The 265,435-nt window shown below is 43.8% G+C and overlaps 1 protein-coding gene across 1 annotated transcript; it reads right to left on the bottom strand.

Annotated features, from left to right (window-relative positions):
* Nucleotides 1–112,185: 112,185 nt before the first annotated feature.
* REEP3 (receptor accessory protein 3) lies at nucleotides 112,186–243,692 on the bottom strand. The gene is made up of 8 exons (XM_066600823.1): nucleotides 243,451–243,692; nucleotides 186,438–186,510; nucleotides 149,274–149,350; nucleotides 139,293–139,413; nucleotides 137,575–137,688; nucleotides 128,055–128,202; nucleotides 118,024–118,172; nucleotides 112,186–112,682 (listed from the first exon to the last, which is right to left on the bottom strand). Exons 1-8 carry the CDS (start codon nucleotides 243,480–243,482, stop codon nucleotides 112,626–112,628), a joined length of 771 nt encoding a protein of 256 aa, XP_066456920.1. The 5' UTR covers nucleotides 243,483–243,692; the 3' UTR covers nucleotides 112,186–112,625.
* Between the last annotated feature and the right edge of the window lie 21,743 nt (nucleotides 243,693–265,435).

The raw sequence follows: 265,435 nt of genomic DNA, 5'->3' as shown, positions 1-265,435 counted from the left end.
CCACAGAACCCACAGTGCCGCTGGACAGCACCAGGAGCGTCTGCGGCAGCGGCACAAGGGAACAAACTGGGCATGACGGAGCAAAGAGAAGCGGCGCAGCATGCGCATTGTTTTTTGCTGGCCCTGCAGGCTTAGGGTGAGGGTTAGTTTTCATTTTATCCTTAGATTATAAACTGTAAAGGCTGGCATGTTCCAGCTGTAACATGCCAGCATTTACAGGTCATAATCTAAGCCTAAGCGGAAAACGAACCCTCACCCTAAGCCTGGAGGGCCGGCAAAAAACAATGCACACACTGCTAGTACCTTCAAGGCTTGACCCTATCGGGAGCTAGGGGCGTGACAGGGGCATTCCTCTATCCAAGGCCTATCAAACCCCTAGCGTCCGGTGGTGTCAAGATACAATAATACCCAAACTGCCATAGAAGTCTCTAGCAGGTTCAGAAAAAGCAAGAGGCAGGGTGACACTACGCAAAATGCATGAAAAAGAAGACAGCTGGCCTTTATTAGGCCGCAGTCACTTGGCACCGAAATACGGTGGAAATCTTGCGGAATGACCACACGAAAATACTGCGAGATTTCCACGGCAGAAATGCATCTTCGTCACCTGTATTCCTCTGCAGCTATCTCTTTCCCATAGAGAGGAGGGATGGCCGCAGCAGAGACGGCGATACAATTGACAAATTCTGCTCAGGATGTCAATTTCAGCGTGGCTCGGCCGATGGACTGGCCGCAATGTGTGGATGAGATTTTCACAAATCTCGTCCACTTTGCTGGTTAATCTTAGGCTTAAAATTGCTGACAGAATTTCCGTGCTGAAAGTCTGCACAGAAATTCTGCGCCAATTCTTCCCGTGTGAACCCAGCCTTAGGCTTTAATAAGCATTCTATTTGACAGAAATGGAGTATCACGCGTGTGTGTGAACTAGCCTTGAAAGTGCAAAAATTACAGTATTATGCACTGACATGCACGCAACAGCCTGAATATTGCCCTCTCCAAACCTTGTCCATGCAAATATGCTGCATTGCGTTGATCATATATGCACATACGCTCATCTATTGAAGCCCTAAGGGCTCCTACAGATGCGCATGTAACATAATATACTTTCTCATGCGTTATTTGTTTGCACAAAGAACTAGTGTATTTTGCACTCATGCCTGTACAAATGTGCTCTGTATGAGTTCAGGCACTGCTTGTTTACAAGGCTACTTTGCCTAGTGGGGTGTCGGTGATCCTGGGTACGTGCTGCATTTATCACACACCTGTGTGTTTGCACACCTCCCATAGACCTCTGCTGAGCAGTACTGCTGTGTCTGAATTACCTCCTGTGGCTACTGGGGGAGTAGTTGTGTGACTACAGGGAAATTGGGGTGTTTACTGCTATTATTGGGTATGTTGAGAAGCGGTTGGTGCTGCTCTTCTACTGTAGAATTGCTAAGCAGAGTAAACTTTTTTTGTACAAGAAGTTATAACTATTGGAAATCCCCATTCAGACTACGACAGGGAGGGGGACATTTAGTAAAGTGTAAAGGTCCCTTTACATGAGACGACTGTTGGGCAAACGACGCCCAAAACTCGCCCCTGTGTCTACACGCTCCCACGCTACTGGTGCTGGCTCGCTCACAGAGCGGCCAGCAGGAGGGCGGGGCAGTGCAGGAGACCTCTTGCTCCCCCGCCCCTCTCCATTGAGATAACACAGCGGCTGTTCACTACTGAACGGCCGCTATTTAAACTGAAAGATGAGTGATGAAGCTCATCGCTCATCGTTTATGCTGCATCGTTCAGCTTAAACAGCAGCTGTTCAGTAGTGAACTGCCAATGTGTTATCTAAATGGAGAGGGGCGGGGGAGCGAGAGGAGAGAAATCTCCTGCACTTCCCCATTCCCCTGCTGGCCGCTCCGTGAGCGAGACAACTCTGCTAACTCCCATGCAACAGCATGGGCACACAGAGACACAGGGATGAGTGTCGGGCATTGTTTGCCGGACAGTCGTCCCGTGCAAAGGGACCTTAAGGCCAGGCAAATCTGTCATGCAGAATGCAAATATAAATTTGTTTGCATAGAACTTTTATTTTGCCTTCAGTAGTGAGAAAAAAATGAATACTATTAAAGACCAAATTTGGCCATCCATTTAGATCTCCTCCAACCCCTTCCTCTTCCCCTCTGTACACATGCACGCTCCGTTTTGTCATGTATGCATGTGTTCCGAATTGGTGGGAGGCAAATATGCTGCTGGCAGAGACCTCTGTCCACTGGCATAACTATAGGGGATGTGGTTGCACCCGGACCCAGGAGCCTTAGGGGTCCCATAAGGCCTCTCTTCTCCATATAAGGAGCCTAGTACTATGTATAAAGCATTATAGTTGGCAGCCCTGTTACAGGTTTTGCATTGGGGCCCTGAATCTTCAAGTTATGCCTCTGCGTTAGGGGGTTAAGAGAAGTTGGGGACCACAAGAACAAAAGGATAGGACATTTTGAAATCCAACGGTCCAGTCTATCTCCCCTCTGATAGCCGCCATTGGGGAAGAGCCAGAGCCTACTTACACATTAGATGGTTGGACAATCACACCAAAATCAGTGAGTTTGGCTAAAATTAATCTAATGTCTATGGTCAGCCCTACTACACATAGAAAATACTGAACAAATGAAATCACTACACATTGTTATTAGTTTTACTGTATGCTGCTATTTATTGAGCCTTTACTTGACAAGTTTTATTTGTTATGCTACTGCTAGGTTACGCTTTGCATTAATTAAATTATTAAGTAGCTATGTGACTTTTATTGATAGAAAGCAATACACGACCTAATATATTTGAAGCACTATTAGAACTACTGGACTGCTCAATGCATTCTTCACCTCCACCAAACAATTAAAGGGGTTGTCTCGCAAAAGCAAGTGGGGTTAAGCACTTCTGTATGGCCATATTAATGCACTTTGTAATATACATCATGCATTAAATATGAGCCATACAGAAGTTATTTACTTACCTTCCCTGCGCTGGCGTCCCCGTCTCCATGGCTCCATCTAACTTCAGCGTCTAATCGCCCGATTAGATGTGCTTGCGCAGAAGGGTCTTCTGCCTTTGGGTCTGTCCGGCAGCAGCTGCGTTCTGGCTCCGCCCCCTTCTACGCATCATCGCGTAGCTCCGCCCCATCATGAGAGCTGATTCCAGCCTCCTGATTGGCTGGAATCGGCACACGTGACGGGGCGGAGCTACACGATGATGCGTAGAAGGGGCGGAGCCAAAACGCTGCTGCTGCCTGACAGACCCGAAGGCAGAAGACCCTTCTGCGCAAGCGCGTCTAATCGGGCGATTAGACGCTGAAGTTAGACGGCGCCATGGAGACGGGGACGCCAGCAACGGAGTGGGTAAGTGAATAACTTCTGTATGGCTCATATTTAATGCACGATGTATATTACAAAGTGCATTAATATGGCCATACAGAAGTGCTTAACCCCACTTGCTTTCGCGAGACAACCCCTTTAACTAAGCACATGGTAGACTACAGTTTGGAAATTTTAGAAATTTCATTGGCAAAATGACCTCAGCTGAAAATCTGAAATGGTTTGAACAATGTGTCATAAATTCCTGTACAGTAAATCTAGCTCTAGTACAGTACTCGCTACTTTATTTGAGGAGCATATCAACCATATGGGAACCTTTGTTGGAGTGACACATCCACATCGTTCTATATATAATTATACATGGTGCTAATAGAAAGCAGCTAGTAGCTAAGATAAAGCACATTGATTTTAAGCAGAGTATCTTCTACATTATCCTCCGATAGAGCTTAGTTTTGGTTGTCCTCTTACTCTTCTATATTTTCTTTGGATGGTGTCTTGAACGCATTGTTTTCTTCTCTTTCAAATATTTCCCTGTTGTGTTCTCTTTCCAATAGTTCATTGTTGTCCTCTAATTTTAATAGTTTGCCTAGTTCTCCAAAGTGAAAATCTTCATAGTCTCTCTGGTGAACATCTTTTGGTTCACCATACAAACCGAAATAAAGATTATCTAAGAATTCATTGACTCCTTTCACTGCAAAACAAACCAAAAACATTTTTAAAGATTTTCTGAGAAGTAATATTAGTGAAAAAAAATTTTATGTGGTATAAAATTGGAGGCATATTAAAGAAAAAAAGGACGCCCCCTTAATAGAGTTTTATAGGTGCCATACGGCCCAGTAAAACTTGGAGGTGGTGCAGAACCATAATGGGGTTGTATGCATGAGCCCTTATAGAGGCTCTGTCACCTACTTTTAGCACTACAAGATAAGCTGATGTGCTAAACGTAGGTGACCCACAGAGTCTGGGGATGTGTTAGATTTACCTCCCCCATCGTTCCACCAGTGTTAGTGCTGAAAGTTGCTGCTTAATGCATTGAGTGGCGCTGCTAAGTAGTCAACCACTATAAAATTGGATATGGCGGACTACTTAGTGTGCCACTCAGAGTACTGCAGTGGCGGATTTCAGCGGTCACATTGGTGGAACGACGTGGAAGGGAAGTATAACAGTTACATCCCCGAACTAAGCGGGTCACCTACTTTCAGCTCATAAGCTTAGTTCACAGGGCTAAAAGTATGTGACAGATTCCCTTTGAAGTGTAATGCCAGACAAAATTCAGCATTAAGCCATGTATGTGTACCCTAGTACTGCAGTTGTTAGGGCTTGTTCATATCAGCTTCAGAGATTAGCAACTTCCATTGCTGATTTCCACTAAAAAAGCACTATTTTGTCTTGTCAAATTCAGCAAAATGCTGGATGGCCGAGTGGAAACCAAACTGACTCCATTATAGTCAATGGAGTCTGTTCAAAACCATTTGGTAACGTCATATGACGGTTTCATTAAGGCAGGGGTTGCTGTTTTCCTACTCCATAAATAGAGCAGGAAAGCAGGAACCCTAGGGCATATTTGAATGAGCCCTTAATTGCATATTTCATATGTTGACTCCTAGTGCTGCACATTTGTTGTATTGTCATGGCTAGAAAAAGCTTCAGCTACAGCTAAGTAAAGGACAGTTGGCAATCTCTGAAATAGTAGCATCCACATAACTAAAACTTTGGAAAAATATAAAGCTCTAATAAAACTGCCCAAAAGTTGATTTTTTTATTTTACTTTTTTGGCTGGAACGTCACCATAATTTTTTTAAATTTGTTATTGTAATAATGTAGCTTATTTCAAGCTTTTTGTATAAGTATAGTACCTATAGCAAGGGACTTACAGAGTGGTACTGTTTTGTCTTGTGGAGAACATACTCATCAGTAGCGACCACATTTTGAAAATTTTGGTTTGGTCCAATTCAGCTCAAGCCAAACTAGAGGTTCACCAAATCCCCCCAAAACTGGTGTATAACACTGTCTAAGAGCCACAAAGGCCTTGTATAACAATCAGAGTGTTATACGGGGCTTTTATGGCTCTTAGACAGTGTTATACACCAGTGTTCAGGACTAGTGTTGAGCGAACGAAACTAGTAGAACCCTGTTTCGAGTAGAATTTTCCTAAATGTTCAATTCAGATTTATACCAGACTTTCAGCAAAGTTCGACCTGAAAGTGCAGAGCTAAGTTCCAGTTAGCTCTGGGGAAGGCTTCTGTTTCTCCTTGGGGAGATCACAAAGTTGGGGAGTCTTATCAGCCATGCAACTCTCTCTTGTAAAAAAGCTAGGCAAATTATCTCTTCTTCTACTATTATATATCACCAGGTGACCGGGTGAGGCAGAATCAAAATAGAGTGGCTAATGGTAAAAATGGATGAGTTGATACGTCTGGTAAAATCTAAATTATAGACTGATTTAGTAGCATATTTTGTACAATTACAAGTACAGGTTAGTAAACCCTTTAAAACTACCTGGATTTCTGCATTGATTACAAAGAAAGGCTGGTCTCACACAAACGGATTTGAATTGCGGATTCCACAATCGCCGTCCGCACGTGTGATATGTGGTAGTATACGATCAATCAAAAGCATTGATGTTCGCTGTTTTGCTCATACCTGCGAGCAGCATGCTCTATTTTTCAATGGATTCTACACTTATGAGCCCCATTGATCTCTATAGATGTGTTCGATCGGCAGTGCATACACAATTACATTGCGTATGGACGCAGTTTCGTATGCATGTTGCTGGGAAATCAGATAACAAATGTTATAAAGAAAGCAAGAATTTGTGGGCAAACAATGCAGGACAGAATCTAGGGAGACTGTTGTCTGCAACCTCCGCTTACTGTTCTGGGCTCTTTCTGCAAAAGAAAGTGGTTTTTTTTGTTTTGTTTTTTTAAGTGGCTTATACTACTTTCAAAAAAGTAGTATAAAACCAGCCAAGCCTAGAAAGCAGTATCCCGTTCTGAAGGCATGGTCCTCAGAACAGATCTCACAATGACAGCACAAAAGAATGTCACCTGGGCAGTCGCCTGATCGATAGAAGGCTGTTTCCAGGGGGTTGGCCAACGTTCTGATGTCATTCCCTGCTTGCATTCATTCTTCCGCACGGACAATATGCTGTCATACCCTATACATCAACGCGGAAAACTGTACGCATACATGACCAAATGCAATTCACTTCAGCAGTGATATGCAGGTCTTCCACTGTGGATATACGCTTGCAAAATCTGACCTGTTCGTGTGACCCAGCCAAAATGGGGTCTGATTATTATCTAATGCACAATTATAAAGGAACACAATCTGATAAACTAATAACACACAATTGTATCAATTATGTCTTTTATTTTGGATATTGACTAAACATCCACAATGCAGGGAGAAAAAGTAAGCGCACCCTTGAATTTAATAACTAGAGATGAGCGAACTTACTCGTTTAGGGCGTTTTTTCATGCGAGCACCACTTTTTCTGAGTAATTGACTACTCAGACGAAAAGATTCGGGGGGCACCGGGGGGGCGGCGTGGTGGAGTGGAGGGTAGCAGTGGGGAACAGAGGGGAGCTTTCTCTCTCTCTCTCCCCCCCCCCCCCCCCCCCCAGAGCCCTCTGCAATCCCCTGCTCACCCCCGGAGCCCCCCGAATCTTTTTTGCCCAAGTAGTCGGTTACTCGGAAAAAGCGATGCTCGAGTGCAAAAACACCCTAAACGAGTAAGTTCGCTCATCTCTATTAATACCTCATAGATCCCTCTTTAGCATCAATCACCTCCAACAAACCTTTCCTGTAGCTGCAAATTGGTTGTGCACAATGTTGAAAAGGAAATTTTGACCATTCTTCCCTGCAATATGTTTCAGTTAACCAATATTTCTGGGGTGCCAAAGCGTTCACTTACTTTTTCTTGCACCTATAGAATGTGACTTTTTTTCTGTTACGTATTTTTATTTTTTATGAAGATGTCTTATTTCTAGAGAAATTAAATATAAGAGCAATGCCCTTTGTGTAAGTAGTAGAAGGACTTAATACTTACCAAACCATACATGCAAGCAAGTAATTTCTTCATTTACTCTGTTGCAAATTAGGTAATCTCTGGAGTCCCTTGTGGTGCACGATCTCATTATCTCTCTAGTGTAGTTTAACAAAGATCCACTTTTTTCAGCAAAGATTTTATCATCATCAAATATATACCCTTGTTTTAAAAACATAGGATCTTCACTTGAGTCCAGTTTTTCTTCATTTAGGAGGCCTAAATATTTCACTGGAATGACATTTTTACATTTTTGGCAGTTAGTTGTGGGGATAGTAAATGAACAGTAGAATACTATTGACCTTAGATCATATGAAGCACTACTAAGCAAGAATACATACACTACATTCACCTCAGTAGTTACTACATGTTCTGCTACATCTCCAGTTCTTATCAAAAACTAAATGCATCATTGTGAAGAGAAGGAGGAAGTCACAGCATCTCATTTCTTATTTCCAGAAATATGGGCTCTGAAATAAGTATAATCTTATATACACTGCAAGATTCAAAAGTCAGGGCCACCTAGAAAATCTTCTGAATGAAAAGACATACAGGTAGGATGGAGGAAAACCTTTGGCACTATGATGGTGCCTGTCAGACATCTTGATGGCAGCCATCTTAAATTCAGCCCAATAAATTTCAAATGCAAGGGGTTCATGGGATACATGATTTAAGGGTAGAATTTCATTAGAAATTGATCAGTGGAGTCATTGTTTTCAATATCTGTAACCTTTTCAAGTTATCGATGAAATCATGTTGAGTATTCGGAAACTTATGTTTAAAGGAGATGTCTCGAGGAAGCAGTGATTTTTTTTTTTGCCCAGTCCCCCTAATTAAACATACATTACTAATTACCCCTGTAAATTACTTTTCTAGCTGGTTCGTACTTACCGTTCCAGCGTTTCAGTAACTTATAAAAGTTTCCCCAAGATGGCCGCCGGCTCTTTCCCCGTCGCTCGCTGCAGCCCGACGTGCGCGCTCCCGAGACGCTGCCAGCTGTGTCTCCATGGCAACCGGACGCCCCGCAGCCGCCGACCAGACGCCTCGCAGCCGCCGACCAGACGCCTCGCAGCCGCCGACCAGACGCCCCGCACCGCCAGGCAGCAGGTAACCGGCGCTAGCCCCCGGCTCCCCAGCGCTACGCTCCCGGCTCCCCAGCGCTAGACCCTCAGCCCAGGTGAAGGCCCCGGAGCCCAGCGCTGGGCTCCGGGGCCTTCACCTGTCAGTGAACATCACCCCCGGCCTAGCGGCAGCCCCCCCCGGCCTAGCGGCAGCCCCCCCATCGCAGCTGCAGCCCCCCCCCGGCCTAGCGGCAGCCCCCCCATCGCAGCGGCAGCCCCCCCCCGGCGCAGCGACAGCCCCCCCGGCCCATCACTTACCTGGACAGCTGGACGGCAGGACAGCTGGGCGGCTTCTCCGGCAGCTCGGCAGCTCTGCACCTTCCTCTAACAGAGGAAGGTACAGAATGGCCGCTCCAGCGCGCTCCCGAGCAGTGACAGCTCATCTGCGCATGCGCAGAAGAGCTGTAGCGGGGAGCACACTGAAGCGGCTCGTGCTGAATGGAGAAGACCGGACTGCGCAAGCGCGTCTAAAAAAGCAAGCTGCCGGCGAATTTAGACGGAACCATGGAGACGAGGACGCTAGCAACGGAGCAGGTAAGTGAATAACTTCTGTATGGCTCATATTTAATGCACAATGTATATTACAAAGTGCATTAATATGGCCATACGGAAGTGTATACCCCCACTTTGTTTCGCGAGACCACCCCTTTAAGTATGTGGTATGGAAAATAAGAATTGTATGTACCAGAATTTGTCATTAAATGGGTTGCACCAGAATTTTAAGTTATTCCCTATCCCCGGTCTTTTTTAATTTGAGGTGCCCAGAACTGGACACAGTATTCCAGATGAGGTCTAAGAAAGGAAGAGGAGAGAGGTATAATTACCTTACGTGATCTAGACTCTGTGCTTCTCTTACTACATCTCAGAATTGTGTTTGCCTTTTTTGCAGCTGCATTACGCTGTTGATTCATGTTCAGTTTATGATCTATTAGTATACACAAGTCTTTTTCACATGTGCTGCTGCTTAGCTGAATTCCTCCCATTCTGTATGTGCTTTTCTCATTTTTCTTCCCCAGATGTAGGACCTTGCATTTCTCCTTGTTAAATACCATTATGATAGTCACTGCCCACTGTTCAAGCTTGTCTAGATCTTTTTGAATCCTTTCTCTCTCTTCCCTAGTGTTAACTATCCCTCCTAGCTTTGTGTCATCTGCAAATTTGATCAGTTTCCCCTCAATTCCCTCCTCCAGATCATTTATCAAAATGTTGAACAATGCTGGGCCCAGGACAGACCCTAGTGGTACCCCACTTGATACATTCTTCCACTTGGATATGCAGCCATTTATGACCACTTTTTGAGTTTGATCACTCAGCCAGTGATGAATCCACCTAACAGTTGCCTTGTCAATCCCATATTTAGTCATTTTTTCAAAAAGGATGGTTGGAGATACTCTGTAAACTGCTTTACTAAAGTCAAGATATACTATCTCTACTGCATTTTCCTAATTAACCCAGTCGGTGATTCTGTCATAAGGCCCATTTTCACGGAGCGATAATCGCTCAAAAATCACTAAAAAGCGATCGTTTGAGCTATCATCGTTGCGTCTAAACGCGTGGCCATCGTGCACTTTTCATGCACTGCTGGCTGACCGTTAAATTCAGGCCAACCTAAAAATTGTTGTTCGGCCTTATCAGGAGTTCTCCACAAGTAGTGCTGATAGCATTGTTTCCCATCCAAGAGCAAGGGAACTGAAAGCAGATAAGAGCCTCCGGCTGTTAACTGCTTTTAGCTAAATGCTTCATGTACACACTAAATAGCTATTAAGTAGCTGAGTAGCTACTTGATAGTTTATGCAAAATGATCGCTCAAAGCTGTCACTCAAACTATCATCATCGTTCCATGTAAATGGGCCTTTAGAAGGAAATTTAGATTCATCTGGCAGGACTTGATTGGTACAAACCCATGCTGACTCTGCCTAATTACTCCATTGTCATCCAAATACTTGCATATGCGCTGTTTAATAATTTGTTCAAAGGTCTTTTCCAGTATAGAAGTCAGGCTCACTGGCTTGTAGTTTTCTGGATCCACCTTCTTCCCTTTTTTGAAGATAGAGACAACATTTGCCCTTTTCCAATCTTCTGGGACTTCTCCTATTCTCCATGAATTTTCAATTACCTCTGTTGTTTCCTTCAGTATCCTAGGATATAATTCATATGAATTGTGCTCCAATGCCAGTCTCCTGATGTCTTTCTGTAGACTCTTTGTCAAAACAGCTAACATAGCAATCCATGTCTGGGGATCAGAAACACTGCTTGGACGATCAGTTTTTTGCTTATCCTGGACACTACCTCTCTGCAAATTCTACAGACAGAACTCATTGTGATGGTCTAGGCCCAGATAGAGAAGAAAATGGAACTAGAATCACACCACTCAGATGATTCCACCTGTTATTACTGGAGGTAACAGCACTGTATAGCTGCTTTTTAACTATTATTACATACATACTATTACTGTGAAGGGATCGCTGAACGGGTCACTAACAAGCACTGTTACTGTAAGGAAATTTGCACCAGAATTACAAGTTATAGGGGATAAATTGTTGATTAGTGGAAAGGTTTCAATGCTGAAACTCCTGTCGATTTTGAGATTGGGAGTCTTGTGTCCCCCATCTGCCCCATTGCAGGGTTACTGCAACCTCTCATAGTGAGATGGAGACTGAATGGAGCACTAGTTGCTTTATTAACTGTCAATGGGATTGCGGAGACACCTGAGCGGAACCATCTCAGGTATTTCCGTCAGCTCCATTAAAATAATTGGAGTACTGACTTGCATGTTCGGTCAGCGCTCCCTACATGCTAACATCACTGTGAACACCACAGTGACATGCAGAACAGGACACAAGGGTCTTGCTCTGGAGTTCAGTACCGGTCTCAACAATGAGAACCCTAATGATCAGCAAGTTATCTACCTATCCTACAGATAGGGGATAACTTGTAATTGTGATACAGGCCCCTTCAAACTTCTTTTTCCTCATCATGCTGACACTCTCCCTATAAAGTGTTTTTTTTGTGTGTGTGTGTGTTTTTAAATCCATGAATTGCACCCCACACTGATGATGGGTGCGTTCCATTCCTTCTTATTGTGGATTTAAAAGAAGTCTGTGAGCTCCTGTGAGCCCCATAAACTAAAACTATGGGCTTATAGGAGCTGAGGATGCACTGAGTTCTGGGATGGGAGTGTTATGCTTTACCTTCCTTGCCGTTCCTCTGCTGTGTGCTGTCCTCACATTCTCTGCACACGGCATACAGTCTGTAGGATGCATTGCAGCCACGACTTTGACAGCGCAAAGCAAGGGAACAGCTGTAAAGGTAAGTATAGGACTCGCATCCCTTAACACTGAGTGTTAGCTCCTATCAGTCCATAAATTTAGTTCATGGGGCTCTTTGGAGCTGATAAACTGTATTGACTCACCTAAGGTATTTAGTCAGGTTATATTAGGATGTGGTGGATTTGGGCTCGGAAATCTGTTAATTTACTACTGTAAATTCATGTGGATGGAAGTTTTCAAAACATGGTTGAAAAAAAGGTAAAATTTAGGGCATGGTGTGAACTTTCAAATCCACGTAATGTTGCATACTGTAACTGTTGCAGGTTTTCATAGCAGATTTACTTGACTATCCACTGTAAATTTGATGCATATGCAACGTACAGATTTTGCAGCAGACTCACTATAAATTTGTTGAAAATTTATGGGATATTACACCCTGGGAAACTTCTGCCATGTTTCAATCCATGCTAACATGTTACAAAAGCTATAGTATTTTGATATTTTTCAACATTAAAAGTAAGATTGACACCACGTAGGCCGCTTGCAGACGGCCGGGTTGGATCTCGATGCGAGAAATCTTGCAGTGGGATATGACTGGTGCCCTGGTATTGACCTTATACTCACCTGTCCGGCGTCTTCTCTCTCTGCACTGTGATGTGCCGGCTGGCGCACAGCCACACATGCACAGCGCAGAGCTGGCGCAGCGGAATTTCTGCCCATGTGCAGAAGGCCTTACAAATTTGAGAGGCTCCCCATTCAATGCACTTCAGTTTGCCAGCTTTATTCTATTCAATTATTATGGGCAACTAGAACTGTCTCTCCTCGGGAGTAAATTACAGCTCTGGTTTTGATCAAAAAATATCATTTTGGGGAAAAGAAAAGAGATATTTAGTTATTGTATTGTATTTCTTTAATTATATCTAGAACTACATTTTGCAGAGGAGGAGCATTGAGAGTAGATGATCTATAATGCAGGTGATTATCTGGGAGGTGAGGATCAACAACGCTGCTTCTATCTGATGGTTTGATAGAGTACTTATGGATTAGGTTAATATTTTACCCCTAAGAAAGTAAAACATGACATTACTTACTCAGCGTTCCAGTCAAACAAACAACGTCGTCACCCACTTTCTTGCAATACGAGAAGTAACTGCTATTTCTGCTGGCGGACTGGTTTAAAACTTTAAAAGTGTACAGAAAAAGTGAATCTACTTGTTCCATCAAAGCCTTATTTGTTTCAATGTGATATCCAGCTACAACTGTTGTGTTATGTGGCAAAGGTAAAACGTTTCCGAATTTTTCTGATAGGTAAGTTATATTGTCTGAAAAAAAACAGACATTTTTACAGAAATATTGCATTAAAACAAGATATTTCAAAAGTTTGATTTTTAATCACTACATTGCTGTGTAGACAGACATACAACAGACCCTGTAGGTAACAATTGACTTTGTCACCAGAAAGACCCCTTTAATACTGTATTCAGCATTTATAAGAAGTACATAGTATCGCAATTCAGCCCGTGCTACCGCACCCTCTGAATGGCGTCAGGCAGAGTTTATGTTCTCATTATAGATGAGCGAGTATACTCGCTAAAGGCTATTGCTTGAGCAAGCATTGCCTTTAGCGAGTATCTCCCCCGCTCGAGACTGAAGGTTCGGGTGCCAGCAGCGGGCACGGAGCTGCGGGGGAGAGCGGGGCGGAACGGAGGGGAGATCTCTCTCTCCCTCCTGCTGACAGCCGCTACTCGCCACTCCCCCGCGCCGGCACCCGAACCTTCAGTCTCGAGCGGGGGAGATACTCGCTAAAGGGAATGCTCGCTCAAGCAATTGCCTTTAGCGAGTATACTCGCTCATCTCTAGTTCAGAACTAGTAGTTCTCATGTTTCGGGAATCCACAATAGCATTTGTTTCACCAAATAATGCAGCATTTGCTGTAAACTTGGCGTAGAAATACGGCAGATTCATCGCTTATTTCACCCTCCGGTTTGAAAGTAAAATCTGCAGTATAAATTGATATTTATAGAGCTTTGTGCTACAGATTTTTCTACATTACCATGTTGCTGGTACTGTAAAATGCTGTGGATGTGAAAATCCGCAGCATAAATTGACATGCTGTGGATTTACAACCAAACTGGTTCTAAAACAGTGTGTTGTTATGCCCTGCCTCGGGACCACCACACTCCCCCTCTGGCGTGCACATGCATTTTCCTGTCCTAGGACAGGTTTCCACAGGCTGCATGGACAGCAGATATATTATGGCATTCTTGCACAACCCGTTTAAATACTTCCAGACATGGGAATCATAAAGTAAAATATTTTGGCACTTCATAAATTGCTTCCCAGAATCTTCATGACGTCTCTTCTCAAAAGTTGATAACCATAGGTAAACATTCAGTATGATACTCACCGAGCGACACATAAATACAATAGCTGTCATAATCTATTCTTTGACAATATGCGTAGAAGCGGGAGTTTTTCGTGGTGAAATTTTTCATAGCATCAGCACTGCATTTCATTACCGAATTAACTTTTTCAGCAAAGATTTTATCGTCATTGAATACATATCCAGCTTTATGCACTACTCCATCTTCTGCTGGCACTTCCTCTATTTCATTTGCTGAGTTGCCTGGAATAATAAATCATGTATTTTGTTGCAGTTACAATGATATTACATTCAAACAAGCAAAGGTGGACATAGACACCATGGGTAGAGATGAGCGAGCACCAAAATGCTCAGGTGCTCGTTACTCGAGTCGAACTTCCCGCGATGCTCGAGGGTTCGTTTCGAGTAACGAACCCCATTGAAGTCAATGGGCGACCCGAGCATTTTTGTATGGGACCTATGCTCCGCTAAGGTTTTCATTTGTGAAAATCTGGGAAATTCAAGAAAGTGATAGGAACGACACAGCAACGGATAGGGCAGGCGAGGGGCTACATGTTGGGCTGCATCTCATGTTCCCAGGTCCCACTATTAAGCCACAATAGCGGCAAGAGTGGCCCCACCCCCAACAATTTTTACTTCTGAAAAACCCTCATTAGCAAGGCATACCTTAGCTAAGCACCACACTACCTCCAACAAAGCACAATCACTGCCTGCATGACACTCCGCTGCCACTTCTCCTGGGTAACATGCTGCCCAACCGACCATTTCAGTAATAGTAGCAGTCAAGACAGGCCCCAGTAACAATTCCAAAGCAGCAGTATAGGGGGAGCACAGTATTAGTTCCATTTCAGTAGTAGTAGCAGTCTAGACAGGCCCCAGTAACATATCACTAGCAGCAGTATAGGGGGAGCACAGTATTAGCTCCATTTCAGTAATAGTAGCAGTCAAGACAGGCCCCAGTAACAATTCCAAAGCAGCAGTATAGGGGGAGCACAGTATTAGTTCCATTTCAGTAGTACTAGCAGTCTAGGGTATTAATGAGCGACTACTACCCCCAGCAGACACGCAGTAAACTGAACATGGTCACAGGCAGCCCAAAGATTTTCTTTGCCAATTTTTTTGAAAAAGCCCACTGCCTATATAGCCAGTATATCTCTTTCCCTGTACCACTGTCCCTGCCTCACCAGTACTGCCCCTATACTCAGTAAAATGACTGCAGACTGAGGACGCTATGGTCTGCATGCCCGATATACAAAAAAAAAAAAAGAATGTGCAAAACTGCTAAAAGCAGCCTCAACAGTACTGCACACGGTCAGATGTGGCCCTAAGAAGGACCGTTGGGGTTCTTGAAGACGAAGATAACAGCCTAACACTCTCCCTATAGCAGCTACAGCAGGACGGCACTTTCCCTAATGTCTCTCAGCGTGCATCTGTGGCGAGCCGCGGCCGGCCCCAGTTTATATACTCGGGTGTCACCTGATCTCCCCAGCCACTCACTGCAGGGGGGTGGGATAGGGCTGGAACTTCACAGGAGGAAGTTTTAATGCCTTCCCTGTGTTTCTATTGGCCAGAAAACGGTGCAAACTTTTCTGGGAAGAAAATGGAAGTGACTCGAACACCGCGTGGTGCTCGTCTCATGTAACGAGCATCTCGAGTACCCTAATACTCGAACGAGCATCAAGCTCGGACGAGTACGCTCGCTCATCTCTAATCATGGGATTCCATAGCAAAATTCTGAATCCCATCCTCCCCCCAAGAGTACATGCATTAGCGACAGCATATCTATAATGTGGTGGGCTTAGATACAGCAGCTTAGCTCTAGTATACCTCTAAATAAAGTAGTCACCATATAATATTCAGATACCAACTCTACACAGTGATAGCGGTTACACTGCAATTACCTCCAATATAATCACAGGTAGCATCTTCTCTGATTCTTGCCATCTATTTTCAGTTTTGCTTTTTATATGGGCCCAGACCACAATGAGGACATCCTCCAACTATGATTCATCTATCCCCATCCTACCGCTACCCCAAATGACCCTCTTACTATTCACCCAAAGTTCTGATGTCCCTTTATTGGTTCCATATAGTTCTAGTGTTCAATCGCTGGCCCCAAATAGTCCTGGCAGACCTACAAAGTCCTGGTGTCCCCTCTTTGCCCCTGAAGCTTTTGTTCCCCTGTCTGTGTCCCCCTTTCCCTGAATGTCCGTCCAGCAGCAGCTAACTCCTGTCTCACATTCTGGTTGGGATGCTGCACTCTGCATTTAGACAGCAGCATCCCGACCAGCTAAGATGTTAGTGAGGGCCCATTCCCACCTTTATTATAGCTTTCTGGCGGAATTCTGCCTCTTTGTTCTGCTTTTGGAGCAGAAAAATTGAATTAAAAACCAGTTTTTCCCCACTGCTTGCAATGGGTTTTCAAAAAAATAGGATGCTGTCCCTTTGCCTACGTACCATTATGGTTTTTTCTGATAAAAAATGAAACCATAACACGACAGAATGAAAATCCATTGAAAGCAATTGGGGAAAAAAAAAAACAATTAATTCTGTTTTTCTGCTTCAAAAATGGAACAGCAAGACAGAATTCAACCAAACGCTGGAGCATAAGTGTGAATGGGCTCTGATACAGACTTTTACTGCTGGCTGGAAATTCAGGGGACAGAGGAGGGCAGTCAGCAGTGGAATAGGGAGTGGGTCCATTTGACCCAAGGCTGCTCTGTCCCATGATCCTGCTAGCAGTGGCATGGTCTACCTACTACAACACGCCACTGCAAACTAGGTATTATATTGCACTTGCCCCTACGCTCCTGGTGATCTATATTTTCTACCATCTTCATTCTCACATACCATGTGTGCTTATTGAGAATTTGTTTTGGAAAACTGTGCCATGTGTATTTCCAAATCGATGATATTCTCAAGTAGCAAAACATTAAAAATCTATAACCCCCCCCAAAAAAAACTGATTCTGTTGCATTTTCTCTATTTCACTCAGCTTAAAGCTTTTTTAAGCTTTACAGTACATTCAATTGTACCATTTAAAATTACAACTCATCTTGAAAAAAGAAGCCCTCATATGACTATTTCGATGCAAAAATAAAAATGTTATGGCTCCTGAAAGGGGAGGATAAAAAATGAAAGCAAAACCAATAAAATGGCTGCTAGTTAAAGGGTTTTAAACCTTATTCTGGTAACCCTAGATTCATACCTGACAGTCTCCTAGATGAGACATACTTAGCTTCTTGTCACACTGGAGCTCGGAGAGTTAAGTAAACCACTAGACACTAGGTTTTTAAGCCCTTCACGCTAAACTACAAAAAATATGACCAATAACCCCCTAACCACTCTAGGCCATCAGTGATATACCTATTAAACCTTCACTGCCCTAGACCACCAGGAGTATGGTTATTACCTATTCAAAATTCTAGACATAGTCATGTATGTATTAACTTCTTTACATATTTAGCATAGCAGGGATATACCAGCTAACCACTTCACTATCCTACACCACCTGAGATAATAGTACTAATCCATTCCCTACCCTAGACCACCAGGCATGTAGGCATCAAATTCCTCAGTATCCCAGACTGGAAGAATTGTTCATATTAACCCTCTCATAGCAATACTAACATAATATAAGCATAATAACATCTTCACTACCTTTGACCACCAAGAATCTTAATATTAACCCTTTAACAACCAAAAACCCATGTCTCCTTTAATTATTTCACCCCCCCCCCCTAACGCTGCATACAGAAGTGACTACCAACTTTGTTAAAGACACCACTTTTTAAAATTAATAATAATTCTGCAAAAAATTTTGTCTTTTAAAGGAGCCACAAGTATTAAATAAATAAATTCTGAAGTGTGAATAGTCAATGTTTCGCAGTACATTATACAGATATCTCCACCCTTTATCTCAGATTTGTTTAAGGAATTGAATTTCTCAAGAAAACAATTTAATACAATGTTATAACATGCCAGCAAAACCCACAAGGCTGCAACCCACATCACAACCACCGAGTGGCCACAATAGAGATACTTTATGTAGGATAGAGCTTTCCTGACAGAGTATCATGAATTCATGGGATTTTGAAAAGCTGGTCATCTCATGATACACTGAGCATATCTAGGCATGAAAAAGGTAAGGAAGATCATGCAGTCTGTATTTGCAGCTCCTCCTAAGATTATGCATGAAGAATACATACATGATGTTTTGGTACCAACTTATACCTGTCTTTGCTGTGTTATTCAGCAGGGAAGCCTGTTGGGTAAAGGATAATATTGTATGTGTGTAGTATATTTTATATTTCAAATTACACATTTTGGAGGTTGGCTGAGTGTTTTAGTCAGACCAAATAATAAGACTGGTATTAAGCTCGAGGAAGGGATTATGTTCTGTATTAAAAGTTGACCATTTGAGCGAATTACATAAAGACTTTTGTTTGATGTTTCTCTTATGACAATGAAACGCAGTTTATACAGCATTGCTAAAAATATGAAATCAACTCATATCTTACAGAAAGTTGGGGACCTCTGTGTTAAGGGGTGTTAAGAAAAAAAACCCATAGTGCCATATTTAGAAGCTTGAAGCCCTGCTAAGTCAAAGAAAGTTATACTAATCACTTTTATGAAGTCTTACCTGCCCAAGAGACATGTATCAATGCCAGGCTAAGGAGAAAAGTTACACCTCCAGCTCTCATATTGCCAGGAAACAATGCCAGCTGATAATGCTCTACCAGTCTGCTGTGAGGCTAGTCTTATATACCATCCTAAACTCACTCAGTTACACCTCACCTTGATAAATCTGCCACTCCTCCTCATAAAAACTTCAGAACCTCGGATCATATGTATAGTCCGAGTTTACATGCTTGTATGGCTGCCAGGTAGAAAAAAAGCTAAAGTGGTTCAAGAAAAATTACTTGTATCTGTTATCCATTTGTTAGTTAGTAAGATCTTACTACAGTTACTCTTCACGGGATACATTGCAGGGAAACTAGGGAATTTTGTTTTAGGCTACCCTTTCTTAGTTTCTACAACTTCTTCTCTAGTACACTCCCCGTCAGTGAAGACATGGAAATAATGGATAAAAATTACATATTCTGAATGTGTAATTTGAACTATCAAATTATCACAGCAGTTCAAAAGGGTAGCAAATTATATTTAAAGGGGTTGTATCACAATTAGCTTTTATCACCTGTCAAAAGGTAATAAAAGTCTGATCGGTGGTGGTCTCCTCACTGAGACCCCACCGATCCCAAGAATGGGAAACCTGTGTTCCTCTCTTCTCATCACTGCAGAGATGCTTTTCCCACCTGCCGTGATGTCACATTGAATGGAGCGATGGTCAATCTGTTCATTTCAATGGGGCTGACAGATATAGCCGAGCACTTGCACTTGCACTTGGCTATCTCTAGCACTCCCATTGAAAGTGAATAGGGTCGCACCATGCATTCATGGCCATCTGTCTATTTAGTCTCCTTCTCGCTACAGTTTGCATACAATAGGGAAGATGGGGAAAACAGGATGCCCGTTCTCAGGACTAAGCGGTGAGACCCCCACCGATCAGACTTCTATCAGCTATCCTATGGATGGGTGATAATAGTTAATTCTGGTAGGACCCCTTTTAGCCTCATGCACATGGTCATATTACATATGTACAGCATATTAAGGCACTCATAGAATTCTTTGGGACCCTACTATTTTTTATGAAATCAGAGACGTATGGATTGCTTTTTTGCCAGTTTCCTTAGGAACCCTGCAGAAAAACAAAATATGGAACAGCACAGAAAATTTGGGATTTCAACATACTATAAGGTGATTTGTACAGCACTAAATCATTTTGCTATGTCCAGCAAAGATGGTTAATTTATAGACTTATAGGAGGTGACTCTAAGGTGAATTGCATCCAATGTTCTTGTACTGCGATACAGACCAGTAGAGGACATGCTGCATTCTTTTTTACAAGACCTTTTGGACTGTGTGAAAAAAATTCCATTGATAGTAGCCTAATTGGCTATAATGGGTCCGTGCACTGTCCATGAAATACATAGACATGAAAAACACCAGTATGACTGGGCCCTTATTTTATAGTGTGGCAGTAAAGGTGCAGAGAGATTTGCAGTTTTCCTGTAGGATACCCAAGTATTTGTATATTTTCAATGCAAGAATTCAGTGTAGTATGGCAAAGTGCATTTGGTGCGATGATGAGCTGTTTGGATTTAGTGAGGGAGAGAAAATGTTACGAGGGAGGAAATATTACCTTTTCATTACAATGAACAGAGCTGGATTAGTAATCAGGATGAAAAATGTATCTGCGCTCATAAGGATTTATATATGAATGTGGATAAATAAATTACATAGGAAGGAAAAGGTAAGTCCCTTAAGCAAGAGCTGGATTATTGGAAGGGCAAAACGGTCAAATGCCTTGCAGCGTCTCCCATGTACAGCCCTTTAGCACCTTCCTTAGAACAAGTAACAGCACTTATAAGTCTTTGATTGTTAGGAACCACTGACTTGAGCACTTTTATCTAAACCTTGTATAAGAGCTGTTATTTAGTGAGTGTGGGTATATTATTTGGGCACTGTATGGCATTATTATTTAAAGGATTATTACCATTTTGTGCAGTCAGATTGCAGAGAAGACAATACCTCTCTGCTCGCTAAAGCCGGGAATACGGAAACAACTAATCAGACTGCTATACTTTTCCTTACCTTGACACTCACTTCTATGGGAGTTACAGAAACTATGTAGAACAGTCCACTTGGCTGTTTTCATGCTCCCGTCCACCTTGAGACATCACATACAGCCAGGCCAAGTGTAGTCAGTTCTTGAGATAGATGCGGGATCCCCACCTATCAGACTTTTATGGACTATCCTGCGGATACTCCATAAAAGTCTGAGGTGGGAATACCCCTTTAGGCATTGTAAACTGTTATGCGGATATTGTAAAGGCTTTATTTTATGGTAGTATTATTTGGATGCTACAGAGATTGCTGTGCTTTTAAGCCTCCACAAATTTTTATTTGATTCTGGAAATGAAGTGGGAAGCCACTTTTGTAACTATATCATCAATTTTTTTTCTTATTAATTAAAACCAGCTAGAGAAACATATTCCATTTTCTAATTTGTTTTTCTTTTCTGATTTTCTATTATGTTTTATTCTCTTGTCTATACATAATTATGGGGGCTGGCATCATTCCTCAGCTGCATTTAACAGTATTTAGAGATATGATTTACAGCAGCTTCATGGGCCACTCACAGGAACTGACCCATTGACTTGTATCAGACAATGTTCTAGACATGTTCTGTGACCTGTACAGAGGTCATTTTGAAGGGAGGGGGAGTAAATAGTCATAATTTATAACCTATTGTGAATGGTGGGTCCTGCGCTATCTACATATAGGTGTTACCTCTCAGTGTAATCCTGTCTGTGATGTTAGTGAGATGAGTGCTGCAAAGCTTTCTCTACAGACCAGGAAGCATCTGCCTATTATTAGGCTTTGTGGTCAGTGTGAAAAATGCTGGATTTTAGGATCTTTTTTACAATAGATTAGGACCAGAACTTTAAAAAAATCAACAAAAAAGGTTAAATGAGATTTATATAATACTTTCACAGATTAGACAACCTTAAAAAATACCTTTTAATGAAAATAATTTAAAACTCAGGGCCTAGGATAACATTGGTATCCCCAATAGTACGACCAAAAAGTTGGATCTGAATAGTCTACCCCTTGGAAGATGTCAGGATAGTAGGACAAACACGAAAACAAAGATCATTGGGATCTCACTCAAACACTCCCCTCTGGTTTTGATATGCAAGGTAAGAAAGATTGGGTCAAAGATGGCGAGCCACGGAGGTACCATGAAAAGTCCAATTGAAATAGACTTCACCCCCAAACCATGCACTGCCTAGTGAGGAGACTACATATAATTGTAAAATGGTATCATCTCCTTAATTACAATTTTGTCAAACCTCCCGATTGACAAAAAGATGAGTGATTGAAAGCATACTAGTGTACTACCTATGATCTCACTATTACCACATAATATCGCTCATGGAGATAAGGAAAGATTACAGACTAGATGACCCCTCATTCAAGGCCATGAGAGAAGTACCAATCTACCCCAATATTCAATAACTGTTTGAGGTCGTATGGTAGAGATCATCTAACTAAATTTATGCTATTCTATATTCTTCAAAATAAACCAATAGATAACTTTGCTATTCTAATCTAAAATAGATATTTCTAAATGTGTAGGTTCTATTCAAGGTTCAACCGGGCTATTGGGGATACCAATGTTATATGTGTGTGTCAGTCCTAGGCCCTGAGTTTTAAATTATTTTCATTAAAAAGTATTTTTTAAGGTTGTCTAATTTGTGAAAGGCTTGTGCAATTACATTAGACTTCTTTTCCTCAGTGAGTTACTTTGATTTATACAATAGGTTATTTTTAGAGATGAGCGAATATACTCGTTTCGAGTAATTGCTCAATCGAGCACCGCGATTTTCGAGTACTTCCGTACTCGGGTGAAAAGATTCGGGGGGCGCCGGGGGGCGGGGGGAGGCGTGGTGGAGCGGGGGGTAGCAGCGGGGAACAGGGGGGAGCCCTCTCTCTCTCCCTCTCCCCCACCCACTCCCCGCTGCAACCCCCCACTCACCCACGGCGCCCCCCGAATCTTTTCGCCCGAGTATGGAAGTACTCGAAAATCGCGGCGCTCGGGTGAAAAAGGGGCGTGGCCGAGCAGGTTTGCTCATCTCTAGTTATTTTCCAATAGGTTATAATAGGTTATATGACTAGAGATGAGCAAACCTACTCGGCCACGCCCCTTTTTCGCCCGAGCGCCGCGATTTTTGAGTACTTCCGTACTAGGGCGAAGAGATTCGGGGGGCGCTGTGGGTAAGTGGGGGGTTGCAGTGGGGAGTGGGGGGAGAGGGAGAGAGAGAGGGCTCCCCCCTGTTCTCCACTGCTACCCCCCACTCCGCCACGCCTCCCCCCACCCCCGGCACCCCCCGAATCTTTTCACCCGAGTACTGAAGTACTCGAAAATCGCGGTGCTCGATTGAGTAATTACTCGAAACGAGTAGGTTCGCTCATCTCTATATATGACCTATTATATAAATGATGACACACTCCTTTTAAAGCCCTTACATTCACTGGAAACTAATGGCTTCAAATCTATGCCTTATTGTATTCATTTTCCATAGCCTCGGGACGTCTATTGTTCAACATCAAATTAAGGTTGGGACATCGACACAAAAATGTCGATAGTCGATAGTATCAACTGTCGCTGAACAAACTATTGATTATTGTAAAATAATGGTGGAAAACTATCGATATTTTGATATATCGATTTTTTTTAAATGCTGTATAAAAATAAAACAGGTCAGGGGTTAATAAAGCAACAATCAACAAAAAAATATAGTTTTCTTTTAAAACTTTAAACTGTTGAATTTATTGAACTTATAACTTATAACATCATGGAAATATATTAAAGTTACAAATAAAAAAAAATTACAGATGAAACATAATTAAAATTAGGTATATGAAAAGAAGTTTTCTTATCATTGGCCCCAATAATCGTTATCTAATGAGCCAAGAAATATTAATTTACTCGCATGCTGTCCCTTTTAAATGCTCCTTCGTGCAGATGGAATTTCACCAGCTTTTGAAAACCTTCTTTCTGCAGGAACTGAACTACAGAAAGATATTTTCTACCAAGCTGGTACAAATTGGATTAGGGTTGGCATATTTCCCTCCATATTTTAAAAGGATTGTCTCCTAAACGACCTGGGGATTTTATTTTAGGTACAAAGAAAGTTCTGGTGTTGTTTCGCCTAACATTTTTCAGGTTTTTTTGAGGTTCCAGGTCTCCTCTACAGCCTTCTGTTGAGAGCCCCATAAAGAAAACTCAGCATTTCAAGTTGCCACTGAGGGACCAACAGTCTTCATGGCAACTTGTAAACAATGCAGGGTCTGGTAACGCGAACGCAGTGCCCCAGAACGCAACTGTAATTGCATTAGATGGGTCTCCTATCTTTTCTATGGGCACTGTGTTCGCGTTAGACGCTGAACACACGACCTTTCATTTAGAAAGCATTGCCCACAGCCATCGCGTTAGACACAAGCGTTCAGAGCCTGCGTCTAACGCGACGAACAAACGCATGTGGAAAAGGGGCCTAAGACCCCACTTTTTCTGAGAGTTGTTTTGCTTGGAGCAAACCTTATTGAAGAGTCACCGAACACTTTCCAAAAGTTTCTAGAACTTGCTTATAAGTAGAGATGAGCGAGCGTACTCGCTAAGGCAAATTACTCAAGTGAGTATTGCCATTTTCGAGTACATGCCCGCTCGTCTCAAAAGATTCGGGGGCCGGCGGGGGTGAGCGGTGAGTTGCAGGAGTGAGCATGTGGGAGCGGGGGGGAGAGAGAGACAGATATCCCTCCCGTTCCTCCCCGCCGGCCCCTGAATCTTTTTAGACGAGCAGGCATGTACTCGAAAATGGCAATACTCGCTCGAGTAATTTTTCTTAGCGAGTATGCTCACTCATCTCTATTTATAAGTTCATTAGTGCCTCGAGCAAAACTACATCCTGTACCAACACAAAGGAAAGGGCAAAAGGTAAAGAAAGAAAATCTGGTCACTAGACCACAAGACACGTTTCTTCTTTCCAAAAATCGATATTATATCACCCTAAACTATCGATGTTACTGACATAACAATATCGATGAAAAGTAACGCCAAAGCATTAGCGATACATCGTTTTTCGATGTCCCATCCCTAGATCAAATTACAGTTTGGACACATAGATAAGCAAAAGTTAAGTTTTCATATAAGAAAATATACATGGTTTACAAATAAAGCCTTTTTATATACAGTAAATTATAAATTATGTGTCTTGCTTGCATCTTTAAATACATAGTCAATAGTGCAAGCAGAATTCTATCATGTAACGCCACATCGTTTTTTTAATCGACAAAGCTGATATTTGCCTCATAGAAACCCTAGATAACAAAAATAAGCTAAATGTCATTGATAATTCTGTATTTCATTCCATGAAATCCCATATTCTGATCAGCCTCACTTCTTGTCGGTGATATTTTCATAACATTTTTTACTGTGGTGTATTGTTCAAAGCTTCGTGTAGTTAAGCCAGCTTAGAGATGTAATGCCGGGTCTGGTTTATTGGCTTAACTTTTAGAATCTTTTATCAGATGCTGCCTTGCTATTAATGAATTACAAATCCTTTTCTCAAAGCTCATGGCAGCGTGTGCTTATAAATTTATGTATGCATTGTAAAAAATATGTCTAAATGCAGGTGTGCAGTAGAGATGTATATAGAACACATGGGGGCCCTATAGCAAAGCTCACAATTGTGCCCCCCGCCAAAAAAAATTATATTAGAGGCAGCATATCAATTATAGAGTGGGCTTAGAAATAACGGTTCTGCGCTAGTATACTCTAAATAATGCAATTACCATATTATAGGCAGAAACCAGCTCTACACAGTGACAGTGATTACAGTGCAGTTACGACCAGTGATCACAGGTAGTGGCTTAGCTGATTAGCATGATCCACTTTAGCTCTCTTCTATATCTGGGCCAGACCACCATGTAGACATCCTCCAGCCATGACTCATCTTTATACACTCTCCTCATTCTTCTCAGTAGTACTAGTGCCCCCTCTGTGATCCATGAAACATATATAGTGCCCTTCCTTTGTCGCCCTTAAGCCTATATAGTGCCTGTTATGTGATCCTTGAAACTTACATTAGTAAGTTACATTAGTATAAGTTTCAGGGGCTACAGAAAAAGTACATAGTGGTCACTCTGTGCCTTAGGCTGAATAGAGTATTGGAGAGGGTCCGGCGAGACTGTAGTACAGGGGGTAGGGTCATACAAACTGAGGGCCCTAGGTCCCATGGGCTCTGTAGTAGTCGCATGTTCAAACTACATTAGTGACACACCACTGGTGTGGGGACATATACTATGCTAACTCAGCAACAGATATCTCTGAAATCATCGCTAACAATAGAGTCACAACCTTTATAAATGGGTGCTGCTATAAAATATTAGCCACATTGAAAGAAATAGTCTTCCATGAGAGACAGATGCATTACATTTATGTTCATTTTTCTTAAATGCCTGCCATGTAATACTAAATTTCGGCTATTTGTGTTTTTTGGTAATTGGATTAAAGTTACTAAGTCAAGTTACCGCTATGGTCAATAAATAAAGTCCAAGAAGAACAAAAGACAAACCAGCAGTTGCAGAATATGGTGCGCAGGAGCAGATAGCATAGTTGTAGACAGGAACCAGAGTTCAACCAGGAAAGGAAGCCAAACTGAGGCGAGCAACCAAAGGACCACATAAGCCGGAAACCAGAGAAAAAAAGTGGAATTCAGGGAAACCAGAAAGTTGACACAGTAATTATGGCTATAAGGTGGACATCAACTAGCAAGGACACTAAGGCAACAATAAGCAGGGCAGCTAGATTTAAAGGGGTTGTCCGAGTTATAGTTGCTGCATAAAATGCATTCACCATGCTGTAACATATCAAATAGGCTTGTACTCACCTCTCCCAGCTCCCATTGTGCCCTCCACTCCTTTGTTTACACGCTGCAGTCCCACATGGATTATGAGACATCATAGGCACTGCAGTGCTATGTAGCCTAGAAAGGGTAAGGCAGAAGCTGTTAAAGACCACATCTCCCTTCTCCTCCGGGTCCTCGGCTGTTGCTGACCTTTTTATGCTGGGACCTCGACTGTTTTAATCCTGTGCCGTATTTTTACTATCGGTTGGGATTAAAGCCAAGGGATTAAAGCAATAGTACTCTAATATCGTCTGCAACACAAAATGTATTCTCATCACTCAGCATCTCTTGCTACATCTTTTGCGGCATCAAAGTGCTGCAGAATAAGTTGGCGCTATACAAATAAAGATTAAAATTATATTATTATTATCTTTGCTGACATATACATCACCAGCATATTCTTATCCTTGCACGGCAGCAAGGCACATGCCTTCTCACATAACTGTCAGCGTCTTTTGCAACTTCTTTCAACCATGGCATAACTGCTACTTGCATCATCTATGGCCCTAGGCCCCGCGGCAAATAGTCCGCAGTAGCAGCATCTTTTCATACAGCATGCTATAATACATTGTAGATGTTACTAATATTCAGAGGTCGTAACACATTACTCAAATCCATACTGTTGTCTATCACATGTGCCTTACTGAGTCACTACAAATCCTGTGTCATAGACACAACATATACTTTACACATCAGCCTAAACACTTTATATAACATCACATACATTACATCTTAACCATCTCACAAAACATTTACCCAACAAAACCTTGGATTAACCTATAGAATGGTGCCAATACTATGTAGCGCTAATATCCCTGTCCTTTTCCCCTGGCTATTGTAATCCACTTGCACTCGGTTGATACATCTTTCGTTGCTCACTTTGCTCTTTGTCCATACCATAGACATTTCAGAGCAATTTTGGCATATCTTTGGCACTGCCGTTGTGGTGTCCAGCACTTCAGGGAGGGAGGCTCCCTCTCCTGTTACACGCTGTGAGCTGCCTCTGATTGGTCCCTGCACTCAGCCAATCAGAAGCAGCACTCACCCATTCATGAATTCATATATGAATTCAAATATGTAAAGCCCTTCCCTGAAAAACAATTCAGGGGTGCCGGCAATCCATTGCCTTCAATGGAGCCGCTGCCGGCAGCGGCGGCTCCATTAAGGGCAATGCACGGACCTTCATACAGGCGTGTTTTTGCGTGTGCATAGGTCCGCACCTATGTACGCAAAAAAAACATGCTCGTGTGAAGCCACCCTTACACTAGAACTCTGACTGAGAGTCTACAAGTTCTTGTAGCATTGAGGCCGTGTAAAAGGACCTTTAGTTTGCAACAAGCCTTTAAAAACTCTGGGGTGAATAAAATCTTAACCCCTTAGTGATGAAGTCTGTTTGTGCCAAATTTTGGAAATCTAATAGTCATAGATAAATGGCAGCATCACTGGTAGATAAAAAAAATATCCAAAAACCTTTATTGTCCCATATTAAAATGTAGGCATGGCCCTAATCTTATCTTTGTATGCACAACAGGGCCCAAACTTGAAAGGAGCAGCTGGTGGCTCTCAGATCAGACATTTTGATTGAAGGTGTTTTAGGCCCTATTGCACACTTGTAGAGCCCTTGAGCGGCCAAAACGATGGAGAAGCCCCACAAATTACCCCATTTCAAAATAGGAGCCCTTAACGTATTCATCTAGGGGTGTACTGCATCTTTTGACCCCACAATTTTTGAATGACTCTAAGCAAAGCAGAAGGAAAAAAATGATGATTATAATTTTTTTCCAATAGTGTTATTTTAAAAAACATTTTTTTGTATAGCACACATACGAATGAAAACTTTCACCCCAAAATGGAAACCCCTGTTTGTGATGTGTTCAGAAACATACCCATTGTGGCCCTAATCTTATATCCGTATGCCTAATAGGGTCCAAACTGAAAGGAGTATTAAACTTCAACAATCTTTTAACTTTTATGTGATTGCCATTATCCATGGCCCTCGGTCACTGCTCCAGGCTCTTGGCTACCTTTAGTAGCTTGGAGCACGAAGATTTTAAATTTCCAGGGTTCACCCCAGCATCTGTGCTTACTTCCACCATTTTGCAGATGGGTGTATGCCAAAGTTCGGGAAAGGTGCTAAGATAATGATCCCATCAGGGTACATCGCCAGAGGCCTTAGGTAAGTAGTTTAACCTCCCCTAACGGATGAGATCCATGACAGAAGGTGAAATTTTAACTTTTCTTTACTCTTATGTGATCGCCGTTACCCATTGGATAGCTTTGATCACGTGACTGGGGACCACAGCCCCCTGTGAAATCCCCATTAGATAGCAGCGAAAATGTGACTCGGAACTGTATGCAGCAGTCTCTGGCGATATCTGGTAGCAGGGAGCCAAAGAGATTTTAAATTTAGCCCTTCTGTGTGATGTCTGGCGCAACATGCGCAGAAGGTGAAGTAAGGTCCTGTAAGAACCAGAACATCATGGAACATCGCAAAGGACAGGGATGCGTACTTTTAACTCCCTCATGGATTGAATCCATGAGGGGAGCCGAATCTTTAACTTTTATTTACTTTTCATTCACTTTTATGTGAATTTAATCTGTGAAAGTTTGTTCATAACCTTTAGTGAAGGTTCCCTTATACTGGATAATCCTTACATGATCAACTTTTCAAGAGGGTTTAACAGGCTTAAAATCCAGAATATCATTGTAGATATTGCACCATATTCTTAATGAGTTGGGTTTTGCCACATCAGCCGGTTTGCGATGGATTGTTGTGTGATAAGTATGATTGTAACTGTACACCAAGTCTGGTAAACGTCAATATTTGTAAGGTATCGCCACATTTTTGTTATTAAAGTCCAGTTAAATTGCTCCACTAAAGCCACCTTCGCCATGTTTGTAGTAAAGAAATGATGTATATTGTATGATTTACAAAGTCAGTTCATGGCATTATTGATGAATTCTCTGCTGCGGTCCGTCTGTAATTTTTGCGGTCGAATCATAGAATGGTAGAGTTGGAAGGGACCTCCAGGGTCATCGGGTTCAACCCCCTGCTCAGTGCAGGATTTACTAAATCATCCCCCACAGATATTTGTCCAGCCTTTGTTTGAACACTTTCATTGAAGGAGAACTCACCACCTCCTGTGGTAACCTGTTCCACTCATTGATCACCCTCATTGTCTAATATCTAATTTGCATCTCCTCCCTTTCAGTTTCATCCCATTGCTTCTAGTCTTTCCTTGTGCACATGAGAATAGGGGTGATCTCTCTGTGACAACCCTTCAGATATTTGTAGACAGCTATTAAGTCACCTCTCAGCCTTCTGTTTTGCAAGCTAAACATTCCCAGATCCTTTAAACGTTCATCATAGGACATGATTTGCAGACCGCTCACCATCCTGGTAGCTCTTCTCTGAACTCGCTTCAGTGTGTCTATGTCTTTTTTAAAGTAGGCTGCCCAGAACTGGACACAGTATTCCAGATGAGGTCTGATTAAGGAAGAGTACATGATGATCATCTTTAAATATCAAATGGTTTCGTAAAACAGTTTTGTCGCTCAAACCGATGCAGTATGTGTAGTTTGATAACGCATCTATTACTGTTTAAATGTATTTTATACATCCCTATACCATCATTTTCTCTTGAATACTCAATCATACTACCAAGATCCACCGGCCACTGTAAATGGATATCTGAAATAATTATTTTATTTCTTATAAATATTTTTCTGAGAGGCTTACAGAGTGTATCGGTGTTCTGATTATCGAGCCACTGCTTCACTTCTTTCATTTTTATAGCGTACCGTTTGGCACACCTCCATAACTTATCAACCACTCCGTATGATTTAGGTATTGTGGTATTAAAATATTGTCACTGTAATATATGATCAACACTTGTTGAATCCATAATGCAAATAAAGACCAGATTAAAGATTACAGGCGTTCAATACGGAATGTATCTAATATTCTTATCAAATGTTTTGTTAGACATTAGTTAGTATTTAACTGGAATGCAATGTCTCGTCAGACAGGTTAGAACTTAGCAGCAATCGTGATGCATTACTTCCCCCTATTGACAAGATTTTGAATAAGCTCTCTGTATTGAAACATAGTAGCATAGTATGTAAAGCCGAAAAAAGACATATACCCAGCCAGTTCAGCCTATTAACCCCAATTTTGATCCAGAAGAAGGCAAAAAAAAACAATGAGGTAGAAGCTAATTTTCCCCATTTAGGGCGCCCACCCACTGGCGATTTTTTTTTCCCAGCGAAATTCGCAGCATTTTTTTCTCTGCAGGGGTCTATGGGACTTGTAATGTTAAAATCGCGATCGCGCAAAATCGCAATTTACCGCGAAATCGCGATTTTAACATTACAAGTCCCATAGACCCCTGCAGAGAAAAAAATGCTGCGAATTTCGCAGGGAAAAAAAATCGCCAGTGGGTGGGCGCCCTTAAAGGGAAAAAATTCCTTCCTGACATAAACTGCTGAGACACAGGCTCTAAATGATCAATTGACTTTTCTTAAATTCTTTGTGGGCAAAGTTTGCGCAGAGACCTGATCTTCCGTGTACTAGCATTGTGAGTAATCCTGGTGAGCTCTTTGAGTTTGTGTTTCAATCCTACTATGAGATTTGAGGACTGAATCTTATTGATGATGCATCAGCCAACATCAGCTAGAAATACACAAAATAACACTACAAAAGCAAAAAAAAGCACAAACATCTTTATAACTGTCAGGTTGTGTTGCTGGGATTTGTGGTTCTACAGGAGCACAGCTTCACAGATGAGGGATAATTGAGCTGGCTGGGCATGGAGTTCCTCCTGCCAGCCAATCTTCACTGGTCTGCTGCATATATATAGACCAGCCCCTCTGCAAGCTGGTATCCCTTCACTCTAGGGTTTGTTGGTCCTGCATGCCTGTATATGTGTTATGTGTGTGAACAGTGTCTTGTCCAGTGTCTGTGCAGGTGGCCAGACATCGGGTGTAGACAGTCCTGTTCTATGTGGCATATGTATAATGTGTGTGAACAGTGTCTTGTCCAGTGTTTGTACAAGTGGCAAGACATCAGACGTGGACAGTCCTGTTCTGTGTATAATGTGTGTGAACAGTGTCTGGTCCAGTGTTTGTACAGGTGGCAAGACATCAGACGTGGACAGTCCTGTTCTGTGTATAGTGTGTGTGTGAACAGTGTCTTGTCCAGTGTTTGTGCAGGTGGCCAGACATCAGGTGTGGAAAGTCCTGTTCTGTGTATAGTGTGTGTGAACAGTGTCTTGTCCAGTGTTTGTACAGGTGGCAAGACATCAGGCGTGGACAGTCCTGTTCTGTGTATAGTGTGTGTGAACAGTGTCTTGTCCAGTGTTTGTACAGGTGGCAAGACATCAGATGTGGAAAGTCCTGTTCTGTGTATAGTGTGTGTGTGTGAACAGTGTCTTGTCCAGTGTTTGTACAGGTGGCCAGACATCAGGTGTGGACAGTCCTGTTCTGTGTATAGTGTGTGTGAACAGTGTCTTGTCCAGTGTTTGTACAGGTGGCAAGACATCAGATGTGGACAGTCCTGTTCTATGTGGTGTATGTATAATGTGTATGAACAGTGTCTTGTCCAGGTGGCCAGACATCAGATGTGGACAGTCCTGTTCTGTGTATAGTGTGTGTGAACAGTGTCTTGTCCAGTGTTTGTACAGGTGGCAAGACATCAGATGTGGAAAGTCCTGTTCTATGTGGTGTATGTATAATGTGTATGAACAGTGTCTTGTCCAGGTGGCCAGACATCAGATGTGGACAGTCCTGTTCTGTGTATAGTGTGTGTGTGAACAGTGTCTTGCCCAGTGTTTGTGCAGGTAGCCAGACATCAGATGTGGACAGTCCTGTTCTATGTGGTGTATGTATAATGTGTATGAACAGTGTCTTGTCCAGTGTTTGTGGAGGTAGCCAGACATCAAATGTGGACAGTCCTGTTCTGTGTATAGTGTGTGTGAACAGTATCTTGCCCAGTGTTTGTGCAGGTAGCCAGACATCAGGTGGGGACAGTCCTGTTCTGTGTGTGTTTTGTGTTGCATGCTAGCCCTAGTGTGTTGGTGTGTAAACTATGTCCTGCCCTGCTGGATCATGTATCATCTTTAGGCTAGTGCGGCTCTTAGGTTCAAGTGCAGGGCCGCCTTTATTAACTCAATCGGTTGCAGGCACGGTTCTGGTTCATGTTGTCTCATTAGAGTAGCGACCGCGAGACACGAAGAGGCTTGAAGTTGAGCTCATGGCTTAATTGACTTGGACAATTCACAAACGAATTCATCATATTTATTACAGCAATTCCTTCTGCTAATGCATGCGGGGATGTTTGGTGAGTGTGTTGGCCGTTTGTCAGTTCTATTTTATGTATGTCCATGAGTCCAGTTCCCAGTATACAGTTCACCATTCCTTTGGTGTTCCAGATATCACATCCTGTGGGAACGCAATACCACTGCCGTCCTTGATGTAAGAATAGCTTATTTTACAATCTCTTTCAACCAACTAGAACTCTATTATCTTCTAGAAAGACTGCAGGAGAAGTGGGCTTTATCACGACACAGATTAAGTCATTTTTGTGAATCATGAAGGTGAGTGGAATCTGATGTTAGGCGACAATCTGGGGGCATTAACCAGTGAAATATCCAATGGCATAGGCATCACAGAGTTTGTATCAGCCAGCCACCTACGGCTAAATAAGAAGTACTGGGACATTGAAACAAAACCTTTGCACAAAACGCAAAATTGTGTTTATACGAAGAGACACTTATTAGATGATTTTACAACATTGTCTTTCAGATATTAGTTCCACTATCATGAATATGTTTGATAGAGAAAGACACAATTCCTGTAATATTGTTTGACTTTATGCATGTCGGCTAAAACTATATGATGCCATGTCTGCTTCTTTTCCTAACCAGACATTGTAAGAAATAAGAAGTATTGGTACGCTGCTGCAATTCTACTACGCAAATCTACCCTGGAAAGACACGCTTCTTTTTAGAAGCTTTTGAGGATACAACATGAGAGCCTTATAGGTATTTGTAAGTAGATGAAAGAAGAAATACATCAGGGGAAACTACGATTAAGAACAGGGATCTTTCCACCAGCCTTACCGGCTGTGTATATTCCAAAGGAAATTACCTCTAAAAGGTGAGTTTATCATCACACTGTCTATTTTAAGTACTGACAAGATGTCTGAGAGATTACGCTGCAATTGGGGCCTCTTAAAAAAGCTGATGAAAGCAACATTTACAGCCAGAAAGTCTATTTTGGTCATGCGAGCAACGATTCAATTATGGCCATAGAGGAAATCACTTTAAATATCTTAAAAGTATGAATACCTCTAAAAGAGCATCAAAAAATATACTAAAGAAGTGGTGTTGCGCTATAAGAAGCTTGGGTGATAAAACTGTGGCCATAAAGAAGCGGATACTGAATCAGGTGGTTGATTCTATAGGACCACACTTGGGCTTTGTGATCCCTATAATAACGAGCCTGCTTGCTGGACGATAATGGAGCAAACAGAAAAAATGTACTTTGTGCCGAAACACGAGCTTAACAAGTTAAGACAGGCTGCTATAACCACTCCTAACATACGTGATGCTGCTATTCAGCATCTTGATGATGAAATTTGTGCGATTTTACAGCGCAGCGACCTGCCAGAAGATGTGAAATTTAAAAGATACTCTGATGTGTTGCAAAGATACTTGGTTCAATCTAAAGAGGACACACAAGAGCTAGCAACTATAAACCTTGCTACTGCAATCACTTCTGGTCATTAACAAATGTCAAATATTGAATCGGATAAAAGTAATGATGTCCGTGAAATTGTAAGACATGTCATTCCTTGTATCAAACAAAATTCCCGAGCTTTTACTAAACAGACTGTCGCAGAACAGAAATATTGCATCGTAGAATGATAAAAGTGAGTTTATTTACAAGGGAGCCATTATACCTGGATCTAACATGCTGGACTTGTTCTGTCCTACTACACAAAGCCACAGTACAGCCAAAAAGTTTTTGTTTCTCGGACACATTTATGCAGGCAATGGCATGCTTGTATCGGCGGCAGTGTCGGGAGCAGGAGAGAGAGCGTGGCGTGCGCAGGACTCATCCTCCAGCTAGGCTGATAGCTGAGGAGATGGAACCAGAGACCCGCCGCAGAATGTGGAGCTCCTCGAGGCACCTTCTGGTCGGTCGTCTGGTTCCCAAAGCTAGGGGGAGCAGAGATAGACTGGCCAGGAGGAATCCTGCACGCCGGCCGAGTATAACGGCTTTTTGCAGGTCTCACTCTCCTCAGGGGGTGGGACTTGTGGAGCCTGCATGTAGAGACTAGGGAGAAGAAACAGCTGGCTCTCTGGGTGATGCACCGGTCCAGGAGCCAGTCAGGCAGTGAGAGGGATGAGAGAGGAGATCTGGGTGTCTGTGGTCTTATTGTAGGTAACATGTGGAGGTGTTTCTAAATGGTGGTGAGTCTAGCATACCTGGGTCATGTTGTTGGAAACTCCACAACTTCACACCCTTAAAACAGACTTGAACGGTGATTCTAAACCTGATACCGCACACTGGAGAACCAGTCCTTTTACTTCTACACCTTCAGGAATAATACAATCCAGTTTACTGCCTAAAAGAAGAAGTTCCAAAGAACATGGTAAACATTGAAACTTATACTAGAAATGTAAATATTTGTGTACTTTATAGTGTCTATAAACACTCACATGTATAGCAAAGCCACCCTCCCTCTAATGTTAAGTAAAGGTGGACTGTTAAGACAGATGGGAGATTGATATCCCTTCCTTCTACTGTGACAACAATACATCATTGTACCTGAGGTCCTGTAGTGTCTGTTCCAACAGGAATGGTCAAACTGATCAGTGCATCATCACAACTAACCATTTTGGTCCCTTCCTCAAAGCAGGCTAAAACAGCACACACGTCTTTGATCTGCAGCCACTCCACTGGTGATAAATGACCAAACTCCATACAGCACCTGCTATAGCAAAACATAAAAAACTGTACAACCTCAATATTGTCAAAATCGTGCTGACCGAGAAAATAAAGGTATCACATGATTTATTTTGTGCACTGATAGCTGTAAAATTAAATCCAAAAAACAAATGGCATTAGTTCTTTTTTTTTTCTCCAACCCCCCTATAAAAAAAAACAATAAAGGTTATACAGTACGTTATATGTACTCAAAAATGATGCCATTTAAAATACAACTTGTCCCAGAAAAAACAAGCTCTCATATGGCGGTGGAAAAATTAAAACGTTATGGCTCTAGGAATGTGATGATGAAAAAAACTGAAAAATTAATTGGTCATTGAGGTGCAAATAGGCTTGGTCACTAAGGGGTTAATACACAGAGTGAGGCATTTTTAGTCTTTGTTATACTAACTTTTTTCGCTACCTCTATATAGCTCGGACATCTATACTGAATATTTGTGTTTCGCTTTCGGTGATGGGCAGCTGCGGTGTCTGCTTTTTCTGAGTATTTGTCCCTCATCTGCACCAGCTTGCCCACTTGTCTGTTTGCTTTTCAGTCCTGAACTTCTGAGAGCTTGATTAAAGGCCCTTTTACACAGCACGACCGTCAGGCTCAGATGCCCGACAGGTCTTCCCAGCAATGATCCCTCACAGAACACAGAACTGCACGATTTTGCTATGTTAAGTGATAACACCGAGGACTAATGAGGTTCCGGAGTCAGTTCATAACCGGCGCGGGTATGTCCTGCACCGATGTGAACAGGCTCAACAGCGCAAAAAAGTACAGTAAGCAGCAGAACAAGAACGGGTGATAGCACACCATTTACATCATGCTCTCGTGAGCGTATCTATAGATACACTCATGTGCAGGAGCCCTTATAGTTCTTAGCTATAACTATTTATTAGACCCTGTGGTATGCAGAAGGCCATTTGTGTATGTCCATTGCTATGGTGGCAGTAATTAGGACACATGTTAATGATGTCAGTGGGTGTATAAATGGGAGTATGTGCTTAAAAAGCCAATACCCAGCCGGAATGTCACAACTGCTTTTATGAAATAAAAATCTTTTTTTTAACATCACGTTTTGGAAGCTGCTTTCTACTTCTTATGATGATCTATATGGTTGGGAAATCAGGATTATTCCCACAGAGGAGGAGTGCATCCATGCTCTTCACATATTTGGAGTGCTGGACTTTTCTACTTGGAATTTGGTGCTACTACCCACTCCTGACACAGGATCATCTAGCACTACTAGTTTCTGATCTGACTCATTAAAGTGGAGTCAAGTCTGGTGAGCAGTACTGCTGAGTCTGAATTGCCTCCTGTGACTACAATTGGGGGTTTCTGCTGTGACTACTGGGGAAGGGCGGGGGTCTGCTGTTCTACTCTAGAATTGCTAAGCAGTGTAGAGTTAACGTTTTTTTTTTGTACAAGACATTATAACAATTGGAAATCCCAATTCAGACTACTAGAGGGATGAGAACTTTTAGTAAAGTGTGAGGCCAGGCAAATCTGCCATGCAGAATGCAAATATAAATTAGTTTGCATATAGTTTTATTTTGCCTTCAGTGATAAGAAGAAAATGGATACTATTAAAGACCAAATTTGTCCACACATTAAGATCTACCTCAACCCCTTCCTCTTCCCCTCCATACACATGCACCCTCGGTTTTGTCATGTGTTCTGGATGGGAAGAGGGGAATAAGCTGCGTCAGACACTTCTGCCAGTGGGTTATCTACCAAAGAACAAAAGGATAGGACATGTTGAAATCCAATGGTCCAGTCTATTTTCCCTCTGATAGCTGCCATTGGGGAAGAGTCAGAGCCTTCTTACAAATTAGATGGTCGGCTGATCCCACCAAAATCAGTGAGTTTGGCTGAGATTAGAGATGAGCGAGCACCAAAATGCTCGGGTGCTCGTTACTCGGGACGAAAATTTCGCGATGCTCGAGGGTTCGTTTCGAATAACGAACCCCATTGAAGTGAATGGGCGACCCGAGCATTTTTGTATATCGCCGATGCTCGCTAAGGTTTCCATTTGTGAAAATCTGGGCAATTCAAGAAAGTGATGGGAACGACACAGCAACGGATAGGACAGGCGAGGGGCTACATGTTGGGCTGCATCTCAAGTTCCCAGGTCCCACTACTAGGCCACAATAGCGGCAAGAGTGCCCCCCCCCCCCCGTCCCAACAATTTTTACATCTGAAAAGCCCTCATTAGCAATGCATACCTTAGCTAAGCACCACACTACCTCCAACAAGGAACAATCACTGCCTGCATGACACTCCGCTGCCACTTCCCCTGGGTTACATGCTGCCCAACCCCCCCCCCCCCCCCCCCCCCCGCACGACCCAGTGTCCACAGCACACACCAAAGTGTCCCTGCGCAGCCTTCAGCTGCCCTCATGCCACGCCACCCTCATGTCTATTTATCAGTGCGTCTGCCATGAGGAGGAACCGCAGGCACACACTGCAGAGGGTTGGCACGGCTAGGCAGCGACCCTCTTTAAAAGGGGCAGGACGATAGCCCACAATGCTGTACAGAAGCAGTGAGAAATATAATCATGTGCCACCGCCATCAGGAGCTGCACACGTGGGCATAGCAATGGGGAACCTATGTGCCACACACTATTCATTCTGTCAAGGTGTCTGCATGCCCCAGTCAGACCGCGGTTTTTTATAAATAGTCACAGGCAGGTACAACTCCACAATGGGAATTCCGTGTGCACCCACAGCATGGGTGGCTCCCTGGTACCCACCGGCTGTACATAAATGTATCCCATTGCAGTGCCCTGGACAGCAGAGCTAACGTCAGATTAAATGCAGGTGGGCTTCGGCCCACACTGCATGCCTCAACCTGACCGGGGTTTTTAATTCATAGACACAGGCAGGTACAACTCCCTATTGTGAAGTCCCTGTGGACCGACAGCATGGGTGGGTGCCAGGAAGCCACCGGCGGCACATAAATATATCCTATTGCATTGCCCATCACAGCTGAGGTAATGTCATGTTTAATGCAGGTTGGCTTCGGCCCACACTGCATGCCCCAGTCAGACTGGGGTTCTTTAGAAGTGGACACATGCAGTTACAACTCCGTGTGGACCGACAGCATGGGTGGCTCCCTGGAACCCACCGGCGGTACATAAATATATCCCATTGCAGTGCCCAGCACAGCTGAGGTAACGTCAGCTTTAATGCAGGTGGGCAAAAAATTGATTGGATTACACTATAGGCGAGGGCCCCAAAAAATTGGTGTACCAACAGTACTAATGTACCTCAGAAAAATTGCCCATGCCCAACCAAGAGGGCAGGTGAAACCCATTAATCGCTTTGGTTAATGTGGCTTAATTTGTAACTAGGCCTGGAGGCAGCCCAGTTAAAATTAAAATTGGTTCAGGTGCAAGTTTCAACGCTTTAATGAGCTTTGAAACGTATAAAAATTGTTTACAAAAATTATATGACTGAGCCTTGTGGGCCTAAGAAAAATTGCCCGTTCGGCATGATTACGTGAGGTTTCAGGAGGAGGAGCAGGAGGAGGAGGAGGAATATTATACACAGATTGATGAAGCTAAAATGTCCCCGTTTTTGATGGTGATAGAGAACAATGCTTCCATCTGCGGGTGCAGCCTACGTATTGCTTAGGTATCGCTGCTGTCCGCTGGTGGAGAAGAGAAGTCTGGGGAAATCCGGGCTTTGTTCATCTTGATGAGTGTAAGCCTGTCGGCACTGTCGGTTGACAGGCGGGTACGCTTATCTGTGATGATTCCCCCAGCCGCACTAAACACCCTCTCTGACAAGACGCTAGCCGCAGGACAAGCAAGCACCTCCAGGGCATACAGCGCGAGTTCAGGCCACGTGTCCAGCTTCGACACCCAGTAGTTGTAGGGGGCAGAGGCGTCACGGAAGACGATCGTGCGATCGGCTACGTACTCCCTCACCATCCTTTTACAGTGCTCCCACCGACTCAGCCTTGACTGGGGAGCGGTGACACAGTCTTGCTGGGGAGCCAGAAAGCTGTCAAACGCCTTAGAGAGTGTTCCCCTGCCTGTGCTGTACATGCTGCCTGATCTCCGCGCCTCCCCTGCTACCTGGCCCTCGGAACTGCGCCTTCTGCCACTAGCGCTGTCGGATGGGAATTTTACCATCAGCTTGTCCGCCAGGGTCCTGTGGTATAGCATCACTCTCGAACCCCTTTCCTCTTCGGGTATGAGAGTGGAAAGGTTCTCCTTATACCGTGGGTCGAGCAGTGTGTACACCCAGTAATCTGTAGTGGCCAGAATGCGTGTAACGCGAGGGTCACGAGAAAGACATCCTAACATGAAGTCAGCCATGTGTGCCAGGGTACCTGTACGCAACACATGGCTGTCCTTACTAGGAAGATCACTTTCAGGATCCTCCTCCTCCTCCTCCTCCTCCTCCTCAGGCCATACACGCTGAAAGGATGACAGGCAAGCAGCATGGGTACCCTCAGCAGTGGCCCAAGCTGTCTCTTCCCCCTCCTCCTCATCCTCCTCATGCTCCTCCTCCTCAACGCGTTGAGATATAGACAGGAGGCTGCTCTGATATCCAGCAACATACTGTCTTCCCCCGGCTCTGTTTCCGAGCGCAAAGCGTCTGCCTTTATGCTTTGCAGGGAACTGAGGAATGGTGACGCTAATGATTGCAGCATCCCCGCTCACCATCTGGGTAGACTCCTCAAAGTTTCCAAGGACCTGGCAGATGTCTGCCAACCAGGCCCACTCTTCTGTAAAGAATTGAGGAGGCTGACTCCCACTGCGCCGCCCATGTTGGAGTTGGTATTCCACTATAGCTCTACGCTGCTCATAGAGCCTGGCCAACATGTGGAGCGTAGAGTTCCACCGTGTGGGCACGTCACACAGCAGTCGGTGCACTGGCAGATTAAACCGATGTTGCAGGATGCGCAGGGTGGCAGCGTCCGTGTGGGACTTGCGGAAATGTGCGCAGAGCCGGCGCACCTTTCCGAGCAGGTCTGACAAACGTGGGTAGCTATTCAGAAAGCGCTGAACCACCAAATTAAAGACGTGGGCCAGGCATGGCACGTGCGTGAGGCTGCCGAGCTGCAGAGCCGCCACCAGGTTACGGCCGTTTTCACACACGACCATGCCCGGTTGGAGGCTCAGCGGCGCAAGCCAGCGGTCGGTCTGCTCTGTCAGACCCTGCAGCAGTTTGTGGGCCATGTGCCTCTTATCTCCTAAGCTGAGTAGTTTCAGCACGGCCTGCTGACGCTTGCCCACCGCTGTGCTGCCACGCCGCGCGACACCGACTGCTGCCGACGTGCTGCTGCTGACACATCTTGATTGCGAGACAGAGGTTGCATAGGAGGAGGAGGAGGAGGAGGGTGGTTTAGTGGAGGAAGCATACACCGCCGCAGATACCACCACCGAGCTGGGGCCCGCAATTCTGGGGGTGGGTAGGACGTGAGCGGTCCCAGGCTCTGACTCTGTCCCAGCCTCCACTAAATTCACCCAATGTGCCGTCAGGGAGATATAGTGGCCCTGCCCGCCTGTGCTTGTCCACGTGTCCGTTGTTAAGTGGACCTTGGCAGTATCCACGTTGGTGAGGGCGCGTACAATGTTGCGGGAGACGTGGTTGTGCAGGGCTGGGACGGCACATCGGGAAAAGTAGTGGCAACTGGGAACTGAGTAGCGCGGGGCCGCCGCCGCCATCATACCTTTGAAAGCCTCCATTTCCACAACCCTATACGGCAGCATCTCCAGGCTGATAAATTTGGCTATGTGCACGTTTAACGCTTGAGCGTGCGGGTGCGTGGCGGCGTACTTGCGCTTGCGCTCCAACACTTGCGCTAGCGACATCTGGACGGTGCGCTGACAGACATTGGTGGATGGGGCCGAGGACAGCGGAGGTGAGGGTGTGGGTGCAGGCCAGGAGACGGTAGTGCCTGTGTCCTGAGAGGGGGGTTGGATCTCAGTGGCAGGTTGGGGCACAGGGGGAGAGGCAGCGGTGCAAACCGGAGGCGGTGAATGGCCTTCGTCCCACCTTGTGGGGTGCTTGGCCATCATATGTCTGCGCATGCTGGTGGTGGTGAGGCTGGTGGTGGTGGCTCCCCGGCTGATCTTGGCGCGACACAGGTTGCACACCACTGTTCGTCGGTCGTTTGCACTCGCAGTGAAAAACTGCCAGACCTTTGAGCACCTCGGCCTCTGTAGGGTGGCATGGGGCGAGGGGGCGCTTTAGGAAACAGTTGGTGGATTATTCGTTCTGGCCCTGCCTCTACCCCTGGCCACCGCACTGCCTCTTCCAACCTGCCCTGCTGCTGCCCTTGCCTCCCCCTCTGAAGACCTGTCCTCAGTAGGCTTAGCAAACCAGGTGGGGTCAGTCACCTCATCGTCCTGCTGCTCTTCCTCCGAATCCTCTGTGCGCTCCTCCCTCGGACTTACTGCCCTTACTACTACCTCACTGATAGACAACTGTGTCTCATCGTCATCGTCCTCCTCACCCACTGAAAGCTCTTGAGACAGTTGCCGGAAGTCCCCAGCCTCATCCCCCGGACCCCGGGAACTTTCGAATGGTTGGGCATCGGTCACGAGAAACTCCTCCAGTGGGAGAGGATTCGGAACCATTGCTGCCCATTCTGGGCAGGGGCCCAAGAACAGTTCCTGGGAGTCTGCCTGCTCCTCAGAATGTGTCATTGTAATGGAGTGAGGAGGCTGGGAGGAAGGAGGAGCAGCAGCCAGAGGATTCAGAGTTGCAGCAGTGGACGGCGCAGAATTCTGGGTGGTCGATAGATTGCTGGATGCACTTTCTGCCATCCAGGACAGGACCTGCTCACACTGCTCATTTTCTAATAAAGGTCTACCGCGTGGACCCATTAATTGTGAGATGAATGTGGGGACGCCAGAAACGTGCCTCTCTCCTAATCCCGCAGCTCTCGGCTGCGATACACCTGGATCAGGAGCTCGGCCTGTGCCCACACCCTGACTTGGGCCTCCGCGTCCTCGGCCGCGTCCACGTCCTCTAGGCCTACACCTACCCCTCAGCATGGTGTATTACCAGTAGTGCAGAAACCGAACGCTGTAATTAAATGTGCCGCTTATTGGCCTGTGGTTGGAGGCTGACTTCGCTTACGGAACGCACAGCAGAGCCAGGAAAGAATTTTGCGCAAGCCTGCTGTAACACTTAGCTGGCTGCGTATGAATTAGGACAACTACCCCCAGCAGAGACCCAGTACACTGAGGACAGTCACAGGCAGCCCAAATAGATTTTTTTTTTCCCAAATGTTTTTGGAAAGGCCCACTGCCTATATACACTAAATATGTCTTCTGTCCCTGCCTCACCACTACTGGCCCTGGACAATGTAAAATTACTGCAGGACGCAATGCTCTGCACGGCCGATATACAAAAAAAAAAAAAATGTGCAACACTGCAAAAAGCAGCCTCCACACTACTGCACACGGTTAGATGTGGCCCTAAGAAGGACCGTTGGGGTTCTTGAAGCCTAAAATAACTCCTAACACTCTCCCTATAGCAACTCCAGCAAGACAGCACTTTCCCTGAACTATGTCAGAATGCATCTGGGGCGAGCCGCGGGAGGGGCCGATTTATATACTCGGGTGACACCTGATCTCACCAGCCACTCACTGCAGGGGGGTGGTATAGGGCTTGAACGTCGCAGGGGGAAGTTGTAATGCCTTCCCTGTCTTTCTATTGGCCAGAAAAGCGCGCTAACGTCTCAGAGATGTAAGTGAAAGTAACTCGAACATCGCGTGGTACTCGTCACGAGTAACGAGCATCTCGAACACGCTAATACTCGAACGAGTATCAAGCTCGGACGAGTACGTTCGCTCATCTCTAGCTGAGATTAATCTAATGTCTATTGCCAGACTTACTACACATAGAAAATACTGAACAAATGAAATCACAACACATTGTCATCTGAACATTTTTATTAGTTTTACTGTATGTTGCTATTTATTGAGCCTTTACTTGACAAGTTTTATTTGTTGTCCTACTTCTACGTTACGCTTTGCATTAATTAAATTCTTAGGTAGCCATGTGGTTTTTATTGATAAAACCTAATACATGACCTAATATTTAAAACACTATTGCAACTTGTTAGACTATTCAATGTATTCCTCACCTCCACCAAACCATTAACTAAGCACATGGTAGATTATAGTTTGGAAATTTTGACCTCAGTCGAAAATCCAAAATGATTTGAACAATGTGTCATAAATTCCTGTACAGTAAATCTAGCTCTAGTACAGTACTTTCTACTGTATTTGAGGAGCATATCAACCATATGGGAACCTCTGTTGTAGTGACACATCCACAAATCATCGTTCAAAATATAATTATATAGCAGCTAGCAGCTAAGATAAAGCACATTCATTTGAAGCAAGCAGAGTATCTTCTACATTATCCTCTGATAGAGCTTAGTTTTGCTCGTCCTCTTCCTCTTCCATATTTTCTCTTGATGGTGTCCTGAACTCATCAATGTTGTCCTCTCCTTCCAACAGATCATTGTTGAACTCTCCTTCAAATAGTTCATTGTTGTTCTCTCCTTCCAATAGTTCATTGTTGTCTTCTCCTTCCAATAGGTCAATGTTGTCTTCTCCATCCAATAGTTCATAGTTGTCTTCTTGTTCTCTATAGTGAAAATCTACATAGTCTCTCTGGTTAACATCTTTTGGTTCACGATACAAATCGGGATAAAACTCAGCTATGAATTCATTGACTCCCTTCACTGCAAAACCAAAACCGGAATTTAAAAAGATTTTCAAAGAAATACTAGTGACATTAAATTTACTGTTGTATGAAATTGGAAGCATGCAAAAGAGAAAAAGAAAAGTTCACCTCCTACCTCCCCCCCCCCCCCCCCCCGACTTGTATAGGTGCCATATGGCTCGGTTAAAGTTGGAGATTGTGCAGTACCATAATGTGGTTGCATGCATGAGCCCTTAAAGAGACTATTGCCTACTTTTAGTCCAAAAGCTAAGCTTATGGTCTGAAAGTAGTTGACCCGCTGTATTAGATTTACCTCCTCTATCGTCCCACCAGTGTGACCGCTGGACGTCACTGCTGAAAAAAATGCATTGAGCGGTGCTGCTAAGTAGTCCATGCACTATAAAATTAGAATGGGTGACCACTCTTAGTGTGCCACTCAGTGTACTGCAGTGGCGGCTTTCAGCGCTCACATTTGTGGAACAATAGGGAAGGAAAGTATAACACTTACATCCCCAGACTAAGCAGGTCACCTACTTTGAGCCCATAAGCTTAGATCAAAGGGCTAAAAGTATGTGACAGATTCCCTTTAAAGTGTAACGCTAGAGAAAAGCTTTAAACCTTTTCAATCCAATTTTGGATTCAGGGTTTCCTAGGGGGTGTTCTCTTTCTGCCATTATACAATGGCACTGTCTGCTAGCTAACGCCAGTACTGCAGTATGTGATATGCCGGAGAGGCCCCCGAGAACAGAGCGACCGGCAATATACAGTAAGAATACCCTGCTGGACGTCTTCCAACATCAGAGCTGCACAGGCTTCAATTAGAATGAAAGAAGACGTCAGAGAGTGGATTGGAAGAGGTTAAGCCATATATGTATACCCTAGTACTGCAGCTGTTAGGGCTTGTTCACATCAACTTTGGATGTTTGGTGTGCAATCACGTCATACTCTTCTGGGCGTATCTACACATACGCTCGTGTGCAGGAGCCCTTCTAGTTCTTAGTTATAGCTATTCATTAGATCCTGTGGTATGCAGTAGGCCATTTGTGTATGTCCATTGCTATGATGGCAGTAATGGAGGCAAATGTTGATGGTGTCAGTCGGTGTATAAATGTATAAATGATTTCTGCTGAAAAACTGGATGAAATAGCACTGCATGCAGTACTATAAATCCAGCAAAGGTTGGATGTAAACCGAACAGACCTCATTATAGTCAATGGGGTCTGTTCGGCACCATTTGCTTCCATCATATGACTGTTCCTTTCAGGCAGAGGTTGCCGTTTTCCTGCCTCTTAGTTGGAGCAGGAAAGCAGGAACCCCTAGCGCTTATATGAACGAGCCCTTGCCAAATGTTTCATGCTAGTGCCTCACATTTGTTGTATTATCATGGGTAGAAAAGGCTTCAGCTGTGGCCTAGTAAAGGACAGTTGGCAATCTCTGAAATAGTGGCATCTAGATAACTAAAACCTTGGGCAAGTATAAAGCCCTATGAGACTAGCCAAAAGCTGAATTTTTATTAACATTTTTGGCTGCAATTTCCAAATATCTTCTTTTAAATTTTTTTGCACTTTGTTATTGCAATAGTATAGCTTATTTTAAGCTATTTATTTAAGTATAGTACCTATAGCATGAGACTTAGAGAGTGGTACCCCTTCTCCTTCTAGAGAACATTCTCATTAGTATTGATGATCAGATTTTTGAAAATTCTGTTCCGCTAGTTCGACAAAATTTTGTTCCAAATTAGCTTGAACCAAACTCGAGGTTCACCAAATTCCTCTAAAATTTCTGAATAACACTGTCTAAGGGTGACTACCCACTAGCGTTTTTTTTACTGCGAAATTCGCAGCGTTTTTTTTTCTGCAGGGGTCTTTGGGCTATGGGACTTGTAAAGCTAAAATCGCCATTTCGTGGTAAATCGCGATTTTGCGCGATTGCGATTTTAACATTACAAGTCCCATAGACCCCCTGCAGAAAAAAAACGCTGCGAATTTCGCAGTGAAAAAAACGCTAGTCGGTAGTCACCCTAAGAGTCATAAAAGACCTGTATAGCACTTTCAAAGTATTATACAAGGCTATTGTGGCGCTTAGGCAGTGTTATACACCAGTGTTCAGGTCTAGTGTTGAGCGAACCAAACCAGTAGAAACTTGTTTTAGGTACAACTTTGATAAAAGTTTGGTACAGATCCAAACTAAGCATTTAGCAAAGTTGGACCTGAAACAGGGTTCTACTGGTTTGGTTCGCTCAACTCGTCGAATCCGTGCAGAGCTAGGCTTCTGTTGACTTAGTGGGTCTGGGGGGGGGGGGGTTACTGTTTCTCTTTGTGGAGATCAACAATTTGGGGATTCTTATATGCCATGCAACTCTCTATTGGAAAAAAGCTAGGCAAATTAGTTCTTCTACTAATGTATATCACCAGGTGACCGGTGATATATAGTAGTATACAGTGGCTCATGGTAAAAATGGGTCGGTTGATATGTCCGGTAGAATCTAAATCATAGATTGATTTAGTAGCATATTTTGTATTGCCAGAAAAGGTAATTAAACCCTTTGAACTACCGGGATTTCTGCATTGATTACTAAGAAAATGTGGTCTGATTACACTGTGCAACACAATTTTTGTAACAGGTAAGCAGAGAGGGGGCTTATAGTAACTTTATTGCACTGTATTGAAATATGATATCTGTTTTTTTCTGCCACATAAAGTTTTCCAATTATGGGGAATAATGTAATCCAATTGTCATTGTATTATATTTTTGGGAAATCTGCCTATACAATTAATCCAGTAGGCTCATCCTTAACTTTGCTTAATAAAAAGACTAACAAAAGTGATTGCACAACTCCTTTGCAATCACTGTTACACACTGCATGCTGACTGAACACTATAAGGGTAGGTTTATGTAACATTTAGGGTATGTTTCCATGTGGTGTAAACACTACGTATCATCCACCAGTAAGTTGTAATTAATGAGCTGTGCTTTTACAGGTCATTGATTAGACTAAATAAAAGAATCCAAATCATAAAACAAAAATATATGTTTAGCATCACTGCGTCCGTAAAAGTCTGATCTAGCATTATGTATTGCATTATTTACCCTGCACAGTGAATGTCATCCGACAAAAAAAATTAGGAACGCCAGAAGTGCGCTTTTTTTGGTCATTCTTTTTCCAAGAAAAAGTGCAATAAAAAATGATGAAAAAGTCATATGTATTCCAAAACGGTACTAATGCAAACTACAGGACGTCCTGCACAACTATGTGGATGGAAAACTAAAAAAGTTATTGCGCACAGAAGATAGCGACAGAAAATAATTTTTAAAAAATTAAATGTCCTTGAAAGAAAATAAAAGTAGTACAGCCAAAAAAAAAAACATACGTTTGGTAACCTAGTAATCATACTGACCCATTAAATAAAGTTATCATGTTATTTTTGTTGCAGTTTGTGGGCCGTAGAAACAAGACGCACCAAAAGATGGCGGAATTTCATGGGGTTTTTTTCATTTTTTAGTACATTATGTTGTAGATTAAATAGCACCATTGAAAAATACAACTCTTTCCGCAAAAAAAGAAGCCCTCATACAGCGACGTCGATGGATAAATAAAGGAGTTACGATTTTTTTGAAATGAAAGAAATACTTGGTCACTAAGGGGTTAAATAACTGCTATTCAGTTTTATCTGTGAAATCAGCAGGTTTTAATTTTACAAAAATATATCAATTACTTTCTATTCCGAACATTTTTTTAAAATTTGCTGCACAGTGTTATCATCTAATTCACAATTATAGACAAACACAATCTAACTAAACTACTAACACACATTTATACCATTTATGTATTTTATTTTGCAGATTGAGTAAATATCCACAATGCAGGGAGAAAAAGTAAGTGCACCCTTGAATTTAATAACCCGCAGATCTCGCTTTAGCAGCAATCACATCTACCAAATATTTCCCTGTAGCTGCAAATAGGATTTGCACAATGTTGAGATGAAAATTTCGATCACTACTCCCTGCAGATATATTTCAGTTCAGCAATATTTCTGGGATGTCGAAGGGTTCACTTACTTTTTCTTACAACTACACAATGTGAGTGCTTCTCTGTCACATTATTTTTTTATTAAGTTGTCTAATTTCTAGAGAAATTAAATATAAGTGCAATGCACTTTGTGTAGAAGGACTTAATACTTACCAAACCATACATGCAAGCAAGTAATGTCTTCATTCACTCTGCTGCAAATTAGGTAATCTCTGCAGTCCTCTGTGGTGCATGATCTCATTATCTCTCTAGTGTAGTTTAACAAAGATCCACTTTTTTCAGCAAAGACGTCATCGTTATCAAATATATACCCAAATTTAAAAAACGTAGGATCTTCTCTTAAGTTCAGTAGTTTTTCTTCATTTAGCAAGTCGAAAGGTTTTACTGGAACGACATTTTTATGTTTTTGTCAGTTAGTTGTCTGGATAGTAAATGAACAGTAGAATACTTCCATGTTTCCGCGAAAATAATAATACCTACCCCGATAATAAGCCCTATCTTGATTTTCAGGGGGGCAGGGGTGCAAAAGACATATAAACCCTCCCCCTAAAAAAGCCCTAGCTACACTATAGGAAAAAAAAAAAAAAATATATATATATATATATATATATATATATATTCACCTAATAGCTGGCATGCAGGCTTCCATGTAGTCCTTGGCAGTGAAAGAGCATTTCTTCCTGGTAGGGGGCATGAATACCCCGCCGTTCATCGTGCGTCGGCTCTGATTGGCTGAGCCGCGACACTTGAGAAGCAATCAGAGAAAACATTTACTGGAGGCAGGGGTTTAAAAAACCCCATTACCAGAAAATAATGCTTTGTTGGCACTGAGGACTGCAAGGAAGCCTGCTGAAGCACAGGAGAGCAGTGGGAGGGACCCAGACGGCACCTGCTAGGTGAGTACTGCTTTTTTTTCCATGTGCCATATCTAGGGCTTATTTTCTGCATAGGGCTTGTATTTTTAGCCCCCTTTGAAAATGAGAATAGGGCTTATTATCGGGGTAGGTGTTATTTTCAGGGAAACACAGTAAGATTCATATCGGCTCCCCATCCAATGCACTTCAGTTTACCAGCCTTGTTCCATTAGTTCAATATAGGCACTCTCTCACCTCGGGTGTAAATTACAACTGCGGTTTTGATCAAAAACTACCATTTTGGGGAAAAGAGGAGAGATATTTAGTTATTTAACTGTTTAGCTATTTAATTTCTTCAATTACATCTAGAACTACATTTTGCAGAGCAGGAGCCTTTGAGAGCCGTGATTATCTGGGAGGTGAGGATCAACAAGACTGCTTCTATTTGAATGTTGGAGTACTTATGGATCAGGATAATATTTTACCCCTAAAAAAAGTAAAAGATGATAATACTTACTAAGCGCTACAGTCAAGCAAACAACGTTGTCACCCACTTTCTTGCAATACGAGTAGTACCTACAACCTCTGCTGTTGCACCGCCTCAAAACTTTAATAGCGTATGAAAAGAGTGCAGATACATTTCTGTACAAAGTTCTATTCTTTTCAAATTCATATCCATCTTTAAATGCTGAGTGACGTTTAAAAGCTGCAAGTTTTCCTAATTCTTCTGGTAGGTAAGTTACATTGTCTGGAAAAAAAAGACATTTTTACAGTAATATTGCATTAAAACAAGGTATTTAAAAAGTCTGATTTTTAATTTCTACATTGCAGAGGCAGACGTACCATAGACCCCGTAGATAACAAGAGACTGTCACCAGAAAGACCCCCTTAACCCTTTGCAATCCAATTTTGGATTCAGGGTTTCCTAGGGGGTTTTCTCTTTCTGCCATTATACAATGGTGCCACCTGCTGGCTAGAGCCAGTACTGTGGTATGGGACATGCTGGAGAGGCCCCCGACAATGGAGTAATATACAGTAAGAATACCCTGATGGACGTCTTCCGATATCGGAAACTGTACAGCCTTCAATCAGAATGTCTTTAGACATCAGACAGTGGATTGGAAAGGGTAATACTGTACACAGTATCTATAAGAAGCACATAGTACTGAAGTTCAGCCTATGCTATGGCACCTTCTGAATTGCGCATCAGAGTTCAAAAGTCTGTGCAATTTATATATGGAGGTTATGTTCCCATGTTGCGGGAATCCCCAGTAGCAAAATCTTCGCCAAATAATGCAGCATTTTCTTTGAACTTGATGTGGAAATACAGCAGATTCACCGCGGATTTCACTCTTCCATTTCAAGGGGTAAAATCTGCATTATAAATTGACATGCTGCAGATTTAAAATCTGTAGCACAACTCAATTTATGCCGCAGAATTTTTTTTACAGTGTGTGAATAAGGTTACTGGTACCCTTATCCACATTGCTACGTAGTACTGCAAAGTTCTGCATTTTTTTCTGCAGCACTTTGGCACAAGATCCTCAAACAATTGTTGCCCCTCAGCTTGTAGGCTCTGTAGTTTTCCTACAGCTGGGGCATAACTATAGGGGATTCAGGAGGTAGGGTTGCACCTGGGCTCTGGAGCTTTAGGAGGCCCCTCTTCTGTTACAGGTTTTGCATCGGGCCCAGAAGCTACAAGTTACACCTCTTCTACAGCATGCGCCTTTCAAGAGATTCTCTGATGAGAATTTAGGACTAATGCAATAAAATCAGAAAAATGGACAGCGCTCCAATAATCTTAAACTCCTAGTGCAGTGCAGAAATTACAAAGGCAGGAACTCAGCTGGTGTGATGGTTCTGTCCTAGATCCAAGACAGTCCACCACACGTCAAAGTGTGCCTATATCACAATCTCTGTTGAGTAGGGGGATGCCCCTTCCATCCGGGACAGACACCAAAATGGAGGGCACCAATCTATTTGCCAGTGATTCTCAGACCCAGTGACTACTTGCGGGGGGGCGCAATGAAACAAAGTTCCTCGATGCCTCCCTTCATCCAGATCAGCCTTCAATAATGGTGTACAAGCCAAGATTTCAATTCCATTAAAACGATGTTTATCCCAATACAGCACCCAGATGTGCTTTGACACCATTATTAAAGGCTGATCTAGATGAATGAAGGCATTGGGGAATTTAGTTCGACCATGCCCCTTGCAAGTAAACCCAATTCATTTCCATTTCTGTGACTGGATTTGAAGAAGTTGCATCCCCTGAGCGCTCTCTCTCTTCTGTACTTTTTTTTTTTTTTAACATACTTCGGGGATTTAGGGCGTCTTTCAGTAGGCGCAATGCCATAAACATTTTATAGACAATGGTGACAGATCCCCTTTTAAAAATAATAGAGCTCCTTACTGCCTATTAAACAATATACAAGAGGCTAAACTAATGAGCAGACTAGTTAGCAGACTAGTGAAGATTTTCTGTGTCCGTCTCTGAGCCAGGTGATGCTCTACAAAATGTGTCAACTCATTCTTAATCATTTGGGATTCTCTATGACCAGGATTTGCTAAAGATGTCACATGGCCATATAGGAGCATGCCATAACAGAAACATAGTTTTAGAACAGAAGAGGTTCCTTTCTTAAACTGACCAGTAAATCGATCAAAGATTGGCAATTCATTCTAGAATTGACATAAATGGTCAATAATTAGATATTACAAATTACAATTTTTTTCCCGCCACTACTTGTATTTATCAACAATAAACTGCAGTTAACCCGAAGTACATTGTGCTGACATTAGCTGCACACCTTTTAAAAATTCTGACAATTGTTCCCAAGAATCTGTAATTTTGACGCAGATTTCATCCCTTCATTGCAAGAGCTAAAATCTGCTGTATAAATCTGTAGCATTGAGCTTCCTGCACACGGGCAGATTTGCATTGCATTGCATTGAGATGGGCATCCGCCTCTGGACTCCGCAACAACTACTGCCCCATAGTCTGCAATGGCAAATCGTGATTTTATGTCCACGATAGTAAACCGCTTGCGATTTTCCGCTTGCGGAGAAGAAATCGCAGCATGCTGCGATTGTGTGTGGGCTACGCACAGAGAGATTCTATTGAAGTCAATGGAAGCCGTCCGTCCCACGCCCCTTCCGCAGTGAGCACTGTGGAAGTATCGCTGGATCCGCGTCATCGCCTAGAGCCGGCAGCTACTGCGCATGCATGACAGTCAATGGAAGCCGTCCGTCCCACGGCACTTCCGCAGTGAGCACTGTGGAAATATTGTGGGATCCGCGTCATCGCCTAGAGCCGGTGGCTTCTGCGCATTCATGACAGAGCGCTGGCTGGCACATCCGCAACACTGACAGAAGACACCAGACAGGTAGGCAGGGGTAATCAGACCCCCCTGTGTGTAGGAAGCCTTAATTTGCATGCTGCAGATATACAATCAAACAGGTTCTAAACAGTGTGTTATGCTCTGCCCCGGCACCACCACACTACGCCCCTGACGTACACATGCATTCTCCTGTCCTAGGACAGATTTCCACAGCCTGCAATGACAGCAGATATATTATGGCATTCTTGCACAACCTGTTTAAATACTTCCAGATATGGGAACTATAAGGTAATGTATTGTAACACTTCTGCGTTCCAGAATCTTCATGATTTCTCTTCTCAAAAGTTGATAACTGTAGGTTAAATATTCAGTTTATCAAGAGTCCTTTGTATTGGTGTTAAAAAGAGTCGATACTCACCAAGCGATACATGAAAACAAAACTTTTCGACACCCATTTTTTGACAATACATATAGTAGCGGGATTCTTTTGTGGTGCCATCTTTCATAAACTCAGCACTGCATTTTAGTAATGCATCTGCCCCTTTGGCAAAGACTTTATCCTCATTGAATACATATCCAGCTTTATACACTACCCCATCTTCCGCTGGCACTTCTTCTATTTCATGTGTTGAGTTGCCTGGAATAGTAAATAGTTTATTTTATTGCAGTTACAATAACTTTACATTCAGACAAGCAAAGGTGGACATAGACATCAGGGAATTCCCCTCTTATTATCGAAATAATATTAACTCCCTCATTACCTATCAAAATTGGGACTATTTACTCTAGAAAAAAGAAGGTTAAGGGGCGACCAAATAACCATGTATAAGTACATGAGGGGACAATACAAGGATCTCTCCCAGGATCTGTTTATACCCAGGACTGCGACGGTAACAAGAGGGCATCCGCTACGATTAGAAGAATGCAGGTGTCATCACCAACAGAGAAAAGGTTTCTTTAGGCCTCATGTCCACGGGGAAAATCAGGCCCGCTCACTTTTATTGACCATCCGCGGGTATTTATCTACCCGCAGGTGGTCAATGCATCCCTATGGGATGCGGATCCGCATGCAGGAGAAGAGTAAGGCCTCATGTCCACGGGGAAAATCAGGCCCGCTCTGGATTCTCCATGGAGAATCTGCAGCGGGTCCCTCCTGCCCCGCGGACATGAGCGCTGAAAATAACAATAAATAAGAATAAACTTACCTCCCGCCCGCTCCGGATACTTCCTTCGCTGCGGCTCCATCTTCTCTGCGTCGCGGCCGGATCTTTTTTCTTCGGCCCGGCGGATGCGCATGATGACGTCGGTGACGTGCCCCGCGCATGCGCCTGACCGAAGAAAAAAGATCCGGCCGCGACGGAGAGAAGATGGCGCCGCGGCGAAGAGAAGAACCGGAGCGTGTGAGTAAAATCTGATTTTTGTCTCCCGCGGATCCGGACGGCTTCCATAGGCTTCAATAGAAGCCCGCGGGAGCTGTCCCCGCGGGAGACCCGCACGAAAATGGAGCATGGTCCAGATTTTTTCATGCTCCATTTTTTTTTAAATCACTTTTATGGACGATCCGCGGGTATTTATCTACCCCGCGGGTGGTCAATGCATCCCTATGGGGTGAGGATCCGCGGGCAGGAGAAGAGTTAAAATCTGCTGCGGATTTTAATTCTTCTTTTGCCCGTGGACATGAGCCCTTAAAATCCGCTGCAGATTTTAATTCTTCTTTTGCCCGTGGACATGAGGCCTTACTGTTAGAGCAGTTAGACTGTGGAAGTCTCTGCCTGAGGACGTAGTGATGGCAAAATCCATAGAGGAGTTTAAAAGGGGACTTGATGTCTTTCTGGGGAGGAAGGATATTATAGGTCATAAATCCTAGTTTAATTGTTAATCCTGGTATATAGGCAGGTAGGAACTATTAGGGGTTGATCCAGGGAACAGTCTGATTGCCATTAGGGAGTCGGGAAGGAATTTTTTCCCCGAAAGAGCTAATTGGCTTTTGCTCTTGGGGGTTTTTGCCTTCCTCTGGATCAACAAAACAGGAGGCTAAGAGGCTGGACTAGATGGACATTGTCTTCATTCAGCCTTACGAACTATGTTACTATGTTACCTTACACCACCAAGGATTTGACTATTAACACTTTAACATCAGCAGACCTCAAAGTATGTTTCTTGTAATTACTTCCTCCCACTGCATGCAGGGGTGAATTCCAACTATGTTAATGAGCCCACTTTTTTCAATTAATTATAATTCAGTAAAAATGTTGTCTTTTAAAGAAACCAAAAGGATTAAATAAATAAATTCCGAAGTGAAATACTCTGTGTTCCACTTTGTAATGAGTTATACAGATGTGTTTACCCTTACCTTATCTCTAATTTGATGAAGAAGCTCAATTTTTCAAGAAAACAATACAATACAATGTCATGCCATGCCAGCAAAGCCATTCACAGGCTGCAATGCACATTTCAACCACTGGGTGGCCACAATAGACATATTTTATATAGGATAGAGATTCCCTGACAGAGTATTGTGCATTCATGAGATTTTGAAAAGCTGGTCATCTCATGATACACATCTGAGGATATGTAGGCATGAAAAAGGTCAGGAAGATCATGCAGTCTGCGGCTGCATCTGCTCCTATGTTTATGCGTGAAGAAAATGTACATGAAGATTTGGTACTAACCTATACCTGCTTTTGTGTTATGCAGTAGGTAAGCCTGTTGGGTAAAGAATAATACTATATGTATTTAGTATATTTTACAATGCAAATTACACATTTTGGGGGTTAGGTGAGTGTTTTAGACTGCCTGCACACAAACGGATTTTTGCTGCGGAATCCACGACACGTGTCCGCACCGCGGATTTGCAAGAAATACTATCCATAGCATTCTGTGGAAAAATGCTTTTTCCTGCACACTTGTAGAAACCAATTGCGGTTTCCGCAAGTAGAGGAAAAATCGCAGCATGCTCCATTTTTGCATGGATTCCGCGCGGACGGCTTCTATTGGCCTATCCACAATTAACATTGGATTCCTAGCGATGGAGCAGGGGGAAAAAGAATTTGAAGAAAAAAATCTTTTCTCCACATGTCCGACGAGAGCTGCTGTGTCCATCTGCAGTACAGATGAAGAAGCGATAATACAGGTACGCGTGGACGCCACTGTTGTCAGGGTCGGTTTCCGCTGCGGGTGTGCAGGCAGCCTTAGTCAGTATTAAGGTAATCTTTAGTATAGAGCATTTTACATAAATACTTGTGTGTGATTTTTCTCTCTTGACAACAAAGCCCGGTTTATACAGCATTGCCCAAAAATAGGAAAGGGACTCATACCTTACAGAAGGTTGGGGCCCTTTGTGTTAAGGGGTGGTAAGACAGAAAATAGATTGTCCTAAACCTCCATATTTAGAATCCTGAAGCCCTTCTAAATCAAAAAAAGTTATAATAATCACTTTTATGAAGTCTTACCTGCCCAAGAGACATGTATCAATGCCAGGCTAAGGAGAAAAGTTACACCTCCAGCTTTCATATTGCCAGGAAACAATGCCAGCTGATAATGCTCTACCAGTCTGCTGTGAGGCCAGTCTTATATACCATCGTGAACTCACTCGGTTACACCTCACCTTGATAAATCCACCACTCCTCCTCCAAGAAACTCTAGAATGTCAGATTAAATATAGTCAGTTTACATGTTTGTATGGCTGCCAGGTAGAAAAAAAAACTAAAGTGGTTCAAAAATTATTTGTACGTGTTAGCCATTTGCTAGTCCACGCTCACACGGGCGTACATTTACTGCGTATTACACGAACTTTGTACGCCAGTGCAGGCAATCTATTACCTTGCCTTACACTGTTCCAATCACATTAGCGTATCAGAATTGCGTAATATGTGAGCGCCAAAAGAACACAGTATGTTTTATTTTGCCTCATATATATGCGTGCCCATACGCAATTACATTATTAACTAAAATATTTTTTAAAAACTGGTGTACTGCTGTAAAAATGCTGCAAAACGCTACATGACCCCCAGCTGTGTGATCTTACTACAGTTACTCTTCAGGGTATACATTGCAGGGAAACTGGGGAATTTTGCTTTAGGCTACCCTTTCTTAGTAGTGAAGACAAGGAATAATAGATCTCATTTTAAAGCCTTGTGGAAATATTGGTTGAGAGTGGGGGAGAACACTAACTTGCATAGGCATGCATACAGGGCCACATTAAGGTTGGTGGGTGTTCTCATGGTATCTCGAGGTCTCGGACCCGACTGTCACAGCTATATAAAAGAGAGGTAATCTTTCCAGTGAAATCTATAGGAGTTATGGAGACAACAAAGGTTGGGACTACCTTAAAATGACAGGATATAGAGTCACATGCATCCACCTCTTCTTAGTTTGATAAGATCATGCTCCTTCATAGATAACTGTATTCAGATGTCATAAATGTTGTAAATGCAGATTTTGTTATTTTAACATAAACCTGCACATATGAATATAGCCTTAAAGAGAATCTATCTAAAGTACTGTAATTAGAGATGAGCGAACGTGCTCGTTTCGGGCAATTACTCGAACGAGCATCGCTTTTTTCGAGTAATTGCCTACTCGGGCAAATAGATTCGGGGGGCGCCGCGGGGGCGTGAGGCGGTGGGGTGGAGCAGAGTGTAGCAGGGGGGAGCTCTCTCCCCCCCGCAACCCCACCGCTCACCCCTGGCGCCCCCCGAATCTTTTCATCCAATTAGGCATTTACTTGAAAAAAGCGATGCTCGATCAAGTAATTGCTCTAAAAAAGCACGTTCGCTCATCTCTGACTGTAATTGCTGGAGAGTTCAAAAGACACACATTCAGCAATTCTTAATGTTTGACTCACTTGCATTAGCCCGCAGTGACCCACAAAGCATCCAGGCAGTGAAACACTAAAGGCCCATTTACACGTAATGATTATCACTCAATATTAGTTCAAACGACCGCAAATGATTGATAATCATTACATGTAAACATGGTCATCGTGCACTTTTCATCTGAACGATGATTTTAAGATGAACTTAAAATCCATCCTTCAGCCATGGAGAGATAAAGCATCTCTCAACAGACTAAATGCTGTGTTCTCCGCGAGAGCCGGAGATTACATTGTATTCTGCCAGCAGCCCTAACGAGAACAATGCAACTGTGTGCAGAGCCCAGCATGTGTTTAATCACAAACTGTGCTCTGCACACATCTCCCAGAGGCCCTTTTACATGCAAATGAAGATGATAAAGTGTTAGTGGACATAAGTGGTCATTAACACATTATGTAAAAAGATTGCTAAAGCCTGCTGCAGATAAATAAGAGTGAGTGCAAAGTTAAAAATGACATACACTGAATCTGTGTCATTTAAGCAATCCAGTCATCACAGCAGTTTAAGAGGGGTTTCCATGGCAACAAATTATCCTTAAAGGGGTTATATCAGAATTAGCTTTTATCACCTGCCCATAGGTGATAAAACTCTGATTGGAAAGGGGGTCTCCTCGCTTAGACCCCACTGATCCCAAGAAAGGAGCACCTGCGTTCTGCTCTTCTCATCAATGTGGAGATGCTTCTCCCACCTGCCGCGATGTCACACTGAATAAAGCGATAGCCACTCCATTCATTTCAATGGGGCTGACACATACAGCCGAGCACTTGTACTTGGCTATCTTTGGCAGTCCCATTGAAAGTGAATGGGGCAGCACCTTGAATTTGTGGCCATTGCTCCATTCAATCTCCTTTTCCCATCTTGGCCAATTATGATATCGGAAGATGATACCCCTCTACTCGCTAAAGCCAGGAATACGGAAACAACTAATCAGACTTGTGCTATACTTTTCCATATCTTGACACTCACTTCCATGGGAGTTAAACAACAAACAATGTAGAGCAGTCCATTTGTTTTTTTCATGCTCCTGACCATCTTTGGCCAGCACATACAGCCAGGCAAAGTGCAGTCATTTCTTGGGGTAGATGCAGATTCCAGATGCAGCGCCCATAGCTATCAGACTTTTATGGCATATCCTGTGTATATACCCTAAAAGTCTGGGATGGGAATACCCCTTTAAGCATTATAAACTGTTATGCAGGTATTATAATGGCTTTATTTTATGTCTTGCATAGTAGTATTTTGGGATGCTACAGAGATTGCTTTGCTTAGAAACCTCTACAAATTTTTATTTGATACTGGAAATGTAAATATAGAGGAACATCTTCCCTTTTTTTAAATCTGTTTTTATTTTCTGATTGTAGATTTTTTTTAATTTTGCTGTCTATACATAGCTATGGTGCTGCCATGTTTCCTCAGCAACATTTAACTGCATTTAAAGCAGTTAGAGAGATGCTTTGCAGCAGCTTCGTGGGTCATTCAAATAATGGACAGGAGGAGAACCATTGACTTGTATCAGAGAGTGTTCTAGACATGTTATGTGACCTGTACAGATGTCATTTTGCAAGAAGTGGAGTAGATATTCACAGATAATCACCTATTGTGAATGATGGATACTGTGTTAAGGCCCATTTACACACAATGATTATCACTCAAAATTCATTTAAACGACTGCAAATAAGCGATAATCATTACATGTAGATACTGGAATCGTGCACTTTTTGTCTGAAGGATGATCTTAAGGTGAACTTAAAATCCATCAATCAGCTGCAGGGAGAGAAAGTATCTCTCAACAGACTGCATGCTGTGTTCTCCATGGGAGCCAAAGATTACATTGTATTCTGCCGGCAGCCCCAACGAGAACAATGCAGCTGTGTGTAGAGCCCTGCATGTGCTTAATCACATGCTGTGCTCTACAAACAGCTCCCAGAGGGCCTTTTACATGCAAATGAAGATGATAAAGTGTTAATAGACATTAGTGGCCATTAACAATTTATGGCAAAAAAATTGCTAAAACGTTAAATCTTTCAATTGTTTAAAAGATTATCTTTGCATGTAAATGGGCCTTCATATGCATTTATATGTTACCTTTCAGTGTAATCCTGCCTGTGATATTAGTGAAATTACTGCTGCAGGGTTTTATCTACAGAACAGGAAGCATCGGCCTTTTAGGCTTTGTGGTCAATGTGAAAAATGCAGGATTTTAGAATCTTGTTTTAAAATAGATTATGACTAAAAATTTAAAAAATCATCAAAATTATAAATATTTAACATAAAAATGTGATTTATAAAATAGGTCATCTTTTGAGGATACATTCCCTTTAAAGCCCCTACATTTACTGGAAAATAATGGCCTCACATCTTTTCCATATTGCATTCATTTTCCATATCTTCTGGACTTCTATTGCTCATCAGCGGTTTGGACACATAGATAAGCAAAAGTTAAATTTTCGTGTAAGAAAATATAAATGGTTTAAAAAAAAAAACCTTCTCATATACAGTAAATTTATAAAATGTGTCTTGCTTGCACTTTTAAATATTGTACATTATATAGTTAATAGTGCAAGCACAATTCTACTATGTAACGCCACGTCCGCATAAATTGTTTTTCAATTGACAAAGCTGATATTTGCCTCATAGAAAGCCTAAATAACAAAAAATATGCTAAATGTCATTGATAATTCTGTATTTCATTCCATGAAATCCCATATTCTGATCAGCCTTACTTCTTGTCTGTGATATTTTCATAACATTTTTTACTGTGGTGTATTGTTCAAAGCTTCGTGTAGTTAAGCCAGCTTAGAGATGTAATGCCGGGTCTGGTTTATTGGCTTAACTTTTAGAATCTTTTATCAGATGCTTCCTTGCTATTAATGAATTACAAATCCTTTTCTCAAAGCTCATGGCAGCGTGTGTTTATAAATTTATGTATGCATTGTAAAAAATATGTCTAAATGCAGGTGTGCAGTAGAGATGTATATAGAACTTATGGGGGCCTTATAGCAAAGCTCACAATTGGGCCCCCCATGAAAAATGTATACGAGTATTAGCGGCAGCATATCAATTATGCAGTGGGCTTAGATATAGCAGCTCAGCTCTAGTATACCTCTAAATAATGCAATTACCATATAATACTCAGAAACCAGCTCTAAATGGTGATAGGAGACTTCATCTGGTTGAAGCCTGGCTGCTCTCTACTTCCCTATCACCCTCTGGGCTGGCTCCTCGACCAAAGGGGGAAGAGCTTAACACGTGGTGCTCGGGCCACTGCCAAAGTGGCCTGACTGCTCTGAACTGTTAGGGCGAACGTGTCACCGCTATCCCTTTACAGTAAGACTCTGACTGAGAAAGTCTATAACTTCTTATAGCATTGAGGGCAGTTTATCTGCCCATCTAAAAGGATCCTTAGTTTACAATCAGCTTTGAAGTACTCTGGGATGGGTGACATCTGAAGCCATCACCTTATTCAACTTTTAACATGCAAGTTCACCTACAAAACACTGGGTCAGAGCCCTCACAACTAAAAGTAAAACCAGACCCAATGATAGTATCATTCTGAAAGCCAGCCTCTGAAAATACTAAACAAAAGTAGCCATTCAAATGGTCAGCGACAGCCTTATCTCCATTAATATAATCATCCCCATTTTTAGTTTTTGAAATTCCATTTTTTCTCCTTTGTCACTAATATACCTAAAAAAAAAAATGTATCCCCTTCCTTTATGGATTTGGCCATTTCTTCCTCCTTTTGTGCTTTAAAAGCATTAATAATTATATTTATGGAAATTTTGACACAGCTCTAATGCCCTTCAAAATTCTCAATATGATCGTCCAAGTGCATGAAGACCTGCATCGTCAAGTCAGTCAAAATTATGAACTCTCAAAGACCTTTCCAATACACAGTAGATCTGGACAATAAGGATGGTGTTTACATTGATACCGCACTGATGGTAAGTGTTTATTCTGAGGAGACTAAAGGCTCATAATAAGACAATGGGACAACTCAACTGAGAGCTACTTTTTGCTGATGAGGCTGTGCTTGTGTCCCACTTGAAGGCAGCGCTTTAGATCAGTTTGAAGAAAATAAAAGTTCTCTTTGAGTCGCACCGTTGCCTGCAGTGTATCATCTCCTCAGATGCGAAAATTGCTAAGGAGATTAACAATAGACTGGCAAACGAAAGTAGTGCATTTGCAAGACTATACAAAAGAGTATGGTGCAAAAACACTTGAATAAAAGTGCAGCGTCCGAGGAGAGGGCCCCAGCCTTGGAGACAGCGAGGTAGAGTTTGAGCTTTGTCATGGTAGCTCTACCATCTGCCACCCTGAGGGTAACCAGGGACACATCCAAGGGGCCGAGGGCAGGCTATTAAATAGAGAAACCCACTGGTGGATTACCTTAGTCCTTTTGTCACGGGTGACGCCACCGTTCCATCCTCTACGGTGAATCTAATTGTTAGCAATAAAGAGTCCACACACAGGGATTTAGCTTTCAGAGCCAAACCAGGAATGGTCGGTGAAGCTCGTTTACCTGCAGTAACTTGGTACAGTTCAGTAATAAACATTAGCAGGGAAAACAGGGTAAAACTCAAAGTGGTTTGACAGGGAGGATTTATGGGTAGACAGGAAAAACAACAATCCAATTATCAGTACGTCCTGGTCCCGGCAACCCCCTTCCTTCTCTCTCCAGCTCTTCATCAGTCATCACTCACATTTGGAAAAGGGTATGCTGCATGCCGGCTCATTTTCTCTCTTTCTCTCTCAATGTTTAAGAATAACACTTGGATCTCCTGGGTAGAGCAGGCCTAGAGCAGACTTTGGATTCCTCTCAGCCTCTTCCATTCCAAACCACACAGAGTTGAAGGCCTTTGTGTGCCTCACTGGCAGAGCTCCAAGCACTCTTCTCTCTTGCAAGCATAGACGTACTGCCAGGAGTCGCCGTGGCAACCCGGCCTACGCACTGAGTGGGCCCAGAGGCTACCCTCCGCCATATGCATATGCACATTCAGCGCATTACCGACTGGTTGCTCTGTCTGCAGCACAGCACTGATCACGTGACAGGCAGTGCGGTCAGCCTGAGAGGAAGTAGAGAAGAGTAGGGGGAAAAGGAGGGAGGCAGCCACATGGGCCATCAAGGACCTAAGCACAGTGATGATGTCATCATCGCGCTGCCCCTTCTGCTGAACGGTGGCTGCTGCATCTACCTATCCTGCTGCTATCAAGCGGGGAAGTGGTCCGGGCACCGGGGTATGTGTATATGTCTGTGTGTTTGTGTATCTATGTATCTCATATCTATCTATATATCTATCTTATGTCTCTCTATCTCATATCTATCTATCTATCTATCTATCTATCTATCTATCTATCTATCTATCTATCTATTGTCTCTATCTTCTATCTATCTATCTCATATCTCCCTATCTTCCATCTATCTCATATCTCCCTATCTTCCATCTATCTATCTATCAACAGCTTGCATAAGTTATACATTTCCTGTATTTACTGTATATAATTTCACACTTTACATACAATTAAAAAAAGCATCAGAAACACGTGCCGTTTTTAATAGTTTATGCATCTTTTTAATAACGTTTGTGGTCTTTAAATACTGCATGCAGGTTTTTTATGTGTTTTTCTTAATTGTGGTTCTAAAGTACAACAAAAACATGAACACACACTAAGGGTGGGTTCCCACGGGGCGGATTCCCGACGCAAATCCCGCTGTTCGGCCGCAGCAAAAAACGCGAAATTTCCGCTGGGAGAACCGCCACGGGTTTTTCCACTCCCATAGAGGAGAGCGCAGCCGCAGCGGAAAGAAAAAAAGAATGGACATGCTGCGGTCGGCAAATCCATGGCTGCGGTCGGCAAAGCCACGCCGCAGCGGCGGTTTCTGCCAGATTAGCCGCAGCGGATTTGCCACCCCGTGTAGACAAGATTTCTCAGAAATCTTGTCCACTTGACTGGCTAATCCCGGGATTAGCAGCCGCATGTGGATTTGCCGCGGCGAAATTCCGCACGGAATTTCCGCGGCAAATCCGCTCCGTGTGAATCCAGCCTAAGGCTGCTCTAACACGTGCGTGAAAAAAATGCAGCTTGAAATCGTAGCATATTTATCGGAATTTTGAGCAGCGTTTTTTGAATGCATGGAACAGCGTTTGACAGCGCCTTTTAATTCACCCCATCATTGTGATGGGTGAGAAGGTAGTGTTAAAAAACACAAAAACGCAAAAATAGAACAGACAGCTCTTGAAAATAGCGGCATTAGGAACACCGCGTTTGAGCGCAGGTTTGAGTAACCCCATTAAAATCAATGGGAGTGTTGTACTGCTGTTAGTACGGCGCTCGGAACGCCACACTAATACCGGTAGAAAGAGGTGTGTGTGAGAGAGTGGCACTACAAACAAATTTTCATGTAGTGCAGGAAATGCGTCATGTTTGGAAAATTACACCAAGAGGCTAGATCATGCAGCACGATCTAGGTATGGGTACGGGGGAAAGTGGGGGACCCAAGCTGAACTTTTGCACCCAGGCCCCTGAGCCTTTAGGTATGCCCCTGCTTGCAAGCCTTGGAATCGACTCTTTCATTGACAGACTAACTCACTGACTAATATCTCTTGCACACACTTTGCAATCACTTATATATGACACAATCACATGATTAACAAAAGATACATCTTCAGACATAACTCAGAGAGTAACCCATTCGATGCTGCAGAGGTGCAATACACATCATATTCATACACATAGAATACACTAACAATACAATAAGCACGAGACGAATACATTCACACTGATGGAGGGGCCCCACTAACTCTGGGTAAATACAAAAGCACAACAAAGATCAGTGTGTATAGAGTTGTCGTTTTGACTCCAAGTCATGGATATCTATTGTCACTATCTATGACTCTTTGAGCGCTTCCACTGGCGCTGCCTCCACACCATTCTAAACATTCATTGGCATGATTTCACTACCAACATTGAAGTCCTCAGATAGACAGAAATCACCAGTATTGAAGCCATGCTGTTTAAAATGCAATTTAGCTGGCAGGACATATCTCTAGGATGGAGAATCACCATCTGTCCAAGTTGAATGGCGAGCTCAGAACTGGTCATTGAAACAGACGGGTACCAAAGAAAAGGTACAAGGATTCTCTGAAAAAGTTCCTTGAAGTCTGCTATATTGATCACAACAAGTGGTCTACTCTAGCCTCTGATTGCAAAGCTTGGAGTCATATCACTTACCAAAATGCCTCCTCATTTGAGAGTGCTTGCTGGGCTGCTCTTGAGGACAAAAGGAGACAGAGAAGGACCTGGGACATTGCAGCACAAAATCCAGGACAAACTTTCTCCTGCAATCACTGTAGCCAGAACTGCTGTTCCAAAATTGGTCCTGTCAGCCACCAGTGAGACTGTGGTAGAAATGGACAGCCCCCAACCCAAATCATTGTTTATCAAGCCAGCCATACATATATACAGCCTTTCTAAAATATAATACTTTGTAGTTAAAAATACCAAATACTGATGGGGTTCACTATAATTCCTTTTTCATTCTAGTCAATTCCCCTACTGGAATTTACTGCATGTTTGGGATGATGGTAAGTAGCATGCAAGCTTGTAAACCAGATAACGGTTTGTGGAAGGTGGAGGTATTGATGGGATTTCCTGAACTAGCTGATGATTACAGATCAAGAAATGAAATCTGAGCAAAATTACAAATATAGATACAAATATAGAATCGGATATATCATTTGTACCAAATACTATGTAGGCTGGCCTGCCAGAAAGTTTAACATTCGCAGCGTTGAGCAGTTAAAGGGGTTGTCCCGCGGCAGCAAGTAGGGGTATACACTTCTGTATGGCCATATTAATGCACTTTGTAATGTACATTGTGCATTAATTATGAGCCATACAGAAGTTATCAAAAGTTTTATACTTACCTGCTCCGTTGCTGGCGTCCTCGTCTCCATGGTGCCGACTAATTTTCGGCCTCCGATGGCCAAATTAGCCGCGCTTGCGCAGTCCGGGTCGTCTTCTTTTATGAATGGGATTGCTCGTGCAGGATGCCGGCTCCGTGTAGCTCTGCCCCGTCACGTGCCGATTCCAGCCAATCAGGAGGCTGGAATCGGCAATGGACCGCACAGAAGAGCTGCGGTCCACGGAGGGAGCAGACCACGGCGGCCATCTTCAGCAGGTGAGTATGAAGACGCCGGACCGCCGGGATTCAGGTAAGCACTCTCCGGTTTGTTTTTTTAACCCCTGCATCGGGGTTGTCTCGCGCCGAACGGGGGGGGAGTTAAAAAAAAAAAAAAAACGTTTCGGCGCGGGACAACCCCTTTAAATATTATTTCTACACCAAGAAATCTCATAATTTCTAATATGTCAAAAAAAATTTCTACTTGTTGTCTTACAGTTTTTTGCAGTAGAGAATATATATAATTCTCTTTGTGAAGGTGATGCTAGGCACTGTCTCTTAGGTAGTGAGACACAGTGGTTTCACTGGATAGATTCCTAAAACGTAACTTTTATTTATATCTTTAAACTTATAGGGGTTCTGACATGGAAAAAAAAACATTTTTCTTACCTTGCCTGGCCAGGACCGATCGTCAGACATGTCCCCTCCATCGGGCCTCTTCTTCTTTTGCTTCTTGAAGCGGAGCTGGAGCTGTCAAAATGACCGCTTCCTGCTCTACTCCGTCCATCAGCCACTTCTGAGCAGAACGGATGGGGGCCACGTCACAAGCAGTGCTTGCTGTGGGCGTCCCGTCCTTCCTGGCTGAACTCCGAGTTCTGCGCGTGCGCAGTGGAGAGGCGGACCGTCCTGAGTCCTGTCAGTGGGCACCTGTCTTCTGCGCCTGCGCGCAATCCCAGAGGGGGGCGGCGCGTCCTGGCTCGTCAGAGGAAGATGAATGCCTGCTGGGAGATGACCCCGCTGCACAACAACAACACAACAAAAAGGTAAGTAAAAGGTTTTTATGCTTTAGCATGCCAAAAATCGTAGTTTCTTTGTCTCCATTAGGCAGACCAGGGAACAATGGCTATTAAAGCATAAAAACCTTATTCGTGTCAGAACCCCTTTAAAGACTCTAAAAACAGATAATTCCCTGAGTGGTAAACAGCCGGATTGGTTTAGGTGTGATAAACGCACACATCCCTGGGGGTTAGCGCTGGTCGGCATGTATTATTTCTCGTGGTTCGTGTTACCACGGTTTTCTGATGTACTAGATTGGAGTGTTCACAGGAAGCGTTAGTGATTTCATGAGACTTTCACAGGGTCACTGTATACCTGTGGTGGCTACTTTTGCGACACCTCCTGCTTCAAACCAATCTTTGGTGTTAGTATGCGCTGCTGCATTGTGCAGATGTGTAGAAGTGCTGGCACCTGAGTCCCCTTTATGGCCATGTTTGCGGCTCCTGACAATTTTGTGACGGAGGTGGCACGGGATTGGAATTATGATCGTTAGTTAAATTATCAGCTATCGCCGACACTTTCGAAGAGGGTTGCTGCCTGGCCCTGCAAACCCTCTGCAGTGTGTGTCTCTGGTTCCTCCTCATTCAAGACGCACTTATAAATCGACATAAGTGTGGTATGGCTATGAAGCGAGCGTGTGGCATAAGGGCAGCTGAACGCTGTCACGCATGTAACCCAGGAAAAGAGGCTGTGGTGTCACCCGCAGGCGGTGATTGGCCTTGGTTGCACCTAGTGTGGTGCTCAGCTGAGAGGTGCCAGCGCATGTGCCTTGCTGATTATGGTCTGTCCCAAGTAAAGTGTTAGGGGGTGACCACCAGGCTCTTGCCCCCAATTTGGCTTAATAGTGGGATCTGGGAGCCTCAGATGCAGCCATGCATGCTGCCACTGCCATTCCCTATCCATTTCTGTGGTGTTGCCATGACTTTCTAATGTTTTCAGGTGTTTCACAAGTCATCACCTATGTGGAGCATTGGTCCCATATAAAAATGCTCGAGTCCCCGACTGACTTCAAAGGGGTTCGTTACTCGAAACGAGCTCTCGAGCATTACGAAAAATTCGACTCAAGTAACAGACACCGGAGCATTTTGGTGCTCGCTCATCTCTACTCAGCAGATCACTGCGCGATTTTGGACAGGCGGAGCTTTCCGTGTGCAATTGCTCAGAGAAATAGAGCATGTCACATTTTTTTCCACCCACACTCGAAAAAAAAAACGCATGTGAAGGAATCCATTGAAGTCTATGACTGCGCATTGCAAGCACAATTGTGGCCACAAATGTATCCATGTGAGGTGGCCCTAATACAGAACAAAATAGGACATGCTGCAATTTTTTTCATGTGCATAAAATTTGCACATGTAAAATGTATATCTGAATACACTGATGGAAACCAATGGTGTGCTATACTGTCTATACTACGTCTGTAAAACATTCAGAACATAATACAGATGCAAAATTAGCACCTGGGAATTCACCCTTACACTCATGGAAAGCGTACAGGACCCTCTTGTACCAGTGACTTCACCATCACCACGTCCTTAGGCAGAGAGCTTTATAGTCTCACTGCTTTTACAGTAAAGAACCCTCTTCTATGTCGGTGTAGAAACTCTTTAGTATTCAATATTTGAGTTAAGTTCTCCCCCTAATGATCCCGCAGACCTATATGAGGGAATGATGTATTATCACAGCATTAAACAGATATAAATAAGCAAACCCAGAGTAAAATATTTTGCACCTTGATAGAAGAGAACGACTCAAAGAGTTTTTAGCATTTTTTTTATTTTCAGATAAAATCCTCTTACATTTATAACACAAGACTTTAGTTATGTTGGATGTTGTAGAATGGGCAATGCTCGTCCAAGGGACTAGGCAGATGAGCAAAGCAATATCAGGCCTCGTCCACTTGATGGGTAGCAGGTTTTTTTGTGGATGTTGAAGTAGAGATGTTTCAATCCTTGCATTGGTCCATTGTGGCAGTGCCACTACCAATCTCCAGTACTGCTGTGAACGTCTCATTAAATCGTTCCCAGCAGTACTAGCATCCGAGTCCGCTTTATGCCCACGATTGTTGAGGGTGTGGGCAGAGGCCAAGGTCCTGGCCGTGGTGCAACAGTGCCAGGTTTGGGCAGTGGTTCATCCAGTCTTTGGAGCGATGAAAGGAACCGTAACTGACGGCACATTGGGTTAATCAGGTGGAGTCTGGGACCAAGTCTGACCCTGGGCCTGCTCACGTGCTTCCCACACAGAGGATTGAGGGATAAGTACTGCCTGTGACTGTCAGTCCTACCCTGTGCTTTTGCTGCAGGCTACAATTGACTGAAAAAACTGTGCCACACCTCTGTTACACTTCCTGCTGCATTGGTTTCTTTCTCATCCACCATAAGCCTCAGAGCTGCAATCCAATGCGGATGCATTCCTGCGGAAATGGGGAAATACTCTGCTTAAGCTGCTTAACAGTCTGTCCTGAAAATATATGAGAGACTGAGATTTTGCCTGTAATCATTGTTCCAGAATACATATGAAAGACTGAGATCACACACACAGCTCCACTACATCCATCCTGACCCCCACACACATGACACACACAGCACCACTACATCCATCCTGACCCCCACACACATCACACACACAGCTCCACTACATCCATCTTTACCCCCCCCACACATCACACACACAGCTCCACTACATCCATCTTTACCCCCACACACATCACACACACACAGCTCCGCTACATCCATCTTTACCCCCACACACATCACACACAGCTCTGCTACATCCATCCTGACCCCCACACACATCACACACACAGCTCCACTACATCCATCCTGACCCTCACACACACAACTCCGCTCACTCAATCCATACATTCAGAACCCCACAGCTCCAACACACACACAAACACAGCTCCACTACATTTATCCTAACACACACACAGCTGCAGAGTCCTACATTTACTTAGCCCCCGTGGTCATGTGATACCTGACTCCTCCCACATAGGGTATCACATGACATGACATCATCAGAGGCCCTGGAAGTTGTCGGCTCTGCAGGTCTGTGTTTCCCCTACCGGAGGAGAGGTAACTGGCGCTAGGGGGCAGTGCAGGCTCTAAAAATACAGGCCTGTAATAGGGACGGTAAAAAAAAATATCGGCACTGGCCTGACAGAAAAAATACCGGCCGGCCGGTGGTTTATCGGCCGGGTGGCAACCCTAGCGGTGCAGCACAGGAAAGTTGTAGTTGGCTACAGTGACAGCGGGGGCAGCAGCACGGAAGCCTGGAAGCGTGGGAGAATGCGCTGGCAGGGCGCCGGCGGCTACAGTGGGAGCGAGGGCAGGAGGACGGACACTCACATGAGCGGAAAAGCCAGATGGCAGACGCACAATTTCATCTGAAAACAGGAGTGCTGAGGACCTGTGAGGCCGATGATGTGCAGCCAGCTCTCCAGCCAATGAGAAACAGGGGGCATCACCTGGCTGTCAAACAGCCTTAGGGCGCCCACCCACTGGCGTTTTTTTTTCCCTGCGAAATTCGCTGCATTTTTTTTCTGCAGGGGTCTATGGGACTTGTAATGTTAAAATCGCGATCGCGCAAAATCGCAATTTACCGCAAAATCGTGATTTTGCGCGATCGCGATTTTAACATTTCAAGTCCCATAGACCCCTGCAGAGAAAAAAATGCTGCGAATTTCGCAGGGAAAAAAAACGCCAGTGGGTGGGCGCCCTTAATCTGGTGAACACCCACCAGTTCCGTTGGCGTCAAGGTACAATAATACGTGCAATCACTAGGATAGGGAGCATGTTATCAGGGGGAGTACAGAGGGTTTGGTTTAGAGAATATGGTATGCCTCCCTGAAGAGGTGCGGTTTTAGAGTACTCCTGATATTTAGTGTGTCAGTAATTGCCCGGATAGTTTTGGGTAGCACGTTCCAGAGGACTGGTACTGCTCTGGTGAAGTCTTGGAGGTGGGACAGAGAGGTTCGAATTAAAGGGGCAATCTGATTTCATTAGCGGAGGGAGGCAGCGGTCTGGGGGGTGGATTGAGATGAGGAAAGCAATGTAGGGCAGCGCAGTGCTGTGGAGAGCTTTATGGATGAAGGTACTGAGTTTGAATTGAATTCTATATATTATACACATCTGGATGCAGCACTCTTGCGATCGCGATATTCCTGTGTTTTTTTTAACGCAAATGTTAATAGGACTTTCTAATGTTAAAAACCCATGCACAAAATCGCAAGTTTGTGATATGCGATTTTTGTACGATACGTCTTCAACATTAGAAAGTCCTATTGACATTCACGGTAAAACAGCGCAGCGATATCGCGATCACAAGTGTGAAGGCACCCTTACTGTTATACAGCTAGGTGAAGATGGATTTCTCCGCCCCGTCTTCACTTCACTGCATAGCAGAAGAGGGTTTTTTTGTTTTTTTTTTTTGTAAGGAAAAAAACTGTACAGAATAAGCTGGTAAAACATATTGCAAAAATCGTCAAAATCGCCTATATTCTACATTTAAAAAGTGCAGGTACTCTTTAAAGCTGTCTACTCCTTTTTTAAACTATTTTGCAGGTCAAAAAACAGGAAAATATACTTTTTGTATAAAGATGACCAATTCTGCATGTATTACTTGAGAATCCAAAATATGAAAATCCATTTAAATGTTATACAGTACTGCCATCTAGTGGTTACTTGTTTAGTAACAGTTCAATAGGCTGCTTGAAGGCAACACAATTGAATATTTAGTTACCAAGTTAGAAAATAGCATAAATATAAGCATACCATGAACAGGTGTAGCTTTCCAGCTAAGCAGTTACAGCTCTGGATTCAGTAGTGCTGGTTTCTTCACTATCAGGTGTTATCAGCAGGTGAACCGCTATGTAAAGGCTCATTGTCTCGGTTAAATGAGCCATATATACTGTAACTGCCAGTGACTGGGGTTCATGGGAACCTTACTATTACATCAATTACTACATCATATCTTAAGCAAAAATAACTTTATTTATAAGAGGATCTTTAGCCCAGACAATCCCTTTAATTAACTGTTAAAAGTAAGTCATGGTGTTATTACACTAGAGATTAGAGATGAGCGAACACACTCGTCTGAGCTTGATGCTCGTTCGAGTATTAGGGTACTCGAGATGCTCGTTACTCGAGACGAACACCACGTGGTACTCGAGTCAATTGCATTTCCCTTTCCTACGTGTTTAGCGCCATTTTCTAGCCAATAAACATGCGGGGAAGGCATTACCACTTCCTGCTGTGATGTGCCAGCCCTCTGCTCGCCAACAGCAGTGAGTGGCTGGACCGATCAGGTGACCACCGAGTACTTAAACTGGTCCCGCCCGCAGCTCGCCTCAGACGCATGCTGGCAGAGGTTAGGGAAAGTGCTGCTGCTTATACAGGGATAGTGTCTTCAAGAATCCCAACAGTCCTTCTTAGGGCAACTCCTCATCGTGTGCATTACTGTTGTGGCTGGCTGGGAGCAGTAGTGCACCAATTTCTTTTTTTAAGCATCTCGAGCTGTGCAGGCGATTTCAGCTATAGCGTTCTCAGTCTGCAGCGTATTATGCAGAGTTTAGGGACAGAACTGCCTATATAGGGAAAGTTTTACAGGATTCCTGCAAGAACACCAACGGTCCTTCTTAGGGCTACATCTCACCGTGTGCATTATAGTTGTGGCTGGCTGGGAGCAGTAGTACACCAACTTTTGCATTACGCATCTAGGCCTGTTCCCAGCCTTGCAGTTATAACGTTCTCAGCTTGCAGCGCCGTACAACCAGCTCTCACCGTGAAACTACACTCTAAAATTTTCTACTACTGCAAAGTATTTCAGTTATACTGTTCTATGTCTGCAGTGCATTAGACAGAAGTCTCACCCCTAAACAGTACTATAATATTTCCTGGGCCACTGCAAACTATTTCAGTTATATCGTTCTATGTCTGCAGTGCATTAGACAGAGGTCTCACCACTAAATAGTACTATAATAGGGGGCGTGGCCTGACTGCCGACCGAGCTGGGCGCTTTTTGCTAGGCTCCGCTGGCTGGTTCCCTTCCGAGCGACTTTTAAGCCACAAAAAGAGCTTTCTTCACCCCAAAGAAGAGCTACCTACCGGAGAGAACTCAGCGATGCCAAAGCGAGGGATTTCCAAGCCGCCCCCGCAAAAAGTCTCCGACTTCTTCTCTGCCCGGGGTGCCGGCAGAGGAGAGTCCGCAGCTGCCGACGGCCCGCCCGCGCTCCCCGAACGTTCCATAGACGGAGAAGCGCTGCTATCCTCTGCTGACTCGGAGGGGGCTTGTGCACTGCTCGTAGATGCGGTGATTCCTCCCTGTCCAGGCAACAACAAGAGCCGCTGTCATAACGCCAGAGGAGGGTGAGTGAAAAAACTACCACACACAATCTCACCAGACACATAGATAAGATGGCGCCTGCAACAGTAGATCAGCGGGAAATTGCTTCCTCCCCCACCTCTAGCCCTGAAAAGCAACGGCCAAGATCAGACTCCCCCTCCCTTTCTGATACCAGCTCACCTGCGGCTGATGATCCGTTTATAAATCTACCCTCCACAGACCAACCGGCCTCTGAATCGTTTATTAAAAACATAGTGATGGCCCTGAGAAAGTCTATGCAGAAGGACTTTAACATACTTTCTACCTCCGTTAATTCATCCATACAAGAATTAGGTGACCGCACAGACCATGTGGAGCACAAGATGGAGGAGCTGACCTCCTCACATAACAATCTAATTGACTCACACTACTCACTAGAGGGGGAGGTTGCGGCTATTAAAAACAAACTTGCGGACCTAGAAGATAGGAGTAGGCAAAATAACCTAAAACTCCGAGGAATACCAGAAAACATAAATCAATCAAACTTAAAAACCTTCCTTACAAAACTTATCACCGCCATTCTGCCAGGGACTCCAGAGTCTGAACGAATTATAGATAGAGCTTACAGGCTCCCCAAACCAAATTTTCTCCCGCCAGACACTCCAAGAGATGTGATTGTGAGAATCCATTTTTTTCCATGTAAAAGACGCCATGATGCAGGCAGCACGAAAAATGGACTCTTTGCCTGATCCTTTCTCTAAAATTCAAATATTCTCTGACCTTTCCCAAGCAACCATCCAAGCAAGGAAAGCCTTTGCTCCTGTGACGGCGGCACTACGCGCAAACAAAATCCTATACAAATGGGATTTCCCAACGAAACTGCTGATTAACAAAGACGGCACCCTCCATATCATCGCAACTCCCCAAGAGGGATGTAAGACTCTCGCGACGTGGAATATTTCTCTCCCGGAGTTCAGCCGGGGCACCTCTACAACAAGACCCAACAAATTACCCAACTCGTGGTCTCGCACAACTCACACCTGAATCTACATTTAGAAACTCCCAAACCCAGAATGGGACTCTCCAAACTTATGCTTTTTTGCTTCTTGCTCCCTGGGTGTGAAGGCTCATGCCAACCTTGAGGAAAGGTGACCAACTTCAGGCGAACGTTTGCTCTCCCCCACCAGTATGCAGGCAACAAACCCTGCCTTTCTTGATGTGTGTTTCACTTGTTTTGTTTCTTCCAGTTTTCTTCTTAGGCATCAAGAAATCTGCATGACATCCTCTACGAATGTCGAACCTGATGCACTCTCATTCGTATGTACCTGTAATTGTTTATCTGTTTGTGTGGTCTCGTCTCACTCTCGGAACTTTAATATCCACATGATTAAAAACCATGTCACTTAGGCTTACATCCCAAAACGCGAGGGGATTAAATTCACCCTTTAAGAGAGCCATGGTGTGGAAGGATGCCAGGCAGTCGGGGACTGATGTGATTTTTCTACAGGAAACACATTTTTCCTCTTTAGCATGCCCAAAATTTTCCAATAAAAATTTTCCCCAAATTTACATGGCCTGCGCCCCTAAAAAGAAAGCAGGCGTACTAATTGCTTTTAAAGCCCAAGTCAACTTTATACTTAAAGACAGCCTAATAGACCCTAAGGGAAGGTACCTTATTCTATCCGGTACTATCGATCAAACTCCTATAACGTTTGCTAACATTTATGCTCCAAATACATCTCAAATTTCCTTCCTAAATAAAACCATAAAAAAAGTTAAAAAACTACAGACAGGTAAATAGTACTATAATATTTCCGGGGCCACTGCAAAGCCTTTCAGTTATACCGTTCTATGTCTGCAGTGCATTAGACAGAGGTCTCACCGCTAAACAGTACTGTAATACTTCCTGGGCCACTGCAAACTATTTCAGTTATATTGTTCTATGTCTGCAGTGCATTAGACAAAGGTCTCACCACTAAACAGTACTCAAAAATTTCCTAGGCCACTGCAAAGTATTTCAGCTCTGCCACTGTGCAGATAGCCGCAGTTACCAGTACTATCCATTGGCTTTAGAGTCTTCTCCCACTCCATACAGCCTCTCTTATCTACAAGTCTCTGTGAGCAGTAAAGTACCCCTAGGTATCAGCGCAAGACAGCGGGGGTAAGTTTTTCAAATCACAGCATAAAGCCTCCGCTATTTACAAGTCTCTGTGTGCGGTGAATTAGCCACAGTTGTCAGTGCTGTACAGTGGGGTAATTTATTTGGGCCCTGCTCTATTCTTAATCCGCCATGTTGAGGAGTAAGGATAAGGGTCGAAGACGCGGGTGTCTAAGTGAGGGTGTGGGCACGGGCCGAGTTCCTAGGCGTGGTGGATCACAGCTGGCTGCTGAGGAATTAGGAGAGAGGCAAGTTTCTGGGTTCCCAAGCTTCATATCACAATTTGCGGGTCCGCATGGTAGACCTTTATTACAGAGTAGTGCGAGCAGGTCGTGTTGTGGATGGCAGTAAATGCATCCAGCAATGTATCGACCACCAAGTCTTCTACGCAGTCCACTAGTCCCGGCTTAGAGACTGCAACTCTGAATCCTCTGGCTGCTTCTTCTTCCTCCCAGCATCCTCACTCCATGAAAATGACATATTCTGAGCAGGCAGACTCCCAGGAACTGTTTTCGGGTCCCTGCCATGAGCGGGAAAAAACGGTTCCTCTCTCACCTGAGGAGTTTGTCGTGACCGATGCCCAACCTTTGGGAAGTTCCTGGATTCCAGATAATGAGGCTGGGGACTTCCGGCAACTGTCTCAAGAGCTTTTGTGGATGAGGATGATGAAACACAGTTGTCTGTCAGTGAGGTAGTAGTAAGGGCAGTAAGTCCAAGGGAGGACCGCACAGAGGATTCGGAGGAAGAGCTGCTGGACAATGAGGTGACTGACCCCACCTGGTTTGCTAAGCCAACTGAGGACAGGGCTTCAGAGGGGGAGGCAAGTGCAGCACCAGGACAGGTTGGAAGAGGCAGTGGAGTGGCCAGGGGTAGAGGCAGGGCCAGAGTGAAGAATCCCCCAACTATTTCCCAAAGCACCCCCTCGCGGTAAGCCTCCATGCAGAAGCCAAGGTGCTCAAAGGTGTGGCAGTTTTTCAGTGAGATCGCGGATGACCGACAAACAGTGGTGTGCAACCTGTGTGGCACCAAGATCAGCCGGTGAGCCACCACTGCCAGCCTCACCACCACCAGCATGCGCCGGCATATGATGGCCAAGCACCCCACAAAGTGGGACAAAGGCCATTCACCGCCTCCGGGTCACACTCCTGTCTCTTCCCTTGTGCCACAAACTGGCACACAGATCCAATCCCCCTCCCAGGACACAGGGACGAGCGCCTCCCGGCCAGCACCCACACCCTCACCTCCACCGTCCTCCACTCCCTCCAGCAATGTCTCTCAGCTCAGCGTTCAGCTGTCGCTAACACAAGAGTTGGAGCAAAAGCGGAAATACGCCGCCACCCACCCGCATTCACAAGCTTTAAACGTGCACATTGCCAAATTAATCAGCCTGGAGATGCTGCCATATAGGCTTGCGGAAACGGAGGCTTCCAAAAACATGATGCGGCGGCGGTCCCGAGCTACTCGGTCCCCAGTCACCACTATTTTTCCTGGTGTGCCATCCCCGCCCTACACTAGCACGTCTCCCACAACATAAATCGTGCCCTCACCAATGCGGTTACTAGGAAGGTCCACTTAACCACGGACACGTGGACAAGTACTGGTGGGCAGGGCCACTATATATCCCTGACGGCACATTGGGTGAACTTGGTGGAGGCTGGGACCGAGTCAGAGCCTGGGACCGCTCACATCCTACCCACACCCAGAATAGCGGGTCCTACCTCGGTGCTGGTATCTGCAGCGTTTTATGCCACCTCCTCCAAACCCTCCCGCACCTCCGCTATGTCTACCTCTCAATTAAGAAGTGTGAGCACGTCGCCAGCTGTCGGTAATGCGCGGCAGCACATGCGGTGGGCAAGCGCCAGCAAGCTGTGCTGAAACTAATCAGCTTAGGTGACAAGAGGCACATGGCCCAGGAGCTGTTGCAGGGTCTGACAAAGCAGACCAACCTCTGGCTTTCGCCGCTGAGCCTTCAACCGGGCATGGTAGTGTGTGACAACGGTCGTAACCTGGGGGCGGCTCTGCAGCTCAGCAGCCTCACACACGTGTCATGCCTGGCCCACGTCTTCAATCTGGTGGTTCAGTGGTTTCTGAAAAACTACCCCCACTTGTTTGACCTGCTCGGCAAGGTGCACCGCGTCTGCGCACATTTCCGCGAGTCCACATTTCCGCAAGGGAAGCATTGGCATCCACAACTGAATTTAAGCATGTGGATTTGATTTGCAGAACTGTTTGGTGTGGAAAACAAATCACAGCATGCTCCATTTCAGTGCAGATTCTGTTCGGGCTCAATAGAACTTCATGGGTGAGGATGCACTGCGGATTTGGAGATTAAAATCAATTAGGGAGGTGGGAAAAGGCTGGAAGGTGTAGTTGCAGTGCATCAGCGTACAATCGCAATCTCCCGCAAATGGTTTCCACAGGTCTCCAGCTGCAGAAATCCGCATGCGGAATTTGATCCCCTTGTGGACATGAGGCCTAAGGCCTCATGTCCACGGGGAAAATCGGGCCCGCTACGGATTCTACATGTAGAATCTGCAGCGGGTCCCTCCTGCCCCGCAGACATGAGCGCTGAAAATACAAATAAATGACAATAAACTCACCTCCCATCCGCTCCGTTTCTTCTCTTCGCCGCGGCGTCATCTTCTCTCGTCGCGGCCGGATCTTCATTCTTCGGCTCGGCGGATGTGCACGATGACGTCGGTGACGTGCCCCGCGCATGCGCCGGGCCGAAGCAAAATGATCCGGCCGCGGCTGAGAGAGGATGGCGCGGCGCCGAAGAGAAGAATCGGAGCGGGTAAGTAAAATGTGATTTTTGTGTCCCGCGGATCCGGACGGCTTCCATAGGCTTCAATAGAAGCCCGCGGGAGCCGTCCCCGCGGGAGACCCGCATGAAAATGGAGCATGGTCCAGATTTTTTCATGCTCCATTTTTTTTTAAATCACTTTTATTGACGATCCGCGGGTATTTATCTACCCGCGGGTGGTCAATGCATCCCTATGGGGTGCGGATCCGCGCGCGGGAGAAGAGTTAAAATCCGCTGCGGATTTTAATTCTTCTTTTCCCCGTGGACATGAGCCCTAAAGGTGCACTCCCAAGTAACAGAATCACTTGCAGCTTAGACTGCACACCATCATGGCAGCCAACGGAAGCTGGGCCTTATTGGCGAGATTGTGCCACTATTGGCAGACGCAGCCAGTCTCAGCAGTGTATGGTTTCTGTTATGTGGGAACGTATCATAATAGTAGCCTAAGGCTAGCTCGCACGAGATTTGTGTGTTGAGAGACGCACAAATTTCGCATTAATATGAACTTCATTCTTTTGAATCGGGTGACACACATGATCGTCATGTAGAAAGAACTGAAGTCCCCGTCCAGACGGCACCTTCGTATATCAGTAACCACTCTCCAGCACTTCACTCCCACCAATCAGCTCCTTGTTGCTAGGTCAGCACCCCTCAGGGCTCTTTCACACAGGCATAGATGTCTTCCCGTGTGCTCGCCAGCGCCGTAAAAACATGTGAACAGGAGAACAAATTTGCCGTTTGTGCATCTGTTCAGACAGCCCAGGTCTGGCGCATAAACGCTGAGCCTGAGATTCCATCGGGCGGTGGGAGACAGTTTAGCTCTGTTAAACTGCCTTCACCCTTTCCACCCCCTCGACGGCTCTCGGCAAGGGGAGAGGGCAGGATGGGGGCAGGAGCTAGTTGCTAAGCTCCCACCCTGCCCCCTGGGTACTAGCAACTAGCTCCCGCCCTGTCCTGCCCCCTCCTATTGCAAACAGCCAGCAAGAGGCGGAGAGGAGGGGAGAAGGGGGAGGGAGTTTAGCAGTCACGCTGCTAAACTCCCTCCCACCTCCCTTCTCCGACAGCTGTCATAGGCTCTGATAGGAATCTATGCAGCAGACGACGTATTCCAGCCAGAAAGATAGTTCCAGGACTATCTTTTCTGGCCAGCGTAAAAGCGCCCAGCTGAAATGCGGTATTTTGGCCGGCCAGTCGCTTTTACATGATGGAAAATCGCGCCTCTGATCTGATGCATTGGAATCCAATGCATCAGATGGTAGCATATATATCGCTCGTGTGATATACGCTCGTATGAATAAGCCCTAAGGCAGATTCTTCAGGTTTGATTCTGCCAATTTCTCGTCTCCAATCAACCATCACTAGGGCTTTCCAATCTCCCCTGCAACTTCCAGTATTTTCCAGCCTGCTCACAGCTGACCCTGAAATGAACTCAATTGACATTGATTAACCCCAGCCCTATACAAATCCCAGTCCTCCATTAGCTTAACATTAAACTGACCTTAACCCCATTCCACTCATATTCCATGAGGCCTTATTCCCTAGGCGTCCTTCGGATGCACATTAGTGCGATTGACATGTGGCAGAGAATCAGGAGTACAGGGATGAATGATCGGTAATATAATTGTTCTTCCCCAAGCATACCGGTTTTTATTATGAGATGTCAAAAGGTATAAAAGTAAACCTCCATATTTACAGATGAAAATAATGCGATTTTGTGTGTTCGTATTTATGCGAGTAAGAAGACGGCCAATAGGCAGAAAAACGCAAGGCAACAGTGTATTTCAGCCCATAATTATGCTGCATATTTACTGACTGAATTACACACACATTCCTGTGAATTCACCCTTCGTTTGCACTACTGAGCTCCGCCCCCTCATGACATCACCACAGGTTCTTCAGCTCCACCCCCTCATGACATCACCACAGGTTCTTCAGCTTTACCCTCTCATGACATCACCACAGGTTCTTCAGCTCCACTGTCCAGCACACATCCTAGTTGCACTGCTGAGCTCTGAATCACTTATCAGCTAAACATCCAGGTCTTCTCCTCTTCTTATCTCTGCCTCACTGCCCCTCCCCCCCCCCCCCTTCCTACTAGGGGGCACTGCCTGAGGCAGAAGACTCAATCTGCCTCATGGTAGGGGGGCCCATGGTGATCCTATATGGTCAGCCGTTTTAGTATGACAGCCTGATCTGGTCAATAAAGCTGTGTGCAAGAGTGTGTAATGCCATGAAGGGAAGACTGTAAAGCGGGGGTGTCAAACTTATTTTCACAGGGAGCCACATCAGCCTTATGATTGCCTTCAAAGGAGCAATTCTAATTGTATAGTAAGGGCTCGTTCACATGATCGTATTTGCACAGAGTAATACGCAATTATTAGAACCCATTGATATCAATGGGTTTGTTCACATGAGTGTATTTTTTCACGTGATGTACAATCACGTGAAAAAATATGCGGCATGAACCTATTTTGGTACATGTTACGCACCGCAATAGGCCATTGAAGTGAATGGGCGGGTGCAAATACTCAGTGAATCAGCAGAAAACCTACATATTTGTGTACCATTTCAATGAGCCTGTATGCGCACATAAAAACACAGCAAAGTGGTCAGTAAATGTGAGCGCAAAGACGCAGCCTATTTGTACTGCCAAAATGTGCTTACAACCGTCTGGCTGCAGTAGTAATAGTAACCCCGATAGTGGCCTCAGTAGTAATGCAGCGTCCCGTAGGGTGACCCCAGACACAGGGCATATGTTGAGGAGCAGGGAGGGTTAGATGCTGGCTTGTCATGGTGGCACTTAGCACGTAGCCATGGCCAGAGCAGCACTGGACCTCTTCCGGACACCCCTAGGAGAGGGATGCCCAATAAATAGAAGAACAGGGATAGTAGCTGTCACAGGTGACGCCACCTTTCCAATACACACTGGAATGACCTTTGCGGAGAATAAATGATCCGCATACAAATATAACATACCTCAGGTCTCTGGGATCGGTCAGAGCCTGGAACTACTTTACTTAGACAAACTTAAGCAGTACAAGGCAAATTAGACAATCTTCCAAGTGCAGGCATTTAGACAGACTTGATTAGGAGTACCTCCACACAGTGATCCCAGGTTTCAGGATGCCCGTGTGTAAACAACTGAAGACCTGTACCTCCACCCAGCGGTCCCAGACTTCAGGACGCTTGTGCGTGAACAATTGAAGACGCGTACCTCCACCCGGCGGTCCCAGACTTCAGGACGCTCGAGTGTGAACGATTTATGAGAGTACTTCTGCACTGGGCCTTGGGGAAAAACTTTGCTTACTTCTCACTCACGCTCTCATGCTAGAACAGGCAATCAAGGAAACCTATCCTCCCCTTCTGTTCTTCACTACATGAGGGTTAAAGGTACCCTCATTTAGCTGTCACTCTTTATCAGGAACCCAGAAGACATTGACTTCTTCCCGCTCTCAGACACTCCTATTTATCCTCAAATAAGAAAAGTTTGTGTACAGCAGCACACACTCCTACCACAATGCTGAGTGGGAAGCAGAATATATTGCACGCTCCATAAACAGATCCTAACCACGGATCCACTTAAAGATAACTTCAAAGGAATGAATATGAGCAGCAATCCGGTGCAAGAATAACTTCACATTGCCAAATGTCCAAGGATGTCTTTTAATCAGTTCCACATATCAATGACGTTTTGGCTGATCATTCAGCTTTTTTCAAACTGACTAACACTGTGCAAACAGACATATGTATATTCACCCTCCGCCAATCATATTTATTTGTTATCAAAATTAAAAGCTCACCTGGATAACAGGTGATGTGCACAAATATACGGACCAATGGTGACCACGAAGTGTCAGCATGAGGTGTCCTCCCTTGGTCATAGTAAACTGTGTCATACTGGCATCCTCAATTAGCCGGTGCGCATGCGCGGGAAACATACTATCTTGCGAGACTGCCTGAAAACCAAAATCATGAAGGAAGCCGCCATTTTGGCAGGGTTTGATACTTACTGCGCATGTGCAGAGCCTTGCAGTCACCTATACAAAGACTCTGTCAGCCTCGGGACCGCTTTATATTACATCCAACCTCCGGGATGAAACATACCCTCGCAATGTGGTATCAGCTATATACTCTGGGATATCATCACCTCTTGGAAATTTACCTCTACTGTAAACATTGTTTTCTTAAATATATAATAAATAGAATAAATTAATGAATAAATATATGGAACATCAATCTGTACTGCTTATAAAATCCTTGATTGAAGAGGAGAGGCAGCCGAAAACTACACAGGAGCAGGAAGGGACACTCCAGGCATCATGACCAGGTCAGGAGCCCGACAAAGGAACTAATGATGGATCTCTCATTAGTGGTGAATATCTCTGCCAAACCTCTTACACAAGCACAGGTTGAGGTATTGGCAAAGGAATTATCCTTCTGCCCTGTACCTAACACGGACCAGTTCAAAGTGGACACCGATTGTAGATATTTCTTTAGGAATTTACAACTTAGGACCTTTTTTTCTAAACTGGGGAATACTGTAAAAGTCGACAAGTCTCCAGATGTTCTTGGTGGGACCTTTTTGTCTCGAAGAGTTGGCCTCCGTAAGAAGAGCACATTCCAACCACTTCAGGTGGAGCCGGTGATGAATGATATTCAAAAGCTTAGACATGATAAATCTGCAATAGGGTCACATAATAATCTCAATTGTGTGGAAAGACAGACCCTTAAATCACTTAGCACTGATATGGATATCACAATCAGAGCAGCTGATAAGGGTGGTGCTGTGGTAGTTTTGGATACTCAATACTACCACAATGAGATTATTTAACAGCTAATTGTGATAGAAGTTTATGAACCCCTGCAGCAGAATCCCACGGCTCAATATCAGATATCATTAAAACTTGTGTTAGATGATGCTTTTGAGGGTGGGACCATTGATCACCACTTGAGGGATTTTTTTGTACATTGAATTTCCAGTCATGGCCGTATTATACACCCTGCCAAAAATTCACAAAGATTTGACATCACCTCCAGGCCGTCCAATTATTTCTGGCAGAGGTGCCTTGTTTAATAATGTGTCTTGTTTCCTTGACAGAGTACTAAGGCAGTTCGCAGTAAACACCAAATCGTACATCCGGGACACCACAGATTTTTTGGTCAGGATTCAGAAAATTCCATGTACAGAGAATATCATCATGGGTACGCTGGACATTGTTTCTCTCTAGACCAACATTCGGCATGAAAGGGGTATAGAAGCAGTACGGGAGCAGTTGGTAAGATCTACTTTATCTAACAGGTGCATCTAATTTGTGTTGACGCTAATATAGATAATGCTTAAATGTAACATCTTCATGTATGACGGTAAAATCTATTGTCAATGCCAGGGGACGGCGATGGGTTCGAATGGGGCGAGGACTTACGCAAATTTTTACATGGCGTTTGTCGAGGAGAATTTCGTCTATACGTCGCCAGGCTGGACACATGTCCGTTCCTGGTGACGTTACATAGACAATATTTTCTTTCTTTCTACAGGAATTTGAATATGATTTTTCCAGAATTGAAATTCACAATCATTCGAAGAAGGCGATTCAATTCTTGGATGTCTGTGTGACTAATAAGGAGGGAGTGTTCATGACGGACACTTATACCAAAGCTACAGATAAGAACAACCTGCTTCCATCCAAACAGAATGATTAAGTCTCTCCCGTGGAACCAGTTCCTATCTGTCTGTAGAATCACATGTGAAGAGTCTGTAGATGTGCGTCTACAACAGATGTGCGACAGGTTTATTAGGAGAGGTTATCCTAATGAGCTTGTTCACAATCTGTCTGTGAAGGCATGCACGGTCAAGCGGGAGAAGCTATTGGAGATCAAAAAGAGGGACAAAAAGTCCATACGGATTCCCTTTAGCTCTACATTTGGTCCCTTAAGCGGGAGAATATCGCAGATTTTAAGGAAACGCTGGCATATTATGTGAGATTGCAATTTCAAGTGCCTCCAATAATGTCATACCGCAGGGGACTGAATTTAAAGGATATGTTGGTACACACTGCTCGGGGAGTGAATCGAACAAATCCCAGACAACACACATTCCTGACCACGAAGAAAGGGAATTTCCCTTGTCTCTCATGTTCCTGCTACGGAAATCAGGCCAAGGGAGACAAGTTTTTTCATCCATTGATGGGCGAGATGTACCGCATAAAGGACAGGTTCACATGTGCCTCATCATATGTAGTTTACACATCCTGTATGTAGGCGAGACTACCATGGAGGTCTGCAACAGAATTAATAGTCACAAGAGTACCATTAGGACTAAAAAAATTGAATTGCCTGTCGCCAAACACTTTGTAGAGAGGGGACATGCGGTAAGTCAGCTTCGCTACCGTGTCACAGATCATGTGCCGTGTAGTCTGAGAGGTGGTGACAGAGAAAAACAACTAAAAATCAAAGAACTTAGATGGATCCATACTCTAGATACGCTTCAATCATGTGGTTTAAATCTAGATTACAATCCATTACCCCTAATGTAAATATGCCTATCTTTAATTCTGTATTTTTTTAACACTGGTGATTATATGTTGTTTTAGTTATAATGTTTTTAATTTGTTCTTGCAGGGTTTCGGACGGTGTTATCGGCCATGTGGTGCAGCGTGGGGTGTCCAGGCGTCAGGATGTGTACCTCTACTCAATTTATTTATGGTGGCAATCTTCAATAAAGGATTTTATATGCAGTACAGATTGATGTTACATACATTTATTTATTCATTCATTAATTTATTCTATTTATTATATATATAAGAAAACAATGTTTACAGTAGAGGTAAATTTCCAAGAGGTGATGATATCCCAGAGTATATAGCTGATACCACATTGCGAGGGTATGTTTCATCCTGGAGGTTGAATGTAATATAGAGCGGCTGACAGAGCCTCTGTATAGGTGACTGCGAGTCTCTGCACATGCGCAGTGAGTAATAGACCCTGCCAAAATGTCGGCTTCCTTCGGGATTTCGGTCTTCAGGCTTTGCTATTTCGCGACATAGTATATGTTTCCCGCGCATGCGCACCAGCTAGTTGAGGATGCCGGTATGACACAGTTTACTATGGCTGAGGGAGGACACCTCATCCTGACACTACGTGGTCACCATTGATCCGTATATTTGCGCATATCACCTGTTATCCAGGTGAGCTTTTAATTTTGATAACAAATAAATATGATTGGTGGAGGTTGAATATATGTATTTCAGTTTGCACAGTGTTAGTCAGTTTGAAAAAGCTGAATGATCAGCTGAAACATCATTGATATGTGGAACTGAATAAAAGACATCCTGGGACACCGAGGCGTAACTTGAAGCTCTCTGGCCCCAATGCAAAACTTGCAACAGGGCCCTGAACTATAATGCTTTACTTACAGTAATGGGTTCCCTATATGGAGAAGAGGAACCTTATGGGCCCCCTTAGGCTCCTGGGCCCGGGTGCAACCACATCCCCTGCATCCCCTATTGTTACGCCCCTGCTGGGACAATTGGGGATGTGAAGTTATTCTTGCACTGGTTTGCTGCTCATATTCATTCCTTTGAAGTTACTCCTTTTTATCCTCTCACTCATACCATGTGACAGGACATAAATTGATACATTCACAGGCAATCTGCAGGCTTTTGCAGGCACTTAACCCATCATATGCTGCAGCTGTGCAATACACATAACAGAATGACTAGACAGATTTGCACAACGCACCAACATGAGACATACATGTATGACCTTATGGAGGGGGCCAGGAAAGCATGTACTGGGTCACTACAGTAAGAATGACCCCCATATTGGCCTCAGTAGTAATAGTGACCCCCATTGCAGTCCCAGTAGTAATAGGAATGCCCCTATTGGCCTCTGGCTGGGCAGCATGCCCCAGACTCCAGTACAGCGGCTGAGTCTGTGAACGCTGACTTCTCACTCCGGCATCTGCGCTGCGCACAGGACAGTGTACGCAAGCGCCAGTGGGGAGATGTCAGCGGTGACAAGCTCTGTCGCTGCCAGCAGGGCGAGTAAAATGCCTGTTAGAATGCACGGCCAGTGGGCAACATAAAATGAGGCAGCGGGCCGTGTGTTTGACGCAGGTGATGTAAAGGAATGGACTTATGTCAAAAAGGACCAAGGTAACAGCTCAGTAACATGCACAGAGTGGGTTATCAAGTATAAGAGAATGGATAAGATATAAAAGCGTATATAACGGCTTAAGTCATCTGTGTTTTCGAGGACAAAGATTACGTAATATAACTACAGGGGGGTTTTACTTAAAAACTGGATCTAATAACTCTTTAGAAAAAGATCCAAGTTTCGCTCTTCCTTGCGGCGGCCAATTCCCACCCGCTGTGCTAAATATACATGACTACATCTGACTCCGAGCGCTGAACTGGAACCAAACATATGACAGGAGAGGCGTCAGCATTACTCTTGTTACATGGGAGCCTGTGTTCTGCAGTCAGTTTTATGGCTTCATTCTCAATATTTTTCTTATCATGGAACGGAATGTCAGTAAGTGTAGTAATACAGGGTGGGCCACAGAAAAGAAGCCCACCACCACACTCTTATGGAAGCTGTCTAAGAGAAAATCTGTCTTTGTTGCTCCTAGCAACCAATCAGCGCAGCTTTCATTTAACCTCAGAAGTAAGAAATAGCAACCAATCACATACTGCTGAGGTAAAATGAAAGCTGCGCTGTGATTGGTTGCTATTTTGTATACTACTGAGGTAAAATGAAAGCTGCGCTAAGATGTGCAGCTTTCATTTTACCTCAACAGTATAAGAAATAGCAACCAGAACTCACGCAAACATGAACTGCATTCTTTTAAATAAAGTTATTCATGCAGTGGCCCAGTACTTCATCCTGGTCCCCTCCATAAATGTCATACATGTTTGTCTTATGTGGGTGCACTGTGCAAACCTGTCTTGTCATTTCCAGTGTATGTGTTGCACAGCTGCAGTGCTTGAGAGGTTAACTTTAATAAAATCCAAAGCCTGCTTGTAAATGTATCTAGTCTGCCATGTCATGTGGTATGAGAGAAGGTATAAATAGGAGTGATTGAGAGCGGGAAAGGGAGAGTTCCATCTTCTGGAGTAGCAGGTCTTCCTTCTTGTCTGCTTTCTAAGCTCCATCTAACACAGAGCCACATGGAGGCACCTTCAGTCTTCTTGTGGTGAAGATGAAAGAGGAGAGATTTCCCATGCTGTTTATGAGCTGGATGTAAGTGCAGTGAGTCCTCAAGGGTGAGAGAGCATTTGTAAGTAACTACTTCATCTCAAGGCCAGTGCAGAGGTACTATCTAAACGTCTTAGTTTCCTATGTGGCTGTCTGGAGCCTGGATCTCTGCGTAGAGGTTCACCCTTTAGTTGTCACAACCACACGTCTCCAAGGCTTGGTGGAGGTACTGCAAGATACTAATTGCTGTCAGAGTGTCTGTGGAGTGACCCTACCCCTTTCCTCCTCCTGAGTGTTCCCCTTCCAGGAGAGGTTCCTGACAGATAACGTGGACTGTAGGACCGGTGTCATCCTGAGTTTCCCCTCCGACCTCAAGTCTTGCCTGCACTGTAAAGACTTTAATTAAACTACTTTGTATTACCTGTTTAAAGTTTTCCAAGTAAAGTTTATACCGGCCTCTAACCTTTCCTAGAGACCCGTGGGTCATACCGGTGTGTATAGGAATGGTGGCGTCACCCGTGACAACTACAAGCCCTGTTATACTGTTTAATGGGCATTCCCTAGCGTACAGGTGGCCCAGGTGGCCTGCAGTGTTACTCTGGCCTTGGATGCGAGTGTCCCTCCAGGAAGGAGACTGGTAAGTTTCACCGTGACACTTTAGCACTTTACCCTCCTAGCTCCCAACGTATACCAGGTGTTTGGGGTAACCCTATGAGATGCTACATTCACGTGAGCGTTTTTTTCCCCCTCACAGCAATGCTTCGATGATAAAAATCTTTTGACATGCCCTCGGAACACCTCGCCCATTGATTTAAATGGGACCTTTAAAGACATCGCATGGCCCTCGCGTTCCATGTGATGTGATGTTTCCTATTGAAATCAACGGAAAACACTTGCGATCCTCTATCTCGCGTGCAACATGCGCCTGAGGATCGTAATTTCCCAAAAGTCATGTAAGATGCTTGGATGAAAACCGCCTAGCATCAGCGTGTAAAATGTGCGTTGGCACGTGTGAATGCAGCCTAAAGATGTGTATATAAGTAAGGCTATATTCACATCTCCACTGGGGATTCCGTTTTCCTATACTGTTATAGGAGACAGAAGATGAATCCTCTGGATGAACGGATCTGTCTGATAACGTGCAGCGCTGAACGGACCCAATTGAATCTTCTGTACGTGTCTGGCATTTTTACAGAACGAAAAAGTCTTACATGTATGACTTTTCTTGTGCGACATTTCATGCCGGATCTGCGCCAGAGGCTCTGAATGACGTAGATGTGAATAGAGCCTAAAGCCACTCTCAAACATGCATTCACAAAATGCATTTACCGCGATTTCAAGTGTTTTTGAGCGCATGTTACAGTGTTTTTTTAACGTACCCCATCATTGCGATGGTTGATAAGGTGCATAAAAAAACGCACAACTATAGAACAGACCGCGTTCGATCGCAGGTCTGCGAGGCCCCAATTGAAATCAATAGGAGTGTTGTACCGTGATTAGCGTGGCACCCGGAACGCCCCTCTAATCACGATAAAAAGTGTCAAGTGTGGGAACAGCCTTAAGCTGAAATAATGCTATTGATTATACTGACAGCGGCATTTAAATCCCCCCCGTGGTTAGATCGGGGAAGCCGTGCAGGTGTCATGGCAGCCGGGGGCCTTCTGAAAGGCCCCAGGGCTGCCTTAGGGGACTGCCTATCAAGCCATCCCCATGCGGTGGCTTGATAGGCTGCCTGTCAAATTGCAGTATGACGTAATGCTAAAGCATTACGTCATACTGCAGAAGCAATCAAAGCATCTCATGTTGTAGTCCCTCAGGGGGGCTTAAAAAGAAGTGAAAAAAAGAGCAATAAAGTTTTATTAATTGTAAAAAAAAAAGAAGTAAAAGTTTAAATCACCCCCCTTTTACCATATCTATAATTTAAAAAATCTAAATAATAATAAAAAATTACATATTTGGTATCACCGCGTCTGTAAAAGTCTGAACTATCAAAGTAATGCATTATTTACCCCGTAAGTGGAACGTCTTCCAAAAAAAAAAATAAAGAACGCCAGAAATGCACTTTTTCAGCTACCCCGTCTCCCAGAAAAAAAACTAATAAAAAAGCGATCAAAAAGTCGCATGTATTCTGAATTGGTACTATATGAGAAACTACAGGACATCCCGCCAAAAATAAGCCCTCACTCAACTACGTTGACGGAAAAATAGAAAAGTTATTGCGCGCAGAAGATGGCGGCAGAAAATAACTTTAAAAAATTAAATGTCTTTGAAAAAAAAAGTAGTACAGTAAAAAAAAAACTATACAAGTTTGGTATCGTAGTAATCGTACCGACCCATAGTATAAAGTTATCATGTCGCTTTTGTTGCAGTTTCTGCGCCGTAGAAACAAGACGCACTGAAAGATGGCGGAATGTCGTTTTTTTTTTTCATTTTACTCCACTTAGAATGTTTTAAAAGTTTTTCAGTACATTATATGGTACATTAAATAGCACCATTGAAAAATACAACTCGTCCCGCAAAAAACAAGCCCTCGTACAGCAACGTCGATGGGTTAATAAAGGAGTTACGATTTTGTTAAAGGAGGCAGAATTTCTCGCCTTGTGTAAAAGGACCCTAAGGCGGGCTGCAAAAGACCGTGTCAGATTCTGCATGTGGCATCCCACAGCAGAATCTGGCTGTGACTCTGGCCGGCAACCCTACGTAACCTCAAAATCTGTAATGTGGATGACCACGGAAGCTCACCGTCGGTCATGCGCAGTACAGATATCAAATATTTGTATTTCCCGTGCCGTCACTAGGTGATGACGCAGCTGCCCATGGCCCACACGCAATGTCAATTGCGTATGGGCTGCAGGTTAGACGATCTGTATGTTACATCACCTCAGTGGCTCCATATTACTAACGATGTAAATGTTTCTGGAGTTTCACTTTAATTGTTTATATGTAATGATTTTCTATTCAATAACTTCATCCCAATGGAAAGTTTTAATGAAAGCATTCTACAAAAAAGTAACACAAATACATCACCACCATCAGCGAATGACAGTGTTTTTAATAGCAAATAAGAAAAACACAGCTGTAACACACACATGCATTCTTATTTTTGTTGGACGGTCACTATATTTGTCCATTTTAACATCTGCATCTACCACAGGCACGGGACAGCAGTGATATTTATTTACACCGAACTGTAACCTGGTTAGTTCTTTAATCTATCACTGATGGAAAGTGTCCACTCCCTAGCCATGTAATACAAGAATATGCTAAAACAGGACTTAGAATGTGGAAAAAGAAAAATAAGGACCATTTTACAAAGCGTCGATACTATAGTAACTCAGCATTTTTTCTGCACTTAAGAATGTTCTCCAAAACTCGCAGATTACTGGGGGCTACAAAGTTTCTAAAGTCTTTTCTTGCAATGTAAATAAATTCCAAAGCAGACTAAAAATGTGCAAATGTATGTTGAAAAGGTAGGTGATGGATAGATAGAGTCGGAAAGGTAAGCCATGCAAGCTGAGTGTGTAGAGTACATATGAGTCAGATTCAAACTCAGGACCCTAAGGAGTGGTACAGGCGAGGCAGATTTGCTACGGAATTTCTGCGCGGACCCTCCATCTGGGAATACCATGGCATTTACAGTGGCAGCAAAGTGGATGCACAGGCTATGGAAATAATCCATCGTGCAGAAATCGACATGTGGTGCAGAATTCAATTCCGCAGCATGTCAATTTTATTGTCCTTTCTACTGCGTAATTCAGCTCTTCTCAAAGTGGGGGTAAATTATGCACATAAATACGGGATAAAACCTGCTTTAAAATTAGCACCAAATGGTATGGCTTTGAAGGCAGGCTTTCCACTGGTGATATGTGGAAGTGATCATGGAGAAAATGGACCTAGACGAATTGGAAACCAGCGTGAGAATTAGTGGCAGAAACATCAACAATCTGCGTTATGCAGATGATACAACTCTGGTTGTAGAAACAGCAGCTGATATGCAAGATTAAAGCTAAAAGGGAAAATATGGGCCTCTAGCTGAATTTAAAGAAGACAAAAATTATGACAACTGCAAAAAATGGCCTAATTCAAATCAAAATCAAAATGAGGTCATAGAATGTGTGCAAGACTTTGTCTTCCTTGGTTCAAATATTGACAAGGATGGAGAATCTATGCGAGAGCTAAAATGTAGGCTAGCATTGGTGCGAAGTGCAATGCTAAACATGGACAAAATCTGGAAAAGCAGGGATATCGGCATAGCAACTAAATGCAGGATAGTGCCAACCACCGGTTTCCCCGTAGACATGTATGCATGTGAAAGCTGGACTGCGAAAAAAGTTGATAGGAAGATTGATGCATTCAAGTTGTGGTGCTGGCGAAAGCTGCTACTTATACCTTGGACAACAAGAGTAACAAACAGAGAAGTCTTGAATCGTATAAGACCGGATATATCACTGGAGGGGAAGATGACCCGGCTCAGGCTCATGTATTTTGGCCATGTAATGCGAGCAGAGTCGCTAGAAAAATCTATAATGCTTGGACAGATCAGTGGCAAAAGACCTGGGGGCCAAAGAACAGGATGGTTGATACTGTCAAAGCTGATACTGGCATGGATATGACACAAATGAAAGAAGCAGTGCAAAACCAAAAAAACATGGAGGGAGCTCGCCTTTAGGGTCACCGAGGATCGTGAACGACGAAACGGCTAACAACAACACTAAATTTCTTGTCAATTTCTCAGTCTGTGTTCTGCTATTGAATCCTACCACAGAAAGTGCCTAGAGGGGAATACAGACATTCCTATCAGTTATTGTTGATGATTAGAGGCTACTGTCACACTGTTATAATAGAGGAGATCACTGTATCATTCTCCTAAATATATATTTATGGTCTGTAGCTTATTTGTTGCGTCCTCTGGACGTGCAACCACAATAACATAAATCAAAGGCACAACTGTGCAAAATAAACAAAAACTAAAGGGGAATGCTCTCCCTATCGTCCCCTAACCCGCGAGGGGGCTCTGCCTACTCGGCAGACCGACTGCGCTGATAAGTGTGAGCCTGCGCTCGAACCTGGGCCACTGACCCGTCCCTCACTGGGGGCCCTAGCACAAAACAAAAGGAGAAACAAAACAAAACCAAACAATAAAGAACTTAGCTTCAAATGAAGAGCTTCCACCACTCTGTGTTGCTCCGACGCTGTCCAACATAGGACTGAAGTGAATTGACCAGCACAGGAGTGACTGTTAGCACTGCTTAAATAGGAGCAGAGCTACTTAGCACCAGGTGCTGACTGACATTAATCTTGCAACCTCCACACCTCTCAGCTCCAGGAGAGGTAGGAATGCTGCTAAACCCTGGTCTGGCCTGAAAGCAAGGTGGGAACCTCAGAACGGCTGCAACAGTACCTCCCCTTCTAGGAGGGGCCCCAGGACCCTTAAGATCAGGACGACCAGGGTTTGATCTTTCAAATTTTTTGACTCGATGGGAGTCCAAAATGTGACTTATTACCAACTGCTCCTCCCCATCCGCTAGCACAGGAGCCGGGGGTGGAGGGTCAATTCCAGGATCGATGAATCTTTTAAACAGAGATTTGTGGAAAACATTGTTAATTTTCATCGCACTGGGAATTTCTAACCGAAAAGCAACCGCATTACTCTTCTCAGTTATTTTAAATGGACCTATAAATCACGTCAAGCCAAGTTTAGCGGACGGTTGCTTGGGTTTTATAACTCTGGTAGACAACCAAACCAAGTCTCCAACACGGAATTCCGCCCCCTCTGAGCGGTGACTGTTAGCAACTTGCTTTCTCCGCTGAACTGCAGCCGTAACTCTCTCTGGACCTCGGCAATAATAGGCCCAGAAGAATCTGGCTGCCCCGGTGCCGGAGCAACACACTTCTTCAATTTCTGAACCCTCTCAGGATCCATCTTAAAACCCTCTTGGGTATAATCTTTGAGCGTCAGTCTCTCAGGAGGGGATATGCGGCTCCTGGGGAACTCGTAGTCAGGGAGGAGTTTAATTGCACAATCCCCCTGTCGCAGCAGTGGCAATCTGTCTGCTCCCTCTGGGGAATATACATCAGAGAGGTCAGCGATGACTTCCGGCAGCTCTTCTGCCTGAATAGAAGCTAGATCGACAGAAATGCAACCAGACAAACACCTAGGGCTCCATTTAACAATGCCCCCCTTCTCCCAGTCTACTACCGGGTTGTGTAGGCGTAGCCAAGGCAGCCCCAAGACTACTTGCGAAGGGAGGGACTCTATGACATATAATGTTATAATCTCCATGTGGAACAGCCCAATTTTTAAACGGACGTTAGGCACACAAAACCTCAGACTTCTCTGCGATAGTGGAGCAGCATCAATGGCAGATACTGGGATGGGAGACTCCAGAGCCTTCGTCTCTAAGCCTAAATGTCTGACCGTCTCCCGATGTATTAAATTAATACTAGCTCCACAATCCAGAAGGACTCTTATGGGGTTGCCCACACTATCAGACAGGATCTCAGCAGGAAGCACCAGCCTGGAGGGTGATATCCAGGCAATTTGATGGCCTAGAGGGGCCCCCTCAGTAATCTCCCGGTCATCAAGTCCTGGCTGGCAATTATGACTGGGACAACACTGAGCCATACGACCAATGCGGTTACAGGAAAAGCATCGACCTTTACACTGTACTTTGTTCCCATTCCTAGCCCTGGCAGCCAGAAACCCCAACTGCATGGGCTCCTCCACATCCGCTGATAAGAAGCCAGAATCTATGGAGAGTTCCTGATGTCTCTCCCTGATCCGTCTCCCAGCTTTGATAGCCAGAGACATGGCCTCATCAAGACTGCGGGGTACTGGATAACCTACCAGTACATTCTTGATTTTATTGGATAGACCCCAATGGAACTGGCTCTTTAAAGCAGGGTCATTCCACTGGGTCTCTGCTGCCCAACGTCGAAACCCAGCACAATAATCTTCGACAGAGGAGTCTCCCTGTCGTAAACATCTGATATTCCCTTCAGCCACCGATATCTTGTCTGGGTCGTCATAGATAAGACCCAATGCAGCAAAAAAGTCATCCACCGAGTCCAAGGCCTCAGACGTTGGGGGTAATGAAAAAGCCCATGCCTGTGGCGCCCCCTGCAGTCTGGACATGACAATGCCCACCTTCTGGGCGTCGTCCCCTGAAGACACCGGACGCAGTCTAAAGTAGAGCTTACAGGCATCCCGAAAGGATCCAAATTTCTGCCTATCACCAGAAAAACGGTCGGGTAGCTCAATTTTTCTTGCTGGAAACCTGCAGCGCAGTTTGTCGCTGTTTTATCTCAGCGAGCTCAGCAGCCAGCGTGCCAAGCTGGTGCGACAAAACCTCAATGGGATTCATAGTAACAGCCCAGAATCTCCCTGAGTAGGTAAGGGCTGGTCAATCTGTTGCGTCCTCTGGACGTGCAACTACAATAACATAAATCAAAGGCACAACTGTGCAAAAGGAAAAAAAAACTAAAGGGGAATGTTCTCTTTATCGTCCCCTAACCCGGGAGGGGGCCCTGCCTACTCGGCAGACCGACCGCGCTGATAAGTGCGAGCCTGCACTTGAACCTGGGCCACTGACCAGTCCCTCACTGGGGGCCCTAGCACAAAACAAAAGGAGAAACAAAACCAAACAGTAAAAAACTTAGCTTCAAATGAAGAGCTTCCACCACTCTGTGTTGCTCCGACGCTGTCCAACATAGGACTGAAGTGAATTGACCAGCACAGGAGTGACTGTTAGCACTGCTTAAATAGGAGCAGAGCTACTTAGCACCAGGTGCTGACTGACATTAATCTTGCAACCTCCACACCTCTCAGCTCCAGGAGAGGTAGGAATGCTGTTAAACCCTGGTCTGGCCTGAAAGCAAGGTGGGAACCTCAGAACGGCTGCAACATTATTTAGGTGAATGTTGTGGGCAGAGAGAAGCCAGCACGGGCTGCCTCTGTGACTCAGAGCTCAGCTCTGAGTCAAACTTTTTGAACCTGGTGACAGAATCTCTATAGGTTTTTTGTGCAAAAGGGTTGTCTGAGATAGGAAAGATTTGTTCTTTTTTCTTTTATCCTCAGCACCACTCTTGGCCATAGACTGTGTTTGGTATTACAGTTCAGTCCCTCTGGGGTTAAGCAACCATATCGCACACAATGGATGAGTGGTGCAGTTTCTTAAGAAAATGCAGACCACGTAGCCCCCTCATAGTCTGTACAGGTGAGGAAATACTGCAAGGTACTAAGTATCAAGTGTCAGGGGCATAAATATGGTGGGCAGCAGTTGCACTCACATCTAGATTCCGGTTCCATTTGGGACATAATGATACCTCTCCCATTTAAGATAGTCGTACTAAAATGAAACATGGGCAGGCCATTATAGATTTTTGCACCAGAGACTAGGAGCATCCGGTTTCTTCTGGTTAGAAGGGCTGGTAGCCAAGTCTTTTCAAATTGAGAGGTTTATTCTTGGCATTTCTAAATACTGTACATTTTAAGAAGGTTCCCCACCTGACAGAGGTGTAGAAATAAGTTCATTTTAGGATGAGGGAGAGGATTAGGCATTTGCTTTTAGATCTTGAAACATGAGGAGCTTGTGTAAATTCTGATTTGCTGCTTCAATAACCTTTTCAAGTTCAGAATGAAGTTACAAGTTAAAGAACTAAATGGTGACCTTTCTAGCCTGAGCTGTAAAACGTCTTCCTGCATCAAGTGAAAATCCCTCAATGCGAAAAGTTCTTCAGGGTGAGAGCGGAAATGACTGCGCCACACAGGAGGATTTTCTGATGGACTCCAGATGAGAGGAGAGAGCGTGGAAGGGTGGAAAGCAGCGATACTTTACTTACATAATATGGTCAAAATGACACGGATGGGAAAATCTGTCCAGCTACAAACACAACTTAAACCCTCTTTCTGCATTTCATTAACCCAGTAATAGTCAGAGAACACATCTGCAAGAAAAGGAAATCAAACAAGACACAGAAGGATTCTTCTAGATTTTTACTGTGGGAAAATACACAGTTCACTACTCAATATTTTTTTTCACACACCCAACATGATAAAAAAGTTATATTCATTTATATTGTGAGAAATGCATTAAAATATATATTTCCAAGTCACCTTAAAGGGAATGTGTCATCAGAAAATGACCTATTGTATAAATTAATTTTTTTTCTCTCAAATATATTTTTTGAGAATTTTTCATGATTTTTGTAATTCAGTGTCACAAATCTATGTTTTAATAAAAATCTAAAAATGACGCAATCCTCATGCTGACCACTAAGCCTAATAATAGTGTGATAGTCCACTATCTCTTGGCTTTTAACATTTTAGGGGCATTTTAAAAAAAAGTTTGTGGGGAAATTTTTTTTTTAACTGGATTTTTTTCTCTTTACATTAAACTTTACTGAACTTTTTCAGAGCTGTTTTAAGTCTCTAAAGGGACTTTGATATGTAATTGTTCAATTGCTAGGATAGTACACTGCATTATTTATGTAGTGCATTCTATTAGGCCTATTAGACCATGTTGGAGGCGAAGCCTAATAGGCTAAATTACATGGCAGGTCCTTATCAGGCTTCTGGCTGCCATGGGAATCCATGGGTACCTTGTGATCGCACTGTGGGGTGCTAATTGGTGACAGAAAGGGCCCTCTGTTCCTATCATCTGCTTACATGCAGCAGTTGCTATTGATTGTGGGATGTAACGGGTTAGACTTCCAAGGTCTAAGGTTTCTCTGTTCATGGCTATTAGAGCAGGAGCCTGGCTGTCAGTAGTCAAGTAAGCCACTGCCTTAAAAAGATGTATGTGCCGGTTTAAAGCCCATTAATGACCACTGTAAAAATGTGTATTGGTGGGGCTAAAGGATGATAAAGACAAATGTATACCTGCTATTGGATTAGCAAAACAGTGTTTTCTTACAAACTGCATATTAATTTTAAGTGAAACCATTTACTATTTTAGGACGCATTCAGACGACCGTATATCAGCCGCGTATTCATGCCGGCTGATATACGGCGTCCCTCTCTGCAGGTGGAGGAGGCTGGAAGAGCCAGGAGCAGTGGTCTGAGCTCCCGCCCCCTCTCCACCCCCCTGCACTATTTTCAATGAGGAGAGGCGGAATGGGGGCGGAGCTAATTCCCAAAACTTAGCCCAGCCCCATCCCACCTCCTCTCATTGCAAATAGTGCAGAGGGGCGGAGAGGGGGTGGAGAGGAGGCAGAGAGGGGGCGGGAGCTCAGAGCACTGCTCCTGGCTCTTCCAGCCTCCTCCCCCTGCAGAGAGAGACGCCATATATTGGCCGGCGTGAATACCTGGCCGATATACGGTCATCTGAATGCGCCCTTATTTTGCGCTACAGATTTTTCGTTGGCACTGTTTCTTTATTCATACTTTTTTCTTAAACAGCATTAAAGAGGTTTCATGTAAATTCTTGACATTAAAGTTTTATTGTCATAGTTTTAACATACAAGCGCATGGCTATCTTTGGTGGTCTTTTGTAGGGAATGGAGATTAGGACTAGCTCTGCCAGAACTTAGGGAGACACAGCGGCTAAAGTCTCAGAATCAGTGGGCTTCCCCCTGATCAGCAAGTTATCGCATATCTGCAATAATTTTCTGATATGGGACAATCCCTTTAAGCTGTACAGTAATTTGGGATTTTCTGCAAAATCAAAAAGCTGGGTGATTATCCTCTAATTATGGTGTTTCCATAATTTTTGCCAGCAATTATAATTGTGTAGTACCACCAGACATGAGACAGAGAGACCACCCCTCACCCAATAGGAGAACTTAGCCCCGCCCCCAATTCCGCCTCTCCCCATTGCAAATAGTGCAGAGGGGCAGAGAGGAAACAGGGAGGGGGCGGGAGCTCAGTTCCTGCTCCTGGCTCTTCCATCCCCCCCCCCCCCTGCACACGAGGACAACGTATATCGGCTCGGCGTGAAAACCGAGCCGATATACGTTCGTCTGAATGCAGCCTTATAATGTACACATTCACATGGACCAATCAGGAAACTGAATGTTTATATATCCAATTATCAGCACATGTAAAGGGGCCAGAACTCACTTTTCACAGTGCAACAAACCTAAAAAAAAAATTTTCTTGAACATGGCAAGCAGACAATGCTGCAAGCTTCCGAAAGGACGATCAGCGGAAATGAAGCATTCATTTTCTTTATTACTTTTTTTCCCCTTGAACCCAAGATTATGCTATTGTCAGCTTTGCCTTTACATGTTTTGTAATCAAATTTACTCTAATTACTTTTATCAGAATTGTTCCATTTAAAAGCTATCAAATAAGTAAGCCAATTAAACAGACCTCAGTTTGCCTTCTTAGATTTTGTAAGAATAGAGATGATCCACAGAGAAAGGGAGATATTTTCTAATTAACTGTTTTTATGACAAGTAATTAGGAAATGTTATCAGAGGCACATAAAAAAAACACAAATTGCAAAAATGTAATGTCAACATAACTGGACACATCAAAAATAAGATCAATCCTGTTCTTCATCACTACAGAACAGCAGATTACACGAGGAGTAGACTGATTAACATTGAAGATTTAATGGCTCACTTAGAGACGGACGACAGTCGTCTAAACGACAGCATAAGTGGGTGACGTCACCGCTAGGTTGTTAGCGCTCGTGAAAAGAGAATTTAGAATAGCAGATGACCGCTTGTTCCCGCTCAGGGCTTCACGACCTATGTGAAGTGCAGAGCGGGGAGCATTTACTCTCAGCGATGATTTTCATGCTGGTTGAAAGTGAGCGAAAGAATGATCTATACACGAATGGTGCACGCAACAATTAGGTAAGATTCAAAATAATGAATTTGCAGGATTGTAGTCTTGTGCAAATCTTCCTTAAAGGTACCTTTACACTGGGAGATTATTACCCGAATTATTGTTGGAAACAGCGAATTCAGCCGATAATCATCCTGCGTATACATGGCTGCCGACAAGGGACTAGGTGAGAAATCACTCTTCGAAGTCACTTGGTTTTTAGCATAGCTAAGTAACTATCGGGCCGTGTGAACAGAAGCTGCTCAAGGTTTGAGCATCTAGTGGTTATTGTTTATGGAAGCGGGCGGCCCGAACGATACCCGCTTCTCCACCTCCATGCACTTGTAAAGCACACAAAGAATCAGTCAGTGTTACGGTACCCTACCCGATGATACGCCAGCCAGGAACCCCTGTCCCTGCCTATTTGCTTCCACTCCTGGCTAACCCCAGGCAGGCAACTGGGCGGCGGTCCCTACTCTCGCTAGGGACCGACAAGGGACGCTAGCGTACCAAGATGGAACAGGGTAGAATACCGACAGGAAGGGCAGATGAACAAACCAACAGAAAATACAAGCAGACTGAGGCAGATGGATAACCTGGCAGATATAGCAAACAAGCTGATAAACTGGAGACTGACAGAGGCAGGATGCAAACACACTGACAGAAACCAATAACTGGCAGTGAATGCAGCTCACTGCCAGCCTTATAAGCAGAAGCCTCCACCTTGGGGTGGAGAGAGGGAGGCAACACCTCCCAGCAGAATCAAATGAACCAGGAGCCAGAGCTCAGAGTTGCATTCACAGGCGCGCGCGCGCACATGGCGCCGCCTGGACCCACGGGCATGTGCATTACACCGACCAGCCACCCACGCCCCCAGCAGCTGGACAACAAGCTGGGGTGGACGCGCCCTGACTGCGGGACCCCGCACACCACCGCCCCGGGAGGACCCGCAGCCGCTGCATGGTAACAGTCAGGCAATAGTCCGTGGGACAGCTGTTGGCTGCTTATGTATATGACAGTTGTCCCGTGAAAAGGCCCATTTAGGCAGGACAAATGTCGTGCAAACGATGCCCGACACTCGTCCCCGCAAGTACCTGCTCTCGTTTTTAAGCTGAATAAAATCCTGAACAATGAGCGATGAGTGTAAATAGCAGCTGTTCAGTACTGAACATCCACTATGTTAAGTGTATGGAGAGGGGCAGGGGAGAGCGAGGAGAGAAATCTCCTGCAGCGGCCTCGCTATGAAGTAATGATACCCACTCCTGTGCAAAAGCACCATTTGCCCGACATTCGTCCCATCTAAATGGCTCTTAAATTAAATATACCATCAATCATCTGATAGTATCGGTCAATTGTTGTGCTCCCCACTGGGTCCAAGAACAAGCAGCTGTGACACATAGTAAAGTATAACTGCTCAATTAATAATTTCCGAAAGCAGCGTCACTCATGATCTGGCAATTTACAACACAACAGCAGTACCTCTTTCTGCCACGTCTGCTTTACTTTACCTAACAGAACTATCATTGAAATGATGTCTTATGGCAAGAACAAGCAGGTTCACATACACGGGCTAAATATTAATAAAGTTTACTTAAAAGTAGTAAAAAGTTAATATACGTCCAAGATATCAAAAGGATTATAGATAAAAGACTTAAAGGGGTTGTCCCGTGCCGAAACGGGGTTTTGTTTTTTTTCAATAGCCCCCCCGTTCGGCACGAGACAAACCCGATGCAGGGGTTTAAAAAAGAAAACCGGATAGTGCTTACCTGAATCCCCGCGCTCCGGTGACTTCTTACTTACCTGGTGAAGATGGCCGCCGGGATCTTCACCCTCGGTGGACCGCAGGTCTTCTGTGCGGTCCATTGCCGATTCCAGCCTCCTGATTGGCTGGAATCGGCACGTGACGGGGCGGAGCTACGAGGAGCCGCTCTCCGGCACGAGCGGCCCCATTCAGAAAAGAAGAAGACCGGACTGCGCAAGCGCGTCTAATCCGGCGATTAGACGCTGAAAATTAGACGGCACCATGGGGACGAGGACGCTAGCAACGGAAAACGTAAGTGAATAACTTCTGTATGGCTCATAATTAATGCACAATGTACATTACAAAGTGCATTAATATGGCCATACAGAAGTGTATAGACCCACTTTGTTTCGCGGGACAACCCCTTTAAGATAGATATCAAAAGAGACATATAAGATCAAAGGATACAAACAAGATATACTGTACAAATATCAGCAAGATATGGAAAAACAAAAATATTATGCTTAGCACCCATGAAACATGACAACTCAATCTGAGATAGGTGGGGTAAGGGGGGGGGGGGAGTTGAGTCATGTAGAGTTTTTTATCAATCCCAGAAGTCAAGAGTAGACGACATCCTTCTTTATTTGGAAGAGCATTTACACACCATGGATAACACTACATGGTATTCCTACAAAATTATCGAGTGAGGCATTTTTACAGCTATTCTCCCATCAGGTATAAGGTAAAGCTTTCTTCTTATCTATTGGAGAGGCACTATGTAAGTCTTATTCCTATATGGGTTGTAGAAGTTTAGAGAAAGATGGCTGCTTTCTTTCAAATACAGCGCTACCCCATGTCCATGGGTTGTGTCTGGTATTGCAGCTCAGCTCCTATTCATTTCAGTGAAGCTGAGCAGCAATACCAGACACAACCCAATGGACAAGGGTGGCGCTGTGTTTGGAAGAAAGCAGCTAAGTTTTTCTGAGCCTGGACAAATCCTTTGAGAAATATTAGCAATGTTCAAATGAGTGAATGCTAAAACCAATTAATACTTTGTCTAACAGAATGCTAAAAACCTACTGACTCAGATATATTACTGTGTGAGCAGTCCTCTTCCATCAGGTTCTGAAAAAAAAAATCTCTTCATTTGATTCTGTAGCGATTTGTCCTTCTGGGAAAACCAACATGACCGCCCGTACAATTTAGACAATGTTATTGCCAATCTTTTTGTTTCTTCTAAACAGTAAGTGTTACCCTAAGGACTCTTTCACATGGGCGCATATACACTGCATTTTCACGCCCGGCTGTACATACGCTACCGATGTGAAGCATTGGTTTCCAATGCATCTGTTTACACGGACGAATGTATGGCGCGTAGAAATGTGGAACTGTGAAAAATGGAACATGCGCGACCAAAATACACGCTGTCGCACACACGTTGGGCAAAAAAATAGTTCGGGAAATATCTTTTGGCCAATATATGCCGGCCAGTCCCATAGACTCCTATGGGAGCAAGGGAAAAAAAGGAGGGTCGAGGCAATTTCTGCGAAAAGCTTACAGTTGCCTCTATGTAGGCATTAGAAGTCAATTCAGAGGGTTGGGTTTTCTGGGGTGCAACGTATTTTTTCACTAAAAACCAGGCTAACGGTCGTGTGAATGGGTGAGAAAACACTAATTACCCTGGTGGAAAAAATGTCCTTTCACATGATTTTACGACGTCGGCAAGAAATCGTAAAAACGCCTATACCCATGTGAAAGAGCTCTAATGAAGGACAGACTAGATAAACCCTCTGGACTTTTTCTGCCATCAGGCTATGTTTCTACAGCTATGTCCCTATCCCCTCTGACACTGTCCAATTAATGGTGAAATCTTTGGATGTTCAGTATATATAGCTAGCGCCGAACCATTTGCAGAACCTTATTTAGTTCAGCCATTGTACAAGATTTTCCTATTAAAGATAAATAAAGGAGGTAAACAGAAGAAAAAAAGGCAACTTGTGTAAGCTTGAAGACTATTAGGCAGAAAAGCACCATGAGATCTGAGCTTTAATGGCAAGTAGAAATAAAATATACCCTCATTAATGGGGGTTAGGTATCTAACCTTGTGCTTGAGTTTATTTCAGGGTCAGATGAGATAATTCTTAGAAGATTCCTGATTATCTGCCCCGGTAACAGCTAGCCTAACAACAGTATCCAATTGGACAGTGCAGAAATGGAGGGAAGAAGACGAGCAGAATTGCTGGCCTAGTGGAAAAAAACTGATTGGCTGGCTGTATAAAAGAGGGAGGGAACTGTTCTATAAGAATCCTAGAGATCAGTGATACAGCAGTATTTTAAAAAATCCAAGTTAAAGCTCCCCCATCGTCCCTCCCATTTGGTTTACCCCGTTGCAGTATTCGATTAACCCCTTAAGGACCAGGCTGTTTTGTACCTTAAGGACCAGACACTTTTTAGGGATTTTACCCATGTGGTGGTTTAACTTCCCTATATTTTTTCCTTCAGCTGCCAAAATTATTTTTGCTGCGGTTTTTTTTTTTCCAGGACATATAGGGCTATATTTTTAATATCTTTTTCACTGACTTTTTTCCCCGTTTTTTAGTTTCATTGGGGGTAAAAAGCTAAAAGAATGATTTTTTTAACATTTAGTTATTTTTTTAATATTAGTATATTTACACTAAAATAAAGTATGGGACTGGGTTCCTCATTTTGTTTAGGACATTTTGATATATAATAAGTATGGTTTTGGTTGGCGTCGGCTTTGGGTTATTTTCTTTTTTTAAGTATAGATTATTTTATTCTGTGATATTGTTTTACTTATGTATATAATTATTTTCTTTTTACCATCTATGTCCCTTATGACATCATATAAGACCTTTGGGGGACATTTACATGTTTTGTTTTTTTAACTTTGACACTTTCCCTCCCGTACGAGCCCCAGTTACAGGAGAAAACATCCCCTGTAGGGACAATAGCTGCTATGACCCTGCAGCTCTGCTCTAGCAGGGAATCCCGGTCATGTGACAGCCGGCTCATGTAGTTGAAGTTATGCTTCCACTTTTTAGTACATAGCGCTCATTGAGTGCTGTGTACTAAAGAAAGGAGGAGGTAGAAAGGGTTAAAAACCCCGCCTGCCTTCTCCTCCGGGTTATCAGCTGTGACTAACAGCTGACAACCCGACATGCTTCTGATTTATTGCAGAAGCAGGGGCTTTAAACCCCCCGCCGTATTTTTACTATCGCCTGGATTGAAAGCTTAGGACCAATAGCCATAAATTTACAGTTCTTGGTCCTTAATGGGTTAAGAGGGTGATTTTGGCGATATTAATTGATTGGTTGGGATAGGAACATGAGTTGGTAGGACTGAGTCCTCATTTAAGTTCTTATAAAGTTGATGGTGGTATGGGGGCTGGAGTTCGTAGGACAAGGCCCTTATAAGTTATATGGTTACTTGTGTTGTGGTGACCAAGTATTGGCTTGATTTATTACATGGCGATTGATGATATTTGTTTATGGGAGGAAAACTCCCCAACTGAACACTTTAATAAAATACTGCGGACTTTTTTCTCCAAAAATGGTGTCTTGTTTTTAATTCAATGAAGTTAGTTTAATAAGTCAATAACGCATAAGATCCCACGTGCCACTGCATGATGTACCTTAGGCTTTTTGCCAGACATGTGTGTGAACAGTGTTGTGTTCGTTGGGTCTGTGCAGGTGCCAGACAAGGTGTATGAACAGTCCTGTTCTACCTTGCGTGCAAGTCTCTGGGGTGTTGGTTTGAACAGTGACATGTTCAGTGTCTGTGTAGGTTTCCAGACATCAGGTGTGAACAGTCTTGTTCTGTGAGTTGGTGTTAGCTGCATCCAGTCCTGCCATGTATATTTTGCCATCTAGGAATAGGTATGTCCCTAGGTTCCAGCGTGTAGTCATCCTTATCAGGACGATCGTCCTGCTTGTAGGCAGGTTTCATGCATTAGTTGTCCTGTTAGAGTAGAGATATCTTATGTCTGCCCATGAGGCCAGTTCGCAATCCTACCTTGGTGTTCAGTGTGCATTTTGTGTGTGCTTATGGCATTTGTGTGAATGCCACCTTGCATCGATGCTGAGGCGTAGTGCACGGACCTAACAGGACCACAATGGCGCATGATGTGATTATTTTTTTTACTATCAGGTGCCTATTACTGTCCAAGTGAAGGTCGACACAGAATTTTTCCTTTTTTTTGATCTGCGGATAGTCTGCAGCCCTCGTTATGTAGTATTTTATTACCTCATGCTGAGAGATGACTATTGGCCAAAATGGCGGATTCAAATTATAGTCATCCAGTGTAAACATAGCCACCAACAGGGTAATCCGCAATAAGTCTCTAGTAGTTTCAGCTTACTAAAGTGTTGTTGGTTGATCTAAAGTCGTTGTAAACTTGTGAATGAATCTGCGTGGAGATCCCTGCATGAACAATATCTCAGAAAACCACTAATGAACTATCATCACTCGGTGTAAAAGCAAGCGAACAACTGTGATTTGTATACTTCAATGACTTTTCTAAGCATCTATCTGAACGATAGCTGCTCCGTGTTTAACAGTACCTTTAGGCTGGGTTCACACAGGGCAGATTTGCCGCGGATTGCCGTTGCATATAAGCACTGCGGCAAAACCGCTGTGTTTGCAGTGCAATGCAGCACAAATGAGATTTGCCAAAAAGCTGTTCTCACAGTGCGGATTTTTTTCGCACAGCCACAGTGCGTAAATGCAACTGCGGAGCGGTTTTAAAAGATGCAGCATGTCCATTTTTCTGTTTTTTCCGCAGCGCTTTTTTGTCCATAGAGCTCTATGGACTCAGCCAAATCCGCACCAAATACGCGGCAAAAAGTAAAAAAGCGCTGCGGAAAAAATGCTTGCGCAAATTAACGTTTGAAGCGGTTTTGCCACAGAAGCGGTTCTTCTGCGGAAAAACCGCAACGGAAAAACCGCGGCAAATCCGCCCTATGTGAACCCAGCCTTATGCCTCTAGTAATCTAATCTGTAATATAGTAGTAAAAAAAGACAACATGCAGATTGCATTGTAATCAGCTATCTGCAACAAAGAAGTAGATTAAATTATAGGTCTAATGCATCCAATATTCATCCAATACATTATATACTTGCAGTTATTTATATTGTTAATGTTTTTCTACTTACTTTCTAGAGAAAGTATACTTTACCAAGTCCCAATGCTGTACGACCTGTACATTCCTTTCTAATCTAGTAAAAACTGTCCTAATCTACCAGCTTGCCTTAACCATGTGAATTGGTCCAAATTACCAGCAAAATCTTCTAGTCAATGGCCGCTGCCCATGGGTGGGGTTTCTGCTGCATGCGGTTTATTGCACCATAGCACCATACCCTCAAAGTACTTAACTGTTCTTGTAATCCCCCAATCATAAAACACCTCATACTGGAAAATCGGCAAATTTCAGCTAAAGGAAGAGCAGACATCATGGGGATTTCTCGTGAACGTGTTTGTGTCATTATTATCCATGAACATTTGAACATGAGAAGCTATCTGCAAAGTGGGTCCCCAAATGTTTGACAACAGATCAGAAAAACATGCGAGTGAAAACTTCCCGGTCCATTTGTCAGTGTTTCCGGACTGATAAGAACTTCCTGGACTGACTGGTCACTATGGATGAGACCTGGATTTATTTGTATGACCCGGAAACCAAGGAGCAGTCAAAAGAGTGGAGGCACAGTGGTTCTCCTTGCCCAAAGAAGGTCAGGGTGCAAAAATCAGCCACTAAGGTGATGGCGTCTGTGTTTTGTGATAAGGAGGGCATGTTACTAGTGGACTACCTTCTAAATGGTTTCACCATCGATGCAAGGTATTACATTGAACTTTTGGACCAATTAAAGGCAGCTCTGAAGGCCAAAAGGTGCGGCAAGCTGCCCAAAGGAATCTTGTTCCTGCAAGACAACGCCTCCGCTCACACTGCACAAGCGACCACGGCAAAACTGGTGGAGCTAGGCTTCCAGCTGACCACCCACCTTATTCACCAGATCTAGCTCCCTCCGAGTATCATCTGTTTCCAAACCTGAAGAAACACCTCAAGGGCACCAAATTTCACACCATTTCTGATGCCATGGCTGCTACGGATGACTGGTTTGAGGCACAACCGAAATCCTTCTTTTTGCAAGGCTTACAGAACTTTGAATACCGATGTAAGAAGTGTGTTGACATCAGTGGAGAGTATGTGGAATAAATAAAGTAAAGTTTCATCTTCCCATCTTGTTTCTATCTGGGTAAAGCCAAAGACTTATCAGCAGCCCCTTGTATAACCATGTGTAATCCAGCAATGCACAAACATTGATTGCCCAACATTTACCATACATATACAATTTCGTAGTAGCTCTCAGTGCATTTGATTTAGTTTAAATCAAAAATTGTAACATGCATTCCCCCATGCAAAATAGAACATAAACAAGCAGAATAAGTGTAGTTAGTAGTCATCACATTTGGAAAAAAAAACACACAATTAGGCTTCTATATATAAGATTTTTTTTATTGGACTCATTTGCAAAAAGATCCAGCATTTTTGCATTTCTTGTGCCTAATAAGCAGCATCCAGGGTTATAGCCTATCACAGAAGTCAAGCAATCTGAAAAGTCTTCTTGCACAAATTACAGCATTGATTTTATATTCCCTGTCAAGCCTTACGTTTAAATACTACTACTCAGGTCTGTCAGAAGAGGCGATAGAACAGGAGATCTGGGGATGTAATTAAAGACATTTTTTATCTTTGGTAATAAAATTATGCTCCAAACTGCTGATTATAAAATAATAGAGACACCATGATAAACCTCTAAGACACGGGGTTCTACATTACTATACTTCAAACATTATAGCTGATGTTAAAGCCTATTGTTAGGAGTATTACATACATAAATACCGTGTTTCCCCGATAGTAAGACACCCCCGATTGTAAGACGTATCGGGGGTTTCAGGGGGGTCGGCCAATGTAAGCCGTACCCCGAAAGTAAGACATATGTCTTACTTTCGGGGAAACACGGGGGTATTGCCGCCTCCCTCTCATCTAGCTGCGCGCCACCTCCTGCCCACTTCCGCGCCGCCCCCCCTCCATACGTCACCGCGTCTGCCGCCTTTGGCCTCATGTCCACGGGGAAAATCAGATCCGCTGCAGATTCTCCATGGAGAATCTGCAGCGGGTCCCTCCTGCCCTGCGGACATGAGCGCTGAAAATAGGAATAAATCAGAATTAACTTACCTCTCACACGCTCCGGATACTTCCTTCGCTGCGGCGTCATCTTCTCTCGTCGCGGCCGGATCTTCTTTCTTCGGCTCGGCGGATGTGCATGATGACGTCGGTGACGTGCCCCGCGCATGTGCCGGGCCGAAGCAAAATGATCCGGCCGCGACTGAGAGAAGATGGCGCCGCGGCGAAGAGAAGAACCGGAGCGTGTGAGTACAATCTGATTTTTGTGTCCCGCGGATCCGGACGGCTTCCATAGGCTTCAATAGAAGCCCGCGGGAGCCGTCCCCGCGGGAGACCCGCACGAAAATGGAGCATGGTCCAGATTTTTTCATGCTCCATTTTCCAATATAAGACATACCCCGAAAGTAAGACATAGTGGGGCTTTTGGGGATAAAAAGAAAGTAAGACACTGTCTTACTTTCGGGGAAACACAGTAAATACATATACCCAAAAGAGAAGTTGTGTGCTTAACCTCCTTTAAGCAACTGAGTTTTTCATACAAGACGGAATTGTAGATTCTCACTATGACTTTGGTTGCTCAACTGTTGCACAAACTTAGAATTATGGGGACATCCATAAAAATAAGTTAAATGCATGTGCAACCAACGCTCCATTCAGAATGACATCACTGTGTGGGAAGAGGCGACTCCTGCAGTGACAGGAGAGCAGGAAACGGGATTCCCGTTCTCGAGATCGGCAGCAGTCTCAGTGGTGAGACCCCCACCGAGCAGCAAGTTTACCTGTTCTGCGGATAAGGGATAACTGGATATTCTGGTACAACCCCTGTAAATGTTTGGGATGCATTGAATTATGTCAAGTATCCCATACTTACGATATCTAGATGTCATAAAGTGGCAGCATGACTCTAGATATCCGAGTATTGCAAGACTGTTCAGGTAAGTCAATACCATAGAGTAGACCAAAACAGAAGCCAAGTATGAACATTGACTTCAGAATACTTGTAAAGCCTTTTATTACCTTACCACTGCAAATTACTAGTATTATTAATTGTATTGTATATGTAAATACTAAATAACACCAGGTGCAATTTTGTATGGATAAACCAGTTCATTATGATGAACTTTATATATACTGTAACAGGTACAATTAGATACTGTAACAATGTCAACCCGGAGCTACTTCTCTGTTTCACGTTCCCCAAATAGAAGTAGAACGGTTCAGAGAAGACATCATAGTCCCACATTGCAGGACTCTTAAAAAGACCTTTTTTGGGCTAGACGATTACAAAATTTGGGAAAATACATTGTTGGCCATTGTCAAAAAGTTATATAAACTGTTATGCTGTGTGGTCTATCTGAGTCAAGTTATTCAGCAGGTCCTTCACAATGTAATGGTCAATACAGTAGATGAACTGATGATTCCAGTACTATTATATGCATGGGAAGAAAGCCTCTCCCATAGAGGTGTTTATAGGCATCTTATGTAATTACTCCAAGTATTGTTCTGTCACTACATATATAATTCACATCACATACCAAAAATCACGTCATGATACAAATAGTAGTAAAAAGTGCATAAAACTTCCTGTACACCTTAAAGGCACTTTGAACCATTAAAACGTTGCAAACTAAAATGTACCTAAACCCAGATCTGTGAGAAACCATTGTATTGTGGAGAGGAGAGATAGATTGGCCCACGTGGTCCCCTGATTTATCCCCAAATAGAGCATGTCGGAAATGCCATAGTTAGAGACATCCCGTCACATGCATGTAGACACATACCCCAACAAGATACAGAACACTTACTGATTCAATGCCTGCAAGGATCCAAGACTGTATAGGTGCTCATGGTGGGCAGACGTCTTACTGAAGCCTGTACCGAACAGTAATACACTTTGTCTGATTCTTTCCAGTTTGGAATGGTTTCATTCTCATTTGCGAGGTTTTTACTCAAGCCATGCTGCGATAAAAAAAAAAAAATCTGCAATATGGCCCATTATCTTCAATGGGCAGGCGGCAGTAGCGCCAGCTCCATTGAAAGCAATGGGAGAATTCTGGGATTCCTTCAGCCCCGCAGTGATGTGAGGCTATTTCCATGTAAAAAAATAAGTTTCACATGGATTGCGAGGGCGATACCGGTCTGTGAAAGACGGCCCGATATCGCCCACGCCAGTGTGAAGCCGGCCTAAGAAGCAAAATTGCCCCCATTACTTGAAATATACTTTAGATCATCGTACATTGGTTTTAAAATCCCCATTGCCAGAGAATATTTGCACATATAACTTTAGTTTCCAGGATCATAAAGGAAAGACAAACATTTAGCAACCACAAAGTCATATACATAAAACAGGTTTTCAAATTAACGCCCCCCCCCCCCAAAAATAAATTATATTCCCGCTCCCCAAAATAAAGCGCAACTGCAATCAAATGTATTCATGTAAACTAAGCAATACATAATAGCTATGAAATAGTGAAGAGTCTCTACTCTGGACCTCAGAAACATTCTAAGCTATATATACACAAAATGAAATGCGCATTGCATTAAAATAAAGTCTAGCACTGCAATGATTAGGAAACATCCGTGGTAATAACCCACATGATAGATGAATATGTAAACCGGTACGGACAGAGAAAAAAATAATAATAATTGGTAGAATACAAAGTCATAAAAAAAATTCCAAAACTATGTAGTAAACAAATGCAAAAGAAAAGAAAAAAAAACAAAACAAAATAGCAGGAAGTAGGAATTTGCTCTGCCAAGCCTTCCACCCCGCGGCACAGTCCACCGCCAGCAGTGGTTGTACAGGCATCAAAGAACAATATTCTATTTGAAAGCAAGTTCAATAGTTGGCTATGTACAGTGGAAAAAAAGATCAAATACAAAGTACAAACAATGAAAAAGAAAAAGAAATGGAAAATTATACATAGAAGTAAAATAAGCAAAGATCACCTCTGGCTCCAGTAACCAAGAAATACATTTCATCAGTAAACAGACCATTGTTAAGTATACGGTAACATAAAAATGACTTGTAGCCCATCTAGTGTATTTTTTTTGGTGCAATATACTTTAAAAAAAAAATTAAAAAAAGAAAGCTCCTTACTTAAGACAACCCCTTTAAGATCCAGAGCTGCAGAAGCAACTTGTAAGCAAAGACTGAGAAGACAGGGGGCGCTGCACCACTGGATCGCAAGGGGGACAAACATGTGAGTACTGCTTTTATTTGTGTTAGCACATTTGCAGCCATTGTTATAAAGACGACCTCTGCGTTGTGCTTTTCCTCTGTTATTCCTCCTGGAAATACAGTACTGGGCAAAAGTTTTAGGCAGGTGTGGAAAAAGTGCTGAAAACTAATAATGATTTCAAAAGTAGAAGTGGTAATAGTTTTTTTGTCAATTAACAAAATGCAAAGTGAATGGACAAAAGTTAAACCTAAATCAAATCAGTATTTGGTGTGATCAGCCTTTGTCTTCAAAGCAGCAGCAGTTCTTCTAGTTATACTTGCACACAGTTCTTGAAGGCACTCGGCCTGGGAGGTTTTTTAAACAGCTTGGGGAAGAAACCACAGAACGTCTCTGGATGTCGGCTTGCTCAAATCCTTTTGTCTCTTCATGTAATCCCAGACAGACTGGATGATGATGAGATCAGCGCTCTGTGGGGGCTACATCATAACTTCCAGGACTCCCTGTTCTTTATGCTGATGATCATTCTTAATGACATTGGCTGTTATATTTGCGGTTGTTCTCCTGCTGCTGAATAAATCTGGAGCCAATCAGACGCCTTCCATTTTTGAAGCATTCTTACTTTGCTCATTTTTTTCCACCCCTGTGTAAAACATTTGCATAGTATTGTATCTGAATAAATTGACAACTTTGTGTTACTATTCCCCTTGTTAGCGGAGCACGCTCATACCAAATGACACTATCCAATCAGTGCTGACTGTGTAGAGACGCACACTACTGATGAAGAGAACGTAACCCCCAGTTGACAACTTATTTATACATTACACAGAATAATAACCGAGGAACGGCACAATGAGGAATGATGTACCAGGATTGTCACTTTATAAGGAAAACGGGTATTTTCTAGAAGCGACACATTTAAAGGGATTCTGTCATCAGGTTCATGGCGTTTGACTCAAAGCTGAGCTCCGAGTCATGGAGGTGGGTTGTGCCGGCCTCTGCCCGCCCACAGCACGCAGAGTGACAGCTCTCTTCCTAGATACAGTCTGCATGCTGCGGGCAGGAAAAGCCTGGCACGGCCCACCTCCATGACTCGGAGCTAAGCTTCAAGTCAAATTTCATGAAATTTCTGGTGAAAGAATCCCTCTACTGGATCATATTTAAGACAACAAAATATACTTTTAAAGACCCTTGTATAGGAGAAGATGATTGGGCACAAACGTTCGATTGCCTGATGATCAGGCTGTGTGAAGCTGCAGCCAATCAACGAACAACAGTCAATGATTATACCGTAAATTGTAAGCTCTTGGGAAAAGAAGGCAGCTTTAATGTCATAGAATGGTCAGAATTTAATAAGGCACTTTAGTGTACAGAAAACACTATTCATAAGACCATGTGTGTTGCATAGAAGTGTAATAAAATGTAATACCTAATGGTATGGCCGAGTCCGCCAGATGCAAATCCATCAAATCCCTTGACCAGGGAGACCTAGATCCGTTGCTTAAGTATTAAGAATAACTTTCTCTTGTACTAAGTGTTGTACTCAAACCCAAAAGAAGCTACAAAATTACAGATATAAAATGTCCCATAGAACATATAAAAAACAAACAGCGATCTTAGAGGTTGCCATCATCTCCTGGGGTCTAATGCCGTTTCTGAAATGTGCAATATTTTAGTCACGCGGAGCATAAAAGATGATTTCAGTACAGCAGTTCAGGGTGTTTAACTATGTGCCTTCAGAAGTAAATTTGGGGTCTTTTCTTCACTTTGTGCTTTAGTGATCCATATCGTATCTGCAAACAGGAAAGACAACTTGTTACTGTCAAACAAAAGTAGTAATGTGAGTAAATCACATGACCCATTGCCACCTTAGAGCCTATAGACATGGAGACGGCTGTTATCTAGTGATTACGTTACCAGGCCATGGGTAGGAGGGGACTTCAAAACGGAAGAGCGGAGTAAGGTATTGCCCCATCAACACGCAACACTTTATGACATGCTTGTAAAATTTTGGAATCAAGTGGCCCAACACCTTTAGGCCTCCTTCACACGGGTGACACGATATAGACGCAAGAAAATGGTAGCGATATCACATCGGTGGTCCATGCGATTTTGCTGCGGTTTCTCACGGAAATACCGCAATTGTGGAGGGCTACAAAGTCGCAAGTGGTGCTACAAAGTCACGTGACTTTGTAGCACCACTTGCGAGGATTTCTTGGGAAGGGAGGGTTAAAATATAAGCCCTACCCTAGAAATAAGCCCCTAGCTGCAGGGAAAAAAAAAAAGAAAAAGAATACATCACCTAGAAGTGCTACCTGGCTCCACTGCATTCTCTCCCCAGTACTGGTCTTCAGCATCTCTTCTGGCCGGGGATTGGAAAATCCCCACCTCCAGGAAGCAGTGCCTCTGATTGGCTGAGGGCTGTGACGCTCAGCCAATCAGAGTCAGCACTCGATGAACCAATCTCAGTCATTCATTGGCTGTGATTGAATCATCGAGCGCTAGCTCTGATTAGCTGAGCCCTGGCCCTCAGCCAATCAGAGGCAGCGCATCCTGGAAGCGGGGATTTTCTAATCCCTGGCCAGAAGCAATGCTAAGACAACTGCCAGGGACCGGGGAGAAGATGGCCCGGGGCCGACCAGCGCTTCTAGGTGATGTATGTGTTTTTTTTACATTTTTTTGCAGCTAGGGCTTAGTTTAGGATTTCCTACTGTCAAAGTTGCATCGTACCACACGAAAACCGCGTTTTTGTGCAAGGCAATGCAGCAGAGAGGTAGGCTCCATATGGAAACATTGGCTACAAAACCTTGCAAGTCGTGTGCATATCGCGAAACCCGCAAGGTTTTTAATTCCCAATGTCGCATGCTACAAAACATTGCAAATGTGAAGTAGCCCATAGAAAAGCATGGGCTTCACATACATGCAATTTGTAACATTGTCGCAACGTGAGAAAATCGCGTTACTTTGTCACCCGTGTGAACGAGGCCTTAAGAGAGGTAAAAACTGATGGATCTATCCTTAGGGACAGCAGCTCATCTGCACAGGCGGTGCAACTCAGAACTATGATTTTTCACAGGCATGAGCCACATTACAATTTCTCCTCGGTCAGGACTTCTACCTACAAAATCTCAGTTTCCTGTCTTTTTGGGGAAAGGAAGTTATTTCACACTGTGTGCTGCAAAATGTTAAAAAGTGGTGCAAAGGGACTTTAAAAAATGGTTGGAGTATAGCAAAAAACCTTACAGGGGTTCTCTGGGACTTTTACTAGTGATGACCAATCCTCAGGATAACGTCAACAGCATTTGATTGGCAGAGGTCTGCCACTTGGGATCCTCGAGCCTGCTGTCAATGTAAACAGCGCTGTCCATATTGCAGGGGTCCAGTTTGATACTGCAAGCACAGCTCTCATTGCATTCAATGGGGGCTGTGCCTATAGCATCAAACCGAGCCGATGCAACGTTGACAGCGCTATCTGCTTCCAGTGCTGTCCACACCGACAGCCGGCCCGGGGGTCAGCTGATCAGAGTGGCAGGCTCAGACTGATCAACTATTGATAGGTCATCAATTCTAAACATTTTTTGAAGAATTCCCCTTTAATCATGAATAAGTGTTGAAAAACATTTTAGATCCAGACACATTTTCTTTGGAATCCATCTGGATGTTTTCTGTTGCTAATGGCTTAATAGATTTTGTCATATAAACAGTCTAGAAAGTTGGAAAGGGAAGCACTGGAATATTCCAAGCACAACTGTACAAAATGTTGTTTGGGGGTAAAACAAACAATATTGATAATGGGCCCAAATGATTTTTAAATGAAATCACAGCAGGTTTTTATCTCAATCTCTGATCATTGCTCTCGGAATTCAGGAGTCTGTAGTTTGTGATTTAGTTACACACAATGACTTGCAGGTGTCCCGGCATTAGATGAAGTCATGGCATTCTTTAGAATGAGGTTCATGTCGATCTGGTGAGTACATTTTTTGTTCTTTTTCAAGTACTAACACCAATGCTGTAGTTTCACCCTGCTCACACAAGTCAGTGTTGGTGTAATGTTTGCATGTGTTTAAGGCCGGCTTCACACGAGCGTGACAGACTCCGCCGCGGAATATTCCGCAGTGAAGACCGTCACGGCGCCCCCCCAGAGACCCCATACTTACCAGCGGAAGATAGCGTGAAGACGCTTCCCCGCCCACCACCGTCGCGTCATGTGACACGCCCACCGCGTCACATGACGCGGCCGGCCGTGTCACGTGACGCGCCGGCTGCGTCATATGACGCGGTGGCGGTAGGCGGGAAAGCGTTTTCACGCTATCTTCCGCTGTGTTACAGCGAGAGATAGCGTGAACGGACAGCTTCCATTGACTGCAATGGAAGCCGTCAGCGCGTATACCCGCGGCAAATAGAGCATGCCGCGGGTGAGGACGGGAGATTTCACGGTGCAAAATTCCGCGGTGGAATTCCGCATCGTGAGCATTGTGCTATTAGGTTCAATAGAACCTAATAGCAGCGGGCAACGCAGCGGATTTTCGCCGCGAATTACGCGGCGTAAATCCGTTCGTGTGAAGGAGGCCTAAGGGCGCATTCACAAGAACGATGTTCTTGTGCGATTTTTCTGCAGTGCGATGAGCATAAAACTCGCACAAATATGAAATCCATTCTTTTGCATGGATTCATTCACACGCATGTTCTATCTTTGTTTTCAATGGGACCTGGAAAGGCACGTGGCAGTCGCATGCTGTGCGAAGTGCATGCGAATGCGATATGATCTTTCCCAATGGAGTCCATGCGAAATACATGTGGAACATATTTAACCCTTTCTAATCCACTGTCTGATGTCTAAAGACATTCTGATTGAAGGCTGTACAGCTCAGATGTCAGAAGACGTCCGGCAGGGTATTCTTACTGTAGATTACTGGCCGCTCTGTTGTTGGAGGCCTCTCCAGCATGTCCCATACCACAGTACTGGCTCTAGCCAGCAGATGGTGCCATTGTATAATGGCAGAAAAAGAAATCCCCCTAGGAAACCCTGAATCTAAAATTGGATTGCAAAGGGTTAATGTAAAACTCTTTGCGGTGAAAAACGCAGATTGGCAAACGCAATATTGGGCCTCAGGCTGGTTTTTACAGTGATTAGCGCGGCGTTTCAAACGCTACACTCAACGCTATAAAATGCCTCATTGGGGCTTCTCAGAGGAACGTTTGAGTGCAGCATTTCTCACCTATATGTTTTCCTCTGATAGCATTCAGCTTGACATAACTTGATTATGGCAAAAAGCCATCATATAACAATATTGTACCCATCACAGTAAGGCCTTATTCACACGAGCGTTTTTACACGGCTAATTTAGCCGCGATAAAAAAATCGTGACCATCTGAAGCATTGGATTCCAATGCATTCATTCAGATGACTGATTTTCGGCCGCGTAAAAACATAGCGCAGGAAAAGATAGAATATCGGCGACCGATATTATTGGCGGCCAGAAGAGATAGGTCTTGCCCTATCTTTTGTCTGATTTTGCTGGTGGCTCCCTTAGATTCCTATGGGAGCCGAACAAAAAGGGAGGAGGAGGAAGTTTAGCAGCGTTCAGAACTGCAAAAAACGTTACAGGTGCCTCTATTTAGGCATTAGAAGATCTGCCGAAGATTTATGCCGATCAAGGGATTTCTGCGCTGCCGCTCATGTGAACGGGCGAGAAGACGCAAATTTTGGCCGCGACTCGATCGCGGCTTTTTTCCGTGCATGCATTGCTTGTGCATAAGAGACCTCAAGGTAGAGGCTTCTACTTCTCTCCATACAAGGGGAATTGCTAACACTTGCAAGTAAATGTAACAAGTTGTGCCATAGAGTACTTTTACATGGACCAAAGAGCGATTTTGACAGATAGTTGCCCCGAGTAAATGCAAGAACTGATAGGGTGCTGAGTGAGAAATCACTCATTAGTGCCATTTGCTTCGTTTTGAATCACTGACACAAAGAAACTAGTAAGCGACTTCTCATTCAGTATGAACAGGCAGTCACTCAGCACTGAGCAACTGCCTGTTCATAGTGAATAGATGTGGGCAGCTGAAAGAGATCTCCGGCATGCTCTGCCTCCATTCACTGAACGACTATCGCTGGGACAGCTGCCGGATGCTTATTCGGCTGACAGTTGTCCCGTCTAAAAGTATCCTGAGTCTCTGCTCATTTCATGTGTGTGGCCTCCGCGTACCGTAAACGGCAAGACGTATGCATTATACAGATGCCTATGTCAGAGATACAGTGGCATCCATCACCTATTGGGTACCATTGTAAAAAAAAAAAACATGCATAGGTTTATCTCTGGATACTGTTAACCCTTTCCAATCCACTGTCTGACCTCTGAAAACATTATGATTTAAGGCTATATAGCTGCGATATTGGAAGACGACCGTCGGGGTTCTCTTACTGTATATTGCCAGCCTCTCTGCTGTTGGAGCCTATCCAATGTGTCACCCCATGCAGTACTGGCTTTAGCCAACAGATAGCGCCATTGTATTACGGCAGAAAAAGAGTAAGCCCCCTAGGAAAACCAGGATACAAATTGGATTGGAAAGGGTTAAATCTAATAGCATATCTACTGTGCTATTCTATTCCCCCCACCTTTTATCTAACAAGTATACTGACGAATTCCGGTTACAAAAAGGCCAATCTTTTGGCCTTCGTCGGGCTAATGTGACCCTATGGACACATTTACTGTGTATGTCGGGAGCTTTCCAAGCGTATACCACAAACATGATGGGAACCTATCCTAATTGAGATTTGTACTTTAAAAACTCAACAAATGGGTCAACTGAAACATTAGTTACATATGGTTACAGCAAGAGCTAGCCAGAAGGCTCCCCAGACAAGACAACACAATAGTGTTAACCTGAATCTTAACAGTATATTTTACTGTATTACTGTGAATCATCACTGCCTCTGCTATCTGGCAGGGAACGCGGTCCTCTCAGAACATATGGAGGAGGGGGGCGATGCACGGTTCATCGAGAGTTTAATAAAACACATACAAACTCTGGGGCTGCATTGTGCTGCTCGGTACTAACGGCTGCCAAAGTAAACGAGCTCTGTTTATAAAGGTACACTGTTAAGGAAAAAGAAGAAGAAGAAGCAAATACCTCTTTACGGCCTTTGATGACCTTTACAGATCTCATGCTCTGCGCTCTCCGAAGCCCCTTTTGCGCATACATTTCATCTTCTGAGTGCGCCCCTTCTGTTTCTTCATCCGATTTGTCATCTCCTGTATCTTTTCTTAAGGAGTTGAATCCTACAAAAATCAAAAAAGAGGGAAAATACGAAGCTGAATAAATGTAGCTGGAACCAAAAATGGGGATTATAAATTAAAGCCTAGCACCATTGTAGTTTAAATTTATAGATAATGCAGAGTGGAATTATAAATGCCATTTTGGAAGTGACTGGAGAAGACAACATGATGCAAGTCTAGATCGGTGCAGATTTCATATAAAACAAACTAAAGGGAGTATCATACATAACACAGTGACAGGAGAAGGGGTCATTGAAATGGCAAAACCATGTACACAGAGGCGGTATTGCAGCACAGGGAGTCTTTACGTCTTCATGCTATGGAGGCATACATGGATTGGCCAAAAGGCATAGGACAGGAACTAATATCAAGAACTAGCATCAATTCCACAAGTGGATAGAACATCTGCAGGATGTTGAGTCATGCCATTTGGATAGCTACCCACAGTTCAGTGGCTTTTTTTGGGAGCGAATGCACCTCTCCACCTCATCCCATAAATGCCCGATTGGGTTCATGTTGGGCAAACGTACAAGCCACACTGTTTTCAGGATGCTCCCCCAGTTCTGGACAACTAAAGCTCCATGGCATTATCCTGCTGGAATAGCCAATCATTCTAGGGATACATGAAGTCCATGAAGGGCTGCAAATACTCAGCAAGCAGTGAAATGGAACAGTGCCAGTCAATTACAAGCTTAGGAGGACCAGCTGACCCAACCCATGCTATGAAAATATAACCCACATTAGTATGGAGCCATCATCAGCCTGCAACAGTGACTTGAAGACAACTGTGGTCCATGGCTCCATGGAGTCTGCGCCACACAAGAACCCTACCATCAGCCCGAAACAATTAAAACCTTAGCTCATCAGCCTATGCCACATGTTGTCAGTCCTCTAGAGTCCAGTTAGAAACCTCATATGCCCAGTTGAGGCGCTGTATTTGGTAGTGGTGTGCTGTTAACAGTGGGACTCTGGTGGGTCTTCTTGCTCCCATATCCCATGCAAGGTAAAGAACGCTGCATTATTCTGCGGGATGTGTGTGTGGGGCCTCTTGTAGTAAATGTGGATGTGATTTCCACTGGTTGCTTGTCTGTATGCACAGAAAATTCCAGCCAGACACTCCTAGTCACGATGATTAAGCACCTGTGGGTGGTATTGCCCGCTATGATGTTTTCCTGGTACACATGCGACACTGGATCGAGGAATCTTAAAATGCCCACATATTCAGAAATGGAACGTCCAATACATCTGGCTCCCACTATCAAGCCTCGTTTGAACATCGATAATCCACGTCGCCTTGCCATGAGCCTGCTGGCCGTTGTTCAACCTCATTCACAACATAAAACCTCACAACTTATACAGGTGTGGACATTCTCAAGCCGCCACCTGAGGTAACCCCACTTCATAAGTAACTTACATATTGCTATCCCATGACTTTTGGCATGTCAGTGTACATACTGTACCTGATGGAACAGGTCAACTTTCTTTGTGTCAATTTTATACAAAACACAAAAAAGCTTCTTTTTGAAGTCAGAGGCATATGTAGCTAGCGTATACTCCTGCAGACATCTATGGGTGCTGTACTGTGTCTATACAACTTATGTTCACGAGGACTTTTACAATTAATCCATTCTTCCACTTCTAATAGGGTCTCTAAAGATCAAAGATCTCTCACCAACCATTAGTTTAGATAATGCATGTTCATACATATGACAGACATTAGAGCTCTTAAAAAGGTGTCCTAGAAAATCGAAAATAAATGTTTGCAGGAACCCCCATGATCACTAGAATGGAGGTCTCAAGACCATTTGTTCCTACTCATACACAAGACCATGGTGTGAAGGGGTTTGAATGCAGGGGCAGTCAAGCATTCATGCCTTCACTCCATGCAAACTTAGTGCACTTCAGAGGACTTGGACAAGCTATTACAATTTGGCCTTGGTAACAGTTGTAAGATCCTCACTCTTGCCCATTCTCCATTCTTATGACCGGTTCTGAGACCCTCCATATGTAAGTTATAGTCAATAACAAGGGTCAGATGTTTTTCTGGACTTCTTCTCATTAATTCCATTGAACACTGCTAGGGTCAGTCACTGGCCAGCTACAAATTGCTATTCACAAACTATTACTAATTTATTATTTGCCACTATGGCTTAGCACATTGCAGACTCGGGCCTTATTGTTTACTGGCGTTGCCTGTGGCACTCCCTGGAGACAGCTCAGTATTTAATGTCATGGTCTGCTAAGTCCACAACTATTTCTAGGGACAAAGTTAGAAAATTCAGCACTATGTCTGGATGTCGGGGACAATTGGCAGCTGTGTACTATACTTCACTTTAATATGGAAAGTAAAATCTGGAACTAGTCACAGCGTGAGGACAGTCAAGTTAAACAGACTCACTCGCTCCATATATGTATATACATAGCAAGGAAGCAATAGTCACAGATACATTTTATATGCGGGGCTGGTATGCTGTATTTGGATATCCTTTACAGAAGAGACTAGACAAGCTGGAACGAGAGACACACAAAGCAATGCCGGACCACTCTTTGGTCCGTCTTGGATAAACAGACTTTCACAGGCAAAAGCCTTGTTGAACTTGGAGCAGTGGAACTTTCTAAAAGGAAGATAAAACATTAGAAAAAGCCAAGACTAACAGAAGCCGTGGAACAATAAGATGAATATATGGTTTAAACACTTCTACCAGGATGATGTAAAGTGGAAATTAACCATGGGGTTTCGGCATGCTCCAGAGTCTATAAGTCACAAGAGTGGATTGCATTAGTAATATTAAGCTTTTTTGCTGCCAGGAGAATTCACATATTTTGCCAAACTCAAAATCTAAATTTCAACATAGAAAAAAAATAATCATATCACACCCCCATACCCATATTTTCTGAAAGTAGATATCTGGCATCTTACTTATGTGCATATATTTCCAAGAGGAGTATGCATGCTCTTATAAGTTTCCTCACACACCTTCTAGGTGTTCTCCTTAAGGAGAGATGATACCCTTCCCGATGAGAAAGTGGAATACTCTTACTTACTAAGATAATACTAGGTTTGCTGCCTGATCTACCCATTTCCAACAAGCTGATGGCTCTATAGCACTATATGAAGTATGGATAGACAAAACATGCTATGGATATTAGGAGCCTTTCACAGCCTTGTAGCCACCAAGTATGTACTAAAAAGTAAGTCCATGCCTCAGCTGTGGCACCCAGTACAGGTTGGTTGCGTTCCTTAAGAACTTGTGCAGAACTCCTCCCCACAAGTCTTGCAATGGTAGCAAATAAGGAGATTAGGGGTAAACAAGCACCAATGTGGTTAGGGGTTCAGTAATATTAATCTGCACTACAAGAGGGTCCATTTTTAGGTTTTTGCTCCTGGAGCTACATAGAGGTGAGGGTGCCTAATATGGAAGTTGATGTTGGCGTGGCCTGGCAAGAAGAAACTAGATAGATCTCATGACTATTCAAAGCCAAAGTACAAGAAGTTTCTCACTGGAGGCTTCTCAGGAGAACAGCGAGAACGTTCCTTCGAAGAACAAGGACTGTTCCCGCGCTAATCATTACAGTATTAATATGCATGGAACAAGCCTAGTGCTAGAATTGCAGGATTGATTACCCGGGTTCTCTTCGTGGACGAGACACATCCATGAAAGAGCCGTAAATGTATCAATCTGGTAAGAGTTTCACCATCATATTAAGGTAGGGTTTATCAACAACACTTCTATATACAGAAGGGTTTTGTCTCATTTGTACGGTGAACAACAAACGGTCACCTCCAAAAACCAACAGCTGATGCCTGTAACATGCCCAGTTGGCCAACCTGATAGGACATGCTTATGGAGGAGTTTAGGGTGGGTTGGCCATGTTGGACGGCAAACAGTTAGGTCTTATCAGCTTTGGTACTTATTACTTTGTCTCGGTAGTAGTTAATGTGCTTGTTGCCTTTGTAGGGTAATCTGAGAGAATACTACTGCTCACTACGGGTCTTTTGGGTTAATGGAATTAGCGAAGAAGTGTCGCTAGTATGAGACTTCCATCAATTAGTAGGAGAAAAGCTTCTGCTTCTCTCTGGAGGACATGAACCGATTCTTCAATGATTCCAATGGTTCGTTTACCTCCGTAGCAGCACATTATGGAAAATTATACACGGTTCCAGCAAGCGGACACCCCATTATCATATTTTTGGTGGCCCTTCTAGCAAAAAGGACTGTAAAAAGCTGATATCCCTTTAAATAACTCCCATACATCCAACAGCCTTATGTGTTCACGGTCATCATTGGGTCATTTTGAAAATCTAGTCCTTCATGTGGCTTAGTAGCCGTTAAAAAGATGCTCTGGTGAATGTAGATTAAGATCCACGTAATTTCCAGTTAGGCCGGCTTCACATGGACATATTTGCGTGCGTATTTGTGCATACGATACGCAGTGAACAGAACCCATTGATTTCAATAGGTTTATTCACATGCGCATATTTTGCGTGCGTATTTTGGCTGCACAAAAAAAACACTGAACATGCTCTAACTTTCTGCATATTGGTGCACCAAAGATCCCCATAGAAGGTAATGGAGAGGAGTACGGTAAAACACTGCGTAATTGCACTGGATAAAGATCACATCTAGAACTAATTAGCCATTGCAACTGATGCGTTTGTTTGCTAAGCGCATAATAAACATGTCCTACGGGCAAAAAAAAGATAGTAGAATACGCCGATACGCAGCAATAAAAGCCTCGTCCATAGCGCAAAAACGTTACGTTGCGCCGTAAAGGCCTGTTCAGACCTAATTATAGCCTTTGTCAAGGAGTTCTGTTTAAAATCCTGAAAACGGACGTTTTGGGGAATTTAAACGAAACCCCTGATCGGGTATCAGACAGTGGACACAAAGTCCTGGCACGAGGCACACCTATTCGTATAGGTAATGAGTAACTTCAACTGCTTGTAACTTTGCAGAATATGTAGAACTTGTGGGAGTTCTCTAAAGAATTTGTCTGTAATGGCGTATGCACACAGCTGTATTACAGCTGAATTTTGTAAGGAGCCATAATAGGGGGCCATGGAAGTCCACCAGTCCTCTAATGCACCCTCAAACTACCAATGTCTTTGTTTTCATATATGGTGACATTTTCTGGCAGATTCCCTGCATATTTGATAAGACAAAAAATATCCGGCTCCATTGATTGCTATATGCATGGAAGGGTTCACCCAAATCTCTATATTATGACAGCTCCATAAGTTATATAGGCGAATCCATTTTAGTGGGGGTCCTGAATTCATCACATTCTCAAAAATCAGTGAGGACCTCATATTTGAAGCAACCCCTTTAACCCCTTCAGTGGCAGGTTTAGCACATTTCAACACTGATTTTTAAGAGATTTTCCGGGCGTGCCACTAAAGGGGTTAAGGAGAAAAACAAAATAATTATCCTATCTGTAGAATAAAACTAGATTCTACAAAGAACCACTAGGTGGCAGAAGTGGCATTCAGTGGTGCCCTGAAATCCTCTGTAACGCAGACATCAGGGTTCCATTATTTCCTACTTCCTGTCTCTTTTCAAAACAAACCGATCTACATCACATCTATGAACACGCAGATTATTATGAAAGGTCCTAAATTATTTGGATTACAATAGCCATATGAATTGTTTTACTTGATGAAACGGCGGTCCCTACGGTGAACATGAGAATTAGTTAGGACTTTTTCCATTACTAACACATCGCTATTTATTGGTAATTCCGTCTACGGTGACTTAACTCCAAAATCAAGAAATCTGTTTTACTTTATGGAAGCCTCAGATTTCCCGTTCTGCGGGAACGAGGCGCTCGGCGTGAGACTCTGAGCGGCTCCATTAAAATTCCTGGTAGACTAGCAGCGCATTGTGTATTGCAGTCATGTCTGCACAGCGCTGAACGATTTCCAGACTGGCTTCTCTGAAATCTTTTTATCTTCCATTTTTTTCTCCACTTGCTTATGAATTCACATCTTCTACATTGTATTCTATCACCGTGAAGCCTGCTAGATAGGCTAGTCAAGTGTCTGGGGAAAATAGCAATATATCAGCCAGACATTCTGCAAATTATGTTGAGATTAACACACTGTGTGATTATATATTATAAAGGAGGACTTTGTTTTCCTGCTGCAGTAGGAGGCCGGGTGCCTGACCGGCTTCTTGGAAGGAACATGCCATCTTTGTAGGGTATTTGAACGCACGCATATCATACCGTGGAGTAACTGGAGGGGACACAAAAATGCAAGAGCAAGACCGGGGACCCACAAAGAAGAGAAGGATTACTAGTGCAGTTTATACAGCACTAGGTGATATGCCCATGTGTTGTACGGCGATTTTATGAATAGCTAAGGTGACCAGACGTCCTGAATTAGGCGGCACAGTCCCGCTTTGGGACGCTGTGTCCCGCGTTCCGCTGGGACCACAGCGGGACAACCACTTAGGGACGTCGGGTCACCATTCTAGTGATTATCAGCAGGGGTGCCGCAGCTCCTAAGCCAGTAATCACTCTGCAGCGCCGCAGGCCGGATGTACACACTAATGGCAGTGTGTGCATCAGGACTCTTCGTCCCCTCCTCCCCTGGCCATTCCTCTTTGGTTCCACAAGAGAAGAGGAGGTGGTGGAAGCGCTGTGGCAGGCGCACACACTTGCGCCCACCAGCAGCAGCGCTGAGAGGAGAGTCGGCATTGTGAAGACCAGGATGAGGTAAGTATAGGGGTTTAGGGTGAGTGCTAATACTATGAGGATACCATGGGGGTCACTACTGTTGCTGGGGCAACGGTGGGGGTCACAATTGCTAGGGGATACTGTGGGGTTTCAACACAATTGCTGGGGATACTGTGGGGGGTCACTAGTATTGCTGCGGATACTGTGGAGGGTCACTACTATTCCTGGGGATACTGTGGGGGGTCACCACTATTGCTGGGGATACTGTGGGGGGTTACTACTGCTGGGGATAGTGTAGGGGGGGTCACTACTAGTGCTGGGGATACTGTGGCGGGGTCACTACTATTGCTGGGGATACTGTAGGGGGTCACTACTATTGCTGGGGATACTGTAGGGGGTCACTACTATTGCTGGGGATACTGTAGGGGGTCACTACTATTGCTGGTGATTACCATACAAGTACCATACATATAGTATAGCCATACAATGTCACATGTCACATGTCGCCTGAGTATAGCCATACAATGTCACATGTCGCCTCAGTATAGCCATACAATGTCACATGTCGCCTGAGTATAGCCATACAATGTCACATGTCGCCTGAGTATAGCCATACAATGTCACATGTCGCCTCAGTATAGCCATACAATGTCACATGTCGCCTCAGTATAGCCATACAACGTCACATGTCGCCTCAGTATAGCCATACAACGTCACATGTCGCCTCAGTAAAGCCATACAATGTCACAGGTCGCCTCAGTATAGCCATACAATGTCACAGGTCGCCTCAGTATAGCCATACAACGTCACAGGTCGCCTCAGTATAGCCATACAACGTCACATGTCGCCTCAGTAAAGCCATACAACGTCACATGTCGCCTCAGTAAAGCCATACAACGTCACATGTCGCCTCAGTAAAGCCATACAATGTCACAGGTCGCCTCAGTATAGGCATACAATATCACAGGTCACCTGAGTATAGCCATACAATGTCACATGTCGCCTGAGTATAGCCATACGTCACATGTCGCCTGAGTATAGCCATACAATGTCACATGTCGCCTCAGTATAGCCATACAATGTCACATGTCGCCTCAGTATAGCCATACAATGTCACATGTCGCCTCAGTATAGGCATACAATATCACAGGTCACCTCAGTATAGCCATACAATATCACATGATGCCTCAGTATAGCCATACAATATCACATGATGCCTCAGTATAGCCATACAATATCACATGATGCCTCAGTATAGCCATACAATATCACATGATGCCTCAGTATAGCCATACAATATCACATGATGCCTCAGTATAGCCATACAATATCACATGATGCCTCAGTATAGCCATACAATATCACATAATGCCTCAGTATAGCCATACAATGTCACATGTCGCCTCAGTATAGGCATACAATATCAGAGGTCACCTCAGTATAGCCATACAATATCACATGATGCCTCAGTATAGCCATACAATGTCACATGATGCCTCAGTATAGCCATACAATGTCACATGATGCCTCAGTATAGCCATACAATATCACATGATGCCTCAGTATAGCCATACAATATCACATGATGCCTCAGTATAGCCATACAATATCACATGATGCCTCAGTATAGCCATACAATATCACATGATGCCTCAGTATAGCCATACAATGTCACATGTCGCCTCAGTATAGGCATACAATATCACAGGTCACCTCAGTATAGCCATACAATGTCACATGTCGCCTCAGTATAGCCATACAATGTCACATGTCGCCTCAGTATAGCCATACAATGTCACATGTCGCCTCAGTATAGCCATACAATGTCACAGGTCGCCTCAGTATAGGCATACAATATCACAGGTCACCTCAGTATAGCCATACAATGTCACATGATGCCTAAATGGCTCTATTGTAAAAACAACAGAAATTGTGTATCACACAGGATTCATTCTTCTACTGTATGCTTCTGTGTGGAATACGGTTGCAAGAAGCGGTAAAAGAAGCCTTTGGAATCTCCTGGATTTCTGCACGGATTGCTAATAAAATGTGGTCTGATTTTAACATATGACACTTAGACAAACTATCTAACTTCTAACACGCCGTTGTAACGTTCACATCTTCTATTGAGCAAACTGAGTAATTGATCCACAATGCAGAGAGAGAAAATAAAAGTGAGCCTCTGTGTTAGGCCGGGCTCACACGGCCGTTTGTTTACCGTGTATTACGTGAGCTCTATACGCCCCTGTGACACACGGTAACTCGCAGGCAATCAATCAATTACACTGCCTTACACATTAGCGTGTCAGAATTGCGTAATTCGCGAGCGCAAAAAGAACGCAACATGTTCTATTTTGCCGCATATAAATGAAAAATAGATCCCATTGTTCCCTATGGGTGTGTATATACGCTCACCTATACTCGACGACGTAGGAAATATAAACAACAAAAAACAGGCATATTGCGCAAGACAGCGGCCATGAGTAGGTGGTCATGTGCAGTAAAATTTCACCGCCATATGCGGCAGTACGCAAGGTCATGGCCGGCTCCACAACTGTAAAAGGCTGCGGGACTTCTAAGGGACTAACAGAAATAACATAGTGCAACCTGCTTGGCCATTTGCACAAGCCCTGACCACCACGACATTCAGCCAGGCTGGGGGCAGTGAGGGCCATAACTAAAAAGGGCAGATGGAGGTTCCAGAAGTAGGACCCATATCTACCAGGCTTTCATGACATATCCTGTGGATATACCATGAAAATCTTATATGGGAATACCTCTATAAAGACTTCTCCAAAAAAGAACTGGCAAAAGGGGTTTTGAGAGGAGACTGGCTTTCACAGCTACGTTGCCCATTAAATAAAGGCACACAAAGCCTGCTTATTGACAAAGTTGTTCTTTTCAATAGATTGGTTAATGTGATGCAAACAACTTTCAGAAGACGTGTTATAGGTAACATTCAGACCAGGTTTTATTAATAATCAATCCAGAAATGCAAGTAATTCGAGAGGGTTCACTTACTTGTTAATGCAACTACAGCACTCAATTCAAAGGATACTGTTTTGGCATACATCAGGTCAATGAGGTCCTATGGAAGTATTCAGAATAGGAGCCGGGTGCTTTCCCAAAGCGTACATGTTGTACAGTGTGTTCATATGACACTTGCTATATTTATCCTGTATAAATGTGAGATAGTATTTAACTTACCGGACCCTTCGTCTCCACCATTTCTAGGCTTCCTTTGTGCTTCAGGTAAGGACGGGTAGAGTCTGTTGCCAACAGGCTCATCACCTTGTATTGCTGTCAAGTCATGCATACTGAAACTTCTTAACCGTTCCGTTATAGCCCCCTGGCCCTGGGCAAGGACACAGAAAAAGTAAAAACACATTAGATAGAAAATTTGCATTCTGTCACTAGAAGTGAAGTCAAGCCAATAAAGGTTTTAAATAGAGATGAGCGAACACGTTCGGCTCCGCCCCTTTTTCGCCCGAACACCGAACTTTGCGAACACTTCAGTGTTCGGGCGAAAAAGTTCGGGGGCCGCCGTGGCAGCGCGGGGGGGTGCGGCGGGGAGTGGGGGGGAGAGGGAGAGAGAGAGGGCTCCCCCCTGTTCCCCGCTACTGCCGCCCGCGCCGCCGCGCATCTCCCCGCCCCCCGGCGGCACCCGGACACTTACGCGCGAACACTGCAGTGTTCGGCAAAGCTGGTGTCCGGGTGCGGATGTGTCCGTAACGGACACGTTCGCTCATCCCTAGTTTTAAATATTTTTCCATAGCAATGAATAATTTATGCTTGGCATGTGGAAGTAATACGGGGGGTAAACAAAAATGGGAACTGGGGTATTATAGTACCAATCTCTTGAATACAAGCAATTTATCATAGATAACCATAAATGAAGAAGACAAAAGATGCCAGGAATTAGATTTTAACATTAGGGAGTACATAATTGTACAGTAAATAAGAAAAATATAATAATATAATAAAAAATCTATCTATCTATGTATCTCTATTAGAGATGAGCGAGCATACTCGTTAAGGGACAATACTCGAGTGAGTATCGTCCTTTTCGAGTACCTGCCTGCTCGTCAGAAAAGATTCGGGTGCCAGCGGGGGTGAGCGGTGGGTTGCAGGAGTGAGCAGGGGGGAGCAGAAGAAAGGGTCCGTCATCAGGGTACTGTCCTGCATGTGTATATTACAGTATGCAGGAAAGAGGAGTAATAGGCATATGCAGAAGAGAGGTCCGATGTCGGATCTCTCTCCTGCATACTGTATATATATATATATATATATATATATATATTACAGTTTGAGTTTCAAAAAAATGCTAATAAAATTATGACGGTTCATTTTTATGTGCTTTCCCACCCAAAATAAATAAGAACTTTGGAGAGTGCGGATTCCATGGAAACTGGATTGGAAAGGGTTAAAACTGAGGTGGCAAAAATGTGATCGTCATTTAATCATGTCTAATGAGGAGAACGTCTATGTAGAGGACTGCCACAATTCGTCAGATCCAAGTAATAATTACTATGTATACATCTAACATCACATGTGGCATTTCAAAGCAAAAAACAACATTGTGGCTTATTACACCACAATAAAAGGAAATACAAACAGTACAAAGTTAAGGGAAACCGCTCAACACGCTGTAACAATATACAATACTTTCATTTACCAAAGAAGTCTGGCAGGGAAACACTAAAGTGCATCAAAGGCATGTCTAGTTTAGAAAAACCCATTTCATATATCCTAACAGGAAACTCTTAACGTCAATATAGAAGGGGGGGATTCCTTATTTGGGATTTTCAGCTCTCTCTCATTCTAGAGGACTTCTCTTACATTATCCAGACATTCATTTGAATTCAACAATGTGTAATGCTTAATTCCTCCTGTGGGAGTGCTGCAGTGAAACTAAACACTTACTGCCTGGTTTCTGAACACATGACAACTGATCACTGGGAATTCCAGCAGAGGACACTTTTGCAATCAGCTTATTGTCAAGGAACCCTTCAAACAAGTAGGGAATGGCCCAAAGCAGAAACCTCCTTTGACAAAAATGAATACATTGCCCATTGCAACCAATTAGTTTATGGCTTTAGCTACTGCTATGGAAAACAAAAACATTCACCTAAAACTCCCACTTTAGTGAAGAGACCAGAACAGTCTCCTGCTCTAGAAGACTACAGAAGTACAGTTAGTACTCTTGCTACCAACATCTGCTCTATAAAATGAAGACACTGAATATTCATGGGTCTGTGTAGACTTGAGCTACTTTCCGGTTGCTAGACAGTCAACCAAACTGATTCAAGGTGCATCTACCGTAGTTAACTCTATTCCTCACATGGCACATTTATTAAGTAGCGTGAGGTCTGAAAAACGCTCAGCTTGGTAGCACCAATACACATATTACATCGTCAATGCATCGAGATGCTAAGGACTAGATCCGCTGGCATTAGTCCTCAGCGTTCGTCATAACAGGATTAAAAATCCCCCAATAAATAGAGTTGAATACACCTGCCACTGTCCTCTACTGTAGGGGCAAAAAAAAAAAACTATAAAAAAGGTATGGTATACATACAAAAATTAAGATAAATTTAGTTATTTGTATAGCGCCAACTTATTCTGCAGCGCCACCAAGCTGGGTACTCATTCTACCGACCTCAGAAGGATGGAAGCCTGAGTCGACCTTGAGCCGGCTACCTGAACCACGCAGGGATTGAATTTGCAACCTTCAGGTCGTGAGCGAGAGCTTAGCACTCTACACCACACAAAGCGGTTTTGTTTTAATTTCTGGAAACGGAAACTGTAGTTGGCTACACTTTTCAACCCAGTAATAAAAAAAGTTATGTTGATGCATACTACCCAGACAAGTACTAAAGGGACACTCTTTGGGTAAACACCAATAGGCTGGAGATACATTTGACATATAGTCCGGGAGCATGGCCCTCATATATTCTGAACATGTACACCAAACATGGTGTCAACACAGCTTAATACGAATGGATGGCATTAGCTTTGGATACATTCAACTAAATGACAGACCTGCTGGCAACACAGCCATAAATTTCAGCATCTATGACTTTGCTTATTATCGTAGGGATGGCGATTTTCTTTTATGCGACCATAATACATGACAAAACCTGATTGCGGTGTTTACTACTTTCAAAGTCTTTTTTGCCGTAATGTTCTTAAACGAGCGAGATTATAGATAATACAGGACACAGAACACAAACAAATTAAGCTAAATTATTAATTTGCATTCAGAGCCCAGTAACATGCCACGCAATATACAGTGACAGCTGCGGATGTAGCATCACGTAGAAGTGAGGGGCTTGCAAACAACCTGTAATACAATTATGCCAAGACAGAATGCTAAGTTTTCACAAAACTGTACAATGTTTTTAAAGGCCAACAATAAAAGGGCCAATGAGGGCAAATGTTTTGTTTTCCATTTGCTTTCATGTTTACTTAAAAGAAATTTTTCTCTACCTGATTCCTGCCTGCGCATTCAGCTATGAACCCACTGGTTTAATAAGTAATACAAATTGCAGTAAATTCACCGTGTGATCGCTATTACCTTTCACAGAGCGCTGTGAGTCACTTTAGAAAGCTTTAAAAAGGTTTCAAAGCAAAAAGTCTGTATTACACAATTCTGCTGAAAACAACTAATTGATTAAAAGATTAATAATAAAAAACTCTTACCACTCTCCTGGTGAATGTACGTAATAAGAGATTTGGACTATTGTATAAATTCTAGCTACTGGAATAAAGACTAAAAAAAAAAAACCATCAGGGCCGCCTGTCTTCTGCATCCAGTTGTTCTCTGCCCGGAGCGCCCGGCTGTTATACAGCCGAGCGCTCCGAATGGGGTATGGAGAACACAGCTGGACCGCTGTGTTCTTTATACCCCGGCTGTTCATGGAGCGCTCAGCTGGTATACAGCTGTGTGCTCCATGCAAAGTATGAAGAACACAGCTGGACTGCTGTGTTCTTCATACCCGGCCTGTGTTCAGGGAGCAGGATACAGCTGAAACAATAGTATCCCGCTGTGAATTCCTGATAAGGCTGATCATTCTCTTTCAGCATGCTGAAAGACAACGATCAACGACGGCTTAACAAAAATTGCACGATGTCAATACAGTTAGGTACAACGATGATCGCTCAAAAGACAGCTTTTCAGCTATAACAATCGTTGTGTCTAAATGGGCCTTTAGTGTAGGCCGCTCGATGTATTCATTGGTCGTCAGTGGAAGTGTGATAGCCAGCTTCACACCTATTGAAATCAATAGGAGAGATGTCTCCTATTACACTTCTGGTTACTCACTGCAGTCAGGACCAGATATTCTCTTAATGACTCCAAGCTATACATCAGGACATTTTGTGGGGGTGCTTTAGTATTTGACGCTGCACATCTACCCTTGAGTACGCATAGATATAAAGACTCCCTGTCTGCAGAAGAGTCTTTTTTTTGGTCTTGAAGGGGTTTTCCAGGGAAATACTATTGATGACCTATCATCAAGATAAGTAATCAATGGTTAATCGGCCGCTGTCTGTCACTCAGAACCCCGACCGATCAGCTGAGCATGTGCATGCTGTCAACACCATAAATACACAGAGGTCAGAGTATAAGCCTCCACGCTGACCTCCTTCTAGTGGCCGGCACTTCTAACTGCAGGCACGGCTGTCTTTGAAATCAATGAGAGCGGAGCCTGCAGTTACAAATGCCGGCCACTATGTGGGAGGTCGGCGCAGAGACTTCCGCTCGAAATACAGAGGTTGGAGCGGAAGTCTCCGTGCCAACCTTCCATGTAGTGGCCGGCGCGTGTAACTGCAGGCACGGCTCCCATTATTTCATTTGATTGAATGATTTTTGGAATGATAATTGTTCCATCTAAACGCACGTTTAGCTCAATAGAGCCAAGCTGAAGAACCAGACAATGCATGCACAGGTGTGGGGCTGCTTCTCGAAGGAAGCAGCCATGTTCTTCTAATCCTGTACAACCACTTTAATTATTTCTAGATAAAGCTTTTCGCTAGAAAACAGCAAACACCATTTTTTATTTAAATTCAGCCTTGTGATTATATTCAATTAATTAAGCATCAGTGGGCGAGGTAGAAAATAACAGGCTGCCACCTGACATTTAGAGTCCAATTTCTGTAATTTGCAAACAAATGAGTCATTTCCAATTACAAGGTGTCTGTGTTCTGCATGTAATGCAATACAATACATGAGCGAAGCCGCTTCTCTTTTGGGTACTGTACTAGACTTGAAATTAAAGCAGTCGATATTCTGTTACTCTTTGCTTTATATGGCTGCATTCTTCTCAGGACGGAGTCCCAATCCTGATCCGCCACTGTTCTCTGCACCGGTGTTTCTCCTCTGTGTTCCATGCACCCACCCAACCTCCCGCTAGGGCCAGTGTTACCAGTTATCTTTACCTTGCTATGCTGCTCAGATATACTGGGTTTTATAAGAAACCCTCTTCCATTTCTATCAGCTTGAACTAGAAAAGGTACATCTGATCCCAGAACTCTGCAAAGGTACATTGTTTTTGGATTCATTTGGCATCAAATCGGGCTTGTTATTTGACCAAGTCTATTCTGCTGTCTGTTCTTAGTTTTGCCTTGCTCTCGCTTACAACAGAGCTTCACTGCCCTCACCTTTGCCAATATGACCTTCTTTTCTGCCCACTGACTTGATACCGTGAAATGGCGACTATTGTCCATCCTATGAACCACTTTTTGCCAATGGAGACTACTCCTGGGGTAGAGACCTAGGGGATTCCCAGTGGGAAAGTCCATACCTTCTTGTGGAGGTTAAAGGGGTTGTCCCACCACATGAAATTTTCCCCTACCTGATCAGGGGGACCTATTGCTGCATCCGCCAATGTTTTGTAGAACGAGGCTTCTGAAGAACCTGCAATGAATGGAGCAAGCAGCAGTCAAGCATGCGCACAGCTGAACCATTCATTTCAATGGAACTGCTGGGGATAGAAAAGTACAAGCGCTTAGCTACCACAGGCACTCCCATTGAAAGGAGTGCAACGATGATGTACATGCTCGGGACATTTTCAAGACCTTCACTTTCAGAAGCTTTGGAGGTCTTGGCGGTTGGACCCCCACTGATCAGCTAGTTATCCTTTATCCTGTGGGTAGGGTATAACTTAATTTGATGGAACAACCCCTGTAAAGGTGAATAATAATAATAATAGTTTTCCGTAGTCCTTGTGTTTGTGTAAAGCATTATACGTTATCTTCAATAAAATCCTGTTTTTTGATAACAATAAGGCCTAAAGTATAATCAGAGCCCAATTATATCTAATGTGATATATCCTCTAATGCGGCGATTCCCAAGCCAGCGCGAGACTCTACTATGTGTCGCAAATCAATTCTTTATTACGGTGTCATCCATTGTACGTCTGCAGGTTGCAATAGGCTACTAGAGTATAGTATAGAGGACACTTTTAACAGACAAACACCCTGCATTTGGGAATATATGGCAATCCCCCTAACCGGATGCCTGGGCAGTGCACCAAAAACCTTCACCAGCCTTGACGTCCAAATTAATTCTGACTCTAGACTTTAGATCCCAAAGTTCAAGCCACCTAGACACCAAAACAATTTCAAACCCAAATAGGTAGCAGCACTGAGTTGCAAAATGTGTAAAGGCAGAGTGGACACAGGTGCTCTTAAAAAGTACTGTTGGTAATGTTGCAGCCCTGTTTGCACTGTTCATGTTAAAGATTGTCACCCGTGAATGTGCAGTGCAAACTGGCTGCCATTACTGTGAATCAGTCTGCAGTACCGCGTCTTGGAAGCCAATGACTGTGTGCAAGTTACTTTGGAAAGCACTGTACTAACGACATGACATAGGCACTCACCCTATATAGAAACACAATATGTTGGGACAATGTCCATCTAGTTCAGCCTGTTTCCACCCCCGCTTGTTGATCCAGAGGAAGGCAAAAAAAAAACAATTAGGCAGAAGCCAATTAGCCTTTTGAAGGAAAAACTTCCTTCCCGACTCTATAATGGCAGTCAGAATGATCCCTGGATCGACGTTTGAAAATTCCTACCTGACTCCAAGACCCGGATCAACAACCCCGCTGGTCACCTAATGTCTATATCCTGTAATATCATAGCGCTCTAGAAAGGCATCTAGTCTCACTCAAACTCCTCTATCGATTTTCCATCATCATGTCCTCAGGCAGAGAGTTCTACAGTGTCACTGCTCTTACAGTAAAGAACCCCCTTCTATGTTGGTGATAAAACCTTCTTTACTCTAGACGTAACGGATACCCTCTTGTTACTGTCGTAGTCCTGGATATAAACAGATCATGGGAGAGATCCTTGTATTGTCCCCTAATGTATTCATACATAGTTATTTGGTCGCCCCTTAACGGTCTTTTTTCCAAGGCGAATAATCCTAATTTTGATAGCCTGTCTGGGTATTCCAGTCCTCCAATTCCATTTATCAATTTAGTTGCCCTTCTTTGGACCCCCTCAAGCACTGCAACATCTTTCCTGAGCACCGGTGTCCAGAACTGTACACAATATTCCATGTGAGGCCTGACAAGTGCCTTATATAGTGGGAGAAAAATGTTCTCAGCCCTCACCCCTATACCTCTTCTATTGCACCCCAAGACTTTATTTGCTGTTGCAGCAGCTGACTGGCATTGATTGCTTCAGTTAAGTCTAAATCTACTTGATATTGGCAATAGAATAATTGTAAATCAGCATAAATAAATATTAAGAAAAATATCATGTAGTAATGAAATTAGCAGTGATTAATGGTCTTTATAATAACCAACTTAAAATACAAGCAAAATTTTAGATTTTAATGGGAAGCAGACATCAAATATTTGCTACACAGGATGAGAACAAAAACAATCCTTGATTTCAAGTAATTATAACATCAAAATTAAGGATTGCTTTTGTGCTCACCCTGTATATTGTAAATTATTTCATGTTGCCGTGACTATAATACTGTATATATGCTGACCCATGTATGCATCACATGTACAGTAACTCGTATTTTTAGTAAGCCATCTCTAGTATGTTAAACCACATTATAGTAGACTGGTGGAAGCGGATATTCCATGCTTGGAGTTGGCAACTATTTACCTTCACTTGATTGAAGGAGAACAGTAGATAGATTGCTGAATGAATATTAGCCAAGGACAGCAAAATGAGAAGAAAAAGAGAAAGAAGTCATTTAATAAGGGACAATTCCCATATCAGCTACTGTTTTGACAAACATTTCCTCCTACAAGCTGTACAGATGACCTTTCTAGTTCACCATTTGGTAGACATCTGTTGGACTCTTCTGTGTCTTGTCTGTGTGTTCTATTAATCAACTGTCCCATCACAAACAGGAAACCAGAACTTGTGTATTTACATTTTAGTGTTCGTCCATACAGTCAAATTTACTTTTAGCATAACTCAAGATCTCATTGGTTGAAGAGCCTACACAATGTTAACTTACGGGATAATCATCAACCAATATACTAACCTCTAAAGCTGGCCATACACATTAGATGTATATTTGCCAACCATCTAATATGAATGGGGCATTCGTACTCTTCCACGATGGAAGATATAAGGGGAGATGAGGATCGGGGTTGTTGTTTTTTTGTTCTTTGGCAAATAAGCCACCACAATAATGGCCTCTAGACTTTCTTCCCCTCTCCCTATTGAACACACATTTACATATAGAGGGATTGGAAGAGACAGCCATCATATGTGATACTACACTTAAAGTAATACTACAATACTGCTGTATGTACTACCACCATGTAATACCATCGTTCTCCTGCCATGGAAATGCCTGTTAGGTGATGGTATCCACTGGCAAAATTATCTGGTTCCTGGGCAACACTCACAGCAATCATGTGGCAGTTTTCTGAATGGGGTTGTCCGGAGAAGCATACTTGCCTACATCCAATTCGGATCCACTAGTGCCACCACGTCTACTTCCGACCAGTTCTGAAACTGGATCATGTGGTATGGATCTTCCTTCTTTCTTTTAGGGTTGATGATGTACTTGCAAAGGGCCTTCTGGTTCATTTCATTAACTAAGCCAGCCCCTTCTATGTCTCTGCATCAGATGTGACAGTAAAAGAGGCTGGGGTTAGTTCCTGAAAAAAAGCGTGTCGGCTAGACCTTTGCAAGCACATCATCGACCCTGGGAGAAGGAAGAAAAATCTATACCATTGGAACCAGGCAAGAAGTGGAGCTAGTGGGCACCATTGCTCCCAACTAGATTCCAGTAAGTATCTATCTCTAAACAATCCTTTTAAGTAACGCAATACATCTGTAAAGCTACTAAGCTATGACCAATGTGATCATTTTATGTGCTTCCATCCCAAACTAAGTCAAGAATCGATACCCGACATGTATTACTGGAAATAGTTTTTGCCCAATGTCCTCCTTTTCTGTCTACTACCCATAGGGTTGATGGACATTAGCTGTGAAATGAATACTAATTGTGTAATTTGTCATACTCCTATATGAAAAAAATATGCATAAATATCTATAAACTAAAACCCATTGTGAAATCCATTGTCTTGCTGGTCTACTTCCTTAAATTGGCCAAGATTTAATAGGAAAGGAAATAATAGCTAAATAGACTAAAAGGATTTTGCAATTAGGTAATGATCTATATTGTGTTTTACAAGGAGAAATAATTATAACTGTGTGCTAACGAGTTATAAAGTGGGACTCTCACCTTCACAGCAGCCGTCACAGCAGCAGTAGCGGCAAGATTCAAGCCTTGCTTGCCAAAGTTCACCATGGTTTCATAGCCCTTCTCTTTGGCTTGAATAATATACTCATCAATCTCCTGTTCAGGAAACACAGAACATCTGTTGTAACTCGGGACTCTCAAACATATCATACATCCGATAAAGTATCAAGTAAAAGGCTGCAGGGGTCTTATTGGTCCATGTGGATTGAATAAGTAGACTGTAGTTTGGATATTCTTTAATCCTAATTCTATCTTTTCAATTACCAATTAAATGACCCTCCATATTATTACAGAGGTTATCTAAGCATTAAATATTGGTAGCAGATTGTAAGGATCTCTTAGCAGTGTCTGGATGCAGAGGCTCCCAACAATGCTAGCCCCGTTGATCGGCACTAGGAAAACCCCGTCAATTCATCATCTGACAGCTCTAGTATCAATCGGTTTAGAAGCTGCATGGTTGGACCAGCCAATGGCTAACCAGTCAAGAGCCAAAGTGGCACATCACTTTTCTTGCACGACTGCCTTTTTAAAGGGAATATGTCATCAGAAATTAACATATTATATAAATTACATTTTTGTGTTAAACATTCTTTTTTAAGAATTTTTGGGGGTTTTTTATTAGAAAAATATATATTATTTTTTTTTTTTTAAATCCTAATATTCTGCACTTCTCACACTGACCACAAAGCTTAAGGGCTCTCTCACACATGCGCTTTTTACCACGATTACCACGGCATTTTACCGCGATTACCACGGTAATCGCAGTATAACACTCCCATTGACGTGCGCTTGAAAGCCATGCGATTTTGAGCGCTGTCTGCTCTATTTTGCCACATTTAGCACGCCTCATCACAATGAGGGGTGCGCTAAAACCTGTGTCCAGGAACAAAGGTAAATTTGGTGCAAAACGCTGCAATCGAAATCCAGGCGTTTTGCCGAGCGCATGTCACACATACGTTTTTTCCAGCGTTTAATTGCTTATACCCAGGAATGTGACGGAAACAAGGGGGCATCCTCTACGGTTGGAGGAAATAAGGTTTCATCACCAACATAGAAGGGGGTTCTTTACTGTAAAAGCAGTGAGACTGTGGAACTCTCTGCCTGAGGATGTGGTGATGGAAAAAAAAAATCGAAGGAGGAGTTTCATAGGGAACTAGGTGGCTTTCTAGAGCTCTATGATATTACAGGATATAGACATTAAATAACCATAGGGGTTGTTAATTCGTGGCTTGATTTCAATAGGGCTTTTCAGACATGCGCTAAAATGCAGCGTTTTTAACGCTGCATTTTTCGAGCGCTGTCTGTTCTATTTTCATGCATTTCTGTGTTTTAAAAAGTGATGCTTTGCCCACTGAAAAGAATGGGGTGTGTTTTCAGTGCTGCTGAAAACACGGTAGAATGTGGTTACCACATTTTTTATTGTGTTTTTTCAGTTCTGGTATTATCAGCTTGTTTGGCTGCGTTTATAACCCTGCTGAAAACACAGTCAAATGCTGTGAAAAGCGCACGTCAACACAGCTGAAAACGCAGTAAACGCTGCATTAAAAAACGCAGTGTTTTTACAAGTGCATGTGTGAGAGTGGCCTTATACTAGACTCATACATCCTAATCTGGAGAGAAAACTTTTCAGCAGTCATCTCATTAACATCTCAGGTAGGATTATAAGGCTAAGAACATATACAATCTTTAGTAACAATTACCTTTTCTCTTTTAGAAAGAAGGGGATGCAAAAACTTCCGGTACAACAAGCTGGCACCTCTTGTATACGGAGATAACAACCAGATTACAAAACCAATCTTCAACTCATAATACAAAGGAAACCTACAAGCAATAAGAGAACAGAAGGTAATCCAAGATAACATTGCTCGTTCCTATAACATCATCCAGCTATCTATGTTTTATAATGTGCAATCTTGTGAGCTAAAAAAGAAAATATGTTGTATAAATGCACATAAAAAATGAAAAAAATGCCAAATTGTTTACACAAGGGGTAAAAATAGATGAAATCTGTGATTATCTGTACTGCTGTTCAGTGTCTGATTCTGAAAGTATCAAGTAATGTGAGGTCAGTTCAGGATAGGGAGTCAGAATACAGAAAGGAGAAAAAATAAGCATGCTGAAAATCTGAACTATGTCGCATATAGACATGTTTTGATGAATTTGTGAGAGGCAGAGAGCGCCATCCAATTATATGTGGCATGCTCGATGACCTTGTCTCCCAGACTGCCTGAAGAGACGTGGCTGTTCTCCTAACTTGTCATAATTTCAAATTCTTCCCTTCATCTCCTGTTCCTGGTTTCATGTAGATGTGAAGACATGTTAAAAACTTCTGATATAGAAGATCATCATAAAAAAGAAACTATAAAGCTAAAAATGTCAATCAAATTTTATGGTGGCAACTATAAATGGTGGGGTAAAATACAACCAAAAGTGTAAAAATGGTGTTCCTGGTCAAATCTGCAAAAGTGATTTACTGCAGGTCACTACTGATATCACAAGATAGAAAATAACAAAAACTGTAAATTGCCAGTTGCACATTCCTGACCACCCTTGAGTAGTCAACTTTCAAAGACAAGACTGTCATAGATGTTATAGATTAAGGGGGTCTGTCATTAGAAAACAAAAAACTTATACTTACCTATTCCTCCCCAGTCAGTCTTCTTACAGCATCTTCTCCCCGACGATCTTGTCCTGTCTCCTGAGTTACCCCAGGTCACCTCACCTCCAGCCGATCAATTCTTTCTCTTCCGGTGCCGAAGCATCCATTGCTGGCATTCTTCTTCCTGCAGGGCAATGTACTCTTTGTCTATAGTGACGTAATGTTCATAGCCTAGCAGGGAGTGCTGAGCTATTGCAGAGACTGCCTCTCTGCAATAATATATGAACTCTCGCGGTGAGACACTGCGCATGCACAGTCTCCGCAATAGATCGGCATTCCTTCCTAGGCAGTGAACGTTACGTGATGTAACCTACACTGACCACCCGGAAGAAGAATGCAGAGAATGGACGCATTATAACAAGAAGAGAAGAATCCGGACGGCTTGCGGTGAGGTGACCTGGGGGACTGGCGAATATCAGGGAGAAGATGCGGTAAGACGACTGCCTGGGGAGGAATACGTAAGTATTGATTTTTACATTTTTTTTTAAATGTTAAAATCCCTTTAAGCAAAATATCTTCACTACCACAGTGTTAAATACTCAAAAATTGTACTCTACACTAAAGCGCTATAGGCCGTTATCACCCACTATTACTTAGCTTCCAAGTATTGGTGGGGCGGAGGTGAGAGAACAGTCCCTCAAGCTCCAAGAGGCCATAGGATACCTACCTGCATACCTACAACCGAAATGTAAGATTACATATACTGAGAATGTACACGTTTTTGACAACCAAGATGCATCATTTGGCCTCAGTAAAGGCCCTTTTACATGGAATATGTCCATTATGTTAAATCCCCATAGCTTATATTAGCGCATAATACACACCAAAATAAAACATGGTGCTGTTTTTTTCACCCATGTGAAACAAAAAATGCAAGTGCGAGTGGCCAAATAGAAATCAATTGGGTTTTAGCACCATGTAATATGCAATGACAATACGCCAATGTGAGTGAACTCTTAATCAGTGAATGCCCCACTGCTGTGATCCCCTTTTCCCCCAGATATTCAGAGATGTGCTGTTATCCTCCATTATAGAGAACAGGGGATGTAGGCACACTCACTTGTCTGTTACTGTATTTACTATAGACTATAATACAGGTTACCTGCCTGCTGAAAACTAGAGCTAAGGGACACTGAATGTAAAGTGAGGCCATAATAGGAAGTTATTGCCAAACTCGAAGGCCGCCATAATATATTTAGGCCACCGCAATTGATTTTTCTTAAAGCCTACAATGTATACACCAATATCCATTGCTCCATTAAAAATGTATTGTCCAGCTGATTAAATTGTTATTAAAAAGGCCCAGAATGGTGTAAAATACTAAATGAAGACACACTCCCCTAACTGATCCCCTGCTCTTCCCATTCTGACGCTACCCACGAGAGCCAGTGAATGGCTGCAGTGGTCACATGTCCATGTTGAGATGGATCAGGAAATAGAGACTGGTAGGGGCCCGAGAAGCAATGAAAATAGTGGATGCGAGAGACTGATAAAGTGAGAATGACATTACATCATTCAGTACTGTTTTTTTTCCGCTTGCTTTTAAATCAGCCGGACGCCCCTTTAAATTCCTTAATAAGAAACATGCACATACAAAGAATGAACTTTAAGCATAGTCATCGAAAGTACTTTTCAAGAAAAAAAAAAGGGCAAAGTTCTGCATTAATTTTCTAAATCTCATTTTGATTAACCACATCTGTTGGGTTTTTCAAAACAGACAAAAACGGTAAAAAAAACCTCTATTAGCCCTCCTAATATGGAAGATGGCGTGTTTTATTTCTGCAGCAAACACTTTAGCTAGCTTGAGGGCGTGGGAGATGTCAGACCTATCAAGCTGATAAACACAAGAACGGCTGCAATGTGGCTGATCAATTGTATGTTGAATGTTTTATATGATCGATGCAACCATCAACATACCAGACTAAACGGGCAGATCAGGGAGATCAGAGGCCGATCCTAGAATACACATGTAGTATCAGCTGACAACTTTCCCGAAAAAATACAACCTGACAGATTACATTCTTTGGCAGGCAGTGTTCTGCCATCGCTTACAACTCAAACCATGCTTGGCCTGAATGGTCAACATCAACCATTTTTAAACTACTTTTATGGCCAGCGTCAAAAGGCACTCTGGTGAAAATACCCTATTCCATCCCTGCTCTCCTCACCCGATTGCCTGTACCACTCTGGAGGTCTCCTTTATGTATTGCAGTCAGTTGTATGCAGTGCAGCCTCCTGTCTGATGCTTATCAGGCACCATCTTGAGAGTGAGACTTTCACTTCTAAATTAATCCCACAATGCATCAGCACAGCATTAACAAGAGGCTATACCATTTCTGCCTACTGAGTGGACAGTTTAAGTATTATTAGCTTGTATACTCACCAGAATAAAATACAGACTATAAATATATAGCCAGAAGCTGTGATCTCCTCCATTATAACTGTATGATCATCATCAGTAACTGTGACAGGGGTGTCTGTGTCCCCATCTAAGCAGTTTCTGTTGTAGGACTCATGTAACAACACCACAGAGCATATTTATTATTTCATTCCGAGCATGCTCGGGACAAGGAAAATAGAAACCAGGACTGTAGTACTGGGCAGTAACTGCTGTCAGCTCCATCCCTCCCACTCTTGTCTGGCTGTATTCCACCTCTCCCTAGTTTTGTTTTCTAGGTTTCCCACGCTCTGAATGAAATGACGAATATACATTCACTGAGAACTTGACTGGAAAGTGAATACATAACCCCAAGTAGAACTGCACTGGTCAGAATTGAGATCACATGACCATATGAGAAAAAAAATACTGGGAGCTTCAGAGAGAAAAAAAAATAGCTAACTTAAGTAATATTTAGCTGATATATATTCTCAGCTAATAGGTACATAGTGAACACAAAAAAAAAATCACTGGACTGGCCCTTTAAAGGGGTTGTAGCACAACAGACTTATCACCTATACATAGTCTGACCGAGACCTCCACCAATCCTGTAAACAGGGTCCCATGTCTCCCTTTTCTCATCCCTGTGGGTCTACTGGGCCAAACTCCACAGTGAGGTCACATTGAATAGAGTGGCTGTATCATATGCGTGGTGCTGCTCCATTACTTTCGATGGGGCTGACAGAAACAGCCGAGAACAGGCACTCTGCTAGCTCTGGTAGTCCCATTAAAAATGAATATAACAGCACCACTCATGCATGACCGCTGCTTCTTTCAGTCTCCTAAAATAAATAAATCTTCTTATTTGTATAGCGCACATGTGTCAAACACAAGGCCCGCGGGCCGAATCCGGCCCGCTGCCTCGTTTCATGTGGCCCGCGGCGTGCCGACGCCGCTCACCACTAAGCTATTACCAGCTGGAGTGCTGCAGCTCCCCGCTGGCATATTAACATTTTTCACAACACTTCTGCCCTATTCAGCAATTCCAGCAACCTGATTGGTTGCTTGGTGAATCAGCCAACCCAAACAACCAATCAGGCTGCTGGAACTGCTGAATAAGCAGAAGTGATGTGGAAAATGTTAATATGTGAGCGGAGGGGAAGCAGCGCAGACAGCAAGGAGGAGGTAAGTATGTGGTTTAGGGGGGCTAATGGTGGCTGCTGGGGGGGGATTTAGTGGTTGCTGCCGAGGGGGGTGTTAATGGTATTAATGGTTGCTGCTGGGGGGGGGGGGGGGGGTTAATGGTGACTGCTGAGAGGGGGGGGGGGTTAATGGTGGCTGCTGAGAGGGGGGGGGGTTAATGGTGACTGCTGAGAGGGGGGGTTAATGGTGACTGCTGAGAGGGGGGGTTAATGGTGACTGCTGAGAGGGGGGGTTAATGGTGGCTGCTGAGAGGGGGGGTTAATGGTGGCTGCTGAGAGGGGGGGTTAATGGTGACTGCTGAGAGGGGGGGTTAATGGTGACTGCTGAGAGGGGGGGGTTAATGGTGGCTGCTGAGAGGGGGGGGTTAATGGTGGCTGCTGAGAGGGGGGGGTTAATGGTGGCTGCTGAGAGGGGGGGGTTAATGGTGGCTGCTGAGAGGGGGGGGGGTTAATGGTGGCTGCTGAGAGGGGGGGGGTTAATGGTGGCTGCTGAGAGGGGGGGGGTTAATGGTGGCTGCTGAGAGGGGGGGGGTTAATGGTGGCTGCTGAGAGGGGGGGGGTTAATGGTGGCTGCTGAGAGGGGGGGGGTTAATGGTGGCTGCTGAGAGGGGGGGTTAATGGTGGCTGCTGAGAGGGGGGGTTAATGGTGGCTGCTGAGAGGGGGGGTTAATGGTGGCTGCTGAGAGGGGGGGTTAATGGTGGCTGCTGAGAGGGGGGGTTAATGGTGGCTGCTGAGAGGGGGGGTTAATGGTGGCTGCTGAGAGGGGGGGTTAATGGTGGCTACGGGGGGGGGGTTAATGGTGGCTGCTGGAGGAGGGGGGTTAATGGTGGCTGCTGGAGGAGGGGGGTAAATGGTGGCTGAGGGGGGGGGGGGTTAATGGTGGCTGAGGGGGGGTTAATGGTGGCTGCTGAGAGGGGGGGGGGTTAATGGTGGCTGCTGAGGGGGGGGGATAATGGTGGCTGCTGGGGGGGGTCACTATTAGGGCTTGTTCACATGGGTATTTCAGTAGCACAAATACGCTGTGTATTTGCGCAATCAAAAATTGCTAATGCCTGCATATTTAGGCACGGAAAAAAGAACGCAGATGGGCCCACTGAGATGGTGCCCAAATATGCAGTGAATACATAGGTTTCCTGCGCATTCACCACATATTTGCGCGGCCCATTCACTTCAATGGCCTATTGGGGTGCGTAGTACGCAACAAAATAGGTCATGCTGTGTGAAAATGTACATCATGTGAATGGACTCACTGAAATCAATGGCTTCTATTCACTGCATATTATGTACGCAAATACGCTTGTGTGAACAAGCCCTTACTGTACTGTCTTACAATCGGCCCTTTGAAGGTCACCATAAGCCCGATGTGGCCCTCAGTGAAAATGAGTTTGACACCCCTGGTATAGCGCCAACTTATTCCGCAGCACTTTCAAGTCATTTATTACCCCGCCACCAAGAGGGATGGAAGGCTGAGTCGACCTTGAGCCAGCTACCTCAACCAAGCGGGCATTGAACTCGCAACCTTCAGGCCGTGAGTGAGAACTTAGGACTGCATTTCTGCTGCCTTAGCACTCTGTGCTACACAAGGCCCTACTCCCTACGTGGAGACCCGTGACACCTCTTGTCTAGGATAGGTGCCGGTCTCAGCGGTGAGACCTCCACCGATCAGATTTGTATCACCTATCCTATGAATAGGTAATGAAAGGCTATTGTGGTACAACTCCCTTAGGTCTCATGTCCACGGGGAAAATCAGGCCCGCTACGGATTCTACATGGCCGTGCGTGTCTTCCCTTCTTCGCAGCCGGATCTTCTTTCTTCGGCCGGGCGGATGTGCTCGGCACGCCGGCTGCGTGCCGCGCGCATGCGCCAGGCACATCCGCCGGCCTGAAGAAAGAAGATCCTGCCGCAGAGGAAGGAAGATCTGCATCACCCAGAGCAGGTGAGTTTAATTCAGGCGCGTGTCTCCTGCGGATCCGGATGGCTTCCATAGGCTTCAATAGAAGCCTACGGGAGCCGTCCCCGTGGGAGACCCGCAAGAAAATGGAGCATGTCCATTTTTTTTCACGCTCCAGAATTTTTTTAATTCACTTTTATTGACCATCCGCGGGTATTTATCTACCCGCGGGTGGTCAATGCATCCCTATGGGGTGCGGATCCGCGTGCGGGTGATCCGCTGCGGATTTTAATTCTTCTTTTGCCCGTGGACATGAGGCCTTAAGGTTTTTATACCAACTGCCTTATCACAGATCTGTCATATTGTTAGCTCAAAAATACAGAATTTCTTTGAATATTTAAAAAAAAAAATGTTTGCCATGTGCGTAAATTCTGACATTGTATTTCGGTGGTAGTGGTTCAGGACCATGGGGCCTTGCTGGACGCTCTCCAGAAGTCCGTTCCATAGCCTCCAAAATGACTTGCAAATATTGTTTTTGGATACTTCCTGGCTATGTTTTTCAGTATTCACTTTTCGCCATTAATGTATACATAGTGTAAAATTAGAAATTGTCGAACCGCGTAGAGAACTTCATCTCCAGTAGAACCAGCGGTAAACATCCCGTGTGAAGTATGACTGCATAAGTGGAAATGTAAGCCCGTGTATAAATAAAGCATGGAGCGCTCTCCGTGTATTCTGGCTCCTTACTCAACATTGTGAAACACAGATCTGGCAGGAACAAGAACACATGAAATTAATTATGTATCGGGGTGGCTGCCAAGTCTGTTTTTCATGTATGATGCCGGCCTCAGGAACACCAGGCAGGGTGTGTGTTATGTGTGCGGCACTCAGGGACACAAACTCTGGATAGAATTTCTGAACGTTCCTACGTGTCCTGGAAGGGAATACAATACATCCCTATATGTGAGGAAGGAGCCAGGGAGACTTTCCCTTATATATATATATAAATAGTTTCTTTATAGTGGCTAACAAAACAAAAATGAATCCTGTCCTGCAGAATACAGCTCCCCCGAGTAAACTAAGCGACATTGGGATCCCCATTATTCAACGTGCAGGAAGGTTCAAAGTTATATTCAGTAACATGACAAATCATACCACCACATCTCATACCAATATGATGGGCTACATCAGAGGCGTAACTTGAAGCTCCCGGGCCCCAATGCAAAACCTGTAACAGGGCCCCAACTATAATGCTTTATTCATAGTACTGGGCTCCCTATATGGAGAAGAGAGGCTTTATGGGCCCCCTAAGGCCTCATGTCCATGGGCAAAAGAACAATTAAAATCCGCAGCGGATCACCCGCACGCGGATTCGCCCCCCATAGGGATGCATTGACCACCAGCGGGTAGATAAATACCCACGGATGGTCAATAAAAGTGAATTAACAAGAATTCTAGAGCGTGAAAAAAAAAGGACATGCTCCATTTAGGTGCGGGTCTCCCGCAGGCTTCTATTGAAGCCTATGGAAGCCGTCCGAATCCGCAGGAGACCCGCGCCTGAATTAAAGGAGATGTCCCGCGCCGAAACGGGTTTTTTTTTTTTTAACCCCCCCCCCGTTCGGCGCGAGACAACCCCGATGCAGGGGTTAAAAAAACCACCCGCACAGCGCTTACCTGAATCCCGGCGGTCCGGTGACTTCAATACTTACCGCTGAAGATGGCCGCCGGGATCCTCTATCTTCGTGGACCGCAGCTCTTCTGTGCGGTCCACTGCCGATTCCAGCCTCCTGATTGGCTGGAATCGGCACGTGACGGGGCGGAGCTACACGGAGCTACACGGAGCCCCATAGAGAACAGCAGAAGACCCGGACTGCGCAAGCGCGGCTAATTTGGCCATCGGAGGCCAAAAATTAGTCGGCACCATGGAGACGAGGACGCTAGCAACGGAGCAGGTAAGTAAAAAACTTTTTATAACTTCTGTATGGCTCATAATTAATGCACAATGTACATTACAAAGTGCATTATTATGGCCATGCAGAAGTGTATAGACCCACTTGCTGCCTCGGGACATCTCCTTTAAACTCACCTGCTCTGGGCGATGCAGATCTTCCTTCCTTCGCGGCAGGATCTTCTTTCTTTGGCCCGTCGGATGTGCCTGGGGCATACGCACGGCACGCAGCCGAGCACATCCGCCTGGCCGAAGAAAGAAGATCCGGCCACGAAGAAGGGAAGACACGCATGGCCCCCAGCAGGTGAGTTTATTCTGATTTTTAGCCTCATGTCCGCGGGGCAGGAGGGACCCGCTACGGATTCTTCATGGAGAATCCGTAGCGGGCCTGATTTTCCCCGTGGACATGAGGCCTAAGGCTCTTGGGCCTGGGTGCAACTGCATCCCCTATAGTTGCCATGGTTACAGTGCAAAAAATAAAAAACGTGAATGTCTCCCAGTGGTCTTATATGACATCATGAGAGCCATAGATGTTAAAACATAGCTACAAAAATAAGTTAAAAAATTAAGAATTGTATTTTATATCTTTTTTTCCCATTAGGGGTAATGTTTACAAAAAGGTTTTAAAAAGAATTATAAATTAACATTTTTTTTAATTACAGGAACAAAAAGTAAACAAATGGGTTTCTCATTTTGTTTTGGACACTTTGATATACAATCTGTATAATCCCAGATTACAGGGTGGACATGGCAACACTTTAGGTTGGTGGTTTTCCCCCCCGTAATATAAATATTATATATATATAAAAGAAATATAGATACAAATACACATATGTATATTAATATATTAGTTACGTACATATATACCATATGTGTATATATGTATACATACCATATGTGTATATATGTATACATACCATATGTGTATATATACACATATCGCATATATCAATATGCATATACTTGAATCTATATTTTGTGTGTATATATATATATTATATTAAGGGGGGAAAAATACACAAACCTAAACAGGCGCCATGTCCTGCCCTATAATCTGGGACTATACAGATTATATATAAAACGTGCTAAACATAATCATAATAATAATGTATCAGTGTATTTTACTGTACTTTTTCTGGCCGCAGAACATGTTCATTTGCGTGCGGAATACAAGTGAAATGGCTAATTCTTTTTCCAGTGCAATTACGCAGTGTTTCACGCTTCTCTTTGCGTATTGTACATGCACTATGATGCCCAAACACACAGAAAAATAGAACATTTTCTCTTTTTTTCCCCCCCACAACCTAAATGTTCAAAATACAGAAATATGAACGAAGCCATTGAAATCAATGAGTTCTATTCTCGCCGTATTGCACGGGCAAATTTTGCAATGAGCAAATATGTCGCTGTAAAATGTTCAGGATCCAAACAGTCTGGTCCTTAAGAGGTTAAGTACAAATTGCAAGCAACAACTACACACATGGTTTATTCATTACACATCATTTTCTAAGCAGTTTTTCCTTTCCGCCTGTAATATATGGCAGCCGTATAGAGCTTCCCACGGCACTGGGCACTAGAGCACATTCATAAAGTGGGACTTACCAGGATATCGTTAGATCTGCTAATGCTTCTGTCACAGTGTAAAGGGCAAAAACAATCCAATACATCATCCAGCGCACCTAGAAAACAAGGAAACAGACAAATGTCACATTTCTCTGCTGCACTGAATGCTAATCGCTCAAATCCAAAATGTTCTGAAATAACCCAGCATTATGTAAGGTCGTCACTGCGGCTGAACACGGCTCGCCCAGAGGGAGGCACATATTATTCCTAATAACACCCATTAATAAAAGTCACAAAAAGCAGCATTTTTTGGGCATTGATTCTTTTATAATCTAATATAAAAAGGGGTCCAAATAGGAGCCGTCACTGCTAACTTAGCAGCTCTCAGATATGGCAGATGGAGGGGGGTCCAAGTGGGGGACTTCTTCTACATCACTTATATACCGACTAGAGGCGTAACTTGAAGCTTCTGGGCCCCAATGCAAAACCTGGAACGGGGCCCCAACTATAATGCTTTATTCATAGTACTGGGCTCCCTATATGGAGAAGAGAGGCCTTACGGGCCCCCTAAGGCTCCTGGGCCCGGGTGCAACCGCATCCCATGCATCCTCTATAGTTACGCCCCTGATACCGACCTATACTATCTTTATGAGACAACCCTTTTATTTCTATATGCAAACAACAAGAAGGGGATCTGGCAAAGGTTGCCGGACAACATGCACCCCTTTAGTGCCCACTGTGCTAAAATATGGAAAGAAGCAGTACTTACCTGCTCCCTGCCACTACAATCCAGCATTGCAACCCCGCAGAGGCTCCAGTGTTTGTTGCCGATGATGTCATCGGAGATCAGGTAACTGCAGCAGCCTCCGATTTGTCACTGTTCCAAACTGATGGCATCATCACATCACAGGATGTGAGAATTGATGCCAGGGGAACAAGTGGTGATGCTCCAATGTCTGATTGGCTTGCAGTGCTCACCTGACTTCCGCTGACCTCAACAAACACTGCCAGGGCTGGATTGCAGGGCAAAGAAAAACCAGGTAAGGTCAGCTCCTTTGCTTATTTTAGCACAGTGGGCATTAAAAGGGACAGTAAATGGACAACCCCTCTAAGTACCCATGTATTCCAAAATACTTTACAGCAGATGACTATCATTTAGACACCACTGACTGCAGCCCTAAAATGTAGGGCCCACCCTGTTAAGTCTATCTGCAAACTGTACGCTGTTTTTTTTTATTTACAGCAGCCTGCAGTCTGTTCTGAACTGAAGACAATAGGAAGTTATAAAATCAGACTAAATTGCCAAAAAAAGGAAACACTATGGCATATGTGGATAGCAAAGCTATGTGCATGAACCCAGTATGGCAGCACACAGAGTATAGACCTGTGGGGTCTCCATTTGACAGTATAAAGCAAAAGAAGATACAGTATGGTCCATATTATGGCCCAATAGGATTGTACAATCCCCTATTAAATCAGAGGCACAAGGAAACAGTAGTCTTTGGCATGGTATATGATGGGCCTGTAGGCTCTATGTGCTGCTATTTGCAGTCTCCATGAGGCATTGTACTCATGGAGGCAGTGCTGTAATACAGCAGATAATGGAACGTTGCATCATTTTTTTATTATTCCTTGCGATTTCAACATGAATCTCTGAAAGAAGAAAAAAATAACTATGTGGCTCTGCATAAAACTATAAAACACACATCTGCACTATGCATGAGGCTTAAAGAAACCATTTAGTTGGCAAAATTGTATTAGGAAATTACAATTTGAGCAGCCACCCACTATAATCTGTTATGGTCATAAGTATAAAAAAGGCAGGCATCTAGTCCTCCTGGTGCAGCATGATATACATCATAATATTGGAATGTAATATTGTCAGCGTCTCTGCTCTGAATTAGATTTTACACATCACTGAATAAAAGCCCTGCAATTAAATTGCTTCAAGCTCCAATATTCAGTAGAGCCAAAACTACAATTGAGAAACAGGCATGTAGAACAGCTGAATCTGACATTCTGCAGGTAATGCATGTGAATGGGGGAGCTCCACTGAATTACAATGGGGCTAATCCGAGTGCAGATCTAACGGCCTATCTGCTTTTCATCTGGGGATTGTAAAAGAACCCGCCGAGGATTTATCTATGTAAATTCTATGCCATGTGAACTTGGCCTTACTTTGAGTTACTGTTTCTATACTGGATCTAAGTAAAGGCCCATTTAGACACAACGATTATTGCTCAAAATTCACTCAAAAGCCGTCTTTTGAGCGATAATCGTTGTGTGTAACTCACTGACATCGTGCAGTTTTCGTTAAGCAGTCGCTGATCGTGGTCTTTCAGCATGCTGAAAGAGAACGATCAGTCTTATTAGGAGTTTACAGTGGGATACAGCTGATACTATTGTTTCAGCTATATCTCGCTCCCTGAATATAGGCGGGGTATGAAGAACACAGCGCTCCAGCTGTGTTCTTCATACCTCGCTCGGAGCACTCGCTGTATAACAGCCAAGCGCTCCAAGCAGAGAACAGCTGGATGCAGAAGACAAGCGGCCCCGCTTGTGTTCTGCATCCCACGGGAGCGCAACGTGGTCGTTCAACGTTTGAGCGATCATCTTGCCATGTAATGCACACAATGATTATCACTCAAAAGTCGCTCAAAAGACATCTTTTGAGCGATAATCCTAATAAGGTTTTTTCGCCTTCCCTTGGATCAACAAGGGGGGGCGGGGTGGGGGTGTGGAAACAGGCTGAACTGGATGGACATTTGTCTTTTTTCAGCCTTGTATACTAGGTTACTATGAGTTATTTTATGTTAAAACCCCATTCCTCATGCAGTAACAGAACTAACCGGCATATACTCACCTCTCCCCTCACCCTGCCGTGTCCCATGCTGCTGCTTAGTCCTCTGCTCCCGCTATTTGCTTTCAGGCTGCAGTGTGGGACATAGCGGGGAGAGGAGAGTACATGCAGGGAAGTTATATTATTACATGGGGAACAAGGGTTTACCATAAAAAAAAAAATCTGACAACCCATCTGAGTTAAAATGGCAAACAGCTAATGCGTTTCGAGCCAATGTGATTCAGTCAATCATAGCTTTGTAGGAGGTAGAGAGTATTAGAGAAATACCTGAGGCATATTCTTCTAATAGTCCTAGTAGCAAGAAATGAAATATTGTCTCTGTCCTCACAAATTGAGTTAAGTGACAACCATTTTACCCAGAACCCAGAAATACGCTCACAGCTGCTGTCAACCACCACCTATCAGTTTATATGAACTACATTAATAAAGAAGCAAAGAAATACATATTTCACAATACCATTACCATTAAAGAGTCACTAACTTTTAAAACAACTTGTACTTATATGATGGCCAGTGTGATAATTAGCATAACTGCTCTCTACTTTGTTTACCTAAAATGGCGGTTTTAATATTGAAAAATCGTGTGCTTTCTCCCCTTTTTCTGCCTTGCTGTCCAATGTCTGCTAATTCTTTATTAATAAGAGGACACCAGGATGGCAGAGCTGGGGATGAGTCACCATATTCACTAAAATGTATGCAGAGAGCACAGAAGAAGGGGAGGGAGACATTCACAAACTGAGAGCTGCAAGTAGAGCCAATACTAATATAGGAATGTAAACTGCTAAACCTTTCTGTACACTCTTACATAATAATGTTATGTGTGTGTATGCCAAAGAGACAGATAGAAAGCAAGACCTCTGCAGTTTGCTGAGCACAGTCTGTAGAACACAGCACAGCAGCACTCCTCCCTGGGAGTGTGCTCAATCAGATGTACACACTGCACAGAGGAAAATGGGTCAATATGTAGGATACAAGTCATCTAATGACCAGAAATTGTGTTATTCCCCACGTACACAAATCGCAGCCTATTCGGAGAAGTTATTTCAGGTACGCTATGGTGTTGAAAGAATATTTACTCTGTCATTCATATTTATATCCATAGACAGGAATAGCTCTTCCCAACTTGAAGGCTTTACACTATTTCTATTTAAGAAAAACCTTTCAAAATACAAGAGGAACAATTAAAATATTTAAATATTTATCTCAAATTTTAAATGAGAAAGGCACGTCAGGCGGCGGTTCCAGCTTCATGCTTTGATTGCTTCTTTAATTATTTACAAATCTATTACCTTGCACTGTTTAAAGCACAAGTTTCCCATATTTTGCTGTCAGCAATAAAATATTCATGGGACAACCACATACCGAATTTGCTCTTTTGCATATGTCATTTTCATAGATGGGAGATTAAATGCAAAGTATAAAACTGGCAGCCAGAATTTATCTTCTAAGGAAATCCCTTATCATTAAATAAAAGGACCGGCAAACGCTACCAAAGAATTGTAGCGATAAGAAGCGGATCTTTTTAGCATTCGTATTAACCGGGTCCTGACACTGACCATTACAAAAATAAATGACATTTCATTACAATCCTGCAAGTATAGTAAGGGTGGTTTCGATTTCCTGCTCCGTTCGGGGACAGGAAAAGGGAATCCTTGGGCCAAACAGCCTTGTCTTAAGATGGAACCTGAACTCAGCCCATTGACTTGAATGGGGTCCGTTCACTTTCCGCTCAGCTGTCCCGATTTTAGGTGGGAGAAAAAGTACCGCCTGCAGGGCTTTTTCTTTTAGTATTTTGCGCCGGATCTGCGAAGGAACCTTAGGGTGGTTTCACATCTGCTCTGGAGCCTCCGGTCGAAGCATACCTCAAGTGAAAAAAAAGCAAAACACTTCTAGATCTTCATATACAGTACATTTGCCAGGCGTTTTACTTCAAAGCTCAGGGGGTTGTATTGCAAACCTCTCCTTCTTTCTATTCCATTAACAGCAAGTTATCATTGTCTGCAAGGTTACAGAGCTGCAACCCAGTCACTGATCACCATCTCTACAAGCCTGCTGGTTCACATTACACTTGCTACTCCTCCGCCTCCCTTGCTACTCCGCCGTCTCCCTCCCCCATCTTAGTGCAGTGCAACACACTACTTCAACCAGTGCCAAGGCTGCTGCAATCACAGGACATTATTAACTAGCAAATTTTTGCTGATCCTATCTAGCCAATATATACAAACGGTTATCAATACTTGATGGATTAGTTTCAGGGTAGGCCATAAATGTCGAATCAGCAAGAGTCTGCTGCACAGGACCCCCCACGATCAGCTGACTGATGAGGTCAAGACGCTCAAATGATGCAGTCACTTATTTGAATGCAAGTACAATGTACTTATTTGAATGCAAATACAGTCTTGGGCGTACTCTGAGCACCAGACTATGTGTAAGTGCCTGAGTTGTGCAGCGTTATCCCATTCAACCCAATGGGACAATGCTGTACGACTCAAAACAGCGGCTACAAGTAGTTCTGGAGTATGAACAGGATTGTACTTACATGTAAACACTGAACCAATTGCAGCATTTGGACAAGCACAGTGGCCCTTTCAATCAGCTGATTGGTGGGGGTCTTGGACGGTGGACTCCCACCGATCAGATACTGATGGCCTATCCTGAGAAAAAGCAATCAATTTTTAAAGGCTGGAATAAACTGCTTAATTTCTTGTTTGCGCAAGATATTCAGGTTATTTTAGCTATCACTATCAATCTACTCCCACAGCTAACTTTGGCAAGGAGAAAGTAAAAGGCTGCAGTAATTCATGTCTCCTCCCACTCTTCCCACTTTAAGTGAATGGATTGTGCAGCCAGCAAGTAAATGAAGCAATAAAAAAAGCATACAGCACTCTTTTTTGCTATTAGATTAGAAATTATATACATTTTATTTTTCTTAAAAGGATTTTCCGGGACATTAAAAAAAAGTTAAAAAGGGCCTAAAATGGAAAGAATACTAACTTATCATTGATCTCACAGCCCTTTCTAGCATATCCCAAACATTTTCAATGGGGATACAGTCAGGTAAGTTTGAGGACCAAAGCAGTGTAGAGAATTGTTTCGTTCCTTCAGCCACACCCTAGTGATATGAGCTTGACGATATGGAGCGCTGTCCTGTTAAAAGATGGCACTATGGTTGGGGAAGACTTCCTAAAGATGTGGCTACAGATGGTCAGCTAACAGGTCTCTGTAGTATTCACCATTCAAGGATTGTGGTATAATGACCGACGGTCCTAGGTCATGCCAGGAAAATGCTCCCCAGACCATGACACCACCACTACTAGCCTGTTGAACCCAACGGTGCTCCCATGGGATACAGCTTCATGCTATTTATGCCACATGCCGACCAGGCTATCTGTATGCTTTAGCAGCAAACGGGACTTAAAACACCAAATGAACTTCTACAATGTGTCTACAAATGACATTTATCCTGGACTCATGTGAGGCATTGTAGGTAATGACTCATGGTCATCAGAAGCACTGTTGTCAGTCTTCGGCTATTGAACCCCATTTGATGCAAGCTGCATGGTCATTGAGGAAATTTGTCTAACTTCCCGCTGTTGTACTGCTGAGTCAGTTGGTCCAATGTGGCACGTCATTGCTGCGATACCAGACATTCCACCTGACGCTCACCTCTAAGATCAGAGGCTATGTGATCTTCTGTCAAAGGCCTTGCCATGGTTCAACCAGTCTTGATACTGGAACAGCCAATAAGTGTGACAGTTTCAGAAATATGGCACCACACCTCCAGGCACCAATAATCTGCCAACGGTCAAAGACATTCAGGTCATCACGTTCACCCATGACTGCCAAATGTTGCCCTCTTACTGCAAAGAGAACTGGTCAGCACATTATCGGAGAGCAGATCGTAACACGGCCATCACGTGTTACCACGTTACTAAACACAGGAGGTCACGCTGTTCTTAATGCAGTGATCGTTCAGTGTATATGCCTACCCAACGTACTAAGATCATCAGCAACGTGATCAGCTTCGTAAAAATGAGTATTTATAACGACACAGAGTCAGAGAACAGTAAATATTGTCCAGCACTTCAATGAACCCACCAATCCACACAGCATATTAACTTATATTTTGGTATAGTAGAACCCAAAACTGGACGTTTGTCAGACCTAAAAAACGCCATTTCGAAACCACCACAAATTTATATAAAACAATTGCCAGAGCCACCAGAAAACAATAAAGCCCTTGTTTCCAATGGCCAATCATCCAATAACAAGACAAGTCATGGCCAACTATCAATCGAAATAATCCAACATGACAGTTTGAGATTTTGAAAGATTAACCATACATGTGCCGAATTTAAAAAAATGAACCCATCTTTTCAGTCTCTGAAAAGTTAAATGACAGGGGAGAACTTATGAGTTCATCTTGCACGGAAGATGATGAAAAGACATTCCCCCAGCACAGGGCTAAAACCAGCAATTTCACTGCAATAATAATTCAGACAGAAGCAGGACATGTTGGTCGATAACACTTCCTTGATCTTAGGAATCCCATTTATATTTAAATGCCCTGTCACTCATGTCATGGGCTTCTTGCTAAAGCAGTCACCCTCCAACCTTGTATTGCGTCGCAGACATCTTCAGACTGATTGCCAATGGGTCAGGTATAAAATGAATTAACTGCAATGTCAGAACAAATCTGATGTGACGTGATATTAGTATACACCAGCATTTAACGGCTTCGCTACCAAAACTGCTTGTCATATGCTTTATATTATCCATAAGGGATGCTTCCTAGTGCAGCATGCACCATACCTATGGCATCCTGGTCAGGGTTTTACAGTATATATATAATTGCTACCTCAAAAAAAAAAAAAAAACATACATCTCACACAGAAAATGCTGTGCTATTTTACAAAACTGTAATAACAATGCAAATGTATATTTCAAGAATCTTCTACAAGGTCTGAAATTAAAGGGGTTGCCCAATTGGATCGGTCATCAATAGATCGACAGAGGTTTGCCACCCAGGACCCCTGCCAAATCAGCAGTTCTCAATGCCAATGTGCTCATTCACCAAGCCAATTTCTGCAGACAGCTCCATTCTCACTGCAGTGGCCCGACTTTGTATTGCAGGCCAAGTTCCTATTCCTTTGAATTCATTTTGGGGTAGAATCAACACTTTCCTCAGGTCATACATACGGTCATATGATGAAGGGGTTATTTCTACCCCAAAAGGAGTAGCCCATCCAAAAAAAAAAGATATTTGCATATATTATGTGATGGAGACTCCATTCTTGTACTATTGGGCAGCATTTCCCACATGGCTCTTCTGGTTTTTGCACTGAGCGGGGGATAGCACCAGCCCTTGCTCACCTTTTTTTTTTTTTATAGGTCTTTACTACACTCAATTAGCACCTTGAGAGTGCCCTCACCTTTAGGGCCCTTCCACATGTGCGAAAAAAAAGGGAAGCACACATTAGTATCTTTGTTCAATGTAAGTTTTTTTTTGTGCACCAGAATTGCAGCTCATCTCCTATCCACAGGGAAAATAACTTGCTGATCGTGGGGGTTTCACTGCTGAGACCCCTGCCAACCTCAGAAACGGAGGTCCTGTGGCCTCCTCTATCACTACGAGGTCTGTGCTCCCCCTACAGTGACGTGAGAAGGAATGGAGTGCTAGCCAAGCATGCACAGTCGGTGCTCCGTTCTTTTCAATAGAGCTGACGGAAATTCCCAACCATTTGCCACTCAGCTGTTAGGTAGGGCTTTATGTGGCAGAGTGTGCTAAGGCAGCAGAAATGCATTCCTAAGCTCTCACTCTCAACCTGAAGGTTGCGGGTTCAATCCCCAGGTGGTTCATCCTTCTGAAGTCGGTAAAGTGAGCACCCAGATCGGTGTGGGGTAATAAATAAAATTACCTAAAAGTTCTGTATAATAAGGCTTCCCTCACACAGACGTTTTTACCGCGGTTAGCGTGGCACTTTCAGCACTGTGCTAATCGCGGTTTACCGCTCCCATTTTCATTGGGACCACTCATGACAGCTGCTTGATCATGGTGCTTTACAGGGTCGCGATTTGAGCAGTGTCTGTTTTTTTATCTTTAGGCGTTTAACGCTCCTCATGAAATCGTGGCGCTTTCCCCAACGCCTGTGTGAGGGAGGGCTTAGTTGGCGCTATACAAATAACAAGATTTATTTTTTATTTAAGGAGTGCCAGCAAGCTTCCATCACCAGCGCTCTATTCAGTCTCCTTCCTCATTGCAGGGGGTGAAGTAAGCCTTCAGCGAGGATGGGGGACACAGGACCCCTGTTCTTGGGATCGGTAGGGGTCTCATCAAAGTGATCCCTAATCCTGTGTACAAGTTACGTTTCCGATACAACCCTTTTAAGAATAGTGAGCATATACTCTATATTAAACATAAAATTGCCATAAAACATTTGGGACAAATAATTAAAATCTAAGTATGAAATACAATGAAAATCGCTCAGAACTGCAGATCACGTCCATTTCTCCAAATGCACTAATTAAGGCAGCCGGTAAACGCAGCTCAAGATTTTATTCTGTAGAGAAACCAGATACGACTCATTTGATGAGTTTTTTTTGCCTCTATGCTCTTGTCTTTCAGCTGCTATAAACCTCGAACAAAGTCATCATGACCCACAGACTCTAATTAGCACCATACAAGTCAGCAGATAATTGGAGAAGCTTTCATGAGCAAGTTCATTTCAGATGGAATGGACTGTCTGTAAAACATTGACCACAGTGTCGCAACCAGCTGCAAAACACCGAATCCAACGGGCTTCTAAACAGAGCTGAAATGTGGGGCAAATGACAATTCACGGCCGATTGCGTATGACGTAAGCGCTATCAGGTGCTCCTGAAAGGGTTCACTGCATGTGGATGCTGATGATACAGCGGATGACACAATGGGGCCATGTATTAAGGAAGTGGCAACAGTGTTGCTGCCCAAAGGGAATCAATTGGAGTCCCCGTTCTCATTTAGAAATTGATGGCTAGCCAAGTGTGCATGCTTGAATAGAGACCAAGCAGATGTGCAGCTGTCAGATAGCACCGACACATTGTTATCTCTTGGGGAAGGATCAGATAAAGTCCAACCTGTTCCGTCTACATTTCCCCTCATCAGCAGCTATTAGTGTGCTTTTTGGCGAGCCCCCGCAGATCTCATCAAAATCAACAGTATCCAACAAAACCAACTCTATGGCCATCTAAATTGTGCACAAAATTCACTTTTTAGAAGTTCAGCATAAGATGGAAAGCGGGCACAGTTACTACAAAGTAGGTCTGGTCTCCTTGTTTAAAGGGAACCTATGTATAAGCACCATAAAGTTGTGGTGCTTCTAGTTTAGGTCAGTGGAGTCCAGGGAGCCTGTTTTCATACTCATCTGATTCCCTGCTGCTGTGGTGTCCTCCGTCGAAGTCAGTGCATGCACATCACGCCTGAGTTTTCAGAAGGTTGTGAGCGCACATTCTCATAGAGCCTCCCCTGGATTCCATGTTACCTAAACACCATAACTTAGATAAGAATAATATATAATAATAATCTTTATTTGTATAGCGCCAACTTATTCAGCAGCGCTTTGATGCATGGGGGAGCTCAATCAGCGTAGGGTAGGGTGGTACAGAAGACGTGGGGTAGGGAGTGTACAGGAGGGCGTCATTTGAGGGCGGGTAGTACAGGAGATGTGGGACACAGAGTGTACAGGAGGCCGTCATTTGAGGTCGGGGACTAAAGTAGAAGGCTTGGTACGCTTCTTTGAGGAGGTGGGTCTTTAGAGCAAGTCTGAAATACCCCACGTCGGGGATCGTCTGGATGTCTTGCGGTAGAGTGTTCCATAGGGCTGGTGCTGCTCTAGTGAAGTCCTGGAGGAGAACATGTGAGGTTCGTATTAGGGGGGACTGTGTTGGCAGAGCAAATTGCGCGGACTGGGTGATGTATGGACAGGAGGAAAGCAATGTACAGTGGCGCAGCACATGGAGAGCTATGTGAGTGAGGATGAGAAGTTTAAATTGAGTTCTGTAATACATAGGATGCTTATAGTTGGTTGACACCCGCTCCAGAGTCCGCGATGCAAATATGCCCATGTGCATTGGGCTTTAGAGGGTAGAGAGGAAGAAGTAAAAATGACCTTAGGGCGCTTTTACTCGGAATAATTATTGTTCGGTTAGTTGCTGAATTGTGCAAAACTGAACAATAATCTCCAGTATTAATACCGCCAACAATTGAATGACGAACGATAATTCATTCACTTACCATTCATTTTATGTAGGCATAAATAGGCAACTATCGGCCCATGTAATTGAGCGGGTGTTCATCTATGAACAACTGCCTGCTTACTCCGAATAGATGCGGGCTGGAAGAGATCTCTTGCATGCTCTGTGTCCATCCAGCAAGTGACTATTGCTCCCCTATGAAAGCAAAGGGGTGATAATTTGGGAGACGGCTGTCGGGCACTTAAGGGCTCAAGCGTCCTCCAGTGTAAAACCACCCTTAGATATTCCACGGTCTATAAATGTTCATCGACTTTACTTTCAAAATTCTGATCTAGTTATGTAAGGAAAACAAACACCTCTTTTCCCCTCCCGGTCTGTAACTACACAGTTCCATGTAATTAATTAAAGGGCCAGATTCACAGACTGGCAAAATATGTAGAGCCATGGATATGCCGTTGCTTTGCTGGGATTTGGATAATGGCAGAACCATTTTAATAGCCAAGTAGTTCACAAATATTTCCAGCCTCATTTCTAAAGCAATTCTACGAGACACTGACGCACTTCCAGAAATTTTGGAATTAAACTACAAAAACACAGAAGAAACCCTGGGAACAAGATTTAAAAAGGTGGCATTTACTTTTTCTTGTACATGGACCCGTCACCTCCACACAACAGTACGAGACTATACATATCGTCATCATTAAAAGCACATCTAGCGATCATGAACAGGAAATATCTAGAATATTATCACAGCGATACTAAAACTCACAGTGTCCTTAAAACCACACAACCCGTTATGTTGCCACATTAAAATATTTTTATCACAGCTTGTTGTTGTTTCGCTTTTTTCAATGCGGTCTAATGAAAGAGTAAGGCTGCGGTTACAGGATTGGATTACTCAGAATATAGAATATCATCTATATAACATACAGGCATCTGTTCTGTACACTGAAAATTCTCCACCATCGTTATTAAAGGCCAAAAAGGCCCATCCTCCCAAAAAGATCAAAGACACCACATTTTGAAGTTGTCAATCAAATGATTTAAAAAAAAAAAAAATCAACTTTTGCAAATGCTAAAAAAAATAAATGAAATGAAGCAACATGAAAGAGAAACTTTTTGGTGTTGAAAAACTGAAGATTTTCGCTACATTCAAATATCTTGATTTTTCGAATAGGGCCAACGTCAACTTACTATGTGACACGGAAGTTTCATGATTATGTGAACTTGACAACAGAGTAGAATTAAAATAAGCCTAAAATAAGAAAACTAAAAGACTATTCATTTAGGCCTTAGTCAGATGGGCGTTTTTTCGCGCGATTCGCGCATATATAGAACCAATGGTTCGCTATGGTATCGGTCACATGTCCGCTTTTTATGCGGATATGCGATAAATTATAGGACACGACGATTCGCAGATCGCGCCTATCTGCGTTCGGCGTTTTATGTGCGCACCAAAATCATTTTTTTCGCCGGTCATTCTAAGTTTCATGCGCATTTTGATGCGCACGGTGATTTTTCTCCGGTCAGACGGGCATTTTGCTGCGACGATTAACGCGGCTAGGTGCAGATTTTTCCCGCGATTTTTCGCCTCCGGTCACGCAAGTTGCGCATGCGACATGCGATGCGCAAATTGCGCGAAAAAACGCCCGTCTGACTAAGGCCTTAATGTGCATTAAAATGCATAAAATAGTTTTCAATGACCTACTTTCATATTTTAGCACCGTTGGACTTCTAGAGGGAGTGTTATCCGGGAACCGGACAACCCCTTTAAGCAATGTTATCAGTATGAAAGTAGGTTATTAAAGATTATTTCACACATTTTAAGGCACATTAAGGAGTTCTTCTTAGGTTTTTTTATCCTAGGCTACTTTTAATATTTAATACTCTTGTAAAGTTCATATAGTCGTGAAATGTGTGTCACATGGAGAGCTTCAATTAACCCTACTGAGACATTGGGTTTTTGAATGTAGCAAATTTTCTCTGTGTGTAATATATATAATATAATGCAGGGGCGTAGCTAAACACTCATGGGCCTGGGTGCAAAAGTTTATCTTGGGGCCCCACAACTTTTCTTAACCATTATAATATATGCATATCATACGTGACCAAGTTTCTCCCGCGCCATGTGCGTATCTCTCGCGCGCAGGTACGCAATGACAGTGCGCACTTGCTGCGTGCCCTGAATTCCCATACACTTTCTTGGCGTATGTGCGCGCGTAACATGCTCCAAGATAGAGCATGCCACGATTTTTTTTTTGCATGCGTATTTCGCGCTACCCATGTACCCGGCACAATGAAAGCGTAAGGAAAATGGTTACTGTGTATTACATGCGCAAAAACTGCATAGGTAATACTCGAGAATATGGTCCTGTGAGCTCGGCCACACACACATATACACAAAAGGGCAGAGACACTGTGTAATCAATTTGCATTCAAGACATAAACAGAACAAGAACAACAGAAGAGTAAATCTTAAAATAGTTGACAGATAAGGGTCTATGGTCTCTAAATTGAGGTTAGTTCAGAGACCTGGTGGTCCTGCTATCCCAGGACCAGATCTATCGGATGTTATAACCCGCCATAGAACCCTGCAGATATTCAGACCTGTGTTCGGAGTATCAAAGATGAACATAAATTTGAGATTTCAAGTTACCTTTTAACACAGCCTTTTGGATACCACCATAAAAATTCTAAACAATGCAATAGAGACATCCCTCTGCTGAAAACTATTGATCGTCCCACATAGTTCAGATTGGACAGCTTCAACCTCACATTAAAAAGTCCATAGTCTACAGTCAGGCGATCTACTCTTCATCTCATCCTGTTCGGGTTATTGTTTAAAGGGGTTGTCCCGCGGCAGCAAGTGGGTCTATACACTTCTGTATGGCCATATTAATGCACTTTGTAATGTACATTGTGCATTAATTATGAGCCATACAGAAGTTATAAAAAGTTTTTTACTTACCTGCTCCGTTGCTAGCGTCCTCGTTCACATGGAGCCGACTAATTTTCGCCCTCCGATGGTCAAATTAGCCGCGCTTGCGCAGTCCGGGTCTTCTGCTCTCTTCAATGGAGCCGCTCGTGCAGAATGCCGGCTCCGTGTAGCTCCGCCCTGTCACGTGCCGATTCCAGCCAATCAGGAGGCTGGAATCGGCAATGGACCGCACAGAAGAGCTGCGGTCCACGGAGGGAGCAGACCCCGGCGGCCATCTTCAGCAGGTAAGTATGAAGACGCCGGACCGCCGGGATTCAGGTAAGCGCTGAGCGGTTTGTTTTTTTAACCCCTGCATCGGGGTTGTCTCGCGCCGAACGGGGGGGGGGGGGGGGGGTTTAAAAAAAAAAAAACCCGTTTCGGCACGGGACAACCCCTTTAAAATGCAAATTAATCACACCATTTCTGTGCCCAATATTATATCCACACACACAAAGGTCAGGAGGTAACATCTCTCCTTAGGGAGAGCACAAAGAAGGTGAGTGAGGAGACTTAAGGCCAGCCATGCTCCTCTGGGTAATATGTAAATAAGGAAGATGGAACAATACCTCTGCAGCACCACCTATTGGAGGGCAGCATTCCTTCAAATCAATGATTAACCCTTTATGCAGGTCTGTAGAGCAACGATTAGAAGTTGAAAACCAAGTCAGAATGCCATACACAGACAGCTGTTTTGGGGTATTTGCCCCTCATCAGTGTGCAGTAGGATTGGGGCTTGGCTAGTGTGAGGCCTGTGACGTGGGTCGGGAGGGTAACATCTCTCCTTAGTTACAGCACCAAGAAGGTGAGGGAGGAGATACACATCAATACATACTTATAGTGCTTCTTCAGATATATCCTGTTCGAAGCCTGATGAAGAGACCCAAGAAGTCTCGAAAGCTTGCTGTAACAAATTTCTTTTTCTTAACCATTAACCCTTTCTAATCCACTGTCTGACGTTTTAAGACATTATAATTTAAAGCTGTACAGCTCCGATGTTGGAAGACGTCCGTCGGGGTTCTCTTACTGTATATTGCCAGCCTCTCTGCTGTGGGAGCCTATCTAACGTGTCACTTCATGCAGTACAGGCTTTACCCAGCATATAGCGCCACTGTATAATGGCAGAAAAAGAGTAAGCCCCCTAGGAAAACCAGGATACAAATTGGATTGGAAAGGGTTAAAAGGCATCACTTCGATACAATTAATTTGCTTCTCTCTTGGAGAACATTAACATTACTGGCTAACATTTCAACTGCCTTTATCACAATGACGTCATCTTTTTAAAAGCCGTGTGAATTGAGACCACGCACAATGTTATACGCACTGAATCAGCGTGTGCTGCTTTATATCAGTAAACAAAGTGCCAAGAGGCTGCTGCTAAAGGGCTGGTTGTTTTGACCAAAGAAAAGTGCTAGGAACGAACTCCTGTTTTATTGGTACGCGATCGTTGTGTCTTTTATGATAAACCTTAGCAGAAGCCGCTATTCCATCATCTGACATTTTTCTTTTGTCCTCATATAATTAAAGGCTCGCACAGAAACGAGCAAATCCATGTGTTTACATCTGTGTGCAAACAAAGCAGCACCAGATTCTCAAGCCCATCTCCGCATAAAAGCCGTACTTCCAAGCTAGGGTCAAAGAAGGGTTATATAAAGAGGCTCGGGAGATTGGAACAGCGCAGCTGGCGTGACAAAATTACAGTCATATTGTAGTAGAAGCGGCAGCTCCTAGCAAGCACGCCGGCGCCGGTCATTTGGGCTGCGGGGAGTCGGCGCACTTTACCTTTTTGCTGCGCATCAATTACAATATATTTTGGGTTTTTAAACATTCCTGGAAGAAGTCGACATTTTTAAAACTGCCTTGATACCAAAAACCTACACATTAACTTATTTTAGTATTAAACCGTATTACTGGTATAACGGTAAAGCTGAAAACCAACATCATTAAGAATAATGGGGGATAGTGTACCTAGTGTTTCATGGCTCTCTGCAGAACTCATTAACATAGAGGAACGTGAGAATATTCTAATATATTTCATAAAGCCATTGCCAGAGCGCGGAGAATGATCTTGCGCTGCCCTAGACAGTTTAGCCACGAGGGGTTCGGATACCTGTAAAATTTGGACACGGTTTAGTGTACAATGAAATAATTCCCATCTCCCACCAACCTGTTTACGGTCAATGGATGCAGGCGGCCAGAAGCGATCTCCAGCCTGCTCCACCTCCATTGACTGAGTGGTCATCGAGCGATTTAATTGCTGGAACAACTGTCTGGCGCTCAAGCGCCCAACAATCGTCCTGGGTGAAATGACCCTAAATGTCAGACGCATTGTGGATGACGCAGGCTATCGAAAAAAATCTTCGGCGCACAATGATCTGCATTATGGCGTTTAACTCTGCAGCAATTCATGCTGCACTAAAAGTTCTTCAATTGATGGATGAAATTTGACCCAAAATCTGTAATGGATTTTCCACTGTGGAAATAACATACCCTGAAGAAGTAACCAAAAAAAAAAAGTTTTAAAAACTCTGTAAATGTTGCAGAAGTGGAAAATAAAAGTACTTATATGTTCTTTACCCCGGATGCTCCAGCGTGTCCCTGTTGGTCTCTGTTCACAAACATGTAGCAATGATGTATATATGACTCATGACTACTGCCCTTGCCTCAGCGGTTATGAACCATACTCCTGGCAATATGACTACCATCTTTGGGCAGTGATGCTGAAGCCACTAAATGTGGTCACATGTTGCCCACTTGTAAACAAAGATCGGGAGGACCACCAATGTCCATGCTGGATTGCTGCAGAAATGAAGAGTTGAGTAGTGTTACTTTTTGTGTGTTGTAACATATACAGCTGCTTTTGCGTTTTTTTTTACACTTTTTGATAACCCCTTTAAACTGGTAGCCCGACTTCTAGCTCTTTTGGCTGCAGGAAGCACATACCTCCTTACATTGCGCAGTGGTTGCTACTGAAGGCAGTGTCCTATTGAAGTGAATGGCACTTAACCTGCAGTACCAATCCGGGCCACTGGGCAATGCACAGAGCTGTCTGCTTCCTGCAGCAAAACAGCTAGAAGTGGGCCAACCACTTTAAGACGAACAAGTGTAGCAAGGAAAGGCAGTAAATGGTATAGCAGATAGAACTTCCACTGACCACTTAATAACATACGGTAACTGTATTAAATAGTGTAGGTAATGAAGTGTTTCCCATGTAACTTGAAGCACCACATTGTAGAATACGCTAAGAAAGGCTCCAAAAAAGGAAATCCTCTTCTACAAACATGAACTTTAGTCCACCTAAGAAACCATTTTTCCGAACATCGTATTACAAAGTGTATTTTTGTTACCAATCGGAAGAAAACACGTTTCCATAGTCATTTTCTACAGGATTGCGCAAATTATAGGAATATAAACATCATGTTTAGATTTTGATTTGCAGAGCCATAAACCTAAGCGGCCACAGTGATTAGTGAAAGCTGCTTTTCTTTGAGCCAGCTAAACTTGTGTGTTGTTTCGCCGTCTGATCTACTTTTCTTTGGCCCAGATACAAAACTGCATCACAATAAACACACGTTTCAAAATCCCAGTCAGAGACTTATTTGTCTGCACCATCATCTTCTACCGCCGTCTATTGTCTGCTTCTCTGGCCTGTGTGTAATAAAAAGAGCAAATGCAGCGCTGTGTAGAAAGCATCATCTAATTTTAAGCTTATGCTCATTTAGAATGTCGACTCGTAAGAGCATTGTTTCTTCATTTGTTTTAATTGTTTGCTAGAATACATTGGCGCTATGTAAACATTATGCTCAGAAATAACTAATTACTAGTATATATTTTAATTTGCCACACTGGCTGCAGACAAAGATTTGGCCCCATTTTGACCAATGTTTTTGTTACAGGCCAATAAAAAGTAAAGATAATTGCAACAATTGGAATTTAAAGGGGTTTTCCAAGCCCAAAGTCTTTATTATAAGCCTTTCCTCACGTGACAATTAAGTCAATAAAGGCATCTTAGGATATTGGCACCGTGGATCTATTGTATCATTCCTCCCATTACAATCCGCTTGTAAACTCTTAGGGGTCTTTAACACGGAACGACTTGTCGGGCGCAGATGGACAATAGATCGTCCCAGCAATTATCCTTCCTGTGCTTTTGCACAGCAACGCTAGTGAATGGAGACAGAGCGGGCCATCCATAGTAAGCAGGCAGTCATTCATAAGTGAACGGCTGGCTGTTAAGAGAGGCCGATCCCTTGGTCAGTTTTCTGCATGCAGAAACTGAACGACGACCGAGAAGACTTCATGATTTGCAGACTGCTCACCGTCCTGGTAGTTCAGAGAAGAGTTACCAGGTTGGTGAGCGGTCTGCAAATCATGTCCTATGAGGAATGGTTAAAGGATCTGGGAATGTTTAGCTTGCATAAAAGAAGGCTGAGAGGGGACTTAATAGCGGTTTACAAATATCTGAAGGGCTGTCACAGTGCAGAGGGATCAGAGCTATTCTCATTTGTACAAGGAAAGACTAGAAGCAATGGGATGAAACTGAGGGGAGGAGACACAGATTAGATATTGGACAGTGAGGGTGATCAATGATTGGAACAAGTTGCCATGGGAGGTGGTGAGTTCTCGTTCAATGGAAGTCTTTAAACAGAGGCTGGACAGACATCTGTCTGGGATGATTTAGTGATCCTGCATTGAGCAGGGGGTTGGACCTGATGACCCTGCAGGTCCCTTCCAACTCTACTATTCTATGAAATTCTCCTTTGTTGTTTGGGGGGGGGGGGGGGGGTCACACTGAATGATAACTGTTCAGATTCCCGTTGGATGCGAGAATCAGAACGATTTATCGGCCCATGTAGGAGGGCCCTTAAGCTGGCCACACAAATAGATTCAACAGGCATAAAAATCAAATGACGATCGGCCCATGTAAACAGGTAGTCGTAAATCTATGAACGGCTACTTGTTTACCATGAATAGAGGCTGAAAAAGATCTCCAGCGCTCTCTGTCTCCATTCCCTGAGCGATCATTGCTCCCGTGTGAAAGCACAGGAACAATTATAGTGGTACAATTGTCAGCAGCGCCCGGACAACCATCCCGTGTAAAAGAGGCCCTAACAGTGGCTTTCTCCCCTTTCCCCACATATAATGTGTATGGACCAGGATTAAGCACCCTTTCCCCTTGTGTCTGTTTGTTTTGATTACTTGTTTTGTTAGGTCCCCCAATTTCAAAGCACTGTATCATATGCTGTCAAAACGTAGACTTACCCTGATAATAAGCCCAACCCTGATTTTTTAGGATTTTTGGGGAGGCTTGAAAATATAAGCCCTACCCTGAAAACAAGCCCTAGCTGCGTTATATAAAAAAAGAGAGAGAAATACATTACCTAGCAGGCTCAATCCAGGTACCTCCTGCTGCTCTCCGGAGTTATGTGATTGGTTCATCGAGAGCTGCACTGCTTGGCTGAACAGCGCTCGAGAATCAAATCAGAGCCATCTGTTTCTGGAGGCAGGATTTATGAATCCCATAAACAGGATGTGATCTTCCGTGGGCGGCCAAGGACTGAAGGAAGCGCATCAGAGCTCTGGAGAGCAGCAGGATGGACCTGGGCAAAGCCTGCTAGGTAAGTATAAGACATCCACCGAAAATAAGACTCTTTTGAGACAAAAGTTAATATAAGACAGGATCTTATTTTCAGGGAAACACAGTATATACAGACTATTATATATAGTACTCCAAATAATTATCAATTCTAGAATATATTAATTCCAAATTTTGTTCTGTTCAGATTCCTATTAGGTCATGTGAATGTCCCGTTCTTTAATAACCCTAGAGAGAAGCGATCAGCTTTTCTGACTTGTCTATTTTAGCAAATACTACTTCTTTATGCATTGCATTGTTTCTCTGTTATTCTTCGTAATAATGTATGAATAAACTGACAACTGTTACCATTCCTCTTGTCAAAGGGGTGTGTCCTTATATGACTGGACAATGTCAGAGTATGTATGGACACACCCTAAGTGGTAACATCCAGTTGAAAATGTAGTCAAATTTCTAAGACGAAGAACAGAGGAACGACACAATATAGAAAAGATACTACCGAATTGTTATTTCATGGGAAATACTATTAATGTATTAAAACGGAAATTTCAGGAGTGTTGACGGGTCATCTAAGGGGTTGTCTCAAAACAATCTGACTGGTGAAGACCCAACAGCTGATACCTCATCGATCACGAGAATGGGGTCCTGAGTGTATTCGACTGAATGGAGTGGTGAACACACCTGCACATTAATGCATTGTCACTCCTTTCAATGGATTATTCTGACTGCCATTATGGAGTCGAGAAGGAATTTTTTCGCGCTGAATGGGCTATTGGCTTCTGCCTCTTGGTTTTTTTTTGCCTTCCTCTGGATCAACAATGGGGGTTAATACAGACTGAACTAGATGGACATTGTCTTCATTCAGCCTAACATACTATGTTCCTATGTAACTGCCAGAAATATCGAAGCTCTTGTATTCTACTATCACTGGTAATCCCATTGTAATAAATGAAGCGTGATCACTGCTCCATTTATTCTGGGACACTTGGGACCCCACTGTCATGATAGGTGGCGGTTAGAGATGAGCGAGTATACTCGCTAAGGCACATTACTCGAGCGAATAGTGCCTTAGCCAAGTATCTCTTCGCTCGTCTCTACAGATTCGGGGACCGGCGCGGGTGACAGGTGAGTTGCGACGGGAAGGAGCGAGGGGGGAGAGAGGGAGAGAGAGATCTCCCCTCCGTTTCTCCCCGCTCTCCCCCGCTGCTCCCTGCCCCCCGACAGCCCCCGAATCTTTAGAGACGAGCGGGGAGATACTCGGCTAAGGCACTATTCGCTCGAGTAATGTGCCTTAGCGAGTATACTCGCTCATCTCTAGTGGCGGTCTCAGCTGTCAAAAATCCATCAAATACCTATCATCTATTCTATGGATACATTAGTTTCCTAGGACAACAGCTTAAAGAGAACATTAGGAAAATCTGAAAAATTAGGTCTAATGCAAGGTCTGCGGGGGTGGTGCATAACTAAGGGATTCAACAAAAGAATGTGTGTCATGCACCGCCCCCGCAGAACTGCACTAGGCATAACGCAGTTATATCGGTTTTACCCTGCTCTGAAGAACCCCCTATAAAACATTAAACTGCTTACTTTCAGTCCAGGATTATTAGTTTTTAATACAAAAAGGTCATATACATTGTAAGATATTAAGAGAATTATAATATTAGTAATTTCTCATTACTATTCAATACAGCAACAAAGAAAGGTGCTTCGGTGCCCTAGATCTTCCTGTACACAGCTTGATATGTACATGATTCCCTTATATTTAAGAACGTGATTTGCTAACCCCAGTAAACACTTGCCATGAAAAACAGATGCTGTTCCGAAAGCCAAAACCAATGTAATTCGGAAACATAAGAACTGGCATATGTTCAGTCAGTAGGTGGCAGGCAACACAACAATAACGGCAGGCAGCTTCAGGAAGAACCAATCTTACTCTCTATCCATGGGATACCAAGTACATAATGGGGGATGGGAACCAGATGATTTAGAACTGAGAATTTTAACACATCATTGATTAACAACAAGTCTCTGCTAAACATTATCAAGTACAGAAATGTGAAAAACATACAGAAAATGTGACAATGCACAGCCGGGGGGCTTTCTTCTTGACTGCAACCCCCATAAGGCATTGCTAATATAGGTTTATTTTCCGTGTAGGCTACCTGCACAGGACTCGGGATGCAGGCAGGGGACCTCATTTGCCTTTAAGATCTTGCTTTCACCTGGGCCTCATATCATACTGACTATAGTGATAGCTGCCTGGAATGCTCATCAAATATGCAGCCCACAAGGCAAGTGCTGGAGCGACACCATTATTTTTTTGCTATAATTTCATATTTCTGCTAATATTTATAAAAATTAAGGTAATTTTTACGAGAAACTAAAAAAATTAGGCCCAACATTGTGCGATTGTGTGTGAATACATTTTATAGTAAAGGTAGAAAACTTGCAAATTTACATACGAGTACAATACAATTTTTTGGCCAGCCATAGGAAATAATGAGCTATTCTTAAAGGGGTCCTGTCATTTTGGAGAAAAAAAATCACTACTTACCTATTCCTGCCCAGGCAGTATACTTACCACATCTTCTACTAGCCGATCTTCTCCAGTCTCCAACAGTCCCCGGGTCACCTCACCGCAAGCTGTCCGGATCCTCTTTTTCCTATTATGCAGTAGTTTTCTCCTTCCTGCAGTTCAGTATAGGCTACGTCACTAGTGACATAGCGTTCACTGCCTATCAGGGAGCGCCGAATGCTATACCGGGGCTATTGCCGAGACTGAGCATGAACGCTGTCTTATGGCATTAGTATAAGAACACCCGCGGCGAGACAGCGCGCATGTGCAGGCCCGGCATAGCATTTGGCGTTCCCTGCTAGGCAGTGAATGCTACGTCACTAGTGATGTAGCATACATTGCCCTGCAGGAAGGAGAATGCCACCAATGTACGCAACATCACCGGAAGAAGAATCCAGCTGACTGGAGGGGACGTGCCCCGTGGACTGCAGGAGCCAGGAGAAGATTGGCGGGGAGAAGGTAGACTGACGTAGGAGGAATAGGCAAGTATTGATTTTTTTCTTAATTCAATGACAGAACCTCTTTAAACAAAGGAAAAAATTAAGAATGACCACAAAATAAGGCATGCAGTGATGTTTCTATCTTGGACCACCGCTAAATCCAAATATTGGACTAAATGGGTTAATTTCACATGCAAGTTCCAGCCCATTCATATCACAATCAGATGGAACTCACATGTAAAACTCACCAGTGGGAATCCATCACATGACTTCGTTTTTGATACTTCCGACAACAGTGTTAAAAATAAGAATTGTAATTAAGTTAGTAACCTATCTTCATAGATTGCAAAGTTTAAATACTCTTAATCTATTCCTAAATTCTATGTTAAATAGTCACCCTTCCTTCTAATTTGCTGGTTCATCGCCTACTGTCAAGTGTCTAACAAAAGAAACAATGAGAAAAGATGTGAAGTCTTTGCTGATGTCTAATGCAGCCTATAGAAGTCTATGGGGAGCAGAGGAGAGAGACACGCTGCTGCAGCTTCTAGTAAAAAAAAGGTAAATAGTAGAAATGAGCGAGTATATTCGCTAAGGCACATTACTCGAGTGATTAGTGCCTTAGCCGAGTATCTCCCCGCTCGTCTCTAAAGATTCGGGGGCCGCCATGGGTGACAGCTGAGTTGTGGCGGGAAGCGGGGGGGGGGGGGGGGGGGAGAGGGATAGAGAGATCTCCCCTCTGTTCCTCCCCGCTTTCCCCTGCCGCTCCCCGCCCCTCGCGGACCCCGAATCTTTAGAGACGAACGGGGAGATACTCGGCTAAGGCACTACTCGCTCGAGTAGTTAGCCTTAGCTAGTATACTCGCTCATCTCTAGTAGATAGGTAAAAAATAACAAATGTACTACTTTTAGATGTCCAAGCAGAATGGGGATAACCGCATACTTTCTCTGCCCCAAACACTTCAGTAAAATAAGTGTCACTCGTCTTTCTGCCGAATCTTTATATATGATAGTTAGGCTGACATTCAATTAATGCAAATAAATAATAAATAAATAATTTTGGCATTTTACAACACTGAAATGTTCAAGCGAATTGTAGAAAAAAAATCATAATGCAAATTTATCCAAAGTAGTAATATGCTGTAGGGTTGTAAATACAAGAATGCAATCTATTTCATAAGACAATGGTGGCAACTCCATAGTTTGGAGCAGATCAGTGAAAGATTCTCAAAAATGTGTTCTTTCTCTTGAATAACCTCAGACTCAAGGCCTTTATTTTCTTTATTCCCATCAGTAGAAGATATGGCCGTGTAATTACCTAGGCCACCTGAAATAAAATAAACACTTGATAACCTGAAGACGTAGCAGAAAGTGTTCCTTCTAGAGAGGGAGTACAATAACTAGATGTGGAAGCATGTTACATAAACCACTCAGTGGGAAATGGAATTGCAGACCCAATGAAACCCCATAGACATGCAATACGTCCTTAGGAATTCATTATACATTGGTTCATGCAGCTGGAAGCAAATTGAAAAGCCGGCACAATGATGTGTTGAATAGAGGAAAACCTGAATACCGAACTGTATTATCAAAAACAGTCAATTTAATTATTTCTTTCTCCACTGGATCATCCATCATCTTCTACTAGGCCATTCAGTCCTTACAAGACATCACTCAAGAGAGCTTCTTAATTAAAATCCTGGAAAGATTACCATAGATCTACTTCTATGTTAAAGAAAAGAAATATATGGCTGTTCTACATTAAAGCCATTGTGGTCGATTGTTCCACCGCTTGGAAGTATAGCAGTAATGCATTTACAAACCAGAGCTTAATAGGCGTAGCAGGCCAGAGCGGGAAGGGAGTCACGTGAATGGTAGAGGTTTCTCCAAGTCTTATCAAGGTGGATATCACTACCACCTTCCTCAGGAAGACCGGGCTGCAGGGGTTAAACATGGGCTTTGGCTTTGATAGTTTGTCGTGACACCAGTGCTGATTAGCACAGCAACCTTTGTGAAAACACTCAGAATTAGATTAAAATTGGTGCAAAGAGTAGTTGGACATTTACTCGGGGAATTTCTCTCATTATACAGGCTAACCAATGGCAAGGGTTTTAAAGATAGCCAATGGAAAAGGGGTTCTGGTTACCATGCCGATTACAGGTAACCCCATTGCTGGGCAGATTAGACATTACCACTAATAGACATAGGCCTGTATTGTGTGTGCACCTCTCCTCTCTTCTTTCTAACAACAACTCCTCACTTCCCCTCTGCGTGGGAAGACTCTGGGACCAGCCACCAATCGGAGGCTCTCTCTCAACATCACCTCATATCACACCACAGCGCTCTGCCAATCAGGGAATTTCTCTCATTATCCAGACTGACCAATGGCTATGGTTTTAGAGATCCTGGTTACCAGGCAAATAACAGGTAAGCCTATTGCTGAGCAGATTAGAGCTGGCACTAATGGACATTCTGAATAAGTATAGGCCTGTATTGTATGTGCACCCAAAACCATTAATCCTCATATACTTACAATTTTCTATTACCCTTTTTGGGTCACTATATCAACACACAATGGTGATGACCAAAGTACAAAATAAGAAAAAAAAGTTATCAGAGTTGACCCAACTTCCTAAAAGGACTAGACGACATTATAATGCAGCAAGAATCTGAATGATAAGAGTTTAGTGTAAAATCATCTCAACTACATAGAATGATTTTTGTCTACAACGGTCCACAATGTCTACAAATACCGATAGCATTCACAATTCCCTCTCCGGTCTCCTACAGCCTAGACCTTTGGTCCGTTTCCACATTCAGATGCCATGTTAGAATCCTGTTGATATATGTGCAATGATTTTCCCATGCTTCTATATTTTGCTTTTCTTAGTTGTTGCTCACAAGCTACATATAGATCTGCTGCATTCATTCTCCCCAAGGCTCCAAATCCCTAGCAACAGTAACCAAAGTATGCCTTGCATAGCAACAGCCACAAAGAGGTCAGTTCACCCAGAGACTTCCAGATCCAATCACGTGTCCCAGTAACGGCTTTGGCGTTTGCAAATCTTATATAAATATACAAAAGCCTCAATGTTGCAGAAAAGGTTACAAAATTAAGTGCGCATTTACTGTATCCAAACACCAAAATACTAGGAATACACTAAGTTTTTAAGATAATTTTTCTTCTGTACTTTCAGTCACTTCTTTGAATTTCACCTAACTTGCTTTCAATGGTAAATTGTAAATGAGGGTATTAATTATATTGCAAGCTAGGAAATATAAACTCATTAAATAGGAACAAATCAAATAAAAAAAGCATAAAACCAGTAAAGATAAAATAACTGAAATAAAAAAAATGACTTCTTTCATTTGTGTGTTGTTTAAAAAAAAATGATTGATTATTTCAAGGCTAGAAGCGAATACTAGCAGGAAGGCTAATTTTCACCTTACCATCAAGCTTCATTTACGCTTGTTTCCATGGTAACTCAGAAACCGACGCATCAGCCTAGTTTCTGTATCCTAGCAAAATGTAATTTTATCATTCAAAACATGAGAAAAATATATCCAGTCTCCATGGAGAGATGTTCTGACATTACTTTCATTTGCCCATTTCCTCCTATAGTCTAAAAATCCATTTAAATATCGTAAAAAAAAACACATAGGCAACTCTTGAATGAAAGGTGGGTTTTCTACGACATCAAGCGTGGAAACACTAGGCACACCTAAAGTATGCGACAAATTAAAGTTACCCATTAGGTACCAAAATACTAAGAAATACCATTTGTTTAAAGACATAGCATCAATCTACGACATCCCTTATATTCGCCTTTTGTTGGTCATATGTACCTGCGAAATCCATAAAATGTGCATTTCTTTCATTTGAAATTCCGTTGCAGGGTGAGATGACCGATAGGTGTGATATCTAAGGGTTCTTTTAGACGAGCCGATTAGCGTATGAGGGAGTGACGTCATCGGTAGCTCGTTTGCTCAGCCGAATTAGACAGGCAGATACATCGTTGGCTCGTTCGAAGAAACATCATTCAGAATCGTTCATTCTTTCACATTTGCTGTACAAGTGAATGAGATGGACTGAACGAGCAGCGTTTCAACTGGACGATAAGTGAGCCAACAATGGTTTTCATACTTGCATAAAACGATCGCCGTATGGAAATCGAACAAAAATCGTTCGGTTGTTGGCTCGTGTTTAGACCAAATGATCATCGTTCACTTTAGCTCGTTTGAACGGCTGTCTTCCAGTCGTGCTTTTAGATGGAACGATAATCACAATGTGTATATCCGCATGATCAGCGCAGTTGGCCTTCCTGGATACACAACGCACTTAATAAAGAAAGTAAATAGGATACATATAATTTACATGTATTTTGTTTTACGCACACTTTATTTTCATCTGAACGATTATTCCAGGCTTGTGCTATGATATTATATTAGGCCGGGCTCACACAAACGTATTTTCGTTGCGTATTACACGCGCAATGTACATGCACGTAACAGGTGCGAAATGGTGTCAACGACAGTACATTGCTTTTCAATGTTCTACTCACACATGCGCATGTTTAATGCGTATGTTACATGCGTAAAAAAAAAAGAGTCACAGCACGTTCTATTTTTCCACGTATTATGCACACGAGAACCCTATTATTCTCTACGCAATGCATATGCAATTACTTTGCATATTTACAACATTTTTTACGCATGTTGCTAGAAGACATGCAAAAAAAGTTAAAAAGAAATCAGGAAGTTGTAAGCAGACAGTGCAGGAGAATCTAGGGGCCGCCCGAGCCATCAAAGCTGTTGTCTGTGGATTTTGGAGGCCATCGTGTGGCGCAGAGTGCCAAGGCAGCAGAAATGCAGTCCTAAGTTCTTGCTCACGACCTGAAGGTTGCGAGTTTAATCCCTACATAGTTCTAGTAGCCGGCTCAAGGTCGACTTAGCTTTCCATCCTTTCGAGGTCGGTAAAATGAGTACCCAGCATGGTGGGGGGCTAATAAATAAATTACTTGAGAGCGCTGCGGAATAAGTTGGCGCTATACAAATAACAACATTAATTTAATTTTATAATAATACCATGGCAAATTTTGATGTGGGAAAACGCATTGCTCTGATGTATTGGACGTGGCTGTGCAAAAGTGGGAAAAAACAGCCAAGCCTATATGTATTACCATACGGTCGTGTGAACCCAGCCTTAACCGGTTAGTGACTGTGCTCCAGTGTCTGGGACTGCCCATATTACATCTCCATCGTGTTTTTACCACTGGATTTTTGATTGATTATCATGTCTTAAGTGTCTGGTAGGCATATGGACTTAACTGCAATGAATAAGGATGCGTTGCACGTCTGAAACGCGTTTATGTTGGAGTGTCCCATTTTTCCGAATTTAATGGTCTCCGATAAAGGACTTTGCCCACTGTTCGTCGAGCTGTATTGTATCCAGAAAGAATTCTTGCTTGTGCATCTTTCAAAAGGGCGTGCATCATATTGAAAAGCCCTCTTACTCAAGAATACAAAGGCTACATTAAGAAGGTATATATATCCTTAAAAACCCTTTTAAAAAGTAGCCAAGTATGCTTTAAAACAGCTTAACCTATTTTTAGAGGGCTGGAAAAAGAACAAATCAACTCCTGCCAAAACTTCCATATACCTTTCTAATCAAATCATAAAAGATGAGCTGTAGCCGAGTCAAAGTCCTGAACTCTGGATCCATTTGGATACACATAAAACTGGTCTAAGCTTTTACTTCAACACTGGTTCAGTTTTACTCAACAAGGATCCATGCCATCTTAAAAAGGGGTAATCCGGGGACAATTTATTATTCTATCTAAAGCTGCTCACAACCAGCATGAAAGAAGCTATACTCACCTCCCCGCTACTCACTTTCTGCCGCTCTCTGGTCTTGACATCCGGCTGCAGTGAGCCAGCAATGACATAACCGACACAAACGATGTGTGACCACAGCAAGCAACCACTGGATCACTGCAGTGGGTGATAAACTGTCACATATCCATTGATGGGATGTCATCCAACCACTGGGACCCTCAGGGATCACAAGAACGGCACGGCATAGACAGTGAATGGAGTTGTGCCTGCGCATGCATACTGCCCCTCTATTTACCTGCACATTACTTGTGATAACCGAGGTCAGGCTTCCAATCAATTAATTATTTATCACCTATCGTGTGAATAAAGCCCTATTTACACAGGATGATTTCGGTTGAATGAGGGACCGCACGCTGTTATTCTCCAGGGGAGAGCCGATAACATTGTTTTCAGCTGCTGTCAAATGGGAGAACAAAGGGGCTGTATGCAGATAACAGACCACCTGCTGTTCTCAAATGGAGCTATCAAGCTATTAATGGGCATTAGTGCCCATTAGCAGCTCATGCAAAATGATCGCTCAATCTGTCAGTCATCCTATCTTTTGAACGAATTTTGAATGATCATCTTTGCGTGTAAATGAGGCTTTAGTAATAAATGATTTTCGTGGGATAACCCCTTTAACTCCTTCCAAACACACATAAAGCTATACAGGTCCTAACTGCATATGCCCCATGTAGTTAAGACGTATATAGACGTCCACAATATAAACCTGAGTATGAAGTGAACTAAAGAGCCGAGCCTGCACTATAAACAGCTGGTATCGCCTGTCTTTTGACAGCTGATGCCTGTCTGCAACAGCCAGAGTCTGGGAGAACACTGATCCTGGCTGTTAGCCCAATTCTGACAGTGAAATTTAAATCTCCCAATCGAAATATAGTATAATGCATAGTACTATATATAAAAAAGAAAAGTTATGATTTTTTTGAAAGTGAGAATACCAGAACTGCAGAAGGTGACGTGGATAGAGAAGATCACTTGCTGGTTATGGCCTTTATAAATCCCACCTCTAGGAAGTGATGGCTGTAATTAGTTCTCGAACGCTACTCAGCCAATTAATACAGTGAACCAATCACAGTCATCATGATGTGGAGGCAGGTTTTATAAATTGGTTGGTCCGCAGCATTGATCGGCCATTTCATAAATACCGCCTCCTCAACGCGCTGCTGTGATTGGCTGAGCAGCGCTCAAGAACCAATCAATACAGCGCTTAATGAACCAATGCGAGATTTATGAATCCCGTAACCAAGAAGTGATCTTCTGTGGGCGGCCGAGGACTGCAGCAAGCCTCCTAGAGCTCCAGAGAGCAGTGGGAGGACTTGGACCGTATCTGCTATGTAATGTATTGCCTTTTTAATTTTTTTTAAATGTAGTGCAGCTAGGGCTTATTTTAAGGGTGTGGCTTATATTTCAAGCCTCCCTAAAAATCCCCCAAAATAAAGGTAGGACTTATTTACAGGGTAGTTCTTATTTGTGGGGAAACAGGGTAGTATTGCAATCCTATGTATGCCTGGCCAAACTGTTTACTCCTTCACATGACCATATGCATAATTGCTCTTGCCTAAGTGCTGCGTTTTTACGGGACGAACAATGCTTTTTTGCACGCATATTCTACTGCGCATTTACCGCCCGCAGGGCATGTTCATTTGCGCGCTGCAAACAGAAACGCTCTGCTTGAAATGGCTAATTAGTCTAACGAGTTCCAGATGTGAACAAACCCATTAAAATCAATGGGTTCTATTGCGCGTGTAAATACCTCCGTGTGAATGTAGCCTTAGTGACAGGTCGTTATTGCAGACCCGAAGAAAACGGTTGTCCTAGACGAGAAACAAACCTCAAAAAATGCAATCTTTCGTGTTCAACTTGGACACAACGGAGGAAGATTCTATAGTATTTAGCAGGACCCTCACATTACGGAGATTAGCGCAATGATTACATTGTCGTAATTGAGTCACAGCTGCACATATAAACTTATCATATGGACAGCTGGAGACCTCATCAATCAGACCGACTGTCACAGATTCCTGACCTGGATTCGCAGACTATTTATATGTAAATGAAGCCTTTCTACTCGGCTTTCTGTATGTACTTTAAATGTCCCCGTTGTGTGCTCTCAAGTTATTTGTCTTCAGGAATGTGAGCCCTGGTGGCTTCCTATGTCCTCTGGAAGCTTTTCAAGATGCAGGTTTTATGAATTATTTAACCAAACATCTATTCTCCTCAACATGTCCACTTCTCTATTTTCATTAAGGAACAAACCGAATCCCTAGAAGGGAGGGAGACAAAGCACAGAGAAAGAAAATTATGGGGGTTTTCTAGCTAAACTCATGTAAAAATAAGTTGTATATGTTCTCAGAAATGTTTCAGTCCTACTCGGTGTATGGATGACGTTCTGTCTGTAGAGGAACTGATTTATGTTTTTCCTTTTTTCTAGGCCTTTGAGATCGATGGCCTATCGCCAGAACAGCCATCAATATCAGATCAGTGAGATCCATCTTCCGCCATCCTCCTTGGCTCGCTGATTGAAGGTATTCCTTTGTTGTTTGCCAAGCATTCGTATTGAAATATAAGCCCTCCAACAAAAATGATGTCATTCAATGAATGGCTGTGATCGGTTAATCGAGCTCCGATTGGCTAAGGCAGCGCTCGAGGAACCAATCAGAGTAATCGCTTGCTGGAAGCGGGGTATTCAAGCCCCGCTACCAGGAAGAAATGCTCTGTCGGCGTTCAGGACTACATGGAAGCCTGCAGCAGCGCCGGAGACCAGCACAAGGGACCCGGACGCCGCATGCTAGGTGAGTGTTAAGACACTCCCGAAAATAAGACACTGTGCCTCTTTTGGGGCAAAAACTGATATGTCAGTGTCTTATTTTCGGGAAAACACTATGATCAAAACTTACTGTGCCTAACGGACTACAATGGCGTCAGTCAGGCTTCTGTCATGCTCCCGGCATTTCCCCAGACAAATAGCGCAGCATGCTGCACTACTTCCTCTGGGATTTTTTATTTGCCGGCTTCACGCATCATAGACTTCGATACAGACTTTAAAGGTCGAACTGTATAGTCCCATACACTACATAATGGGGCTCATCGATGGAAAGAGGAGTCCGGGGAGTTGAGTTTCATACTCAAGGCTGGCAAGTATGCAAGACAGCTCTCCAAACTCCCGGTTCCTTCCCCTATGAGCCCAATTATGTAGTTTAATGGGGCTCAAAGATGATGACTTGTTCTCTTTAACTTAGTGTATATGACCAGCTTCTATAGCTTTCCCCCCCTTATGAAAAAAGTTGTCAATAGCAGATTATATTACATAGCCCTCAGCATCTCAACAGTATCACGCCCTGCTAATAATCGGAAATATTACTTAGCAAATTTTACTTAAGATAAACCGGCCTGTATCTCAGAACTAATGGCTACTTAAGGCTATAATATTAGGATTCATCACCACTGCAGACAGTGATAAAAAGGTACAAAAGGAAAGTTCTGTGTTTTTACTGCCATGCTAATTAAACAAATTAGGGTTTGAGATTTCAGGTTTGTATCTGGCAGTCTTCCAGCGTGCGCTCGTATTTATCTGCATAGCTAGACAGCAAGAAAATGCATCTCTCATTGGACACATGGCAAAGCGGGCAGCATGGGAAACAGACCTAGTCTTGAAATTAGAAAAACAAATCTACACTGATTAACCTATTCCTGTTTTCTGATTGACAGATGTGGGAAATACGTTTTTTTATCTACCGGCTGCTGAGTACTGTGGGACTTCGTGTTTAGTAAAATATGCATGACTCATTCACACTTGGACAGTATTTATAAGGCTTGGCACGAGTTCTGGGGCACAACCAGCATCGGACACTGGCATCCCATCCATGTGCTGTCCGACGTGCATGACACTACACATTTGCATGTCCTAATCTCATCCAAAAATCGGGCAAGAATAGAATAGGCAACAATTTCTCAAACTCAGACTATTAGTCCGAGGGAAAGATTGCTCGTTAGTAATCCATTTAAATGAATGGGTTATTTTTCCAATCGAGTTCCATCTATCTCGGACTTGGACAAGACTTGCATGGAATAATTGCCCGTGTCAGTACAGCCATACTTCGTCACGGGCATTAAAGGGGATGTCCTGGACTTTTACTACTCATGATATATCCTTAGGATGGGTCATCAACAGCTGATTGGTGGGGATCCAGAGCAGTAGTCCCAACAATCAGCTTATCGCTGGGCCTGCTGTTAGTGTGGACAGCGCTGTTGGTGTTGCAGGAGCCCGTTTTGGTACTTTAGGCACAGTTCCCATTGAATCAAATCAATGCTGTGCCTATAGTACTAACGCAGGTTGCTACAATGTTGACAGCTCTGTTTCCATATATACAGACAGGGAGCCCAGCATAAGACTGTAAGCAAATAAAGTGAAGGGCAAAACAATTAATTTGATGTTAACCCTTTGCAATCCAATTTTGGATTCAGGGTTTCCTAGGGGGTTTTGTCTTTCTGCCATTATACAATGGCACCAACTGCTGGCTAGAGCCAATACTTCTGTATTGGACATGTTGGAGAGGCCCCTTACAACAGAGTAATCTAGGGTAAGAATACCCTGCCGGAAGTCTTCCGACATTGGAAGCTCTACAGCTTCCAATCAGAATGTCTTTAGTCATCAGACAGTAGATTGGAAAGGGTTAATAGTGCAACTTAAAGGGGTTGTTGTACCAGAATCACAAGTTATTCCCTATCCACAGAAGGAGAAAACTGAATGGAGCAGTGGTCACACAACTGCATTGCCACTCCATTCATTTGCAATGTGACTGCTGGAGATAGCCGAGCGACAAGCGCTTGGCTATTTCAATCCGCCCCACTGAAATGGATGGAGCTACAACCATGTATGCTCGGCCAACACTCCATTCATTCTGACATCACTATGAGGGGGGAAATGTAAAGCAACCTACAGTGAGAAGGACATGTGACCATTGTTCTCAGGATCAGTTGGGGTAGACCCCCCACGATCAATTACTTATTCCCTATCCTGTCGATAGGGGATAACTTTTGGTTCTGGTACAACCCCTTTAATTTACACATAAAAAAGGGGGGGGGGGAAATAGTATATAAAAATAAAAGGCAATTCTATTGTCTAAACATGAAGACATAACACAGAGTGAATCAGCACAACATCATAAACAGCACAAAAGCCACAAACATTTCCTTTTACAGTTGTGATAAACAACAAAACTCGCCAACTCCATGTTTGTCAAGTCTTGTGAATCCTACAGCAGTTTTCCTTCAGACCCAACAAATGTTCTGCCAAAAAAACTGAGACACGTTGGGATACAGGAAGCAATTCTGATCTAAAATTATGACTCTGAGGCCCGAAAGGGAGTTTTGCTCAATTATTATTGGCAAGAACTTTTCTTCTTGTATGCATGTTATTGCTGCCACAAGATTCACATGTGAGAACAAGACCATCTGGCTTCCTTATCCTTGGGAATTCCGTATGCTCATTTATTTAGAATAATCATAAGTTGGAAGTCTCCATGTTAAGTTGTACAAGCATTAACCCTTCAGTTCTTGAACTATGCAGAAAATCAAAGTGTATATGATCGTACTTAGAAAACCATACACGGGTTACCCAAACACAACTGTAACATATGAGAAAGTTCATCCAGGTAAGATAGCGGCCATGGTTGAAATAGTTCTAGTATTTTTTTCAACTCTCAGATTCTTACGCCCCGTAGGAGGCAATCATGGCTATGTAGTCTTCTCATATGGATGTGCCCAACAGTAGTATGGCCAATAACATCCTAGTACTAAACATGTAAGGTGTTGAGAGGGACACAAGTGTGATAGTAAATAAAATCTAATATGCCAAAAAGTTTGAAACCGAACAGCGATAGAAAGTCACATTGTACAAGCTCTTTATTGCAGTTCACTAAATAACCGAGTCGATAAAGTTGGCAAAGTCTATCTTCTAAGATGGCCTCACACAGCTGCCTCGGCACTAGATTCACATTTCAATGTAGGTGGCCAAGGAAGAGATGTGAACGGCCTGGCCTCTGCACTAAGTGTCCTGATGTTTTCCAACTCTCCTAGAAATCATTACAGGAGTTGGAAGACTATTTAGGCCATGTTCACACATCGAGGCTTCTGTCCCAAGTTACTTGCCTAAATCTGGATAGAATCCATAGCAAGTCCACCATTCTTGCGTGTCAGTTTTTTTTTACTCTTTATGCACATACTACAGAAAATCTGAAAAGAAGCAGAGTCGCTCTATTGAATGGTGCCAATTCCTAAGCAAATGCATATTTACAGATGCAGCGACGCTGAACATGACTTTTAATGCGTCATAATAATTTTCTGTTTCCCCTTTCAGTTACATTACAGTGGGTTTGGTTGTGTTAAGAGACGAGAGCAATAGTTTTTTTTTAAAGGAGGCAATGCCGGCTTTCAGTGCCAGGCCCCACTGGGGTCAGAGCAGAAGCCGTTACTCCGACCCTGTGTAGTGGCCAGCGCTCGTAACTGCAGACGCAGCTCTCATTCAAATCAACGGGTGCTGTGCTTGAAGTTGCAGACGCAGTTCCAATGGATTTCAATAAGAGCTGTGCATGCAATTACAAGCACCGGCCACTAAACAGGGTCGGAGTAGCGGCTTCTGCTCTGACCCTAGTGTAGCTCTTTCTTCGGGGTCTTGCAATCCAAAATGAGGAAACTACCAGGTCTCCACAATATGCAGCAAAGTATATTTAATTGTACAAATTGTACATAAAATCATATGGGTCTTGCAACGCGTTTCGGCACTGGTATAAGCGCCTTTTTCAAGCATCATGCTAGACTCTGCTACATTTGTAAAAACTGAAAATTTGCAATAAATTCTGAACTTTCATTGAAAATCCACAAGGAAAGTTCCTTTTTCAAATCTTGATTGTGTACAGATGGCCTTATGACCCAGTAGGAGACATTCGTTCCTCATTTCTAGATGGCATTTACTTAGTCCTATAAAATGAGGAACAGACATGTTTGCTGACTGCTATAACCCTTGAGGCCCATTCACACGGGGGAATTTTATATCTGCATTACGTCCAAATTTTTCACGGGCGCTAATATGAATAGCGTACAACACCATTGGTTTGCATTGGTATGTTCAGATAAGCATTTTTTCAAGGACTGATCGTACCCATAGTTTATCCTGTTTTTGTTTGTATTTACAGGCCAAAATTGCCTATTAAAGTCTATGAGATTGTGTAAAAATGCAGCATTTCCATGCATATTCACTGCGTTTTTTTGCACATACTGCACAGAGTCAGTGGCATAAAAAGTGACACCAATTGGGCCTCCTTGTTTTGGGGCGCGTGACAAACGCTGTGAATACAGAAGAAATACGGACAAACACGTACTCGCCTCAAAAACGCGTGCAGCAAGCGCATACACATGCAGTGAAAACAGTGTGATTTTCACGGACTGAAATTGTGTATGTTCATTTCATTGAGTCCTTCAACTGAGAAATGCGGAAACGCAGCTACAGCGCACCAACGGTATTATGTATCTCCCAGGAAATAACGGATAGGACGGCCACAACTAGTCAGATCCTTGTTTCCTCCGCCAGATGTGGTCACAGTAGACATTAGATTGGTGGTAGATCCCATCAAAATCTGTAAGATATCTATGGTCACATGACCGTATATATGCCGCTAGTTAGCTGCGTCAAAAAAAAAAAAAAAATCAAGCAAAAATCACGAGCATCTGAAGCACTGGATTTGAATGATTTGGGAGCGCGTAGAAAGAAAAATCGCACTGGCCAACGATTTTATACGCTTCATCAAAAGACAGGTCTTGCCCTATCTTTTGCTGAGATATGCTGGAAGCTCTCATACACTTCTATGGAAGCTGAAAAAAAGGGAGGTGGAGGGATTTTAGCTGCGTCCAACGCTGGGAAAAGACAACAGATGGCTCTATTTAAGCATTAGTACTCATTCCCAGGATTTCTGCTAAGCAGTGGATTTCCGCGCCGCAGAGTATTTTTTTGCCGATGCGAGACATGTAGCCCGTGTAAATAACCGAGAATATGCTAATTAAGATCAGGACTTGATCGTGGCAATTCTTCATTCATGCGATTTTACAGTACGCACGGGCGAATGTATGGTTGTGTAAAAGAGGCCATAGGCTAAGGCTATACATCATCAAGTTGTGTGCACATCGCACATACGACAACTGCAATGGTTTCATACAAGCAAGACAGTCCCAAGCGTGTCTGACATCTGCGTCTTTCACACAGCTCCAGTCTTATTGCAACCTCCTTCCCGAGAGTAAAAAAAGAAAGAAAATCGGATTGGAATTTGTACATTTCCTTACTGGAAGGATTTATAGGTATAGAAGACATTAGCGGTTCCTCTCTTCACAATGTAGCACTCCAATATGCCTTTTTTTTTTCTTTCTTATAGATCCAACCCATTGTGTCTGAAAATACAGACACAATGACTAAAGCAACAAGCCAGCAAAAGGGTAAGAGAACAGAGTCTGAAAAAGAACTGCAGACTATCACTCCCCTTATAAGTGGAAACATCTGCAGAATGGCGCTAATAACACAATTGGAGCCCAGATATGGAGTGTAACAAGCCTTCGAAATTCTGCATTTTAGAATGCGCTACTTACATATTCTTTCACATTCTTCGTCTTCACGGCCTTATATGAATTGTAAGCCGGGTACAGCATACCAAAGACCAGCCTGCAGAGGAAGGGGAACAGGTTACATTTAGACCACGTGAAGAGCATATATGAGGATGTCAATTGTGCTTCCAGACAGGTTTAGATTCTGCTGTGACATGAAATATTTGCATCTGGAAACAGAACATGAATGCTAATGATGTTCCCTGTGGCTTCAATGCAGCGTGTGAATAGGCGATATAGAGTGCGCAATAAGCACATATGAACTAATCAGGAATAGTGGTCTATAATTCAGAAATGGGTTCTTGCAATATCAAGGATTGTGAGATTCCTGTGGCCGTAGAAAGGAACAACTGCACATAAATGAAAGTGAATGGAGGCAGAGCGGGCTGTAGATGACTTATGGCCACCCATCTCCATTTACAGTAAACAGGCAGTCGTTCATAGATGAATGACTGCCTGTTTACACGGGTCAAGGGTCACCTGATTTTTATGCATGCATAAACTGAGCGGAAAATGATAGGCGAACAAATTATGATTAGTCGTTCATTTGCTGGTAGCGATCATCGTTCAATTTCACATGATCCAGCGATAAACTAAGCAATGCTAATTCAGTGTAAAAGGGCCCTTAACTCCTGAAATTGTTCTTATGCCTGTTCCTTACTCCGATGTGACTGCTGACTCATCTGCAATGTCTATATGTGGTAATTCCAAGTTTTAAAGTTCCCCTTTTATTGTAACCCACGTGACAGGCCTCTCTCTAGCAAAGCCAGAAACCTACTGCACACTGATGAGGGGCAAACACCCCAAAACAGCTGTCTCTGTATGGATTCTGGCTTTGCTTTCAATTCCTGGTCATTGTTACAAGGCTTGGGTATTATTGTATCTTGTCACCACCGGAACCTAGGGGTTTGACAGCCCTTACATGGAGGAACGCCCCTGTCACGCCCCTAGCTCCCGATTGGCTGTATTGTTGTCCGGCCGGCAAGATACTTGTTCGGGCGGGGAAGATACACTTAGTCATCGCTGCCAACCCTGTCCTTCCCCATGCTGTAGCGCCAAGATGACCCCGGCGCCGCCGGCCACACTGTCCTCCCCCAAGCTGTAGCGCCAGGATGCGTCCACTGAGGGCTACTCCGCTCCCCATGTGCCTCTGATCAGCGACACTGGTGCCAGCTGCTGAAGGGAGAGGAGGCAGGGGAGCAGAGTAGCTGACAGCAGCCGCATCCCGGCGCTGTAGGCTGGCACCCCTGTCACTCTCCTCCCACTCTGTTGCCGCGCTCGCACCTCTGCTCACCGCTGTCATCCTCAAGCCCTCTGCGGTCTGTCCCTCCATGGTACAGCCACCAACAGTGAAGCAGGGAGTGCGGCAGCGGCCACACTGACAGCGGAGACGGCAGCACAGAGAGCACGGACAGTGCTGAGGGCAGGGGTAGCGGCAACACTGACACCGCGGTCGGGAGCAAGCAGAACAGTGGGAGGATCTCCTGCCTCAATGTCTGCAGATGGGAGACAATCACTTACTTCCACCCCGGGAAGACGGAGGACCGCAGCACATCGCCGATAGGATAGCAGGGCCGACACAGACATTCAAATACCAGGGCAGGTTCAGAGACAGTGAGCAACTGCATCAGCCAATCAGCTTTTGGGGGCAACACCGGCCTGTCAAGCAGCCTAAATCTTGTCTCCACCCCTACTTCCGGTGGTAACAAGATACAATAACACTCGAGGCTTGTAAAAAGACTTGCAGAAATGCTGCCTTCCAATAGGTGGCGCTGCAATGGCATTATTCCATCTTCCTTATTTACATATTACCCAGAAGAGCATTAATGGCATTTTAAGTCTCCTCACTCACTCACCATCTAGGTGCTCTCCCTAAGGAGAAAAGATACAGTTCCTGGCCTTTTAGTGTCTGCACAGAGAACTTACTGGCTTCTAAGAATCTGTTCGGGTGCTTTTAGACAAGCTGATATATTGCTTGAATGAGCGAGTGACGTCACCGCTAGCTCGCTCGCTCTGTTTAGACAGGCAGATACATTGTTGACTCGTTTGAATGAGAAAGCATTCAGGATCGTTCAGTCTTTCACATTCACTGCATAAGTCAATGAGAAGGACTGAACGAGCGCCGTGTAAACCGAATGAGCCAACAATGAGTTTTATGCTTGCCTATCATGAACAGCGAATGGAAAGTGAACGGTTATCGTACGGTCGCTGACCTGCGTTTAGACAGTTATCATTTTGCTCATCTGATCAATTTTTGGAACGTTCCGGCTAAAAGCACCTTCAGTCAGCAAAAAAAAAAAAAAAAAAAATCAATAAAGTTTGGGAACTAATGTCAATATACCTTTCCCATTTTTCCGCTCTGCAAACTACGAGAAAACAGGAACGTAACCACACTCCTACTGAATCCCTAACAAACTCGCCAGACCAGGAAGGAAGGAAGGAAGGAAATGGTTGTAATCTGAAATCATAAACTTGTTCTTTTTTATTTGCTGCCTACATCGTATGTTCCCCGCATTACACCCTGTACGCGAAACAAGCAAATGTTCTACAGAGAAAAAATATATATTGCTTGCAGACAATAAGAGTCACAGATTTTATAAACCAAGTGGAACAAAGAAACTTTTTTTTCCCCTTTAATATAATCTGGAAGCGGGTTTCAGCTGAATCTAATTTATTACGTTCTGTTCCGCACTGTGAGATTTATGGCTAGTCTTGCTTGGCCATGTCTGCCAGTAAAATGCCCTGCTTTCAGTTTCCCGGCTGCGCACAGCAATTAATGTAGCATTCTTCCACTGCAGCCTAACCTTAAAAAACCTTGACAGTGTGTTCTTAAAGAAATGCGCAGGGAATTTGCTCCGGGAGTGTGACTTTTATAAATTACCGGGGGCTTACATATAATTATGACAGTTCTATATGCAAATAACTTGCAACAAAAAACAAAGTACTTCTATTCTGATGACAGGTTTACTGTCTTTTTAATAATACAAGTATTGATGGCTGTTAGCCGAGAGGGCGCTGGAGTTTGGCTATGCGCATACTGAATCTCCCTTAGGTAGATGTAAAGATTTCATGTATTCCTTATCAACATGACCAATCCAATACTAAGTGATAAATTCTAGAACTGCTGGGATGCCCATCACATTGGGGGACCTCACTCCCCATTCCCTGACAGCTGCAATACCAGAGTTAAACGTTTAAATAGAATGAGCCCCAAAGTCAAAGGGGTTTACTAGAAGACACTTATCGCTTAGGATGGGTGATAATAGTCTGATTATGTAGGTCTTACCGCTGAGACCCCCACTGATCCCTAGAAAGGCAGTCCCACATGCCCCTCGTCTGTCATTACAGGCTTGCAGACCCCACCCGCAGTGACTTCAGATTGGATACAGCGATGGCTGAGCATGCGCAGCCGCCACTCCATTCATTTCAATAGGGTTGACGGAAATAGTCGAGTACAAGTCCTAAACTATCTCCGGAAGTCTCATTGACAATCAATGGTGCAGCACCGCACGTGAGCGACCGCCACTCCATTCATTTCAATAGAGTTGACGGAAATAGTCGAGTACAAGTCCTAAACTATCTCCGGAAGTCTCATTGACAATCAATGGTGCAGCACCGCACGTGAGCGACCGCCACTCCATCCAATCTCCTCCATACTGCAGGGGTGAAATAGATACCTATACCAAGATAACTATATCAGACTTTTAACGCCCATCTATGGACAGGCGGTAAGTGTTTTCTGGTACAACCACTTTAACTATTGTGATGTTCAGTGAACATATCAGTAGTTGGATTGTAGCAGTCACCCCATCTCAGTCACTTCTACGTTAATACAGACTAGTCTGATCCGGTATTTTATATACCGTACATTTTGTCTACCCTTTTTATTGCAAATCACATCTACAGAATATTAATGCTGCAAGCAACAAAAATGCCATCAGCCGGCAGCGCTGCTTGTACTTAAAGCATCATTCTAAAACCTCCTATAAACATCAACATTACAACGCAATTAAATCACAACTTGTTTATCACAAGGCTTTCATTTTATGTTCCCTCTTCCTACAAAACTGCTCACACCAGCAAAACAAAACCACAAGCATAACAAAACCAGTGTCACAATTACCCAAGCATTCAGGAAGCCCCGGCATCGCTAAAGGACACAAAATCAGTTTCCGTTTTTTTTCTTTTACATTACAAATCACCAATAGTTCTGCATTGTACTCTCATTTATAGCAGTCTGTTCTATCTAATATGTTCTGCACATCCCAACAGAGAGAATAATAAGGCTTATTATCGAATATCCTATACTAGCGACATAAACCAGGGCCTTGGAAGCCAATTTAGGCTTAGCTCACACTTGTATTGTGGCATTTAGTTTGCCCGTCTCATTACGGGAATAGAAAAACGGAATGTCAGCTAGGAAGGGATCTGTCCTATGATGCAAAGAAAGGCTGTCCGATGGACCCCACTGGTCTATCTTGCCACTCGGAATTTTTTTGCCCAAAACAATGCAGCATACTCAACTATTTCATACGGGATTTTGTTCCAGAGGCTCCGAAGAAGATATGAACTGGTGACCATACACATTAGACAGAAGTAGGTTGATGGTTGAACGACTGTAGAACAATCGGTCATTGATGAACGCTTGTTGTACAGACGCAGCCATACACATTATACGAGTCCATATTGGCTTTCACAGTTGCTCAAAATGGCCGTACATGTGCAATGACCATAGGCGATGGACAAATTGATCTTTAGGAAAACATTATTTCGCCCAACAGTCAAATGAAAATTTGTAACGCAATTGACTTCTTTCCAGTCAATAGTTATATGTTGACGGAGGGAACGGAGCAGGAAAGTGGCAACCGCGGTGTAAAACCACCCTAAGTTGCATGAAACCGGTTTATCATTACCCTCTATAGTCACCTAAATAAGCTGAAGACCATAAGTATACAGTCAGGAAGAGGAGCTGTGATCTCCTCCATTATTATTGTGTGAAGAAGCCTCTAATCATCAGTAGTAACTGTGATAAAAGTTTCTGAAGAGAACAAAATATAGAATGTTGACCAACGCCGTGTTCAGTTGACCATGTTATTCTAACAATGGTGAATGGTTCCATTCATGGTTTCTTCTGAACACCATTTTCGGCGATTCAGACAGAACCCCTGGATGGAAAGCCAAAACCTATACAGAAACGCTGTGTGAATGGACTCCGAGGTAAGTCGCTTCTGATCTTTTAATCCCAGCCAAGAATTCAGCTTGAACACTGTTGACTGCCAATTGTCACGCTGCAGTCCCCACACCTTCATTTCCAGGTCTGCATGAAAATAACGGAGTTCAAGAAAAGGACGACGGTAAGCCAGAGCGCTGAACGCTATGTGCCAAAACAAAAGCTATTGTTTCAGATTGGGATCCCGTCCAAACAAATTCAATTTCCAAACAAAATTCAAAAACGCATAATTATCCCCATCAAAACGTAGGCACAGTTTGTAAATACACCCAACTTCCTAATTTAGGCTTGCCGCACCGATATCACGTTTGCTTTTATGCCCTTGCAATCTTATTTTCTTTTCCTCTCCAGTGGTTTAGATGAGGAGGTCCACCCAGCCTTTAATTCACTCTTCTACTGTTGCTTTGGCAACCCGAGGAATAGCAGAGCAACAACAGATTGTAATTCACGGCCTTAGCAAGCGGTGCAGAGCTTGCAGTTGGCCAGACTCCAGGCTTTCTGTTTGTCAAGGTTTCATCTATGTGGGGGATGGAGATAGCAAAAAAAAAATGGGAAAGAGAAAAATACAAGCAACATAAAAGTACTCCAAAATCATAAGCAAAAGTACAAAAAAAACAAAAAGAAAAGGATTATGAAAAATAGATTATACAAAAATCCTTGGTAAAGCTTCCGTGTCAGCACAGCAGGCTCCAAATGTAGGGGTATCGGGCGCAGAAGGGTGAAGAGGAATGTATTATAGAAGAGACGGAGCCTTCATTCTAATTCTAGCTGTTTACTAGGAGAGGGTATTAGGGCGGCTGTCAGACAACCGTTATGTAGACATTTTTAGCCTACAGTAGCAATACCCGCTGATAAAATGTGTACATTGGGGGGCTTTAAGAGTAGACGGTCCTTCCATTGTCTGACAACTGGTATGTTCCCATGGGTCGGAAAGGCTGCAGCAAAAGAATCAGCAGTGCAGAATCTTTGGTCAATTAGTATAGATTTTGGTGCAGATTTCACCCCCTTATCTGAAGGGGTTGGATCGCCACTGAAAATATACAGCATTTGCAATTTGCAATCTGCATCACATGTTCATTGTGTTGTGGATTTTGGGGGGAGGTGGGGGGGTTCTGGACCATGTGGGTGAAATTTTTAAATCTCATCCACATAGTTTGCACTGCAATTGCTGCAGACTTTCCCTGCTAAAAATCTATATTATTTCCACCACCCAGGGGAACATACCCTAATTTCACATGAATTCTGCCTCTAAAATCCTTGTCTTTTTGACGCATTTTTGGGCAGATCCACGTGCGTAATTTTAATTCTGAACATCTCATTTCCATGCTGCATTTTCACATCAATAAGGGACGTCACTTCTTTTACGTTTTTGTGTGGTTTCTACTTCGAAATTCCACATGTGAAACCATGCAAAAATCCACATAAAAAAGACAGGGATTTTGCAGGCGAAATCATCAGGGCCCTCCGCTGTTCTCAATTTCAGCCCTCTGGTCCTCAGGGCTACTTAGGTGGCTTCGCTACGCCTATCGTGGAATCTTTCCACTGTGAATTCCGCCATGTGAACGTAGCCTCATGATCAACATAGGAGGTTACTGGGCTGGGTTCGGCTGAGCTAGAAGGTGTGGTGGAAAGGTATGACAAGTGCACATCTGACACAGCACAAAGCAGGAAGCCAATGCTCCAGAAGTGGCCTTCACCATGAAGATGGGAGCCATAAAAAACATCAATAGACAAAAAGGCTATTCAATTATCTTTATTTCAACACAAAGTGGGTTTATATATAGTAGCATATAATTCCTGTAAAACTCCTCTAACGATGTTAGCAACTTTTGCTAAAAACGTTACATTGTTAGTTTAGCAGCCACTTAGTGCATCCAGCTTAAAGGCCTTCGCCAGGACTACAAAATAGATTGCGTACCCTTAGAATAGGAGATTATATTACATTCTCGGAACCAACGGCTTGCTGGAGCACCTTGCCTCCTCCAATCAGCTAATCAGAGATGTTGAGAGTCAGATCCCCCAAAGATCTGATACGGATATCTACCCCAATGATAAGCTATCAATTCTGTTGTCCCAGACAAGCCCTTTATGGAGTCTTTACAGGGTTTGATCATGCAAATGATTCAACCGCTTTTCAGGTATGCTTTTGATCACAAGCTCCACCATCACACGTCACCAGATTTTTTTTTTCCCCAAGTCCAGTAGCAAATACTCGCAAGAGCTAGAAATCACTTAATTGGACGCTTTATCGAAATGTGTTAAGGCAATCTTAAACAGATTTGCTTCTTACCAAACATGGGATGGATAGCTTAAGCTCTATTCACATCTGCATCGTAGGATCCGTTCAAAGCATTTGGTGCAGATCCGGCAAGAAATGCATGTCGGAAAAGTCAAGCATGCAGGTCTTTTCCGTCCGGTAAAAATGCCGGACTGGTGCAGAAACCGAATGGAGCCATTATAGCCAATGGGGACCATTTGGCACAGTTTGATTCCATTCATTTTGGGGATTCCGTTTTCCTGCTCCCATAACAGGAAGATGGAATCCCTAGTGCAGATGTGAATTTAGCCTTAGCTGCATTAATAGGACTCACCGCTTTTGAAGAGATTAACAAGTCCTTTTAATTATCAGACTCTGAAGTCCCACAGAGCTCTGCTTTCTAGGATAAGCCAGTACGCTTCTAGTGTTAATTGTAAAGGAAACCTGAATGTGTAAGTGGAATTATTAATATGGTAAAGAGAAATAAGTTAAAGTCTACCTATTACAAGCCATTATGCATGCATGCAGCATCACAGGCACAGATTTCTCACTGCTAGTCATTACACTACTTGTCATTTATCTTCACAGCTCTGTCAATGTGTTCTGCATACCAAATTTGTCGAATCTCTCAGACAGCTCATAAAAGTTGGCATTTTACAACAATCATTGGCTATATGAGATCTACCGGAGACACAAAAAACAATATAAATATTATACATGCATATTTGTGTATATATAGAGGGTGACCATGATCTGTATTTGCAGTTGCAGAAAAGTCATTATCATTATATAAAGTCCTCTAAAAAAAAAGTCAACAGTGCAGCTCAACAAAATCTACTTCATTTAGGATTAAACCCTTTTGCCAGCACACCTCATTCTGTCCAGACAAGCCAGGGTTAACATCTCCCGTACCTCCCAGTCAGGTTAATTACCCTGCTATGTGTCTGAGGAGTGTGCTGGTGATTGACAGGTCTATCTACCTATCGGCTCCTCCCGCCTCCCTATAAGATCCAGCTCATGCTGCCTGGGAGTTGCCGATTATTGTTCTGTTTTTCAGCGTCTGCTGAGTAGTCCAGCTACTCTGACCTGCTGGTAATCTGGCCCTGGTACTTTGTGCCATTCCCTCAGTCTGCTAGCTAGTCTACCTCACTGTTATCAGCCAGGACTTTCCAGTCCGCCTCTGTTTGTGTCTTGCTTCTGTCATTTTGTCTGCTAGACTTCGTTGTTATAAGCCAGGCCTTACCATCTGCCTCTGTTCTGTTTGTATTGTTTCACGTTGATTCTTGTCATCTGCCTTTCCTGTCGGTGCTAGTGGGTAGTTGTCTCTTGCATAGATACTGTGGTCCCTGCTTGTCCCCCCTAGTAAGCATAGGGCCAGAGTTTGCGGCCTGGACGTGTCCACCATCAGGGCTATCTCCAGGAAGGGACAGTGTTGTGGGTGTAGATCAGGGAGCCCCATGCCGTGCGTACCTAAGCACCTAACTAGTACCGTAACATAAAGGAAATACATGTTGGGTGGGGTGTGTATGGACTGGGATCAGGTGCCGGCTGTCTTTGACAGCTAACACCTGCCTGCAACAGCTGCAATTCTGACAGCATCACTTAAACGCCATGATCTGTGTTTGGTGGTCATGGATGACCCCCTTGTGATGAGATTGCAAAGTGCTGTTGTGTTGCCATGACAGCCCAGGGCCGGAAGGCACCCAGGTTTGGCATGTATTTCTGCCAATTAGTACAGGCCTGCAGCCTGTCCTAATAGAATGCCAGCAGAGATACCATATATTACAATAATGAAGTATTGCAGTATATAGTATAAGCCAGCAATCACAAGTTCAAGTCCCCTGTGAGGACTACAAAAAAAAAAGAAGTAAAAATGCATGAAGAAAAAGTTGTTTTTTTTATTATTGTAAATAATTCTTCCAATTCTCCCCAAGATGGCCAGCAATCTCAGAATTTCCCATGCAGAGAACTGTACTAAAGTCTTATGATGAGACTCCATCCCTCCACTGCACTCCAATTAGGAAATCCACAGGGTAACAGAAAGATGCGATGGACACAATGCTGGCGATATTGCCACTTTTCCATCTGAAGGCAGTGTTATGTGTCTTCATATTTTCTTATAGTGTTCTGTATGGTGAAGTCTTGACACTTTGGCGGCCATCTTGTGAAGAATCCATGTGAAGAAAAAAAAGACAACTTTGCTCCTAAAGAGGAGAGCAGGTACATTGATGACACATTATGTATGCTTAAGTGCTTCAGCAGAGAGGGGAATAAGCCACTGCTAAGCTGTTGCACCAGGAAACAGGCCTAAGCAATTGCCAGATATACAAATTTGGTGTTGAAATGCAAGAGGCCTCTCAAAAGCTAGTCAGGAGGCACCATACACATTATGGTAGACCTACATTGTCTGACCAGTGTAAACATGTGCAGCGATCGAATGACATTGTTTGCTATTGATGACATCTGCTTTGTAATGGAACTGCATAAGAGGAAGAAAGAAATGCAATCGCTTCGACCAAACATACACAAGTATAGTAACCAATGCAGTGCTGTAGGTCTAAACGACTTGCTCGTATCGTCGATGGGTAATTTATCTGCCCATTTAAAGGAACCCCAAGAATAACTGTCGTCCCATGTAATAAGTATATGTTTAATTATCCACGAGCACAAACAGTTGTGATAGCGAACCCATAAGTTTTACTTTTATCATTGATTGCCGTGGATAGCAGCCAAAGACCCCAACGCAAAACAAGATACAATATTGGTGAGCCACAACAATTAAGTCATAAAAGATGTGGGTCAGACAAGGGAGACTAGATTTTCTGTTGTCAACTGTAATAGAAAGTGTAGCCAAGATGTACAATGACTGTATGTAGCATATGCTATCGGCCAATGAATCTGCGATATGCGTATATAAGGGCGAATCAAAAAGTAATGCCTCCATGCCTGTAACTTTTTAATCTATTCAATTGACCGTGAATGGCTATGAACAATGTTCTATAGGTGTCCTTACTCTACTAATGTATGCTATTCTTTTTCAGACTGAGTGATTAGAATCATGGATCTGAGAATTTCTGGTGAAAGAAGGGTGTGCACCTAAGGAAATCCATAAGAGGCTGAAGAATGTTTATGGGGATGCTTTAATAGACATTAGCCATGTATGGCATTGCATGACAACATTCAAACAGGAGAAACTGAAACTGCAGATAAGCCGAGGAGTGGCTGTCCATCAACATCAGTCACTGATGAGAACAGCCAACGTTCTGATGAGTTGATTCAATGTGACAGATTCAGTGAACATATAACATATCACTTGGTTCTGCACAAGCGATGATTACGGACTTGGGGCATCACCAAGTTTGTGCCAAGTGGGTTAGCAAGCCGTTGACAATCAGTGGAGGTAGTTGGAGGTCTGTGAAGAGCTATTGGATGCCTCTGAAGCTAAAGAGCAGGACTTCTTTAAAAATGTGGTCACTGGGAAGGAGACTTGGGCATGCCTATATGGCCTTAGAGTATGGTTCAATCCAAGGAATGGAGCCATAATGATTCCCCCCATCCCAAAAATTCAAGTCTACCAAATCACCACAGAGGGGAAAGACAACAGGGAGTTAATCTTATTGACTTTTCCAAAATGCGTCACACAATCAAAGCAAACACAAGCAAACTCCTCAATTTTTCCCAATCTGGAAACTTTGGTTCAACGATGGTGTCAATGTATTACATATAATGATGACTGTCTTGAACAGCAGTTTCATATACAGGAGACTTCTATAAAGTTGTAGTGACCGTGGAGGCATTACTTTAATGAATCACCCTTGTATTTTTGCTGATTTACCCCACAGTTGAAAGACCCCAAGTATGAGCTGAGAAAGAGATTGATGTTCCCCGTAACTATACCATGATCCCAACAAGAAACCCAGGCCTGAAGACAATCGACAAAGAAATGTCTTGAGAATTAGGCATGATAAATTCTCACCAAGCAATTTCTTTCTAAAACGCCGTTCCATCTTATGCGGAGGCGCTACCTACTCATAAAGCTCAGCAATCAATACATTATTGGTCAATTTGTCTTCTTCTCTCACTCTCATTTCAAACCTTAGCAAGTTTGAAGGAAGAGATTTCCATTCACTATTTCTATGTCTAAGCCCACAGGAAAGCAGACTATCTCAACAGATACAGGCTGAACAGCTGGAAAACATCACCACCCTCCTGCCAGATATTGCACAGAGCTGGAAGTCAGCAGAAATCGAATGGTAAATATGGCGCTGACAAGCGTCCAAGCCAACATTATTTATTTGTGCTCTCGACTTACAGACGGTCTTATATCTCTTCATTTGAAGAACTTTTGCATTCAAAAGGGAAAAAGCGCTGGCAGTCTCACACAGAGCTGGAACATTATTAGTGTTTAGTCAGAAAAAGAAGAACGCAGAGTTCTGAGTCTGCAAGGAGGAAGAAAAATGTGTTCCATATTCCAAGAATATCCAAGAGTTAAGCAGCAGACAAGAAGCCATACAGGATTTAGATATCATGACCCATTTTTTCCCCTTCTCGTCCACATAGAAGAAATCAAACTTTATGAAGTAAATGCAAACATTCCCTACTTCTTGTAAAATGGAGAACATAGACACTAAGGCCTCATGTCCACAGGGAAAATCAGGCCCGCCACGGATTCTCCATGTAGAATCTGTAGAGGGTCCCTCTTGCCCCGCGGACATGAGGCCTAAAAATCAGAATAAACTCACCTGCTCCGGACGATGCGGATCTTCCTTCCTTCGCGGCCGGATCTTCTTTCTTCGGCCCAGCGTATGCGCTGGGCACATCCGCCGGGCTGAAGAAAGAAGATCCGGCCGCGAAGAAGGAAAGAAACGCATCGTCTGGAGCAGGTGAGTTTAATTCTGGTACGGGTCTCCCGCTGATCCGGACGGCTTCCATAGGCTTCAATAGAAGCCTGCGGGAGCTGTCCCCGCGGGGGACCCGCACGAAAAGGGAGCACGTCCATTTTTTTTCCCGCACGCGGATCCACGCCTGACGGGAAAAATGACATCCGCAGGTATTTAACTACCAGTGGGTGTCCAATGCATCCCTATGGGGCGCGGATCTGCGTGCGGGAGAAACGCTGCGGATTTTAAGCCCGTGGACATGAGGCCTAAGGCCTCATGTCCACTAGCTAAATGGAATTGCGGATTCCGCAGCGGATTTTGCCCATAGGGAAACATTTGCCATCCGCAGGTCCATTAAATTGATTGTTGCACCCGTGGATGGTATTTTAATAGAATTGCGTTTTTTGATAGCAAGGTGTGCGGATATCTGCATGCAAAAAAACCATTTAAAGCAAATCCGCGGGGAATCTGCCGCGGAGATCCCCGGCAGATTCTGCGCAGGTTGTATTTTTCAAGTGGACATGAGGCCTAAGGGTTATTACAGAATATATTAAGCCTGAAGAAGGGTCCATGGAAGATCCAAAAGCTCGCTATAACATCATGTATGTTTGTTAGCCATTAAAGGTATCCTATCTACAAAATTACTTGGTTTCTCTTACGGAGAACAATCACACTAGGCCATAAACTGGCACAGGATCAGCTATTCCGGAGGATAATATTGGATAATGATATCGACTTTAAATCTGTTGATGCGCCATGAATTAAAGGCCCATCAACTAGACTCATTATACCATTTAGTAAAGGAGTTCTAAGGTTGTAGATAAATGAGGTTGAAATTGCAAAGGATAATTAGTGCCCTAAATTTGTAATGTGCTATGAGATACAGTGTCAGTCAGTCACTGTGGTCAATGTCCCTCCCTGCTTTCCTCTACCGATATACAACATGGTGCCCTCTTGAAGGATTAGCATGCCCCAAAAAGTTGGCCTGCCAACAGCTGAGAATCTTCTGGTATGTATGCCTGCATTTGCCACCTGTTATCGTCTGCTAAATTTGGAATAACTAGACTATTAAGGTTCTTTTACATGGGCCGGCTCTCAGGCCAATGTAACTAAACGCTGGTCAACAAGCATGTCGATCAACACTCGTTTGATTTTGTTTACATGAGCCAAGAATCATAACTGTGGGATGATCCATCATTAAGTACGATCATTCTTAGGCAGGCTATAAATCTTCCTGTACTTCTTTAAATGCTTGCTGAAAATTAACGATTAGCCTATGAACTTACCGGCTGATCACTGGCCCTTTTACATGGACCAAGTGTGGGTGAACAAACATTTGTAGGAATGTTTGTGTTCAAGAACTGGGCCATGTAAGAGGGCTTTTAGTTGACTGCACTTGGTGATCACTGCCTGCCTTGATCTCTGGCTTGACCAATTACAGTTTTGCCTAATGATCCTAGTCTGGGAATGCAACCTGGCAAAATAAGTACCACCCTCAGGGGCATTTCAAAAGGAGAGTTTCCACCATTTAGCACTTATCCACAGGATAGTTGATAAGTGTTCGATTGGTTGCTGGGACCCCCAAGATCACCTGAGTGGGGGTCCCAAGTGACACCAAATGAATAAAGTGGTCAAGTATGCATACAACCGCCTGCACTGATATTAGAGGTTACAAATCAGCCACTTTCATGAGCCAACTGCTTTAAACTGAAAAATATTAAATCCCCTCAGTTTAGTCCTCAAATCAGATAGCACCATATGGGTTCACCAACTTTTCTGAGATTAAAATAAATAAATCTTGCTATTTGTATAGCTCCAACTTATTCCACAGCGCTTTCAGGTAATTTATTTATTACGCACCACCAAGCTGGGTACTCAATTTACCGACCTCGAAAGGATGGAGGGCTGAGTCAACCTTGAGCCGGCTACCTGAACCATGCAGGGATTGAACTCGCAACCTTCAGGTCGTGAGCAAGAGCTTAGGACTGCATTTCTACTTGCCTTAACACTCTGTGCTACCGTTATATAAAATCATGGCTTCAAAAGTTAAAGCAGGAGTCCTTCTTTAGCAAAACTTTATAGAGATATTTGTGAAAAGATCAAAAAAATCTTCATGGTTTAGGGAGAAATCTATGAAAAAGACAAGTATCATTTATTATATATTTGATTTTATCACAAGCTAACATTTTTACAAATTACTATTGTCGTCCCAATATAAATATCAAAACCCAGCCAGTTCCAATATTTCAAGGCTTAATCTTACGCTCTCCTCATGGCCAATGAGTCTCTAGTATATTATAGTAACTATTTAGCAATCTGGACAACCGTTCATCAAATGATTGCTTCTTAATTACCGAAATCCTAAACCTGGCAGAAATCTGGCCCCAAGGACAGCCCTTGTGAGACCTATTATACTGAAAAACTATCCAACTAGCAGTATGCAAGCCAGATGCATCTTCCAGACATGGCGTTCGGAAACCCAAACATTACAATGATGTCTCTTGTATGCAGTCAGCTTCCCCATAGTAACTGACTCTGTAGCCTGTTCATATTGGCATTGGGCATCCCTGTGTGGTATTATGGCATTAGTGGCCAACATGTTGCTTTTCTAAAAAAAAAGTGGTGCACAAAAAAAAACAAAAACTGAAAAATACGATTCATTTAATTACAAACTAAACCCGATTCTATGGCAATCACAGTCTGACTCAGTAGGGGGCCTGGATGTTGGGATTGTATTATTACCATTTGAAACTGGTATAAAAAGCTGTAGGAGTAGATTATTACCAAGGAACGTTCTGCAACACAGCGTTAGAAGCCTTGGTTTCTTCCCTAAATATTCTTAGTAGGAAAATACTCATAGGACAAGTTATAAAGGATATGCCTTTAAACGCCATTCTGCTGTGGAACCTGTAATCTGTCTGCATAGTTCTTTGCTGTCCCGAGAGTTTGCAGCATATAAGGTAAAGTGGTAATGTGGAGTCAGCAGAAAAACGCTTGATAGCATTGAATCCAAGGAATCGGAGCATGTTCTGCTCATTAGGATTCCCGTAAAGCAACCTTTCAGAAGTTGAGCTAAGGCTAAATAGACTTTCCAATATCCAGGTCTGATATTCCAGAGGGACAGTTTAGAGAGAAATATCAACAATAAAGTGTGTGGGTATACTACACAGAAAAGGAATAAATCCTTGTGAACTCAACACGATCTTATTTTACTTTACTCATGGGTTGACACTTGCATACTGTGGGCTTAGAGATACTCATGAGTCCTAGATACTGGTCCATTATTCTGTTCCATCACGGGAACAAGAACAAGGAACTCCAGCCAGGAAGAGGTCCACCCTATGAGAGAAAGAACAGCACCCAACGGACCCCAATAACCATGAGGGTTCATCGAACTGCGTGCTGCACTATTTGGGGTGGGATTCTGCACCAGATCTGTCTCCAAACGGAGTCTCCAATGCAGATGTGAACAAAACCAAAGACCTTGTTCACACAGCCGAATCTAACATGGATTTTTCTATGTGTATTCCACATCTCAAAACCAGAGCTGATATCGGCTGCTAAGCCACAAGTTTCTCTTGTGTCCATATGTGGGATTTCCTATGTGTTGGATCGGATTCTGCCCAATCACAGAGCTAAATCCATGCGTGGAAGCAGTTTTTAGAGACCTAATACATACAGAAAATCCACGTCAGATGTGATCATATCATTGGGGGGGGGGTTAATTTTAGACATTATGCATTGCTGCTTGATACAGTATATGCCATTACTGTCTAATAGATGAGGGTCCGGTAACAGGTCACTACATTCAAATAAATGGAGACGTGCTTATTCATTTTCTCATCACCAAGAGTCATTGGAACATGATAAATCTTTAAAAGGGGGCATTTCCACTGCGGAAACTTATGACACATGCGGAGGAGATGCCACAGATGTCTGGGGGTCCCCTCTTCCCTATGTGGTGAATGAGCATCATGCCCGTCCATTTCCTTAACTACCATAAATGTGAACGGAGAGCGCTATGCGTGGGAATCTATCAATTTACTCTCTACTTGGATGCATAGAATGGAACCCACTATCCAAAGATTTTAATTGGCACCATATAACCCTTCACTTTCGCTGTGTTGGCACTGCAAGGGAATTGAAAATTGGCTATAAAATCTACTTGAAGATTACTGCTGACCATGGGAATCCAGGGATCAGCATACAGCACACTACTGGCATCTGCTGACTTTAATGGGCCCTTCTAACAAGAAGGGATGTTCTAGATAGCCCAACTCCATTAAAGTACAACCCATTTTTACAGCAAAGCTCTGAAGAATAATTCACATATTTCCATCCAGAGACTTTGCGCCGATGACCATAAAGTAGAATTCAGCCTGTCAAAAACCTTCTACGTCAATTCAGTAAAGCCATAATGGTCTTATATAGCAACAAAAGAATAACCCGCTAGTACAACATGTTCAAGTACAGAAGAAAACATCTTCCTGCCGTCTCCTTCATGTTCAGGTCACGTTATCCTGAGGCATCTTTATTTATAAGGCACCAGATGAACCTGCGTATACATAAATTCTGCTACGGTGGGGCACTTATACCGCAGCGGTTGGACTAGGGGTACTGATGAGAACATATGGATTAATATGGATAGAACCGTATAGCGCATAGTATATATAACATTCCCAGCATTAAGTAAACAGTCTGTTCTAGCAGCCTGCACACAACATGTTCCTTTCTGCAGAGAATTTAGATGAAGCTGTAAAATGTTTGGCCTATTTCTGTTCTGAAAGCTCCTGGAATGGATTTCTCAAACAATTGCCTGTGAGACATTGAATTTTCCATTATTATTTCCTTCGCACACAAGAGTAAAAGGAGGACAAGGAGAAGAATGCAGCTTTTTTTTTATCATCACACAAACACATTACTACATTTAACGCTTGGTTAACCCATTCACAGACTTAAAGGTTTTATTTTTTACCTTGTTTGTCATAACAGGGGTTTAGAAAAGCCATTTTTATATTCCCTATAAGGGAAATAAAAGTTAGTAAAGTGAGGCCCCCTGTTCAGGATCCTCATTCTATGCCCAGAGTTGTTGGAACGAGCATTTCTTGGGAGGGCTTTACCTGTCCTGCATTGACATGAATGGGTGCTGTGTACTCCTTGGTTTCCCCTGAGGTGGCGCTACAGGGAAATTATTTAAAAAAGTTATTGCCAAGTTTCTGTGTAGACAACAAATGATTGTTGGCGGACCCGACTTCATGTGATCAGCTTAAAGGGGTTGTCCCGCGCCGAAACGTTTTTTTTTTAACACCCCCCCCCCCCCCCCCCCGTTCGGTGCGAGACAACCCCGATGCAGGGGTTAAAAAACAAACCGCTCAGCGCTTACCTGAATCCCGGCGGTCCGGCGTCTTCATACTTACCTGCTGAAGATGGCCGCCGGGGTCTGCTCCCTCCGTGGACCGCAGCTCTTCTGTGCGGTCCATTGCCGATTCCAGCCTCCTGATTGGCTGGAATCGGCACGTGACGGAGCGGAGCTACACGGAGCCGGCATCCTGCACGAGCGGCTCCATTGAAGAGAGCAGAAGACCCGGACTGCGCAAGCGCTGCTAATTTGGCCATCGGAGGGCGAAAATTAGTCGGCTCCATGGGAATGAGGACGCCAGCAACGGAGCAGGTAAGTAAAAAACTTTTTAGAACTTCTGCATGGCTCATAATTAATGCACAATGTACATTACAAAGTGCATTAATATGGCCATACAGAAGTGTATAGACCCACTTGCTGCCGCGGGACAACCCCTTTAATGCTAAGCTAAATTGTACAGTAGCAGTTTGGACATAAATTTTCATTCCATGATTTTTCTCTTTTTCTCTACAATTTAGATTCATATTGAAGACATGAAAACTATAAAGAGAAGAAACAAAAAGTAGGAGAATTAAGTGCTCAATCAGTATATGAACAAATTAGCTTCACTTCTGTGATGGCTGCAGAGTTTCTGTCACTGCTGGTCAGCGTGCAACCAGCATTCCACAGAGAGGCCCCAAAACGCGTTGGTTTGGAATAGACATCCTCTACTACGTATGTGATTTTTGAAGCAGACTTTCTTCATATGGGGGCTGGATCATCTTCTCCTGTTACTGTAAGTAGACTGTGTTTAAGATTTTAGATTCTTTAAAATAGCCCCATTTTACTTTAATGACAGCTTTGCACACTCCTGGCAGTCTCTCAATCGGCTTCATGAGGTAGCAACCTGGAATGGTTTTAAATTAACAGGTATGCATTGTCAAGAGTTAATTTGTAGAATTTCTTCCCTTCTTAGGCATTAATAACATGGGCGTTGCGATTTTAGTTTGCTGCATCGCGGCCAGAAATCGCATAAACAAGAGAAAGCCGTGACCAAATCATGTCTAAATCTTGCGTTTTCTCGCCTATTTAGATGGCCAGGTGCAGGGTTTATATGCTGCAGTCCAGAATTCCGTCGGCCAGGGGGGAGAGAGTCTAGCGATGTTAAACTCTCTCCCCCTCACTTTGCTGGCTGATCGCAGCAATAGTAGCTCCCATGGGAGATCCTGGCAAGGGGAGTAGGAGAGAGGGAGGGGGAGGAAGTTTAGCCAATGCTAAAGTCCCTCCCTCTCTCTTTGTTGGCTTCTATGGGAGCTGGAGGCTAATCGCGGCTAAAAGATAGGCCAAGACCAACTTTTTCGGCTGTGCGTAAAAGCAGCCGACAGGAATCCGCAGCCTATGGGCTATCTTCTCCGGCTGGCCGATTTTCTGCGCAGAATAATCACCTGTCGGCACAAATGCACTGGAATCCAATACTTTAGATGGCCATGATTTTCAGCCAATGTTTTATCACGGTAAAACAGCTGTGATAAAACGTTCGTGTGAATAAGGCCTTAATGTGATTTAGACTATCAGTTGTGCTGTCAAGTGGTTGGGCTGGTACACAGTCCTATACAGTGTTTAGCCCTATTGACTACTGTTCTAATCCACATTAAGGCAAGAACCACTCAACTAAGTAAAGAGAACCAACACTCCATCGCTTTTTCAAGTGCGGTCATGAAAACCATCAAGCGCTATGATGAAACTCACACAAGGACAGACCCTGGAAAGGAAGGACAAGAGTTACCTCGGCTACAGAGGAGACGTTCAGTAGAGTTACCAGCCTCAGAAACCGCAAAGTAATAGCACCTCAGGTTAGTGCCCACAGCGAACAAGTAGCAGACACATTGCAACATCAACTGTTTAGAGGAGACTGCAAGAATCAGGTCTACATGGTCAAATTGCTGCAAAGAAGACACAACTGAGGAATATCAAGAAGAAGAAAAGAATTGCTTTGGCCAAGAAGCACAAGGAATGGACATTAGACCAATGGAAATCTCCCCTTTCATCTGATGAGTCAAAGTCTGAGATTTTTGGCTCAAACCTTCATGTCTTTGGAACACGCAGTAAAGGTGAGCAGATGGTTTCTATATGTGTGGTTCCCACTGTGAAGCATGGAGAAGTTGGAGGTACAATATGTGGAGGCGTTTTGCTGGTGATGTATTCAAAATTCAAGGCACACTTAACCAGTATGGCTACCACAGCATGCAGCAACGAGATACCTTGCCATTTGGTTTGCGTTTAGTGGGACCATCATTTCCTTTTCAACAGGACAATGACCCCAAAACATACCTCCAGGCTATGTAAGGGCTATCTAACCAAAAAGTAGAGTGATGGAGTCCAGCGTCCGATGATATGACCTCCACAATCACCCGACCTAAACTCAAATGAGATGGTTCGGGAGGAGTTGGAAAAGTGCTGGAAAAGCAGCCAACAAATGCTCAGCACCTCTGAGAACTCTTTCAAGACTGTAGGAAAACCATTCCAGGTGCTGACCTCATGAAGCCGACTGAGAATGCCAAGTATGTGCAAAGCTGTCATAAAGGCAAAAGGGGGTAACTTTGAAGAATCTAAAACATATCGCGGTCTGACACTTCTTTGTTTACTACTTAATTCCATATGTATTCCTTGATAGTTTTCAGGTCTTCACTATGAATCTACAGCATAGAAAATTAAACAAACTACAAGAAAAAACAGGAAATTAAAAAAAAGGTCCAAACTTTTGACTGGTACTTTAAGAGTATCTGTAGGGAGTTTCATATATCAGAAAATCGCTGTGTCCCACAACCAATTAATAACCTGATCTGGAAATGCTTAAACCGGGCTTACACACAGCATGAAATTTATGCAGTGGAACCAACCTAGAATGCCATATAAAAATGCATAATGAAGTGACACACGTCTTACATACAGATTTCATTGAGGATTTTGGTATGAATTTAGCTGTGAACTTTACTTCCCGCATTGCAAAGAATGAAATCTGTTATGAAAATCTGCTACATTTCAGCCACACAGAGAATGATGAGGATTGGAAAATCCCCAGAATACATAAAGCATACTGCAACACTTTATCTACACTGTGAGTAAATAGACTTTGTTAAAACCCCATTCCCTAACATTGTGCTGTATGTCAATCCTGCCTTATACGGTACATTAGTAGTGCACGTCTTCAATGCCAAACTTTTGTGATTTTTTTTTTCCAGGAAAGTCAAAAAATTGCAACAAATTGCAACAAATACATTATATGTAACACCCATACCCCTAGCACCCAAATAGAGCAATGAATAGGGCATCTCTAGTAGGTCCGGGTGGCGGTTTATACCGTATTTTGAAAGCACATCACAGCCAGGCCAGAAAATATTGACCATGAAAATATGGATATTGGCCACCCTGATTTACAGCTGCTTTTCCATTGACAGATACCTATGCTGTATGATATGCAGATGACTTGTCATTAATATACCTTCTTATAGGTGGTCGGTTGTAGTTGTTATGGCAACTCCGTTTTATCAGGATTGCTCGTACCCTATCGGAGGACTTTTGAACATCTGTTACATACATGGGAAGGTGCAGCTCTGAAGGTCACACACTAATGACAGAAGCATCATAGAAACAGACGCTTTGAAGAAAGGAGATTAGGCTGGTTGGCACCAGTGGGAGATGCGCCGCTCATTGGCTGTACACTGTGTTCTACCGGAGAATACTGCCATGGAAACAGACTAGAAATCAATCCGAAGAAAGAGCCCATAGCAAATGCAGAGAGGAGCTGCTGCTGGTTCTGTTTTTACTGATTACTATATAGCCAGCTTTACAAACTTTATACCCGGCTTGTACAGAAAAATCGGATGACACGCACACTGGACTTAGTTTATATAAATGGGACCCGGCACAGAAAGTGCTCTAAATGACACCCTTTTAGTTCCTCGGGTTCTGAAAAACTAAAAAGGTACAGGAGAGGCACACACAATTTTGCTTTCCAAGGAAAGCACTACAGTTGCAATGTGCAGATTGCCATGATCTTACTGCAGCTTGTAGCAAACAAAAGTCACCATTTAGCCCAACTTAACGCCGATCACCCTGCGTACCTTCTATAACTGTATTGAGAATGACCATAGCGGCTCTTAGGCGGTCAAGCGCAGTACAGTTTTTTTTTCTTTGTTTGTATTCCCTGTGCCGTGATGATGTGGGTACCGCAGTCCATATGCAATGTTATATGTGCTGCGGGTTGGACACCTCAATTAACTTCAATGCAGGCAGTCCACAGAAAAATAGAACATAATGCAATTTTTGTTCCGCTTCCAGAATATGCAATTCGTATCCACGAGTGTGAAGGAAAAATCAAAAGTTCATGCCTTTCATTGCCTGCATTATGTTGCGGAGAGTCCACAGGGACAGCAATTGCGGTTTCCACAGTTAGAGTCCGTTCATATGAGACCCCTAGTTGGCTGTGGTCCACTAATCAGACTGGTTTATTTACACTTTGAGTTGCTTTACATTGGGTTTTGTTGTGCTAAGATAAGAGAACAATAGCTTATGGTTTAAGGCTCATTTACATGCAAAGACAATCTTTCAAATGATTGAAAGCTTTTCAGTTCTAGCAATCATTTTACATAAAGTACAGTACTAATGGGCACTAATGCCCATTTACGTGTAAATGAGCTTTCAGCAGCTGTTTGCACATCCCAGCATGTGGTCTGAACTTTGCAGTCAGCTGCATAGTCTTCGCACGGGCTGCTGCGGGCTGTTGGCAGAATACAATGTAATCAGCTGCTTCGGTGGCGAACACAGCGTGTGGTCCCTGCTATCTCTCTCCATCTGCACAATGAATTTTATGCTCACCTAAAAATCATTGTTTAGCTGAAGAGTGAAAGATGGAATCGTTTACATGCAATGATTGTCGTTCAAAAGCCATTGTTTGAACGAATTTTGAGCGATAATCGTTGTGTGTAAATGGCGATTTGAGATAAATAACTTTCAGTGCCCTGCTATTTCAATCAAGCTTAAATCTACTGCATCTGCATGTTTGTCTTTGACGGACTACGCTACGTTCTCCAATACTGTTCTACGCAGTTGGAAGTAGTATATATGCTGCTCAAATATCCAATAGCTGCTAGGAGTCCTTCATGCTAGTAGTCTAAAATAAAATAATACATGAAAATGTGTTGAATTCTATGGAAAAAAAGCAATAAAGTGAGATTTTCAATTTCAGTGTGCTGATCCAGCAAATCAATTTATTTTACTTTTAACTTTTTTGAAGTAAAGGACCATTACTTCTGGCTAGATTACTACAATGCCCTATGTTATTATGAGGGGACAAATTCATAGCCCTTAAAACAGAGTAGCTCTGCACTATTATGTACTCGAAATGGAATTTGCTATATGGCAAATCTCAACCCGTAAGACATTCAATTCCATTTTGGGTGACTTGTTATGAAGCAGTTGTCCTTCTTCTACTCCCACAAGAATAAACCGAGACTGCTTGAGCAGCAGCAGACTTTCTACAGCTACTTGATATCTCACTTGTTTGACTAGGCATGCAAAGCCTTGTCATTGTGCCATCAGCAATATTAGGGAGTCGCAGGTTGAAAATAAAATACTTAAACTGTGTATGAGAAAACAGCTACACAGTCATTCTTTAGTTCCATTTTACACCTTCAGATTATCAGAGTGATCATGCAAAAGAAGAGTAAGTTTATAATTCTTAGAATGGTAATTATAATTAATTAAATTGCATGAGCTCCATAAAATAATTATTTTATGGAGCTCATGCAATTTAATTAATTACCATTCTTTCCTATTGTTGCCCCCTTTTAGGCTCCGTTTATATAGGTTTGGGTTTCCATTTTTTAAAGGGGTTGTACCAAGATGACAAGTTTATCCCTTATCCACAGGATAGGGGAGAACTTGCTGATTGGTGGGAGTCTCACCGCCGAGACCCTTGAGAACGGGTATCCCATGCCCCCTATCCTCCTCACTCCATGGTTACTGAACCACCCGCAGTGAGGAGAAGACTTATTAGTGCGCTGATCATGCAAATGTGCTGGTGCTCCATTCCCCTTCAATGGGACTGTGGAGATAACTAAACAGCAAGGGCTCGAGTATTTCCGTCAGTCCTATTGAAATGAATGGAGCGTTAACTGCGCATGCTCGGCCAGCACTTGGCAGCAATCTAAAAAAGGGCTATTTTCCTGTAGGTTTTTTGAGTTTTTTGGGGCAGAAAAAAAAAATATTACAGCACAGAAGCATTATCGTGAAAATCAGAAACGTGACAGAAAGGACACTAATTGAGAGCCCTCCGTTTATACCCCACTGAAATTAATGCAAACCTTAAGAAAACGTCTTTCCGTTTTTCGGTTCCTATGAAGAAACAGAAAAACTAAAGCCTCTTACGCAAATGTGAGCAGAACCTAACTTTAGAGATGACCCTCGAATTCCACCTAAAAACTAAGACCGGTTATGCATATGAAATAACCATCAGACAAACCGCTTTTTTTTTTTACCGCCATCAGCATGTTAGCGACAATGGAGAGAAGGGAATAAGCCGCACTTCTGGACAGACATTCAATGGCCATCCAGAATAACCAGAGCTTAGATATGTAGAACTACACGATATTCTGCAACTCTAGACAGAAAGCGAGATGCTACGTGGCAGGGCTATTAGATGATCACACGGAAAAGGCCACGCTTCTTCTCCAGATATTTCACATTATCATCATAAACTCCACAGCAACTTGAAGCAGGTTAAATATCTACACACCCATAGAGCACCATAAAAGACGGCTTCGCATTTCACTGACTAACACTTCATTAAAACCCTGTTAGCCCTCATGTAACAACTGAGAAATATTCAACTAAATACTTGAAAAGCACAAAGAAACGCTATACAGTATGGTAGTGTATTGTAGCGGCCGTGTATTCAATGGAAGGCCTCAAATGCTCCCTTAGTTGTTCACAAATCAATGCTGGTGTCAAATTAGAACTTTTAATAAAGCAAACCTGTGCCAGTCAAAACGGGTCAGGAACGGTATCTTTTCTCCTTAAGGAGAGCACCCATGCTCCTCTAGGAAATATGCAAATGAAAAGATGCAAGACCTCTGCAATGCCACCTATTGGAAGGCAACAATTCTGCAAGTCAATGTCAAACTTTTTAAACAATGACTGGGAATTGCGAGCCAAAGCCAGAATAACCATACACAGACAGCTGTTTCGGGGGTGCTTGCACCTCATCAGTGTGTAGTAGGTTCCTGGCTTGATTGGTGAGAGGCCTTTAGATGTGGGTCAGAAAGAATATGTGTGGCAGATTAATGCAGATGTTAGGAAATCACTTATACAAGAGGAATAAATGTCTTGACTATAAAGGCCCTCTTACAAAGGCAGATAATCAGCCGTACGAACGCACGTTTCCGATTATTGCCAAGTGTAAACACTGCAGCGACAAGACAGCAAAAACAAGGAAATGTTCATGTGCCAGCTGACTGCATCTTTTACGTGCCCGCAAAAATCGTTTGGGTTAGCCGCACATCTCCCCATGTACACAGAGGGATGTGTGAGCCGTCCACAGTAACGAGCGATCATTATTGCAATTACATACACTTTCATCTTCTTGTGTTGATTGATGCTCGTTTAAAGGATGTTCACAGAAGCAGATAATAAGGGCTTCACACTGGCGTATTTGCAGGAGCAACATTTACGTGCCCAATATACAGAGACTAAAACCCATTGTTTCCCATGGGTTGGTTCACATGTCCATATTGTACATGTGCATTTCTGTCACGCAAAAAAAAACACAACATGCTCTACTTTTTTGCGTACCATAGGTCCCAATAGAAGTCAACAGGGGGGGGGGGGTGCAAATGCAAGAAGACACATGATACGCTACGTGATTTCACTGGAAAAAGAACACATCTTAAACCAAGACTAAATTAGCCATTTCAAGTGGTGCGTCTCGTTTGCCGTTTGCACATGAGCATGCCCTGCGGGCAGGAAAATTACAATAAATAGACGCCAATATGCATGAAAAAAAAGCCTTGTTCAGCGAACAAGACATTGCGCTAAGGTACGCGCAAATGTGCATACACTCATATGACAGAGCCGTAAAGGTAAGGGAGACAGATGATTGTCATGGGCTTGAAGTTGGACAGTGAAGGGCCCATTTACACTGAAAAATGATCACTGAAAAATCGCTCAAACGACAGTTTGAGTGACCGTTTTGAGCGATCATCGTTGCATAACTCTAAGTAGCTAATTAGCTAATTAGCTGTTAAAGTGTTAATGCAAGTGGAGCGGGATACCACCGCGATCCCTACTAGAAAAATGCAGCTGTTTTGCATATGCAAACAGCTGTATTGTTCTCTGCACTTTCAGGTGGTGTCCCGTTGAAAACTGCCAGGAGGATACCAGCTGAGAGAATCTTATCAGCACTACCGGCTGAGATTTCAGCCTGCGCCACTGATAAGAGTCATCACTCATTTCTAGAAAACTAGAAATGAGTGATGAACGAACAGTGCACGGAATGTGCTTGATGGGCAGGCGTTTAGATGCAATGGGTATCGCTCAAAAGATGGCTTTTGAGCGAATTTTGAGCAATAATCATTGTGTCTAAATGGGCCTTAAAATGACATTTATTAAAATAGATAATTCTATTTTGCCTAGTTCTGATGACATCTTAAGGCCCTTTAAGGGGGTTGCCCAAGTGTGAAAAGGAATTTTAAAAAGGATTACAAATGTGCTGCTACAGTGATGCGCCAATCTCCTGGCATCACCGCTCAGATGCTGGAAGTCATAATGTTAGGAGAACGGCATGTGATGGTTGTGGCCATCGGTTGGCCGCAGTAGTCACATGAAGTCATTCATAAACAAAGTCCAAGAGGACCATGGCTGATCGCCTGGAAATCGAATAGAGCTTCTTTTGCTATTTTAACGCATTTGCAGCCATTTTCAATTTTCTTTCACACTTAAAGGTCGAGTAGCAAACAATAATATTCTATTGGACCCTGATATAAAGGGCTTTCACATAGGCAGTTGTGAGATTCATATCTCATGTTTACAGGTGTACAAACCAGCAGACGAGCATCTGTTCGGTTGTTGACCAATTACTGCCCGGATTACACACAGCTGCAATTGGGACCCAATTCATAAGAATGCTCATTCAGCAGATTAGTTCCCCATGCAAAAGGCCCTTTAGGGTGCCTGTACACACTACGGTTGATATGCTGTATCCGCATGCAGAACACCCCTAATTGCCTAGCGGCACCTGGAATTACCGTTAAGCCGAGGTGCTGGCTGGAATTACCACTGATCCTCATGCAGTTTTATTTTCTCTTCTTGCCTTGAAAAAGCAGATAATAAAGAGTAGCATAAAACTATTCACTTTACATTTGACCAAATACGAGAAAGTTCAGGCTCCATCTGACTTGGTTTCCCAGGCTTGTACTGAAATTTCACTGGACAGATGGAATTTGTCACTAAAAGTCCACCAAGTCTAGACATGTCAGAAGATGAATCAGCACAAAATAGCACAACGCACCAATGGAATCTGCACTTCCTTTAAGACAAAATTTCCATTTTGTAGGATTTCGCACCAAATTTTCTAATCTCATTTGAAATGTACATAGGGTCCTTTTAAAAGGAACGATCATCCAGTTTTTTGTAAACGCTGCTAGCGACTGAATGACTATGGGCCCATATACACGATCCGATCAACCGTTCAGATTCTCGCATGCCACAATGAACAATAAATGAAAAATTTGTTCGCTTCTCGTTCGGCGTTTAGTTTCTGCATACAGAAAACTGAATGACGCATCAACTCGTATAAACAGGCAGTCGTTCATCTATGAAGGACTGCCTGTTTACTGAGAATGGAGGTGGGCGGCCGGAATGATCCCCGGCACGGTCCATTTCCATTCACTAGTGATGCTTATCCCTATGTAAAAGCACAGGTCATGATTATCGCCGAGACGACTTATCGGGGATTTGTGGCTGGCAGGTTGTTGCGTGTAAAAGGGCCCTAACAGTAATCTATTTGTTTATTGTTTGTTGTTCAGTTTAGGATGGCACAGAAATCAAATGACGATCTGCCTGTGTAAACAGGCGATTGTTCGTCTATGAAGTACTGCCTGTTAGAGGTAGGTGAACGGAGGCAAACTCCAGCCCGCTCCACCTCCAATCACTGAGCGATTTTTGTGCGATTAAGTGCCTGACAATTATCCCTTTAAAAAAGGACCCTTACTTTACTTACTCTTAGCTCAGTGTAGAAACAGCTACAACTCTTATTTTTGCTCTGATCCATTCAAGTTGCTACCGATCGGTCTTCCCCTTATCAATCCATCCCGAAAGCAGCAGCCAGACTCCTCTTGTCTAACCATTTTACTGATGCTTTCACCCTATGCCAGAATTCAGTTAATAAACTTATCATTCTCCTCCATAAAGTTCTCCACAGTGCTGCGCCACCCTATAGCTCCTCCCTCATCCCTGCCCACCACCCTACCCATGCTTTTCATTCAGCCAATGAGATTGAGTTTGCCATTGTCTGAACCTCATACTCCTGTCACCAAGACTTCTCCCGAGCTGCTCCAGTTTTCTAGAACGCGCTACCCAAGACAATTAGATTCATCTCAACACCAATTTCAAGCATGCCCTAAAGCAAATCTCTTTAATGAGGCATATAACATCCCCTCGTCTAATTCTTCCCCATCTACCCTGTTTCTACACTCTGTCAAATCCTGACCACAGTATCCCCATCACCATATACACATGAATCTGTAGATATCACGAAGTGTCCGGCTCACAATTGTAAAAAATTATGTTTGACATAAAAGCCTGATTTATACAACAGGTCATTTTCTAACGGCATTCCCTTTAAAGAAAGCACCCATTTATTTAATACGGAGATGAATGGCTCTGACATGTTGATAGAAGGTAATTAATGTCAGATATGTATAGAAAGGAATGAATGATTACATTTTTAAAAATGTCAACACATTTTCCAGAGAACTAATTAATTTATATGGCCTGTGCAGCAATTACTACACTACTAATTCATTTTTGCAGGATGGGATGAAGGACAGACATCAGATCTCTCGACATCAGCAGACATGTAGTAACTAGAGATGAGCGAGCGTACTCGGAAAAGCACTACTCGCTCGAGTAATTTGCTTTATCTGAGTATCGCTGTGCTCGTCCCTGAAGAATCGGGTGCCGCTGCGGCTGACAGGTGAGTCGCAGCGGGGAGCAGGGGAGAGCGGGCGGGAGAGAGGGAGAGAAAGATCTTACCTCCGTTCCTCCCCGCTCTCCCCTGCAGCTCCCCGCTCCGTGCCGGCACCCGAATCTTCAGGGACGAGCACAGCGATACTCGGATAAAGCAAATTACTCGAGCGAGTAGTGCTTTTCCGAGTACGCTCGCTCATCTCTAGTAGTAACCAAACGTCTATAATGAACGTCCCACAAATGTAATCTCCCTTACTGGGAATTGAAAGGAGTTTTTCAGGACTGGAATATGTGTGAGCTCTCTTTAGGATCCCGTGGATAAGGGGTAAGCTAACATTTTGGGTTAACCCCTTTAATTCTTCATGCATACTGCTATATTAAAAGGGGTTGTCTGGGACTTTTATCATGAATGACCTACAGTATCCTCAGGATACGTCATCAATAGTTGATTTGTGACAGTCCACCGCTCAAGATCCCAGCCAATCAGCTTATTGCCAGTGCAGTTGTCAGTGTGGATGGTGCTAGAAGCTGATAACACTGTCAGCACTGCAGCAGCTCCGTTCGGTAATACAGGCACACCTCCCACTGAATTTAATGGGGGCTGTGCCTGCAGTACCAAACCGGGCCATTGCAATACGGACAGCATAATCTGCTCTGTGTGCTGTCTGCACTGACAGCTGGCCCAACAATCAGCTGACTAGCAGGGATCCAGAGCGATGGACCCCCGCCGATCAACTATTGATTAACTATCCTGAGGATAGGTTATCAATACTAAATGTCCTGGACAAACCTTTTAAACTATACGTGCAGTATGACTCTGCAATATAACATCCATAGTTATCTATAGGCCCATACTGTACCTTGATGGGATATTCCAGTCGTTTAACCCCTCACAGTAATGATGACCTATGCTTAGTAGATCGTGGGGGTTTGCTGCTCCGGACTCTTGACGATCAGCTGATCTTAGGCCTTACACTTACTACAGCAGGGGTTCAGAGCTAGAAGTTGCTTTCAATAGGAGTGAAGCCTTCTATTACATTTCTGGCTGTGACCCCAATTTAATAGGAGCTGTCAACATCCGGACTACTGCAGTGAGTCCAGGGGCTGACATCAGATGATCACTGGGGGTTCCGAATGGCGGATCCCTGCTAATCAACTGTTAAATGACCTATACTGAGTCATAGCCCTTTAAAGTTACACAAAGACATGCTTCATCACATACCATCTCATGGAGGCACACAGAGATGGCATGGCAGAATGGAACCCACTGTATACAATGCAGTTATTTACAAGAGCAATATTTTGAAATCCAATTTTGGGGCAATTCCATGAAAGAATCGCCAATTATTTCCTATAGCTGCATGGGAGAAAAAAAGAAAAAAAAGAAGAAGAAGAAAAAAAAGAAATCGCATTGAGTTTTGTTTTTGTTTTTTTGGGAGGTTTCCATTATAAGTATTAGAACAACAGACATTTTTTTTATGCATGAGAAAAATCGTATTTACAGGGACGCGTTTTTCTCGCTTAAATGCATCGCAATTGCAGAAAACCACAATCTAAAACCTTCTGACAGCATCTTATATCCCTAAAGAACAAAGGAAGCATGCCCATCCCATATGTCCCCCCATAGTCTGCCGTCATGGGACTGCGAGGAGGTCACCGTACACATTAGATTGTGATTCGTATGCCTCCCCATGCAAGCAAAGAATAATGAAGAACGGCTGATATTAGCAAGAGAGTTAAAACTCGGTTACATCACCCTCCAGTTTCCACATGTTCACACCCACGTACATCTGGAAAGATTTTTCTGATCCTCTTACAAAATAAACAGATCTCAATGCCGAGGGATGAGTCAGGCGAACACGTGTGCCGCACAATGCGATAGTCCGTAAGGAGAAATGTGAAAGTGACAGAAGAATGGTTGCCTGCAAAAGTGCACTTAAAACAAAAAGCCATTAGATGCTGTAAAGTGACGGCGGGTGCACAACCAGATTATCCATCATCCGTCCATTGCTGGGAGAGGGGCCAGAGTTCTTTGTAGGCAGAGAACAAAACCTGCTGGCTAAGATATAGAAACGCAGACAGTCTTCGTTTTCTGTATGAGAAAAAGTCTGTAAATGTAATCAGGAAGGGATAATAAGCGGAGAAATAGTCTATGTCATTTTCATTTTGTCATTAAATTGCAACATGTCCAATGAAAGTCCATGGGAGTGTTTAAAAAAAAAGTATCATTGGTTCACATAAAAAACGCATGTCTAAATACACCAATTTACTTTAATGGGCTGTCTGGATTCTATAGACTTAATAGCTGTCTACAAATATCTGAAGGGCTGTCACGGTGCACAGAGATCAGCCCTATTCTCATTTGTACAAGGAAAGACTAGAAGCAATGAGATGAAACTGAAAGGGAGGAGACACAGATTAGATATTAGACAGTGAGGGTGATGAATGAGTGGAACAGGTTGACACGGGAGGTGGTGAGTTCTCTTTCAATGGAAGTCTTCAAAGGCAGGACAGACATCTGTCTGGGATGATTTAGTCATCCTGTATTGAGCGGGGAGGGGGGGGGGGGCGGGATCCAATGATCCTGGAGGTCCCTTCCAACTCTATGAGTCAGTCAGTAAAAAAAATACAAACAGAGCACAAGAAAAAAAATTGCCCCTGTGAATGGGCTCTAAAAGGTGTTTGAGCAGGAATGCTGACTTCCAATAATTGTTATTTGCACCTATTAAATGAGCATGCATGGCATTATAAGAACCTTTACACCTACTAGGTGTTCTCCCTAAGGAGAAACCATACTCTTCCTGTGCCACATCTACAGGCCTCTCACCCAGCAACCTACTGTAGGGGCAAAACATCCGAAACAGCAGTCTGTGCATGGGATCTTTTCCTTCCGGAGAAGGCTTTGGCTTATATAGTCATTGTTACAGGGTTTGTGGGGGGGGGAAAAACTTAATTTTCTAAAAGAATAATTTAAAATTTGAAGTTTCCTGCCTCTGTCAGTTGCAGGAGGATGTATCTTGTGAAAATGATAGTCCTTCCTAAAGGCTTATTTACAAGCAACGATTATGACTCAAAATTCGTCCAAACGACGGCTTTTAAGCGATAGCTGTTGCGTGTAAATGTGTGCCCATCGTGCACTCTTCATCCATCGCTGAGTTCAGCTCAGCATAAAATCCGTGCTAAGAAGGATGGCATGCTGTGTTTTCCGCGGGCAGCACTGATAGCATTGTATGCAGCCAGCTGCCGACAGCAAAACAAAAGCAATGTATTTAGAGAACAGACCATCCACTGTTCTCTAAATACATGCAAATGAAGCTAGTTAGCTACTAATGGGCTGATTATCCTATTAGTAGCTAATGCAAAATGATTAGAGATGAGCGAACACTCTCGGATAAGTCAGTTACTCGAGTGAGCCTCACTCTTCTCGAGTAACTGCATTCTTCTCCGAGCGTGCTTGGGGAGAATAAGGGGGTGGGGAGAGATCTCTCTCACTCTCTCCCCTGCTACTACCCGCTATTCCCCGCCCCACCGAGCATGCTCGGACAAGAATGCAGTTACTCGAGAAGAGCGAGGCTCGCTCGAGTAACTGACTTATTGAGCGTGCTCGCTCATCTCTAAAAATGATTGCTCAAAACTGTCAGTTTCTATATAACCTAGAACATTCAGATAACATAGTGTTGTAAAAGTTCTTCAATGTAGTCATTTCCATGCTATCCTCCTTTGTTTGGGTCAAGGCGTATACCAAGCTGTGATAAAAGACCATTCACTGTCTTAAAGATTTGGTGGGTGCATCCCTCCCAGACTTTAAACTTACCTATATAGCTGGGCCGTTGAGATACCTACAGCATTGGATCCAAGAAAATCCCTCACCTAATGCCTTAATATACTTTCTATCTGAGGCTTCCCTGTGGGCAGTACTGGGCAATTGCTACCCATCTATACAGTGGCCACTCAGGTCTGAAAGCTGGGTAGATAGGTGATTGGCCATAAGGAGATCCCTCATTATGGGGTAACAGGGGCCTCTTGCAACTCCTACATTTGGAATTTTTGATTCCTTTGAACCACCAGATACCCAGATCAGGCTTCTACCCATTTTTGCAATTAAAACACCCGCTTACTGCCCAGTGCCCTGAGCCACGGGCATCTATTTCTGCATACTCATCGATCGGGGTTCTACTCACCTTATTCAATACAGAAATGAATATATACACCTGTCTGTAGAAGATAAGTGGAAAGAGCTTATCCCCTTGGTTACTAAGCAAAGACTGGAGTTATGCTATGTCATCCTATAACTTGGTATCGCCAACAGCTAATACCCTTATTCAACTTTACAACCTTCCCCAATGCTACCTCACACCCACTAGATTTTTCAAAAATGGGTAGAATTCCTACTTCCCAATGCCGATGCTCACTGCCCAAACTTTTCACATTTGATGCAAAGCAGCCCCACAATTCAAGGTTTTTGGTTCAAGGTGATACTTGACTGAGTAGTTCTACCAGTCCCCAACAGTCCTGTTTTTTTGTCTACTGGGCCTTCCCGAAGAACAATGGCAACATTATACTCACATTTTTCTCAACTAGACCTTATTTTTTTGCGCGAAAAGCTATCACAATGACATGGATGAACAGATGCCCCTTGACCTTCGCCCAATGGCGCAACATGGTCAATACTATACTCCCATATGAAAAAATGGTGCATAAAAACAGCAGATGACCGGACAAGATCATCAAGGTTTGGGATGTGTGGTGTCATTTACCCACTACAACATTCATGCAAAAGGTTTACCTACATAATCTACTAGGACTCAGCGCTACTCCAACACAGAGTCAAATTAAATTATTCTAGCTTTATTATTAAACACAATATCCATGCAGTGCGAAACGGAACCCCAAGGATGGAATTGTATTTCTTCCTATACGTTGTTTATACTTTATTTGTAATTTCATATAATTTATGTACACTAAATCTTTTGATGAACGTACAAGCGGGAATGCTCTGATGGTTGTTTTATTTTTCAATAAAAAGAGAAAAAAAAATAACAAATTAAACAAGCTATTCTCTCCGGCTTGGTCCTCACCGCACCAGCATTGCCACTCTGGCCCTCCCTACTGGGCTTTGTTTGGATGACTGACGTTGTGACCACTGTAGGCAATCACTGGCCTCAGCGGTCTCCTGGCGTACCCTGCTGAGGCCGGTGATTAGCTGTACCAGTCACATGTGTATGCGGGCACACGACTACTTCAGACATGTACACTGAGCCTAGCGGGGAGGATCAGAGCGGTGGTGATGGACGGCTGGGCAGGGGAATTGAACCTTTGAGAATAGGTTGTGTTTTTAGCACTTTTCTTACCTTTAATAAAAAAAAATAGCTTGGACAGCGTCGTTAACCATTATCTAGTCATACTTGGACCCTTCCAAGATGATTTCCTGTGCCATCCGTTGTATGGCAAAGGGGTTCCCCAGGATTATATAAGAAGCGCTGACTGTGCGAATGTTTATATTGGTGTTTAGAGTTGGAAATAAACAAGCACGCACGTTCCTGGAATCGCCAATAATTGCCGTGACGAGCTTTAAAGTCAGCCTCTACTCATCACAAAACAGCTACTTAGAAGCAACAATGGGTTAGGCTCTGTTCAGACTTCGTTATGGCCTCCATTCCGGGGTTTTGTTTAAAATCCTAAAAACTGCCCTTATCTCGGCCACTAATGTGCTGAAATGGAAATTAATAGGTCTCCGTTTTGTTAGGTTTCAGTTCATTGCCGGCATTCTGTGACAATCTGAAAAGTTACTTTATAATGCCTTAGGCAGGTTCCTTTTGAAATTCAGTCCCCGGCTGGATGAGATGATGATTAGGGCTGTTGTTGGAGTGGTTCATAGGAGTGCCACGGTTATAACATGGGGGCATTTGTAGGATGCCTATAAAGTGTAAACCCAGTGGGTGATACTGATTGAGCTCCTGCCATATGGCTCTATATTCCCCATAGTCTTACAACACTCGGCCATTATAGGGTTCTTACGAATGATTCTTACCTACTGAAATTTTCTACTTTGCCATCAGTTAATGAGAACTCTGTACATACCTAGTCCTGTTCTATGATGATAAGTGCATCCAATTGTATTCCGACTAAGGGCCCATTCACATACACGGACAGCAAATGTGCCCATGTGAGTGGGTACTTAGCCATACACCAATTAAATGGCTTTAAATGGTACTTTACTACTGATTAGATTACCACTCGGAATCCCTGCCAATCATCTGATATGCGGTCAGGCATCATTGTGGAAGGAGCCGGAATCAGCCAGCTCTGCCCATAGTGCAGCAACCTGGTTTGGTAATGTGGTTTGAATTTAAATCTGGCTGCACCTGCAATACCAACCCAGGCCACTGCCCTATGGACAGAGCTGGCTGCTTACGATTCCCTGTGCAATGACAGCGGGTTTGTTAAGTTGATAGGTGGGGATCCCAAGTGGCGAACCCTGACGATTAACTATTGAGGACCTATTCTGGGAATAGGTCATCAATAGCAAAGATTCAGACAACCCCTTTAAGCTTTATGCAAATGAAACCCTTTTAAAATTTCACGCAGGAAGCTATGTAGCGTACACAAAGTCCCATGCCGCAGGGCCGGTCGTAGGAGACAATATCCTAGAACCAATGCTTTTACGAGACAGCACCGCCATAATATAAATGTGATTAAGCGAACACCCGTGTTCATGACGCTTAACCCCTTGAGTGGCAGGTTTCCTACCACCCTGTCGTGCCCACCAGGGCAGGTTTTTTAAAATGGTCTAATCATTGAATTTCAACTAGTTTTGCAGTTGCGTCTCAAGAGCCATAACTTTTTCATTTTTCCATTGACATGGCCATATAAGTGCTTGTTTTTTGCGGGACAAGTGGTGATTTTTTAAACAGGGGGGAGGAAAAAAAGAAATGGGGAAAAAAGAAAAAAGGGGCCATGTCATTAAGGGGTTAAATAATGTATTAACTTCCTTCTCTGGGTCATTACGACGCACATGGATACCACATGTGTGATTGTATTTTTGATTTTTTACAAAGTAAAGGGAGACAAGTGTTTTTTTTTATTTTTTTTTAAATTTTTTTACTTTTTTTTTTTTTAATTTTTAAAAAAAAATTTTTTTTTTGTCCCTTTAGGGGACTTCCACAGGGACCCATCAGGACCCCTGATCACATTCCAGGGGTCCGATGGTGACAGCCCTTTACATGCTGCAGTGACAGCCCTTTACATGCTGCAGTCACATAGACTGCAGCATGTAAAGGGTTAACACAGCAGAGATCGGAGGTTTTCTCTGATCTCTGCTGTAAGAGCTAGTACCTAGCTGTCCTCTCACAGCTAACAACCAGCTCTCCCTGCCACAGAGACCATCGGCTTGCTTCTGACAAGCCGATGGTCTCTATGGCAACCTGTAAACAAAGCAGGACATTGCCGACATGTCGGCAATATCTTCTGCTGGTTTTTCAAAGCCCTTGCACTGCTCTGTGTGGGACTGTGCAGGCAGAGCACACTGTCACAGCTTGTGACAGTGTGCTCTGCAGCTCCCATAGTGATACATAGCCCGGAAATCTTCCGGGCTATGTTGCTATGAGCAGTGGAGCTCGTCACGGAACTTTTCCGGGCGTGCCACTCAAGGGGTTAAAAGGCATGATGATTTTTTTTATCATTAGCACCACTGCCATTTGCAGCCATATTACAGAACCGCAAGAAATCACCCGCCACATCTCCGTTGTCTGCATTCACAGATAGAAGAGGCGCATCCTGCATGACTGATGCGGGTATGAATGGCCATGGGAATGCTTTGCAATGCAGAAGGGGGGGAAAAAGCCTTTTTCTGCATCGCAGCCATTCGCCGCATGTGAGCAAGCGCAAGAGAACCACCCAAAGCACTTGTCCCATGGAATACATATTCCAATACTAAAAACTAAGTGACATATTGGCGTTTGGCTGTTTTCTTACGAAGCATGATGCAAAGCTCACAAAACACGGACACATTCCTGCAAAGGGAGTTTCTTTAGCAAGCAGTTATTAAATCTCATAGCAGCGAGTTACATAATTAGCTCATTTGTCTCCGCATGCCCAGGAAATGAGTACAAACAGTGACTCCAGTCTTATAGACCAGGGAGTAGAAGGGAGGTTGTAGCACATGTCCAAGACATGACAAAGAATAAGGTGCACATGCCAAGACTCTGTTCACTTCGACATAACATGTAGACGTTTTATGCAATGTACTTTTAGGGCTCATTCACATGGGTGTGAAAAATCACACAGGAGTTAGCCGCGCAAGAAAAGTGAAGCTAACTCGTGAGAAAACCGTGTGAATGGATTATTTCCCACAATCAAGTCCAAAGCTTAATTAGTGGTGAAATAGCCCACTCGCACGATTGGGAGCTGCGTGTCGCTGAAAAAAAGCGCCGCTTTTTTTTGGAGGGATTCCCCTGCAGAGGGGCTGGAGGGATATCCCCTGTAGGGGAGAGGGATTCCTCTGCAGGGGAGTTGGAGGAATATCCCCTTGGCGGGAGGAGAAGGATTCCCCTGCAGGGGAGCTGGAGTGATAGCCCCTTAGCGGAGAGAGAGGGATTCCCCTGCAGGGGAGCTGGAGGAATATCTTCGCTGCGGGGAAATCCCTCCATCTTCCCTGCAAGGAAATCCCTCTTTTCCAGCAGCGGGGATATTCCCCCAGCTCCCTTGGAAAATCTCTCTCTCCGCTGCAGGGAAATCTCTCCAGCCCAGCAGAGATGAAAGAAGTCCAGGCAATGAAGGGGGTTCCCCAGGGACTCCTTTCATCTTGCTCTCTCTCTCCCCACATCGAGGAAATCTCTCTAGCTGCATAGAGATGAAGAGAACCCCTTGGGAGTCCTTTCATCCCTGCGGGGACTAATAGGAGAGTACAGCGAGACATTTAAAACGTGCTCCTGGGTTTAGTGGCGTGGCAGCACTCCCTCCTCACTTTTTGTGCAGCTCCCATAGGAGTCTATGGAAACTCCTACGCATCGCGCAGCAAAGATAGGTCAGGTTTTAGCTTTTCACGCAGCAGGGAATTGGGGTTTGTTTGAATTCCAATCACTGATCTCCTTTCTTTTTAGGTGCAAGTGTTTTGCGCAGCTAAAATTCCTTCATCTGAACGTTTCCATAGGACACCATTGGTTCTACTAGTCGCAATTAGAGATGAGCGAGCATACTCGCTAAGGCAAACTATTCGAGTGAGTAGTGCCTTATGCGAGTACCTGCCCACTCGTCTCTAAAGATTTGGGTGCTGATGGGGGGCGGGGAGCGGCGGGGGAGAGCGGGGAGGAACGGGAGGGAGATCTCTCTCCTCCCGGCTTCTTCCTGCTTACTCCCGCAACTCACCGCTCTCCCCCGCCGACACCCGAATCTTTAGAGACAAGCGGGCAGGTACTCGCATAAGGCACTACTCACTCGAATAGTTTGCCTTAGCGAGTACGCTCGCTCATCTCTAGTCGCAATGTTTTGCGCATGTAAGTTACCTGGCGAATTCCCCCGTGTGAAAGAGCCCTTAGGGTGTTTTTACGCGGGCGGATTTAAGGCTACCTGCTGGTTTTGATGTGGAATTTAAAATCCGACAGCCATTCCGCATCAAACCCGCAGTAATCCTGGTGGATTTTGGTGCGGAATTCCGCAGTGTCAACTTAAACAGAGTCTTGCAGTGCATAATGGGAGAATAATGTCGCCTGTGTGAAAGCGCCCTCAGATCAGATTCACACGGATGTATTTGCGCACACAAAATGTGTGCACGCAATACGCAGAGAATAGAACCCATTGATTTCAATTGGTTCGTTCACATACACATATTTTCCTGAACATTTTGGTTGCGCGTTTGCAAAATCCCCATAGAAGTCAATGGGGGTGTACAAAGGTGCGCAAAACATCGTAGGAGATAGGTGAAACACTGCGTAATTGCCATTTCATTCACTGCATATTTTTTAGCTGCATACAAATGTGTATACCGTTGCAAGCTCAAAAAGAACATACAATATGCTGATGCGCATGCCAAGAATTGTATTGTTCGTTCCGTAAAAACGCTATGCTCATGTACGCAAATACGCATACGCTCGTGTGAATCGGGCCTTAGGATGCAATCACTAGTGCAGGTTTTTATATTTTTTAGGATTTCTAAAGCAGTTTTTGAAGTCCGTCATACCATAGCCGTTTCAGAAATGAAAGCTGAGCTCTGATTGGCTGCTTTGGGCAAAAAACACAGTACTACTTTTAGAGAGTCTTGAAAAAATGAGGCCTAAATGTACCGTGGATATGAAAAGTCTACAACCCCTAATTTGTTAGTAATCGGTCAATTACTGTTCATGATGTCATATCTGCAGAGTCTACTAGAATACAATTAGCCAACTATAAAGTGCCTCTTAGGCCGATGACATCACTGTGTATTTTGGCCACGTTTTGGTGTCCGTAATTAAATGGGAGACTTGCAATTAGTTCAGGACACACTAACTCAAACAGCAAGCATCTTCTCTACACTCGACCGAAACTGCCCTTACAAAAGTAACAAATGACCTGATGACTGCAAAGTTGAGAGGTGATTACTCCCTATTAATCCTCCTTGACCTGTCTGCTGCATTTGACACTGTCAGCCATGACCTCCTTCTCACTATGTTCTGCTCTATTGGTCTAAAGGATACTGCTCTCTCCTGGTTCTCTTCCTACGTCTCTGACCGCTCTTTCAGTGTTTCCTTTGCTGGTTCTATCTCAGCTCCACTTCCTCTCGGTGTCGGGGTACCCCAGGGCTCGGTCCTTGGTCCCCTTCTTTTCTCTATCTATACTGCCCCAATTGGACAAACCATCCACAGATTTGGCCTCCAATACCATCTCTATGCTGACGACACCCAACTATACACCTCCTCTCGTGAGATCTCTGGACCATTCCTCCAAAATATCACCGACTGTCTGTCCGCTGTCTCTAACACTATGTCCTCCCTTTTTCTCAAACTAAACCTCTCTAAAACTGACCTCCTTGTCTTTCCACCTTCTAACCGACCTCCCCTCAACATCTCCATTCCAGTGTCTGGCACCATCATAACCCCCAGACGGCATGCCCGATGCCTTGGGGTCACACTGGACTCTGACTTCTCCTCTGCCCCCCATATCCAATCTCTGGCCCAAACATGCCACATGCACCTCAGAAATATTGCTAAAATACGTCCGTTCCTAACCACGGACACGCTAAAGACGCTCGTGGTTGCGCTCATCCACTCCCGGCTTGACTACTGCAATTCGCTACTCATTGGCCTCCCCCGCACTAGACTCGCTCCACTACAATCCATACTAAATGCGGCAGCTAGACTCATTTTTCTATCCAGTCGTTATTCAGATGCCTCTGCACTATGCCAGTCGCTGCATTGGCTGCCCATCCACTGCAGAACTAAATTTAAACTCCTCTACCTCACTCACAAAGCTCTGCATGATGCTGCACCACCATACATCGCCTCCCTACTGTCAGTACACCACCCAGCGCGCTCACTCCGATCGGCTAACACACTCAGACTAAACACCCCTGTAATACGAACCTCACATGCTCGCCTACAGGACTTCACCAGAGCAGCACCCATCCTCTGGAATGCTCTACCCCAAGGCATCCAGACAATTCCCGATGCACGAAATTTCAGACGTGCCTTAAAAACGCACCTTTTCAGGGAAGCATACCAAATCCCCTGACCTAGTCCCTCGCCCCTCCCTATGGTGCTCCACCCTGTTTGCCTTCTGATAAATGATCTGTACATAAAATTTCCTATTGCCTGTGTTCCCCAACCCCTGCACCTCCTGTACCACCCTCAACCCATTTGTGTCTAACCCAATGTACCTTATATTGTAATTGTTGTATTGTTTTGCATTTATCCATGCCTGAAAGCGCTGCGGAATAAGTTGGCGCTATACAAATAAAGATTATTATTATTATTCTATGGTCAGGAGAACCGCGGTCAGGCCGAGCCACACGCCAAAAAACACTGTTGGACTAAATTTAAAGGGGTTGTCCAGGACTTTTACCATTGATAGTAAATAGTTGATCAGTGGGGCTTCACCATTTGGAATCACCACCCATCTGCTATTCGCTAGGCTCGCTGTCAGTGCGGACAGTGCTGCCACTATTACAGCAGCCCAGGTGGGTAAAGCGGGCGCAGCTCAATCAAATTCATTTTTTGGGGCCATTTTTCATGCAGTATTTTTTTCCAGCTAGCCGCAGGTGGAGGAGATAGTAGTGTGAAATATAAAAGAAGGCCCACGGGTATGTTTACATGGCGGGATTCCGCCTCTAAAAGCTGGGGCAAAGTCTGGGGCTTTCAGCTGCGGATCTGCACGCAAGTTTACCCTGTCAGTGGGCAAAATCCAGCATCGGAATTCCACATGCGGATTTTGCCCACTGATAGGCTAAACCCACACACAGATCCAAAGCAGAAAGACGTGGATTTTGGGGTTCATATTTGTGAGTCTCGCAACACACAAATCTCGCAGAAATTGTAGAAATGTAGAAATAAGCAAAAATTCAAATGGTGGGTAGCGCGCTATGGGGCCGTGATTCACGGACCCATATCGCGCTTGCCTGTGTGAAGTTAGCCTAAAAACCTCTGCTTGAAAAAAAAAGTTCATTCCGTAAATATAAATTTTTATTTTACGTTTAAGGTCTGAAATCCCCCATTAGATTAAAGTGCTTGTAGATATAAATGCCAGATTATCAGACTATCCGGATTATCGCATGCTGGATTAAAAAGTATAGGCAGTTATATTTTGAATCAGAATTATTCCTTTATTAACATAAATTAGCCCATAAATTTGTCCCAAGAATACAGGCTACTCTCTACAGCAACCTGTATTCTGCTTATATGTACCCGCACACACGTAGCGCAAATGCTGTTGATTTTCCGCAGCATCAAATCCTATGCAAAATTCGCAGCATTTTCGCGGTGTGGGCGTGCGTATGACAGCCATTTTTCACGCACGTTGTCATGCACAGGCTGCCAAATTTAAATTTTTTTTTCTAATTTCCCACTCTATTACTTAGAAATCTTACGTATAAACGCGGTAAATACGCAATGAAATTGCATATCTACAACGTTTCGTACACACCCTTAGAGAATAATAGGGCTCTATCGCGCATAATACGCAGTAAAATAGAACATGCTGCATTCTTTCTTACTCCCGTATTATGCGCAACGCAAAAACACTATGGAGTGTAACTGCCTAAATCAATGTATTTGAATTGCTGCGATGTATTGCATATTATATGCGTGTGTGATACGCAATTCAAATACGCTCGTGTGAGCCTGGCCAAAGGGGTTTTCGACCCCTCAGATTACTGATGGGCTAGGTCATCAGTTTCAAATCAGTGGGGGGCCACCATTTGCGACCCTTACCGATCAGCTGTTTGAAGTGGCTGCGGGGCTCATGTGAGTCCCGCTATCGCTGCAGTACTATGAGGCACAGCGCTGTACTTGTATAGTAGCTGTGCTTAGAACAGTAAACTCAGTCCCATTCGCTTGAACGGGACTGAGCTGCCCTCAGACCATAAGACGGCTTCCTTTTCTGCGAGTTGTGTCTTTGTACATTTTTTCGCTCACCTCCATGATTTGATTTAGCTATTAACAAGATAGCGTAGGTTTTGACAGACGCGTGGTGGCCTTGCCGCGGCACACCAGCTTATGTATTTTGGCCAAAATGCAAACTAATGCATTTATCATTGTCTTTTTGCGTGCAGTGTGCTATAGATGCTGGGGGAGCCCAGGACGCCCTGCCAGTGTGGCGCACTGTGGTTAGACAGGGCAATCCAACTGCTTTACCAGCAGGGGTGGCATTCCTGTATGGTGTGGTGCACTTATCTATGGCTGGCATCCTCTGTATCGGTTCATATGTGCAGACTATGTTGTTTGCAGTCACTCCTCCCCAATCTAGGTGGAGGTGAGTGGCTGCATATTAGTCGGCACATGAACATTTACCCCCTCATATTGCAATCTGGCTTTCTGCATACTACTAGGAGATATGGTGATTGAGCCTGCCCTGCAACATATCAGGGGATGCATATTTGGCTTCTTTTTCTGGGAGTTGTGTCTTTGTACATTTTTTTTCTCTCACCTCTATGATTTTATTTCCCGAGTAATGGATCTCTCACCAATGTGATATCGGTGACCTATCCTGACGATAGGTCATAGATATCTGGGTTTCATAAACCTACTTTAAATATTAAAAGATGAAACACGGACCTTTTAAGTCTTGGATACAGATTTGTAATGCAAATATCAGATATGAAGTGCAATAAACAAGTTTGCACAAAGGATTACTTTTCAGTACTGTGTACATTGGAGCAGGTTGGCGCTTGCAAAATACCGTAGACCATTGCTGAATAAACAACGCATGACTCGGTGAGCAGGAGCCGAGAAAGTTCACAGCAAAACAAACTTGATAAGAGCACCATTAATAATTATAAAGCACCAACCTAGTCTGCAGTGATGTACAAAGACCAGCAGCATTAAATACTAGAGAAAGGAGATTCCGTCTGCACTCGGGTCGTGCGTCCACATTTGTTAAGTCTATACAGGTCAGATCTGCTGCGGATGGTTGCAGCGGGATGCAGCAGCAGTAATGTAGAGAAGATTACAAAGCTCATCTATACACTGCAGTAATGTTTCTCAAGGAAATTGGCCTGCGGTGCAGATTTTTAATTCCACAGTGTATAAATTTATTTAGCTGCTCGGCTGCTCAAGGAGGAGTAAAAGTCTGCAATGAAATGTAAAGTTTTTGATTTCCCTGATATTCACCGCAAAATCCACAATAGCTGAATTTAAACCAATTGTCTTTCTTTTTCTTCCTTACAGTATCTGCTGGAACATTCACAATGGCAAACCTGCACAATTTGGGGCATATCTTCTGCAGCAAATCTGCCCTGCGTTCATGTAAACTTAAGAAGAGATTGTCCCTTCAGGACAAATCCTGTCCAAACACACGTTGGGCCTATTAACACTATTATTCGAACTTCATAAAGCCTGACAAAGGGTCCACAGAAGACCCGAAAGCTCATTATAACATCATGTATTTTTGTTAGCCATTAAAAGGTATCATATCTACAGGATTACTTGGTTTCTCTTAAGGCTGATTTTGACACAACGATTCTCGCTCAAAAATCGTTCAAAGCCGCCTTTTAAGTGATAATCGTTGTGCCTAACTGCACTGACCGTGCAGTTTTTATTAACGAGTCGCTGATCGTTCTCTTTCAGCATGATGATACTATGTTCCAACCTCCCTCTTCCTACACAGCAGCGCCTCGCTCCCACCTCCCCCTTCCTACACAGCAGCGCCTCGGTCCCACCTCCCCCTTCCTACACAGCAGCGCCTCGGTCCCACCTCCACCTTCCTACGCAGCAGCGCCTCGGTCCCACCTCCCCCTTCCTACGCAGCAGCGCCTCGGTCCCACCTCCACCTTCCTACGCAGCAGCGCCTCGGTCCCACCTCCCCCTTCCTACGCAGCAGCGCCTCGGTTCCACCTCCCCCTTCCTACACAGCAGCGCCTCGGTCCCACCTCCCCCTACCTACACAGCAGCGCCTCGGTCCCACCTCCCCCTTCCTGCACAGCAGCGCCTCGGTCCCACCTCCCCCTTCCTGCACAGCAGCGCCTCGGTCCCACCTCCCCCTTCCTGCACAGCAGCGCCTCGGTCCCACCTCCCCCTTCCTGCACAGCAGCGCCTCGGTCCCACCTCCCCCTTTCTACACAGCAGCGCCTCGGTCCCACCTCCCCCTTCCTGCACAGCAGCGCCTCGGTCCCACCTCCCCCTTCCTGCACAGCAGCGCCTCGGTCCCACCTCCCCCTTCCTGCACAGCAGCGCCTCGGTCCCACCTCCCCCTTCCTGCACAGCAGCGCCTCGGTCCCACCTCCCCCTTCCTGCACAGCAGCGCCTCGGTCCCACCTCCCCCTTCCTGCACAGCAGCGCCTCGCTCCCACCTCCCCCTTCCTGCACAGCAGCGCTTCGGTCCCACCTCCCCCTTCCTGCACAGCAGCGCCTCGGTCCCACCTCCCCCTTCCTGCACAGCAGCGCCTCGGTCCCACCTCCCCCTTCCTACACAGCAGCGCCTCGGTCCCACCTCCCCCTTCCTACACAGCAGCGCCTCGGTCCCACCTCCCCCTTCCTACACAGCAGCGCCTCGCTCCCACCTCCCCCTTCCTACACAGCAGCGCCTCGGTCCCACCTCCCCCTTCCTACACAGCAGCGCCTCGGTCCCACCTCCCCCTTCCTACACAGCAGCGCCTCGGTCCCACCTCCCCCTTCCTACACAGCAGCGCCTCGGTCCCACCTCCCCCTTCCTACACAGCAGCGCCTCGGTCCCACCTCCCCCTTCCTACACAGCAGCGCCTCGCTCCCACCTCCCCCTTCCTACACAGCAGCGCCTCGCTCCCACCTCCCCCTTCCTACACAGCAGCGCCTCGCTCCCACCTCCCCCTTCCTACACAGCAGCGCCTCGCTCCCACCTCCCCCTTCCTACACAGCAGCGCCTCGCTCCCACCTCCCCCTTCCTACACAGCAGCGCCTCGCTCCCACCTCCCCCTTCCTACACAGCAGCGCCTCGCTCCCACCTCCCCCTTCCTACACAGCAGCGCCTCGCTCCCACCTCCCCCTTCCTACACAGCAGCGCCTCGCTCCCACCTCCCCCTTCCTACACAGCAGCGCCTCGCTCCCACCTCCCCCTTCCTACACAGCAGCGCCTCGCTCCCACCTCCCCCTTCCTACACAGCAGCGCCTCGCTCCCACCTCCCTTTCCTACAAAGTAGTGCCTCGCTCCCACCTCCCCCTTCCTACACAGCAGCGCCTCGCTCCCAATCCCCCTTCCTACACAGCAGCGCCTCGGTCCCACCTCCCCCTTCCTACACAGCAGCGCCTCGCTCCCACCTCCCCCTTCCTACACAGCAGCGCCTCGGTCCCACCTCCCCCTTCCTACACAGTAGCGCCTCGCTCCCACCACCCCTTCCTACACAGTAGCGCCTCGCTCCCACCACCCTTTCCTACACAGTAGCGCCTCGCTCCCACCACCCCTTCCTACACAGTAGCGCCTCGCTCCCACCACCCTTTCCTACAAAGTAGTGCCTCGCTCCCACCACCCCCTTCCTACACAGTAGTGCCTTGCTCCCACCACCCCTTCCTACACAGTAGCACCTCGCACCCACCTCCCCCCTTCCTACACAGTAGTGTCTCGCTCCCACCTCCTTCTTCCTACACAGTAGTGCCTCGCTCCCAGCTCCCCCTTCCTACACAGCAGCGCCTCGCTCCCACCTTCCCCCTTCCTACACAGCAGCGCCTCGCTCCCAATCCCCCTTCCTACACAGCAGCGCCTCGGTCCCACCTCCCCCTTCCTACACAGCAGCGCCTTGCTCCCACCTCCCCCTTCCTACACAGCAGCGCCTCGGTCCCACCTCCCCCTTTCTACACAGCAGCGCCTCGGTCCCACCTCCCCCTTCCTACACAGTAGCGCCTCGCTCCCACCACCCCTTCCTACACAGTAGCGCCTCGCTCCCACCACCCTTTCCTACACAGTAGCGCCTCGCTCCCACCACCCCTTCCTACACAGTAGCGCCTCGCTCCCACCACCCTTTCCTACACAGTAGCGCCTCGCTCCCACCACCCTTTCCTACAAAGTAGTGCCTCGCTCCCACCACCCCCTTCCTACACAGTAGTGCCTTGCTCCCACCACCCCTTCCTACACAGTAGCACCTCGCACCCACCTCCCCCCTTCCTACACAGTAGTGTCTCGCTCCCACCTCCTTCTTCCTACACAGTAGTGCCTCGCTCCCAGCTCCCCCTTCCTACACAGCAGCGCCTCGCTCCCACCTTCCCCCTTCCTACACAGTAGCACCTTGCTCCCACCTCCCCCTTCCTACACAGCAGCTCCTCGCTCCCACCTTCCCCCTTCCTACACAGTAGCACCTCGCTCCCACCTTCCCCCTTCCTACACAGTAGCACCTCGCTCCCACCTTCCCCCTTCCTACACAGTAGCACCTCGCTCCCACCTTCCCCCTTCCTACACAGTAGCACCTCGCTCCCACCTTCCCCCTTCCTACACAGTAGCACCTCGCTACCACCACCCCTTCCTACACAGTAGCGCCTTGCTCCCACCTCCCCCTTCCTACACAGTAGTGCCTTGCTCCCACCTCCCCCTTCCTACACAGTAGCGCCTCGCTCCCACCACCCCTTCCTACACAGTAGCGCCTCGCTCCCACCACCCCTTCCTACACAGTAGCGCCTCGCTCCCACCACCCCTTCCTACACAGTAGCGCCTCGCTCCCACCTCCCCCCTTCCTACACAGTAGCGCCTCGCTCCCACCTCCCCCCTTCCTACACAGCAGCGCCTCGCTCCCACCACCCCTTCCTACACAGCAGCGCCTCGCTCCCACCACCCCTTCCTACACAGTAGCGCCTCGCTCCCACCACCCCTTCCTACACAGTAGCGCCTCGCTCCCACCACCCCTTCCTACACAGTAGCGCCTCGCTCCCACCTCCCCCCTTCCTACACAGTAGCGCCTCGCTCCCACCTCCCCCCTTCCTACACAGCAGCGCCTCGCTCCCACCACCCCTTCCTACACAGCAGCGCCTCGCTCCCACCACCCCTTCCTACACAGTAGCGCCTCGCTCCCATCACCCCTTCCTACACAGTAGTGCCTCGCTCCCACCTCCCCCCTTCCTACACAGTAATGCCTCACTCCTACCTCCCCCTTCATAGACAGTAGCACCTCGCTCCTACCTCCCCAAGAGTCATCGGTTTTATTTCAGACGTCTCCTGTCACATAAGATCTTCTCAATATAATTTGTCCTGTGCTGTGAAGTCAGCCAGAAGACGCTGTCACTTAGCAAGTGAGCGACCTTCACTAAAACGTATTCCCCTGACGATAAAGCTTTGGAAACTTGAACTTTTGACATGAGAAACTTGGAACCACTTCTAGGATGAGTCAGTTGATGAGGGACAAAAATAAATGAAAAAGTGGATGAGTTCACTATGAGCTTAGTGCTGTAAAGTAAGCCGATGGAGGATTGCTGCCCATTGAAAGCTGACGGTTTATAAAATATGTACACTGGATGGTTTCACGGGATTCTCTCATACTATGCATCATTTAGAGAGCGGAGAGCACTATGCTTGGGACACGCACAGCGAACCACCGCAATCATTAATTTAAGAGAATACAAGTAAAAAATTAACACTGAATGAGCCCAGAACCAGTCAAGACTGCGACAGACTTGGCTCTACATGACAAAGTATCACTTATCCAGGGAGTAGAGATGAGCAATTTGGCCAAAAAGTTGTTTTTTTCTACTAAACAATCTAAAAATATCAAAACACCTGTTTTTTCACATAGGGAAAACTCATACACAGCAATTCCTTAATATACATAGATTAGAATCAGAGTGTATTAAGGAATGGCTGTGTATGAGTTTATGAATTATCAGAACCGAATGGGCAGTTATGGTAATCAGTACTAATCAAGGGATTGTTGTTCAATCGATTCCCTTATGTAACAGAAAAGGGTATGAACTTTAGTTATGTACACTCAAAGGATGGGGATCCACCCCCCCCCCATGGGCATCCGAGACCCCATGTACTATGCAAACACCCTCGGTTAACCCAGTCCCTTTGTTCTATGTATACACCCCATCACAGCCTCCACATATACTACGCTTCACCACTTCTGTCCCGCATACATCTCGGTGCAAGAAGGAGTTGGAGAGGACACGGCAGAGACCACGTGACCATTTTAGACAATCACCGACCCCCTTGATCTGGTGTCAGGAGGTCTTCACTTTGCACGAAATGGGGGGATCTGGGCACATGCAGAATGAAAAAAAGGATTCCTCCTAGATTACCCTTTCCAGAGTTCATACAGGTTTTCAAAAAACCTTTTCCATGACTTTTCCATGACACTCGGGGAACTCAAAATACACAGAATCAAAGGTTTAGGACTCCTTTAGGGCGACCGCGATGTCGCTGCGTTTAAAAATCGATTTTTGAGTGTCATAACTGCTTTTTCTAGCAAAAACATGGCTGCCACTTGCGATTTTCTAGAGCGATTTTGCCGCAATTTTTTAGCGCTAAAGTCAATAGGACCCTCTAATGATAAAAATGCATCGCACGAAAAGCGCAAGTTCCTGTTTAGCGATGTGATAACAAGGAGTCTCCAAAGGGAAACATAAGAGATAAAAAGAAAAAGAAAAAAACGCAAAACGCAGAAAGATAGGGCATGCCATGATTTTTTTTTTCACAGCATCGCAAATGTGAAGGAAACCATATATATATATATTTCTTTTTTTTTTTTTTTTTAATATAAAAATCCCCAACCATGAGAGGTCGGTTGAGAACAAAAACTTCAAAATCTGAAATATTTTTTTGTATTTTTAAGACTTGTGTATTGAGACTCTTGTGTGTTTTTAGTTCTGCTTATCCAGACAATTTCCTTATTCCTTTGGCCTCTAGTGCTAAACACAATGCTGGATAGTAATGGAATAAAGAAAATTTTTTGGAAAAACAGAACTAAAACACACAAGAATCTCAAAAATTATTATTATTACTCAGAAAAAAATTCCATGACAAAAAAAACATAAATCCTTGACAAATCAGAAAATTCCATGACTTTCATCAAGTTCAAGGTATTCCAGGTTTTCCATGACACGTATGAACCCTGCTTTCCATGTTCTGGTGAAACATGGTATGATGTGACACCCACTCTAAACGGGACCATATAATCTATGCGCTGCTGAGGGGAGATGCTTTTTTACCCTATTTTATGTAACTTTCTATGGGACAGTGTTGTGGGTATGCTCTGTGATTTGTGCAGGGAAGGAGAGGAGGCGAGTTGTGATCATTGCCTACTATTAAGGGTGGCTCTTATGTTATATATAGGCATTACCTTTCAGTGTAATCCTGCCTGTGATTATAATGAGAGGACTGTTAAGAAGTTTTCTCTATAAAACAGAAAGTGTCAAGACTATTGTTAAGTTTAGGACTTATTCACATAGGCCCATTTGCCATCCGTGTATTTCACTTACAGCATGTTAGGCTATACACACGGGTGTTCTTTCACACCAACCGATCGTCCACATGACAAAATGACAGAATGCAGATTGTCCTATTCCAGTCAGAATCATGGGTGTGGAGGGTATATATTACTGCAGTTCTTTGTTGTCCTGATCCGCCAGTTCTGGGTCCTGTTTTTGGCTATCCGATACGGCCGACACAAACTTCAGACTACCTAATCGCCCACATCTCATTGGTAGTGTTAGACTACTAATGCACTATACCGGGTTTATGATTGGCCACAGCTGTTCATATGATCAGCACTGACCAATCAGAGAGCAGTGCACAATGTGCAAACTATAGTTACAAAATTAGGGTTCCTTCTCACTGGCGTGAAAAACATGCAAAATTTGTGCATTGCAAGATGCACAAATCTCTCACAGATGTGAACCCCATTCTTTTGAATGGGTTCATTCGCATTAGTGATGTTTCCCTGCATGGCACCGCATTGCGATGCTATGCAGAAAAAAAAAAGCGCAATGTTTTATCTTTATGCGAGATCACCAATTGTTTTCCATAGGGCTGGCGCAGCAGCACCGTCCCCATCGAAAACAATGGGAGAACTCCGCAATCTTCTGCAGTGGCTGTGACATCATCGGTGGGGATTCCCTTCATCCCCACAATGATGCGGGGCTGTTTACACAAGAAAACGCTTCGCATCCACAGGTTTCACATGGATTGCGGGGGTGATATCAGGCTGTGAAGGAGCCCTAAGGGTGGTTTTAGACAGAACGTGAACATGAACAGAACATGAACCAATGACACGATGTTGAACGATAATCGTTCGCTTTTTGCTAGACACTCAGTTTATGCGGGCATAAAAATCATCGTTGGCTCATTCGCTTATTACGCTCATTCCGTCCCTCTCGTTCACTTATACAGCAGCTGTTTCTTGTTAAAGCAAGCCAACGATGTATCAGACTGTCTAAACAGGCTGCACAGGCGAATGAGCTAGCAGTGACGACAAGCACCGATTCGCTCTTTCAAATGATATCAGCTCATCTGAAAGGACAAGTGGTCACCTTTTACATGGAATGATTTTCGTTTAAAAAAAAAAAAAGCATTGCATCCTGTGAATTTGAAGGATAATCATTCAGCGCAAATGCGGGCCACAAGTGAAGGACGAACAGTAATTCATTTCTATGTTTGTCATGCATTTTAAGCTGACATAAAAATCATTCGTTATGTGTAAAATGCGATCAGTCATTCCAATTCACTGGCACAGTCCCCTGAAAGACCAAAGACTGAGTGAACGAGCGAATGCCAAACTCTCATTTGAACTATTTTATCGCTTCATATACATCGTAACTTAAATTTATGGCCCTTTAAGAACAGCATGACACCGCTAACATGTACACATCCTCTTTGTCCTAAAGTCACAGAGATGAACCCTTCCCAAAAATATCAGCGATCTATTCCTAAGCTGGTAACTACTAACACCATCCCAACTATTTCGCTGCTCTCCATCACCCCTAGTTCTCACTAGATGTCAAGATCAGCCCAAAGGCCAGCAGCGAGCGCTCTACATTACAGTCCGCACCTGTTCTGTCAGCGCTACATATGATTCACTTACTTGCTACTTAGTGCTAGTTTAAACAAGCCTCAAGGTCAATGAACTCTGCAGTGTGTACCGTCACATTGTTCCCAAGTATAGCATTAGGGTGGATACACTAAGATAACAATGGGATATAATATATGCGGCAGAAGGAGAACACGCTGCTCTCGGTTATATAAAATGGGCAAAACCCTTTTACTTTATCACGAAGTCTGTTTCCTTGGTTTAAAAGGAAAAGTCAAATAGTAGGCACAGACTTTTAATGCAAACCTCATCAGTGGCCCTGATGGGGTAATGAGGATCTGTCATGTGATCTCCAACATAACAGAGTACAGACTTCTTTGCTACATAGGTGGAAAAACAAGCTTTACCTTGACCACAGGTGAGAAAGTTACTTAACGGGTCTAAAAAGTCAGTTTGATTGCTTTTTTAAAAGCCAGGTACTAAGTACTTCTACAGACACTAATAAAAAACAAACCCATATTGATTGATTTATCTGAAAATCTGTGACATTGGTGTACTCTTTGGGTGTTTTTCAAGGTCCACTGGCAGAAGAGATAGGCTGTTAAATTCCTTTTTACAGAATTTGACCTGTCAAAGTCATCCGGCTATATATATTATTGTTAACTATGTTTTGTCACCTATGTCATAATTCCATCTGCCACGAAGTCCATAGACATGCTGTGGTAATTCTCCCATGCCCACAAGCGAAAATCAACTGCGATTTTCCGCTCACGGGGTAGAATCGCACCATGTTGTATCCTATGCGGGAAATTGCATGGACGGCTTCCGTTGCAGTTAATAGAAGCCATCCGCCAGCTCGCCGGGCAAGACACATTTGGGGCGGATCTGGACAGGTGAGTATGGTGTCTCTAGAGGGTGCCAGGTCTGATTCCGCTGCGATATATTATGCATGAGCCCTTAGGCATCAACAGCAAAATTCTAGTTGCACTGGCTACCTGGGATCAGTCATAAAGTGCCCACAACTCCTCCCTGCAAATGTGCTAAGAAGATAGATACAACATGCAATATGCAATTCAAACAACAATACACAGGAACATCAGATATATCGCTATCCCCAACATCACAAATATGGTTTCCAACCAGAGTTTAAAAACTGCTCATATACACAAAGGTGCTGAAAAGTAACAACTTCAACCAAATCATTTGTTTGTTGAAATTTTGAGGGTAACTAAACTTTTTTCAAACTTTAGACATGTTATAGTGACACGTCAGAAGTTTTGATAAGAAGGGTCTGGGTGCTGAAGCCTCCATCATTCGCAGAAGCGCTGTGTCCGTTGTTCTGTCACTGCGAGCATTGGACGGACTTCATAGACTTTCTATATGGAGCCCCTACAGCGCTCCACGCAGTGATAGAAACAGGCAAACGGGCACAGCACTCAGTTGATAGCTTCTGCCTGTTCATTTTAGAAAACAGTGGGGGTCTCAACACCTGGACCCCACAGATCAAAACTTTTGACATGTCACTAGGGCATACTAGAAGTTTGTAAAAAGTTTAGTTAACCTTTAACAATGAATCACTGTTTTAGCCAACAGATGATAGACCATAATTGCCACTTCTGAACTTTTCATCCAACAGTCAGACACAACGGGGGTAATTTACTAAAATAGGCTTTTCCAACACTGGCCTTCGAATAATTTCATCAAGCACATGATGCTCCTAATACATAGCGAGGCACATGGCTGTTCATGTGTTAGGTGCATCCCGGCCTTTCCATACGCTTACACAGAATTACATGCCAGGTCCGATCTGGTGTATATTTCTGGTATAGTTTATGCTAGTTTTTGGGGTAAATTATACATAAATCTGTCAGTCCAGGGCAGCCCCACCGCTCCTGACAAGCGTCACAAACTTTTCAGAAAAGTGTTAAGGTATAAGAAGCTAAAGAGTCGCAAATATTTGCACAAGTGAAATTTGCGCCAAAAAAATTTGCAACTTTTTAATGCCAGAATTCTGGTTTAAAAGCTTTTTTTTTTTTAGGAATGTCCCCAAGATCTTTAACCCTTTCCAATCCAATTTGTATCCTGGTTTTCCTAGGGGGCTTACTCCTTCTGCTGTTATACAGCGGCGCTATCTGCTGGCTAAAGCCAGTACTGCTTGAGGTGACACATTTGATAGGCTCCAACAGCAGAGAGGCTGGCAATACACAGTAAGAGAACCCCGATGGATGTCTTCCAACATCGGAGCTGCACAGCCTTAAATCATAATGTCTTCAGAGGTCAGACAGTGGATTGGAAACGGTTTATTCTTACGAACAAATAAGGTTCCCAGAAAGATCGCTCGCCCCTCACCCAGCATTATTGAACATGTATGGCCAGTTTGAATGACTATAATGGCCAGTATGTACTAAAATGCATATAGCTGCGTGGGCAAAATGACCATTCACCAGACGATTGTTGGTTCAATGGTTGTTCAACCATCAACCTACTTCAAGCTAGCGTGTATGGCCACCTGCACTGTTGCTATAACCCTATATAGTAAATTTGATTTCCTACCAAAATTTATACCCAGACTATGCAATTATCATTCTGACTGTTCTAAAAAGAATGTAATCTCATCTCCCAATTATGTAAATGATGAAGCCGCCATCCATCAAATAATGATAAATAAAGAACATGACCATGAACTGAGTCACAAATTCTTTACACATGTGGCCAGCTTTAATGAGGTTTTCTGAGCCTGAACTATTTATGATCCAAGTAGTCCTCCACTGATGACCTATTCTCAGGATAGTTCAACAATTTACTAATCCCCCTTTAAGGTTTAGTAGTACGCATTATATACAGATCAGCTGTTCATCTAAAATGTATGGCGGCCTCCCATCACTCCGTGTCTCTTGGGAGATAAGCCACTATAACCCAGTAACCAAATTGTGTCATTTGGTTACTGGGAATTCTAAAAGGATACACCAGACCCATAGAGTGAGAGTTATACGAAACTGACTAAAATGTAAAACTTTTTGTTGCCTGTAGCAACCAATCGCCGAGCGGCTTTTATTTCATATTCTTCAAAAATGTAAGATGCAACGTGATTGGTTGCTATGGGTTGCTTGACAGTTCCATTGTGTACCTTCATACACAGCGGCCTGTTAATTACCACGCTAAGGGGTAAGGAGAGAGCTTGCTTTAGGAATACACCGGATTCGTAAAACATGTGTCCAAAGTATTCTTCCAGCATTCCCAGAACACAACTTTTTTTGTCCTACCATTCTTGCTCCTTTTTTTCACCTATCTTCTGAATTGGTCAACAGTAGTTGATGGACGGGGGTCCAGCATCAACTACAGATGACTTATCTAGTACAGCAGGCCATATATTGTCATAAACGGCAAAGGGGGGAAATGCCGTGCAAGATTCACTCCCATTGCAGTCAATGAGACGGCCGCACTGCTATGGCACTTCCTCCTACTCTCCTGATCAGGACTAGATGTCACCGATTTCAATGGAGGGGAAGCCGGCAAGCACTTCCAGTACTGATGTCTAATAACATTCGGCCTGCTGCACTGACAGCGCGCCAGAGGATCAGCTGCTGGATGCGGATCCTCGTCTATCAACTATGGATGATCTATCCATTAGATTGGTCATCAGTGAAAAAATGGGTAGACAATCCCTTTAAAAGAGGGGTATATCTTATTCCCTTAACACAACTATACTTATCTGTTCCGTCCTCCACCACTCCGGCCACCACGTACTTCCGGGTAGTGTGGTCATGCTCCGTCTAGGCATGTAACGGCTGCGGCCAATCAGTGGTACCAACGTTGAGCCTGGTGATTGGCTGCACTGGTCACGAGCCAAGACAGAGTATGACCATACTACCCGGAATTATGCAAAAACCACGCATCCCCATTGACTTCTATGGGGACTTCCAGTGCGCAATTTTTTTTGTACGACCAAAATATGTGTATGTACCCCTTGAAATCAATTTATTATATTCGCTACGTATTGCGTGAGTGAATTTTGCGCACACAAATATGCCCGTGTTACACCCAATGTTATATACAACATTTTAAACTTCAAAACAAACTTTGATAATAACAATAAGATAATAGTGTTAGATTTAAAAAAAAAATTAGAAGCAAAGCATGAAACAGCCGGCACAGACAGCGGCGCCAAGCCTGGACCATCAGCTTATCTCCAATGAACACGCTGGGAGTTGTAGTTTGGCGACAGGCAAAAGAATAAGGTTGGAGAAAACGAAGGCCATCCACTAACATTATATATATATATATATATATATATATATATATATATATATATATATATATATATATATATATATATATACACACACACATACAATAACACCACACATATAACATGTCAACTCCACATCAAACCATCCAAAGGTCAACCGGAGGCACATGATGTAACTCTCCTGTAATTCACCTTCTATGCCTTCTACCCGTTAGTCCAGTTTCAGACGAGCGTATTGCAACACATCTGTAATGTGGGTCCATAATACAAACATATATAATGTATATTTTATTTTCTGCTGTACAAATACTGATCATAGCAATACAAAGGGCAAAAAAAAAAAATTAAAAAAAATCACCAACACACAAAAATTGGTCATACTGGCTTTTAAAAAAAAAACAGCAGTGAAGAATACAAGCATGTGATTAGATACATAGGTTTATATCAGCTCCGTATTGTAGTCCGCAAATACAGAGCTAAAATAAGCGGGTCTGAAAGTGGCCTCAAATTCCACTGACTCCTAACAAGTGCGAACATCGGACTTTAGTTGTCGCCATCCGAAACTTTGTGGCTCATCTAAACACTCAGGTCCTTAAACCATTTCGATATAAAGTAACATCACACAGCAGAAGTTTTCATCATCACCTTCCATCTTTTGTTGGGGGGTGTTGGGGGGTTAACCCAACAATGTAGCAGATGCAGGATGGAAGATTCTGTTTCTCCATAGGAGCCCATTCACACTGAGCAGCAAATTCCGGCGTAAACTTAATGAAGCTGAGCAATCGTAACAATAATCGACTCGTGCAATAATGTATCATCAGCATTTCTAAAATGTACATGTTATACACCGGACATAATAGTTTGGCACCACTGGAATATATGTATATGTGTATATATATATATATATATATATATATATATATATATATATATATATGGATTGTCAGTGCATATATGTATATTGCTGTGTACATGGGCTTTACTGTGTATATAGCTGTCAATCACTATAGGATGGGTAGCGATAGATTATAATATCCTATATATCACATGACCCACTAATTTTATATATATATATATATATTATATATATATATATATATATATATATATATATATATATATATATATATATATATATATATATATATATATATATATATATATATATATTTGGAGCCCATCATCAGGATGACTTACACCACGGCCTTAGAGATGATCCACGACACCATCTTGCTGGCACCGCCCGGGATCTAAGCTGGCACAGGCTTCTCCCCTTCGCCACCGATGGCGGGCACCGCAGTGTCCCCCCAGTACCAGAGCGGGCGGGGTCCCCGGTCTACGGCTCGGTGCTGTTGTGGCTGGATGCCCCGATCCCGGGGAAGTCTCGCACGTCACCGCCCCGATCCCGAATTCTCGGGCTTGAAAGAGGAGCAAAAAAAAAAAATTGGAAACGATGAAGCCCCGCCCCTCTGCGCCCTTCTCTGCTCTCTGATTGGCTGTTGGAGGAATTCCTGGCCGGGTGCCCGGCAGCGCAGAGTGAGGAGGGAGAAGGAGGAGGAGTGTGAGGAGGTGATGAGACCTGAGTGCTGCCGGGGATAGGTAGCTGTGTGTGACTGTGCTCTGCGCCTGAGACTACAACTCCCAGCATGCTCCACGCCACATTACCTAGCTAGAGTTCTAGTAAGATATAAAACACCTCTGTGTTCCTTACAGTCTATTATGTTGCTTCCTGCAGGCTGCTTACACACATAAATCCACACTACGTTTTTAGCTGTTTTGTTTGCCAGAACCCCACATCCAGATGTCATCTGTAGTCTGATAGAGAATTAAGAAATGCGGTACAAATATTGTGACTTTTTTTCTCACTTTTGGTGCATTTTTTTACTCCGTTTTTTTGGTAATCGCAGCAGATATGGCATTTGTCTACAGACTTCTCTAAAGGAAAATGAACTGCAAACAAAAACAACTTTTTGTGAGTTCAAAAATGCAACAAATAAAAAGAGGTTGTAAATAATAAAATTTCAGCATCATTGAAAAATTGTAGCAGTTTTTCTTGATTTTTTTAAAATAAAAAGAACAGCAGAAAGAAAAACAATTAATGGACACAAATATTTAATCGTTTACACCAGAAGTCAGTGCAATATTTACTTAAAGGGGTTGTCCCGCGGCAGCAAGTGGGTCTATACACTTCTGTATGGCCATATTAATGCACTTTGTAATATACATTGTGCATTAATTATGAGCCATACAGAAGTTATAAGAAGTTTTTCACTTACCTGCTCCGTTGCTGGCGTCCTCGTTTCCATGGTGCCGACTAATTTTCGGCGTCTAATGGCCAAATTAGCTGCGCTTGCGCAGTCCGGGTCTTCTTCTTTTCTCAATGGGGCCGCTCGTGCAGGATGCCGGCTCCGTGTAGCTCCGCCCCGTCACGTGCCGATTCCAGCCAATCAGGAGGCTGGAATCGGCAATGGACCGCACAGAAGCCCTGCGGTCCACCGAGAGAGAAGATCCCGGCGGCCATCTTCAGCCGGTAAGTAAGAAGTCACCGGAGCGCGGGGATTCAGGTAAGCGCTGTGCGGATTTTTCTTTAGGTCCCTGCATCGGGGTTGTCTCGCGCCGAACGGGGGGGGGGGGTTGAAAAAAAAAAACCGTTTCGGCGCGGGACAACCCCTTTAAGTCTGAGTCGGAGGCGTAACTAGAAGTTTTCGGGGCCCCAATGCAAAGTCTGTGACAGCGCCCCCTACCTACCATGTGCGGTTTATAAGATGTGTGCCTTGTTATGTGATGAAGGGGACTTTGGGCCCCCTAAGGCCACTCTCACACAGGCGCTTTTTACCGCGGCGGTTTGAACGCTCATTGATTTAATGGGGCCTGACAGACATGCGCCTGATCAAGGCGCTAGACAATGCTTTCCAGCGCAGCGATTTTCAAGCGCTGTCTGCTTTATTTTTTAGAGTTTAGCGCATCTCATTACCCATCACAATGAGGAGGAACTTGCGACTGAAAACCAAAGTGAAACCGTGGCAAAGCGCTGCAATCGAAATTGCAGCCCTATGCCTAGCACCTGTGTGGGAGTGGCCTAAGGCTCCAGGACCCGGTAGCTACTGCAACCCCTGCATCCCCTATAGCTATGCCCACTACGCCACTCTGCATGAACCGCAGCACCGATTTTCATAGCATTCAGTAGAATGCTAAAATGACACAGATCTTGTCGTAGATTTGGGTATGGGATTCAAACCTAAATCCATGGTGAAATTTATGGTTCAAACGCTTTTTATTTGATCGTACAATCAATCAATAAGAACGGCTTCTTACACATAGTCACATAAAAAAAAATAGAAAAATTATTTTTGTTCATATAACTTTCACTATATGAGTATCAAATCTTCCTTATATAGAGCTATATCCAACATCAACAAAATAGTTTGAGGAGGTCCTCGAGAGGAGAGCCTCCCTGTGCAGGTATAAAGTATGAGGACATAGAGTAGCGAAAGCCATCAAGTATTCAAGGTAAAGATAGAGAAAAGTGAAAAGGGAAAAAAAAAAGAAGAGAAGAAGAAAAAAAGGAAAAGAAAAGCTTCTCTGTGTTCGGCAGGTCGGGCCGCCCGCCCTAATTATATAATCTTTTGCTAGTTTCTTACTGGTTTAAGGTTAAATTTCCCCTCTGAAGAGCCAGTCACTAAGTCGACTGGAAGAACGTATTGTTAGCCATATCGCCCAGGTTTTATAATACTTTTGAAATCTGTTGTCGTCTGTAGCTATGGTTTCTTCTAATTGCCTCAGTGTGTCCACAGCTTCCAACCTCCATGGAGAAATTTAGACAAGTGAACGAGATCTTGAAGACACTTTTGGGTGTTTTTTTTTATTCCCACATTTCTAGAATTCCTTTACTCATAGTCTTTATTTTTGGAGTTTTTATCCCACTTGTTAGAGACTCCATGAAATTCATTTTTTTTCTTTCTGTAGCTTTTTTTAGTCACACATAGTTTGACTTCGGGCATTTTTGTTTTCTTGGAAAATGGCAGAAAAAAGGTCTGCATCTAGAGCGTGCTGCGTTTTTTTGAAAAAAAAAAACATGGACCTCAAAAACGTACCAGAAAAGAGAAAATGACACACCATTAGGTGTGGATTTTCTGTTGTGGATAGTCCGCAGAGGATTTGGCCTGTGTACATTTGGGGTGTAGCGAGACGGGTTATTTCCACTGCGAATCTGGATTGAAAAGGGTGAAATCAGTAGGAAGCAATTAACATGCTGTGGATTTAAAATCCGCAGCGTATGTCAATCCAGCGCACCTCTTTTGTGCACCACTTGGATTAGATTTTTTAAAATATCCTCCATATTGCTTGTACTGTAATGCTGTAGACCTTCTGCCGACCCATAGCATTTAATTTATGTGTTGGGGCTTCTTCAGATAGGCGTGATTTAGTCTTGTTCTGTGGCCACGATAATCATGGCCGCATAACGGGATGACACAAAACCGTTTCCTTTTCATTAGTGGTATTTTCGCCCATTAACCCTTTGCAATCCAATTTTGGATTCAGGGTTTCCTAGGGGGCTTTCTCTTTCTGCCATTATACAATGACGCCATCTGCTGGCTAGAGCCAGTACTGTGGTATGTGACAAGCTGGAGAGGCCACTGATAACAGAGTGGCCAGTAATTGGAAAGGGTTAATAGCACAGGCAAGAAAAGATAGGACTTGCCCTATCTTTCCCGTATAAATACTGTCTCGAAAAAAAAAAACCCTGAGCATAGTTGCGCATATGCTCAAGTGTTTTTGCCCATGTGTAATAAAAACTCTAAAAAGGTATCCTAAATGTATTTACCCCAAAAAAATAAATCACATCTAAGGGCTCATGTCAACGACCGTGTTTTCACCGCGTAATACGCATGCGTTGCACGGCAGTGTGATACGTGCTGAATGGAGTAAGTGAGTCAATGGACTCTCCTTGATCCATGCATGTGTGTGAGTAGATACTGAGTATCAATACTTTAGAGAAATAAATCCCAGCATGCTCTACTTCTCTGCATACCACACAGCGTGAGCCCTGTACATTGTATATGGGCAGAGTTTTTATAAGAATTCCCGCTCTAAACCTGGAGGTTTTTTGGATATTTGTCCCATGCTCTTGGTATTGGATCAATAAAGATTTATGTCTGAGAATTTTGTATTTATTATTTTTTATACCACAATGATATTTACTGGATTATATTATGTGGAATTATCATTGACATTTTTGCTGCACTTCATACATATATTTTTCTTGATTTATTGGTGGCGATTCCTCATTTTTGTGCCTTCACAGCTTCCTTCTGCTATTTGTCATTCTGCGGCATGTATGTATCACGAAGTTGCAAAGGAAACCACAAAGGCTTGCACGGGCATCACCAGACAGGAGTAAAAACTAACTAAACGGTACAAAGTTAGGCTAAAGCCAGACTGAAACAAACCTTTCCCTAAACGAACCATGACATTGGTGGGCCCCTGCCTAAAACCAGGACGATCATCCTGACAAGGACGGCCCCAAGTCTCGTACCTACGTGGCCTAGTCTATGCCTGGATGACAATAAGATAACCAGACACACATACAAGTCAGACAGGGAACACTGCCACATCAAAAACAAGACGCGGATTCAGACATCTGCACACCAATATATAGACAGAAAGGAATTAGGCGTCCACATACCTACGGACGGAGGGGATTTGGCAGGTCACATACCTATGGATAGAATGGACGGATGGATGAGACAAGACCCTAGTGTCCGCCTATCAATAGATGAAGGGGATTAAACAGGACAAGGCTGGAATGACAAGCAAGCAAACAGTTGAACTAACATATGGACAGACACAGACAAACTGACAAAACATAGACAAACAGAGCTCAGAACAAACAGACAGAACAGGAACCAGACAGACTGAGCTCTGCAAGAGCAGCATGCACACCACAGCAGTCCTAGGCAAAATGACCAGCGCTCATGGCAAGGTGCGGTCAGATAATATAGCAAAATGATATCACTTATTGGACAACTGGGGGAATCACCTCCCAAACAACCAATCAGAACATGTGCTGCAGGGGATAAGAAGAAAGGTGACCTGAAGTATTTCCAATAACCAACACCAGGTACTTCTGCAGTGACGGCATGCTGCAACACACCTTCTCTTATACATCCACTGGAGCCACTGATGGATAGGTGATTGGCTGGCTGGATGACAAAGCAGACAGACAGACAGTCCGGACTGCCAGCCATCGTGACAGTATTTTGTTATATATGAGATTTAAAGGAGTTGTCCCAGCTCAGCACATCCTGGCTGACATGAGAAACCCATGGCAGGCTTTTACACGTATACACCTCCATATGCAGGCATGCTTTTACACGCATATATCTCCACACGCAGGCAGTCCGCAGATGCCTCTTGGCATGGGCGTAGCTAAAGGCTCATGGGCCCGGGCGCAAAAGTTTATCTTGGGGCCTCCCAACTTCTCTTAACCTCTTAACGCAGAAGAGTAACTTGAAGCTTCTGGGCCCCAATGCAAAACCTGTAACAGGGCCCCCAACTATAATGCTTTATTCATAGTACTGGGCTCTCTATATGGAGAAGAGAGGCCTTCCCCTATAGTTACGCCAGTGCCTCTTGCTCTTTAGACAGTCTCCTCTTAGGCCGCCTGCACACGAGCGGAAATCCCGCTGCGGGATTTCCCGCGGGATTTCCGCTGCTGAAAGTTTGCATAGGAGTGCATTAAAATATGCACTCCTATGCAGACGGCCGCGGTTTGGCCGCGCGAAATCTCGCGCGGCAAACAAACCGCGGCATGTCCTAATTTTCTGCGGGGCACGCACTCACCCGGCCGCCGGCTCCGGTCTGCGCATGCGCCGGCTGCGCGGCAGCCGGCACATGAAAGAGTCGGGGCCGCCAGGCGCGGGTGAGTACGCGCTCGTCCCTGCAGGCGCTCGGGTCGGATCGCGCGGCGAGAATTCTCGCTGCCGGATCCGACCCGCTCGTCTGCAGGCGGCCTTACACTTACTAGCAGGGCTTCACACTGAGCATGCCTCTCCATGCTGTGAACTACTTCAAAATCTGTTGCTTTTAGCATTTTAGCAATATTGTGAAAATCAGACCATGTAGAAACTGTTTTATTGACCAGGAGTGCATATTGGAAAATTGCCTGTCAGTCAAAATTACTGATTGGCTCTTGGAATCTCAAACTCTGCTGCCTGTAAAAAAAAATACATCAAGTGAGGTAAGGGGCTTTAAATAGAGTGGGGAAAGGTGAGTATAAGCTCCTAATTATTTTTTCTCCATGGAGACCCATTTTTACAAAAATGATAAATCTTGGACAACTCCTCTAGGCTAGTTCCACACAGCCGAGTGCGATGTCCCTACGGATGCAAAGTGTTCTTGTGTCAAAAACACCTCCCATCACTTCAGTACAGTTGCGTTTCAATGGGAAACCTTGCATCACACTCGCGTTCACACCACCCCATTGAATACAATAGGTGATGCATCCCGAGGGAACGCCCAAAGATGGGACCTGATGCGATTTTTTTCGCGCAGTTCGATGCGGTAAGTAATCTTTCATGTATATGACCCTATTCAAAAGAGTGGGGTTCATATTCGGCAAGATATGTGCATTTCGCGACATGCAAATCTCACGCAATTTTCTCTGGCATGTGGAAGTGTGACTGGCTTACCCAAAGCACAGGGATACAGCCAGATGGATCCAGCACATTAGAAGGTAGAGAGGGGGCAACAGCACTATTCACATTGCAGCAGTAAAAATGCAACATGTTTATGCCTTGTGAGAGTCAGAATTACCCTGGAGGGGGGCTGAACTCCTTATGCGTACAAGTTTTGAGCAGTATCAGTGCAATATGGCCGAGTGCCCCTGTTAGTTATGATATGAGTTCATAGTGTAGCCCACAAGGACTCTTAAAAATGATTGGGTCTGACGAGTGATTACAGCATAAACTTTTATATTAAAATGATAGTGAGTTCAGGTCAGCACACACCTTCCTCTTATAAATGAAAATAAATCTTGTTATTTGTAAAGCGCCAACTTAATCCGCAGCACTTTCAGGTAATTTATTTATTACCCCCCCCACCAAGCTGGGTACTCATTTTACCAACCTCAGAAGGATGGAAGTCTGAGTCAACCTTGAGTCGGGTACCTGAACCAGACAGAGATTGAACTCACAACCTTCAGGTCATGAGTGAGAGCTTAGGACTGAGTTTGTGTTCACATATACACCCAGCTCCTGGTCAGTCTCTGTCCGGTGTTCAGGGTGAGCAGTCATGAATCCTTGTCTGTTGAAGTTGGCTATGTGATCTTTGTCTTGCTGGTTCATGTCCGTTTGTTCATTTATATTCTGTCAGTTTTGTGTTAGCTTGCTGTGTGACCTGCTATCCGTGTCTTGTCCTGTTGCTGTGTGAACTGTGTCCGCTTCTGCTGGACTCCTGGTTAGTGTAGGGGCTAGCAGTATAAGCAGGAGCCGTGAAGTGGCCTGCTAGCTTTCATGTTTTGTACAAAATGTCAACTAATACCTGGTATTTATATTCAGCTTATCATCTGCTATTAGTGTTTGCATTGTGGCTGCAGTATGCTGCGTATTCTGGCTCTGTGTGTCCTGTGGTTCAGTCCCTGTCATGTGGCATGTGAATGCGTCCTGTTCTGGTGCGTGGCTCCAAGGATCAGCTAGGGCCCAGATCCGAAGACTGCTGGGCTGCCCTTATTGGGGCAATGTCCCCGCTTAGGTAGGGCCAGGTCAACCTACCATGTAACACAGTGCCAGTTGCCTGAAACCCGTGTGAATACCGTGTGCAACCGGTGTGCGTACCCAGTCGCCTTTGGTCGCAATCGTAACATTAATCTTCACCAGAGCGTGTTTTTTAGGTATTATTATCTTTTAAAAGTAAAGGAACCTCTTTTTTAATTGCTTCTGCAGCTATATTATAAGACCCATTACTTTTTTAGTTTTCCATCTATGAAGCTCTCTAAGGGCTTTTTTTTAATGCTGTGGCTTTTACTGGTACCATTTTGAGGCATATACAACACTTTGATCACTTTTTATTTAATTTTTTTAGGACATGGTGCCCAAAAAAAACTGTTCTGGCATTATGTATCCTTTATTTTACAATGTTCATCATGTAGGATAAATAATGATATATTTTAATAGTTTGCACTTTCATGAATGCAGCAATATTAGCTTTATTTTTTCTTTATGGTTTATATGAGAAATGGGAAAAAGTTTTTTTGTAACTTTTAATTTTATTTCTAATTAAATATTTTTAAACATTTTATTTAACCTACGCATTTTTTTTCAGTCCCCACAGGGGACTTTAACTTATAATAGTTTGATTGCTTCCACACTGCAGAAACATATATATAGTGTCAGAAACAGCCAGGACTGAACGGGTATGGAGCAGACTCTGATTTACCATACATTTACAGCAGATGGTGTTTATGGTGTTAAGGCCTCTCCATAACGTATTAAAGAGAAGATACGGTATTATGCCAGGAACTTTACTCAACCCTATAATCTTGGGTATTAATTAGCAGACTGACCTCAGTCTAACCCTGTTCCTTAGATTGCAGTATAACCAAACCATCACCGTTAGTATTCCTCTAATGAGCAACTGTTACACCTGGATTTACCTAAGCAGAGGCCAGGTAAGAAATGCAGACATCACTCATAACATAGACATCATCCACACTACATGATAAGTAAAAGCACTCACACTACATGATAAACATAGACACATAGTAGTAGGATAGACATAACGGCTTTCGATTTGGGGATTTATCCTGATTGCCATATGGAGTCAGGAAGGAATTTTCCCCCTTTGATGAGGATAATTGGCCGATTTCTCACTGGGGTTTTCGCCTTCCTCTGGATTAAAACGGCCTTAAATAGGTTTAGTATGAAAAAGAATAAGTATTTCACACATAAGTAACATAATATAACTAAATTTAAAAATCACTGTAGTTTAAAAAGTTTTAATTGACTCAATAAAAATCAGATTAGTTCTATTCTAAAAAAAAATATTATAATATCTGTTTTTAAATTTACATTCATATCACACATTAAAGGGGTTTTCCATGGAAATACTATTGATGGCCTATCACCAGATTAGGTCATCAGTAGTTGATTGGGCGGCAGACTCCGGCCAATCAGCTGTGCGGACGCATGCAGTCAGCGCCGCAATAACAGAGGTCGGAGCGGAAGCCTCTGTGCCGACTTCTGTGTAGTGGCCGGGGCTCGTAACTGCAGGCATGGCTCCCATTGATTTCAATGAGGGCCATGCCTGCAGTTACAAGCGCAGCACAGACATGGATTTTGGCAATTAGTGCAAATTCAGTTGCGTTTTCAACTGCGGAATGTGTTCCACAGAACATTTTGCAGAGTTTCTTGCATGTTTCTACACAGACTTTTAATTGTGGAATTACATCTTCTGTATCTGCAAAAACACTTCCGCAAGATGTCTGTAAATCCACAGTAGAAAGCTTCTCCGCTGCAGAATTTAATCTTGTGGTTTTACAATAAAGACCTGTGGATTTTAACATGAGTGGAATCCCTATTGGGGTAACATTGTGATGCAGAAATCTACTGTAAGCAAATTGTGGTACACCTGCCTGCAGATCGCCGACCTCTTGCACATGAAAATGGCACACCACATGTGTAGAAACTGCTTAGGAGATGTGGATTTCTTTATCTGGCTCCTGCCAGCCTTTATTTGTCATCACCGCAATCAGAAAACACAGCAATATCATCCAATGTCAATATATATACACAGTCAATACGCACCCCACTTGGGTGTGAGTCCAGGTTTGTCGCCCCCATCGGACTTTGGCCTCTGCTAGGCCACCAGCCTGCAGAACCTCAGCTCTGCTGCACTGGTCCTCTCTCCCTTGCTGTTGGCAGGAACAGGCTTTTATCTGGTTCCTGCTACACCACTTGGTAATAACCCAGCAGCAGAAGTCCTGTCTGCAGTCCTCTACAGGCCCTTCTGTGTTGTGCACCTCTACACTACGCATGGACTAATTCTGTCGGTGGGAAAGGTCGCTCAATAAGTGTGCCCCGCTATGTATAGCCCCTCTCCATTCTGGCTAATTGATGAGGGTGCTGTGTAGGCAATACCCCTCTACAGCCTCAGAATTCTCTAGAGCATGTGAAATGGGTTTTCTAAACCGGGTTTTCTTATGGCAATATTGCATTGTTTATCACATGAGGACATCCTTCTTATATTTATAGTCATTTGTTATGTTTTAGGAGCACATGTTATGGAATAATACAAGGAGACTTCTTATCCATGGGCATATTTACAGTCCATGCTGCCCTAAGCACTAAGGCTGGATCCATCACATCTAACGTTACCCATTGGCAGTGATGGTGGGGACCACCCTCCTCAGGCTCAGACTGGCCCACGGGGGAACAGGTGAATCTCCTGGTGGGCCCTGAGCCAGGATTGGGCCCCCAGTCACCCACAGAAGCAACACACGGCACAGTATACTGAACTACAGATAGACAGCATACACCATCTTAGTCAGTCTATATGTCTATATAATAAACTGGTAGTTCATCTATTTGTATAAACTCATACGGTGGCTGTTCCCTCCATGGGGGACTATAACTTCCAGGATGTCCCAACAGCTACAGACATTCAGGACCTGCAAGGACTTGTAGCTTTTTATCACATATTACATTTCACAAAGAAACTTCTTAAAATGAGGGCTTTCAAAAGCCACGCCAGCATTCAATTTTACCACAAATCGATATTGATTGTTGATGGCTGCAGGGTTATTCGATAAAACTGCTGTTCGCTGGCAACCCTACACACAATTAAAAACTGTGCTGTATTGCGATCACCTTGCATGTCAATGCAGTTGTCAACCACGTTGTAGACGCTACGTGTCATTGTACCCTTTACAGCACTGGCGTAACTATAGGGAATGCAGAGGATGTGGTTGCACCCGTGTCCAGGAGCCTGCACACGAACGGAATTTCCAGCGCGTTATTTTAGGCACATTATCTGCCCCAGACCGCAGCCAATATACTCCTATGAGGATCCGCAGTTGTCCCCAGACGGACGGATTTGTATCGCGTTTTTTCACGCGCGTGAAAAAATTTGCGACCTGTTCTAATTTGGGTCGGATTCTGCACGTGAAGCCTCCAATACAAGTGAATGGGTGCGTTTTTTCACGCAGTACATCCGCAGTGCAGCTGCGGATGGAGTCACTGGTTGCTATGACTACAGGAAGTAGGCATGGTAGGAGGCGTCCCAGCACACAGCACAGAGCTTCACAGGCACATTTGTAGAGGGAGATAGGTAGTATTTCTTGCCAATGCAGTAATGTAAGAATGCAAAATTTGTAGTAATGAATTCCTCTTGTGAATTTTTTTGCAGTGACTGAAATAAAGTCACGCTGGAGAAGCGCCTGAAAAAAGTTACATGGATCAACCATGCCCTCAAAGACATCTGCTCACCGGGTGAAAGCATGTTGCCAGAATAATTTAACGGTGCTCGCACAAGCAAGAGGGACAAAACGGAGTCTGGATGTTGGTTTTTAAGCTGTTTTCCAAGGAATGGGCAGTTCTCTAGGAGTTGGGTTTACAATAAGGGGTGTCTGCTGGTTTTTCTGTGTGTTTTTTTTCGCAACACATCCGCGTATATCCGCGCATGATTTTTCACGCATCCGCACCTATCCGCAAGCACATTTAGGTACCATACGCGCATGAAAATCCGCTAGCGGAATCCGGAACGCTCGTGTGCAGGCGGCCTTAGGGGGCCCATAAGGCCTCACTTTTCCATATAGAGAGCCCAGTACTATGAATAAAGCATTATAGTTAGGGGCCCTGTTACAGGTTTTGCATTGGGGCCAAGGAGCTTCAAATTACGCCTCTGTGTTAAGGGGTTAAGAGAAGTTGGAGGGCCCCAAGATAAACTTTTGCACCCGGGCCGGTGAGCCTTTAGCTACGCCCCTTCTTTACAGGATATGCTATGAATGTAACCTCTGGGATCCTTACCTATTTGGTGAACAGTCAACTAACTGCCACATGTCACATTCTCCATATACTTCATTGGAGGCAGTATGCATACAAATGAAGCCACCTTTAAACTGAAGTATATGGAGTCTCAACATTTTTGTTTCCATTGACTGACTAAACAGAAATGTTAAATAGAGTTGCATTCAAATACAAAATATCTTATAAAGCTGCTATAAACTCTTTTTAATCTCTCACATCATACATGGTCTTTTACATCATTCATGGTATTGGGGTAGTTTATTTTCAAGGTATATCAACTATAATAAAACAATGCTAATGGTAATAACCATAGACTCTTGACGCAAACAAGTAACTAGGGAATTTTGCTGCTGTACAGCAGTGGTCCCCAACCTTTTTGGCACCAGGGACCGGCTTCAAGCAAGACCATTTTTACAAGGCCCGGCAGGGTTGGGCGGGACATGGGCGGGGCTTTGGTTATATGGGGCGGGGTTATGAAGGGGGTTGGAGTTTAGTGCATTCTTATTTAATTATGACATTTAGAATGTCCTGGCAGTACACACATAGAGCAATATATAATCTACCCCCCCCCCAGCACACACATAGGGCAGCATATAATTTCTCCCCCCCCCCAGTAATAGACAGCCCCCACCCCCACCCCTCAGTAATAGACAGCCCCCACCTCTCAGTAATTAGCAGCCCCTCCCCCTGTAATAAGTAGTCCCCACCCCTAGTAATAAGCAGCCCCCCCCCAGTAATAAGCAGGTCCCCCCCCCCGTAATAAACAGGCCCCCCCAGTAATAAGCAGGTCCCCCCCCCCAGTAATACGCAGGTCCCCCCTCCCAGTAATAGGCAGGTCCTCCCCCCCAGTAATAAGCAGCCCCTTCCCCTGTAATAAGTAGCCCCCACCCCCCCAGTAATAAGCAGCCCCCCCAGTAATAAGCAGGTTCCCCCCACTAATAAGCAGGACCCCCCCAGTAATAGGCAGCCCCCCCCCAGTAATAGGCAGCCCCGCGTAATAGGCAGCCCCCCCCCGTAATAGGCAGCCCCTTCCCCTGTAATAAGTAGCCCCCCCAGTAAGCAATCCCCCCAGTAATAAGCAGGTCCCCTCCAGTAATAAGCAGCCCCCCCAGTAATGGGTATCCCCTCCCCAGTAATAAGCAGCCCCCCCCCCTGTAATAAGCAGCTCCTTCCCCTGTAATAAGTAGCCCCCCTCCCCCCCCAGTAATAAGCAGCCCCCCCAGTAAGCATCCCCCCAGTAATAAGCAGGTCCCCCCCGAGTAATGGGCAGCCCCCCCCCCAGTAATAGGCAGCCCCCCCAGTAATAGGCAGACCCTTCCAATGTAATAAGTAGCCCCCCCCCCAGTAATAGGCAGCCCCCCCAGTAATAAGCAGCCCCTTCCCCTGTAATAAGTAGCCCCCCCCCCAGTAATAAGTAGGTCCCCCCAGTAATAAGCAGCCCCACCCCCCCAGTAATAGGCAGCCCCCCCACAGTAATAGGCAGCCCCTTCCCCTGTAATAATAACCCCCCACCCCCACCCCAAGTAATAACTCCCCCCCCCAGTAATAGGCAGCCCCTTCCCCTGTAATAAGTAGCCCCCCCACCCCAAGTAATAACCCCCCCAGTAATAGGCAGCCCCTTCCCCTGTAATAGGTAGCCCCCCACCCAGTAATAGGCAGCGCCCCCATAATATGCAGCACCCCTCTCCCCCGTAATAGGCAGCCCCCAGTAATAGGCAGCCCCCCAGTAATAGGCACCCCCCCAACCCATATACTTAGCTCCTCCCTGCTGTCAGCGTCGCTCTCTTTCTGCTTGCCCTGACGTCAGTGTGCAGCCCGGAACGCTTCCTCCCCAAGTCCTCTCTTGCGGAACTAATGAGCAGGGGACTCGGGGAGGAGAATCCTGGCTGCACACGGAGGTCAGTGTGCGCCGGAGTCAGCGCGATCACCAGTGGGAGCTGCGGCGCCAGCGCTGGTAATCGCTTCAGTGGTCAGCGGCGTCGGCACGCCGCGGGCCACATAACACAAGGCAGAGGGCCGGATTCGGCCCGCGGGCCTTGTGTTTAGAGCAAAAGTTCCCGGCGGTGCCGCGGACCGGCGCTAAACACCCAATGGCCCGGCCCCGGTCCGCGGACCGCTGGTTGGGGACCCCTGCTGTACAGCATATACTCTGTTAGGCTACCATATACTCTAAAGCAGTGTTTCCCAAACTCCAGTTCTCATGGACCCCCACAGGTCATGTTTTCGGGATATTCTATAGTAAGAACACCTGTGGCAATATCTGAGGCACTGACAACAATTACATCACCTGTGCAATACTGAGGAGATCCAGAAAATATGACCTGTGGGGGTCAATGAGGACTAGAGTTTGGAAAGGTAAAGTCCCCTGGTGACTGACTCCTATGGTGATGTCCCATTGTGACTTTTTCATGGCAGACCTTTTTTTTGCCGGGTGGTATTGCCATTTCCTTCCCCAGTCATTTATCTGTCTGGGATGATTTAGTGAATCCTGCACTGAGCAGGGGGTTGGACCAGATGACCCTGGAGGTCCCTTCCAACTCTATCATTCTATGATTCTTTGTCATATTTTACCCCCCAGCAAGCTGGGTACTCATTTTACCGGCCTTGGAAGGATGGAAGGCTAAGTCAACCTTGAGCCGGCTACCTAAACCAATCGGTGATTGAACCCACAACCTTCAGGAATTTAGGAAACACTGCTCTAAAGGCTACCATAAATGTCTTTCTGTAGACAGCTGAGGTTAGCAGACTGCTCAAATTACTCCTGCAACTACTGTTGGTATTGAACCAGTTGGTAATACGCAAAACACTTTAAAAATATATAGTTATATCACAATATACAGACTAAATTTGTCCCAGGACCAGAGTAGGGGAGTAATATTATCCATCACCTTCTGTTTGGGCTGTTGTGCTGCAGATCCACCCTGTTCCATGCATTTCTTCAGTTTTCCACCTCTTCTCTAACGGTCTAATGCACATTGTGTATCGGCAGTCGAAGACACTTTACACTGCATTCAGATTGGCCAGCTTTGCTCATGTGAACATCGCTGGCCAATCAGAGAGCAGCATGTAGTGTCTAGACTACTGATGAAGTACGAATTGCCAGTGTGCAAAGAGTACTCAGAAGAGCAGTGTGGTCATCCTGGAAGACCAAAGAGTGGCCCAGAAATTGTCTGATCCCCACCAAAATGCTGCAAACAGAAGGTGTCAAATATTGTTACTCACCCCTTCAATCCCAAGATAAGTTTTGTCCTGGGAGAGGAGAGAAGCTCTAAGGGAATATTACAGTTTCAGCAATTAAATGTTGCTTCTAGTATAACGAAGTTATTCCAATTTCCATTCAGTTTTTTTTGCATCACTTCCTGATGGCTTTCACTATTTATGTTTCTTGTAATTCTACAGTAAAACTAGATGTTCTCTATACCAGTCAAACCTGACGATTTTAGCAGGACCAACTGTCCATATAATATGTATGAGAACCTCCTGCCTTTCTCTCAACGTCAGATGCCACATCAGGGGAATTTACCTTGTTGATCCTTTTGTTCTTGGGGAGATAAGCTGCCCTAGAGATGAGAATACTGCCTATGCCAGTCTGTTGTAGTGCAAGTATTGTGCCGTTTCTGCTGATGAAGACTGATCTTCTGTGTATTGCTCAAGTATTGGGACTGTCTCTAAGTGGCCAACCAGCCAATTAACTCCATTCCCAGTGTTGGCTGTTGTATTCGTTCAGTAAAAAGTTGAAGACTTTTCTAGCCTCCTGTGTTTTTTTTATTTTGCAATGCTAATAATCTTCATAATGCAGAAGCACTTTACAAATTAGAGAGTACATGAACAGACAAAATAAGACTATAGTTATAGTAAACTAATGGAAAAGTTTAATAGGGGGAGGGCCATGCTCACAAGAGCTTACAATCTAGGAGGTAATGGGATGACACAACAGATAAAAGCATTTTTTCTGTCTAACCATCTTTTACTAAATAGGCCAGTATACATACATCTGTATGACCGGTCACCAGCCGGTATCTGTGTATGTACAGATATGAAGCACCCAGAGTGTGGGGGTCAGCTGATGGAGGGAAGGGTCAGGTTCTCATGTAGAAAAGAGGTAAATGGAGAAGAGATAGATTAGGGAATGTGGTAGCCCTTCCTATCTGTCAGATCTCGGCTGCCTTCCCGTCCTATATATACTTAATGCTCTTAGCTGTTAACTGTCTACCATCTTCTGGAAAAACCCAACTTCTGTAATATAGGTGACTATACTGTTCCGTACAAGACCACACTCATCTACTAAGGTTACTTTAGGCAGTGCTGCTTGTCAGTAGGCAGCCACCTAATTAGGATATTGCAAGCAAGCTTAGTGTTTTCAGACATTCACTGTTCATTACAGAAGGAGATACTGCAGTACTTGATCCCATCCAGGCAAAGAAGTATTGTGTATGAGCTTACCAAAAAGAGAGAACTCCAAATAACCATCACCCATCTCTTAGATCTGCATGACAATAATTTACAGCTAGAGGACCCTTCTCCTCCAATCCATTTCACTGTAGGATTGAGTGTGAGTCATGATCTGATAACAGTGATCAGATCTCTCCAGTAGGCCATCAGGAATGTCTTCCCTGGAGTGTAATTACAGTGAGTGCAGCTACACGCGGGCCCTAGAGTCTAAGAGAGCCAATAGGATCATTCTTCTTCATATGACGAAACCAGTACTAAAATGAACTATCATAGCTGGGGACCACATTACAGATTTTGTGGTGGGGCCCAGGAGCTACAAGTTACGTCTATCAGAGATTCAGCAGCTACAAGGTACACCTCTGGCATTCACTCCAATTTATTGCTTATATAGTATGAAATGAAGACATAAGTGATGAAAGAGGTAGCTGGCTTCTCCTCCAGTTTAGGTTTCAGGGGAATCAACATAGTTGGCAGCCATGTAGTAGTTTTAGTGCCGATCAAGATTTTTTTTATATCATAGTAAATGTTAAATTGCAAACATGGATATGAACAATTATCTCCTTATCTGTGTACATGTGCATTCCATAACATCATTCTGGGACATGAATACTCTGCTGTCTTACCGGCACGTGAACTGCAGAACTGCGAACTGGACATGAAACCCATCAGCAGGTGAACTCAGACTGAACTGCAGGATTGCGGACTGGAAGCGAAACTCGCGGACATGACTGAGAAACAGACATACACGTTACCCCATTCATGCTTACGAGCTGGCGAAACCAGACCGAACAGCAGAACTGCGAAACGGACTTCATACTCATGGACAGGCAAACCAACGACTGATAAATGCTCAAAACACGCACAAAGCATAATCGCATGTATAAACAGATGGAATAGATACCACACGAGGCATTAGTTTGCATTCTGGCCAAGATACACCCCATGTCCAACCACATGCAGAGACATGCAGGAACATGACACCGCCCACACCGAACAAACAGAGAAAAGGCTAGCAGCCCCCAGCAAAAGAGCTGGCACATATGAGCAACAGACCTTAGGGATTCGCTGACTGGAGCAATCCACACCCAGCCAGCTCAATCAACACCACCTTTGAAGCTATGCTGCTGAAAACCCCTGTAATACGACAGATCCCAGCAGCGAACCCTAACAGTACCTCCCCCTTAAAGAGGGGCCTCCGGAGATATAGGCACCTAACACACAGGGGTGTAAGACCCGGGGGGCTGGCTGGCTGGAGAAATCCACCCACAGTCAGCTCAATCAACCCACACCTGTGGGGCTGATCAGCTGGAAACCCATGTAGTACCATAGATCCCAGCAGAAACCCTAACAATAAATATGGTTTAACAATATCTCAACAGGAATATCAGTCTTTAGTTGTAAGACTCTGTTCATATTAGCATTATTCACTTTCTATAAGGGGTTCTTGTATTTTTGATGGTAAGAATAGTAAAGTCTGGATTTGATGTCAAAAATCCAATTACAAATTTACAGACTTCATGAGAAGTCAATAGGATCAATGTCTCAGAGTCTACTGGGACCGATTCCCTAATGGACCCAACATTACTGCAATGACTCTAGTGTGAGCAAAACCCTAGGAGAGCTTACAAAGTTAGAAGCTCTATCTATTTTCAACTCTTCAGTTGCATTCAAGATTGCAATTTTCAAGGTGACAAAGCTGTAATGTAGCATTTGTCATAGGTGCACCAACTCTTCTAAGGTTGGTGTCTGAAGGGTACTTTAAATAGGGTGATTATTGCCTGAATTCTCTTGAATTTGGGTGATGGTCATCCCAAGCGACTATTTGGCTGTGTAAACTGGAGCTGTTCAGTATCTGAGTGACTCCTGTTTACTGTGAATGTAGCTGGGTGGGCCGGAAGGATCTTGGCCCACTCTACCTCCATTCACTTGAATGACTATCGCTCCTGTGTAAGCACAGGAGAGATAGTTGGGCGGCAGTCCGAGTGACGGCTGTCAGGCGCTTATGTGCCCGCCAGTCGTCCTGTGCAGGGCCGTAACTATAGAGGATGCCGGGGATGCGGTTGCATCCGGGCCCAGGAGCCTTAGGGGGCCCATAAGGCCTCTCTTCTCCATATAAGGAACCCAGTACTATGAGTAAAGTATTATAGTTTGGGGACCTGTTACAAGTTTTGCATCGCGGCCCAGGAGCTTCAAGTTACACCTCTGGTCCTGTGTAAAAGGATCTTAACAGACTTTTGCTTCGCCCTGCATAATCACAGCCTAGTCATATTGAAGTTTTCCGTTACAAACTACATACACTGCTTCACATTTTCATAAAAGCAGTAAATCATCTCAATCTCTTAGTTTAGCTCTAAAGCCTGACAAACACATACATTTCAATGTACTTTGTTTCTGTAATGCTACAACCTTGAATTTTTGCACCTCTCAGGAACCCCATGCAGCTATAAGAATTCAGAAATTAGCATTTGATACATTTGAAGAATTTGTTTTGTTCTGTACAACTTTGAAGATGTGAAGATGATGTATTCATGTCCTTCACTTTCCAAGTGAGCACTTATTTGGCAATCTGGGTTTTAACAAAAAGCTTTAATTTAATTCCATACATTATTAAAGACCAGTTACACGTTCAATATGAGTTCAGAGGGGGGATTTTAACTTTAGTCAATTCTGCTTAGGTCCTTGAATTCCCACAGAGTAGAGTAAATTACCAATCTGATAAGTATTGTGCTTGCTCTGGTTTCTTGGCAGGCAAAGAGGCTAGGAGGATATTTTACAGAAATATATTTATAAATCAGTATATATTGTATTTTCCTGCAGGCTCGAGTAAAGGTAATTCCTTCCTGGAATGTATATTAATGGAGTGGAAACAAAAGCAAACTTTCTGCGTTTTACCTAATAAATTCCCCATTGAGGCCAGCTGTGGAGTAGGGGGGGTGGCATTTAGTTGGCACTAGCAGAGTAATATGTATGGCTCGTTCATTCAGAAATAGAACTAAAACTCCAAATAGGAAATCACAACTTTAAGTTCAAACCAAAGGTCTTCGGGACGATTTTCACACCCGCAAAATGGGACAAAGTCACAGTCATCTGAAGAAGCCCTAAGGCCAACGGCACACGGGCGTATTTGCATTGCGGAATCCGGAGCGGGCGTCTGCCCCCGGGTTCCGCATTAAATACCATCCATAGCATGCTATGGAAAAGCGCTTTTTCCTGCATGCGAGCGGAAATCACTCGCTGAGAAAAATCGCAGCGTGATCTATTTTTGTGCAGCGTCCAAATGGACAGCTTCCATTGAATTCAATGGAAGCCATCCGACCCACGACACTTACGCAATTAACATTGTGTAAAGGTCACGGATTCTGCGTCCTTACCTAGTGATGGAGCAGGAAAATCTGTACTGCTTATGCCCAACGGCTCGCTAGATGGATCATACGCAGTACAGAAGAATTCAAGAAATGACAGGTACGCCGAGTCACCAGCTGGATGTACTGTAAAAATGGTTGATTGGCTGGTTGAGGGAATCACCTCCCTGCTAACCAATCACACGTGAACATAGATCGCACACATCGGCACTCAATTCCGTGATCAGATGAGCCCAAGCTGACATTGTGACATCATCCCGGATGTGCCTCCAGATTGCAGCTGCGCACCACAACAAGAAATGGCTATCACTTAAAAGTCGTACTTAGAGCATCCGATTTACAAGAAAATACTGTGAGTTTTCCAATCAGGGGAACAGTCATTTGTAGGACCGAGAAAGCTCTGGCTTTGTTGTTTATTCATCAACATGTGCTGATGAATACGTGAAAATGCTGCATAGAAAAGATCACAGACAGATTGGTTATGTTGGGTTAAGTTGACCATAGATGTAAAAATTTGGCCAAAATATGAACCCAGTTGGAACACTTACTTGGAAGGTGGCAAAAACATAAGGATATTTTCCACAATGCAAATCATTTTTCCAGTGCCTTGTGTTAAATATTCTTCATTTGCATTCGACCACATATATTTTTCTGGATTCTCAAGCCTTGTAGCAATCACTACTAACAACCAAGCAAAATATTATAGCTGTAATGATAAATGTTTCAACCAAAAGCTCTGCTTTTTATCGGTCTGAACCAATTCTTTTTAATACCAGAAACAGAACAATTATCATTACCATGCAGAAAGTCGATTGAAACATTATTGTTAAAGCAACACTCCGGTCTTGGAAAACTAAGGCTGTATGCACACAGCCAAATTTGCAATGTGGAATCCGAAGCAGGTGTCTGCCTCCAGATTCCGCAGCGAGTTTTCATGCCCACCAGCAGAAATCAATTGCAATTTTCCTCTCGGGGGGTGGGGGGGGTGGGGGTGGGGAATCACGGCATGGTCTATTATGAGCCGGCTTCTGTGCGGATGCCTTCCATTGAAGTCAATGCAAGCCATTCGACCCCCTGCCCTTCCACAAGGGTCGGCACATCCACAGTACAGTAAGCAAGAATCCGGACAGGTACACAGGGGTCACCGGCCAGGCACAGGGTCAGATTCCGCTGCGGGATCCCACATATGGAATCTGACCCGGCCGTGTGCATTCGGCCTAAAGATGGCCTCAGCACTTGTCTAACTACCTGATGCACACTGTTAGGCTGGTTTCAGACTAGCGTATAAAAACAGGTCTGTAATACGGATCCATATTACGGTTGTGTTTTAAACAACATTTCATCCGTATATCATCACTTTTTCATCTGTTATTTGCCTCCATATTTTTATTATTATCTATTGGGCAAATACTGATCAGTAGTTATTCAATAGAAAAGAAGGCAAATACGCTAAAAATTGATCATGCTGCATTTTTCAAAAAAGGGCATAAAAATATGGCCATGTGATTAGCCTTATAGATGTGCATTAGATCTATATTATGATTCACTCAACATGGACATAATAAGGAGCACAAATACGCTCATCTGGAAGTGGCCTGAGGCTGTATTTACACAGGCGACTTTCACACGCAAATTCCGGGCATTGTGAGACATACAAAATTTGCACATGAACAGAACCCATTATTTTCAACCAATAGTGCTAGATTCAAAAATTGCATGTCCTAATTTGGGGTGATTCAGGCAAAAACACATGAATGTGTTTTTCTTCTCCTATTCGGCCGTGATAATCACGTCCACATAACAGGACAAAACTGATTTCAATGGTAGTTTCGTCTTTACTAGCTCTTTTTACAGCCGGCGGAGAACAGCTAGGACTTGCCCTTTCTTTCCCATACATAGTGAATACTACATGCACGAAAGATAGGGCAGGACTTATCTTCCTGCGTTTTTTTCAAACTCCTGCGCCATGGCACAGAGTTTGACCGGCCGACGAAAGGAAAGAAATTTCCGTCGTACTGGCGAGTGTAGTTGCGCTTGCGACCATGTGTTTTCGCCACTCTGCTGTGCAAATCATGCATTGTTTCGTATGTAAGCAAAAAAAAACGCATTGTATTTGCATGTAAATGCGATTTTCATCTGATTGTGATGTGTTTTTTAGTTAAGTTATTGGAACAACTTGCAACGCATGTACATCTGATGCACATTGTGTCTTTTTTTGCATCGCACACACGAAAATCCTGCTTAAAATCGCAGGTAAACAAATATAGGTACGATTTTCTCCCATGTAAATACAGCCTTACGGCAAAGTCAGATGAACATTGGCTATGTGCGCTAAAAGAAGTGCAT

This window comes from Eleutherodactylus coqui, chromosome 4 (genome assembly GCF_035609145.1).
Source record: "Eleutherodactylus coqui strain aEleCoq1 chromosome 4, aEleCoq1.hap1, whole genome shotgun sequence".
Taxonomy (NCBI): Eukaryota; Metazoa; Chordata; class Amphibia; order Anura; family Eleutherodactylidae; genus Eleutherodactylus; species Eleutherodactylus coqui.
Note: the sequence above shows the minus strand (reverse complement) of the source record. Positions and strands in the feature narration are given on the sequence as shown.

What these genes read in the sequence shown, in the direction of transcription:
- REEP3 (XM_066600823.1), bottom strand. Translation starts at nt 243,482, where the DNA reads ATGGTGTCGTGGATCATCTCTAAGGCCGTGGT. An exon ending in GCAGATCTAACGATATCCTG is followed by an intron (nt 139,414 to 149,273) that starts GTAAGTCCCACT and finishes TATTGCTTGTAG; the next exon opens with GTTTCCTTTGTATTATGAGT. An exon ending in TTCTTTCTAAAAGAGAAAAG is followed by an intron (nt 137,689 to 139,292) that starts GTAATTGTTACT and finishes TTTCCTGAACAG; the next exon opens with GAGATTGATGAGTATATTAT.